Genomic DNA, 288,358 nt, shown 5'->3' with positions numbered 1-288,358 from the left:
CTCTTCATCCTCCTCCTTCTGCCGCTTTAATGTGCTGGTCTGTGTTGGCCAAGAACTTCTAGAAGTTATGTGTGCGTGTGTGTCTAAGCTGCATATAAAGGCTCCTCCATCCTTGCAACCAACTGAACTCACAGAAGCTCAAAGTAACAAAGTTCAAGAGTGCATGGTTCAACTGAAAAGCTGAAAGTGTGTGAGAGAGACGCTTAAGAGGTAGATATTACGTGTGTGTGTGTGTGTGTGTGTGTGTGTGTGTGTGTGTGTGTGTGTGTGTGTGTGTGTGTAAAGTCCAGTCTACAGGCCACTGCAGTGAACTCTGGGGAAGGCAGAGAGAATCCTAAGTCAGTCTGTAGAGAGGGAGAGGGTTTTCCCTTTCAACTAGAGCTCCCCTGGACACGGCACACAAAAACACACACCAAAACACACTTAGACACACAGGCAAGTACGTAGATTCAAGCACAAATTGGCTATACACGAAAAAGTACACACAGTCGACAAAAAAATCATTGATGGTTGTATTTATACAAAAGCATGAGCACATATGGGATATTGCTAAACTCATGCATGTGCACACACACACACTTTCTGTCTTTTTGTGTCTCTCAGTAGTTCCTCGGTGTTTCATCTGACAGCTTATTCCCAGTGAGGTTCCACTCTGTATTCACCCCAGATCCCCTCAGCACAGACACCCTGTGAACGCACACTCCCAGGGTGAGGCGGGGGGAAGGTGACCTCAGCGCACACACGCACACACACACACACACACACACACACACACACACTGACTTTTCAATCCAAACAAAAACTCACTCACCAAAATCAAATCGCAAAATTCACCACCATGTGGGAGGAAAAAAAGCAGAATTTATGGTACTGTTTTATAATTTGCATATACTTAAAATGTTTGACATGTCTACAGTGACGGCGAGACGTCTCCAGCGTATTCAGGATATCTGCAGCTGAAACTCGGTTTCTACTGTAAGATGAGGAATCAGAATGGCTGACTTTGCATGTCAGTGAAACAAACGGTAGAAAATCTGACCTGCAGTCAGTACTGAGAAGGTGAATCAGTAACTCTGCTATATTCTCCTTCTAGTTTATAAGCTATACTAAGTTATAGCTTCATAATAATTCATAATGTATAACATGAAAAAAAAACTTGTTACTTGAAAATAAATTCCACCTGCTATTTGCTCTACATGGAGATAGATTAAATAGATTGCAATAGTACATTGCTTCAGAAGTTTGTTTATGCACAGATCTTAGTCACACCACAGCATTTTCATTGGTTTGAGGTCTGGAATCTGGCTGGGTCTTTGCATCAACTTGTTTTCTTTCTCAGGAGATTTTCTGGTGTACGTGGGATCATTGTCACTGTTGCATGGCCCATTTTTGATCAAGCTTTATCTGTCAGCTAGACGGCCTCGTGTTCGACTACAATACTTTGGTATAGAGAGGAGTTTATAGTTGACTCCAACAAATCCAAATCATCACAGTTCCACCACCATGCTTGACAGCTGGTATGAGGTGTTTCGCCAAACGTCGTGTTATGCATTACGACCAAATACGAAGGATACAAATAATAATACAAAGGATATTTGTTCAGATGCAGCTTTGCAAACTTAAGCCAAGCCAACTCTCCTGGCAACCCTTCCAAACGGGCCATACTTGTTCAGTCTTTTTATAATTGTGCTGTAATTAACTTTAATGTTGAACATACTAACTGAGGCCTGTAGAAGCTGAGATGATTTCTTCTGCAGTTTTTCTGAGCATTGCACGGTCTGACCCTCGGGTAAACTTGACTATTTCACTGCTTGACTATTTGACTGCTTTCACATGTTGTTGATATAGCTGCAAAACTCTTTTTTGAGTTGACTGTTTGCTTTTCCTTTTGTTTCTTTTTTCTTTTCCTATAGGTCTTTGGCTTCTTGTGTTCATACTTTAGACTTTGCACTTCTAAAAATCAGCTATTAAAGCTTGTTTGCGTTGCAGTACATTTGTGTACTGCATTTGACATTTAGTTAACCTGTAAAATGCCGCAACTCAACTAGAACCTTTAATTCATATGTCAAAATGAAATCTATGCTGTAGCCACATCATGACAGCAAACCCCTCTGAAATTGTATGCTGTAACCTGCTTCCCTACACGCCAGCTCAGCGCAACAACTACAGCGACTGGCCCAACAACCATCCTCACCTTCACACCTTTGCTCCCCACTACACCACTATTTATTCACATTGGACCTTCAAGTCACACTTCAGGACAAGAGCTAACATCTCTACTTTTACCAGAACTGTTAACATTTATACTTTATATTGTGGAGATGATCAAATCTCAACCAAACCATTCCCCTCTCTCTCTCTCTCTCTCTCTCTCTCTCTCTCTCTCCTTAGGTTTCCCCTGCAGCACTTTGGGAAGAAACCCAACGTCAGGCAAACCACCTTCGTCCCCCGAGAGTGGGTGACATTCACAACCTGTGTGTGTGTGTGTGTGTGTGTGTGTGTGTGTGTGTGTGTGTGCAGTGCATGTTTGAGGAGTATATCTATATAGAGAGGGAGAGAGCTGTGGCTAGCCCTAAACCATCAGCCTAGCGGCACTACAGTAATAACCACAGGACTCAGTCACTACCACAGGCTATATGAGTGTGTGTGTGCGTGTGTGTGTGTGTGCGTGTGTTTGAAAGTGTGTTCACGAGTGTATTGATCTTAGTGAATATGCAAATCCCTGCTTCCCGTATGTCATATAGTTTCCACAAAAAGAATGCACATTTTTACCCCGCACACACAAAAGTGCATGCATACTGTGTGTAGATAGGTAGATAGATATGCATGTATGTACAGCACGTATCCAGATTTGTGTGTGTGTGAGTGTACAGTATCTCATTTAGAGACCTGTAGTCCAATCACGACTCAGTGTTTTTAGCCTTGTCTGTCAATCCAACCTTGACAGCAATTGGTCGAAAAGCCCAAAGCCACAGGACAAGGATGGACGGACGGACGGACGGACGGACAGATAGATAGATAGATAGATAGATAGATAGATAGATAGATAGATAGATAGATAGATAGATAGATAGATAGATAGATAGATAGATAGATAGATAGAGTATAAATATGCAGTTCTTCACACATTTCTATACAAAATTATTTGCCGCTAAATATATGCAGAGAATTTGAATTATATCATTTTGAAAACAGAGGAATGCTTAAACGAAGCTGCCCTCTTTTGCCTGTCTTTCTCCCTCTCTGCCCCTCTCTCTTTCTCCCTCTTTCTCTCTCTCTCTTTATCATGATCTCCCTCTCTCTCTTTCTCTCTCTGGTTGCTGCAGGGTTGATTGGAGGTTTTGTCACGCCTGCTTTGACAGGCCGGGCAGAGCTCAGGTCCCAACGGTTTGGCAATTATCCTCTAACCCAGCAGCCTACTACTGCACAAATACACTCACACACTCTCTCCCCCTCGTTCTCTCTCTCTCTAACACACAGACACACACACATACATACATGGCCTGCATGTCAATACGTCAGAGATGGGGAGACAGGCTGTCTGTGTTTTCCATCTCGTTCTCTTTCGCCCCCCTCACATCTCTCTCCCTCTCTCATTAGCTGGGTGCGTTTTAGAGGGGAGGAAGGTGTGAAACTCCGGAGACTCTTAACATTCCACTCTAATATACAGTCCATCTTAAGCCATCCAGGGCCTGAACTCACACACCCTTGCACATGTACACACACCCACACACACAAACACACACACACGAATGGATCGTAATCCTGGGAGATCAGAAGGGCTCCTCTTCCTCTACTCTAAGTAGCATTGGACCCATCCATAGACTCACTGACAGTCTCTCCAGCTTAGCAAATGTACAGCAGCTTGTCAAGCACAGGAAGTAGCTTAGACTCTGGAATTAACTTAAACATGGAGTTTAGAAACATGCTGGAATCTGTAGTGTCCAGCCTCAACACAGTTTGCAACCTTGTAGATCAAAAGAATGGACCATATTTTATATTTTATTCTACTTTGTTCCCAGTTAAATATACAGTAACACAGTAAAACTATAGAATAAATATATTTTTCTGACATATGATTATTATTCTTATCATTATTATTATTAATAATAATATTAGTTATTAATTTAAAAAACCCTCTTAGGCTTAATTAATAATAAAGATATCCAATGTAAACCTAATAAGGACACAACAGTGGTGCTCAGCTTGTCTGATATTGCATGTTTACGTACACTCCCATTAGGACCTACATAGCAGAAGTAAATAAAGATCCATAATGCACAAACATAAACAAATGTATATAAAATAGCAACAGATGCAACTCTTTGGACCAGACTGAATCTGTGCTCTAACATGAATTTATTATTAAACATAAAAAATGCACTAAATCCCTAACACACCAAAGGATGCTTGTTGATAACGGTGGCCAATCATGTTCCCGATGTGGCTATCTAGGTAAGCTAGCAGCTGTGAAGTCACAATGAAGGTATGACCAATGTTTGTTTTTCCTGAATACTATCATTGTTTATATTTACTGTGGTATGAAATGGTAAAAATGGCGTTTTATAAGGAAAACGCTTGAAAGCACTCTCACCTGTGAGCAAAAACAAAACCAAAAAAAACCCACCCTTTCCTATTTGTCGAAAAAAAATACCATGTCGACCAATCAAAAAAATTATATGGTAAGATGGCATTTAGTTGTTTAGGAAGGGGGGAAGTTTTAGGTGTGACAGCGGTGTGAGAGACTTGCAACGTTTAGCGCAAATCTTGTGTAGTTAGTGTAGTCAGTAGTTTTGTCGTGAGCGTCAGAACAATGAGGCGACTGCTGAATGTTACAGGTGTTACAGCAGTGATACATCTCCTGTTGTCAGGCCTCCAGGTATCAGGCTGTTGTTCTCCTTTATCTCATAGTGGACAGAAATTCTTTTTTGGAGTGGCACAAATAATTTGTGTGGCACCAAATTTGATGCAGAACAGCTGATTGTTCTGTAAATAGTGTGAAATATTTATTTAAAAAAACGCCTTGGCTGCATTTTTCGGTAAACAGCTGCAAAAAACTGTTTGCATAACTCAGTTACTTTTTTGAAGAATTAACTATATAATTAATTGTCCAGAATTGGTCATTATATTCTGTATTTTGCAGACAGAGAGTTACAGACTCTCTCCCAGACCACAGACTCATACTCATAACACAAGTCAGAGCTTTATTATTATTATTTTTTTTTTAAAAAAAAGAAAAAAGTTGTGTTTTCAAAATTGGAGTTCAAGTTATTTTTTACTTCCAATAGTGTTAACATACTACACAGGTCATGAACACGATTTTTTAAAGTTTTAATTGTAAGTGGGCTAAAGCAGTTAATTAAAAGTAGTCTAACATAAATGTAAATGCTGTAATTTGATTATTTTAATAAACCATGAAACTTGGATGGATTCGATGCTGGCGTGACCACAGTGCACACGTCTGCTGCTGCTCACAGTGGTCCAAGGGGCCGCTCAGGGAGTTTGTGTGTTCGCTCAGACACATGAAAAATTAGAGGGAACATTTTGTACGACAACAGAGGAAAGCTGCGACAAATGACACAAAGGGCTGAGCAGCACGGCAGAGCTACTGTAGCTTCAGGTCACATGCCAGATGCTTGCCAGGTTGCTGGATTTTCCTCATAGCAAGCTTTTGGTGCTAGTTTATCCCACAGAGTTCATCAGACAGTCCATCAAAATGAGTGACAGCTATAGTGGCGGTGACTGAGGGGATGGATTTACAGCTGGGACAGCAGGCAAATGTTATTAGTTGGCTGATAGGACAGAGCAGTAGCAGAAGTGTCAAACCGAGAGGCCAGGACTGATTTACAGAAAGATACAGAGTATGGCTGAATTCTTGCGTAGTTTCATCCTCTATTTTAAAATGTTATGTGTATGTCATGTGTAGCTATATATTTTGGTTTTTGGTTGTTTCTTATACTATGTAGCTTGTCTTAGCTTGCTTTAATGCCATTTAGGTATTAAGTACACTACTTTAAAAAGCTATAGATATAAGTTATAACTGATAGAAGAGGTTACACAGTTATTTAAAGTCATAAGAGGATTTGCATTTTTAAATTGTTCTTTGGGGAATACTTTTCTCACCTCTTGTGTTCATGTCAAGTTTTAACCTATGCCAACTTGAAACATTTCAAATACAAATTTTTATTTATAAGGAGAGGACTTCAAAAGAGTCAGGAAACAACAAAGAAATCAGTGCTTATCAATTAACCCATTTAACTACTGATCAGTAAACATAAACTAAAGTTTCCAGCCATTTCAACTTCCCTCAAGTGTACGGATATTATAATGAGCTGTGGTAGGGAACAGAAAATCCCTTTGAAGAAGTCCCACAACAGCCCATGTCATATTAAGTGAGTACAGAGCTGGGGATGTGTTTTTCAAATTCCCAATATATTATTTGTCATATAGAGCTGGGGAACATAAGACTCTAGAAACATACACATACACTATATGGATAAAAATACTGGGCTACCTCCACATAACACGTACAGGATAGAAACATATGAATAAGAGAAATTACCCAAAAAGAACATGTGATACATACAATAAGCCGGGCGTATTACATCAAGATGTTGGGCTTGTAAGCTTTCAGTGACCTTTAACCCTTTTAAAACTGTGTTCCGGTTACTGTCATCTCTTCAAGTGGAGAATTCAACTCAGCAGGTGAAGATTTCCTTGATAGGACACTGCACACCTTTTAGCTTCTTTAATCAGGTTATTCATGTTCCTCTCCCTTTCCTGGTTTACAGCATGACACTATCGGTGTTTCTTGCTCAGCGCCTTGGGCTGCATGATCGTCAAATCCATCAACACACTCAGCTCACATCAGATCAGCACGGCGCTCTTTGAAGGAGATGGACGTTGTAGCTTTATCAAACAGACAAAGCAGTGATCTTCCCTTCCGGCGTAAAACAACTACATACACCTTACAGCAACAAACGCCTGCGTGTGTGCGTGTGTGGTTATGGAAGCAGAACAAGTAGATGGGTGTAATTTCATAGGTGTGTGTGCTTTTGTACGTGTGTGTGTGTGTGTAGGCGGACCTTGCCTCAAGCTAAAGTCATTGAACAGTTAAGGAGTTCCTGCTACACTCCAGGCTAAAGCTGAAATGCAACCGTCTGACCACGCGTGAAATTACCACCCTTTCATGAGTGCAAAGAGCACACACACTCACGCATAAACATAATTGTACCTGGACATTTCCACATTCACAGTTCGACTGTACTCTGCAGTATAAACACACCAGTAGTAGACAAGAAAACACACGTGCACACACACACTTGATAAAAGCATGTGCAGAAAGCATGTCATGGCCGTTAGCAGCAACATGGCATGGTGACATGGAAGTGCCTTAGAAGTGCTAATAGCCCTGCCAGTGACTTTCTGTATGTGTGTGTGTGTGTGTGTCTGTGTTTGAGTGTGTAGTCACTTCAGCTGTATTAACCACTCGTATATCTTTATTGACAGTCTGGGAAATTGTTCAAAAGGAACATGAACAAACTGCTTCTTAGCGGGCACCGAAAAAAGAGAAAAATTTAAAGTAGATGATAAAAGAATATGAAGACAGTTTCAAAGAATCCAAATTTATCAGACAATAACCTAAAAGGTTCCCGTAAGAATTATCACCCGGATGAAATGAAAGAATTAAAGATCGGCAATTTTCACAGCAGCACCCTACAAAACTGTAACTGTGCCAATGCTCACAGGGAAACTGGCAGTATGGTGCTGCATCAAACATATTATCATATTATACATGTGTGTGAATGAGAGACAGAGATGGGTGGAAAGGTGAAGATGCAAAGGATAGAGATAGAGGAGTTTAAATACCTGCAGTCAACCATCTGAAGCAACAGTGCACAAGAGATATGAACAAGAGAGAGCACCCAGGGTGGAGTGGGTGGAGACGAGCTTCAGGGCTGATGTGTGACAGAAGGACAGCAGCAAGAGAGAGGGGGAAGGTTTAAAAGGTGGTAGTCACACCTGCTATGATATGTGTTTGTTTTTATAAAAGATTTTCATTGATTAGGATGCTGAATATGGAGACGCCAGGCAGGAGGGAAACAAGTAGACAACAGGGGAGCTTCATGGATGAATTGAAGGACATTCAGAGGGTTGGAGTAACAGAAGAGAATGCTAAGACTGCTGACCGTTTGGGGGTGATGGGAGGAAGACAGGACCAAAAGCACACTGTGGAAGAGAACCAGTAATTAGTAATAACTAATTATTAAATGTGGTGTATAAGCACATAGTGGGTAAAAAAATAAAGGTCAGTGAAGAAGAAACACTCATCATGGAAAACCCCCAGCAGCCTTTGACCTATTGCAAGGGATTCAGCCCGAACTATATCTAAAAGAAAAAAGAAGAAACACTATTTTTTGATAAACTTAAGTAAAACTCATCAGAGATTTTCTCCCTAAGTTCACTATTTACAGTTTGTTGTTGGCTGAGATCATTTTTTTATTTCACTTGTGCACACTGAATATAATCGAAGTCACTGCATTACCTCAACTGTACAAATCTCCAGCCAGTAAACTGGGGCTCTGACTATAGGTTTTCCATTAGTTGAGCTGCTAACTGATTTTGAACGTTCAATAACACTCATGCTGTCAATTGACACTAAAAACTGCTCAGCTTACTTGGACTGAAAACTCGATACGGAAGCCACTCACCGTTCCTGTACACAACCTGTTTATCTGCCAATCAATCTATCAATCTGTGTTAGGCCTTTAACACACACACATACAGTGCACAGCCCTGGGTGCTGGAGAGTAATACTGTCTCAAGTCTTCCACTAGGCAGTGTGTCACAGTGCATTATCCCAATTTCAGATCACAGCCAGCGTCATTTAGACACACACATACAGTTTGTACACTAACACGCACACACTCACACACATATACGCACACACTGAGCCATCACAGCAGTCGTCAGTTAGATTTGGTTCTTTTGAAGCGAAGCAGAAGTGCGGTAATGTCACAGCCTTGGGCGACAGATTGCTAGCACCCTGACACCCATATTACTCCCCCCCCCCCTCCTCCTCCACTCTACCAGTTCACTCCACCCTCCCCTCGCCAGCCCGCCCGCCCACTACCGCCATCCTCTTTCTCTTGGTGAACACACTGAAACACACACACACTAGTGCAGTCTGTCACAGCATATCTAGCTCCAAACTCCTTCTCAGACTCAGTGTTTTTAATATATCCATTTGAAATAATGTGTGCTGTTTTTAGAAGAGCCCGTCCTCTCCCAGTCTAAGAGAGAGAAGAGAGAAAGGAAGATAGATTCGGGAGACTCAGATACAGTTTCCAGCTACAAAAAAGTAAAATATCCACAATAAATACAGTTTGGAGCTATTATCCACATATTTTTGACCTGATGCATCAGTTTTAATATCTTCACTGTGATGTATTACGTTACTCCGGCAAAATAACACGTTTATTGCGCAGTATAAACCCCCTGTGTTTATTTACATGTGCATATGATGACAAAATGTCAATGTGAAGCCAGTAAAGCTCAACTTTGTCCAAAAACATAAGGTGGTAGAATCACAAATTCCTATCACTCTACTCTTAATAACCTTTAAAAAAATGTAAAAAAAAAAAATTAAATTTGATTGATCATTTGTTACATTTTTCTTTTTTTTCTTTAATTAACTTTTTAAAGTTAAGTTTGCCACAGACAGTCTGACCTAGGAGAATGAAATTACGGTGCACCGACTTCGCGCTTCGGTACTTCCGACTCTTCGACTACAAACTGGAATTTGATCTCTGGGTCGCATCTGGGGACACAGATCTCATCTTAACTCCTGATGTTCAACACTAAAGTTAGATCAGTTTAATGCAGAAGTTTATGTTTGGGAAATGACTTTATTAAAGAAAGTGGCCAAATTTAAATTTAGTCTGTTTTTTCTTTTTATGTGTGTATAATTTTATGTAACTTATTTTATATTTTCTGTGCAGTTACCCAGTTTTACTGAGCAATAATGGATCGCTACAGATATTTAAGGTATTCTCACATTTAATTTTAACTCTCTGTTTCTAATCAGTCTAAATTGTTGGCTTGTTTATGGTTTGTCCGACCGTATGATGTTCATGTTTCTTTCCAAGTTGAAACTCGCTGTTGCAATATTGCAGTCCCAAATCTTAGATGACAGTTGATCAATTTAAGACTCTCAAAGTCATTGGCCTCATTACATGGTAAAGTCACAGCAATCAAGTTTTTGAAGAAGAATACAAAGAACTCTTCTTCTGCAAGCGCTTCACAATAAATAAATAAATAATATAATAAATAAAATAAACCTCCCTTTTTGGGTGGAAAAACCAGAAGCAGACTCACGGTGGGTGGCTGTCTGCCTCGACCGGTTGGGGTGAGAGAAGAGCAGAGAGAGAAAAGATTAATACCGAGGAAGCAACAAACAATGAACTCTGGGCAGCCCGGTGTAGCCAGTAACTGCAGATCAGAAGGTAACAAAAGATACCTGCAGAAATGTACGCAGAGAGAGAATTAAGCACAAGCTACATGAGCTACAGTTAATCAGATCCAACAGAGGTATTTAAATGCATATAGTGATAGAAAGAAGTGTATCATGGGGGGTCTCCCAGCAGTTAGTCCCCAGTGGAAGACTCGTTTCATGTTCTCTAGAGTTCCTGATGATTAAAGTCTTGAAATTTAACAATGAATAAACTTTGGTTTTTTTGTTGTTGTTGTTGTTGTTTTCCTTTTAGCGTTGTGTATCAGAGCTTTTGTATTGAAAGTTGGCTCAATTTGTGGTTATTATGTAATGCTAGCATAGCATAGTGAGAGATGTGTGTTAACAGAAATACAATGAAGCTTAAGTGAGCTCCAGCATAAGCCAAGTATGGAACGCTGAGCTGCTTTTCACTCGTCTGGTTTCACCTCTGCCTCCACAAACGAGGCAATTTGGGAAATGTGATTTTAGCTCTCCAAGAGCCGTCAGAGCAGCAGGAACTGTTGTTGCTCCAAATCTGTGGATGTGACATATCGACTGAGAGATTTATTCACTTCAAACAACCTTGGTGTTTCCAGTGGATTCTCCTCAGGTCTCTGCTCTGTCTAGTCATCGGTCACACTCCAGCTCAAGGACGATGTGCGAAAACATTTGGGAGGAAAAGAAGAAAATAGTTTTTGAAAAATGTGTGTTCCTGCGTGTAAGACGTTGTTTTTATTTAATTTTTTTAGTGGGCCAGCACATCTGTGGTTGTGTTTTGTGGGACTTGGTATGCGTGTGCAGGTGTAAAGACAAACAAGAGGATCAGGAGTTCATATGGAAGGTTGCTTGGTAAGATTTTTGTGTTCATGTGTGTAACATGGGATAGTATATATACTCATTGGCTAACAAGTGCAGCTATGTGTGTGCATGTGTGCGAATGTGTGAGATAGACCATGGCCTGGGGTCATATCTGCGTCAGACGGCTGCTAGAGCTCAGTGCCAGAGCATGATCCCCTACGCCTTTAATTAGACACATTAACATACACACACACATAGAGTATGCACCAAATGAAACACACACACACGCTTCTTCACTCTCTCGCCTCTGCCTCCCACAATAGGCCTGTTGCATGACCTGAGGCTATGCCGACCACACCACATTAAAACCTGGACTAATCAACCTCATACTCTCATGGACACTTACCCACACACACACACTCACACAAGCCCACCCGCATGTGAGTTGCACTTTAGCTCTCGCACACGCTCTCAGCTTGTTAATTCTCCAAACAGCGCATGAACCCAGAGTCACGGCGGTTACAGTCTGATTAAATGTGGTGACTGCGGTGAAGAGCAAATTAAACCTTGAATTCGACCAAATAAACAACAGGACCGACTCGATTTGGGAATAAAGAGGAATGCAGAGATGATTTTTATGTGTCCCCTTAAGCTTTTTAGCTGTGAATCATGCATTTGTCAAGAAAAATAATCTATGGCAGTCACCCACTGCTCTTGATCAAATAGTTAAAATGATCAATAGTTAAAATACTACAGGGATGTCAGGCAAGAAACCACTTGTATGTATGCAAATCTTGGAAGGAAGTTAAGTTTAAAGAGGTATTAAAGATCCTTTGAATAATGAGCCAAAAGAAAGAACTAAGCCCAAGTTTTTCTACATACAAACAACACAAAGAGTTGTGGTAACTTCAAGTAATTAATTTAATGTTAATGGTTCAAGTCATTGATTTGGTAGAAATGTGTATTTGAGGGTAGCACAATCTGAAGTTTGCATTTTCTCCAATGTCCGGATGGGTTTACTTCAGGTAGTCCGACTTCCTCCCACAGTCCAAATACGTTTGTGATTCTAAACCGACTGTAGGTGAATGGTCGTCTGTCTCTCTGCGTTATCCCTGGTGACCTGTCCTGGTGTTCTATCTTGTACACGGTCCCTCACCCTGTGACAGCTGTGCCTGCCCCGCCACGACCCTGAACTGGAAAGGATGAAAATCTGCAATGCAGCTGCACAAAGCTGACAGTTACTCTGACTTTAATTTCAGCGTGCTCAAACAAACTATTTTATTATTCTTTCCATGTCTATTTGATTTAAAATAAATGACTTAACAACATCAGCAGCTAGCTTCAGATATGTGACTACAGACAACCAGTAGCCAATTATTATGTGGTTGATGGAGTACAGTGTGTGTGACCTCTGAAATTCACCTCAGAAACACACAAATGAAAAAACAATCAGTAACCCAAAGAAACCTTATTTCAAATCAACAGAGTTGCCTCAGTTCGTTGAAAATCAGTAGATTTCCACCAGAAAGTTGCTTGAGGTGTGGACGTAACAGTAGCCTCGGGGTGCATAGCCAGAAATCCTTGAAGCTGCCATAAGGAAGCATTGTGAGTAATAGAGGCATATACTGGCAACTAACGTGCAGCTAAATACACTGGGAGGTGCACACACACACACACACGCACACACTGTATGGTGTTATAGGATCTTTGATCCATAAACGCAGACATCCACAGACTCCTGGTAAATCTAGAAATCGACTAAACAATTAAAGAATATCACACTGCACATCACATGTATCTATGATATTTCTTAGAAACAAGTAAAAATACAAACACCTGCTCCACATATATCATCTGTCTTTCACTGTCAGATTTTTGACCTTGAACTCTTTTCTCAAACTCTTAGAAAGTAAGACTTTATTTCCTCCACATGACGCTCTGCAACACTGACACTCTTTTTCATAGCAGCAAAATCGCTGCTTAAACTATTTAAAAATCCTGTAGGGGCTTTAATCCTTGTTGAACCTATTCTAAGCATACATATAGACGCTCAACAGCTTAAAAGAAAGATTCAGATTTTATTTTTTCCTAAAGGGGCAAACACACAGGAAGTGACTAGCAGTGACACAGTGACCAGAGACCATAGAAAGTCAATTACATTCAGCATCTTCATGTGATGACAGGGGAAATAGCCACTGGTGAGGTGAAGGGTGCAGGTCCAAAGTTAAATTAAAAGCAAAAAGTTAAAAGTGATTAAAGCAACTGGCAACAAGGGTGAAAGACGCCGCTGACTGAGAAATGGCAGGGTGGTAAATTCATTGGAGGGTTACCTTGGAAACTGAAGTATCTGCACAACAAGCAAAAGGCCCTTTGCCACTTGAGAGTATCTTTATACAATACCTGAGTGATAATTTTATCCTGGTGATGCAGTTTTTTATGCAATGGTTCAGCAAAAAAACCAAAAAAAAACAGGGAACACCCAAACACCCAAATTTGCTACAATTAAATAAAAATTCAAATAAACAATAATTTTGAATATAAAGGGATTAACATTGTCGTAAAAAGAGAATACCTGTTGAGCAAATTAAACCTTAGCATACCACAGACTGGGAATTCTTGCCATCAGAGGCCTCAAACATTACAGTAGATCTAGGCGCTGACAGTCTCATCACAATGTTGAATTTACAGTCCAACAACAGGAAGGAGAAAAAAAACTGTAAAAGCTGCAAAGATTAAAAAAAAAAAAACACAAGCTGGCTCCTTAACTGAAAATTTGCTTTTGATCTGAGAGTAGAAGCAGGAGACCAGGGTGGAAATCTTCATCATAAATGTTGGGTCAGTTTGACACTGAAGTTGATGTTTGCTCTCTCAAGTAGGTTTGAGGTCCATAGTCAAATTATAGAGAGCAAAGCAGAGAACACGCGTAAGAGATCAGAAGAGGACTTCCTTTTGCAGGCAAGAAAAATCTGCATGCATAAACCAATCAGGGTCAATTTGAGCGAGTTTAACAGGGGCCAAGCCGATGGAGGCAATGTGTTGCTTTGGGCAATGTTCTGCTGGGAAAACCATTCATGCCTTCAATGCAGATATTACTTTGACACGTACTGCCTACCTGAGCATTATTGCAGACCACATACACCCTTTCATGGAAACAGTATTCCCTGATGGCTGTGGCTTCTTTTCAGCAGGATAATGTGCAGCTGCCACAAAGCAAAAATGGTTCAGGAATGGTTTGAGAAGTACAACAACAAGTTTGAGGTGTTGCCTTGGCTTCCAAATTCTCCAAATCTCAATCGAGTATCTGTGGGATGTTATGGATAAACTAGTCCAATCCATGGAGGCCCCACCTCACAACTTACAGGACTTAAAGGATCTATTGCTAACATCTTGGCCCTAGATACCGCAGCACACCATGCCTCCATAGGTCAGGGTTGTTTGGCAGCAAAAAGGGGGCTAACACAATAATAGCCAGTTTATCATAATGTATACTCCTTAGGGCACCCTCTCTCGCTCCTAAAATTTCATACAGACATGTGGTAATCACTCCTTGGCTTCAAGCATTCTTCATGATCTGCTCCTCCTGATAGAAGCAAGGGCCATTCTATCAGTCCGCTTTGTATGAAAAAAAAAAAATCAAAGTCGAGCTATAAAATCAAATTTTACAGGAGTGGTCACAGAGCCTGATGAAGAAAATCTGTGTTATACCCACAGAAGATGGTGATACCCACTATTGGAATACTCATAATCTCTGGTTAGTTGTTAAAGTTATGTCAAAAAGGCAAATAAAAAATAAAGCATAGGAATATTAGACATGGGTAATATTTGACGTTGTTTTGCAACTTTGCCACTATGATGATCTTATATATAGTTGCAAAGTCATCCACTGTTTTTCTGTGCTGTAACAATGTTGCACAGATAAAGAAAACAAAAAATATAAATAAATAAGGTGTTGCAAAGGATTTTCGCAGATACCTTATGTGTGTGTCCTACACATACACATACATGATGAAGCAGTAGGCAATCTGACATGAAGGCACGAAAAAGCTTGATGGTTCACGCTCTCTGGAGCACCTCTCACCTGGAAAACTAATGATTATCGACTTCCCTCCAGCAAGCGCTGGGGACGTTCGCCTCAGGCCCTTGACCAGCTCCCCCAGCCTGCCCGACAGACACACACACATAAGCTACAGAACTGCAGTTGACACCAGACACATGCAGCCTTAGAGGCACAAGTCATCAGCCATTTAGCATCATTCTAACAGAATCTACACACACAAATACTGAGCATAGATGGACAGAGGTTAGCAAGGAGCGGGAGGGTCAGAGGATAGGTAGAGGGAGGTTTGTAGATGTGGGTGTTGTCTGCATCCTTTATCTCTCAAGCAGCAGCAGCAGCAGCTTTGCCTTAGGGACTTCAGCCCTGCCGCTCCCTGCTAGAGGAGAGAGGCTGTCACTATGAGTCTGTGTCACTCTGTGTGTCTCCCAGTGTGTTTATGTGAAAGTGCACTGCATGTGTGTACATGTGTGTGTGTTTTCACTCTTCCATTCATGTGTGTTTGTGTGTGTGTGTCACTCCAGCTCTGTGTCAGTTGCTAAAAGCTGCCAAGCTACATTGTGTCCTCCCGCTCATTCTCTCTCTCTGCTAGTATGCTGTGCCTCACTCGCAGTCCAGGAGCCATGTTATCATCTATGCTCTACAGTGATACACAGAAAAAGATCTGTGGAATTGTCCAAACCCAACAATCATCTAGAAAACAGATCATTCTTACATGCGGTGAATGATGCAAAAGGGTTGATTTTAACCTAAACCATGATCCTTATTAACAAACAGTAAGCACTAAACCTACTTGGTTTCAACACTAACCAAGCAGGTTTAGTGAAGAAATCTCACTAAGCAACCAAAGAAAAATAAATTAAACACTGAGCTAAAATAGAACATCATAGAAGTCTGATTCATACATCCTAATGTCAGATTATGTGTTCTTTTATGACACAAACCTTCTGCACATTATTTTTCTGCAGAAAAGTATAAAAGCATCATTAGATGAGTCAATCATAATGTCATTCGGCAACTTCAAGTGACTACAGTGAAATAACACTGGTGATCCAAAGTAGGCGGGCCTCAAGATCAACTTTTCTCTACTTCCAGGCAAGCAACGGAAGCAACTACCAATGAGAGTTTAGAATTCCAGTGATATGACCCGGAATGCCAGTTTGTCAGTCATCAGCTTCAAAGCGATGGAGGCAACTAAACTAGTGATATTCAGAACAGGTGTCAATTTATGTCATCACTGAAGGATTAGAAAATCTGTTATGGACCATTTGCCCTGATGAAACTGCTCTTGGTACCACTATCAGGAACCTGGTCAAGCGGTTGTCTCTATGCAAGTGCATGTAAAAAAATAAAAAAAAAAAAAAAAAAAAAGAAAGAAGAAAAAGCAGACTAAGCACAGTCTTAAAAAAATATTGTCAAATAATACTTCCAGTGGAAACCAAATGGTACCTTTTATCACATATATGTACTAACCATGGTTTCACCCCAACACATCAGCTGACACTTCTTATTTATAAAGATTTGTGCTGCATCCGCACTGGGTTTAATGCACTGTGATGAGGAAATACATCTTTTTTTTTTTTTTTTTTAAAACTGCATGAAAGTTGTACCTCTTTACCTTATTGACACGATTAAAAAGCTTTAGTAGATCTGTAGAGTAATTGAGAGGAACAAATCTAAGCTATGTTTACACATATTGCCTGTCTGCCTCGAGCTACTGCATTCTTCCCAAGGTCTACAAATGCAAACTTGGTTCATATATTTCAGAAGACTCAGATGCATGATATCAGCTTTTCCTCCATTTTCCCTGTTGTTTTTGCTATTTCCTGTTTCTACTGGTCATGCAGGCATTCCACATCAGAAAGCACAACTGCGTCCTGTCTAGAAGGCCCGATCCAGATTTTTGGACCTAATGAGTGTTCTGTGGTTGTCCTTGAAGGTTTCGCTGCCTTACGCCACCGTTTGATGATCTTTATTTAAAATGTTTTTGTAACTCCCCTCATGAGGTGTCTTTTTCTGACAAAATAATTTAAAATGGGTGTGGTCTGAGTATTTATTCTCATTTACCTGGTGTGATCCCACTGCTGGATGTCTCTAATGTTTATCTATTCTTTAAATAATTGCCTTTTTATAAACTCAGACCATCTTGGTGTAAACAGATTTTTTTTTCAGCTCAAAAGGCACTGCAGAAAGTTTCAGATTTTAAAAAACATACGATAATACAACTAATACCAAACCATGTACAGCACTGCCACTTAAATATACCATAAATAATAAATGGCATATAAATGGATCTTTGGGACACAATAAAACCGCAAATTCAGACTTTTTGGACTTATATGTGTTTATTTGTTTATTTGAGAATTTGTGACTGGAAAACATAAGAGAGCTGCTCCTCCGTTTGGACAGCTTGAATTAAAAATATCACCAGACTGACAGACAATGGCCTGTTTTTATTGTCAGTAAAAGTATCAGATGACTGATGTGAGGTTGCTGTTCTGTGTCTGCTGCCGTCTGTCTGGGATGTCTGGCTGGATTCAGCACGTCAAAGCAGCGCGAGGAGGTTTCCCACAACTGACAGATGTGTTAAAGCCGAAACGGCCCTCGAAACCCAGCCTTGTCACCTCCGACACGTCGCTGTCAGTTTCCCCCTGACAAGCTCTGGAAGTGAAATGTCTCCAAAGGAAGCTTCAGTGTCTTAAGCATTTTTAAATGTTTTTGTTGTTAAAGTAATTAAGAATTTTTGTCCTGAAATTTCAAGAGCTCATTTGGTTTTCAGCCGGAAGAATAATATTGGATATGTTGTGTTATCAAAGTGCAAAATCATTTGAGTGATTTAACGATAATGTTAATTACCTCAGATATCCATGATATAATTTTAGATACTTGCAGATTTGACTTGAAGCCTTCATGGATACTTGCAAGTGCAAACAAGCAAACAAAAAAAATGTCTTCAAGCTTTAAACTCATACATACCACACATCAGGCTGTAAATCATATAGATTATTTAGTGCATACAGTCCAATAAATCAAATTTAATTTTAATGGACTATTACTTTAATGATAAAAGTGACAAGGGAGATACATCATACGTTTCAGACAGGAAAGGCAACTATGTGATGCTTTAAAGAATATTAATGTTGTCTGTCAGTATTGTACATCACCTGCTGTGCATTTATAATCATGTGCAAACTGTTTCAGCGTTTCCCAGACCTTCACCGCATGTATATATGTGTGTGTGTGTGTGTGTATATATATATATATATATATATATATATATATATATATATAAATAAATGATGATTTTATTCTTGCCTAAAAGATGTTAGATGTTGTACTGGATCGCTGTTACTCTAAATCACTCTTACGTCTGTTTATCTTGCCACATATTTCTTGAGTGTTTACTTTGAAGTCTTGTGTATGTTTTTGAAGCAGTACAAGCATGTATGCTACACAACCTAAATTACACTCACCCTATGCAGCAGCTTTTCTTTAGGATGTACAGTGGGTTGTCTACTAATCAGAGGTCGATGGTTCGATCTCCAGCTTGTGAAAGTTTTCTCAGGGAATGCAAGTTGCATTTTTTGGAATGTGGGTGTGTGCATGGAATACAAGGTACTTTAAATGGGTGAAAGAGGCCTGTACTAAAAACTGCTTTGAGTGCCTGATTTAGAGTACGTAAGTGTTAGATCATTTACATTTTTTTAATTCAAATCTTAATAATTAATCAAAATGCTAATACTGATATTTGTCATTGCAAATCTCCGAGGGATTTTATTTTCACCAAAATTACCAATCCCACAGGACAAGATCCACTCATGGAGGCAAGTGAAGTATTGAGCTTTTCTTACATTTAGTCACTAGCGGGAGACTTTTTCAGACTTGCTGCACTTGAGAAGCAGAGAAAAGTTCACACCCCACACCATGCAATTTTTTTATCAATTATTAACTATAAAAAGGCATCCATGGTGAATGTTAGTGAAGTAAAGGTCAGAATCATGCTATCATCCTGACCGTTCTTACAAAAATCCTAGTAATTTAACTAAGGGTTACAATAATTTTCACCTGGTGCCCCCGGTGCAGTGATGCTGTGACCCACCCCACAGTTTAAGATCCACTGGTTTAAGGAAAGATCGTGATTTTGATTTAACACAGAAAGAGTCCACAGCAACCTGAATCATAAAACACATTTATCAAATGTAGCTACAGTAAAACCACAAACCTGGAAGCAGTCTCACCTAAATCACCTCAGTGACTTCCAGGGCACAGGGTCAACACAAAAACAAAATGTAAAATACATTTCCTGCTAAAATCTAGATGGCCTGCAAAAGATAATAATGGAAGACAAATATTTTACATCATCATATGTATTCTGCTCTTGACTTTGCATCGCGGTTACCCTCATCACTGATTTACAATCAAACCAATGAGCTTATAGCCTGAGAGAGGAAAGGGGGTAAGAATAAAGGGATGTGTGGAAAGACGGCAGACTTTTAACTCTTTTAATTCTGCTGGAGGAAGCTGGTTAACCCTAAAGTGTTTTGCCCTGAGGACATCAATGAAAACTTAATCATCCCCACCTGGGACAGGCAACTCCATAACAATGACTGCTCATGTGTGTGTATGTGTGTGAAATGTGCATGCATGGAGAGGCTATGAACTGTGGTCAGTGAGGTATGCAGGTCTATGTCTTATTGATGAGCGGCTGGCAGCGGATGGGCGGAGTCTGTGGTTTGGTGGCAGCACCACAGACGGAGAAGAAGAAGAACAGAGCGGTATAGGAGATGAAGGCATCCTGAGGACCATATGCACTTGTTCAGATCGGTTAGCATGCCCAAAGGCATGAGAGCTTTCATCTGAATATGCCAACTTTGTACTTCATGCAAACCCCCACAGTAGCTGCAGGTCAGTGTGGTCTGTTCTGTCTGTGTGTGTGTGTATGTTTGTGTGTGTGAGTCCTTAGACAATAATAATCTGAGTACCTGCAGAAATCGATAAATTCTGTGTCCGATGGTCTGCTGCTCATCAATAGCATTGATCACATGGTACCGTATCGATTCTGTATGGTAATGTATTGAAGCTAATTAGATTTCACACACACACCACACAACCCAGCTCATCCCACCTGAGAGGTAATTTCTTTCTCTTGCTGAGAGGCACCAGAACAAAACATTCATTTATTATTCAGAAATATATTATTCATCTATTCAATTAGCTACTATTCTCCTCATCGAACCTAAAGAATCAATGTGGGCAATGGATATGATATGCACAGTCCGTCGTCTGACACACACACGGGGAGAGGTCAGTTAGACTGTGATCAGAATTCATAATGGAAACTCCAGCCTGGAGAAAAGTAACAGGCAAGCAGCAACAACACAGATGTTTAGGCACATACACTCCAGACAAAATGCATACAAGACACATGGGGGGTGGGGGGAGGTCTGGCCAAAAACAGATAATACAATATAACAATAATGATAATAATGATATTTCAGGGACTTATAGAAGGTGCAATGGTACCTTATGTAGCCCTGCAATTCCAGCAGATTTACACATTGCTAATATTTAACAAATACTTGTAATTTATTTCCCTTTGGGCCTCCAACATGCATGTACACCCCTGAGTGCATCACCTGTTTTCCGATAGAATACATATAGATATAGATATAGACATGTGTTATTATAAAAAAAAAAAACATGGCAAATTCCTTGATGTGTCTACTCCTAATCTCAGCCAGTTTGTGTGGTTTGAAATGACTTAAAAATAGAAGAAAAGTAGGAAATGTTTAGACATACAAAATGTGACTGATGCGGTCTCTAATTTTGAACTATGTTATTACACATAAATAAGTGCATGGCCATAATGTCGGAATGATGATGAGTTAGATTAGGTTTAGCAAACATATACATTTGTGTACATTTTTCTTAACTTTTTCTTAACATGTTCTGGATTTGTGACATTGCTGAAATTTCTCTGTTTCAACCCATAATATTTCCTTCTTGTTTTACTTCTTGGTCAGAAAATTCTTAAAGCCACCCTTTCAGTAAAGTTATTTGTCAAATTGCAGAGCAATGCTTGGGTCCACTTGTCCACTTAGAATGGGGCTGGTCAATTAATTTTTACATGTGAGAAATTAGGACTTTTGTGGAGGGCTTCACAACAATTCCGGTTCTTCATATGACCCCTTTGGAAAATTAATTGCCCACCCCTGACTTAGAGGAATGGATCAGTGCAAACGAATTGATGCGAGAGGTCCCTTACAAGACAACGATGACCCTGTCCATGGGCCAGGAGGTCATGGAATCTTTTGATGAAGATAAACAGGATTGAAATCACTTGCTATGATTTTTATAATCACCAGATTTCAACCCAACTAAACACCTGTGGGAATAAATTTCAAAAGATTGGAATTAAACCCTCATTGTGACGTTTCACTGACTTGACATTGTTCTGGCACAATGTGTTGAACCAGCACCTAAGTAAGATATGATTTGGCCTTTACTTGTTCAGCTGTCTGTATGGCTGATCAATAAATTGCTCCAAAGAAAATGATCAAATATTAACTTATAACATTTTTGTATGTCAGAGAACAAACCTAACAACAGAGCAACTGTTTTAAAACTTGCTGCTTTCAATAAAATTCCAAAGTTTATTTTTTAAAATCTCACGTGGCTTTTTAACCAACAACTTTAGAGCAAAAACTGTTTATCAAAGACACACTAAACACTGTGACACTGACCTGTGTGTCAGTGTGTAACAGATGTCAGCCTCCGCATCACTTTCGGGATGAAGTCTTGACAAAACAGAGCCGTTTCCAATAGGAATTAGCCAGAGGTTATATCCTCATTCGTCACATTCACAAAAAGTAAAACACTCATCTATTTAATATTGTGCATTGCTTAGAGCCACCCACCATCAGACTCCATCATGTAGAGAAGATAAAGAAAAAGAGATAGAGAGTGACAGACAGAAAGAAAGCAAATAGAGCTGGTAAGGGGGTAAAGAGACAAAGTAGTGTGTGTGTGAATGCATGTTGGTAAGAGAGCTTCAGATAGAGACATTGGGCCATTTTTTTGTCCCTCCTCGGAGGGGATAATTATCTTTTGCATATTCATATATGCAAACGCAACATGAATAATTTCCCTCTCCACCTTCCTCTCCCACTCTCCAAAGGTTAGCTCATTAATTACAGCCCAACAATTAGCAGGAAGTATTTTTATAATTAATTATTTGCTGTTTCTTTGGTGCCAGTGTTCGTGCATAACTTACAGCAGGGTCAGAGCCCAGTACAGCTGTTAGGAGTGTTTTCAGCAAACGCCGTGCCGATGCTAATGCAACGCTATACGTTTGTGCCGTGCATGTCCGTGTGAGGATATGGAGTGAAAAGATTTCAAAATAAAAGGGCATCAGGATATGCACCTTCTAGGCAAAACCACACACGCTCACAGAAATACAAGAAAATCAAACACACATGTCAGGACAAAAACATGCACACAGACTAAACACACTCTCTATCCATTACACACACGCGTGCGCACACACAGACATGCACGCAGTGGTCTCAGTGTTGGTTGTTGCCTGTGGGCCTGTGGTCTTTGAACTGCCTCTCAGACTCCAGTCTGTCCAAATTCACTATGAGAGATCCAGCTCTCTGCCTGCCTAAACTACTGCAACTCAAACACACATACATGCGCGCCCCAAAAAAGAAACACATGCACACACATAGACGGACAGAAAACCACGTGGACGTGTAACACGCACACACAGACACTCAGATGGAAACACTTCAAATCACTGCATCTTAGCTTCTTAGTAGAAGTTCTTGGAAAGTAAGTCTCGGTTTCTACCCGGAGTCAAACTAAAACTTTGGACAGGAAATGATTATGTTGATCATTAATGAGGCAAAAATGTATTCAGGTTAAAAACAGATTCCACTGTACATCTTGAGAAAGATTTATCTGCAGAATACAGAAATTATTTTCTAAAACAAAAATAACGACACCAGTACTAATCTGTTTAAAACCATGCAGCCCTAAACATACAGGCAAAGATATTAAAGCCATAATAATTCCAGCTCTGCATTGTACTCTTTGTTATTTTTGATACCAAGCGTCTATATTTACAGGATCAACCGCAGTATCATTTTTTCCTAAACAGTTTTGGACAGATGCAGGCAGCTTTTGATCTGTCAAACTGGATAGAAGCAGAACTTTCTTTTTGAAGTCTGTAAAATAAATTTAATTGGAAATTGTGTATGATCGCTTCATAACTTGCAGACCTGTGGGATACTTTGAGGTTGTGCAATGGCTGCAACTGGCAGCAGCTACTTTTCTTTGTGGTAAAATAAGATGCTGAGAAGGAGAGAGTTTGATTTTTCAGAGCAGGGTTATATAAACCAGATGGTGCAACATAGTGAATATGTTTATTGCGTCCATTTATTTTGTTTGGGGCTCTAATACTCAAGGTTAAAGCAACTTTATTAAGTGAATCTACTCCAGTTTCAATAAATTTGGATTCTTTTTTCTGAGCATTTGAACCGTTAAAATGTTTACAGAGATAAAGTCCCTTGATTTGATTTGTTCCTAACATCTGACATGAACTTGAACCTGACGTGAAACAGCACAGGGGAGCATTTAAAGGACTACAAGTCTCATGCAGGAGGCAGGCGGATGTTGTAAAGTCCATGCAAATATTTCTTGCATTAAAAATAATTTTCGGACTCACTATTTGTAATGCTGCTGTTCACCAGTCACATAATTTTGCTGGATGAATTTGTGCCATTTATTTTTGCAAACTAGGGAGGTTTAAGTGGCCGCTGCCAACCTAAGCCAGTTAGTGAGTTGTTGCTAGAGATTGTTTGCTGTTGGTGAAACTGGTTGCGACTGCTTTGGTTGCAAGCAGATTGCCACAGATGCCTGTTGTTTGTGACTGAGGCCTAAACATAAGTAGTTCCCAGTAGACAGTAAAGATTAATACAGGGAACATATTAGTCATTCAAAATTCTTTAAACCTCAATCCAACCACCTAAACTACATGCAGACATCTCACAGTTTTACTGTAGGTGAGTCAACAGGCACTTAGGATTACAAAAAAACTGCTCTACGCATGTAATGCAAAGTGAATGATACAAGAAGATTGAAACAGATTTCTTTGGTCAATATACCAAAGGCTTTACTGTCACTGCGTTGTGCTGTAGATAATTTCCCTCCCCTTGCATGAAGGCCTGGCATCTTCTCACTTTGATCCAGACTCTTCCCTCACGCTGTGAAATGAGAGGTGATGTGACTGCATCAGCGCACAGAGCGTGTGTAGTTTGTCTCTGAGCTTTAAAGAAGTGTTGCGCATAGCAACCTGCCCCGTTCACTTTCTCCTGAAAGCTAATTTACCCATGCTGCCTCTCATGTCAGTGCCACTCTAACACCACAGCAAAGGAGCTGTTGACTTCGACACAGACAGAAAGGTGTGCATATGCACTCATCAGTGAGCGTGTGCATTTGTGCGTGTGTGTTTGAGAGGGAGAAAGAAATGACGCGTGGGCGTTTGAAGAGTGAAAGGAAACATTCACCCGCTCTCTCCTCCCATTAAACATATTTGTACATTTCATCGCCAATAAAAACAGCAAATCAATCTCATCCAGCACTCTTCCAAGGGCTCTTTGAAGTCTTCTTAGTAAATGACCTCCCACTTTCCCTATCAACTGCAACCCCCCACGCCCTGTGAAAAAAAAAAGAGACTAGTGCAATATTTATCTCACTTCACAAAATTTTTAAGTTTTTCCTTTTTTTCTTTTTCCTTTTTTTGGGGGGGAAAATCCTTGAAATTTTTATCAAAAGCATTCTAATCAGGCACTCCTCAGGTCAGCTAATGAGTTGGCAGGAGTGGAGCCCTCGCCGGGCGGTTCTCTTCAAAGAGCTAGCTCATTAGCGTTAGCGGTTCTGATTATGATACTTTCACATGCTCCCCTCACACACACACATCTTGCTTGCTCACTGGCGCTGTCTCTCTTTTGCTTTCACACAGACACACGCACATTGAGCTGTCATTAGCCCAGTTAGCATCATTAGTAGCCAAGGTCAGTGTTTGAAGCTAGAGAGACAGACAAGCGACCTCCATCTTCCTTCCACCAGCTTTTTAACATGTCTCTTGGCTACTTTAACAGCTCCAAAGTTACAGCACCACAATTAGACCCGAGGAAAGAGAGACAAGAGGAAAGAAGGAATGAAAACAGATATGAAGGTGAAGACAAAAAAGAAAAGGGTAAAAAAAAAAAGGGGGGGGGGGGGGGGGGATAAGAAAAGTGTAAACCAAAAAAAGCTCAATGATATTACAAAAAAGAATAGACTTTGCCCTTTTTGCCCTTTAGCTTTCCAGGTTTTAAGAAGCCAGCATTTCCCACCATCTTTTTTGGCTGATAAAGAGAGAAAAGAGTTCACATGTGATTTGCCACCACTCCGCTGAGAATTAATTAAAAAAGATGAAAAAAAAAAAAGATGTCACCCCTTCATGGATTATTCAGCCTCCCGTTTACCTCCTGATAACATCACGTCCTCGGTGACTCTTTGTAGGAGTTTTTCATGTTTGCTGACATTCACTGGACCATCATAGTGAAACCAGGGTTAATTATTATTATCATACCATATTTATGAAATAACTTCTTTTTTTTAAACAATTAAACACATTCATAATATGGGGTAAATCATTAAAAGCCCCAAATTATCATGGCATTCATCATGGGCATATGTAAACTTTTGGCCACATCTGTGCTGCTGAGTTGTGAATCAATTTCCATAAAAATAGCAAAACATCTTCAGTATGTTTTCGGCTCTCTATCAACCGTCAGTCTGTCGTCTCACATTACAGAAATCTCCAATTTAGACCATTTATTGGTAGAAGTTGACACTGTTCTGTAGGTAGTAATCAGATTTGGACCAACAGAAGAGATACCTAAAATGTTTCCACAATAATAGGTGCTGCCAAAGGCTCAGTAAAGAAAAAAAACATAGTAGCAATAATGGGAAGCCTTGTTAAGTGAAAGCATCTTTGTAGCTATAATGGTTTAGTTGCAGATGTTGGAGAGTTGTCTGATGTTTTCTGTGGGTGAAAGAGAACTCCAGGTAATTCAGAGGAATGAAGAACAAATCTATGCTATGCAATAGCTTTTCAGCCTTAAGAGAAGCTATTATTTTAATCAGGGTTTCTGGTTTTTATAGTGTTACATCAGAAGGACTCTCTTTTTTTTAACAATTTTTTCTGTGTGCATCACAGACGCAAGGGCAGATTTAAATCTGAGTGATAATGCGTTGCCCTTAATTTTAATGACAGCGTTAAACAGTAACAGAAAATATCTTTACCAGATTTTGCAAATAATGTTATATTAGCAATTATGTACAAAGGAATGTTTCTATTTCTTTTTTTACACATCAGCAATTCATTTATAGAAAAGAGATAATAAAAAGGGGAGCTTTCTTATTAAACTTTGCTGGATAACAACCTGCTCTGGATAATCTATTGCTCTGAATGGTTCTGGGAGGGGAGAGGGGTTCCTCTGTGTGCTTTAACTGGGCATCTCCTTCCCTCCTTTTATCAGTTACTACTGTTTTTCCGGTCTTTGTTATTTTTTCAAAATGAGATTCAAGCATGCTATGTACTTATATAGTTTTGCAACAGAACCCATGAATATCAAATAAGGAGATTATCAGTGGTGTGTCTCGAATAATATGTTGAAGGCCTTGGTAAACTTGGTGTAACCACAGAAAGAATTAAATACTTGCGTTCATCCAACACACGTGTTTGCATTCAATTCAATTTTATTTATATAGCGCCAAATCACAATAACAGTCGCCTCAAGGCGCATCATCAGTCGTGTACTTCCAGCATCGTAACACAAACACCTTAATATGTGATGTTCTACATGAAGAACCAACATTTTCTCACTCATGATATAAACGAACCTGCTGAAGCAGGCCCGAGTGTAGCACAGCAAGACCGTAAAGCATCTAATTCCAATTTATTCCAATGTTAACAATGCCTAAAAGCACCTGACCAGTCATGTGACCTTCCATGTGTCTACATGGACACTATCCAGATAAGCTGCTTCAGCTGCTGCCTTTATGAGTTGACACAGTGTCTCATGTTCCTTCATTTCACCCAATACCTAGCGTCCTTCACTGTCACACCAACCTTCAGCATGTCCTCCTTCACTACATCCATGAGTCTTTTCTGTAATTTTCATCATTTGCCTTTGATATATTCATTTCTAATCTTGGTCATCCTGGTCGCTCCCCTACGAAAATCTTAGCATCTTCTACTCTTCTTATTAAATCATTTCTGATTCACGCACAGACTCTGCTTTGGGTGCAATTGAACAACCCATTCTTTAGCAATTTTTTGTAAAGGCAGACTGTATAACTAGGTGTTTGATTTTATACACTTGTGTCCATAAAGAACAGGGGTGGATAATTCATTTTTTGAAGAGGCCACATAAAGAAGTGGGACTGTTGTGGAGTGCCTCAACCATTAATGTCCACAATAGTCCCAGTTTCCTATGTGACATCTTGGGAAAAATTAATTGCCCAACCAGATATAGAGGAATTAATTGTAGAATGCTCCACAGACGCTTGAGAAAATTGGAGAGATTAAGGACAGAGAAAGATATAAAGATATAAAAGATATTTTTAATGAAAAAATTACAATCCACATGTTTACGCAAGGTCTAGACAAAGACTATTTTGTGCATGTTCACATGGTGATGATGAGACATGGAATGTAAACAATGTTTTAAATTGGAAATGGAGTACACTTAGATTTTCCAGGTGTTAGTCATCACTCAGAGTGCTTCATCAGCCACATCCAGCTGCACTTTTTTATTTTTCCCCACAGAACTTTCAATATCACTCAAACAAAGTACAGTTATTTGCATTTGTACTGTAAGCTATGTGTACTTTTATCCAAGCATGTTTGTACTACAGGACTACATTTAGTTATGTTGTTATTTTGCTGCCAATGTGTAAAAAGCAGAATTTAACCAATCTGTTTTCACCTGAAAAAAGAAGAAAAAGAAGAACAGAAAGACAAAGTGACACCTGTCATTACTAACTTTCAAAAGCCCAAAGAGGGCGCCACATTTGCAGGTCAAAAACAGTGATGTGGGCAGTGATTTGCCCAGAGGGGGAAGGGCATCCCTCAAGGGAAACCCCTTGATTATTCTTTTCTGTTATCCTTTTTTTTTTTTTTTTAATTAATTGAAAAGTAGAAATGTAGATGTATTTTTCCAGTGCACATCTCAAAATGAAATGAAACAGCACTTTAGAGTACTTTCAGTCACAGCATCAGCAGTGTTAAACCCGTCTCAGCTGCACTAAAACACGGTATCCCCTGGCTTAGTAACATTAAAGATATCACAATGAGGTGATGGCTTGTGTCTAAATAACCTAAAACCAAGTCAAATTACAGTGACTTGAGGCTTTTCTTTCTCTCCAGCAGCATCCCCTCTGACTAATGGCTGTGGGTGAGATGTCTGTGAGATGGATCTGCCCCTCTAATTCACTGGCAGTGGACACACTGGATTTAACCTAGACCGACTGTGACTGTGTTTGAAACGGCTGCTTGTGTGTAAATGTGTTTGAAAGCTGAAGAGAGAGAATCTGTGTCGCTGTGTGCACGCATACGTGTGTGTGTGTTCCCAGAGAAAGCCCACTGAAAAGCCTCGCTACACTCTATCAGATTAGCTCCATTAGTGGATTAGCCGGATTAGCCGGATTAGCGGGTTAATTGCAGTCTGCTGCTGCGTTGGTGCACAGAGGCTAATGACGGCTAACGCTGGTTAATCGCACACACAGCCGTGTTAGCCAGCTACTGCTACGTCTGGCAACATGGCACACACATCAGGGAAACCAGCGTGCACCAGCTTCCCATGAGGATTAGGGGCAAGACATGTTTGGACCACACATCTCTGCCAGCTAAGAACATATTTCTATTTGTCATGCACTCTTGTCTTTCCCTGGAATAAGAAATTATTTAAAGCATTTTGGATTAAATCCTCATAACAATGTTTCCACAAGTATGGTTATAAGGTGAGTTTAAGACATTAAATCAGTGCCAACAGGTGAGTGTTTACATATTAAAGAAACGGCAGAACAGAATCCAGGGTGAGGATAATTTACGGCACAAATACACGCAAAGAAGCTTCTTCCTCTCTCCAGCAGCTATGATATATCATTCTTTGTACCCAGAACACACACTAAGAATCAAATCTTATAACAAGTTTATGTGACTATTTCAGTTCTGTGTGTGTCAGCATAATCTAAGTCTTCATGTTCTCTTAATCCACTTTCACCGAAGCACACTCCAGTTCCATGGCCTAAACAGTAGGGACTGCATGAGTATACAGCAATATTTCAGGAGCATATGCTGAAGCATGCTATTATTATTAAAGCCACAGGCACATTTTTAAATTATTTCCTTAACAAGACAAACACAGGCCCCCATCATCCTGCTGCACACGACCACCTGCTCCTTGTTTATTTTATAATGGAAGACAAATCGAAAGCAAATATGAATGCATGAACAGTATGATTCTAAGGGAAGAGGAAAATTGTATTAAAACCTATTCTCATTCATTAGGAAATATTTTGTTACATTATTATCATTTTAATGTGCATGAAGAATGACAAAAAAATAAAGCTGGTTTCATTCACTGTTGACACGACCGACAATGTTTTCACCACAGATGGTCTTCCTCAGGTGTTCTTTAAAACATATTTCCATAAGTACTGGCTAATCCAAGACAATGAGTAACATTTTAACCGTAATTCATTGGAAAAGTTCTCCACATGTGCACTACAGTGCAGCGCTGTGCTCTCGTGAATCAAGACCTGGGGCAGACGTGTAAACAAAACCCGAATCAACCCCAATCACCTCGGCTGCAGAAATGAAAAGAAAGAGACGAGCGGTCAAATTGGTGGTACGTGATGTGATGCCAGTAAGACGTGGTGTTGGGAGCTGAGTGAGTGCAGTGTTATTGATGCGGTAGCCAATGAGGTCTGACACATGGCTTCAGGACAGGAAATGCCAGGGGTTATGGGTAAAATGGGTGTTAGCGAGAGTGTGCAGAAAACTAGAAGCGCACCCACACCTATGCACATTGCTTGCATGCAAAGAAATAAGGAGAAGCAAGGATGCGAGCGGGCATGAATACACACATACTGTACACGCACACCTTCCATATATTCTGTGGGCACCTCAGCCTCATTAAGGGGAAGTGAAGGGCTCCCTGCTCATCTTTTAAAGATAAAACAAAGTGCTGTGATGTCATACCTCATCAGCCTTCGCCAAGGAGACGAGAAGCACTTTAGCAGAAAGAGCAGAGTGTGTGATCGCCTGAACGCACAGACCTCCCTCTGACATTCTCTTTCTCTTGCTTTCTTTCTCACACACACACACACACACAAACTCTCAATTGTGGCGGCAGTAGATGGTGGATGAGGGATGCATGTTGGTTTGGGGCTAAACATGATATCTCCCTTCCCCAGGGCCAGCCAATCAGAACAGCCTGCCAGGGAAAAATAGCAAAAGCACTCAAGACCGGCCAGAGGAAAACACACACACACACACACACACACACACATACACATAAACATAGACAAACACTAACAGGCACGTAGAGCTACAAAACACACACTCAGTGTACTTCTGCATGCATTAAAACTCCCTCCAAGCTAGCATCCACTCAGATAAAGAATTGCTTTGGCAGGAGCACACACGAGGAGCTGGTGGAATTCTACAATATAAAGTCACCATAATTATGACATTCATCAATAGCCAAAATATTAGCACCTATTAGCTGTGCAGACACTAGACCAGCTACAAGCAGTGACTACAAAGCCAAAACTCGTCTTTGCCACTGATCTTCTTAGAATTGCACCAGTGCCTGCAGGGGGTGGGACCTTAGGGTGGGAGCTACAGGGTATAGGGCACAGGAAGTAAGCACCTTGGGGGTAGCAGTCAGGGGAAATGCCTAGAGGTCCAGCGCAAAACACATTCACTGCTATCGGCTCCGTTAAAGGGTAAGAATCGGGGCTAAGTGTTTCCAGAGGAAGTGTAAGAGCAGAAGAAATGTTGTTAGGAGGATGAAACCATGGAAATTAGACAGTGAACACAAATCAGTGTAAGAATTACACATTTTTCAAGCCTTTTCTTGTCACCTTGATTTGATGTTTAGGAGCCTTTTTGTTGCCAGGTTAACTAAAACATATCAAATGGGATGTATGTCTGTTATGGAGTTATGGAGCCTTACAAGAGACGATGGTAAAAAGAAAAAATAGGTTAGCTACATTTTTGATTATTTTATTTTTTTAAATTTATTTCAAATTTTGCATTGGAAAGAACTTTAAGACAACTTTAAGACATCCACAGTCTAAAACCTAAACGTTCAATAGTTACAACAACAGAGCAGACCTCGATACTTCAGAGGTAAGGAGAACTGAACATTTTTTGTTTTTGCTTTGATAAATCACAGTAATACATAATTCATCTATAAAGTTATCACCAAACACTCACTCGTTTTTTTGCAGGTTTTTAAAGAAAAACTTAATTCTTTGTCAATAAATCTAATGATTAGTCATTTTCTGTCAGTCAGCTGAACTGATTAAAATGCTAATAATTTCCTCACTTCAGCATATTTCTGTAACCGTTCCACTCTCGTTATGCCAAAAGTACCAACTGTAGGTACTTGAGAAAAATGGTATGTCTTCCATCTTCATACTTCTTCAATTCGATGTAAACATTGTGCATGAAATGATTGTTAAGCTGCACAACATTTTTTAAAATTGATTTCTGTATGACACTTCGAGGCTTACAATGATTTTATGTCCATTAATGAAAACAATTCTGGTCGTCTGGTCAAACAGATATAAAGATACTTCAGCATCAGGTTAGTGATGTAATCAATGTATTGGTGTCGGCTCCTTGTTTGGTTACGAGAAAAAACTGCTACATATCATGTTGTAAGCTGTACTTATTTCGATCCTACATGCTGATGATGTACATCCACCCACCCGGTCAGTGTGATATGATAAATTACTGTTAATTCTTCCCCCATGAAAGCAAAGCGTAAAAGCAATAATCAGCACTAGAGCAGACTAAGCTTTGCCCTGTTTTTGTTGTGTTGTTTGTTGTCCATGCTGGAACAGCATGAGAAATGGGAATATTTCATTTGACAATATGAGTTTTGTTGTTTTACATAATAAAGACACTAGGGGAAAAAATGATGCAGTAATAAAGTACGTGATCATAAAACACTAACCAGGGGGAATTCTGCTACATTTCGACACCACATTTACCTGATGCACATGTGTACACCATCTGTTTTCATACATTGCACAATGCTTCCACAGAAGAAGGCAAGTTATTACAATGGAAGCCCAGCATAAAAAGGTTTAAAGCATATAAAGTTTGATGGTAACAAGTCAAAGCACAAACTTCTGCTTTTTTTCGTGACTTTTATTTGAACCCTGCTGCCTACGTGTAAACTCAAAGACGCCCTCAAAACTGCCCTGTGATGAAACGCCACCTGTCACACACAGCAGCGAGGAGGCTCTTTCTTTCCTATGCAGCCTAATTATGCAATGCCGGGGCCAAAACTACAGTATGGAGCTCAAGCTGCTTGCTGGAAAAATTATCAAATTGTAACCGCATCAGTCTGGGAAACTGCAGATTTGTGAATCTATGAGTGCTATCCGAGTCAAATCATCAACCTGCCGCTCAGGTGTATCTCACTGACAGAGGATTAGAGAAAAGAGACTCCCGGGCTTGTTTGAAAAGTCGACTCCATCGCTTTTCGATTTGCCTGTGGGTCTCACTTGGTTGTTGACCCCTTGTAGATCCTGACAAGAGTTTTCTCTCACTTTCTATTACATCATGTCAGCATATGAAGACGCCAACAAGTAAATAAATAAATTGAAGTTTCAGAGCAGCTCAGAGAAAAAATGTTGGAAGGATTTTTCTGTCTATCTATGATATATAGATAGATAGATAGATAGATAGATAGATAGATAGATAGATAGATAGATAGATAGATAGATAGATAGATAGATAGATAGATAGATAGATTTTTTCCTGCATAGGATATTTTCATGACGATTAATGATAATTAGCTCCCGCATCAAAAATAAAATTAATGAAATATGCAGTAACCCGGAGAACACAGGGATGGGGTGAGGAATAGGGGAGGGAGGGGAGGTGAGCCGGGGTATTTGGTGATAGCGGGGTCATTATAGGGTGTAGAATAGTGTGGAAGAGGGGGCGTCAGGCCGGTGGGAGGGGGGGACGGCGGGGGTGACGGTTGAGGGGATTTGCGTGGGGTGAAGGCTGGGTGTGATGCAAGGGGGGAGGGGGAGGGGAGTGCAGCTTGGAGGCTGGTGTGCGGTGGGGTGGGGAGGGGGGGTATCAGTGGGGAATGGTGTCAGCTGCAGAGGCAGCAGGGAAAGCCGACATCTTAATAAAACAGCCTCAGGCTAAATCCCATTAAAGGCCTCAGAGCCTGTTACCACTGCTGGCCAGGTATCGTGCACACATGTAACACACATAACACACCCCACTCACACACACACACACACACACACATCATATATTTGTGCCTGCACGCACGCACACACACACACACACACACACACGAATATATTATATATGGATCCATGTGTCCGTCTCTCTGTCTGTTCCTGTCTGTCCATGTGTGGGGGCCTTTCTTTGTGTTCGTTTTTGTGTGTGGTTTTGCCATCTGACCGTTGTGCACTCATACACTCTGAATTGCACAGAGCTCCACATACAAACCAACAAACACACCTTCTACCTCCTATTGTTGTGGAAGATGCACGGTTTGGCCCACAAAACAGCCGAATGCCATCGTCAGCTTCGATTTAACCCATCAGTCCACCTCCATTTTTTGGCCTCCAAATACCTCCTTTGATTAGAAAGAGCTAGGAAGAGGTGGAACTGTCAGCCCTGAACGTTTCGAGTAATAGACATCCTTATCACGGCTGCAGTTAGCTGAGGTTTCTAGGCTGCGTTCCTGTATAGGTGAAGTTGATATACGTGTTCTGAGAGAGACTGGAAAATGAGAAATGTGGAATTTAACATGACAGGTACTGGCCTTGGATTTGAGGGACACAAGCTGATATGTTAACACTGTAACATAGTCAGATACATCTGGTCCTAAGCAGCAGTAGTAGCAGCGGGAAAAGGACCTAGCAAGTATAACACCAGAAAATCTTTTCTTTGAAACTATAGGCTGAAATATAGAATAAATAAAGGCTTTTTTATTACCCCTAATTAACATCTAAATGTACTTTTGGCTGTGGACCATCAAGGGGTCATTCTCTTTTTGTCCTATTTTCCTGTCTCAAAAAGGCTGAGGTCTGTTTACCAGAGTGCTTCCGCTAATCTGCACCCCGTTCTACAGCAGCCCCTAGTGGCTACAACCAGATCTGTCTGGATTTATGGGACACACAGGCAACTTTCTGAAAAGTTTCACAGGGGAAGGCTGCAGATGACCTATCAGTGAAAGAAATAACCTTAGGAACTCCATCCTGTAAAAAGTTGCTTCAAGGCATTTATATCACGTTTTTTAATCTTTCCTTAATGGAAGATATTATTAGGTAAAATCAGTGAGTTAAAAATGATTGTCAGGAGAAAGGAAAGAAAGAGGAGATCGGTTGTTTGTGGAGATAATGTGACTTTACTCTAGTCGAGGCACTTCCAACCTGAGGGCTGGTATCTGCCATGAGTTCACAAGATAAACCTGAAGGGCTGCAAGATGATTAACATGCAGGAATAAAGACAAACTTTTTCAAACTGCTGCGCATTACTACAAACAAAGAATGCTATGAGGTGGTAAAAAAAAATTTTTAAAAATCTTCAGTTTTATTATCTAAGCGTTTGGTCACAAAGGCCCTCATTAGAGCAAAAAAGAAGAGAGACAAAACATATTTGGTTAACAAAACAAAATGCATTTGTTCCACACATTACTTTTACAGTGTTTATTTGCCCAACTATGTTTTTTTTTCTTTTGCTGTGAGATGTTGAATACTTTAGGGTCACTAATCTCATATTTGACAAGAGGTTAAGAAGTTAGATAAGCTGAAAAGGGTTTGGGAACCACTACTCTTTTCCACTCCCCTGCATACAGCTACACTACTGGGTATAATACAGGAATGGAAAGTCATATTTTTAAAAGTGAGACAGGAAATAGCAGAGAAATCTTCGCCAGTGCAGTTGAGCTCTGGAGGAGATTTGTCAACGATGGCAATTCCTCCCCGGAGCACTACAGACGCTTGTATGATGAACAGTATCTAAACTGTCCTCTGAGTTTTTATCTACACATACACTCTCTGATTCTGGGCTGGGATCCAAAGAGACTGGCCCAAATGGAACACACGTTCACAAACACACATACAAATACTCAAACACATGTGCGCACACCCAAAGTGGGGGGAGATCAATATGAAAGAGGAATCTATATGTCCCAAAGTTGAAGTTCAGCCTGTGTCTGACAGAACACACAAGTTCCTGCTGTAGTAAACTATTGTTTTGACAGGATGTCACTTCAGTTCTGCCGAGTGTGTGTGAGAGCGCCGAGCGCCGCGCCTCCTCTTTATCTCAGGCCTAAGGCTACTGTCACTGAGCCGGGGGGAGAGTGGGAGACCGAGGCAGACAGACAGAGGGAGAGAGAGAGAGAGAGAGAGAGAGAGGTAGCGAGGGAGAGAGAAAAAGGCAGGGAAATAGGGAGGAAAAAGGGAGGGATAATTCACTTGTCAGCTGCCTGATGAAATGCCATTTTAACTGAAGCTGCTAATAGGTAGCTTTACGGGGGTTCAGCAAGCCAGAGACAAGTTGCTGGTAGTGAAGTCTGTGCCAGTGTGTGTGTGTGTGTGTCTAGGTAATGCCAATACCAGCATGATTTTCTTGCCTTTAAATAAGATCTCTTGCTGTGAAACAGCCAACAGATCCTATCTGACTCCATGCCTTCTGGGTCAATGTAGATTCTGTTTTTCCTCCTACACACAAACCTGCTGCATCAATCAGTGTTATTAATCACTCCACCAGATCCTGACTAGTCTCAGTTCACGTGAAATGAAAGGACAAAGAAACTTTGTAATCCTCGTTAAACTACTAAATGTCGGCATTCAAAATAATGTTGGTAATATTTTACATTCTTAAAGTTTAATGCTGTTTTTTAAGCAGGATAACTTTTTAAAAAACTCATAAAAGTACATTTAACTTCATAGTCATCGCAAACAATCTAAATATTGCAACAAACCACAGGAGCAAAGGTCACAAATATAAGGTCACATCAAAATAAGATATTGTACTTTATAGAATGTAAAAAAAAAATGTTTAAAAAATCTAAATAAAGTTGTACAAATGATGGGAAAAATGATGATAAAGCCAGCGAGAATCTGAACTGCATGCTGTCAAAACGAGCCAGTTTCTAAAGACAAAGTCAGAAGTAAATGAGATTTTTTTCTGTATAAAAAAGTAAGTTAAAGGTAATTTTATAAGTCACAAAGAGCAATTACAATACCGTTAGAGTGTTTCCCAAAGAGCTGCTTTGCACAAAAGAATGGCACGAATGGAATTGCTGTCAAACACAGCAGAGTGAATGAAGTCCAACAAACTAATTTCAATTCGTGTGAAAGGAGGATTGATATAGGAAAATTTCTCTAACATTAAACGCAATCGTGAAAACCGAAATGCAGAACGCCGTTACAGGTGAATGTTTTCAAGAAGAGTTGCGGCAGATAATAGAATGTGTATCAGACAGCTGTTAAATACAACCAAACCTAAAATAAAAAAACAAATAAAAAACACTCTGACATTTATCCGGAGAGTGTATGGGGATATTTAAAGAATGTTTATTTCATAAAGGTTTGCAGTAGTTCAGAGGAAGACAGTAACACGAGGATGAGACTTACACGCTGTCACCTAAAAAATATTCTTTATTTATCTATATATTTAACATCAGTGAGATTAAACTTTTTATTCTTAAAACTTTACAAAGTTTGCTTTTAGCTGTTAGCCGATTTTATAAATCCAACTCCTTTTGACATTTTTTTCTGGATCCTTTGAGTTTGTAATTTGCTTCAGAAAAAGCGTCTGTCAAGCCGAGAAGAAAAGAGAATAAAGTTGATGAGTTTAAGTTGAAAGCATCTCGGTGTACTTATAGTTATAGTTTAATATAAAAAATGTTTTAGCATAAGTACAAAATGAACATTTATTAACCTTTCTTCTGAGATGAGTTTTAATATTATTTTAAATTAGAAATATATTTTTCTTTTCTTGGCTAAATACATATGAACTGTTAAAACCTTTACAAAAATATTAGATCTTCAGTGTTATCATGGTGCACCAAGTTTCCTCTGATCTTTTGCCTTAATAGTTCTAATGGTGCATTAGAATTTAATGCACATTCAGTAGATGCTCACATTCAGCATCATCACAGCAGAGAGTAAGACTGTCCACCGGCATTACTCTTTTCAAAGGGACATCTAAGTCACACCCGCACACCGCCACACAACCACACACTCACTCGCACAGAGAAAGGGTTAAGAGAGCCCTGAGGCCAAGTGATTTACGCAAGAATGGGCTGAATAGTTTCTGTCTCTTTCTGCATGAGTGTGTGCAAATGCATGCGCATGTACGTGTGTGTGTGTGACTGTGTGTGTGTGTGTGTGTGTGTGGGCACCCCATTTAAATAGCATACTCCAATACAAAGCTGCAGTGTCCTCTCCCAGCCATAGACAATAACAGATTTAACCCATCCTTTGATGCTTATAAATAACAAAATCCATTTTACTGTCTGCAGTCTACCAGTGTATTTAGGTGCTTTAAAGAAATGTACCGTTGTTAGTGTTTCTTCGTCATATGTAGTGTGACTGCATGTGTGTATTTTTGTGTGTTTTTTAATTTTCTATTGCTGTTTTTTTTCATTCTGTCATTTTATTTTTACTCTTCATTATTGACCTTTGTCTTCTTTTAAACTGTAGTCCAAGTTCCTTTCAATTCCATTGCTTGAAATTCTAGTTGATGATGCTGTGTACTTGATATTTGTAATGCTATTAGTGACTGCAAGTTAAAATAGCTTTTGCGACTTCTTGCTTATATAGCAGGCACATTATTTGCTCTGTGTTGTTTTGATTGTAGGGCATCACAAACACAATCGTGCACAAAACCACAAATATTCTTCACACTACTTGTTTAATTTTGTCCTAATTAGACCTTCCTTTCTGCAACCCACAGCTGAGTGTGTCAGACCACGACTTGCAATGCTGAACAATCAAAATTTACTTCCCGAGACTGAAACCTTAAGGTGGACCCGTCTGAGGTTTGTATAAACTGAGGCCACAGCTACATCTGACAAATTTAACCCAGAATCCAAAGGAGACAGACAAACAGAGAAGCTGCTTCAGTCTGTGAAGAGCCTGAATGCCATCTAGTGGATGAAGCTGGAGGCCGCTGAAATACTGCTTCAGCAACAGTATCAGAGGTCACAAATGCAGCGACTTTCATGTCAACAGCACCCCCTGCAGGGGGAAGCTATAAGTCCTTGTAACATAGAGATTGGATCAGAGCATTATTATTTTAAAACTGTGTTGGCTACATCTTGGCAGTGACATTTAAACTCATGCACTCTTGTGAGAGGCATACGAGGCTCCACTCAGCTTTACCTCGGTTTAATTTATACTCTTTGTGCGTCAAATGCGAGAGGAGCTATACAACTGCTGAAATGACTCACTGAAGGTCATCGACTAAAATAAGTTCTGTTGCTTAACTAGTTTGATTTAAATATATCTGCTGTTCAACTTACAGCTACTTTAATAGCATGTACATTAAAAGAGTTCAGGAAGCAAGTGACCTGCGTTATTGCATAGATGTTAGGCAAACACAACTTTAAACACAGAACAAAAACACACCTATTTCTATATTCACACTGTGAATATAGAAATAAGATAAGAAAAGTTTCAAACATACTGTTAGAAAAAAACTAGATTTTTAAAGGAAAATTGTACAGCAAAACGGTCGTGTGGTTTGCGTTTTCTTCTTTCTTGTTTGCCTGATCAGCACTTGTTTACTGTGTGTATGGGAAAATACGCCTGTCTGCAATCCAGTAAAGAGGAGAAAATCTCTGTGGTTTAAAGGGCTTGGGAAAGATACAGCAAAGTGGCTACCTGTGTATTCTTGTTTGTGCCACTTGTTTGTCTCCACCTTTATTTTCCTGACGTTTTTATGTTCCTGTCGCATGAGTTTGGGGATTTTTATTTGCGTGTTCACGCTCTCAAAGCATTTGCTTCTGCAGACAGGAATCCATTTTTTCCTGTTTCAGACATAAACAGGAAGCATGAAAGCTGTGAAACTAGTGTGTGAACATAGACATTTTTGCACATTTTCCCAAGAAAGGTGCAAATATTTGAATGCAATACCAAAATACAACAAGCCCAAATATATATTGTGATGTGTAGCTCAGCTCACTGTGCAATATAGTTTATTTATAGGTCATGCATTGTGATTATAATGGTAGATCCCTTAAATATACAGTATAACAGAGTAATAGATAAGAAAACGGCACATAGTGCTGTGTATGCCATGTGCCGCATCTCCCACCATTTTAATGTCCCAGTGGCCATCAGCATTCAGCTGGTGAGAGCAAAACATGGACATTGGATAGGCCCATGGAGACTGACGTGACAGGGACACTCACACAAAACATACACACAACTGCATGCACTTCGCAAAACTATGAGTTTGTGTGAATGTACATTCACTCAAGGTGTGCTTGTCTGTCAGTGGGTGCACACAGATGTGTGTGTATGTGTGTGTGGAGCTGTGGATCTCCTAATTTAGCCTCTAGAGAGCTGAGACGTCGGGGTGTCAATCTCACAGCGCCGCTTTTTTCCCCACTTAACTTTTTAACCGAGTTTCCTCCTCTTTGCAATCCTCTGTATTTATAGCTGCCAAGCCTGGAGCAGCCACGTATGTCTCAGTGTGTGTGCGTGCGCGTGCGTGCACGTGCGTGCGTGTGTGTCTGCGGTATTTACCAACATTAAGCTCTTTGTGTTGCATGTGTGTGTAGATGCACAGCTGTTGATATTGTGGGGTTAGGGGTTTGGTATTTCAGTCAATTTCCACAGAGACAAAGATGAAGCACAACGCACGAGAGACAGAGGAAGTGTGGAAATCGCTGGAGGAAATAGAGAGAGCATAGGAAGAAAGACATGGAGGTGAAAGGGATGAGGCGGGAGGAGGGATGGTGGCGCAGGGTTTTAAAGGGGGTAGAGGGATGGATGGAGTGATGAGGCAGAGTTCTGGCCAGGCGAGCTGCTCTGAGACTAATTAAGGTGAGGGCACTGGCAGAGACGAGGTAATGATGAAGAAAAGGATTTACTCCCTCCATCCCTTCGTATAAGACACACACCACCGCCTCTCTACTCAGCTCACCCTCACCTCCTCCTCTTCTCCACCTTCATCACTTGTCCATCGCTCGCTCATTCCTCCCGGTGTCTTCCAGTCCTCGTCATACTTCTCTGAACCAGTTGAACGCTACTCGTCTGCACAGAAGCAGAGTACACATAATTGTGACAAAAGGAAATGTTGGTCAGTGGTTTGATGTATAAAAACTGCAATGTGGGAGTTATTGTCATTGTAGGATCGGCGCAAAAAGATTTGTGTGTGATTTTGTTTTTACTTCCCATTAGTATTATTTTGTTTTTTCAACTTCCCTGAAAGTATTGGAAAATATAGAACATTTCAGTAGTTTCTACCTTTTGTTCAAATGGCTGGTTCCACTAAATATTTTAATTACCTTTTAGATTGTGAAAATAAGTAGTAAGGAGTATCTATTCTTTTTCTACATTAAGATTACACAATCTTCTGGTCACCTGTAAGAATTAGGACGCATAGTGTGTACTGTAAGTACAAGATCCTGTAAATTAAATGCAGAAGAGCCAAAAAGGGGGGAAACAAATTTCATATCGTCCAAACACAAACATTCATTTTAGAAAATAAGAAATCAGTAAATGTATTTGAACCTAATGACTGGTGAGTTTTGTTAAACAAAGAACGATTTAAATGATGTCTTAGAAGTATTGAGCTTGAAGTGCTTCAAAATTATTTTTTAACATTGGGGAAAAAGCTAATAAAAACTAATAAAAAGAGTGACAGACAACACCAATCAGTTTTTTTAGGGTTAATTTAAGGATTTAGTGGGAAAATACCTAAACGCCAAACAACACTATAATGCATGAACACTAAAGCGCTTGTGTTACATTTGTTTCCGTATTTTAGAAAAAGAAAAAAAGTCACCACAGCTGTAGGTTTTATTTACAATATGTCTTTCTTTTGCACCTTTAGGCCTTTCAAGAATTATAATAAAGAGACACCTTCTTGGCATTTACACGTCACAACAGGATTCTTAAGAGATCATTTCCACTGTAGCACAGTCACTTTTCAAAGTTTCAATTTCTTTGCTTTGGACAGTTTCTCATTTTTGTCAAAAATGAATGCAGCAGATAATTGGTGGGCACTCTGGGTGACCTTGCTTATCTGCACTTCTCTTTAAAACAGTGCAAGACTTTACTGAATCACATGTGCATATAGTACACTGAATGATACAAATGAGCAAAAAAATTTCAGCTTGTTATTTTGTTATTATTTTGTAGTGTCTTTACTTTACGATATAAAGTGCCTTGAGGTGAATGTCGCTGTGATTATATGACCTCATAATAACATAGTTCATGTTTTATTACTTCATCGCGTTATTGTTTAATAGAAATTGTTCCTGTTTAAAATATATCTTTTAATCAAATATGTTGGTTCTTTTTAAATAAAATATTATAAGCTCATGCCAACTTTTATATATCCCTGTATAGTCACACCACAGCACTCTTTAAATCAATATTCAGACTTTCTGTGCAGATTACCTCTTCACAGCTGAAGAAGTCTATGTATTAATTAGGATTAATTTACTTTTCAATTCCTTTTCCAACACTAATTTTCCTCTCTTGCTCTCTCTTCTATTCACTGTCAAGCACATGTGTCTGCTCGCTTGCTCCAGCTGTGACTCTTCCACCAGTTTTCTCCACCCTCCGTCTTCCCCCTCTTGCTCCTCGGGCATCTTTCCGTGGGCCAACAGGAAGCAACAGCAGCTTGTCATGAGGCCTCCTGTTCCAGCCCCGCCAACTGCGTTCCTGTCAACCACCGGCGATACATCCCTTTTCCAAATGTTCACTTCCACCCACACGTATCCTACATCTGCTACTCACTGTGTTTTGGTGTCTTCTGGTTACAAATTTGCATACAGTTTACAGAAACAGACTCATATCCTCTCCTGTTGTCTGCGCCTGTCACTGCTTGACTGGAATTGTAACGCTGAGGTGAAACGTCTCCTCACTTTAGTTTGAGCAAATGTTCAGCAAAATGCCTCTCATCACACATTCAAACACAACATTTGGCCCTATGTGTGCAATTTGTGCAATGAGTTGTATTTAAAATGACAAGAAGATAAAATCAAAGGAAGTCTCCTACCACTTTTACACTTTAAGGTCAGTTTTTGTGTGATGATCAACAGGTGTTTAATGCCATCTGTGGCTCATTTTGATATGATCAAGTCATTTTCTCAACCCTAAATTTGGCTTTTATAATAGAAAGGTTTCATTGTTTACAGTAACTCAGAGTATATTTGGGGTTTTTGCCTTAGACCACCACGCTGGAATTTAAATCCAGAAGTTCAAAATGCATTGGAAAATTAACTGACAAGATCACATGATGTCTGTTCCTCTGTTATTTCAAGAGAAATAACACAGACGTGATATCTGAAGTAGATTCAACTAAAGTCAATGATGACAGAATTATTTCCATGGATAAGAAAAACGACCTTTAAACACCTAACAAAGTGAGGAACACTCTCGAGAAGGCAGGTGTATCATTTTTGCCTTAATGAAAGCAAATGTGAAGGGTTTAAAGCAAGTTTAAAACCACTGGTTACACTCATGAACTAGAAGACCAGAAGAGGTGTTTCTACAAAAAATGCAGACAGATCAAATCAAGAGTAACTTGTTCCAGAATGATGGGAAGAATGGAAACGAAGAGAAACAACTCATCATCTGAAGCACACGCATCTTCTTTCCCCATCACAAAACCAAAGGAAGAAAGACCCAAAAACAAGCAGCAACTGAAGGCAGCTGCAGTAAAGCCTTCGCAGAACATCTCAAGTGTGCAAACAGCCTTTGGTGATGTGGCTTCGAGACTTCAGGTAGTCACAGACTGTAAAGTATTTTCATGCAAACATCAAAAACAATCCTTATTTTTTAAATTATGTTAGTTTTTCCAGTCAGTTGTTGTGAGCCTGTGAAAATCTGAGAATCACATTTGTGCACTGTGTGAGTAAGACATGTTTCTCACTACAGAAAACACTGTTTATCTTAGAGTGTTTTCTGAGTAAGGAGTCAGGACACATGAAGCTCACTTTGCGCTATTTTTGACAAGGGACAGTTGGGCATTATATAGAACTTGTACTGAAGAGCTGACAGGGTAAAGACTGTTTAAGGTCCAGTCAGGTGTTGGACATTTTTATTCTCCCAGAAAACTCCACTGGATAATTTAAAGAATAGTCCAGCGCTGCTGTGAACTACAGGACCTAAAAAAGTTATATTGACTAAGTATAAAAAAGCAGCTCACAGATCTTGATTAAGAAAGAAGTGCAGAAAGTAAATAGTTGGAGCAAATATGACAGTGCCAAGCATCATTATCAAACTTTCATAAACTTTTCAATAACTTTTTAGTCTTAGGAGCTTAAGAAGAACTGAAGGACACCCGAATGTAATTACTGTGTTCAAACCTGCATAAAAAAACCACACTAATGGGATACGCAGGTGCTGTGAGTCAGGTAATAAAAAACAGACTTTTTACGAACAAGGGGTGACTCTGACTGAACAGCCATATCCTGGTTTATTATCTATTTCACTCCGAATGGTGCCCTAATTTACAAAATGACCATTATGATTGGTAGTAAACTGAAAAAATAAAATGAAATGTTCTAGAGTAACATAATAATCCAGTCAGTCCTTGAGTAAAAACATATAAAACCATGCTACTGTACATTTTTACAGTATAATACAATAATACCATGTTGCATGAGGTAATGAATCAAGTGACCTCTTGTGCAACCAGTGCAGTCACCCTAAGTTTTAGGTTTACAAATCATAAAGGAGATTATGACAGTTACATTTCTTCTCCATTCACTTTTACTGTTATGATATACCCAGGAAATTAATGACTGGCTTCATTTGCAGCCACAGCATTTTCACATCAGTTTGCAATGCCTAAGGTATCTGACGCTCCTTCATTCCTTCAGATAGTCTTTGAATTTATTCCTTTATCTCGTCATTGATTTTCACTTGTAGACTCTTGTGACCGGCAAAAGCGGACAGATGGTGAAACTGTATCTCAGAGTTTGTGTTCCTAAAAAAGGAAAAGCAAATGTTTCTCCCATTAATATTTGGATCAGAATAAACAGACCTCTGCCTGAGGTCTTAGAACAGGTCTTAATTATTAAATTACAAATAAGTGTCTTTCTTTGCATGCGTGTTTAGTGATGCTGTATTTCTATTTTTGGAAATTTGACTTTTATATCTGGTTCCTGTTTTTTACTATTCGTTTCATATAAGGTGTCACTTTTACTCATTTCTTATCAGCCTTTTCCTTTATGCATGATGACTTAAAGAGCACCAGAACAGGTGTCATGTTGGCTATCAGTGTAGCAGAACAAGAGCGAGGAGCCAGCTGTTGTGCAATAGCTTTAATTCCACCATTAATTATTAAGATATGTTGTCACACTGTCATTATAACACTGTTAAGAGTTCAGATTTATGTTAGAGCGTCTCTTAGAGTTAGTCACTGTGTAAATATCCTAACCTTAGAGAAAATCAGGAGTGGCAACTTCAGTTTTTAATGAAGCGACAAGGAGAACATATAGAGTAAAAACAGTACAGTTGAAAAACAGCTTACCCTTTATTTGCATTTGTGCCCTTATACAAATTCTGATAGATGAATTTTCAAATCTGACGTAGCTTTCTGTAATATTACAGCTGAGTACATCTTAATAATATGCTAGAAGGTATAATGTGTTCCCCCACAAAATTGCAGAGCACTGTGTGGAATTCATGCATCACTAATGGTTAGCTTTTAATTCCTCTGGTTTCAATGGAAACACAAGTTCTCTCCTTTGCTGCACGTCATTGTACACTGCCAGCGCTTCTTTAGTTTTTTTTTTTCCCAAAGAAAGTCAGTAAAATGACTAGAGAGGGGAGAAATCCTTCTAGAAGTGCACACTGTGTACTTTCACATGCAATGATGGGAGGAAGCAGCATGAAGATAGTATGTTTGATCACAGCACACATAAGAAAAAAGAAGAAAACCACTTTGCTGGTGGAACTTTGGTGTCAGGTTTTCTAACAGACTCCCTCTGAGAAATGACTACACTGCACCACCAAAGCCAGTGTAAATACGTACGTGAAAGAATGCAGAAAATAATTCACTGTGCTTAGACATAAAACAAGACAGTGATACTGGGAAACGGTGGCAAGCTTCAATTTCCAGTATATATAGCCCAACTATGTCTTACTTTAACATAAAGCCGTGCGCTGATGACACAAAAGCATTTTAAAAAATAAATATAGCACGTAATTCCCTTGTGTTGAATGTCGTACCCTTGTTTAGATCGTATGTACAAATAATAGAAACCATAAAAAGTAGCACTGTTCAATGTTTCAAAGAAGAAATTATTTACAGTAGGATTCTTCCTCTTTTTCACTCTTTTTCATTTTTTTAGCATCTGGACCAGCAGGACAGGCCTTACAAACCAATTTTCAGACTCTTGGGGCTATGTTTAAAAGCCCATTTGATACCGCAAGTTCTGAAAGAGTTCAGATCTGGCAGGATAATAATAATAATAATAATAATAATAATAATAATAATAATAATAATAATAATAATAATAAAGAAATATTTCCATCTGCATCCTTAAAAACATTGTCTTTAGTCTAAATATCAATTTGCGTTAACAAAAGGAGTTGATACAGGCCCAAACAGAAAATTGTTTATAATAATAATAATAATAATAATAATAATAATGGTTAAATATTGGATCAAATTTTTCTAGGTGGTGTGGGGAGATTCTTGTGAACTTCTCTAGTGAGGAACAAGTCCACTTTTGATACAAGTCCCTGTTAATGTGTGGATGTACCAGCTTTTTTCACCGCTTGTATTCTGTGCTATGGATGGTATGTACAGGTTTATAGTTGGTTCTAACAGGCTTTATCATATTTAACCAAATTTCAACATGAGGTGGCATACATAGGTGGATGCCTGGTTTAATAGATTTTCGTGGTGTAAATTAATAAATTAATCTGTTAAAGACCTTAAACAGAACTGATTTAATTCACCTAAACTGATACTGACTAACAGTTGTTTTATATAAACTGACCTTACAAACTGCTTCTATATGCTTAGTTTTTAACAAAATGTAATCAAAATGGTCCAAAATGGGAATAAGCTGAACCCAACTGGATTCAAAGACTGAACTGGAGAATAACTAGAGCGTTGTTTTACATTTTTTACAAAGTTTTACATTCAGCATATATAGAGCGACAAATTACATAGTCAGTGAAACCTCAAAGGGAAGTGCCGCTGAAAGGTTCAGCAAAGGGATTTGTAATTTTAACTTCTCACAGATGGTACAGCCTAAAGTTCACGGTAATAGTTTGTTTAGTGCCCAATGAGGTCTAACGCTAAACCATAAACTGTACATAAAAGATGGAGGTATATTACAGTCTGGATTCACCCTAAACATGAGGTTTTTTCGGTGCCCGTTTAGTTCAATGCTTTGAGTGGGTGACCACATCTCTCTCCCCAACAGGTGGCCGCCCCTCCCTGAGCCTGGTTCTCCTGGAGGTTGCTTCCTGTTAAAAGGGAGTTTTTCCTTCCCACTGTCGCCAAAGTGCTTGCTTACAGGGGGTCATATGATTGTGGGGTTTTTCTCTGTATGTATTATTGTAGGGTCTACCTTACAATATAAAGCGCCTCGAGGCAACTGTTGTTGAGATTTGGCGCTGTATAAATAAAATTGAATTACTTTGAAAAGTAGAGACAGTGCTACAACCCAGAGGATCTATGGGCCGAGGGGTTAACATATGTATATATTAGTGCTGTCAGCGTTAATCTCGTTAAAATGACATTAATGCTATAACCGCATTAACATGGCAAATCTCCGTTAGCGAGTTAGCGCGGATCGCCCCGTGCGTGGGGCTGCAGGGCGTCAACACTTTAGCGCGGTTAGCTCTTTAACGCGTTAGCGCTGGGCACAATGACAAGTGGTCCTGCTCTTGCATCCACACACAGTCAGTGTTGGGGAGTAACGGAATACATGTACCGCCGTTACGTATTTAAAATACAAAATATGAGTAACTGTATTCCGTTAAAGTTACCGTTTAAAAAGGTGGTATTCAGACTACAGTTACTTTGCTGAAATAAATGGATTACACAGCAGTATTTTCCTGTTTCACATGCTCTATTTTTAGTTTCCATGCCGGTGGAAACCCAAACAAAACACGCATCAAGAGGCTCTAAATTAGAGGCTCTAATGCCTGTGTCTCAATCTTGCGGCCCATGTCAACTCATATTAAGTAATCCAAAGTATTCAGAATACATTACTCTCATTGAGTAATGTAATGGAATATGTTACAAAATACATTTTGGGGCATTTATTCTGTAATCTGTAGTGGAATACATTTTTGCACCTTTTTGCAACCATAGCTATCACCATCTGGTGGCCTTCCTTAACAGGTACATTTTTCTGACCTGGAAGCTGATCATGTTTTACACATGAATGTCTATTACACAAATTACACAAGTTTTCAATCACCTAACATTTTCTTAATAGTAGGAAGCCTTCATACTCAAGCAAGCAACTCAAGCTGCACCATGTCATACACACTTCACTCCTCTCATTATATGCAAAATACACCCTCTCAATGTAATGCTTTATTTAAGCTGTTGAATTTCCCCATCACTCTCATGTCAGCGCTGCTGCCAAACAGAATCGCTGCCTGCTGTTTCAATCCCTTCACCTCCCCAGAATCCACCTGTAACCTCTAGAGGGATGATTACTCACCACTTCTTAAATTTCTGTGTATCATATTTGATCGCAGTCTCATGCCAATTTGTGCAAAAATCTTTAATCTACAGATTTAGATTTGTGGACACAACTTTTCAGCATTGTTGTCATGTCCCTGAAAATGACTTTGATCAGTCTCCGCTCAATTGTACAGATTCTTCCACGTACACAAAATGAATGTTCCACTTTAAAAAGCAATTGAAAGGAAGTCATAAGGACCGGTGGTGGAGTGAATCATTTCACTTCTTACTGCGTGCGTCACAGACTTCTGACTTCATTTGTAAATTTTTTAAATATGCTATTAGTTAACTATATGTGGCTTGGTGAAAAACAACTGGGATGGGTTAAGGGACTAAAATGGGATTGAGTAGATTTTGAAAATGATCATGGTTTGGCTTGAAGTACAGCAGATGCCCACTTCCTCTGCACCATGATAGATGAGTGCCCATCAGCATGATTGCTTTCATGTTTTTCTACGAGACTGGCCTGCATATTTGCGGGGAGTTGTATGGGCTTGAAGCCCAGATGCCAAACACAACCCATATTCTGTAATAAACCAATCATTTCCGACCTCAGCTGTGAGGTTAAACTGAGTTCATGTACTTAATTGCTAAATTCAAAGAGTAATTAGTGCAGTTATTATTATTATTATTGATCATACTGATAGAGTAATAATAGATAATAATGACTGGCATTCTTTAGGGTCTCACTGCCATATGCATGAGTCGTGTCTGTCCAGTTGGATCGACTCCTTGCACATGATGGTGATGGCCAAACCCAAGGATATAAAATTGTACTCCATAAACCAGTGGTGATGTCACTAGGTCTATGGCTATCTTATCTACCAGATTTCTGGTAACTTTTGGTAAATTGCATTATTTCTACCAGTTTGTGTTCTGGTACGGTAGTTTTGCATTACAGTTTGCACAAACTCAAAATGGGATTCTTCATAAAACTGCAAAAACTTTCTCAGAGAACTTTGATTAGTGCATGGTCAGCAATCTGTCACGTCAACACCTTCCTGCCACCATTTTCTGCAGTACTGACTGGAAATGAGTTTTTGAGCAATACAGAGATTTTATTAATTATATTTCCGTATGTTCAGTCTAGTTACAGTGTTTACATTTCTGCCTAATCAAATTAGCCTAAACCACCAGTCCCATTCATTCAAGATTTAAAGGAGGATGAGTAGCAATCTACACACCCCGTGATGACTGGAAACATCTTGAACAACACATTGCACTGCTGGCATGAAAAAACGTAAACTGAACCTACAATGAGGTTCATACAGCAGCTCCAAAAAGGTGTGAGTCCAAAATAGCTCAACTGGCAAAAAAAAACTCAAAGAGGAAAATCAGCAGCGTCATCGCTATTTCTGTAATGTCAAACTCGATTTAGCGCAAGGTGAGACAAGAGCATCCATTACATATCAGTGTTTAGTCAGTATTTGTTGTTGTTGTTGTTGTTTTTTCATTTGTTTACGTCACTTTCATTAAATCCCACAAACAAGCTAAACAGACTCAAAAGAAAAGTCCACGAGTGAGTCTAGGGGTTGCGTGTAGTTCATGTATGTCTGTAGGACAAGGAGGAATAGTCTGTGGAAGTTGTCAGACATCAAAAAGAAAATCAGAAGAAAGCTTTGTCATGTTCTATCGACATGTGTGAAGCCATGTTGGGATTTTCTAAGTAGCTGGGTTGTTGTGTTTGTAGATTCTTGTTGTAAGCTGTAGATTTTTGTTTCCAGATGAATTAATCATTATTTATCCTTGTTAAAATGACTAGGATTAAGTTTGTTATGATAACTTTTACAAAGGGTAATTTGTTGAAGACTATAGAACATAATCCCCAAGAACATATTTCATTTGATCATAAAGATCTACAAAGATTTATTTAAAAATAAATAAATTAGAGATTGCCGTGAGGTGCAATGTCACGACTTCAGCTCTCAGTTTATGTCTGCAGAACGGTGGGAGTGATGGCCTTTGACCCCCTTTTGAGTTCAACACCTAAGAGGCGGGACCCGCAGCACTGTGGGTGCGCTCATTGGGCAAGGTCATTGGACATCGGAGCGCGGCAGGGGGATGTGATTGGACCGTGAGCTCTGTGCAGAGCACGGGATGCAGGTAAAAACAAGAGACACCCACACAGCATGAACAGATATAGAGAGAGGAGCAGGCTGAGACGAGAGAGATGGATGGAAAGAAGGAAGGAGAGATGGGGAGAAAGGTGTTTGCGTGCGTGTGTGTCTGTGTGTGTGCGCAACAGAAAAGCCCAGATAGCAGTGTGTCAAGAGCGCTGTCAGTCACTCATCCATCCAGCTGGCTAATTGGCTCCTTACCCTGGTTCTCCCTCTTGCTCTCACCCTCTCTTTCCCTCACTCTCTCCCTCTACCTGCCTCCCACCATCCTTCTCTCCTTCCCTCGGTTGCCCTCTCTCTCTCCCTCCATCAGGCGTTGCTCCTAACTGCGTGCCGGAGGCCAAAATGCAGATGAGCTCTGCCTCGCGTCAGGGGGAGCTTCTGCTCTGCTTAATTATCCGTGTGTGTGTGTGTGTGTGTGTGTGTGTGTGTGTGTGTGTGTGTGTGTGTGTGTGAGAGAGAGAGAGAGAGAGAGAGAGAGATAGCTTATCAGCTTACCGGCCCACACACACAATGTTCATGCTGCTGCTGCTGTTACTGCTATGCTAAACAGCAAGGCATCCTGGGAATTGCAGTGACAGCTCATTTTGGTTTTTTTCATGGTCTATGTATGAAAGCTGCTGAGAGACAGCCCTTCCCTCCCTCCTGCCTCCCAACTTTCCCTCCTCCCTTTACACAAACACATACACACACTCTCACAGTCATATACACACATATACACATTCGCACACAGACACACAAAACCTCTCTTTCCCCGGTGCTCATGGGAACGGGTCCGGGGCCTGTCACTAACCCTCCCCCACTCCCTCTACCCCGTTTCTCCCCACCACCTCACCCTCCCCTCATCGCGGCGGTGACAGGGCTTGTTGACAAACGCCAGCAGTCATCAGGGCACCATGGGAAATCTTCTGCCACCATTTTGTCAGCAGAATGACAGAAGTTGTTAATGTCTTGCCTCTCGCCCTGACACGAGATGCTGGGGCTGACAGACTCCGACATGCACCCCACACACACACACTCAGACACACACACATTCGGAAGCACACTGCTGCGCATAGCCATAGACTAACACAAATGTCATGCTCGCGATACAGACACACATGACCATGCACACTCACACAGGCTGACATGCTGCACACACACCATTCATGTCCACATTTTGTGCCCCCATCCATAACTCTTCCTCATCTCACTCAACAAAACCAGTCTGTGTGTGCACGAGTGTGTGTGTGCTGTCTGACAACTAGATGTGTATGGATGTTTAGTGTGTGTGACTAGGGAGTGTTAATGAGGATATGTCTATGAGTGTGTACGGCTTCTAATGAGCTGTACGCCTGTGTGTGTGTGTGTGTGTGAGAGAGAGAGAGAGAGAGAGAGAGAGACAGTGAAAACAGTGTCTCAGCTCTCGTTGTGGATGCGGTGCATGCGTCTGATCAATAACATTTACAATCCCGACAGGAGATCGAGCCTGGCGGACAACCCTAACTGACCGTTATGAGAACATGATGACCTCCAGACAGAGCACACGCACACACACACACACACACATACAGATGCGTATGGGCAGCTTCTCTGGACATCCAATTACCGTTCCTCATAATCCACTTGCTCCACACACAGCCTCTACCATCCACCTGTGTACAGCTGGTGTACAACCGACAGACGTCGAGATGTATTTGAGTGTGAGATTGTGTATATGAGGGTGCGGGTTGCTGAAGATGGAAGTTCCCACCAGAATCCGCAAAGATACAATGTTTTTAAGCACAACGGGCCCCTGATCAGATCAGCATCACTGGTTTACCTCAGTTCAGTGGGTTTAGCTGCAACTGTACTCTGTTTAATGTCTCAGGGTGTTATTAAATCAAACACTGCAGAATCCGTTGAAGATGGAGATAAAGGTGCCAGGCTTACATTTTCCATCAAAGTGAGAATTAGGATCCGCTTGGTTGGTGTGACTTGCGAGATTTTGTGTCTTGGCAAGTGAACGTGTCAGGAGGTTTTTGATCAATGTGGTGAATAAAATGAAACATTGCAGAACTAAGGGTTGAATTCTCACACATTGCTGCAAACAGTCATTGTCTTGTCCGTGTACAGTAATGTTCAGCACTTCATAATTCTTTGAAACAGCAAACAAATATTCCGTATGGAGGAAACGCTACTCACTACACATAACACTACAACTTTGAATTACATTAATAAAGGCTACATGCTAATTGTGTAGTTATGCAGCGGGGTTAGCAATTTCAGAAACTCAATTTATTATTGTGCTAGTCTGGCTTAATGTTACAATTGTTCTCCTCTTGCGTTCAAAGGGGCAACTAAATAGTGTAACATACAAACAAAGTCTTTCTCTTTAAATGTTTCATGACTGCAATACAGAGTCAACAATAATGAGTTTATGGACAGCTGCAAATATTGTATTATTATTATTATTATTATTATTATTATTATTATTATGACTTGTCTACAGGGTTTCTAACTAACAGACTAACCAACTGGGCTTCATTTCATCCACCTGCCCAGAACATTTCTATCACTGGAGAGGATATTGCATTGACATACATTTATTTCTTGGAAAATTACAGTGCAACAGTCTCACAGCAGTCTGTGAAATACTCTTGTTCATATAAAAACATATGTACATGAACACGTTGTGCTTCAAAGTCTTTGTTTAAATCTGCAAGAGAGGAGAATTCTAATATAAAATGTTTTTTCTGTTTTCTTTTTGTCCTTAGTTTTGAGATTTTTAATGTCATTTTCAGTTTTGTGTTGTAGTTTGATGTTTGGTTAGGTTTTTTGAAATAAAACTATTCAATTAGGTTTAGTAAAACATCATGCTTTAGGTTAAAATACAATGTTTACCACTTGCTTCACATCTCTTTTCAATAAGTTGAATGGGTGAAACGTCCCTCCAGAGTCGCTCTGACTTCTGTGATGAAATATTTTTTGTGTCCATGTACACAAATAAAGAGGTGGTATTTCTTTCATGCTTCGTAATTTGCCATGAGACTTGGCTCTACTGTAATTTTAAACCATGACTTCACGCTAAAACTCTGATCAAGATGTTGCTGATCATAATTATGGTCAAACCAACATACTATGAGGACACACACACAGATGCAATTTAATCATTAGTCATAAAAGAAACTCATTTTTGTTCTTGTCTTCAAATATATTGTGCATTAGGAAATATATTCTGGCTAGTAGTGAAATAGAGGCAAGAGATCACTGAAGAGATTAGAAAATAATGTACATCTTATGAAAGGTCAGATATTATTACACCCCAAATCTTGGCGAGGTGAAGGAGAGGTAGATCCTGATTTAATGGCACTCAGAGCCAGACAGGGCCCCTGGAGCATGTTTACACTCTGAGAGTTGTTGTTTAGATGTAGCCAGGAGGCCCGAAGTTTTCTGCCCCACTCTGTGTTTAAGTCATTCTGACATTACACCATGTAATCATTATAAATATCACCTTAACTCTATTATGTGCAGTGGTTAGCACTGTTGCCTCACAGCGAGAAGATCTGAGGTTCAAGTCACTTTCAGGTTGGGGACTCTCTGTGGGTTTTTTTCTGGGTACACCGGTTTCCTCCCACAGTCCAAAGACACACTTGGGCTCCGATTATCTAAAAAATTTAAACTTGTCAAAGATCTGAATGGGAATATTATCATTATCAAAATCAGCTCACAAAATAACTGACAGATCGTTTAAGACGTCAGGCAAAAAAAAAAAAAAAAAACAAAAAAACTAGAAACACGAGCTGACCAAATAAATAAATAAATAAATAAAATAATGGTAATAATAATTTGAAGCTATGGCTTTATGCTTAAAACGCCCAGTCAAATAATTTTCTTATGCTCACTGCATGTTGTCAGCATGACTATTTTAACTTCTTATCAGATGATTGTGAACGAGAACAGATTAATCTGAAGAGGTCAACTATGAGTTGTTATGCTTACTATTTACCAGCAGTTGGTGTCCTGCTTTCATCATGAATAAGGTTGTTGTTGTTGTTTAGCTCATCTGCTAGCTGAGCAAAAAGAAAAAAATGACAATGGTGGTTTCAGTCTAATTAGTGGATAACACGCGTTTTTAATAATAGTTGTTTGTACTCATGGGCCAATTGTTTCATATTTAATTGTTTTATGCTTGATGTGTATCGTGTGACACATTTGTACAAAAAACACACACAATAAAAACCCAAATCCACACTTTAATTTATGAGGTTTAGACGCATTGATTTGAATGCTCTGTTAAATCTGTCTTTGGACAGGTTACTTAATGCAAATGATTTCACATTAGTTGTATGACAGCGGTAATAACTTTCTCATATAAATCTTGACATTACATTTTAATGTTTTTTAATTGGCAGTGATTGCGGGATTGTGATACCCTCCTGTTTTGCTTGTTTAGGTTTGTGGGGGGATGTCAAGGCCTTTCTGCCGTGAGTGGATATAACACTTCCCCAAACACGAGCCCACTGTAGCTGCAAATGATCATCAATTACAAGTACCAAAGAAACTAAGGAAGCACTTATAAATCAGACATCATTTCTGAAAAAAAAAAAAAAAGACTTATCAATGGTGGATCTGAACCAGGGGCCCCCACCACTTCTTATAAAGTGGTGGGGGCAAACTACTATATAACACTTATATAAATAAATAAAAATTATAACAAAAGTATGTTTTGAAATCTTGGCTTTTCTTTAAGACTTGTCTTGGAAACAAAATGTCTGATATATCCACGTCTTTTTGCATCCAGAGTCGCCGCCCCCTGCTGCCCATTACACTCAGCGCAGGTTTAAAGCACCTCCCATTGGCGAAGCTGCGTTTAACGTTTATATACAGAATATGTTTAAGTACACACGTTCACCAATATTTAATACTTTTTTAAGATACTGGCTGACAGGCAGCAATATTTTTTTATTTCCAAAAAGAAAATAAAAAAATATTTTAAAAAGGGCTACATACTGAACTTTGAAGCTGGAAACAAAGTATCGATATTAAGCGTTAGTGTTGATGAATTTGCGATAAGATCGATATTTGGATCAATCCGTCTATCTGTAGTAGGTAGTGTCATAACAACAGTGGCTGCGGTGAGTAGTTTTGCTTTTTGTAAATGTATAACTTTAAATTCAACCATGTATTTTAAAATTAACCGCAAGCTTCTATGCCGATGACTTACAAAAAAAGCATTATATATTTAGCATTAAACACAAATACATATATTATATTAATATTTAGTGGCTTCGGTCGTCTTCTGTGCCACAATCACTGCTTTCTTCCCCGGTGCAGTGCTACAGTACAGCGCTCTGACACTTGTTTCACAACACACGCGTGCACGCGCACACACTGAGCGCACGGGAGCAGGTGAGTCAAGCGCAGCTTTCAGCAGGTGCCGCCCCGCGTGTGAGCCGGCTAGGACGAGATGAAAGACACCGCTGCAACTCCCGATCTCTCCCCGGCTCCCTCCCCTCCCTGCACCGCGCGAACACGCCGACTCCCCCCTTTCTCCCCGCACCCTCCATCCATCCATCCCCACACACACCCTCCCCGCTTCCCCACGCGCTCCGTGAGGTAGATTTGTAGTGACAGCAGCGGGTGCATTCGCCAGTCATTCTCCATAAAAGGTTCCGTCTGATCAAAGCCCTGCTGTGGCAGGGAGGCGGCCCGCTATATCGGTGAGTGTCTGCGTGTCTCCGGTGTCTCGCAGGGTTGAGGCGGTTTTGAAGCTCTATAAACACAAAACCCCTCTCTGTCTATCTCCCTGCTATTTACATTTGAGCTCCGTTTTGCCTTGGCAATAAAACATTGGTTTTATTCCCTCTGCCTGTAGCCCTTGTGACAGGCTCGGCTGCATTAATCAGCTCCTCCCGCTCAGAGTCAAGGATTCCTTAAACTGGAAGAATTAAATCTTTAAATACATTTTAAACGGAAATGTCTGACTGAAGTTATGTTAACAAGCCCCCAACCTGAGAGGTGTGTGTATTGAGCACAGTCCCCGGTGAGCGATGAGGGGATCGCACACACACACACAAGGCAGAAACGAGGCAATGTGTTGTTATACATTTACCCATCCCGCTGTCAATTAGACAAACACTAAAAGTTCAGCTTTTCCCCACAATTTGAACATCCGAATATCAGGATGATACCACTGCAACCTGAACTTTTTAAGTCACCTGCCAGTCATATTCCCAATTTTCCATATTCATGTTGTTTTAAATCACCAGGAAGCCTGAGCAATCCCTCTTTAGCTCCTCATTAACATCAGTCGTCTCGTCAGAAGCAGACAGCATTATTCACCATCAATTAAGTGCAGCTGCATCCGAAGACAGTCTACTGCTGACACATCTTGGAACAAGGCCGGGATGCAAATGCAAATAAAAAAAAAAAAAAAGAAAAGAAAAGAAAGAAATTTGGCAATGCAAATTTAGGAAGCTGTTAAGACTTTAAGAGTAGACTCTGCACCCCCTCTACCCAAATTCTGTTATCTGCAGCACAAAGCTTTCTATACATTGATCTTTTTCCCCTCCTCACAACAGTTTCAGTCCCTGCTGAATAAAACATAGATCATCAACACATTGCTTGAAGTTGTTGTCCGTGCATCGAGGCCTTCTATCAGCAGAAAAAATGCAAATCTCACCAAGAAGGGAGACAAAATGTTAGGAACAAAGACCAATGTTGTTAATATATGAAATTCTACATGATTAAAAGATAGACTGTTTCATTTTCTGTTTGCATCTGTACCTATATTGCAGAGTTCAACTCAACTGTTTCTTCAAAACTGATACATTCTGTGATACATACATTCTTGTTACAAAATATTAAATGCTTATACAATGAAAATGACATTTTTCAGTCACTTTCCCATCCTGAGCATTGCGCTCCCAGCCTTAATGCTCAGAACACATAAGCTATATTTGTGTTTAAACAAAAATGCACTTTTAGCATCATCCTTTCTCACCACACACATTATAAAAATGCCAGTATCTCTGGACAATCATCCTCTCTGACCTTTAATGGACTTCCTGTTTGATTAAATTCAACCTGAAACTATGAAAAACAACCAGAGGATTTGCCAGCTGCTGGCCATTAGAAATTGATCAGATCCACAGTTTTCTATTCTATTACTAGTTACAACTTGTTTCTTACCGCTAGCCAAAATCAGATGCATTTAGTACAAAAGTTAAGCAGGAACAACAGAAATGAGTCCCAGTGTAATTAACACACCGTTTAATTCCAACAGTCAGTAAGAAAAAAAATTATTACAGCGTATTAGAAACATTACATTAGGCTCACTGTTGCTCTTCTTAGAGCTAAAACTTTGTTATGTTATGTTGGACTCGCTGATAATGCTCTCGAGACACTGCTCGAGTCCACAAAACAAAAAAAAACATTCCTCATCGACAATCTGCTTCAATTCAAAAGCCCCTAAGCAAAGTTACATTTACAAGAGATCCTTCAGAGACACTCATACTGTATCTGACTGTTCTCCCATACAGGCAAAGTGGTGGCCATATGTACACTCTCTTTTATCGATGTGTGTGTGTGTGTACGTGTGTGTGTGTGTGTGAGTGAGAGAGAGAATGTATGTGTAGTTGTCTGTCCAATGGTTTTTAACTGTGTTACTGGGGGTAAGCCTCGATCACCATGGCATGACCCTGGAATAGACAAGAAAAGAAGAAATTACACTACAAAATAGCGACTATGTTAGTCTTAATACAAATATATTACTCTGAGGTCTATTAAATGTTAATCTCTCAGTCACAACAAATCTTATCACTTTGGGAGTTTTGAATTTCAAAATGTAAAATCAGAGTGTGTTACCAGTCCTCCAGCAGCACAGGCTGCTACGAGCCCATACTGTCCTCCCTCCTTCTTCAGTCTGTTTGCTACTGTGGTTGCCAGTCTGCAGCCAGTGGCACCGAATGGGTGACCCAAAGACAGAGAACCGCCCCACAGATTGAACTTCTCCATGGCAGGAGTCCCAACCTGCACACACAGCGACCATCAGGTCATGAGTGATGTAAACACCAGTGAAAACTCAACAGGACATCAGCTCAGGTGAATGGATTTCAGCTGAGGATGTCCACTTGACCTCAACAGAAAAAATTGTTGATGCTGTTAACAAAAAATGAAGGCCCAGACATTATCCACATATCCACCAATCTGCAATCTTTGGGGCTATAAAATAAAGGAAGGGCCACAGTGCCAAAAACTCCAGCTCCTTCAGTGGTCGTTTCAGCTCCCCTTTTAAAATGTTTCAAGGCTGTATTAAGATTGCTAACTTTGGATGCAGTGCGCTAACCAAGCTAGGTAAGAGAAGCCCATAACTTAATAATCGGTCTATGACAGCTTGATCACCTTATAACACTGGCAGTTTTCCCAAGAAGCTAAATCATCAGGCAGCTCCCTGCTTTCAGATGAACTTTTATATGACCCCAGTTAAAGTGAGAAAGGCATTACAATACTTGATGCGATTGTGTAAAAATAATTGTTATCCAAGCATATTCAATTCTTTGTGGCTGTTCATGTTTTGCAGTGTGCTGCAAGCATCAAGGTGAGCTGCATGGATCTAGTTTTTGAGAAAAAGCAAACAGATGACCAACGGCCATCTTTACCTTCGATTTCCTGCCCATGTACGTCTGAGCAAACCAATCCGAGTCCATAGCCTTCAAATTTGCCATGATCTGAGCCTGAAAAACACACACAAATATATATCCACCGAGTTACCATGGAAACCAGCCTGGAAATTGATCTGTATTGATCCAACTGTGTTGAGTATGAAGCAGACATGTCAAATTTTACTCCTGCATGTGGACAACATTTATACTGTACATGACAACATGCTGAAACTCGATTAGAGGCAAACACAAAAATGTTGGTGGAGACGGACAGAATATTGATGGATCACATAGACTCACATACTTTTCCCCCCCTGAAATATATTGTAATAACTTACTGCGAATGCCTCGTGAAACTCAAAGACGTCAATATCACTCATGGACAAGCCGGCACGTTCCAGGACTTTAGGTGTAGCGTACGTTGGCCTAAAATAATCAAACAGAGAAAGCATGGAGGTAGAATAAGTCTTCTTTTTTTTAATAGTCCTCAAGACAATTAAGAAACCACCATCTAATCAAATCTACTGAGTAAGAAGTAGTAACTCACCCCAAAAGCAGCTGATCTTTGGGGTCCTGAGACACATAGACAAAGTCTCTGCCAGGATAAAATATTTAAATAAGCATATTGTGCAATCTAGCATTATTATAGAAGTTATTGTTAATCTACCAAGAAGACAGGGTTTAGATACCTGAGGTAGGCTTTAGGCTTGTAACCCATAGCCAAAGCTTTCTCTTCAGACATGACAAGCACAGCAGAGGCACCATCGGTCTGAGGACACACAAACAAGAATCTCAACTTCATGATCCAAGAACAGTTTCCAAAACTGAAAATTTGGAAGAACTAGTTTGAGCATGGTGACACAAGTGAACAAGAGGGTTTAGGATAAAAGGGTTTCCCATATATATAATATTGACTTTGGGCAACCTAAGTCAAGTATAGGAAACTTAAAAAAAATCTATTTTGTTCCCCATTTTTTATCAGACAAAATGACAGAGTTGGACAATCCCTTCGCTTTTATTTTGAAGTTTGATGACTGCTAACCAATGAGAGCTGTGCCTGCTCATCCTCATCATCTGTGCAGTTAGGTCTTTTGTGGCAGTCTCCAGAGTTTCTCCACCATGATGGACTGCAGCTGGTGATGTTAGTCCCCTTTATGATCTGAGGGTCCAATGTGAGCTGGCGGACCACTCTAATCAGAACTTGCACCAAGTGGAGAACTGGTTCAGGTGTTTGCTCAACTGAGATGAAAGAGTCTGCAGAGCATAAGGACTACTATCGCCAGCTGCTAGGATGGTGGAATTGGTGTTCAACCACAGGATGAGGAACTTGCAGAAGAAGCTGCTTCATTCACACAAAGTATATGTAATGATTGTTTTTTAATGAATTTCCTGAATAAAGTGTGGGTGCACCTGATTAAAGATTTTTAAGTTATTTCCTAATAAAGAATAAGATTTTGTCAAAACCAAACATATCTTTAACCCAGATACACAAAAGAAACAATTAGCGCCGTTTCTGTGTCTTTACCAGGAAAGAAGAGTTCGCAGGAGTGACTGTTCCATGAGGTTTAACGAAGGCAGGCTTTAGTTTGGCCATTTGATCCATGGATGATGGCCGTATGCCGTTGTCCTTTGACACAATATCACGACCTGAGGAGACATGAATGCCACTCTATTGTAAACATTTTTTTTTTTTTTTTTTTAAAGAGGAAAGCCTAAAGTCTAGCCCATTCCTCTTATATTTTGTTCGATAATAACTAATATTTTCAATTTGAACCCTAACTCTACTTTCCAAATTGACTGAAAGCGATTTTTTCAAAAGTGATAGATGTCCAAGCGCAGTCAGATTATTTTAGCTTCTGCTAATTATTAATTATATTTATTTCAGATAGAATTAGTCCATATCATGCAAAAAACATAAAAAATCAAAATGTATAATTCAAAATTTCTCAAAGCCAATATGAAGTCTTTATATATTCTAAATGAGTCAATGTATAACATAATCTACAGTAAAGCTGGGTTTACCTGGCACTTTAAAGGAGATGACATCCTGCAGCAGCCCTTCGTCCTGGGCTTTTTTAGCCAGTGTGTGTGATCGCAGTGCAAACTCATCCTGCTCCACTCTGGAGACCCCAAATGCAGCAGCCAGACGATCAGCACTGTGGCCCATTATTTCTGCTGTGGAGAACTCCGCAACAGCAGGAAGCTAGTACGGCACAACGGACAATTTGAGGGTTAAATACTATATGGTGTGAACAGAAGTAAGCCACTCTGAAATCAACTAAAACTGAAAGTTGTTAAATCATATATACCTCCGGGGAGAGGTGTGCAAGCCGGATGCTGCCAATCAGACTGAGCCTCTGGCCGAGTGTCTTTGCCTTGTTTAGGGAGAACATGGTTTTCCTCATCTTACGGCTGTGACGAATGGGAACGTCTGACATGAATTCCACTCCGCCTGCTACAACAGCATCACACTGACTGGCAGCAATCAGACCAACGCCTGGAGAGATGGATAAAGAAGATGAAGATGAAAGATTAAAACAACCATTAAAAACCGAAAGTAAAATCAAAGAATTGCATGAAAATAGGTCAAGATCCATAGGCTTTACCTACTTTTCCTAATATAATGAATGTGATTTGGTTTAACACAAGAGGACACATCTGATCAGTATACTACTCCCCCTGTCATTTTTACAGACTTCACCTCCAACCTGCCAAATGTTGGTGTATGACAGTTTATTTTGATGCTTAAACATTAAGACCGGATGCCCTTTTTCATTTAGGATTAAATTTTATTCATCTTGCTCCTTGCCCATAGGAGCTGTAAACAACTAAAAAGCGCATATAGCAGTTTATCACTGTTGCAGTGTACACAACTGTTTTGCAACTGCAATGCAGGACTACACTGAATATCAATAATAATAATAATAATGATATTTAGAACAAATTATACAGAGTCTCAGTGAAGAGGCTTCTTTTCCGGACATACCTGAGGTCATTGCCTGGTTGGAGGAGATGCAGGCCATGGTGATTGTGTGAGCTGGGATTTTGTCAGAGAAGCCTGCACCCAGTGCTGCCTGAAATCAAAGTAAACATAGAGCCACATTATACACAAATGTAATTGTATTATGCATTTACAGATAATAAATGCACCACAATTATATTTTAGTACGCAATAACAAAGTTAAAGTTAACATTTACAATATGTGATATGTGTATGGGAGAGTGCTTATGTGTGCATACCTCTCTTGCTACGTTGCTGGTTTTAACCTCTTGAATGACTGTTCCATATATGATGTGGTCTACAGCATCTTTTGGTATACCTGTCCGTTTTACCAGGCCCCTATATAAAAGAAAAAAAAAGAAGAAGATATAAACAAACACACAGAATGAGTAATTTTATTTTTTTTGCTAACGAGGGACAAACATAAATATTTGTTCATAAAGACCTTGTACAATGATCTGTCAGATCATTGTTCTGGCCTTCCTTCATCTCTTTCTAGTGTAAACTGATATACTTCATTCAGCTCCATTGCACTTTGCCCTCACATTACTTTTAAAGCTTACAATGTTTACTGCTTCATAATGACTAGAAGAGTCTAAGAGATATTTTAACAGATCATCAGCAGTTCAGAGTGACACAGTACAACATATAAATGAAAAGTAGTTTTTAAAAATCATTCATTCAAATCATGGTAGCCTTGTCTAAAAAGTGTCCAAATATACAATTATTTTTGCAGGGTTTCTTTGTGGAGCAAAAAACCCTGCAAGCATTTACCCATTTAAACCTCTGATTCAGTTAGAACAAGTTCAAAACTGGATCTGCAAACTATTATTTAATTTGCAGATAAACATTTGACATTGACTTTGCTGGTCTCAACAGACAGTCATCAGAAAAACAATGCAACCATAGACTTACTGCAGAGCTGCTCTGGCCAGGTCATGTGGCATTAGGTCAGCATACCTGTAGAGACCAACCAAAAAGTTTTTTCTTTTGTTTAAGCCACAAATTATTTTCCACTACAAAATGTTCTTGACTGTTTTTTAAGTGTTCAGTACTCCGTGTAGCACAATACAATAAACGTAAAGTGAGAACACAAAGAAAAGAGCCGAGACATACGTGGTTCCAGACGACAGGAAAGGGGTTCGAACTCCTTCCACCAGCACTATGTTCTTTACACCAGGTCGAGCCAGCGTCTTCTTGCTCTTTGTTTGAACTGAAAGAAAATAATTAAAAATAAGACTTACAGCAAGGGCATCTCAGCATCTGCTAGGGGAAGTAGGTTTATACATATTATGTCCAGGCAAATAAATCAGCGATTAAAGGCTTTGGTTACCATTCTGCTTTCAAAAAAAATCTATAATACACATAGCCATAATCTGGATAAAAATTATCATTCTAGTAAAAAACTTACCTTGAGACTGAAGCTGGGCTGTTGTACTGAGAGATCGTGCACCTTAGACAAAGAAAAATAAAGAAATTATCATTATAAACCTAAAAGTACCAGATTTTAAATGCTAATATTGAACTGGAAGCAGCTGTACTGCATCTTTAATTTCTGACTCTTAGTCATGTATTTCCTTAATTACTTATGGATATTTGAAATATATTAAACTGTTATGGGAACAAATGACAACTTACCAAATCGCACTGCCCAGGAAGAGCTGACTGAGCAGCTCCGAATTGGGTTCATCAACATGGAAGCCATTCTGTTCTCTGTGGCAAGAAATGTTACTGCAAAGTTTATGGAAATGTTTAACATTTCAGATTCAAAACATTTTAAATTAACTTGGATATTTTAGGACTTCTTTGTGTTTTTCTTAGAATTCCTTACTTTTTTTGTGTGAATTCACAACGACTTAAAAAAAAAATTATTCCTGAAACCACACAATCCATGGAGGATATATTTATTACTATTATATTGTAGCCTTATTGCATGGGCAGGAGTGCTACACAACCACAACCTCTCAGATCATACTCCGTTCTACTTTCATGTCTGAGTCCTGGTTTTGTTTGACTAAAATCACTTTGCCATATATCTTAAACAACACCTCTTTAGAATTTGCTCCTATCAATTCTTATTTTTTTTTAATCTTTTTTCAGTATACAGGGATTTTTATATTTTATTATGTGGTTCAATGAATAAAACTGAAAAATTACTGAATCACCAAGCATCACCAAAACCGTTTCAATGTGCCTAGACTTTGACTCTGCTAATCTGTGGAAGGTTATAGGAAAGGATGCACACATTCTTCCAAAATATATTTGGCAGAGAGCACTGCTGATCATTTTCACAATTATGAAAACATTCAGTTACCCCCGGAAACTCTATGGATAGGGGCACTGTCATCCTGAAAAGGTAGGTGAATAAAGGTGATCAGTCAGAACTCATGACCTCTTGATTTCGGTCACTGTTCCTTCTCAGAGCATAAGTCGATCCAAACTATGCCAAAAAAAACAACAACTAATAAATGCACCTTATAGCACATAAGAACCACCACTTCCACTAATTTTGGGGCTCAGGAGTTTACTACTTTCCTTTAATTTGTCATACAACAACGGTCACCTTGCCCAACCCCCTCTACCCTAGCTTTGACCCTTCACCTAGATTTCTCTCCTGGAGAATGACAGAGCCCTATGTGCAGAATCACAAGACTAATACTGACTGCGTATCGACAAATTATATAAGTCCAAATAAAGCAACAAAATATAACCTTATAGTATCGACGAAATCTAAAATAAAAACAGCGATTTAGCTGGAAGCTGCATGCAAGACTAGCTCAACTAGCTAGCTACTTGTGAGCTAAAATTTAATCAGCAAAAATTCCTGCCGCTGTGTTTGAGATGAAAAAAATCAGTTTGCAGAACCCGTATAACAGCTTTTAACTTTCTAACCTCACCAGATACGTTTAAGCTCACCTGTTTTTATGGTTTATATCCCAGCACACTGCTTCCCTGTCTAATGACCGGCCAGACCCACCAGGACTACAAAAACTGCTTTAAAGGACCCACCCAGTGACTAAGCCGACCAACGGTGTGCCTGAAGCAAAACAATAAAGCACACATTAATATTACTAAATTACACTGCTGTTCACATTCATTATAACCTGCATCACAACTAGGTCCTTCTCTAAAACTAAAAAATAATGACTTGAAATATTAATCTTTTAAACTAAGACACTTTTCAAGCCCCACCGGCGGCCTATATTAAACGGTACTCTTGCGCCCTCACCGGTCAGTCATCGTAATAGATTTTGTTGATTGCACTTGTATGTATGTTGCGGTTGACGCTTTACTAACGCTTCAGGTGGAAATGGCAGTCACTCGTGCAGCAGGTGTTTTCTCCAAGTTTGCAACAGGCAAACACCCTTTATTGTCAGGTATATTTAAAATCACTCATCTTTTGTTGTTGTTGTTGAAGGTACTTTAATTTAATTTTTGTCGTTTTAATTTACTCTTTGTCGAATTTGTACTCGATGGTAGCATTTGACCTCAAGCTGTTAGTGGATAACTGAAAATATAATAACTCAGAATTTGCTTTTTTTTTCTTGAAAAATTACTCAAGTGGTTTAAAAAAAACGTTGTAAAGGGAGATATTTTTCAAATGGAACTGTGGGTAAAACATTTTTAATTACATTAATTATTAAAAGCTGGCATATAATTAGATATTCTGCACTGACGTTAGTAACGCCTGTGTTTACTGTCTGTTGTAGTAAAAGGTTTAATGTTAGAGTTTTTAGTTTTTTGGTGATAACAGCATACAGGGCTGCAATACTAAGTTACTGTCTTAATTTCTGTCTTTCTGCTCAGTCACGACTAACTTTAGCAGAATTGTATTAACTTGTTCTTTTCCTTATGTTAGGGGAAACTTGTCCTAGAGGAAAGTCAAGGGCCTCTCCTTTTTATTCAGGAGCACTCAAAATTCTTATTGCCTCTTTCTGCTCTTAGGTCATGCCAGATGGATTTTCTCTGTATCATCACATTTGGCAGGTAAAGAGGGTTTTGATGATGATCGGTGCACCAAATACCCAAGAGTACACTCACATCCATCACAAATCGGTGGTTTACTAAAGAACCAACGATTCTTTAGTAAAGGTTCAGCTGTATTAATTTAGTGTGGTCTGTGTTCCCCCAACATCCATGTGCTATCTTAAACAAAAGTAATATTCATATAGTGTTGACTCATTTAGATGAACTGTTTGCATACTTTAGTTCTTGTTAAAGATTAGCAAAACAGGTTTTTGCACAGCTGTTCTGCAAACATTTATCTTTAAAATCTGCATTGTACTTTCTTTCCTATCTTGTTATAGCTTGACTTGTTACTGCTCATTATAGTTTACGAGAATAATGTGAAACTATTGGTAACAATGTTGCTCCATTCTGTTTCATTAGCATATGCATGCACAGTACAAGCAAAACAAGGCTGGAGTGTTAAACCAAAGTCTTTCTACAAGCAAGTCCCATTCCTCAGAGGTCATATCAAAGTGTCTCTCAGTAATTATTTGGGCAGTTAATTTAGATAATACTTCAAAATAAAGTTTAAATTCAGTGCTTAAGAACATGAAACTGTATGCATGGAATTGCCTAAATCTAATAAAACAGATTAAAAGTTGTAAAGGGAAGTAAAGTTTTATAAAAAAAAGAAACTTAAGCGTTACAAAATTCTCACTTTTTTTTGAGTAAAATATCTGCTTATACAAAAAAATATTATTGTAATCTATCTCATTCTTTAATTGCTGTTTTCTCTTTTTTAGCTCATAAACATATCAGCTTCGAGTACAAGGACGATGTGGCTGTTATACGATTCAATGACCCAGCATCGAAGGTGTGTGCGTCTGTTTGTGGATATGAAACAGTACACGTCTTAGAGAGAGATTAAGTTTGTAACAGTTCTGACTACATGTTTCACTCTTGAAATGACATAATTTTGTTGTTTTGTGTGTGTAGGTGAACAAACAGTCTCTGCAGTTGCATGAGTTTGCTGACGTGTTGGGAGACATCTGGCTTTATAGATCTTCAAAAAGTGTTGTCCTCATTTCAGGCAAACCCGGCTGTTTCCTTGCTGGAGCAGATAGCAAGTAGGCTTTTGAGGGCTTTCACAGTCTCTGATGTGTGTGGTGTATTCTGTGTTGCTTTTTGTTTTGTTTGTTTGTTTTGTAAGTGTAAAAGTGCAAATAAACCAGGACGTATTTTACGAAAAAAGTCAAATGGATCAAATTTAATATGCTTAATTGAAAAGTGAGTAATTTATCTTGATTTTTTTTCTTTTCTTTGCTCTCAGTATGCTTCAGTCCTGTACAACTAGTGAGGAGGTCGCCAGTCTCTGTGAGGAAGCTCAGAAGTTGTTTAGGAGAATTGAGCAGTCTCGTGTCCCCATTGTCGCCGCTATCCATGGCTCATGCGTGAGTCGAGGCCTTGAGGTACAACAGTTTGTGTCAAAATGCCAATTTGGCTTAAAAAATGGGCAGTAACTCTCAGTTTTGTAACTTTTCTGTAGCTTGCAACAGCCTGCCACTACAGAATTGCCACGAAGAGTAAAGAAACAGTCCTGGGGACTCCGGAGGTCATGTTGGGACTGCTGCCGGGAGCAGGTGGCACTCAGAGACTACCTAAAATGGTATAAATGCACACACTCATATTAATCAGTTCCTCAGTGAAAGTCTTGAAAGCATTGCTGCAGTCTTGTGCTAGTGGCTACTGCAGTACACAGGAGTATAATAAGGTCAAGACTCTCACTTGGGCCAATACCAGCTCACTGTCTTCAATTCTGCTTGTTGCACATGTTTAGGTGGGTCTCCTGGGAGCTTTTGATATGCTGCTGTCAGGCAAGAACATCACAGCAGACGAAGCCAAGAAGATGGGTCTAGTGGACCAGCTTGTGGACCCTCTGGGTATGTTATACATGTGGCATTTCTTCAATGAATGTACCGTTTTTCTGTTGTAATCTTAAGGGAGAGGGTGGTGGGGAATTAAACTTTTTAGCAGCTCAAGACTGAGCCTTCAATTAGTGACATGTTTCATTTTTCTCTGTGCTTCTTTTATATTTATATTTCAGGTCCTGGTCTGAAGTCTCCAGAGGAACGAACGATGGAATACCTTGAGGAAGTTGCAGTGGGTGTTGCCAATGACTTGGCCAACAAAAAGATTCCCCTTACTAGGGAAAAAAGATTTAGACTGAGTGAGTGAACTCGTGTTCAGCCCAGTTGTCTTTATACCGCCAAGGATTTGTTCCATGAAATCATTTGCAACTGGCTTGTTTTTTCAGTCCCAGCGGTTGGGGCCACCAACTGCAGTTTCTTGAATGGCCACTTGAGGCCGACTCCAAAAGAAAGTCAATTCCCAAAGACTAAATTTCAAAATGTTCGGCCATACAGCAGGGAAAAAAATGCCCACAGGTAGTATAAAAAATGTCTTTGGTCTCTTCAAACAAAAAAAAAAAATTACTAACACATTTCAAACCGGTGATTAATTCTTTCCCTCTTCAGAGGTATTTACTTAGTACTTAGTTCCTCCTACGCCGAGCGGCGCATCGGGCAGCTAGTGATCTCCATCGATGTCGGTCAGCAGCGACTGCTTCAGCTTCGTCCCAGGCAATGTCGACAGTTCTCAGATCGTCCATAAATGTTCGACGCCATGTGATCTTTGGTCGGCCTTGCTTTCGCTTGCCAGTGCGTGGACGCCATGTCATGGCAATCTTAGCTGGGCGATGAGGGGGTAGGCGTAAAATATGTCCCGCAAAGCGAAAGCGCCTTTCTGCAACAACATCGGCTAATGGGCAGGTGCCTGCTCTTCGTAGGACCTCCTCATTTGTTATTCGGTCCCGGTAGGAAATTCTCAGGATTCGCCGCAAGCCACGTTGTTGAAGCACGTTCAGGTGTTGAATAATTGCACTTGTTGAGCGCCAGGTTTCACTAGCGTAACGTGCAGTAGGGAAGACTATAGAGTTCAGTAGTCTGATCTTGACCCTTACATTCAGGGAGGTCGAGTTCCAAATAGGTTGGAGACGTCGCAGGACACCAACTGCCTTCCCTACTCTGGCATCGACATCCCGATCAGAGACCCCGTCATTCGAGATGATGCTGCCAAGATATGTAAAATTCTCCACCTCTTCAGCACGTTGTTGGTTGATCATGACAGGAATGCGGGCACGTGCATAGCCAACTCGGAGTACCTTGGTTTTTTGGCACTGATTCTTAATCCAACTTTCGTTGCCTCCCTCTGCAGGGCCGCGGTCAACTTTTGGAGGTCTTCCTGAGTCGAGCCCAGCAGGGCGATGTCATCTGCGAAGTCCAAGTCAGTGAGATTACGCGCTTCGTGCCAGGACACACCGATGCCAGCTTGGTCAACTGATCGTCGCATGATGAAGTCAATTACCAACAGGAAGAGGAAAGGGGATAGCACGCATCCTTGTCGGACGCCAGTATTGATCTTGAAGAAGGCTGTGCAGCCGTCATCCGTCCGGACGCAGCAACGGGAGTTGGAGTAGAGACAACGAAAGGCATCTACAAACTGCTGAGGGACTCCATAGTGGCGTAGGATAGCCCATAGAGTCGGCCGGTGGACGCTGTCAAAAGCCTTCTCGAAGTCAATGAAATTAATAGAAATCTTCTTTTGGTATTCCAATGTTTGTTCAATGATCATGCGGAGGGTGAAGATTTGCTCGACGCATGACCAGCCACTCCGAAACCCAGCCTGCTCTTCTCGCAATCGTTCGTTCACAGCGTGTCGTAGCCGATTCAAAAGAGCGAGGCAAAACACTTTCCTGGGTACCGACAGCAACGTGATGCCCCGCCAGTTGTTACAGTCACCCAAATCACCTTTTTTTGGAAGTTTGATAATGGTGCCTTTTGTCCAATCATCGGGTACATGTGATGTTGACCAGCAGGCGTTTAGGAGTCTTGTAAGGGCGGCTTCAAGATGGGGTCCACCATACTTCAGCATTTCGGCGAGGATTTCGTCCAGGCCTGCGGCCTTTCCACTCTTGAGGAGTCGGATCGCTGTCTTGACTTCAGTGATGCTGATTTGTCCGATATCGACAGGAAGAAGATCCATGGAAGGTGCCAGGTTTTCGGCCTCGAACCGTTGGGGTGGCTCAGGTTGGTTCAGAGTATCGCGGAAGTGTTCGACCCATCGTTGTTCTTGTTCAGCTGCAGTAAGGAGGACACGTCCATTTTTGTCTCGGATTGGAACACCGCGGCCACCACGAGCCCCAGTTAGATCTCGTACAATGCGATATAAGGTTCGGGTATCGTTCCGATCGGCTGCTTCTTGGGCTTCGATGCCTTTAGCTTCGATCCATTCATGCTTGTCACGCCGGCAGCTGCGTTTGACCTGTCGGGCAAGGTCTTGGTAGGTGGCCATGGCCCTCTCACGCTGGTCTGCAGAAGCATGTGGGTCAAAGGCCACCTGGTCCCGAACTGACTTTGCCAAGCGACGTTGATCTATAAGTTCCCATGAACGGTCGGAGATCCAGCGCTCCTTAAAGCCGCCCCATCGGCGACCAATCTTCGATTCTGCTGCACCGACCACAGCCTCTTTTAGCTCATCCCAGAGTGTATCTGGATTTTTGTTGTTATTTCCTTCCGCAGCAAGGAGCTGGAAGTGGTTTCTCAATTCGAGTTGAACTCCCTGATTCAGTCGATACTGAGATTCACTTGCTGTTTCCGTAGCAATTGGAGTTTTTACAGGGTGGGGTTGCTAGCCCCACGCCCAGCCCTCCTCCTTTCTCATCCGGGCTTGGGACCGGCAATGGCAGAGTCTTCAGAGGTTTCTGTCATATTTCAGGCCTGAACAAAATGAATGGGTGTGCATCAGAATGTAGTGATAACCTCCCATGTACCCTTAATGGCGAGTACGCTGCCTTACTAGTTCCCTTAGAAAAACCTGCAGCCCATTTTAGTGGTTGTCAAACCACGTCTTTATTGATTTTACATTAAGGTGTCAAAACACACCATTGAGAATTCAAGGAGGTTGTCAAATTTCAGTTTTATCATTTAAAATTTTAACTGATAAACTGTCTATGGTATCTTCTAATTGGCAAATACCAGCTGTACACATTTACACAACAAAAAATGAAAACCTGTCACTGTAAACGTGTGTGTGCAGAGCTGTGGGACGCAGTCACGGGCCTGGGTCCAGTGAGGAAGATCATCTACAGCACTGTCACTAAAAGAGTCCAGAAACAAACTAAAAACCTCTACCCTGCTCCGTTCCAGATTATTGAGGTAAAGAGTACACTTATGGGTGAAGATAAACACATTAGCGCATGATGTTGCTGCTGAGTGTCTCATGCTGTCTTATTTTAATGTGCAGTGTGTTAAAACTGGCATAGAGCACGGCAGTAACGCAGGTTATTTGGCTGAAGCTCAGGTGAGTTGGACTAACAGGAATTTTTTTTTTTTTCTCAGTCAGATGGATTTTTAAAAAAAATCCTCCTGGCCTTTTGGTAGATGTCATACATGTGCTGCATTTTGACCATTGTGACCTTTTGTGTTTTGCTGGGTGTTTTTTCTGTTTTGTTTTTTCACTCTGTAGTTAGTGTTGGGAAAAGAGCAGAGTTTGGGTTACAACAGGAACCTTCCTCATTCATCAAATGATGAATGTGGAGTGACAGACTCCTCTCACTAATGCCATAAGTATGTGCATAAAGCCCCATCACCAATGAACACCTTAGGCCTAAACGAGTCATGCCAAGAGCTTTGACAAAATGGCATTAATTGATGTCCCGGGAATGAGAATGGGCTGCTTAACAGTTTAGGCTTGTGGGTTTCATTGATGACTCTATAATCAAGTTTTTGGATTTGTTGTTGTTAAAGAGACTAATTGTATTTGTTAAATTCTTGTTGCTTTTAACCCTTCATAGAGCTTTGGTAAGTTGGTGATGACTTCTGAATCCAAAGCTTTGATTGGACTTCACAATGGTCGTTTGTTGTGTAAGAAGAACCGATTTGGTCCCCCAGAAAAGGAAGTAAAGTAAGAACTGTAAACAGGGGTGATTTATGTTGCCATATACATTTGCTGTCTATATACAGTTGCCTCAGCGATAGTAGTAAGACACCTGTACAAAATGTTTGCAACAGAAAGCTGGCCATTCTGGGTGCAGGGCTAATGGGAGCAGGTATAGCACAGGTATCTGTAGATAAAGGCCTCACCAGCATCCTAAAGGACACCACAGAGGATGCCATCAGCAAAGGATATGAAAAGGTTTATAAAAGGTAATATAAACGCATTCTATACTATTTATTTATTTATTTATTTATTTTATTTATTGAAAAATAAAAGTGGCTTTACAGTTTGAAGTATTTTTGTTTGTTTGGGGGGTTTTTTTTTTTCTCCTCAAAATGTTCTTGATCTTCAGTTTCGACACCAGGGTGAAGAAGAAAGCCATGATATCATTTGAGCGTGACGCCATTATGTCTAATCTGTCGATTCAGACGGATTACTCTGGTTTTGAGTCTGCTGACATGGTGATAGAGGCTGTGTTTGAAGACCTCAACATTAAACATAAAGTCCTCAAGGAGGTGGAGGCAGTGAGTGCAGTTTTGCTTGAACTACTCTGTCTTTAACTGTTTTAGTTAGAGGTGGTTAAATTGGCATTGAAAATGTATTACAATAAATGGGCATCTAAGAACTTCTAAATTACTTTGAGCAAGAACTGGTGCAGAACTAACCTGTTTGGAGAAATCTCGCCTTAATTTAGGTTTTAACTTGAGAAAATTCTCAGGCCAACCCAAAGTAACTGTTAAAGAACTTAGTGGGATTGATGTAGATGAGGCTTTCCTTTTCTTGTTTGGAGTTTCAATCATTTTTGAGAAGCTTTTGGTTGCATGCAGGTAGTATTATGTCATTATTATTCTAGCATAGCTATATTAGCTGTTTAACAGTTATTTTCTGTCTAAGACTTATTTGCATTACTAAGTAATCACTGGCATGTGGAATGTGAATTCACTAGCTGACTATGGCTATCTTGGCTGCTACTGCTACTTTCCAGAATAATGTCCAGATAGCTAAAGTTATAAGGAAATGTACTCTTCCCCCTCCCGCCCAGGTTACCCCACCACACTGCATATTTGCGACCAACACCTCAGCTCTACCCGTCAGAGACATCGCTGCTGCCAGCAAACGCCCTGAAAAAGTCAGAAATGCTCCAAACTTTTACTTTCAACATATCTTCAGTGTTACAGTAATTTAAAAAAAATGTAATGTTGATTCATGCTTGCACAGTTGAGTTCTACCTTAATTTTCACTTGACTTTCTTGGTGATTATTATCGTGGCTTTAAAATAATGGCTTCTCAACATATTATTAAGAATCTTTATTTCCTGTGTGATGTTTGACCAATTTGCATATGTGCCTGTGCAGGTGATTGGCATACACTATTTCTCCCCAGTGGACAAGATGCAACTGGTGGAGATTGTCACCACAGATAAGACATCTAAGGACACGCTGGCTGCTGCTGTCAGCGTGGCCCTGAAACAGGGAAAGATTGTCGTCACTGTCAAGGTGATGGCAACTCTGAAAGTGTTCTTCAGTCAGTATTTCAGCCTATGTGAATCTTATTTTCATCTTAGTCATTTTGCTCATTGTTCTATTATATCTTGGTGCATGTCTCCATCTTGTGTTGCTCTCTTTCTGCCTCGAAACCCACTGAACTACAGGATGGTCCGGGCTTTTACACCACGCGCTGCATGGGTTGCTTGCTTATGGAGTCTCTGAGACTTCTTCAGGTAATCAAAGACTTGGAGAAATAATAGTGTTGCCAATTTTTCCCTGCTAAAGAAATGGTTGAGCATCAGGTCCCAGTAATTATTTAAAGCATTTATTTTTATCTTTTTACATTTGCTTTAAAATAACCCACATTTTGTTCCACAGGAAGGTGTGACCGCAACAAAAAGCGATTTCCTGGCAACAAGCTTTGGTTTTAATGTCGGACCTTTCGCAGTCACTGATGAAGTCGGTGTTGACATAGGATTACATATTTCAGAGGTAATCTTTCACTTACTTTGTTGATTTAGATTTTTGGGACAGATGGGATTTTGTATTCTGTGTTTATTGTTGGATTTAGATGCTGTGCAAAGCCTTCGGTTCCCGTTATGAAGGAGGAAGCCTGGAGATTGTCAAGACCATGTTGGAAAAAGGCCTCAAAGGTTAAAACATTTCACATTAAAATAGGGGCATTATCACTCACTACTAATTTGTCACGCACTCATGCCTAAGTATTGGAATTGATGAGAATTTAGCGATTCCGATTGCATTAGTGATATTACTGATTTTTACTATTTGATTTGATTCTTTTATGGATTTTCATTCTGTTCTCTGACTTCGCTTTGAGACTCATCACCACCTTAAAGCAGCATATCAAAGACATTAAATTTTTTTTAAATGAATTGCATTTTGAGTGGTCAAATGTAAAGTCAGACATCGTCTACCTACATCAGTTTTACATTCAGAAAAGTCAAATGGACTCTACCATGAACTCCTAAGAAGAAAGAGAGGTTACAATGGACACATTTGTTAACTGCTGATAAAAGTGATGTTTGTGTTCTGCCTTAGCTAAGGAGATGATGCTGAAGTGTGTTCCAATTTATGACTTCTTGGGCTGGAGCCTATCCCAGCTGTCTTAGGGCAGACTTAGTTTAAATATTAAGGGTTAAGAATATCATTGAGATGAATTTTTCTATAACAGGAACTGTTACCCTAAAATGGTGACTTTAATATAATCAAAAATGGATTTATCTTGCTACCTGATTTCTAAAATCTAACCCTGTAAGGGCACAGGTTTCTAAGACTGAGGAACACGTTTGAGGATCAGCTTACCATTCACACAAACACGATTCTAATGCTTTATTTTTAAATTATAGGTTGTAAATCTGGAAAAGGATTCTTTCTCTATGGAAAGACTAAGAGTGTGAATCCTGAAGTAGAAGAAATTCTCAAGAACCATCAAGTGACTGCTCCCTCTGCAATGTAAGAAAACAGCCTCTCGTCTGATCTACTAATTGCCCTGTTCTGATCTGTCTCTCTGAAGTTATGTGTTTGCTGCAGTTCTTCAGAATACGACATGCAGTACCGGCTGCTGTCTCGCTGCATAAACGAGTCGTTAATGTGTCTCCAGGAGGGAATAATACAAAGCCCTCTAGAAGGAGACATTGGAGCAGTGTTTGGATATGGGTTTCCTCCCATGCACAGTGGTATGTCTCCAACATTTGTATACTTTTGAACTAGATATTTATATTAGTAAACTGATGGTTATCGATTGTGTTGGTGCTAATCGACCTTTTGTTATTCCTACATTTATCAGGTCCGTTCAGATTTGTTGACACATTTGGTGCAGAGCGCCTTGTGAGCCTCATGAAACGTTTTGAGGATGTTTATGGAAACCAGTTTACACCCTGCCAGCTTCTACTAGACCACACCAAAGACCCCAGCAAAAGGTTTTACCAATCATCCCCCTCCCTGCTTCAATACTAAAAACAACTTAGCGTTTTGAGAGAGGGACTAGTAGTCCCCCCTTTGGTATGTCTGAACTGTTAGAGCAGCAAATATGTCTTCTAAGATCAAACTAAAGGAATCAACCTAAAATAATCCAAGGAAAGATTTCAGAATAAGGTAACAGCTCATTTATGAAAATAAGCTGCTATTAAAAAATAATTGTATAACTACAAACAACATTTCTAGGAGACCAAATGGTCTATTATAACTATCTACCAGCTTTACAGATTTCCGCTTACATCATTTATATAATCAGAAAGTGATACTTTCATGTATTATGTGTTATGGCTCAAGTGGGTGTGACCACCAAACTTTTTCTTTTCATCTTTTTGGGGTGTTTTCTTTCTTTTAATTTATTTATATTTTTTTATACAAATTGTGGTAATGTGTCCAACCTCCCCTGACCTATGCTAAATTAGCCATAACCCATTTTGGCCCGCAACATGACCAAATGAAGCCCAGATGTTGCAGCTATCTGGATTCTATCTGGCACCAGTGTTAACTCAAACTCCCAACAACCAAAATAAAAAGTGAAGGTTGCATTAAAACATCAGGTGTCATTCGGTTTATTTTTTTGATCTCTCCTTTATTTCTTCAGTGGCTTTGTAGTTACAAGATTGCAGAGTAGATCAGTATTACATGAGTGTAGTAGATCAGAGTGAAACTTTACTTCAGCTTTTGCCCTGGCTGAAACCCATCAAATCTGGGGATAATAGTAAAAAAAATTACAGGTAGTGATTCACAACAACATAAATTGCATTGTCAGTTATTTGGATCATTTGGATGATCTTGCTTTGTGATTGCCCTCAGTGTAGCCAGTTATATTACAATACTGTCCTCAGGATACACCCCTCAAATAGAACACACAGGTAAGAGCAGAGATCTAGTTTGGGGCCGGGGGGCATCTGCCCCTCTCTCAGCAGATTTGTACATTAGCAGATTTGTTCAACGGCTCAGTAACACAAATATCTAGTCAACCACATGACAGCAACTTAGTGTATTTATGCATGTAAACATAGCAAAGATGACCTCCTGAACTTTAAATTGAGCATCAGAATATGGAAGGAAGATGATTAAAGTGACTCTAAATGTGGCATGATTGTTGGTGCCAGATGGGCTGGTTTGGGTATTTCAGAAACTGATCTATTGGGATTTTTGCCACACAACCATCTCTAGGATTTACAGAGTAGTGTTGTTTTTTTTAAAGGGAAAATATCTACTAAGCAGCAGTTGCCTTGTTTGGTGCCAGAGGTCCGAGAACAACCAGAATGCTTCAAGCTGACAGGAAACCAACAATAACTCATGTAACAACTCATTACAACCAAAGTACACAGAAGAAAACCCCTGAATGCACAACAAGTCGAACATTTAAGCAGATGGGCTACAGCAGTAGGTGTCAGCTAAAATGAAACTCAGGCTACAGTTTATATGGGCTCACCAAAATTGGATAACAAAAGACTGAAAAAACTCTGCCTGAATCTCAATTTCTGCTGTGACATTCAGATGGCAGGGTCAGAATTTGCATAAACATGAAAGCATGAATCTATCCTGGCTCATAACAACTTCTCAGGCTCCTGCTGGTGGTGTAATGGTGTAGGGGATAACCTTAATAGCAACATTGCTGACCATGTCTATGCCTTTATGGGCACAGTGTATTAATCTGATGGCTAATTCCAACAGGATAAAAACTTCAAACTGTGGTTTTTGAACACACCAATGAGTTTGCTGTACTCAGATGGCATTTTTGGCATGTGGTGAAAAAGGAGATTCACATCACAGATGTGTAGTCAACAAATCATGTCAATGTAAGCCAAATTTTCCAGCACCTTGTTGAATCTATGCTACAAAGAATTAATACTTCTGAATACCAAGGTGTAAAAACTAGAGATGGCACGATACCACTTTTTTATGTCCGATACCGATACCGATATCATAAATTTGGATATCTGCCGATACCGATATGAATCCGATATAGTGTTTTTTAATCAACAAAACTGTTTTTTAAATATCTTGCTGCATTTTGTATAAGTTCATACTCAAGTTTAAAACAACAACTACACTAAAGCTATTCTGTTATACCTGTATGCAAAAAAAAATATTTCATAGTTCAGCAATACTGATCAATCTAATAAACTTAAACCTACACCATCCTCCCTATTCTGGTATTTTAAAGAGTACTTAGCATAAATATTAAGCAACCTAACTAATAGGGTTCCAACTCCCAGCAACAACAAAAATAAATAAATAAAAAATAGGGAACCACCCCTCACGCTCCACCTCATGATGCTTAATCGACGTAATCAACCTTAATTTGATGCAGTGTGAAAAAAAATGCACGGAAATCAATTATTTTTCAAGAAATATTAAATAGATTCAACATCTTTCTTCAACAAAATTGCAGACTGCACAGATGGTACCTTCCCAAAGGAAAAAGTACTATAGCTTACTAGGGTATATATATTAGACTTAATAGTCACTATATACAGTAATGGACTTCTATACATTTTACATCAGATTAAAACTTTGGGTGTAAGATTCAGATAAATATTAAATAATTAAAAGCGAGACATCTTAAATGAGAATAAGAAAGAAAAGTATGTCTTTGTGCCCCCTTTTCCCTGTTCATGCCCTATCGGCCCCCCTGGCTAAACTTTGCTAGATCCGCCCCTGCACAGTTACCAGCGTCAGCTACGTAGAAAAAGATCCTCGAGTAGAAAGTAATATTAAATACATTCTAACAACAGCTGATCAAGCTTAAACGTGCTGCTGTTGTTCAGCCGCTGGTTTCCTCTTTCTGGTGCAAAGTGGGCCAAAAACAAACAAGAGACACGGACTCGCGACAGAAAAGCCGATCAGCTGATCATTAAGCAGTTTCATGATTGAAGTAGCAGCCGGAGAGCAAGAGGCAGTCGCTCGTTAAGCTTAACGCAGGAATGCTTTACAAACATTCAGAGATGGACTTACACACTTGCTTTACTTCTCTCGGGATAACTTTGTCGGAGATGAAATGCCGGGTTGCTAGCGAAGCTCCAAATGCTATCCAGACCACCGACAGGTCCCGCATGCCACAGCCGCTCTATCACGTGATGCATACTGCTCCGACGTGCTAACGTTCTGAGGTGAGTTACGGCCTGTTGCAAGTTTTGTGAGGTGCTTTCGTGATATTTAATGGATCGGATTACATTTTTTATTTTTCTCCGATATCCGATCCAGTAATTTAGGTCAGTATCGGACCGATACCGATACGTAATATCGGATCGGTCCATCTCTAGTAAAAACATCTCATTTTTAATGCTCTAAGAAGAGAAACTGAAGTGTTGTGCTTATTATCATTTTTCTGACTCAGTGATTTTAGGTAGAATTTTTTTTTGTTTATTTATTATACATTTTTATGTGAGTTTCTTTTTAATTCATTGAACAAACTTCACAGCTGTTCTGTCCAAGACTTAATAACTTGGGCTTTTTTATGCTATGTAGAAAAGCAAAGAGTAGCTGTGTTAACTTATTATAAAATTCGACTACATTCATTATCAGTTTCTAATGTCTGCTATCTGAAGATGAGGTTTGTGCTGATAACCTCATGCTCGGCCAGGTGGAGCAAGTTCAATGAAGAATTCTCCCCTGTCTCTCTCGCTGTTGCTTTTCTGTCTTTATTTTAGGTCATCTGCAGATGTTACAAGAGATTATAACAGAAACAAAGCACTCACAGATGGATCTAAAACAGTGGGTGAAAAAGGCAGCAAAGGTAGTGGCAGAAATATTAGCTTTCCAAGGAAACTGAGTGGTGACAATTCCTGATATTGTAGGACTTTGATCAATCTATGTGGATGAGAAATCTGAGGTACTCTTACAACTCCATTTCTGAGTTTTACTATAACACTCATTGTTACCTTTAAAGGGACTGTTAATAAAAATATCATCCCTCCCGAAGCATAGACTGACCTGTACCAAAAAAAATCAGTCCAAAACCTCAGTAATTTTGTCAATGACTGCTCAGAGGTCTGATATTTTTCATATTTTCCTCATTGTTCTTTTGAAGGTAGTTTTAATTTACAACAACCTCCCACTTTATCTGTGCCAATTACATTCCACTGAAACTCAGTGAATAAAGAAGGATGTCTAAATGACCTGTATAGGGTCAAAATGTTACAATTCCTTAAATTACCTTGTCTTGAAATTAATTTAACACCTATTGATGACTAAATAAAGTGTCTAAAAAGTGCTGAAATTCTGTTCATTCATCAAATCTCATTTAAAGTAAAATGATAGAAATTTCCCCTGCATATCAAATTCTAAGTTGAACGGTGTGAACGCCACACATTGTTTAAATCAGACTTTAAGTTCCAAAGAGGGCACTTTTATCCTGGAGCTCTCTGTTGTAGCCATTTGTTAGTAAAGTAGTGCCAGACTGTGATTCAGACAGGAAACATGTCAGTCTGACTTTGAGCATTAGAGCCAGTCAAGTGTCAATTCTACAGTTTGACCACAGTGTGGCGTTGTTTCCTTCAGTTTCATTCATTGGGCTCAGCAGCCAGTTGGTCACAGTGGAAGGCACATTCAGGGAGGCTCAGCAGCCAACAGGCACATTCTCAGGACAGTGTGTATATTAGATTTTGGGCCTCCAGCCCTGTATGAATTGTGTGATCTTGGTCACATGGAGTCGGCTCAGGTGGAAGTCATGTGACAAGATATCTTCAGTCAGCTGCACCAGCAAGCTGCCATCGATTCGCTCCCTTTGGAACACGGACACCGCTGCCTCTGATAGGCCAATAAACCGCAGGCAAGCTGAGACTTCCTCCAATGACAGAGCAGACAGGTCAGCGGGAGGTCGCCAGGTAGGGTCAGGGAGCGGGGACAACCCCTCAGGGACTCCTGTTGATGTCCCACCACCCTCCGCGCCTCTGGAAGAATCTGTTGTGGAATTGGGAGCAGGCTCAGGCGAGGGACAAGGGGACTGGCGGTTGAAGGGGTTCAACGCCCCAAAGGGAGCAAATCGACTCTGTGGGGGTGGCGGTCTGAGTCGAAGTCCAGAGGAAGTGAAGGAATCCACCCATGGCTCTGCCCAGGTGGCTTGTGCAGGCTGAGGATTGGCTGTGTTGTCTGTAGGGATGCCAGAGACAGGCTCAGGACTAGTAGGATTAGGGGCAGAGCAGTCACCCCAAGAGCACGGGTAACAGTAGAGGGAGGCATCGGGGGAGGGGGAGCAACTGGGACAAGACAGAGAAAATGGAAATGTTACATATCAGCTACATATCATATTTACAAAAGTATTTAAATGACCATATTTCAAGTTCCAGCAGCTACCTGCTGAAAAATTCTCCTTAGCTTGCTGTCAATTCATAAAAAATGTATCATTCCATATATCGTCTATTTATAGAACAAGCAAACAATCAATATGGAGCTTCATATTGTAAAATGGCATTGCTTTCTGTGCTTCTGTCAGTTCAGATTAGATAACCTTCCCATACTTTCTTTCCATATACCTTATAATCTTCTTTAAAGGGCAAGAACGGGAAATCTGTAAGCAGTAACCTTTCAGAGCTGAAAAATGCAGCCAAAAAAAAAAAGACTTCCCCGCATGTTGGTGACTTATCAGACAAATATTATTGCTCGTCAGGTGGGTTGCACTAAGGAAAAAACAATCTAAACTTGAGACTTGAAAATAGAAGTCCACAAACTAATGGGTGTCTACATCCATATCTTTTGGACATTTTTCATTGCAATTTATTTGGAAACAGCCATTGCAGTAGCTCTGTTTGAAGCTACAGTATTTGGACTCTTGCAGTAGTTTGGAACTCGAGGAACTTCATTCTCTCCCTTTTCGTGTAATCAATCATGTCAAGCAGTGAAACCAGAAAAGGCTTTCAATCCTCTCTAAAATGATACCAGTATGTCAAAATAAGGATTTACACATTACGTGTTTTATACTGTACCTGTCCTGTAGTCCAGAGGAGTAAAAGGAGATGTTTGGTCTCGGGGAGGTGGACGTTTTGGGGAAGCGAGGTGGAACAGGAGGGCTGGGAGCTGGACTGGAGATGGAGCCTCCTTTGGAGCAACGAGGGGGAACTGGAGGGGCGATCAAATAGCGACACTCCTCTCTCACCTGCAAGCACAAACCACACACACAGAAACATAAGCATAACAATAACACACACAACAGCCAAATAAAAAAAGGTTAATCTTAAAAATAGACTTCTCAGGAGGCTTTGTGCAAGTGTGTGCGTGCAACACATAGTAAATGTCAAACTTTGTGACCTTTACAACTCAAACAAAGTCCTTACACACAGTAGCAGCATCTAGATACACACACACACACACACACACACACACACACACACACACACACACACACACAGTGTCTTGGCAGGCTAAATATCAGGAGAACGCTATGTGTGACAGGGTATAATCCAGTTGCAGAGGAGACGTCAACACCCACACAAACCTTTCTGTTCCGCTGCCCTCACTTTAAAAGGGAAAAAAAGTTAAACAAAACAAAAGCATGAAAATGTGCGCTTTACAAACAACATACACAGTTACACATGGACACCATTGCCTGGGAAGACTCTTAGAAATGTGAAACAGCTCACTAGGTAAAACAACATCGTTTTCAATAGGACACCATTTCCTCTTTAAAAAGACAAGAAAAAAGAGATGTTTTAATTCATGGAAGTGCTGGTCGACCCCCAGCTTTAAGGTCAACACTAGAGCTGTACAGAAAATGCATTACCATATTAAAAAAGAACCTTTATAGTCTACATAAAGCCTGACTTGCACCAGTTTGAGTGTTAAAATTAATCTAGTAAATTTCATTATACATCATGTAATGCACGTTATAAATTTCATTATGCGCTACAAAAGGAATATTTTAAGGCAAGTCTGCATTTTTGCTGTACAGCAGCATTTAGGCGAAAACAGTAGAGGTGATTAATTCATTTGTAATCAGTAGAACAACAGTTATTTGGTCTCACCAAAAGCAAAAGTAAAAAATACCACAAATTCACAAAAATGTACAAAGAAAGCTAACAATATATCACCTGCAATGCTTATTTTCTGAAGAAAAAAAATTCCTAGGTATGACCTTCTCAGACTTTTCTGTAACTCAATGTCAAGCCAAACCCTGGGAACTCTGATGGAGCCAGTCAATGAGACTTTAATGGGAGATTTCCTGGCTCCAAATGGGAACTTGAAGGGGTGACTATGCATGGAAGCATGATCAGTCCATTTACAGTAAAGGTAATGTGTTAGTCACACATCTTTGAATTTCTATGTTATTTAAAGAGAGAAAATCAATGACACATGCTAGCTTAGGAAAGACTAGGGCTTAGCTGATGAATAACCACTCTGCTATTGAAGTTAGGACCTTGCTGCATATGATATTAAAAAGAGCAAACTAAAACAACCATGCCAATCAAGTCTGTGGAAATTAATTTCCTTTGGTTATTTTCAGACAGATTTTTTTCTTCTGGTCTCAGCAAGTTAATTCACACAATAATCCATAATCCAAGTAATCCTTATAATATTAAAAAACTGAAATGCTCTATATGTTTAAGAAATTTCTCCTAGGAGTTGTAGTGCTGATTTATAGCAATCACATTAAAAAGCTTCAGCAGTCTTAATAGCTTTAGCTTTCGGTTCAATTCATTAGAAATAATCAGCCACAACCTAAAAACCACTAATGAGTGAAGTGAACGACAGCACTGATTCTCTCTAGTTCTGCTTGGAAATCCTGGGTCCTTACATTGATGGAGATAAGTAGACACGTACGACCAACCCAGGTCAATAACAGCTCCCATGGCAATGTGGAACTGATGATAGTGGTTTCTCCTAAAAGAACAATCCTCCCCGAAACACTGCAAAAACTCCTCGAGAACATGGAAAAAATACAAAGACACTGACTGGTTATCCAGACATGACAGATCCCAATCTGAGCTGTGTAATGTGCCAGAACATTCCCAGAGGATCCACTACCTTTGTTCTAGGACATCTTAAGGGATCCCATGTCTATGGAGAAACAGGTTAGAGCCATTTTGGCAGCACAAATGGGCTTACACAACACTGTGTACGTGGTTTTTATGTTGAGGCTGACCAGCTTATGTATCTCTATCTATCTATGTATATCTGTATGTGCTATAAGAGTAAGGGTGGTGTATTGCAGCATTTCCAGTCAGTGTGCATTACAGTCAGTGTGCGCTTGTATTTGCGTTGAGTGTATCAGTGGGGTTTAAGAGCTGTTGTGTATGAATAATTCAAGGCAGCCATCCTGACTTTTAACAGCCGGATGCTACTGTGGACAGATAAGAAGGATGACAGACTGAAGAACGAGAAGATGGATGGGAGGCAAGGACTGCAACTCACAGCATCAGATTTTGGAGGTACAGGTGGCGGGGTAGACACTCTTGTCACCACGGTACCAAGAGAACCATCCAGTGAGGAAGATGAATGGAAGGATATGAGGTTTGGCTCCTTTCCTAAGCCCTCTGCATTTTGATTGGTCCAGAGTTCCTCATAAGGGATTTCCTCAGCGGTCCTCATTTCACCCTCAGTCCATTCAGGAGTCACATACTCCCTCTCCTCACCTGGCCCCTCCCCTAGCCGCTCTCCAAGGGAGTCCCTGCAGCGCTGAGATACGCTGTCTGAGACTCCACCAACATACCCGCACATTGAGAGACGCTGCAGTGCCGGTGCCAATGAGTCCTGGCTCGACACGCACACGCGAGAGCGCCGTGGGCTCACACACTCCTCAGTCATACACTCCAATTCTGGCCGAGTTTCTCTAACAGCACGAGAGTAGGCATCTGGGTCAAATGCATGTCGCAGAAGAAGGCTCTCCAATGCTGCTTTGTGCACGGAGGCCTCGGCCACATTAAACCGGGGCATGCAACGCAGCAACAAAAAGTGGGAGGGGGAGACTTCCTGATGGCGGAGAACCATGCAGAGCACCACCGTCTTGCTGACTATGTTGAGCAGCTTGTAGCGGTGGCCCTCTCGTACTGCGTGACGGTCGTAGGGGTTTCGTGGCGGCCTCGACGGCACAGACACGTTGACGGGGAGGCGGACTCTCTCGATGATGCTGCGCACCGTGTGCTCCCCCCCCAGCATGCCTTGCTCCAGTGGAGAGCGTGTGCAGAAGCGTCCACGGCAGCCAAAGGGCAAACTGACACTTTGATTGGTGCGATGGTTCATGCAGACCAGGCAGGGCGTTTTACCTGAAGAGACAAAGAAGATATTTAGGAGTTCACGGGTGGATCAGTCCTAACACAACAATAATACAATTTTAACTTTTTCAAAAATGTCTATGTTTGAACCACAAATCCACAGATTTCAATGTGAAGTGAATACCTTTGATCTTCTTGTTACAGCGCAATGTTCTGCTGGGAAACTCTGGGTTCTGAAAGTTATTTTCACATGCGCCAAATACCACCCCCTCCCACCCACCAATAGCAACAGGATATCTTCAACACAAGTGACCTCCACTAGCAGGACAATGTGCCCAGCCACGCTGTAAAAAATGCTCGAGAATGGCTCTAGGACCACACAAAGAGTCCAATGTGTTCACTGCCGGGTCTGGACTCCCAATCCGCAGGACTCATCAAGGCCCTACCCTGCAATCCACAGGACCCATATGATCTTCTGCCAACGAACAGCCCCAGGGAACCTGTGTCCATGCTGCGACAGGTCAAAGCTGTCTTTTGCGGCATGAAGGACACCTAAACAATATTAGGCAGGAGGCTTAAATGTTGCGGCTGACTGGTATTCTTCAAAAAAAAAAAAAAGGAATGAACTTCAGCAACCTTCAGTTCTGCCAGTGCTTTTGTTTTCCTCGTTCTCGTGTGCATGTTCTACAACTGAAACGGCGCTTCATAACTTTACAGCTCAATAGTTCAGCCTGACTTACTTCTGGGAGTCTTTCCTAGTCGTCTAAGAAGCGCGCTCAGTCCCGTCTTTTCCTTTGAGGGAGTGGCACAGAGAAGCTCTGCTTTCCCCATGAGCGACAGCTCATCTCCAGCCTGCAGAGTGAAACTGTAGGGCTCACTGTCTTCACTAAATTCCCCTGAAACAACCTGCAACACAGACATGGATGTATATGTGTATAAGATATTGCATGACTCAGGGATTAATTACTATAAAAGTACTGTTGTGGTTAGTTAACTACCTGTAGTTAAAAGCCACTCCCCATCCATGGACCTTTTTTTTTGGACCAAATTCTCGTCAGCCAATCATGGCCTCGAAAAAAGAAGTCTATATCTAAATTTGGTTAAACAAAAGTGAAAAGTCCTCTTTTGAGGCTATTATGGAAAACTTCAATGCAACTAGATTTCACCCACCATTTCATGTTTTACACCTAGTTTTTGTTTCAGTAATACAAACATCCTTGCCTTTGTTTTTTCATTTGTTATAACATATTTAGATATGAAATGACTGTGATCAGACAGCCACACTTCAAGCATCCACTTCGAGTGCACAGTCTGAGGAGGTTGCAGAAATGTTGAGAAGGAAGAGTGTCCCTTCACTTTTCAAACACCTTAGAAGAAGGCTTTTCACCTTTCAGTTTTGACCAAATCTTAATGCTGTTTAGATTTCATTAAAGCTGTCTTTATTGTCTATTCAGTGTCTGTTCGCTTTCTTTCAAACACGTTTTTGCTGTGGTGGTAAATAGGGCAAAGCTGAAGTGGAAATTCATTATAGGCGTGCCTTACTTTGACACTGAAAGTGATCGTCTCCATGACAAAAACTCGGTCTGGAAAGGCACCAGCAACCTCCTCCACACTAGAGAAATACTGGACTGGATCCCTGACGTCCCGGTCTTCATCCAGCAACTTGAATTTGCCTATAGAGAAGATCGGTGTGATACAGGAGGAAAGAAAGGGGTGAAGAGTGGCAAAGGAAATGAGAGAGAGGACAGAAGAAGATTATGTTGAGAGATGGGAGAAGAGAAACAGTGAAAAGAGGTAGGAAGAGAAGAGTGGAAGGGGAGAGCGAGTTAGGAAAAAGCCAGAGGCGGGGAAAAAGAGCGGGTGAAAAGTTCCTTTTCGGCTGCTTATAGTTTCACTATAAAAGCACACACATCTGCAGCAGAGGAATATAAAGACACCTCGGTGACCTATGACCTGGCACCAGCTCTTTCCCAATCGACAGCCGACTGGGTTGCCACAGTAACGAATAAAGGACCCCCATTCTCACGCAGAGCAGAGACACATCACCATGGAGACACTTACACATACACTGTCACGCACACACACAAACTCATCCCTCTCTCTCTTTGACTCTTTCTGTCCCTTGCTCATCCCCTCGTCTGTAAATCTTTCACCCTCCTGAACTTAAGTTTTGTGCTGTTGAAGCTGTAAATATTTTTTTTTTGCCTTTTTGCCTCTTTTCAACATTGAAAAGAGTCATTTAACAGCCCGTAAACCAAACCGACATTGTTCAAAGGACATTTTAAATGCTTTGCTCCTGTTGGCCAGTTTATCAGACTGCAATGGAACGACTACATCCTTTCGAGGATCCTCCTTCTTTTCACAGAGTCAGAGTTTGAATGAACAAGAGAAGTTTTTTGGGGGGTTTTTTGGGTTTTTTTGTCTGGTAGACAGAGTAGAATACCAAACTCCACCATCATCTACGCCAGAAGCTCTCTCATTCTCTTTTTCTTCCACCCCCCACTTTCCAATTCAAAATGAGCCCCTAGGATAAGGAGCTTCCACCCACCTAACAATACCAGCAAAATCCCACTTTTCAACACAACCCACCACCCCCTCAAAGAGTAGGAGTTGGAAATAAAACAAGGTTTACCACCAACCTAAACAAAGCCCTGCTCAATTCTGGAAATGTATATTTAGTCAAAAGTGAGATTCCAAATGTCGCTGATAGGCAACAGAACACAGATGTGACGTCATATTAAAAAGCTGCTCTTGCTATATGATAAAGCAGGCTGGTATTTGTAAAGGCTTCCACATAAGGCTTTTGGCCACTGGGTCCACCTTACAAGGGTGGTTGCAGCCTCAGTTGCTTCCCTTAATCCCATTCATGATAAGTGATCATTCAGCTTTTCTGTCCTCTGTCATCCCAGCCTCTCAGTGATGGGTAGACGAGGATGCAGACAAGCAGGGAGGAGAAGAAGGAGGGAGGCATCCTGTTGTCCATCCCCACGGGGAAACCTATATTGCACTCATCCTACGCTTATTTAGACTTCCTGTATGAAGTCATCACACAGACATTAGCTCATCACAGACGATGGCCTGTGATTCCAAAGCAACTCATCTAACATATTTAAAGGGACACAAAAGTAGTGCTAAAAGGATGCGTTCATGTAAATGCGTCTTTTTCGGATCTGTTGGAATGCATCATTAAGTAAAGAGGATGTCAGGCTGATGATTTGCTTCAGGGTCTCCTATTTGATTTCATCACATAAAAAACCACTCTTTGATTACGAACACACTTTTTCACGATTGCAAACTGATTAGACACAAATAAGAAACAACTATATTTATTGCAAACAAACAAACAAAACAACACAAGTAAAGTCAAGGATTACAGCCAGAATAGGTCACTAAAAGAATTATGGAGCTGCAGCCTTCTATCTTTAAAGCTGGACAGATACTCCTTTTTAATTAAATCTTGGAAGCACACAGCATGTTTTAATCAGCTTTTCTCCGTGGCCAGAACTTTTATGTTTGAACTGCACGGATGAGCTGACTGGCCACAACAAGGGCTCTAAACCCACTGAATGTAAGCAAGGGACCTTTGGTTGAGTTTGTCCATTGTTGCTGTGTTTAGTGTAGTGAAGAAGAGAGAGGGGCAACATTACTTTGTGCAATTCTTGCAAGAGGAAAAGAGAAAAATAGGGGGTCACAGCTGGCTGGGAGAAGCAGACAATACAGTCTGTTTGTTGTGTGTTGATTTTTGTCAGAGCTCTGCCTAAGATTACAATGTGAAAGTCAAGTCATATAAAAGACTGTCTTCTGATTATTCAAGCAATTAATTGAGGGCCGTTACCCGCTGGGAGTGAGAACATAAAAGAACAACTCACTCTCCCAGATCCTGAAATTAGGCATTAATATTAACCACTTTTTGAGCTTACAAGAGGCTATACAGATCTTTCCTGTTTATACTGATAACACCCCAAAAGTTCTACATTAAAACGGATATAAACAGAAACGTTGGAAAAAATAACCAATGCTAATGAACAATGCCATTAAGTTGAAAAAAAATCTGCATATCTCCGACTCTGCATAGATTGATTTATTTATACATCTAGGAGTTTACTAGAGCAGCTTTAAACAGTCAGTCCAAAGTAATTCCCAGTTATCCTTTAATGAGCCTTGCACCTCCTTAGTTATGACTATAGGAAGGATATCCCCTCTCCATGACATCATGCAGAGCCAAGAGTGAAAAGAAAAAGCCTGAGCTGAGTCTGAAGCCGGAGCTCTTTGGCTCACAGGACTTAAGCTGACCTTATTAATTAAAATATTTCACCATCTTTAATAAGCATTCATGAATATAAGAATAAAACAAAAGCTTGCCTTTATTGTGCGTATTATAATTTATAGCTTTCAATCCAATCTCAACACTAAACCAATAAAATAAGTTTAAAAAACAAAGAAACTGAACAAACTAGTGAATCGTTGTTACCTTTATTGGGCATTCTTTATTCTACTTGGTAATATATATATATTTGCTATTTTATTACTTTCTGTGTTTCTAATCTCTGGGAAATACTAGCTGTCACGTGTTTCAGATATGAAATGCTGAATGATCTCAACATACTCCCCCCTCCCAGCCAAATGTTGTAGCGTGAGGTGACATCAGCACTCCATCAGTGGAGGAAGCAATGGAGAGAAGGCATTAAGATCCAGTTACACTGAGAATAATGTGACTGGGTTGAGAGTCGGAACAATGGGATGGTGGGGATGAGCTCCGGTGAGGTCATGCTGGCTAGACTCATTCAGCAGGAAGACGCGAGTCAATGGACAACTGGAGTCAGACAAGGTCACATGGTACACGAGTGAATGTGTGAATGAAGGTGGTAGTAGAAGATGTGCTCATCTGTACATTAAGAGTTTAAAGTACGCAACTCCTCCGCAAAGAGATTCTATTATGCTTTTATTCATTCCCTGTCTGTTACAATGGCAGATGATCATATTAAGGACAGGAAAGGTTTTATACTGCATAATGAGGGACGAAATCTCTGGTTTAAGTAAACTTGTTTAGAGTATTTCAACTTTTGGATCTGTATAATATCAGAGTGCGTGGATGTCCATAATATGGCCACCTCAGGCACAAGGCTCTGAATGTCAAAAGATGACCCCCGCACATCTCTCTTTTAAACATTCTGTTTGTGAGGGACAACCAATCAGATAAAAGTTGTTTTGAAATGGGGAGGAGCTAAGAATAGCTTGACTACACCAAGACCCAGTATAAATTAAATAACTGATTATTTTAGTTTGTAATTCGTTTAGAGGTACTCTGATAGATTTGAAGAATAAAAGTTAAATTAATGGCTCCAGATTATTGTGTTATTTTTTTATTACTTAGCAGAAAACTGACAGAATTACTGGAATAGATTGGAAAGTGTAGGATGTCCGCTAACATTTCTACTGGTACTAACAGGGTCAGGGGAAGGTTTGTGTGTTTCAAGGTGTTTTCATTTTCTTGAACAAGAGTGTGAACTCTCCTGAATGAACTGGAGCATCAGCAATTCTATTATTAATTATGAATTACCTCACATTAATAAGGAGTGGTTTTTACTGACATAACACACAAAGAAGGGAAGTTTCCAATCAACCCTGGAGGGAGGAGTTGGGGAGGGTCGTTATTAATATAAATTCAGTTCGTTTATGACAATTATGTGAAACTTTTTTATTTCTTGATAGATGTAGGAAAAAAACTACTGAGCACTGTGCTTGAAGCTGTTCTTAAGTAGAAATACAGCTGCACAATTTATCCCTAGAGCATGCTGGCAAACTGTGTTGTGTCAAACACAGGATGCAGTCATAGTGAGTATTGCGCAAAAGTCTTGAGACACTGGTCTTTTTTTTTAAATACAGGTATGTTTTTACTTGGTTGGCAATAATGTGTTTGTAAATACTATCATGCTGAAAAATGAAGCTGTTGCCAATCGGATGCTTTGCAGATGGTATTGCACGGTGGCTCAAAATCTGATTGTGCTTTTCTGCATTCATGATTCCGTCAATTTTGACAAGATGCTGAACAACACGGACTGAAATGCAGCCCAAAACCAGGACAGAGACATCATGTTTTACAGATGGTTCTAGACAATCTTTGTTGCTTGCTCCTGACCTCCTCCACTCTCCACAAGTTTGGATTCGTCACTCCATAAGATCTGTTGCCACTGATTTTTAGTCCAGTTCTTTTCTTAACCTTTTCTCCCTGTTTCCCTTCTAAGAATGGCTTCTTGACCGCCACCCTTCCATTGAGACCATTTCTGATGAGGCCTCAGCAAACAGTAGACTGTGCAGATGCACATCTCAGGTCCCAAGTCAGGTGTTTGCTAGATTTGTTTCCTATTTCTCATGGACATGACTTTCAGGTGTGGTTCATCTGCTATAATTTTTCTTGCCTGTACACACCATGCTGTGATATGCCAAATTTTCAGCTAGCAGTACTTTGAAAATAACCTTTTTAGTGCAAAATTGCTATTTTATATCTCTCAAAATGTGTTATCTGTAGAATTTTGCATAGATATAACTGAAGAAACTGTAACAAATAATGCATTTTGGTGACAGGCTGCTTTGGTTCTTTGCTAAGTTGTCTGTTATGTGTAGACACAACACTGGTCCATTCGTGGAGTTGAGGTGCCTTTTGATCTTTGAATGATTCATAGGTCAGTGTTAAGTGGCTTAACAATCAAAAGAATTCTCAGGAAATAGCCAGCTACAAGGAAGAGACTGACAATGAGTGAAAAACAGCCAATTTCCAAAGAAAAGCTTTGAAAAATCTTCAGACAGCCTGAAGAACTACTGCTCAAGACAACTTTAAAAGATGAGAAGAAAGTTAAAATAGGACTCGAGACTCAAGACTTTTGCACAGTACTGTATATTAAGCTTAATTAAATCTTAACACTTTAATTAAATGGTATTATAAGATTTGAAGGAACAACACAAAGAAAATAACATATTGAACTTTCAGCTTATTGATCCACAGCTATTTTGTTTGTAGATGCTTTCAGAGAAAAAGAATCCTGTAGAAATTCTTGACCTGTTTTTTACTCCTGCAGCAAATGAACATTTTATGGAAAATCTATATATTTAGGACAAAGGTTTTCTCCCCGCTGATGTATAAAAGCAAAGTGTATGTGCAGATGCATGCTCACCCTGATACTGCAGAGGGATGTCAATTTTGGGACCAATTACATAGTGACCCTCCTCTAAGCTGTGGGCCGTCACTGTGGTCCACTGACGGCAGGAGTGTAAGAGCACCACATCGTCCTCTGACAGACCCTCCACACATTCACCTGCAGCAAACAAACACACACTCAGAAAGGAATAGGCAAATAGTGTGCAAGTCTCAGGTTTCTCAATTCTAAGGTCACACTTAGCAACTCAGCAGTGGAAAACATTAAAACACCCTCGTAAAAAGCACACATAATTACCACAATCAGTGATGGATCACCCCCCGCTAACCTACTCATCAGGACCCTGCTATGCAACTGGCAACCTACAATTACACAGCCCCCATACACAAACACACAAACAGGGCAGTCCGGCTTTCACAAGAGCTGTGTAGCACAGTGGCATTGATTTCTGCTGATAGCACAGCAGTACAATTCAATCACGCAACACAATGTTACTCCCAAGCCTTTGAGTCAAACAATCATGTTGCTAGATGGCTGACTATAAACACAGAAAAGGATACTTGGAAGAAATAAAGCACATTATCTACTGAAACAATGTTAGCTTTCTTCAGGAAGTTTTGCTCATTCCAATTCAATGCTTCGTACTAAACTGTGATGTTAGTATGTCTTATATCGCTCTTGCCTGAGGATGTAGTAATTCTCTGTTATCTTAACATTTCTCCCTGTTCAAAACCTCAATGTTTGGGCCACTGTTTTGTTTTAAACTTTGATTTTTGCACCTAGGTATTTCTTTAGTTGGGAGGGAGCTTTGAAAGGGTCTGTGATAAATGCCTTTTTGAAGTTTCCTTTCAATTTAGGAGAAGTGTTATACCCATTTATTTTTTTCTAGGTTCTGAGACAAACCCCACAAACACTTCCACTACTAACCACTCTGATATATTCTAAGGGAGTCAGACAGGTTGAAAACTTTCCTTGTGTAGCCTCAATGCAGTCAGTTGGGTGGCTATTTAATTTGCAGTCTGCAGCGTTCATATTGCAGCCCATCACACTCAATTACATCTTTACCCACTCTTGCCGGAGAACACACACACACACACACACACACACACACACACACACACACACACACACACACACACACACACACCATATGGATAAACACTGTAGTTGTTTGTTGACGCTGCCCTGAAACGGAGCTGTCATCATGCCCTGCTGTAAATAACTAACTACCATCTGGGCTGGCTGGATATGCAAAAAAGGAGGCATCACGAGTGGGGTAACTACAGTGCAGTTAATAAACACCTACGGGAGGTCTCTCTATGCGATGTTCAGGCGCGCTGCCGGGAGTAAGGTGCGTAATTTTTCCGGGACTGTGACACGGCTTCGGGTGCGCGCTTTTGTGCAGCGGGGAAACTTGGAGGGGTTTTTTCTTCTCCAGAGTTGCTTCTCGTTAGTATTCACTACATTCGCCGACAGATTACAGCATTTGCATATGAATAGAATTGAGCAGCACTTCAACAGCACAACAGATACTTTGTTGCTTTCCAGGCCTCGCTGAGACTGGAACAACTTTGGCCACGACACCCGTCGCCCGTTTCCAAATTAAAGACACCGAATCTGGTGAAGGTGAACGTGAAGGATCACGCTGGCAACGAAAAACATGAGAAATTAATAGAAAACTTGACACTAACGTTAAAACGCGTCTTGCCCGTGTCAGTGAACTAGTGCGGCACGGGTGCAGCGGGTGTATCAAGGTGGCCAGTCTGAACTAAAATATTAACGGAAACACCATCAGATTGGTTTCAAAGTAAGAGCAAGAACCTGGCACTGGCGACTGGGATCAACAATAAAACCTATTAACTCTTAATCCCGTATTACCATTGATGTATGTACTTATTTATTTATTTTTGTGACATAGACATGAGCAACGTAACAAAGATATAATATACTGGACATGTAAATGAAAGCGTATGTTGAGCATGTAATATATCCTCTACTAATCTGTAGTGCCTTAAGTTTACTGTAATCGCATTTTAATATTAGCAGACCAGTAAAACACATTTTTTATTTATACTGTTTTTATTTAAAAGCCAATGTTTTTCTTTTAAATTCATTTATTTTAATCTGCTCTATTGCACTCATCTATACAAAACATCTGCCTAAATTAAAGAGTAATTCAATTCGTTGTGCTCATAGATTTGTTGGTTTTGCTCAAGTTAGCTGCTTACAGTTTTTTGCATTTCAAGTTTTCCCTCTTACTAAACGCGCTGACGAATGCGAACATTTATTTTGAAAGTTAAAACCGGAAAAGGTATTTTTTTCTGCCGACCTTGATGCCATTAAAGCACTTCACACGTTCTCCATTAAATTTGGACACTTGTTTTAAACCCCACCGAACGTTATACTCTAAAGCTTCCCACAAACACACTTTATTTATATTTTCACCCTTTTCTTCATTACTCGTCATCATTTTTCTTCACTAGCGTCACGGTTACGATAATTGTAGTGATAAGGAGCCTCAGCGTTAACTAACAACAGTTGGCAAAAGAATTCAACAACAAAAAAAGTGTAAAAAGTTTCTTATGGTCGTGTCGGAGGTAAAATCACCCAGTGAAGCAGGTTTATGTCTCTTACCGTGGGCCAGGCGGACCAGAGTGGGCAGACGGAACTTGCTGACCACCGCGTCCAGCGGCAGCGCCAACGGGCTCCAAGTGATCTCCGACAGGCTCGCCGACAACTTCTCCATCCTCGCGGGTCATCACGCTACCGGAGATAACGGTGACGATGGTGGCGAAGATGGTGATGGCGTTGGTGGTGATGACAGCGATGGACTGGAGAAAGGTGAGGGTGACGGTGGTGGTATAATGGCAAAGAGTTTCGCCATGTTTGAATGTAGGAGAGAGGGAGCGGAGTCACAGTCGGTGCGCTCGAGAGGAGAGAGGGGGAGGGAGGGAGCGCGAGCCCTCTCTCGTTCATTCTCCCCCTCTATCAGCCACTGTTTGTCCACCACCACCCTCATATACAAGTGAATCCGAAACCCAGTCAAACTAGTAGTAGGACTCAAAATGATCAGAAAGGAGGTGAAATGCGCCGATGTCCACTCTGACTGTCCTGGTTTGTAACTCGTGTTTTTCCACTTTATTTATTACATCACTTTGTCCGCTGAGGTTAAACCGTGTAGGTGGTACATGATGTTAGAAGCAGGGACCTTTGGCAAGCATTAGGTCTGGTTTTCGTCAGCTGCAGATTCATTTTCAATACCCAAAAGCCTTTGGCCACAGATAGACCTCATCCACAGCCTGTCATTTACTGTAATGATATACACTCCCTTGGCATCTCGTTGGGCACATCTGTCTTAAAACAATATAGTCTAATTCAGCAGCACTGCAGTAAGTACTGCCATCATCAAGGCTGTGGGCTTCAGTATTGCTGTAATAGTCTCCTAGAGTTTGCTTGTATGTTAACTGCAGCACAAACCTCCAAAATGATCATAACGTTCATAACTTTTTTTAAACACCCAAAAAGACGCCACACTTCCTCACACAGCACTTAATTTGTGGCCTGAGGCAGGACTCCAGTCAACTCATTCAGTTCACTGAACATAACTGTACACACAAACCTATTTATTTCCTATTGATTTTTTGTCAACACATCAGTCATGATGCTACAATTCACTGTGCAGCTGAACAGATGAGTGTGGACTTCACAAGAATAATGTAACCAATGCTGGATATACAATTGTAAGTTCTTAGCTTTATCAAGTGACCTCAGCACATCAAAAACCGAGATTCCTGGTTTCCAAGAATGACTGACCACTCTTAACACCCACTCATTGCCAAATATAGTAGTGCTGCAACTTATTCCCAATTCAGTTAGTTAAAATGCAAACCCAAACTGCGATTCACTGGCTATAAATAGCTCACTTATTCCCAGCTTTTCCCCTCCTCCTTCCAAAAGGAAACACTAAAGTGCAAAAGGATACAACTGTCCAAAACAGTACAAGCCTGACTAAATAATGTAAAACCTTAATTGGGATGTGACAGTTCATAGTTCATTTTGAATTTAGAGTCTAACCATAAAGCAATGCAAGCTCAATATAGTTGGTGGACTTGCAATATTTGTATTACAAAGCATCAACAACAATGTGAATAAACTAGTCCCACTTGTATACTTTTAAGAATGTATTGACCTCAATGTAATCATCAAGAGGCCTTTTTATTTAAAAACAGTGCAGACACTTAAGTCTTCTCATGGTTTTGTTCAGAGAAGAGCTTAAGGATCATTTATATACCCTTCTCTTGATTGTGATCTTATTTTGGTTAGTCTTTGTGTGTCTACGGTCACCACAGGAAAAAGAAAATCTAGTGCTGTTGCTTTATGAAAAGAGAGAGAGAGAGAGAGAGAGAGAGAGAGAGAGAGAGAGAGAGAGAGAGAGAGAAAGCCAAATTAACCAAAGTTGAGGAAAACAACTTTATTTGTTCCATATTAACAAAAATTCTAATATGAAGCTGAGCCTCTGGATTGGGGGGTATTATTTCACAACAGGTGGAGGGTTGGTCTGCATGGTGGAAAGCTCAATGGTGGGGCTCTGGGGGAAAAAAAATAAAGAGAGGAAAATGTTTAATCAGTAAAAGTCAGTAAGTCCTGTCCAACCATGCAAGATGAGATTACAGTCAATATATTGCAGCAACAAATATCACCAAGAAATAACAAGATTGTCCAAGTAACCCGCTAGTGACATCTGGAGGTAAACACATGCAACAGCACACCATCTAACAGAATAACTTGACTTTTTCCAGAGTGGTACAGATCATGTTCATTGCTCTACCACTCAATCTCAGATCAAGTCTAAATCAGATTTTTCATTACATTTACACATTCACAAATATTTCCTCTATTCTAAATATGACAGTGGTCACTAACAGCAACTTTAAGCCATTTTCTTATATACAGCTCATTCTGAGTAAGTCTGAATCTGCGTTTTTGCACCACTTTATGGTACAGATGTTCTTGGTTAAAGCTGTAATTGTGTGCTTTTCACAAACTAACCAGATTAACTAATTTACAGCTTCATTTTAAATATATGTATGGTGGCCTGTGAATGGGAATATTCATTTTAATGAATTTAACAATGGGTTGGCGATCGTGGCTCAAGAGTTGTGAGTTCGCCTTGTAATTGGAAGGTTGCCGGTTCGAGCCCCGGCTTGGACAGTCTTGGTTGTTGTGTCCTTGGGCAAGACACTTCACCCGTTGCCTACTGATGGTGGTCAGAGGGCCCGGTGGCGCCAGTGTCCGGCAGCCTCGCCTCTGTCAGTGCGCCCCAGGGTGGCTGTGGCTACAACGTAGCTTGCCATCACCAGTGTGTGAATGTGTGTGTGAATGTGTGGATGTGTAAAGCGCTTTGGGGTCCTTATACAAATACGCTATACAAATACAGGCCATTTACCATAACTCATCTTTGTCACAAAGATTTTTAGAGACTGTCATGGTATATTTTATGTTGTATTATGCGTCTTAAGATGGAAATATCAAGATAATCTGGCAATTAAAATAGCCAATACATTTAATATTCTTGTTAAGCATTACTGAATAAAAATAAATGCCACATAGTGCTTACAAAGCTCAGTGGCGATTTGGTATAGCTCCCAGCACTGCAGACAAACTTATGTCACCACACTTAAAGTCACATTTCTTGAACTTGAATTATAGTATTGGTAAAATAAGTTAGTACTTACTGTCCTTCACAGCCTTCTTCTTGCCTGAGATGACAGAAAACCAAAAAGATTTGTTTAACAAATACAATGAAACAACCCATCTAGATTGTCAGTAATACTTTAATGATTTTTTACTAACAGCTTTTCAATAAAGGACCAAAGCATTCACATAGCAGTAAAATACAAATTGCAATTAAGAGACTGTATGAAAGCACCTCACAAATCACACAAAAGCGAATATTAATTTGAAGATTTTGGCATAGAAACTGCAGACTGATGCCTAACAGGTTGTTTCAATCAGTCTGTTTACTAAAAAAAAAAAGGCAGTTACAATACAGGTTCAAAGGGTCATTTTAAGTTTGCATGTCATATTTTATCTGCACTTCTAGTAGATGACATCTAATATAATGTTATAAATAATAATAATAATAATGAATTTTTGAACTCACCCCCATAGGAAACTTTGTAGTACAGGTATGTCATGATGCCAACACCAGCCCACATCTCTTGGTATGCCTTAGTGTAGTAAGGGCTCATCAGGGACCACCAGCTTGCAAACGCACGTCCAGCCATCTGAAGGAGGAAGCAGCAGCAAAGTATGAAATTACAGGTCCTCTGTTAAAATCCTCAAAAAACAAAAACAAACAAACAAACAAACAAACAAAAAAAACAAAACAAAAAAAACCCACCTTGCATAATCTGAATATCTAACCCGAAGCTGCATGAACACTAAACTAACATTCAGTCAGCACCAATTTCGACTATAGCTAACTCTCAGAAGCCAGTTAATCAGAAATTAATTCGCACAGAGTGACACCTTGACCCTCAACACGGAGGTCTATCTGATGACTATGGCCACCAAAGAAAAGATGCGTTAAAGAAACATTTTTCTAAACTTTATTATACTACTGATTAACTGACTTGTTGGGTTAATGTCCCTGCTGATACCGACCTGCCTGCTAGCAAGCTTTTAGTTACCCGTTACGTGTAATAATAAATACATACATGTCGCTAATACGAGAAAAAAGAGAAAGTTTACACGTAAATAAATAACAGCTTAGCGCGAGAAGCTAACTATTTCATTCAATAAAACGGCCCGTGACGGACAGATTAGCATCTTTTCTGTAGAACTACAAAGAACGCCAACTAGCCTTAGCAAGACGCTAGCTAGCAAGAAACACCTGGAAAGGCAGCATACATGTCCACAGTTAGTCATCCAGCTTTATTTTAAATACCTATCGTGATGCACTGAGTGTTGTTATGTTATCGTTAAAGTAACCTTGCTAAATAAAAATGAAATCCACCCTTACATTTTAGTTTGTCACGCTGCAGAAGGAAGGTCAAGACAGCGCTGCTGCTAAACGTCAAAGTCGTGGGGGAAAGCTTCTTCTACTTTCAACAGCGTAGTACTTCCGGTACGTTTTTGCTCCGTAGTGCCACCGAATGGAGGGACCAGTTTGAGACAAACTAAGCTTTGTGACACGGTGCATTTTCCTGCTGAAAGCAGCCATGGGTACACTGTGATCATAAAGGGGTGGACATGGTCAGCATTGATACTCAGGTAGACTGTGACGTGTAAAAGATCTATAATATATATATCTAGTTATACAGTATCTATAGTAATAGTTTATCTATATGTTATTGTATATTTTTTCTAGTAGATTTATCTTTTTAAGGTCTGCAGTAATGTGTAACTAAATATTTAAAATAAGTGGTATGGACTGCAAAGTGTACTTTTTGCATTGCAATTGCAAGTCTAGCCTCATATTGACTATTTCTTGCATTCACTATTTCCTCTTCAGTCACCTTTCTCACTCACTATGTGTAATTAGACCTCTCTGCACTGAATCATACTTGTTATTAATCTCTAGCTTTCTTCCACAGCACGCCTTTTATCCTGTCTTCCTTCTCTCAGCCCAACTGGTCGCAGCAGATGGCTGCCCCTCCCCGAGCCTGGTTCTGCCGCAGGTTTCTTCCTGTTAAAAGGGAGTTTTTCCTTCCCACTGTCGCCAAAGTACTTGCTCATAGGGGATCATATGATTGTTGGGTGTTTCTCTGTATGTATTATTGTAGGGTCTACCTTACATTATAAAGTGCCTTGAGGCGACTATTGTTGTGATTTGGTGCTGTCTAAATAAAACAGAATGGAATTGAACTGAATTGAATATTCATAATCAGTTGATTATTGCTTGGTAAGCCAGAAGTATGTTTTAAGATAAGATCAAATGCAAACAGTTGGCTCGGTTTCTTTGCGTTTGAGTTCTTGACAACCCATGGGTTTAAGTAGACAGCAACTTATAAGTGTTAAAAGTCAGCGTACTGAGCTGGAAGACTAACTTCCTAACTTTAAATTTTAACTCTCAAAGTGTACCTTGTCTGCGTTTAGCTAAAGAATAGCAGATAAACCTTAAAGCCTGCTCCGCTTTCAAACATTACCTTTTTCTGCCACAGCCATAACAGGTGGGAATTTGAGGTAAGGGTGCAGCTGCCGGGGCACAAAGACTTTCCACTGCTCACCATAGTGAAATAACAAATAAAACACTGGCACCTCTCTCAAGGGTAAAAATGGCATTGTGTATCATGTTCTCCCATTCAAAACTCCTACCTTCTCTTTAGGTGAGACAAGTAAATAACAAGCAATGAGACATTTTAGCTCACGATATGGTGATTATTCTTTTCAGGTCAGAAATTTTGTAACTGTGCTTCTCCCGGTCATCCATGTGTTTTACACTCAATATGAAACCTGATGAGAAAGATTATTCACTGCTCACTGTTGGAATGACACTACTTTCCTAGTGATTCCCAGCTGTCCTATAAAAAATATTTAAGTAGAAGCACTTTTGATTCCTGAAATACAATTATTTGCTTTAATAAATAGAGCTGAACACTAAAGAAGCTCACCTTACGATTTTACAGTGTTTGATTGTTTTGTAGCCAAAGGCTGCTGGGTTTGTCTGAGAGTCTGCGTAAATGATTTGCTTATACAGCCAGACAGGGCGGGACTTTCCACTCTTTGCTGTTCTCTCCCACCAACAAGCAAAGCACCTTGTTTCATTTATGAGCACTAAAGGCCATATCCTATTTGAAGACACTCAACACTGTTTTGCCATATTCAAAGGACACAGCTGAGGAGATTTATTGTACACTCTTAACTCTCATCTGGGTTCTTCACTGCCATGCCCTGCAGTAGCTGTCTGCAGTGACTACAGCCCTGCTTACAGGTATGTTAAAGATTTGTGACCAGGTCATCTATTTTTGTATGTCCACACTATGGCAGTGTGTTGGTAGCTCATTATGGACGCCAGAGTTTTTACTTTTTTCAGCTCAGAGAGTGTGTGCCTGAGCCTGTCTGCCTGCAGAAAAGCAAGGGTGTGGATAGGTGTGTTCCTAACATGACTAACCAGTGAGTAGAAAAATGTTTTAGAAGAAAAACCTCAGTGTTGCGGTCTTCCCCCCGAGCAGATGATTTACTAATATTTTTCTCCTAGACTTTCCTGAAGTCAATTCTGGGCTCTGCTGCGGAGACTGCATGGCTTCAGGTGAAGCAGAAGAAGGCGATGGAGGGATTCCACTGGACATCGACAATGTGCACATGCTTCTCCAAGGTCAGGCTATTTTTGCACTTACATAGATGTTGTGACATGTGATGTGCTGTCGCAGGGAGTCACTGTGGTGGTGAGCAACTCTCTGAGATCAGCTACTCATTAAAGACCAATAATTTTGGAGAAACATTACAAAATTGCATAGATAAAAAAATTCTGCTTCACTTTATTTTCCATCACAGTTACTTGTGAAGTTAGCATTCCAGTTCTAAACTACAGAACTGGTAGTGTAATGAAAGTGAAAGTGTGAAAAGCACAACTCCAGCCCGAAGACTGAATCGTGCTTAGAAAGTGTTTAATGTTGTGCTCACGTTTTTCTAGTGTAGGCGTATTTTTTTTAAAGCTGTATAATAAAACACACGCAGACCACAGCACTTTCACTACCCCAGTTCAGAAGATAATCTGCAGTTAAAAGGAGGGTTTGGCACTTTGTTGCGTCTTAGTCTTTTACTTTGAAGATTCATGACAAATAACCTTTCAATAAAAGCAATCTATCTGCTCGGCTTCATTTGATCCACACCATCAAGTCTGCATTAAACTTCACCTTTTATCAAGAGAACTCCAATTATTATTGACTCTGTTTTAATTTCCCAAATAAATTATGTGTATGTGACTCATGCCCATTTTAAAAAGGAAGAAACACTATGCTTTTTTTCTTATCTGTTTTGTCTCCATTTATTTGCATCTAGGAATATTTGATATCAGCTATGTACCAAAACACGCATATAAGCAGTGTGTGAGCATCATGGCAAATAGTACATCATAGAGTCACTCAGCATTGATACTAAAAATATCACCAAAATCTTACACATCATTTACCAAAGGTTGCATGGCCTTGATAGCTGATCCCACAAGGGGTATAACTGCAGAAAGCAGTTCTGTTTTCAAGTAAAATTGTAGTTAAAGTTATTCTATGAGTAGACTGGCAACAATTGAAAAACAAGACTCTTCATCAGGGTCTACGTCAGGATCGCTTAGTCTTTGTAATTGTGTCTCAGTTGAAGAAAAAACTAATATGACTCCATTCATTAATCTGATCAAAACATCTATAAATAAGCAAGTATTGTTTTCAGATTCGAAGTTTAACTACTGGATACAAGATTTCTCCCATTTCCTATGTATGTGCAATGGAAACCTCAAGTTTCTACATGTGTAAACCGCATATTATACCAAATTAGTTGTGATGTAATCAGTGCTGCTCATATGCCCACGCCTTAAACTCAGAATCACTTGTAAACATTTGCCTCAATCACTGTGATTTGACCTGGAAAAGCATATTTAGCTAATGCCTACTCAAAAATGAACTGAGAACAGGAAGTTTTGATTTGGTGAAAGTGAAAACCTCACTGTTGTCTTGTGATAAGAAAATTACATACAGGGGAATTACTGTATTTTAAAATTCTTGCAAGTTTCGCTTTCTGTAGAGTCCAAGGTGGTTCATTTAGGCCTTAGAGTTCCAGAGCTGTAACCAACTAAATCCAGGGATTTAAAAAAGGAAAAAAATCCAATGAGGGCTTCAGGCGTTAATGTGGTGACGCCTTTATGCCGCCAATGCCAGGTGAGGTGGGTGGAGTTCAGTGTTTCAAATGCTCGGGAGTGGCCTGTTTTGGCAAGCTCTTAAACAAACAGAAGCATTAGTTGCTCAGATTCTTGGTCAAAATTGATACCAGGAAACGAGTCCAAAACAAGTGTCTGTGGGCTTTTTTGTTTCTGTCAGACAAAATATCAATATATTATATTTCCTTAAGGCTACTGTCAACAGCTTGCTTTCGGGTCTCGTTGACTGTTATGTAACTTATTGTGGTTAGACTTGAGATGGAAACAGGCAACTACTCCCTGATAATTTCATGCTTTTCTTCATTTTCTGATTACTGTAGGAAAGCAGTCTGATGTTATTTACAGTAAAAAGTGCAAAGGTTTGGCAGTGGGAGTTTAGGATGTGTTCTTGTGCGCATCAAGCATCATTTGATCCAAAATATCTCACTCTGTGTGTGCGTACATGTGTCAGTCTGGGCATTTGTTGTTACTGTGAATGTTCCTGTGTGTATATTTGCTCTGCGTGTGTGTGTGCGCATGCCCCAGTATCTATGACTGTGACTTGGAAGCTGTCCCATCTGTTAGGGAGATCCTAGCATTTAGCATGTCTTTAGCTTAAAGAAGAAGCTTTTGACACCAGGATTATCTGGTGGCCAAGGCAGAAGCTTTATGTTGTGGACACCTAAAATCATTATTCATGGGTTTGTTAATTATTCATTATAAGAATGGAGGGTCAAAAATGTTTCTCTTTTTCTGATGTCGGTGAGTAGTTTATGACCTCCTCGTGATTGTAACTCACAACAAAGGTCCCTTTGCAGTTATAAACTACAGCTTTGTTATGGACGTTACATCAGCTTGATCCTGATATGGACAGTAAAGGAATAATAATAATGGTGCTTTGGGGAATACGCCGTAATGTATTTGTTGATATTGTGCATTTAGTGCATTAGGTGTTAAAACTGATGGCTCACACAGACCTAGAGACAAGAACAGAACTAGACACTTTTGAGGCTTTTGCTGCGTTTGAGTGAAGCTTTTGCATAAATCAGCCAGCTTGACTGTGTTTTCATTTCTCTTTAGCATAACAGTATCTCTTTTTAGTGTCTAATACTTAAGTACTGTTCTAATCAAAGAAATCTATACATTCTATCAACAATTTCTATCTATATTTCCCTAACAGTGGAGCATGAACAGATTCAGAAAAGGACATTCACCAACTGGATAAATGCTCAACTTGCTAAGGTATGTTAAGGTGTTATATCTGTGTAAGGTGCACAATGAATTTAACTATATTTATTTGTTTAGCAAAGGGAATGGCAAACTGCAGGAAGACTATGCAGCTGTAAATTCAAATTTGAGATATTTTATGCTTGAGGTAGTGCCAAATAACTGACAAATCCTTGCTTTTAAAGTAATTCCTGGTGCTTTATTAACAGTTTGGTTGGGAATATGGATGTTTAAAGACTATAGTAGTTAGGAAATTGGTGAAAATGGTATATATACTTCTAGGCATGCCATCTGCATAATACATGTACAAAGAAAACAGCAAATTGCATTGCTTGTCCTCAATGCACTTTTTTATGCGACATAAACAGTCAAAAAGTAAATGTTGCAGATGCTTTATCAGCAATACAGATTAACATGACTTCATGCTGTGGTTGAAAGGTTAGCTGCATGTTAGCTGGAGAGCGTAACATGCTTACTCACTGGTGAGAGCAGGGAAGCAACTCATGGATCTCATGGGAAAGAGACCTTGAGCTGCTGACACCAGTCTGGGGTATAAATAGTGCTCAGTAGAGCTGAACAACATGTAACATGAACCGAGGCAGCTCATGTCCACATGACTGTGCTCCAAGCCGAAATCAAAACTAGCAAACCCGAGGTACTTCCTTTATACGTAGAGGTCAGTGTTTGCCACTGTGAACAAGAAAATGCTTTTATATAAACGCATTGCAGCTTCGAAACATTAAAATGTGGATCAGCTTGGTTCGTGCTGTATATTTTGTGTGTAGCATGTAAATTTTCAAGTTACTGTGCAATAAAAAGTGGCATACACACTTTGGACATTGCCCAATGAAGAAGACAACTTCTATTAACCTTTGTGCTTCCTGCTGCACTTGATGTCAGTTAAGGTCAGAAATGATATTTTCATCAGCTTCTTTGACACATGGAAGCACTAAAAAAATTCTCTTTTCTATAATTATCATTCAGTTTAACACCCAGTGTGACCAAGAGTTGTTTAGATCAAAGATTTTATTATAATTGCAAAATTATATAAAATAATATACGTAATTCAACTTTAGGTGTCACTGTCAGCTTAAACTCACTGCGTATTTCTGTGGTTCTAAAAACAGGAAATAGCTTTTATACAAACACACCTGCTTGTTTACTTTGCTACATTGTGCAGATAAAATCAGTAAAACTATATTTTGTGCATTGCTACAGGGAAGCCCGCCCTCATTTGTGTCAGACCTATTTTGTGATCTCAGAGATGGGTCAAAGCTGCTCGACCTGCTGGAGGTGATGAGTGGCCAGATGATGGTGAGTTTTAACATCAGTGAAATGAATAAATTCTAATTTTCTCCTTATGTGAAGACAACTATTGGGAAGATAAAATGGCATAACTGATATTGAGAATTGTCTGCCACTGTCATTATAGAAAAGACAAAAAGGTCGTGGGGTTTTCCAGCAGAGGGCCAATATTGAGACGGCATTAAAATTTCTCAAGAAAAAAAATGTACGTTTGCACACTGAAAAACATTACAATATAATATATGTGTGTCTGTAGTGTGTTTAATGCTTTTGCCGCTGTTGTTCGGTGTGCTTCAGGTCAAACTGGTGAACATTAACATCCCAGATATCATAGATGGGCGGCCGTCCATCATCCTAGGCCTCGTATGGACCGTCATACTCCACTGTCACGTGAGTACAGTGGAATGAAGCATTACTCAGATACTAATGGCAGGACATCTTAACAAAACATGTTAAGATTTATCACAGTTGTTTAAAAATCCTTGCACTGATTCTAAGTTTAACTTTATGAAGGTATTGATCAGTTAATGCACAATATGTTTACCATCTCTGTTTGTTTTAGATTGAGGAGCTGGCCAGTGCGCTCTCCTTTAGCTCGCGTCATTCCTCCCTCGACTCTCTCTCCAGCCTGGACTCCTGGTCCGGCAGCCCTGTTCCAGCTAGTCCAGTCCCCGCAGGTCGGACATCACCGCTCCACAGACGTTTCCGTGTATCTGCCAAGAAGGCCCTGCTCATGTGGGTCAGGGACCAATGCAAAAAGTGAGGGTTTTTCTTTATATTGTATAAATTTTAATATTTACAATGTTTATGCTGTAACCATTTTTTTTACACTGGTATCTTGAGTTTTTAATGATTAATAATATTCTTTTTTGTCATTTTTTAATCTTCTCAGTGCGATCCATCTAAGTGATCAATGCGTTAGTCATCTAAAGGTTGTGGACCTTGTCTTCCTCTTTCTAGAGTTCATTGCTCTGTTAATGTGAAGGACTTTAAGTCAAGCTGGAGAAGTGGAGAGGTCTTCCTGGCCATCCTGTCTTCTCTCAGGCCTCAGTTGGTTGATCTCTCACTGGTCCAATCCAGAAGCAACCAGGAGAACCTGGAAGAAGCATTTCACCTTGCTGAGCAAGAGCTGCATATACCCCGCCTGCTGGAACCTCAGGGTGAGTCTGATAAAATGTTAGGGGGCATTTCACAGTGATATTTGTTGTAATTCTGGATAATATGATGACCTTTTCTCAGGAATGAAGGAATGACTCCAAAAGGTTTAGATTGATTAAAAAAAACAAAACAACCCCCCCCCCCCCCCCCCCCAAAACTAAGCTTTGATTCTGCAATAGGCAAACTTGAAAACTTGAGTATTATACAAAAAAGAAAACAAAAGCAAACTAATGGGAGAATTTTGAATCAAATTGTTCTCATTGCCTTTCACCTCAGATGTTGATGTTAGCAGTCCTGATGAAAAGTCTATCATGACCTATGTGGCCCAATTTCTGCAATACTCCAGCGACATGCCAGCACCTGATGACCACCTCCAGGTTAGCGATGAGATCACATTTCTCATTTTTTCAGCACATCCTGCTGTCTTTTGGTCTTCTACAAGAACCTTCATGAATGTAAGGGTGGTCAACCATCTTTCTGTCCTCCTCCTTTCAATACTGTTTTTCATGGTTTGATCTGGTGGTGGTGCTATAGCTGTTTCCTTTGGCCCAGCCCTCCTTTTGCTCACCTGAGACTCTGCCTGCACACTTTACTCCAGCAATTGCTGTCTCACCAGTACACGAGGTACACAATGAATCCTTTAACACTCTGTCACTTTTGTTACGGAAGTCTTTCTTTTCTCTATTAAATAATGGTACTTATTAATGTTCATAACTGTCTAAGTCTCGTGTAATGGCATGAACTGCTTGATCGCGTGGCCCTGACAACTTATTCTAACACTGCAATGGTCGTTACTGACAGCTTTGGTTATGAAAATTTAGGTTTCTCCAAGTGAACGAGCACAGCAAGTGACATGCTGGCTGGAACAAGCCTATCAGGAACTGTCAGATTCATGGAAGGCTGCAGAGAACTCAAGTTATGCTGAAAAATATCAGGTAATGCAGTATTAAGGATTAAATTACATGTTCAGCGTGTGTAGGTTGTAAGGTTAAGGAGTTATCATGTTTGATTTATCAGGTGCTTCAGAGCCTCGCTGGCTCTTTCACTGAGCAACGGAGACCAGTGATGACCCTCCTGGCTGCCCTAAGACGCCGCCCTGAGCTGAGTCAGCAGCAGTGTTTTCTCAGGACAGCGTGGGATCAACTGGAGGAAGAGGTCAGGAAATGTATTTTTGCATAATAAGAAGCAAGGTTACATTCAGGGTTTTAGTTTTTAACCTTGGTATTTTTTTGTTAAGCTGTTGGGGACATTTGTGGGGACATTATTTTAAAATATTGTGGTGAGTTGAGGAATCTTTACAACAGAGGTTGAGCCTGCTGTTCTACCCCAAGCAGAAAGGGGCTTTTTATTGAACAGTTTTGCTGTACTACATTATGCTTCACGGGGTCAATAACCCCGCACATGAACTCACTCATGGTATAGCATCTCTTTCCATCAAACAACAACTGTCAGTGATTTTACACTGTAGCATTAACAGGAACAGTGAAGAGTCACCTAACAATAACGCCACATTATTTTAATATTTACGGAAAGTCGTCAGTATAGAAAACTGCTCGTTTTAGTGAAGCAGATTGCTCATATCAAGTTGTTTGTATATGTGTGTCGTTCTGCAGCTGCAGAGGTGTAAAGCAGACTTGGACCTGAGTCTTCCTCCTCCTCTGGACTCTGTTGTTGCATGGCTGCAGCGTGCAGAGGCAGGGCTTGCAGAAGACGCAGGGAAAGTGAAAGACCATTCAGATGCCGCTAAAGAAGCAAGAGCTCAGCAGGATAGCCTAAAGGTTCGTTTGTGTTGAAGCTACATACAAAGAAAGAAAATGTGATCTTGTGACAAAACTTGATAACAGTGTCCTGAAACTCTGAAGAGCAACATTATTCAGATTAAAGCTTAAAAATCTTGTTTACTGTGTTTTTTCACTTTTCAGAATATAAATAAAGAAATGGGCCATTATGTCAATATTCTTGAGACTTATCACAACATGGACGACTCGGGGAACATAGTGGTCCCCCTTGAAAAGTTTGATGAGATAAGAAAACGGTATGTGACCCAATTGTTAAAATCCTATAATTATTGAATGTATTATGATTTTTTTATCACTATATGCAGGTTTAAAGGCACAAATCTCCAAGTCTTGTGTTTGAAAAGAAAAAAGCAGTTTGTTTGCATCTTAATTTTCAAACAGTTTAACCAGCATTCGGGTCTCAACCAAGTATCGAGGGATCAAGCTGGAATACCAGGAGTCCCGTCACACCATCCTGGACCTCCTGAGCCAGATCGGTGCCAAGGTCCAGTCCTGGAAAACACCCTACAGGTCTCAGGAGACCACACATGTTCTTCTGCAGGACTGGCATGTGAGTGTATATCTGAGAGAGTAATATGTAAAAGCTTCTATTACTAATTCCAATGATGACTAACAGTGAATGGCATATATTCTATTACATGTTACTTCAAGGCCAGGCCCTTACAATTTAAATAGGATATATCCAGTGAGTCATTTGGGATCAAATTCTTCCTGAAAGACAAAAAGGAAACAAAAAATTATTATTTTCTGTGATTTGTTTTCTAGGAAACAATTGAGCATCAAGACCTGCTTTTCACTCTGACAAGCGCTCTGCACACCCTGAAGGAGAAGGCGAATGTTTATACCAGCAAAGCAGCGCTAAGTATGGAGTAAACATAAAATCATATTGTCATGAACTCAATAGAAATGTAATCAAGTAATTAGGGTTTTTTTTAAGACGAGATTTGACTTTCACACACTTTTCACACCCCAGGCGAAAATTTCCAGCTTGTTACTCGTCAGGTGAAGGAAGCAGAGAGTGAAGTTGAAATGGTCAAACAGGCTGTGACTGCTACTAGGGGTACCATGGAGAGAGTTTTGTGTGCATGGGAGACGTACAACAAAAACCTTGCTTCTCTACAGGCGTGGCTGGCGCAGGAGAAACGAATTCAGTCCCCAGCTGCAACACAGGTAACTTTACCCTGTTTGTCCTGTAGTAACTGTTGTGTAACTTAAAAATCTCCTTTCTTCTCCTATCATCATCATTTAAAAAAATGATTTCAAAATATCCTCATTGTTGCTGGTTTTTCTTTGCTTTTTAAAATACTTGGATACTGTAGGATGTTAGTGAGTGGACTTCACATCAAGCTCAATTAAATGAGGCAGGGAACTATCTCATAGAAGTGACGGAAACGTCAGTCAGTCTCAGTCTGGTCGAACAGTTGAGCAAAGTCAACATTCAGTGGGCTGAATACATGAAGAAGGCTATGTTTGTAAGTATTCATCTATTAACAATATGTCTTTTATGCAGGTCTAGTTCTGTTTGTTATTTTGTATTTGACATAAGGAGACATTAAAAATAAAGGAGCGTGTTAGACATAAAGATTTTGTCTTTTAGGAGGTATCATCAGAGCCCTGTAGTGGTGCATCATGTCTTCAAATGGTGCATTCAATGACCCAGGAGGCCAGCCTGCTCCTCAGACAGCCACTTGAGGTGGCCTCAGTGCCACTAAAGGCTATCAGACAGAAATTACAGGTTAGTAAAATTTCAAAAGGCTGAATTGATCAGTAAATAATAAATAAACAAACAAATCTTTTTGTTATTTGAGCTACTGTCTCATACTTTATAATATTTCAGTTACTGAGTAAAAAGATGGCAGAAGTGAACGTGTCATCTCTTAGCTCTTCTCCCGACTTTCAAACAAGCTACTTTGAAAAGATCCAGAAAACTCTCCCACAGGTAGGATGCTCACTGAGATGCAGGGAAATTCTCTTTAATATTCCTAGAATATTAAATCAGCGCACAGGCAAACATTGTGCAAATTTACTAGAGTCCAGTTCTCCTATGTTGAATTATAGCAAACAAAGAACAGTCTGACTGTTTATTTGTACTGTAGATGCTTGTTGAAGCAGAGGGGGCCTGTGGGGAGCTGCAGCAGGCTGCATCCAGGCTGGAAGGTGGTCTGGCTGAGCTGGATCGTTGGAGCACTGATGCGATGGACTGTTACAATCACCTAAAGGAAAAAAGTCACAGAGGACACCCTACAATGGAGCCTACAGCAAAAGTCAGCAAACCAAAGCTTCATGTTGTTTCTAATTAGGCGTTTTGTTAGAGAGGGAAAATATAAAGCATATATGAAGCTGTTAAATTCAATACACACTTTAACACTTCCAGGGGCTAATCTCTCGAGGCTTCCAGTTGGCAAACCAGGTTAAAACCGAGGAACAGGATCTTCAAGGCCTTGTTGCAATACTACAGAAAACCTCTCCTCTGCAGCACCTCAGCACCTCTAGCCTGAAGGACAGGGTCACAGAAGCAGTCTCCTACTGCCAGGTAAAGTAAAACAATAGATGTAATAACTTTTTTTCAGTCCCATAATAGTCCCTTTTATTCATTTGTATGCTTTGCATTTTTTAGGACATTCTGGGGATGTTTAGTTCTCTTGGGTATAAGCAGGAAGTTGGTGAATTTCCTAAGAATCAACCAGCCGTTGAAACAATCTTTCGGACAAAGAAACAGCCTGAGATTGAGTTATTAGTTGTGGCCAGAAGCAAACATGTAGAGAACATTGGGAACATCATGCTCCAATCTCAGCACTCAAATCAGCTTTCAGCTTCCACTCCTCAACAAAGGACAAGAGATCTCCAGGGAAAATTACATGATGAAAAAGATATTATTACACCCAAAATAGTCACCAGTTACCCACCTGTAACTTATATTCAATCTCATTTTCTTCAATCTGCAAAAGAAGCTGAATCTGAGCTTTTGATCCAGCCACAGTCATTTTCTAAATCACATCCCCTAGCTTCAAGTTTCAGTGAAAATGATCAGCCGCTACCTGCTACGACTCAAACTTCTATTAAGGGAAAGTTTTCAGAGAGTCCAGTTCCCGCTAAATATGGAGGAAGTTTACCTTGCCAATTTCAAACCAAGCACAAGAACACAGGACCGAGCTCTATACAGAGCAGTAAACCTCCACAACCACCAGTTATGGTCCACAGGGAAGTCCATTCAAAAGCCCAGTCAATGGCGAGAAGCAGGCTGGAGAAGGCCCGGTTTCGTCTGCAGGGACGCATCCAGCAAGCGATGAAGTTATTTGGTGGCAAAGAGATTTCAGAGTCGGAAGCCAAGAAGAAACAGGTACGCTACCAAACATCACAGAACAAATTAAGAAGGCCGTCACTATCTTTAACAGATGTTTTCAACTGTCACTTCAGTTTTTTGACTCAAATCAACAAATGTAATTGAATTACTAGTGATCACACAGCTGATTTGCTTATTATTTTCTCGGTTTATTACTTTGACAACATTTCAAGGTGAGTTTAAAGGCAGAAATCCACCCAATTGTTGCTTATTAAATGTTTAAAACAGAGGCTTTAATATAATTTAGATGCTTTCAGTGCTGAAACACCAAGGCCTTGAAACGTGCCTGAATATTCATAATTCAAACACTTTCTTTCAAGGTCTCTGGTATTTTGATTTGTGTTGCTACCAGTATCGTTTGTGCATCTCTTTACAGCTATATGTCTTTCTGTGCAGAAAGCTTTAAAAATTCTGCAGCCTGCCATGCTCGAAGAGTTCCTTTGTGCAGTGGAAGGTTTTGGGGCTTTCTGCTCTGGATCCCAGCTCCAGGACTTGATGCTCCTCTCTGACTCAGTGAGAAATCAGTGGGAGGTATGACAGGAACTGCACACATAGTCTGTAATTGACTGACTGATCCAGTCATTTTTATTCAGAGTTAAATCTAATGTAAAGACCTGAACCAAATACCTAAATCATTCACAAGCACATGTAGATCTTTCTTACTTTGCATTATAATCAGTATCACTACCTAAAAGGGGATTATATTTATTCTAGTGTTAAAAGAAACAGACTACATCTCAGTTATAATGAAGTCATTCTGTGATATTCTTTTGGTTTGCTTTTTGGTCATAGGCATAAAACAGTGAATGTTTTTATATAGTGGAAAATAACACGTAATAATAGGTCAAATACGATCCAGTCATACAGGATTTGTTTTGGACTTTTCAAGAATCTTTTTGTGTGTGAGCGTCTTCACAAATTAATCTGATAAATTTGATATATTCTATTTTTTTCCTAAAAACTTTGGTTAAAATTTTTTCTGCTTGCTTTTGTCATGCACAGGATGCACGCAGAGAAATGGCTGCTTTTATTCCGATCTTGTGGTCAAAGATCAGAGAAGGGAAGCAGTCATTTTCTGTTGTGCAGTGTGAAACGCATACTAACACTGTCCACACTGACCAGACTGACGATGATTCTTTGCAGCAGCAGCAGGTACTTGTCTCTAACATAGTATTAACATGGGACTGTGCTGTGTTTGTATCTGCCTGGCAGATGGTCAAATTACTGTAGAAAGAAAGATTTGCCTTCAGCTTCTCAGGAGCTCATATTTCTCCCAGGCTGTCACTGAGGGAGCCGCATCTATTGAGGAACGTGTTGAATCCCTCAGAGAGCTGTGCGAAACACTGACGCCAAAAAAATCCTCCTGCCTCGCTACAGACCAGCTGAGCGAGTCAGATGAAGTAGAGGAAACACAACCAAGGGATGCTGCAGTCCCAGCTAACAGGTCTGAAAACGCTAACGTTAAGAAAGAAACAGAAATCAGAAATGTTCTTCAATGTGACCTTTTGTTAGAGTTGCCTTTTTCTTTAATGGAAACTGTTTTAATCATTATTGTCAGACTTTTATTTCCTACATCTAGAAATAATTTTCAGTTTGATGCTCTGTTTGATTTGAAAACTACAAAGGCGAGGCCCTATTTTGCAGTTTCAAAGAAAGTGGCGCCATTTCTCCAACAATGTTCATGCCTATCGGCTTGGTAGTTTTCTTTGTAAGTTTGCTGAAAGTTAGACACGGGCAACACTGATGAAATTCCTCTGGGTTTCACAAAGGAAGCTCAGACTCAAAAGGAAGTTAAAATTGCAGGAAGAAGGTCTAATTTAGATTGTGAAAACTCTATTTGCCTAAATTAGACAGAACTTGATTAGAATCTTGTTGCGTTTGAACTTACCCTTAAATCATTTTTCAAGTTATTAGAATTGTGACTTGAATTCAAAGCGATTTACTTGAAGAAGACCGTTTCTTATTTACAATTGTCACTCTGTAATCCTTCCGGTCTATTAATCTTAATCAGATGTCTGTTTGAATGAGCGGTTCGAACTGGCTGCCCCTGACATCCCCCCGATAAACATTTCTTATCTCAGCAGGGGACGGCAGCCTGGGGGAGACGCCCCACTGAGCGCGACTGACGTGTCGGCCAACACACAGCCGAGCAACAATCTCCCACAGAAACAAAGCGATGACAGCCCACATGAAGACCTCGCGCCCGTTTCTCATGTTGTGTCAGTGCAGCCTCATGGTGATATCCTCAAACTGAAAGTTCAGGAAGTCCCAACAGAGAGTGAGGTCCACCTGACAAAAAACAGAGACGGCAGGTCAGAACAAAATCCAAAGCCTTCACTTCGAGCCAAAGAGCAGCTGCTGAAAGCCCGTCTACTGCACTACGCAGAGAGCAGTCAGCAAATCCAAACTCATGCACAGGTATGCTCAGATTACATCACTGATCTGCTTCAATTTTGTTTTTCTTCAGTTTCTCAATTCTATGTTTTGGTACTTTGTGAGCTCTGAGAATAAAACTAGTAATATGGAGTTATTGTTTTTTTATGCAATCAAGTCAAGATATTTAAATTCAAAAATTAAATCTAGGAACACAAAGATAAATGTTGAATTGCAAGAAAATTAGATTTGTTATTAAAATATTTATTCAAAAGTTTTGTTTAGGATGCTAATCAGAGTGGAATCTGAACTGAAAGATGTGAAAATTGGCCAGACTTGGTGGTGGGTCTATGGATTAGACAGCAGGAATGAAACAACACTGCAAATCTATGACTACTTTTTGTGTACAGATATCTTTTGTCATAGCAATAGCAAGACTGTATTTTAAATGATGACTATCTCCTTTTATTTGATCAGCCGCTAGCTTTAAATTGCGATTTTATAACTAATTCTAATATTCTACACGATTTACAACCACAAACCTCCCAAATTTGGGACTCTGTTATACAAAGAATTAGAGAAAAAGCCATAGTACATGAACATGATCCAGAACAGCAAGAGAAAAAGGATGGATGGGTATTTCAGTCATTCTGTGTTTTGTCCAGACTCTGACTAAGAAGAAACTGTGATGTGGTGTCCAGTGTTTTTGAATGTGGACAGTGCTAGCAGTGTGCCACCATGACTCAGACTCAGCTGGTGTATTCTTTTCTCCATGATTTTTCATAATTTGAAAACACCAAGAAAGAGAATCTTTGTATATAATGCTATATTTCATAGTGACAAAATGTTTATGCAGCTAATAGTACTGTATTAGAAAATCTATTGTATACCAATCCCAGCTCCAGGACTATGAACCTAGATTACAAAATTATATTTTACAGTCACAAAATTGCTCTAAATTACAGTAGGCACTATAAATGAACAGTTTCATTCTGGAAGAGCTTGCAGACATTAATATTTGAATATCTGACAGTTCATAAAAAATGCAGCAGACTACAGAGGTAAAACATTAATAACTCTATTAAATGTCATTTACTTTGTTCATTTAAAGAAACCTTCCTAGCCAGAAACCAATTCAGCAGTTTTATTGGCTGGACAAGGAAAAGCACCGGCTGCAGAGTGCTAATCCTTGGTAATTGGATAGGCTCACTGCTCCATCTTTTCCTCTTTTCTTTACTGGACTGTTACTATGCAACTCTCTCACCTCGCAGGCAGTTGTTAGGAGCAACACGGTGGAGACCAAGCAGGAAGCACAGTGGACCATCATCCCAGAGCCAGCTGCTCCATCTCAAAAAGAACATCCCTCTGAACAGGAAGTGCAGGAGAGGTATGCTTCACTATCCCACTTTATTACACATTGGTGTTGTTTTTAGAACTGACAGCTTGTAAAATACTAATATGCTAGTAAGATTTACTAGACGTCACTGATTTTGCATCATATTTACTTCCCAGTCAGTCTCAGAAATTTTAGTAATGAAACAATGTGTAAATCTCTCTCAAGTTATAGAAAGCTCTGCTCAGCATTTAAATCTCAGCTTCAGGAGAACAAGCTACTTTTGGAGTCATTTATCCCAGATCCAGTCTCTATCCTTGCCCTGCAGAACCAAAAGAAGCATCTACAGGCAAGTTTGAGCACTTACTTTTACCAGAATTCTCATTTTAAAGTCCTACTCTTACATATGTGTTCATTATTATGTCTTAACTGTGGTCTTCTACATACTAGAATGTTTTTACAATTGTTAAGCATGAATTTATTTGTAAGCTCTAACTTTTGGCTTAAAATATTATTGCTGTGATTGTTTCATAAACATGTTTCACCTCAACAGACCTTGAAAAAAGAGACAGAAGCACTTTGGTTTGATGTTGAGCTCCAGTATACCCAGTTTTCCCAGTTTGCCCAGCCGATGACCAGGGAGGAGGGTTGGAGTGAAGTGGAACGAGAGCAGGGGTATCTGAATCAGCAGTGGAGAGAACAACAAGTGTGCCTACAGACCAGGTGCAGCTACCCTCTTAAATAAAAAAAATTAGCAATTTTAATGTGCGTTTCATACAGTTAGTGCTTTCCTTGCAAATATTAGACAATTTTAAATTAAAGTAGCTACTTTCTTGCCCATTTAAAGACTTACTTTAAGTTTATTTTACAGTAACAACACAGAGCATATGCAGAAATCGGGTGTTAATGTTGAAGCTAAAGAGATATAAAGCGACTACTACATGAAAACAGATATTATATGCATGTGTTTATATGTGCATGCACTCTACTAGGCTGCATGAACTGACATATGGTCTGTGGGACATATGGTTTGTTTGTGGAAGTATGCAGTTAGTGATAAGTTGCTCCATTTAGTTTAGTTTGTTCAGTGTTTACAGCGTTCTTGTTGAAAGACTGTTAAATGCTAACAGATTTACAGCAGTATTAGCATGTTTGACACAACGTTCTTAACTCATTCACTGCCATTGACGTCTATAGACGTCAATTGAAAAACTTACGTTGACTGCCATTGACGTCTATAGACGCCATTGGCAGTCAACGTAAGTTGAACTGAAGCCCACCAGCAGTAAAAGTAGACCTGCAAGGAGGTGCAGGGTTTGCGCACGTAAGGGATTGCGCAGTGAGACAAAAATGTGGTGCAAGTCTTGTTGTGTTTCACTGACAGCCATTTGAAAATGGCTGGCAGTGAATGAGTTAAGGTAGCCCTAATGGCAAGTTAGTGCAAACACAGTGGCTATACTACCTAGTACCACAACCACTATCACAAATTCCTTGGACTATTTCACAAAGGGCAAAATTTTTCAGTTTTGCTTCTGCTTTGTGTTTGGGTCAGAATGGCATCTCTGGAGAACATTGCTGACCTGATGAAGTCTGCAGATGACCAGAAGACGCTGATCACACAACAACTTAACCAGATAACCGGACAGCCTGTGGATATCTCTTCTCTGACTTTGGCTGATTCAACAATATTACATGATTTAAAGGTATAGGTTTAAAACCATGTGCTCAAACAATTAGTGCTTATGATATGAAGAGTATAATATTATTTTGAATCCCTGGTCTCTTGAATAGGAGATGGACAACAGGCTGCAGGCTGGAATGAGGATGCTAACAGAAAAAAGCACCAAAGAGGAAAGTCAGGGGCCAGAAGCCACATCCGCCTCATCCCTCTGCAGGGGCCTCCACAGTAGCATCCATCATTTCAAGCAGCTCAGACAGCAACTGGAGAAAGTTCAGTCAGCTGTTTGTGCTCTGGATCGCTTCCTGACCACAGTGAGAGAAGTCAAGACTGAGATCCAAACTGTGCTGGCAAACCAAGACCTGAGCAAGCAGAAACATGAGGCAGACTGGGAGCAGGAGAAACCTTCATTGGATGCAACAATGCAGAGGTTGCAGGCTGCTACTGAGCAATCTGATTCTGTGGACAGTAATTTAAAGGCAGTGGGGATTAGTCTGACCATGGATGGTGCACTTGCAACATGTCAGGATGTGGTGAAATGCATCACAGTACATGTTGTGGAGATGGAAAAATGGGGAGCAAAAGCTATAATTCTCCCAGAAGAACGGAACATACAGGACGACGAGAAATCTAAAACTGTGGAGACATGTCAGACAAAGTCTGGTAATGCTTCCCTACAGCAACAGGACATGCAAGAAGATCCCACTTCAAGTGAGCCAGATGAGGAGTCAGGTTTGGAGGCCAAAAGGCGTAAGCTGGAAGGAGAGACTCAAGTGGAGAAAGAGCACAAGACTCAAGCATGGAGACCTAGAGAAGATCTCCTAGAAACTAAAGACCAGAGACAAATGGGAAGAACCACCCAGGTTAAGAAAGACGGAGAAAAAATGGAGAATTTGGTTCGGAGGAGAGCAAACCTGTTAGCAACACTGAGGGAGACAAAGAAGGCAGCTGAGGAGCTGAGCCTGCAGGAGCCCACTCTGCCTGCTCTGCAACACAGGTACAACACCGAGCTGGTACAACAACGTACTTTTATTTTCTTTAATTTAAGTGGCGTATCAAAAATATCCAACATGATCCACACTACCAGAAAAACATCTAAACACTCATCAAAACAAACGCATCATCCCAAAGGTTTCCAATAATCTCTAAGTTATAATAATATCAGATTTTATGGTACACTAATGGGCAGATTAATATTGACTAACTTTTATACAAAGGTCAGCTTTTGCTATTTCTATAAGTAGCTGGAGGCTCCATACAATAATAACTCCTAAATTCTTTCAGAATGTCAGTAGCTTCTTCTCTCCATATCCTGTTTTGTTATCTGCAGGACACGTACCTTGACAGAGTTGGAAAGTCACCTCGCTGACCTCCTCTCTGAAGTGCAGTACGTACGAGGTGCATCGTCACGGTCAGAAATCCCTGATGAGAGTCAAAACAGAGAGGTGGAGGATCTCTGGGAGGAGGCAACAAAGGCTGTAACTCAAAAGTAAAATCCAGCGTAGTGTGTGGTTATTAACGTTTGTAACTTTGATTGTTTCTGCAGCTCTTTCGTAGTTGTGTTACTCTGCTGAGCTTTTCTGTGTTGTGTTATGGGTCACATACAGACTGGAGCAGTGTGGTGTCCTAACAGAGCTGCTGAAGAGGTTTCAGAGCATTCGTGGTAAGCTGAGCGCGACACTGCAGCGAGCAGAAAGCGCTGTGAGTGAAAAAACCTCCTACATGGGGAAAGAAAAACTGCAGAGACTACACACTAAGGTAAGTCACACTGTTAAGCTTGACTAATGAACACAAAGATATCACAGCATTGACTTTTCTCTTTGTGCTGAAAACTTATCATTTAGGCATAATCCATATTTTTGTGTGTCTGTGGTTTTAAAGGTCCAGGAAACAAAAGCAGAGCTGAACAGCCTTGGAGATGGTATAGAGGAGGTCCGCAGTGTCTGCAGACAGCTTCACACTCACCTACGGCAGATACCAGAATGCACATGCATCCCATTTGAGAGCGAAGCTGATGCTGTCATGGATCACTGGCTGGATGTAAGCTTATCCACTTTACACTGTTAACTTTGTCTTTTAAAAAAAATTAGTTTTGTCTTTTTTTTTTTGCATGTTTTGTTTTAAAAAGATTTATTTTCCATAACTTTGGAGGTTTGACTTATTCTTTTTGTGATATGAAAGTTATTTTTTAACTCCAGTGATATCACATTCAATCTGTTGCATTCTCCAAGAAGAGCTGGTGATGTGAGGATGTAACTGTAAAAGCAATCTAAGGGAAAAGAGGATACTAAGAGGCAGAACCTGGTGCAAAATGATCGCTTTTCAGAAATGAGAGGGCAGCTGTTTCTAACAAGATAAAAAATAGCAAAGCTACAGCAAAACACAAAAGCGCTTGTTTAACCTTTGTGCTTGATTATTTGACATTGTAATTGAAATAATAGGTTTTTGTAATAATATACATTAACCTGACTACACCCAATTTCCTATTATTTCCTATTATTTTCGAATGTTGCTGATCTTAAATGAGATAGATAAAGATGCATATTATTGTAGGTCTAGGTTGTTAACTTTGCTGATATTTAACTTATTTGCAGTTATCAGAAAGAACAGAGTCCTGCCTTGAAAACCTACATCTAGCCTTGACTCTGTGGGACGGGGTCCTTCAGCAGGGGTCAGAAGTGGAGCGCTGGACCAGCGATAAAGTAGCTGTGTTTGCTCAGTGCCCGTCCTTTCAGTGTGAGGATGACATCAAGACACTACAGGTAAAACGGAGCTCTTGTGTATCATTCAGTTATGTTATGATCTCAAAGTTAAACTATAATGATGTTTACCTCACTCGCACTGTTACCAGAATGAGATTGTGCTTCAAGAGGAAAGTATACAGCATTTCCACCGTAGAGCCACTGAGATTCAGACACTGCTTCAGAGCGCAGAGTCCCCTCCGGAGCTTCAGGTAGGCATTGTTCCTCTGGTGTTATTTTCTTTATTTAGACAGAAATAAAGACAAACACAGTAGTTTTGGTTTTTTGTTTCACTTCCAGAAATATTTGACTGTGTAAAATGTAGACAAAATGCAACACCTTATCTTTTTTCACACAAAGAAAACACATCAAATGTTTAAATAAGGAACACATCTAAAAATAAGTTGTGATGGGGCAAAAGAAGGTTGGAAAAGTTAAAGAAGAGGGGATCCTACACAATGGTGAACATGGCCCTGTCACAACTTTTTTTCAGATGTGGTTTGATGACCATTAGAATAAGACCTGATTTTTCCAAGCGTAGCCTTAGAACGTTGTATAGACAGAGGTAACCCTCACTAATCTCTGATGCACACCCAGTCTCTTTACTGCGGAGGCAGGCCTGAAATATGACAGAAAACTCTCAGTTTCAAAAAGAGAAACAAGGGTTACCCCCCAGTAGGCATCCAGGCAGGAAAGAGTTAAACATTTGATGTGTTTTCTATGTTTTCATATGATCTACTTTGAATGAAATATGTCCCAAGTTTTGTTTGAAATTGTGAACTTATTTCCTGCTTGAATCTAGATTACATTTTCAGTTGTTTAGTCATTTTCACTATTACAAAGGGTTTTTTGCTCATCAGTTCTTATGATTCATTTTGATTTGTCAAGGTGGTAGGAACCCAGATGAGGAAGAAGATAGAGCAGTTGAAGGAGCTCGTTTCTGAAGCTGAGGATGTTTACAAGCAGATGGTGATTACTAAAGGGCAAATCACTGGGAGGATGGAAGAGTGTTTCAACTCCCTGCAGAAGATTGAAAACTCCCTCCTTACTCTTTGTGGTCCTGATGTTGCAGACGTGCTTGCAAAACTTAAGGTAAGGGCTTAAATAAGACATATGAAATAATGAAAACACATAAAACACACCAATAGATACAAGATAATATCAAATTAGCATTGTCTTTTATCTGTTGCAGGAGTTGTGTCAGCAGCTCCAGTCCCAGGATGAGCAGGCAGAGAGCTTGTTGGAGGACGTGCATGTCTTGGCCTCTATTACAGGTCCAGATAGCTTACAGAGTCTATCCGTGGAAGGGATCCAGCTACAGGAAAAAGTCAGAAAGACCCATCAGCTCTTCTCTGAAGTAGAAGAACAGACTGAGAGGAATATGCGTGATCTGGACAGGTAATAGACATCACATACAGAACAGTGTTGCGGTGCATCTGTGTTGTGTAATGTGTACAGATACATGCATCTACAATGAAAAGGAAATTGAAGCCTCCACTCATTAATGTGGCATGTAAGCAAACTTAAGAGAGCTGCTGGGCAGGAATTTTTGTCTAACACGTGCTTGGTGACTTGACAATTTGTCATCATGGAATTGTCATACGGCAGCACGGTGGCACGGTGGTTAGCACTGTTGCCGCACAGCAAGAAGGTCCTGAGTTCAATTCCAACATCAGGCCGGGGTCTTTCTGTGTGAAGTTTGCATGTTCTCCCCGTGTTTGCGTGGGTTCCCTCCGGGTACTCCGGCTTCCTCCCACGGTCCAAAGACATGCAGCTTATGGGGATAGGTTAATTGGATAATCCAAATTGTCACTAGGTGTGAATGTGCGAATGGTTGTCTGTCCCTGTGTGTTGGCCCTGCAACAGACTGGCGACCTGTCCAGGGTGTACCCTGCCTCTCGCCCTATGACAGCTGGGATAGGCTCCAGCGCCCCCCGCGATCCTGAAAAGGATAAGCGGAAGCGAATGGATGGATGGAATTGTCATAAAGAAAACAGGAAATAAATTATATTAGGAAGTTTGTTTAAGAGTAATATTGTTGTGCCAAACATTTTGAAAACAGTGCATGCTTGTGCAGTGTTGTGCAATAATCTTGAGTCACTTTTCAAGACTTTCAAAGTTTTACTTTAGACATTGGCTGCTTTTCAATCCTTGTGCCTGAAAATTTCCAGAGGAAGTTTTTTATTGCTGTTATTATGCCAACAATGACCTACGTCTCAGACCAGAAGATAAAATGATCATCATTTGGCCTCAGTTTGTTTTCCTATTATTACTAAGGTTCGATCTTTTGGGGGATTTAGAAACAAAACAAAAAAAATTAATCGCTCATCAGAGTCATCCTTGAAACTTACCATCCAGTCAAATTTGCTCTTACTCTGTACGTAAAACAGCTGTAAGCAGAAAAAGTCTTACAGAGTCACAGTGCTTAAACCAAAGAGAAGAAAGACATCAAAACAGGTTCGTCTGGTTTCCTGAGTCAGTCATGAATTATGTGGCAGAACCATTTTTTCACTGTAATGTCGTTTGAACGTATAGCATTGAGCATTGAGCAAATTAATGTGTTTGTGGTATGCACATGGGACGTATTTATGCTGTTTGTGTGTTTCAGGCTGCAAATAGAGAGGGACCATCTGGAGCAGTGGCTTCATGCTGCTGAGGAAAAAACAGCAAAGGAAGAGGATCAAAGTCTTCTGGAAGAAGAAGCGCTTCAACAAAGGTAAACCTTTCTCCTGAAGGTGTGTCACTCTCAATGTAGATTTGCAACAACTTGTATGTGTTCATGGCCCGTATATACTGCCTGATAACATATAGTATATGTATACTTTGCAGTATAATTGAAAATATGCTTTAAACATTTACCTGACTGTTTTATTTTTTTATTTACAACAATACATATGAGCAGTATTGATATTATTGTTGAAGTATTCCAATGTATTTTAAATTCACACATATTTTAATATGTTGGAGGTTCCTGATTACAAATAAAGATATGGAGGCTGATGTGTTTACTTTAGACTTTTGAAGGATGGAAAGTGACAGTGCTGCCAGTGCTACATATCAGGCAGAAATGTGAAAACGTGAGAATAGCAGAGTGACAGTAAAGACAAACAAACCTAAAAAAAACATGCAAGTGTTCAGTGCTGTGATTTTGACTAATGCTCACCAAAGTGTCAGGAATCTTGGAAACTGTGTATTGTTTTGTCAGGTGACTCATTCTTTACTCCATGTGTGTTTTAATTACGCAAAGGTCTGTTATATTGTAGATAAAAAGCACTTGTTTTACATATATTTTATATTCGAGCTGGAGTAAATTTTTTAATTTAAAAAATGCAATGATGTAATGCTGATGAACTACTATCACTTTTATTTTTTATCAGCTTAATATCACACACAGAAGTCCACACAGTAGTATCTACCACTTCAGTGTGCTTTGACTCTAGCATGGAAACATTAGATTTGACCCCATTATTAGCATTTACAGCTTTGATTTCTCTGCAGGGTGAGGACAGAGCTCCTCAGTCAGCTTGTGTCATCTTTACAAAGAAGCAACCTTCAGCAGCTGGCGGTGGTGGAGAACAGTAAAAAGCTGTTGGAACGATACAACAACTCACACATTAAAATACAAGGTGACTGTAAGGAGACGCATTCCTCTCTGAGGGAGGAAATCGAGGTGTTTCAGGCTTTATTCAAGTCCACACAATCATGGATCAGTGATCTGAGACAAGCTGTAGACTCTCCACTTGCTGAAAGCCCCTGGATTCAGACTCCATTAGAGCAAAAACTTCACTCTGCTCAAGTAAGAAAATGTTGCCTGCACATACTAAGATACTCAGTTTCACTATGTCATTTAGATCACAGATTTTATTTAGCGCATTTTATAAGAAAGTATGCTCTGTATCATACATACATGCATGTGCTAAGTACCTGTGTGGAGAGGTGACAGAAAGGCTTGATTGCTTGTGGAATATTGAACAACAAATCTTCTTACTCTCATATAAGTGATTGTGACGTGGGTGTGCCTACAGTTGTGTGTAATGTCACATGAGGGCGTGATGTAGGTGCTTTCTTTTTCTCTACATTTGTTCCAACTTGTTCAAAACTAAGGAGTGTACATTTGCTGTGCAGAGCTGATGTTAGATTCAGGGAACTTTCTGGAATCTATATGTGTGTCTCAAAGCTGACAGTATCTGTCATACAGGCAGAATCCTGGAGATTTTTTATAACTGCTTTTTTGTTTTACTAAGGTTATATACTGACTTGTAAACCCTACAAAATCCATTGCAGGCAGTGTTGAGTGCCGAGTTAGAGGGGGAGGCTCGCCTGGAAGAGCTCAGAGTTACTGGAGATGGTCTGTGCCACAGGGTGTTGAATGAAGATGACCTGAAGAGGGAAGTTCAGGACACTGTTCAGAGAGCAGAGGAGAAGTGGCGGGAGACTTTGCAGTCAGTTGAACCGTATTACAGGTGAGTGAGGTAGAGCGGGTCATCTACTGATCAGAAGGTTGGTGGTTCGATCCTCCAATCTGCATGCCAAATATCCTTGGGAAAGATGCTAACCCCAAGTTGCTCTCTGATGCATCTATTAGAATATAAATGCGTATGAATGTTACCTAGAAAGCACCTAAAAGCATAGAAGAAAGTGCTTGTGTGAAAGGGTCATGTGGCATGTTGTATAAAGTGCTTCGAGTGCTGAGGGAGAGTAGAAAAGCACCATAATAGACTCAGTCCGTTTAAAACAGGTGGACCTTTCCTGAATCTAATATCTAATGAAACTAAGCAGTAAAATTATTACACATTACATAATAACAGCTATAAATCCTGGGATTTAACTAAATAATTTTCATGGTCCAGTTTTAGTCAGAAATGGTTCTAATCTCTTGTTCTTATTGTTCTTAAGCGCTCTAAAAGCTGATCCAGAGGTCACTTGTTTTTACCTGGACCAAAGGAGGGAGCTTTGCCACAAAGTGGAAGTGCTGCAGCGCCAAAAAGATCAGCTTCCCACTTTATTTCCCTGTCCTGGCACAGCTGAGCGTAAACAAGGATGCCGTCTTGCCCTTCAACTGCAGGAGGAAACTGAATCCTTGCAGTTAATGCTTAGCAGCCTGTCTAAGAGGAGAAATGAGCTGATTGAGCAAACCAGAGACAGCATCTGGAAAGATTCTTCCTGGGATCTGCTTTACACCCACTGGTCAACACTGATGGCAGAACTAAAGGTAAAATTACACTTATAATAGTTAACTGATGTCTATTCAACAATGTCTCTGAGCTAACACTATTTGCACATTGTTAGGTGGTAACGATGTGGTAAGATCACAAGATAAATTTTTTGTCACAGTGTTTGTAGTTTTGGCACTGCAGTGGAGTTTAAATAAAAAAAAAATCATAAAAACAATCAATGAGTTTCCACTTTAAAACCAAAAGTTCAGGGGGGAAAATCATATTATTTGGGATTTGCAGCCAATTTTATATACAGTGCTCTATGTGTTAGAGGCTGAAGAATAATTAGAAAAACAAACAGAAGCGCCTGAAGTCTAGAACTCACCAAATGCTGTTTCCTCCAATAAAATGCTCTTCCTGTTTACTGCTGCCACTCTCAGCTGTTGCTTGTTTGTGGGTCTTTCTGCCTTCTGTCTTATCAGGTGGCTGACTTGGCCATTGAAGAATATCCAATTCCTTGCCCTTGAGAAACTCTTTTGTTGCTTTTGCTGTATGCTTTGGATCATTGTCAATTTGCGCTGTGAAACTGTGTCTGATCAGTTTTGCAGCATTTGTCTGAATCTGAGCAGAGAGTATACTCATGTACAGTTCACAATCCATCCTAATGCTTCTATCATCAGTCACATCATCAATAAACACTAGTGCCCTGGTTCCACTGCCAGCCCATGCTATAACGCCCCCTTCACCATCAGACCAGAGATAATGTGGTATGCTTCAGATCACGAGCTGTTTCTCTCCTCCATACTTTCCTCTTTGTGTCACTCTGGTACAACTTAATCTTGCATTCATCTGTCCAAAAAAAATCGTTTTCAGGACTGTTCTGTCTCTTTTAGATGATTTCTGGCAAAGTCTAATCTGGTCTTCCTACTATTGATGTTCTTCAGTGTAACCAGTCCTTTGCCCTTTGCTGTAAACCCTCTGCATTTCCATTCATGCAGGCAGGTTTTACTGGTTGACAATGATATGTCTTTCTTCTTGATTGTGTTCTTGACTTGATTTGAAGATGTTGACAGTAATTCTGTCATCATGTACTTGAGTTTTCTTACGTGGTGTTTCAGGACTTTTGGTGTGGCTGAGCTGGTCAGTGCATTCATTCTTTTTAAGAATTTACCAGCTTGCTAATTTGTCCGCTCCTACAGTTTTTGCTGTCTCTCTAATAGGTTTATTTTGGTTTTTCTGCATAATAATGACCTCCTTCACTCGTGCTGACATCTCTTTGAAGATGAAAGAAAAGAAAGCTATAAAACTGAAAGTCAATATTTTGAATGTATTTCAGATATTACGTCTGCTGCTACAGCTGAAAGTCTGAATAAAATCTTGGCTGTTTGATTAAAAATCACCTACAAGAACTGTCTTTGTGCAGCGAATTATGGACCTAACTTTATTTCTCAGAGTTCAGAGTAAAGAGTTTTATTTGTTTACTTATTTTTTCTTTTTTAAATTCTATGCTCTTGTAGTATAATATGACATGATAGGGATAAATTAAATGTACATTAGCATCATTCATTCATTTCTTATTTTCCTTGTGTGATAGACAGTGTTACCAGGGGTTGCTCATTTCCTTTGGGCCAGGACTCTGGCATTAAAGTCACAATACATACAGCAGCAGGTTGTGTTTCATCCACTTTATCATAATGTGATATGAACACTTTTGGAGCATGACGTGTGGTCAGTTAATGGGTTGTGTTTCAGTCTATTTGTGTGTAAGCCTTCTGAGTGTGGCTTGTTTTACCTCTATCATCCACAGGGAGTGTGTTCCCGCCTTGAGGAAGGTGCGAGTAACGAGGAACAATTTGGCCACTTGCTGCAGCGCTGTTGCCACAAATTGATGTCCCTACAGGAAAGGATATCAGCCTGTCAAGGCCAGAAAGAAAACTCAGCAGGAACAAACACTGACATAGCAGCTCTGGAGGTGAGATGCATTAAGTAAACAGACCAGATGAGCTGTGTACAAGCTCTTACATTTAAAAAAATCATTGTTTAACAATATTAAAAAAGAATTTACACTGAAGAAATGTTGGATATGCAAAAATGTAATCATCTATCAGGGGTTTCTCCTATAGTCACTGTTTTTGGGGGTTTTTTGTCACTGTTTTTAGGTTTTGCTACAAGAAGTAACTGGCACTGAAAAAGATCTTCTTCAGCTTGTAACTCTCAAGGACTCCATCACAGTTAGTTTAGCAGCTGAGGCCCAAATAAGTCTCACCCAACAAGTCAGCAACCTTCAAAACCACAAGAGGGCACTAGAGAGTAAAATCAGAGAGACTCTGGCACAGCTTCAAGTGAACAGTGATGAAAGCATTCAGCGAGTTAAAAAAGAAGCCTTGTATGTGCAGACAGCTCTTAAAGACCTGGCTGAAGGTGTCTGCAATCTTTCCAATACCCATGAAGCTTTGCCTGATATCAGCCAGCTGAAACAACAGTGGTGTATGATACAGGTAACATGAACATATACTTCAAAATGTTGATATATATCTGAAAAATAAAAATTGGAAAAAGACAGCTCACAATATTTAAACAGAAGGACTTGTGTGTCTCTCAGAGCTGTGATAGCAGCCTGACAGAGCTGGCAGCAAGAGCTGAAGACCTGCAGAGGGCCAGAGAGTCGACCAGCACACAGGAAGCCCTTCCTGCAGATATCATTTTGACTGTCAGTGCCATTTCTGAAGACCTTGGCAGGTGCTTTACTTCATTCTAAAATGGAATAATTAATCATTCCTGTATTTATTCATCTTATCAACTGAATATGCAGTGCTAATTGTGAGAAATGATTTGTTAACTTTGACTTTTAGAAATTTCTGGGGATTTTAAGACTGCTCTCAAAGTAAAATGAAGATGAAAATATTAATTTAGTATCAAGAAAACAATTAAAGTGGCCTACCAACAGATAACAAGAAAAGACTTGTGCGAAACTTGCACTATTTGAAGCAGAACGTAACTTGGGTTGATGGTGAACATGACTTAGTTCATCATCAGTATTGTTGCAGTGAAGATATATGAGGGTTTACACATCCTCTGAATATGTGAGGGAATATGAGGGTTATTTTGAAAATGCACTCGTTCTAAATACTGTACGGCTCATTCACTGCTTGTGGTCTCGCTCCAGCCTCAGGTCTGTTTTTTTGCAAAAGAAGCAGGATTTTGCAGAAAACACTGCAAACAGAGTGAGAGAGCTCACCAACCAGATGCAAGAGTGGTGCCAAAGAGTACAAGCTGAACCATCAACGCATAGCCAGGTAAAGCTCAGCGTGTTCAGTATTTTTTTCTGATACATGGAATAAATAAATAAATAAATTAATTAATTAATAAACAAAAGTTTCAAAACAAATGTAAGCTTTGGTTCATATGCACAGGTAAACCTTTTGTTGTCTGCCTTTTGTTTTTTAAAATCTGCAAATGAATGCCTGAGTGAGTAGCCAAAAGTATTCACTCACCCATCCAAATCATTGAATTCAGGTGTTCCATTCACTTCTAAAGGTATATAAAATCAAGCACCAAGGCATGCGGATTGCTTCTACAAACATTTGTAAAAGAATGGTTTGCTCTCAGGAGCTCAGTGAATTTCAGCATGGTACTGTGACAGAATGCAACATGTATAGTCTTGAAATTTCCACAATACTAAATATTCCAGTTATCTGTTCATGGTGTAACAAAGATGAAGTGATTGGGAATGACAGCAACTCATCCACAAAGTAGTAGGACACGTAATATCCTCGAACGAAATTAGCAGATGCTGCATAGTGCGCAGAGATCGCTAGCTTTCTGCAGAGTCAATCCTAAAGACCTTTAAACTTCATGTGGCCTTTGGATTAGCTCAAGAACATCCTTACATCAGCCTTACATCACCAAGCACAATGTAAAGGGTCAGATGCAGTGGTGTAAAGCATGCCGCAACTGGGCTCTAGAGCAGTGGAGACATGGAGAGAGTGATTGGTGGACGGAGGATTGTGGTGTGGAGTTGTTTTTCAGAAGTTGGGCTCGGCTTCTTAGTTCCAATGAAAGGAACTCTTACTACTTAGGAATACCAAGATATTTTGGGCAATTTAATGCTCCTAACCTTGTAGGAACAGTTTGGGGATGGGCCCTTCCTGTTCCAACATGTCTACATGGTCCATAAAGACATGGATGAGCAAGTCTGACATGGAAGAACTGGCCTGTACAGAATCATGGCTTCAACCCGATAGAACACGTTTGCGATGAATTAGAGCAGAGACGGCAAGCCAGGGCTTCTCATCTAACATCAGTGTTGACCATCACCTTGGTCAAAAATGTATATGTATAGAACCTATATGTGTTAACACGCCTTCTTTGCCACATATGCACCCTCTTGTATTCAGAGAGTCATGCATGGTGAAGAATGTGAAAAACACTTGAATATTTCTGTATAAATGTTATGTTTGTCTAAACGAACAGTTTGTCTGCACTCTCCATCTCAGCAAATCTCCCTGCAATATCTCCCCACAATACCGACACTTTATTACAGCTGTAATATAACAGGACATGGTTGGGCTGTTTGACCACTGTATTGAAGCTGCTGTATTCTCCCTGCTGTGTATTTACAGTGCACCTGTCATAATTGATATTTCATGTCATCTTTCGTTTCTCTAGCATCAGTAAAGTGTCTCCTTAAATGATAGTGTATTATAACTGAACCGGATCAGTACATCTTCTGTCATATGGATTAGGGGATAAGCATATTGGGAAATACAAAAGTAATTCAGGTGGAAAAAACACCTTGACTTGTCGCTTGTTGTTGACACAGAAGCAAAATTACAGTGAGTGAGATCTCCCGTGGTGAGGTTAAGCAGTCTTAAAAGGCACACTGTGACCTCAAACCAAAACAATCGGGATCAATAAGAGTTTACAGTTAGATAAGATACGAATCTTGATTAAACCAGATGTTTTTGCAGTGCGTGGTTTCTGTTTTACCCTTCTTTTTTTTTTAGCTTGTGTATCTGTCTGTGCTGTCACAGGGAGCTCTGGATGAAGGTTTGCAGCTTCAACAAGCACTTTATAATGTACTCTCAGAGCAAGATTTTCTACTTAATTGCCTGGGAACAAATGTGGCACAGGAATTGGAGAAAAATGCTTCAGGTGCACTCACTGAAAGCCAGTCTGCACTTGAAACCCAATCTAAACACCTGGTGAGTGTCTCCCTTGTCATAGAAATGTACAGTTTGGTGAATTTATGGCCATAACATTACTATTGTTTTTAATATTGTTTATTTCAAAGGTCATTCGCGTTCATGGCAATGTGCAACTGGAAAACAAAGATTTGCCAAGCAGAAGTGAACAAGACAGTCTAAGAAATGAAAGTGGAGCACCTCATTTGGCATCAAGTGATAAAACTACAGCAGTGGGTCTTACAGCTTCGCCTTTCTCTTGTGCACCACACAGCCAGGAAAACTCTGAAACTAATCAGAATGACAACAAAAGTCAAACCAAAGGCACCAAACTTCATACAGAAGTATCAGGAGGTTCAAATGTGGAAGCCGATGCCACAAAACAAGAACAAGCAGCCGTGGTAAAAACTGAAGATGATGCCTTAGCCACATGTTCAGAAACTCCCAATGTTTTAAAGACCCAGCTAGAATCTCGCCACTTAACACCACAAGAATTACACTTGAAGTCTTATCTTGGGTTAAAAGATAATCGTGCACTCAGGGCACTTTCTGGAAATGACAGAGGGGCATTAGTGCCAGACTCACATCCTACGCTTAACAAAAGCTTAATAGCTCAGGAAGAAAACACACCATTGCAGAGTGACACCACCTTCACCGCTGTCTCAGAATTCTCAGCTGTAGGTGCAGACAACACTAAAGCAATCGATTCAGCACACTGTGTCACATCCTTGATAGAATTACCACCAACAAAGCCAGACAACTTCCCCACTACTGCCTCTGAACATACTGTGTCTAATCATCTAGAACCACAATTGGAGACATTCAAGGCAAATACAAATGCTCAGGGAAAACACTGTAAGGACGATGGTGTCGTGTTCACTGTTGTATTGGATATGGACCCACAGGACATACAGCAAAGGGACAATTCTGGTTTATGCTCCCAGGAAGCGAGGTTCTCGGATGAAAAAAACACACAATATTCAGGTACAGGATTCCCAGAGATGAAAACTGAAGTCTTTATGACGTCAAACAGTCAGGAATCAGACAAAGGATTGCAACAGTGCACATTTGAAGCACAATCAGAGACTTGTGAGGCAGCCGCCGATGTGCAAGAAAAGGAGAATTTCTCTAAATGTGTCAAAAGTAGCCCAGCAAAGGTATTTACCATAGTGTTAGACATTGAGCCGCAGCCATTCGACACGCAGAAACGTGAAAAAGCCAACAGCCCTGATTTACTCGGATATTCACAGGAAACACAGTTTTCTAATGCTAGGCCTGCAGAGGTTTCCAGCAGAGCATTTCCTCAGAATAAGTCAGGGCACTTTACCACATTAATTAGTGCTGGATCAGATGAGGTTATCTTCCCAAACTCTTGTACAAGTCCTGAATCAAACCCCTCGGTGTTAGTGAATACAGTTTTGGAAGAAGCAAACTGTTCAAGTGCCAAATTACCATGCAGAGAAAACCACAAAACCCATGGTTTAAAGCTTAACAAGGTGTCGAAATCCTCTAAATCATGTTGCGCTGTTGCTGAATGTCAGCATGCTGGTGCACAGACAGCAGAAACAACATTTCCAGATGTCAAATTAGAGGAGACAACAGATTTCTGTGACTCTGGGGAGCAAACAGAGAGCACAGTGGATGATTCTGTGGAAAGTGGGGAGGCCTTAAATGGCACACATATATTTGCTTCTGGCAAGAAACAAGTGACACCTGATACCACTGTATGTAACACAGAAGCAGCATATGAGGAGGTGCCAAAGGGAGAAAACACAGAGGAAGCAAATGAATTTGAAAGCACAGAATGTAAAGTTTCAGAATTGCCAGTAAAACGAGACATTGCTTCGATTCCAAAAGACAAAAATGAGGGGAAGTTGCCTGCAGCACTAGAGGACATGGGAGTAACACAGGAACAGGTAGGTGCCATTTGAAAATTTTACTGACTGGATTTTTCCTCACAGTTCTGCTCTTTCCGGACTTAATATGTCTAAGAAGCTAGGCAATCGACATATATATATATATATATATATATTCTAACAGACAGGCATTAAAAGCCATTATGTTTTTCTAATTTTTTTTTCACTTATCATCATCAGTGGTAATTTGGTTAGATGCTGTAATTCTGGCATAGCAGGTGGTAAACCAGCAGGTGGCTGGAAAGACTGGAACTCCCCCTGTTTGCAGTTAGAAGGCGTCAGTGACTGTAAATACCTGTAAATAAATTCAGAGCTGCTTAATGCTGTGATCTGTAAGCTGACAGTCTCTGGAACTTTCCATAAAAAGTGTTAATTTGCATTTGAACTTCCTGATGATGAATAACCCAAACTTTCTAGGTGATTCATCTGTACCTTTTTTCTAAAATTACATGAAGCTTGTTTGACATTTAACAACCATTGTTATTTCCCTATGTTGCCTTAACGCTAGAGAATATGTGTGTGGGAGAGAGAAGCTGTGTTTCTGACATTTTGCAACTGTGAAGTTATCAAAAAAGTTTGTCCTAAATTTAGTGGGAATTTGTGTTCTTTAAATACATTTTTTCTTTTCACACTTTCCATTCAAATGCCACCATTTTGCTCAAATCCCTTCAAACTTCTTTATGGGAAATTCACAGTGAAACGAATAAACTGGCTGTCACTGTGTTTTACACAAACTAAAGTTATGCAGCATGCAAGTACACACATTTGCAAGCCTCCACAAGATTTTTGGGATTTTCTTGTGATATCAGCTGCATGCCTGTGCCCTGCTTGCAGCAGCTCCAAAAGAAGATAAGACATTAGATACGACAGACAAGAGGATGAAAAAAGGTGTAAATGAAACTGACACCAGGCTTGGAATCATATTTTTAAGACAACTCGATGTTTTCATTATCGGCATAATTAAAGCATTTTTAATAGAACAGTCAGTTACAAAGTTCCCAGATTATTACACAAGCACATTGACCATCTGACCTTGTCATAACTTTCACAGGACTGCAATTCTGTGAAAACTCAGCACACACGTAATGTTTTCACATAAATTAAAAGGACAAATAAAAGCCACGTTGTTTATTTATAATTGGATGCACTTGATTAACTGGTCACCAGCAAGTGTGACCTCTGCTATAAAAGCAGAAGTTTTGGGCACTTTGCTCATCTGGAGCATTCAGGTGTGTGTTAACACAATGTACTGTAGCAACTGTAGCAACAACTTCTCAAGAGTGGACCAGCAAATTCAATCAAAGGTCACACCATGTAATACTTAATACTTACTTAACAGTTGGTGGATTAATCCCTGACTTCTCCAGTTTGCATGGCTAACATCCTAGGGCAAGACACTAAATCCAGGTTGTTCTCTGATGCATGCGTTGGAGTTTAAATATCAGGCAGAGACTTAAGCATAGAAAAAAGTGCTTGTGTGAATGAGACATGTTGTGTAAAGTGCTCAGGTAGAATAGAAAAGCGCTACATAAGAACCAGTCTATTTACCATGTTACATTTCATCACATAACATTAGAAAAACGACTAAACAAGTATGGCCTGTTTGGAAATGATGCCAGGAGTTTATAAAGTTTAAGTTTATAAAGCTGCATGTGAACAAACCACAAGACTTCTGGAACAATGTCCTTTGGATTAATGAGACCAAAAGATGTTTGGCTATAATGCAAAGCACCACATACCAGTTATTTGTCAAATAACTCATATCATTTGTCAAGCACAACATTGGAGGGCTGATGATTTGGGCCAAAGGACCCGGGCACCTTGCATTCTTTCACTCAACTGTGAAATCTTTGGTAAATAAAAGTATTCTAGAGCCAAATATGAGGCCATCTGCCTAACAGCTAAAGCTTGGCCACAACTGCCCTATGCAACGGGACAGTGATCCCAATCACAGCAGCCAATCTACAACAAAAAGACCTAAAGAGAACTGTGCAGAAATGAATGGATGGAAACCTCGATGAAATTGAGGCAGTGCTGTAAAGGAGAGTGGAGTAGAATTCCTCTGAAATGATGCAAGAGACTGATAAAGTCATACACAAAACATTTACAACCACTCATTGCCGGTTGTGCACCATTTCATTGAAGAACATTAATGTTATTATAACATTTTGCCATTCAGGCAAGCTTGTGTTTGAGTGTAAAAAATTATCTTTTGTATTGTGCTAGAAACATAAAACGTGCAGGATGTTTTCATATCATCGTTCAGCTCCACCCTCCTGGTGGTATACACCTTAGTCATGTCCAAGATATTTTAAAAAAGCACCTCCCTGTTTGTAACCTAGCATCCCATGCCTTGTTTTAGTGTTTGTTTTCTTGTCTAGGCAAGCTATAACAAATCATTTATTTCCTAAAAGAAGTTAGCAGGAGAGCATAAAAGGAGCCCTTGTCCCCCAGGGCAGACTGCTTATTTCTCAGGCACATTCTTGTGTTAACTGTACCGACTCGCCGGGCTACCGTCAAACGTAATAATATTTAGCACTGGTGGAGCAGGGAGAGAACAGGAAGTTCTGTCATTATGCACAGACAAACATGTGGGAAGAAGAAAGCTAAAATGTGACACCACCCCTGTCTTCTGTGTCTTCAGTGTCAGATCCCAGAGAGCATGGAGCCTGAGAGGACGGCCCCGGGTTCACCAGCTGATCTGGGTTCTAAAGAGACACCAGGTGGACCGGCAAACTCCGGAAAAGAAAAGCACACCATGCAGGATATTTTTTCTGATATCCAGAATGTGGTGGAAAGAAGTAACATAATAAATGTGAGTATCAACCAGTTTTAATTATAATAATATACTGCATTACTGTAGGCTTGCTGTGCTGAACATTTAATAAATGCTACTTGTAAAAGTCAGAACAAAACATTCGGACTGAGGGAATTAAAGTTAAGTGAGCTTTACTGTTTATATTTATGTCATAAATCTCATAAATCTGCATTAGCAAATAATACATAGCAAGATAGCATGGAAATATAACATGCATCTATATATTTTTTACTTTTTCTGTGTGATTTTCAGTACAGATGCATGTGTCTAAAAATAGCAAGTGCATGGGACAGTGAGCAGATAAGAAAGGCAGTGTTTTGATTGATGCCTGTGGGTTCCCTTGATGCTACTGACAGGAAGTATCTATGAGATACAATGATTTCCTGTTTGTAGTTAGGAAGTCTAATTGCACACAATATACAGCTGTTGGATTTTTTTTTAGCTTCCATCATCCTAGTTTGAGTGTTTGTTCACGGAAAGCTGAAATAGTTTATAAATTGACAATGATAATTAATCACAAAGATCCCTGGTAAAAGTTATAAATGTTATAACAGTGTAAACCAACCAGACTAAACTAGATCGCTATGATAATTTATATTGAATGTTTGTATTTGCTGTCTTTACAATATATACACAGTTTCTTGGTTTTCTTGGTTTCACTGCCCTATCTGTTATTACAGCTATGTCCTTTCAGTACATGTTTTTATAAACATAATTCTTCAGTCCATTTTTCCCAGCTGTATAATGTGGTAAACAATTCTGGATTACTTAAATGTAGCTATTTTATATTATTTTTTCACTTACATTACTTTCTGTAACATAATATTTTTTGTGTCTAACTCTTGTATTGCTCTTTTTTTTTTAGAGAACACCACATATAGATTTAAACTGGTATCTGAAGTCTTCTCCTGGTGAACAACAGATTCAGTTGGTACGAACTGTTCAAAAGATTCTCGCATGTCGATATCAACCAGCCCAACTCAGTGTCATAGCTATGACCAAACAACTGGAGGAAGCAAAGGTATACACTCTAGTTGTATTTACGTCTTTCTTGCAAGAATATGCAGATTTGTTAAAATTAAAAAATGCACAAATATCTATAAATGTCTCATCTGTGTACTGCAGGAGTACCAGCGCACTGTGCAGGAACAAGTTGCTACTTTAAAAAACTCAGGTGCCTCTAAGGCTTGTGAACCAAGTGCCTTAAACAGTGCTGCAGGCCAATGGAGCGCAGCACTGCTAGATGCTTCTGCCACAGTGCAGGTCAAAGCAGCACAACTGGAGCAGGTCAAACAGTACCACAAGCAGATGAAGCTCACCAGAGCTTTTCTGGAGGTTATAGCCGCTGAGGAGGAAAAAACAAGCTTGTGAGTAAACTTGTGAGCTGGATTTTGTGCACTTGGCATTTGATACTGTTAACTAATTGTTGTTTTTTTGTTCTGGATTTCGTTAGACACTCTTTGGGAAGCAGTGCACTACAGGCTGAAAAGCTTCATGTGCTCCTGCAAACAATGGAACACAAGAAAGCTATGATGGAAGGTTTGCTACGCTTAAGTAGACAGTTGTCAGTGCACTTGAGTGACACTGAAAGTTCAGGTGCTCTTCTTGGTCAGCTTGGAAATGTTCAGGAAGAATGGCGGCTTCTAAAAGGAAGTATCAAAAGAGCTCTGCGGCATGCCTCCAACTCCACCTGTCAATCCTCCCTTCTTTTGAAAGAAGCCGAACAGCTAAAAGCCAAACTCGAAGCTCTCCAGAAATCCGACTGTCAAAACCTTAACAGCAAAAGTGCCTTGGAATGTGTTTGTCTGACCACAGACCTAAAACTATATAACCAGCTTTACATACATTTACAGTCCCAGTCAGATGCTCTCAACAATTTTTCTCTAGGTCAGAAGGAGAAAGATGAAATCGAGCATAGTCTTCAGGAATTGGCTTCCTTGCTCGGGGTCACCAAAAAGAAACTTGATTCTGTCACACTTAGCTGTGGTGACAGTTCTCCAACTAAGATCAACAAACAGCTACGAGACTTGATTGTATGGGCTAAGCAGGCAGAAAATCATATCTCTATTGGGAAAAAGTTAGCTCTTTTCCCAGAGGAGGCTCGTATTCAGATTGTCGAAATGAGGAAATTTCAGGCTGATATTTTATCTAGACAGTCCAAGATGAGAGTACAAGTTGACGAGATGAAAGACTTGGCCTCTAATATGGAAAATGAAGAAAGTGACCAAGTGTTGAGGACAGTAGAAGACCTTTATGAAGCTATTGCTGACAGTTTGGATCTTGTTCTTGACACCATGGAAAAAGATCTTAAACAGAGAGAGAAACTGTTATGCGAGCTTGCTAGCATGGATGCCTGGTTAGCAGAAACGCATGCTAAAAGAAACCCCTGCGCTCACATTGAGAATATTTCAAAAGTGGACCTCAAAAAGCTAGAGAACGACCTGAAAAGTCATGAATTAGCCACAGTGGATATAGAGAGCCAGCTAGAACTGGTGGAAGTGATGTCAGAAAGTTGCAGGAAAATAGCCATAGGGTTGAGTCCAGCAGAGAGCCGCTATCTTGTCAACAGACTTTCAGGCCTTTGGACAGAATTAGATGGATTGCTAGCTCATGAGAAAGCCACCAGCTGGGAATTAAAGGAGCTGATTCATGAGTGCACTACTTCAGATGAAGAGTTATCTTCCATTCAGGCTAGTTTAAAGCAAATTTCTGCTGATCTAGAGCAGCTGAAGATCCCTTTGACCCAAGAAACCCTTTCAGTGATTGCACAATGGAAACACATGCTAATGGAGCATCAATGTCAAATCCAGGAGCTTCAGCATTGCCTGGAGCCCAAGCGAAGCTCTGTTCTGTGTTTTATCGGGGAACTGGAAGACCAGTTCAAAGCTCTTAGCATAAGTGCCTTTGAACAAGAAAAGTTTCTGCACCTAAAGACACAAATGGAGGAATCTAAAGATATTGTCAAAGAGCAAATCCAGAATGCCAAAAACAAAGCACTCGGTGTGGATGAGAGGTTTAAACTATGCCAAACAGTCCTCGTTGAGATTCCTTTAGTCAAAACACAAAGTCAAGAAGCAACAGATCAACTGGAGGTTATAGCTCAGGAGTTGCACCCATCTGTTCTTCATTTAGAGAGGGAAAGGATTCATCATATAGTTGATACTTTGGAGTCTTGGGAGACTCTTGGCACAGATGATATCAAAAACCTAGAAGCTCAGCTCCTGCTAGGTTTACAGTTTGACTCAGAGCTTCCTGCTTATATAGAACTCTTAGAAAGCACAAGAGTCGAGCTGGAAGGAACTGAACCAGTCAGTCCAGAAGAAACAGCCATAGATATTGCACTACAACGATACTGGGTCATTTGGCGAAGTATGGAGTCTGGGATGCGAGTTTTGGAAAATCTGGGACAGAAAGAAAAAACTGACCTGAGGAACTACAAGGAACTATATTCACTTCGAGATTCAGTCATGCAAGAATGTCACTCGCAGATGGTAAGCTTAAATTATTTAGATATTTCATATATAGTTCATATTTTGGGTTCATGTTTGGGTGTTTTCAAAAACTCTTCTTTATTGTGTAACATCTGTTCAACAGGTCATGCTATCACAAGCTAGAGATTCCTTGAAAGATTATCACTGGGCTGCTCAAGGAGCAATAGGCTTCCTACACAATGCTGAGGCAACATTCTTGTCAGCTACTGGAGGGTTTTTGGATTGCGCTGAGGAACAAAGACAGACCCAAGAGGCTTTAGAAACTCTTGAAAAAGGTTTTCACGCTCATATTTGCCACCTTGTTGAACGGGTACCTCGTGAACCCTGCCTTTCCTTCCCAATGACCGAGCAGCTCCACATCAACATCCTCAGCCAGCTAATGGTTGGAAGAGCCATACTGGAGGCCCAGGCGCAGCTCAGGCTTGAGACCTTGCAAAGGTACTTGGCTGTTCTCAATTTCTAAATGTAAATCTCTGTACCTTTGCGTCTTATGTATTTTCTTCACATTTCTTGTTCTCATAGGTGTGAATTGAGACAGCAAAGTCACCAAAAGTGCCACAAAGACATTTGTCAACATCTTTCACAGTTTGAGGAAAGGCTTTCAGAATGTGCTGCAGAACATGTGACATCATATGACAAATGTGTTGCCCAACAAAGAAGAGCTCAGGTAGGTTAGAGTCAGCTTTATGTCATTATCTCTACGTATTGTATCTGTTTGAACCTGGCATTTAATCACTTTGACAGCATAGAATTGTTAACTGTTTAGCCATGCTTGCAAAAATGCTTTAAGAAAGACAGTGCTAGTCTAGCTGACTTTGGCTACTTAAAATATTTCATTATCTGTCTGACTTTCATGATTTTAAATTTTAACTTTCATTACATTTTCAAGCTTCTGATGGAAGATCTTCACGGTCTTGCTGGGAGGATAGACGACCTGAGAGCTGTTTGTCCAATGCAGGGTTGTGGGGTTGGAAAGGATGGTGAGGTTGGTGCCCTCTGGAGGCACTGGTTGTCATTACTTCGTGATGTTGGCCTCCTGATGGTACGCATAGAGCAGAGAGGAGAGGAGTGGAAAGACATTACTGCAAGCGTAAGTTTAAATCTCAATAAAGCCTTTCGTACATTAAAAAAAAAACAAATAAATGGCAAATTAAAACTGAATTAATATTTTTTACCTCTTTTGAAACTTTTGCTTTTCACTAACCAGAACTTAGTATGTGAAATGACTTTTACTGTTTTCTGATTAAAAAGACAGAGACGTGATCCATAGATATTGATGCTTCAATTTGATTTTCTTAGATGGAGCAGTGCTGCAGCTTTTTAGCCAGACTTCAGGCGGAGGTTCGAGACCCCACCACTGTGAACTTCACTGGAGAGGATCCACAGGAGCTTCTCGCCCTGGCTGAGATCCTTCAGACAGGTTTGGAGCAGGAGCAGCAGGACCTGGCCTCCCTGGAGCATCGACTGGAGCACGCCCTGAGCTTATCAAGCTCCCCAGGGCCTATTGGCAAAAAGCTGGTGAAGATCCAAGATAATGTCAGGAGGTGGGACTTCTTTAATATACATTTAGAAAGTGATTATTTATTTATGTCGAGTATGCTGAGAAGATACTTTTTTGCCCACAGCTTAAAAGAACGAAACCTGCTGGTTGTAGCTGCAGCCCAGGCCGAGGAGAGAGAAAGACGACAAGTTCAAGAAGAGATGGGACAGATTCAGAAACACGTGTTTCTCATTCTTCCGGCACTGGAAGCATGTTTGAATCCAAGCGAAAGACAGGTGGGCTTCGTCTTTTAATGTTTGAAACTTGGTATTTGAGATTTTATAGAGAGAGATATTAAAAAACAACAATAATATGGCTTCTTATATGCATGTAATAACAAGTAATCATCTTTAAGTGTTTAACATGTCCAACTTTATTATTGTCATTATTCATAAATGATGAAATATTACTTTCTTATGAGTGTTAGATTTGAAGTTGTTCACATTATAGTGAGAAATTCAAGCTATATAACAGTCAAGTTGCAAATTACACAATTTAAACTGTTTTTTTTAGGTACTCTTCTGTCCAGGTCCTCTCATTTGTAAAAAATCAGGGGTGCAGTAGAGTAGAGGGAGTAGAGTATTAAATGTCTGACCCACACTCCCAGTCTCTGTCTGATTCCTGTATTTTTTGTCCTTTCCACACTGACAGGAGCTTAGAAAGGAGTTGTCTTCCCAGAAGACCAAGCTTAAGTGCATCACAGACAGTGTGCAGAGCCGATACACAGAGGTTCCTGTGGATATAGGCAAGCAAATACAGGATCTCCAGATGTCTCTGCAGAGAGCAGAAGAGAAGGTGACAAGAAAATTGATTTCAAACTGTTGAGATCTGTTACTGACAGATAAATGATCTTAAGCTAAAGTCCGTTGGTGCAAATGTGTTTGTGTATGTGTCACACAGCTCATAGAGAACAGCCTCGTTAAGAAGCTGGCTAGCAGAGTGCTGGAGTTGGGTTCTGGCATGGAGAAGGTGAAAGCATTACTGGAGCAGAGAAGTCCAACAGTCAGTGAAGCTCAGAATGTCCTGAAGGTGTGTGTATTCCTTGTTTTCTGTTTGCTTGTGTGTCCACGTATGAAAAATAAATAAACCCACTGTTTAATTATGTCTTGTTAACAACTTTTTAAACTTTCTGTATTTTCAGTGCTGACTGTTTGTGTGTCCATCTGTCAGTGAGATTATGCAAAAGCTTCTCAGCTGAAATTATTCAAATTAGTGCAGAGGCAAAGAAAGAAGAGAAAGTGATCTCGCTCACTTTCATTTATAGTATTTTTGTAGGTTCTCAGTCATCCAGATCAGTAGTAGCAGTCTGAAAAAAAGCCAACCAGACTTCTTTAAATTTATAAAGATGCATCACCTCTCACTCACAAAAATGTGGATCATTACCACTGTGAGACCTTCCCCTACCTTTTTTTGTGACCTGTTGTGAGTGGGTGGGGAAGCATCTGGGAAGGGATCTAAGGATTGCATTGCATCTCTGTTCAGTGATAGTCGTTCCTTTACTCCTCTTTCAAACTATCTGTCTTTGGGATCCTCGAAAGTGTGACCTTTACCCATTAAGTGTAGTTGTAGAGCTGAGTCTTGTCTTTTTGAAGTGCCTCTTCTGTGTTGTGCCATATATTTGTGCAGTAGCTGTTTTGGTTTCTCCTATATAAAGTTACAGGCACACCTCACTGTACTGCACAGCATACATGTTGTTTAGTTTGCGTTTGGGAGTTTTGTTGTTGCAATGAACCTGATGAACCAGTCTTTTACTGTGAAATTCAACTTTGAATTCACAGCTCTTTACTTATTATCATTATTATCTTTACTTATAAAGTATGCTATAATTTGAGTAACTATTTAACTTCAGATCTCATTTGAAAAGTTACAAGTTGTATAGCTGACTAAGATAAAGTCAGATTTTCTTCAACTTCCAGCCACTTTGAGTGACCTCCACAAGCTGTTTGTCAATTTTATTCAAGCCAAATGAAACAGCTACAAATTCCTAAGAACTAATGCTAATCCACATTACCGTCTTGTTCTTCAGCATGTGTGGGATGAGCTGGATGCCTGGCACAGCAGCTTGATGCTCCTGGAGAGCGAGGTGCAGGATCTTGCAGAAGAGCAGCCGGATCAAGCCCAGCTTCTTATTGACCAGCTCACACAACCCCAGCAGCTCTACCAAGATGCAGCACAGATGGTTGAGCAGCGTACAACCTTTCTCAGCAAGGTCTAGTGCCACTACTATTGCTGCTCACCAATATAAATATATTAAATACAAACATTTGTAGGCTACATATGCTTAATTTATTTTAGCTTACCACTCCATTTGACTGAATGCTTCATTTTCCATATATCGTCTTTTATGTTAGATCCCAAAGTGTCTTCAGGAGTTAGAAGATATTCTGCACAGCGCCACCCGCTGGTTAGGTGAGGCCCAGTCATGGCTCAGTGCTCCCTGCTCATTCACAACAGCAAAAAGCCTCCACAATCATGCAAAGTCCCTGCAGGTCAGTGAAGAAGCACGCTAACTTAATTCTTTTGTTTATATCTGTTTTATGTAATCTTCATGTCTTTATAGTTTCATTTTTTCCTACATGTATCCATAGATTGTATCCTCCAGTAAACCTCTGTATTTAGGCCTGTATTAAAATGCATTGCCATTCCATGGTCACAAACAATATTATAGTGTAGTATAAGTACTATAATAGTATAATAATATAGTATATATTTCTTATATATTTCAAAATTAACTTTACAAATTGCCTCACAATGGCAATGAAACAGCATATACAAGTCATAAAATATCAACATAATATTAAAATCAAATAAAAGTAAAGTAAGTAAAGTAAATCAGAAAACTATACAATCTACTATGTTTATTATGTTAAAGGTGTGGGAAACAACTTTAATTTGACTTTGACATTGGATAAACTGAGGTACTGTACCAAGGTGAAGTTTAGGATAATAAAGATCATTTTTGAACTGTGACTCATGCAAAGCTACCTGAGTAGAGTCCAAGAATAAACATTTTGATCTAAAAAACAAACCTAAGGGGTTCCCTTTAACAAATGTTTCTTGTTAAATTTAAATGAGATTTAAATTTCTGATCTACAGCTGGTCCTGGATGACTCTGAGATGATCAGGGGGAACCTGCAGGATTTCAGGTTGGTGCTGGGTGAAATTTCTGCGGTGTGTGACATCAGTGCCCAGGAGGAGAGGCTGGAGCAAAACGACCAACAAGTCCTCAAAATGCAAGGCAGCATCCTCGAGCCACTGGAGCAGCTTTTGCAGGCTGTTGTAGTAAGAATGTTAACACTTCAGACTTTTGGGTTGTTAGCGATATCAAGTGTTCCAGTTTGGGGCACATTGAGTGGAATTTCTGTACTTGCATTGTAGCTGGATTTTTGAAGATTGCAAGCATTTACAGTACAGACAGCAGAAAGTGTCATAAACATTAGTTATAATGGTGGGCATATACAACAGTGTTCATACAAAGCTAAATGTCTAAGACAATTTTCATTTCAGGTGGTGGAGGACATGGAAGCTGAACTTAAGACTGTGGAGAAAAATGTGCTGAAAATCAGAACAATTTTATCCTCCATGGACGACTCCAATATGTCCCTGACAGAACATTTGCACAACAGACAGGTACAGCAATGCAATTAGATAGTGATTTATTTATTTTTTAAATAGTTTAGTGTGGTCGCAGTAGTACCGGTATAATAATAGTAATATTACTGTTATTACTAAACTGAATGGCACTGAGAGCAATTTACAAGGAAATAAATTGAATGAAATACAACATAAAAGATGACATCGGTGTAATTAAAACACTTGTATTTACACTGCTCAGTGTTCCTGGATCAACTCATTTAAAGGGTGTGTCTGATTTTACCATCTTGGTTCATTTGTATGAAGCACAGTTAATAAAAGCAGTTTGTCCACTTTGATGATTTTTGAAGACAAAATAGACCTACTGGAGTATAAATTGATCTGTGGTTATAAAAACACATAGGACAACCAGAAGATTTCTCAATAAGAAGTTTAGAAACAAATGCAGCGCATTTCTTTCAATCTTTACTAGAAACATGTAAATATGTATACAGTGAAATATAAAGCAGTTTAAGCTACAAATGTTTGTAAATGTAAAGAAGTGGCAGTGGCATAGATGAATGCTTAAACCTATCTGCTATCTCTCTCATATATATGGGGGAAAATGTCAAACTAACAGTTTACACGTGTTTCAGGTGATCCAAGATAATTTGTGCTCAATGCAGAGGATGTTAGAAGATCTAGAAAAATGCAAAGGAGAGCTTCACATCCCACAAAGAGCAGAAGAAGGACTTCAAGTCTACTCCAAAGCCAGGCTGCTCCTGCAGTCACTCGAGGAGCTGGAACATCTCACACAGCAACAAGCCTCTCTGCTCGAGGTACAGCATGTCTGAATCCTAGCACACAGGCAAAAATAAAGATTTTGTTCTGCTATAAAAGAAAAAAATGGTCCAACAAAAGGTGCTTATGATGCTGTCCTTACTTTGCTGATATACTTTAATGTTGCACTACTGTATGAAGCAACACTCATTCTTGTCGCCAACTGGATCCTTGTTTCAACACAGTGGATTTGTTTTTTTATGAGCCTCTGTCACCGCTTCCATTCTTTCTTAAATGTTCTCGTCTCTTTGACTAACCTAGAACAAGATCAGAGAAGAGGAAGAAACAAGTGCGATTCTTGCAATCACAACAGGCTCTCATACTCCTGGACAAATGCAACAGCTGGACACACATCTAGTCCAGGTAACATTTAGCTAAATAACTAAACCAGCTAAACAAATCAAATAACACTTGTGTGGTCTTTGCTCTTTGCTGTCGTGATTGAAGTAAACCTTCTTCTAATCATTTTGTGCTTGCAGTTCTCAGCAGCTTTTGATCAAATTGTTTTGGGAGAGGAAAAACAAATCACAATGTAGAAGATTTCTTCTTATTGCCAAAATTTAAAAGTGTTCTTTGAGCTCAGAAACCCGGTAGAACTGGTGAATCATTCAAGTGCAGTGACTATCCCCCATTCACTCGCTTCACTCTGTTATCTGGGATTAGATGAACCTTGCTGTTAGAATCCTGTGTGAGAAAAAAATACCATACCACCTTTATTTATAAAGCACTTTAACATAAAACCAGAGTTCACAAAGTGCTGTACATGCTAATAGCATAAGTAAAGAAAATTAAAATGAGATAAGTTAAAATAAAATAAATAACTAAAAACTAAAATAAATTGAAACATGTTAAAACAAATTGAGTCAACCCCTCTAATCAATGCCAAAGACTTCAGCGAATAAATATGTTTTAAGAAGACTTTTAAATTCAGAAAGAGAAGAGGCCTGCCTAACATGCAAGGGTAGATCATTCCACAACTTTGGAGCAACTACAGCAAAAGCACGATCACCTTTAAATTTATACTTAGTTTTCGGTACCTTAAGGAGCTGCTGATTGGCGGACCTAAGGGAACGGGCAGGTGTATATGGTTGTAGTAGCTCCGAGAGATTTAAACGCAAATAAGAGAATTTTAAAAACAATCCTAAAATGTACAGGTAGCCCGTGGAGTGAAATTAAAATTGGGGTAATGTGCTCAGACTTTTTTGTTCCAGTTAAAAGACGTGCTGCAGCATTTTGCACAACCTGCAGGCGCCTAATGGACGCATCACTAACCCCAAAATAAAGTGCGTTACAATAATCCAGCCTAGAAGTAACAAAGGCATGGATTACTGTCTCAAAATGCTGTTTCGATAAGATAGGCTTTATTTTGGCTAATTCCCTCAAATGAAAAAAGCTAGATCTTACAACAGCTCTATAAAATAATTATACTGAGCTGTTCATCAGGCTCAAGGAAGTCCAAAAATCTTTGTTTTAGGGGGGAATTTCACTATTGTACTACGGTATTAAAAAGCTGTATAACTGTGTTTTGAGATTAAATTAAAGAGGTCTAACCTTATCCAAAAAGAAAATTATATTTGTAAAATTGCAGATAAAACTCAAAAAATAGAATGAAAGTGCAGGAGTAATGAAATGGTGACTGCTGCTAATAAAAACTTTAACTTCAATATTTACTGATATTGTTGTTAGATAAAGAAGAGTGATGAGAGTCGATAGAAAAGCAGTGTTTTCTTCCAGTTTTCCTTTAAATCACAAATTTGATCATATATCCACCCTTATCACTGAAAGCAGGGGGCTTTTGAGGTGTCTAACTCAGAGGAAGAGGAAGATGAGGATGACGAGAGTTGTCACTCGTCATCCTCTGACACACTAACAAGCAGTATTCCAGAGGTAAATCAGATGTAATTACATCACATGAGAGCATGTCTCTGGGTACCTCTGTCTTTTTGGTTTCATTCCACAATTTCACATTCATTATTTAAGCTCACTGACAGAATTTCAAGTAACACACCCACAGCAGCAGAACGTGTAAGACTTAGCAAATATTTTCTAAAAATGCACAGGATTTTAGGTCCTTTGGAATGAAACTCTGAATGTCTTGGGCTTCCTCTACTCTAATTATTCCTTCTTTATTTGGTCCTTGTGGTCAATCCATCATATCATCTCATCAAATTAGTGACCATCAAAGATTTTCCTGAAAAAAATTACATAATGATTCTTAATTTCTTTTTATATAACATCCACATCCTTGCTGTACTTAGTTCTCTGAAAAGAAATTAGTTCAAGGGATGAAGATAAGAAAACTACTTGAGCTTGGTCCAAATTTTTTAAAGCAATTATAAGATTCTATGGCTGTATGAATATGGATCATTAAGGGTGTAGCTACTTTCTCCCATATTCTGATATCTAGTTTGAGGTCATCTTAATCACATTTACATGCTCATATTCATTAAGTTTCTGCCAAGTGACTATCTGATTAGATATTTGTGTTAAAGAGCTGTTGGAGTGGTGTGTCTAATTAACTGGCTAGTGAGTGAATGTATTGCAGTGGCACCCAGTGCAGATACTTTTTTCTTGCTCAGCTGTCAGGGTAAAACATCAAACAGTCTTTGCCTGGTGTACATAAATATGAGTATTACAAAAACTCATATTGAGAGAGAACATCGTCACAAAAGAGAAACATGTTCTTTCTAAAAACATTAACTGGAATATTACACTGACAGTGGATGCTAATGTTTCTTTTCTCATATTCATGCATCAGTATCAGTGAAAACATTGGCTTTGATTTGGACTCTTTTAAAGGATATTATATGTGTTGTATATTAAATTGTGGTTTCCACAGGTCTCCACATCTGTTGTCAGAGATCATTCATCTAAATAGTGATTTCAGGCATCCATCCTTCTACAGTATATAAACCTGAGCTCCACTCCTGCGAGCCATACTGCCAGATTCTTTTAGCCTGAATAAATTGAAGGATGTAGCTCAAGCAGTTTTCTACATAATAGAATTTTAAGATGGACCCTCAGAGATTATGCTAAAAAACATCTAAAAACACTCCCAACACTCTCTCTTTCAATTGCTTCATTTTGACAAAAGAAATAATGACAGCAGGGACCTGAAATTTTGCAGAATTCCTATTAAAAAGTATATTTTTTCCCTGAAAAATTTTCAGGTGAATCTGAGATGATCAGGTGGTAGGTATTTGGTGAACTGACATGGAATGACCCCTCGATGTAATTCTGTTCACAATTTCTAGCACTAATACTTTATCTTTTTCCTGTGCTGTGGAAGAAACCAGAAGATTTTTGCATGCTCTTAATGAGCTGTGTGAGGCAGGTCATTGTGTTTGCTGATAACCCCACTCTGTCGCTGTCAGAAGCAGCTGCTCCTCAGAAACCTTTCCTTTCATACACACACCCAGGATGAGAATAGCATGAGTAATTTATATGTGTTTGTGCAAGGATTTGGTTTGCATTTGTATATTCATACAACCAATATGTTAGGACCCTGAGGACACGCTCAAGCTTTCAGAAGTGCAAAGGGAGGATATGGGAGAACATAAGCCACCGTCACATATGAAGGTAAATAATCAGTTTCATATTGGATATATAAGAGTATTTATTGTCTTTTCTTTCAATAATATGCTCTTTTTTATAAACATTTTCATAAGATTTTTTTAAACTAATCTTAATATACCTACCATAAGTTGTAGTTATTTCTAGTATCATCTTTCATTTGTCTTTCAGGTCCTGGAGGGTATGCTTAATCAGTCTTCTGAATGTGCAGAAAAGCCTGAGTTAGATATCAACTTTGAAGCCAAACAAGCTGAGGCTGGAATAATAACACCTGACGCTAAAGCTGATTTTGACGTAGCACTTACTCCTGAATCTGTGACCGCTCAGTCACTAAACACTGCAGCCGTCCCTGCAGCAAAAGGCCAGCTTAAAGCTGCTGCTGTGCACCAGCATGATGTACCGAAACACAAAGCCTTTGATGCTGACCCTCGCACAAACACCCCTCAGGCAGCAGCTGGAGCGGAAGATACAAGGCTGATTCCTTCAAGACCGATAACTCCATTTGCTGCTGGAAGAGCATCAGATGAGCTGATAGAGGAGGAGAAGCTGTCGCTGTCCACAGCTCCCAATTCAGATCTGGTAATTGTCTGAAGATTCAAAGAGATGTTGATCAAAGTTATTTAAGCCTAAGTAAATGGTTTCATGGACATTTAATTTAACAATAAATATACATATATATCTTACTTGGAGTAATAACTCAAAGTCAACTTTGACATTGGGCGCTAACTCATGTCCCCCAAGATCCATTGTTGTGAAGTTTCGAGACTTTCTATAAAAAATTGTGGATAATAAAAAGTTTTTACTTTTACATTTGGTGTGACCTTGACCAACACACAACATTTGAAAGGATCTCTTGAAAACTGTGGACACTAGACTGCTTACAAATAGACAGGCAAACAAACTAAGTTTGCAGAATTAGTATTTAAACTACCAGATTAATAACTTTTTTGTTTGTTTTAACAGGATGTTTTTGATAGACTGAGGGAGCAAACTGAAGTCAGCACCAGTTGTTTTTTGGGAGGATCCCAGCAGTTTTCTGTTGAGCCGATCAGGTAAAAATTCCAGTTGTAGTATTTTAGTTTTGGACCTCCTCTTTACACAGCATATCAAAGGCTCATAAACTTTTTGTGGTCCCTAGTTTGCCTGGACATGAAAATGTTAACCCCAAGCGCCAAAGGTGGAGTCACCTTCATTCCCAGATTACTGAAAAAATTACCACTTTGAAAAAAGTTAAGGAGAACCATCAAAGCCAGAACAGAGAAGATGCAGAGAACAGAAAAAAGGTAAGAAAACAGGAAAATAACCATTCAGTGCTTGAATCTGTAGTATTCAGTCAGACTGCATGATGTACATGAGGTGTGAGGTGATAGAAGTAAAATTATTTCTAAAATGTGGATGTCACCAACATAGCCATTACATCTGTTACCAGAGCAACCAGGTTACAAGGTTCGCCAATCCTTTCATCCTGTCCTCCGTGCCAAAGCTCATTTTGTTTTCATATCTGTGAAGCTGCTTGTCTTCCACAATGAAAAAGGACCCACAATGAGCAAAAGAATATCATTATGAGCGTTCCCTCTGCTGCTAAAAGACCCGATTTTGTTTTACTGGAAGCAAAATTATGGATCCGATATTACTGAATATGAAAGGATGAAGCAGGGGATGTAACTCCTGCCCCTGCTCAGTTACACCCTTGTTGCATTCTGTCTTTTTCCTTCACCTGCTGTTAAACCTTAAGTTCAGTTTTCTCTTTGTGTTTAGGTTCCAGATGAGGCGTCGAGGTCAATTGGATCTACTTGTGCAGCTCTTCAGCACACACAGGAGGCCATCACTATGCTAAGAAAAATAGTATGTATAATAGAAAGAGACTTTTTAAGTGCGTTCCTGCTGAAAGTATATTGATCTAGATACACAGGTAGTACGCTCTCTCACAAATAACTGACTAACATGGAGGACTGAGGCTCAATCAAATAATCAGATGTATTTCTGAAAAGTACTTCAAGCACATGAAGGCACAAAGATGGATTTTTTTTAAATAGGGCTACAAAATAAGCAATTACCAAAAGGCTTGACTGGCTATTTCCTGGCAGCTTTGTCTTTATAATCATGAAACACCATTTTTAAGGACAGTTCTTTTCATAGAAAATATTTAAAGTTTTTCATGTCATTCAAGTCAAAATCCAATCAGATAACATGCTAGACACAATTTGTCCAGTTTTTCATCTCGGTACGGAATATAAGATCTACTAACTCTGTTTATACATTAGTATCAACAGGTTGGGATGTAGGAATAGCATAGTAGTAAATAGTAAACATCACTAAATTAAGAAGAATGAGCCAAAATATTCAGAGAATCTGACCTTTAAAAAACTGTGGTAAGTTAAACTGATGATTGTGCTTTTTCCCAGGTGAGCTCCACTGATGGTTCTCATCCAGGTGTGAAAGAGGAGTTTTACGAGGCTATACAGCAGGTCCTCCTCTGCCTCGATTCTTTGACTGACCTTCTGTTGACTTGTGGTGGCACGGTTGAAGATGAACCTCAGCTGAGGCTGCTGCAGCACGAGGTGACTGTTCAGTTAGTTCCCTTTTGCCATCAGAGCTGCCTTTATTCTTCACATATCTACTCACATAGCTGCTACACACGTACTTCACATCCACAATGTATGATCCCACATGGATTCAGAGCTAATGACTGTGACATTTGAGGGCAGCGAACTCATAGTCATGTTCAAGAAACTAGTCTGAGATGATTTGAGCTTTGCCGCATGGCACGTTATCCTGCTGGTATCTACCATCATAGATAGGTATATTGCAGTCATAAAGGGATGGACATGGTCAGCAACAAAATCTGCATACTTTGTGTGTAACAAGTGGTTATGCGAGCTACTGTTGCTTTCCTATCTATTAAAGCAGTCTAGCCATTCTCCTCTGATGTCTTGCATCAACAAGGCATTTTCATCCACAGAACTGCTGTTCACTGGATATTTTCTTTTTTTCCTGACTGTTCTCTTTAAACCCTTGTTACGACCCGTCTAGGGCCAGGCCATAACATGAGCGAGGCACTCGCTTCCCCCCCAAGACCCAAGCAGTTACACGAAACAAATCCGTTAGATATGAGGTGATTTATTTACAATGTGAATAAAGAGAACCAAAACGGGAGTGTCAACACTTCAGGGTGAGCCAAGGCCAAAACAATAAACAAAACAAACCTACACAAATCCCGCACCCCTGACCTCACCAAAAACAAAGTCAAAAATAAAGACAGAGTCTAACCTCCTTAACTAACTCAAAACAGGAGAAAACGGGTGATCAAAAGAAACGGCAGCTCACCCCTACCCACTCCACTTCCACAACTGTCAAGCGTATACTGCAGCCAGCGGCTACCACAGGACTACTGCTGGGTGATGAGGAGAAACGCGAGGACCTCTCCCGCTGTAGCACTCCAGCCTCCTTTTAATGGGCGGGTCCTCCAGCTGGATCCACTCACGCCGGGGCAGTATGTCCACGCACCAATTGGAACAGGGCCCTGGCACAGCTAAATTAACATAGAAAAAACACAACACCTGCACAAACAAACACATGGACATACAAGTTCGTAACACCCTAAAGATGGTTGTGTGGGAAAAACCCAGTAGATTAGCGGTTTCTGAAATTTTTAGATCAGCCTGTCTGCCACCGCAACCATGCCACATTCTTCCCATTTCTGATGGAGTAATGTGTGTATGTGACACAGAGTGAGGAGCCAAGGTACTTGAGTCAATCTGGGATAAAGGAACGAATGGTGCTAAAATACTGGTGGGAAAATGGGAAAATAGAAGCTAATGGTGACAGTAATAAAGAGTGAACTGATTTGATATTTGCTTTCCGGAGCATTTGAATAGATGTTGCAGTGGCCAATGAATCTATCCATTACTATTATATCTTTTTTTGTCTCTCTGTAAAATTGAATGTCAGGGTTGAATTTTTACTTTCGGTTTGTCCTTTTTTGTGTTTTTGTGTGCAGTGTATATCAGCTGAGCTGGGGACCCTCTCTGAACTGATGAGTAAAGTAGTGTCAGAAACCAGGCCTCAACTTTCAAAGGAAGAACCAGATGCTTACAGCTGTTTGACCTGCCTTCAGGATTGTCTTCATACAGCTCAGCTGGTCTTGACCTCCTCCCACAATCAGCTTATTGAAGATCCAGGCCTTAAGGACCCTTGCAAGGTTTGAAATAAATTAGAGCTCACTGTCGACCCCTTTCCCATCCTTTCCCAGGACTAGATCAAATATGCAATTTTTACTTGCAGCAAAACCCAAATTCTACAGTAGCACTCAGAAACAACAGACTCTGTGAATAGTACATGTTTTACATGTCTGTGGTTGTGCAGAAACTGTGTCACTAAAACTGCTGGGCTTTGACATGTTTTAGTAAGCTATGCAGTGTAACTCAATATTCAGAATATTAGTATAAGTATTTTTAAATGTCAGTAAAATCACTCCTACTCTAAGTACTATAATCATCATATAGTTTCTGAGGTAGTTTCTATTTTGTGGTGCTTTATTCTTGTAATTTGATTAATTTCCACCATACAGGCTTAGATTTTACACACCAAGCATTCATTACTAATAGCAAACTTCGAGCGTCAAGCTGTTTGCATGTAAAGTATGTGATGCAGTCATTTTGAGTTGGTGAAGAACCTCAGTACTTCTTCCAGCACTTAAGCTAACATATTATTTGTGTCTTTCAATAGGAGATCTCCACCAATCAGCTGTGTCTTCTGGACGAGTTTGAACTTGGGCAGAGTCAAGGCTTTCCAAATCTAAAGGATGGTCCCAGTTTGGAGGTAACCACTGCTGCACAGCTTTGCTGCGTATGTGTGCATGATTAATAGCACTAGTGTTACAATACTAGAGAAGGCCTAATTAAAATGCTAGTAATATAACAGAAAAGCATCCATTACAGGCAGTTGTTATGATATCAGACAAATGAGTTTGCTGACAATTATTCAGACATATTAGTGCTTACTGAGTTTATATGGATGCCATAGTTAACTGATTACATTTCACTGACTTAGTAGTTGCTACTGATGTAGGATCTGTATTTTAAAAGTTGGTGGTATTCTTCTTAAATTCTGCTGCTCATCTGTATCTCTGCAGTGTGTGCTGGCCAGACATCTGAGGGAAAGTCCAGGGGAAAAGGCCAAGATGCAACACAGTTCTAGGTCCTTGCTTCAGGGGATAACTCGGCTCCTGGAACTGGGTGAAGAATGCATAAGAGAGAGAAAGATGAGCCAGGTTCACAGCTGCAGCAAACTTCAAGCTGTTCTCTGCACACACAAGGTATCTCACTTTCAGGAAGTTCTTCAAAACACAGACAAAGAGCAGATTTAAGTTTGGTACATTACTTCAAGAGTATGAAGCAAACTCCTGGTTTTTAAAGAGCCCCATGTTGCAAGCACAACCTCCACTAATTAATCATTAGACACCCGAGTATTTAGACCTCAATCACATCCAGTTTGTTGCCACATTTATTTAATTGATCATCGCTTTGCTCGTCTCTTGGTGATATAGAAGCTTCTGCAGGTCCTCAGGTCCCAGATGGCTTTTGTTCAGTATCTATCCCAACATGAGCCAGAAGCACTCAAGTGTCAAGAGAATGAACGGGTACACCTGGAAGCCAGGGCCAAATCACTGCAGCAACAGGCTCTGGAACAGGAAATGGCTTCTCAAAGGAGACTTCAGGTTTGTAGCCCATATTTGCTGAAGGCCATATGAATTTATACATTCACAAATGTGCACTTTTGTTTCATTTTTCCTGGAAAAACATGCATTCATAGATTCAATTTCAAAGTAGGGGTTTGGATTTATATTTGGCTCTGCTCTAGGAATGGACCCGTTGGGAGGATAATTGTGGTCGATTGGGGAGAGTGCTGGATGAGTCTGAAGCCTTCATCAGCAGATGGGAGCCTGAGGGAGATGATGATGAGGAGGAGTTAGTGCAGCACAGACTAGATGCCTGCCAGGTACATCCTGTCACACTTCACATAATTTGTTCTCACTTCTCTAAGTCAGAGTTGTTTTGTTACTTTTTTTCTTTCTCCTTAGCTTAATCTGTTTGTTTGTCACTAGGAGCTAGTTTTCTCATTTTAGTGTGATAGGTTTATTTTCATTATTCGTACAGAAATCAGTTCACGTTAACATAAAAGGTTTCTTTTTTATAATGTTTTAAAGACAGAAAGAGAAGAAAGTGCTTCTTTTAATAAGAATCCTGGGCTCTAGTCTCCTGTATTTTCCAGAAAGCCCCTCAATAAACTACAAAGATGGTTAGTTGGTTAGATGGTTAGTACAAAAGATTGTACAACTCTTCCTCGCTCTGTAGGTGATTTTCCTGAGGATTTATAACAAAGCTATTCTGTTCCCATTCAGACCGTGCAATATCACCCAACAGTTTTTCATTGAATGTTTGTTTCATCTCCCCATCATATGCTGCTACTCTGTTATTCACTTGCACAATATTATGTCACTTTTAGAATCACCTGCACTGATAGCTAAGCTATTTATTTTTCAGGATATAGTTATATTGTTACTTGTTACAGTTATTTGATATTATATTTTGCACTATCCTACTGTATATTACTATATACTTGTACATATTGTATATCGTATTCCTCTGCTTCTCTGTCTCTCTTGCTGCATTGAGCATGTGTATGACAAAAGAATTTTACTCGGGATAAATAAAGTACTTCTTATCTTATCTTATCTCATCTTAGTTGAACATTATGTCAAGTTGTATTGTTTCATGAACAGGCAGCAGTAGGACAGGACTCTCCAGTTTACACTCAGAATTAATTTAAACTAAAAGCTGACAGCAACCATCAATCTATTTAGGATTTTATATCTCATTTGGTACTGCATATTTCACCACAGACTAATTACTAAAGTGATAGTTTTGTACCATCAGCTGCCTCTGTGCGTCATGACTTGAAATCACTGTGATGAAAATACATCCCCCAATAAATTTAACAGAAACCGAATAATGAGCTTCTTTAGGATTTGTGAGAGCTCTTTTCTTCACTGCAGTCACATCGTAATGAGTAATGTGTGTATGTGACACAGAGTGAGGAGCCAAGGTACTTGAGTCAATTTAGGACAAAGGAACGAATGGTGCTAAAATACTGGTGGGAAAATGGGAAAATAGAAGCTAACAGTGACAGTAATAAAGAGTGAACTGTGAAATAAAGAGAGCTGCAACCATAGTGAAGGCTTAGGTGGTATTTTGCTTTATTGGCACTGAGAATGAGAGATGATTTTTTTTGCATCTGCTATTAACTTGTTGATTTTCTGTCCTCTACCTCTTTCACGTATCATTTTTGCACGTCAGACTTTTAAAGTGTCTCTTTGAGCATTAGATCGAGTTTCCAGATATTCTAAGCATAAGCACTGATAAGTCTCCTTGCCACTTAGCAAACACTGGTCCAGCTGGATGACAACAAAGCCACTTTAGGAGCAATTCTGGATCAGGGTAAGGTGCTGCAGGCAGAGCCCCTGCTTGCTGCATCAACCCATCAGACAGGCGGCGCTCTGGAGCTGCGTTGGAGGAATGCCTACAGGCGAACAGAGAAAGAGATTCAGCGCTGCAGAGACATCCAGGACAGCCAAATCAGGTGATCCAGGCTCACTGGGATCTTTATTATCTACTGGCTAAAGTTTAAACTGTTGCCTGCACAGAATGAAAAATGTTGCTGATTTTTTTTTCTTCATTTGTTCTTTGTTCAAATATCTGCCAAAAGTCTCTTTCTACCCAGCATGAGCTTTTTAAAAGGTTGTTAAAAAGAACTTAGACCTCCCTAACAAGATGTTCTTTCACAACCTTTCAGTTTTACTATGTGAAAAAGCGCCTCACAACCAGCTGTCTTTAGTCTTCTATTGATTTGTGTGTAAGCTAAAGTACAATGAAGCCTGGTATAACCTGATGGCCTTGTGTGAAATGTTTAGAGTATAGGTATTGTGTGTGTTTCTTTGGTCTTTCCACAGTGATTCATTGTTCCATCATTTGATTGTGAAGTTAACCACTAATTACTAGGGATCGGTACCGGTGTCCGGTGCTATGATGGCACATTTCGGTGCTTTATTTCGGTGCTTTTTTTTCCTGAGCTGTGACACACTTCTAGCCAATCATTTTACGTTTCTGAGGATAGCCCAAGGCGAAGCGGTCAAAAGTCTGGCTGTACTTCACAGCAAAATATGCAAACTCAACAGCCTGCAACAAGTGCTTTAAGCTGATACTGTGATACTGTCAAAGGAGGTAACACCTCAAATCCGATGAAACACCTGGCGACGCATAGCGTTTTTTTTAAAGCCGAGAAATGCGCCGTATGATAGCTTGCTGCGAGACCTCACACCGAGCGCATCTACTGTGTGTGGGTTGCCTGTTATCTGACCCGGAGTTAGCAATATCCCCCAAAAACCCCGAAGAGGAGAGTCCTGGCCCCTAGCCCTGCCAGTGTAGCAGAAATGATGAGGATGATGATGCAGCAGCAGCCGTTCTTCTCTGCGTGAGTAGCTTAATGTTCGTGTGTAATTTACGTTGAGTAGGCTAACCACGTTATTACATTAATGCAGTAAGGTGAACTAGCAAACGCCGTTGTAGTTACATGCGGCTGTCCTCTTGTTTGATGGCAGATACTCCCTTCACCCTGGCCAAAAAGGCTAAAATGACCAAAGAAAAAGTGGAAAACAGTTAAACATGAGAGGTTTTTGGATAAAGTTTGTGTTTTTTCCATTGTTTAAGCACTGCTTCCAGCCAAGAGTGATACCATATATGCCCCATAGCTGCAGAAAAGGCTAACATTGTTATCTTTTTACAAAAAACCAGCTGAACATGAGAGGTTTTTGGACCAATTTTGTGTTCTCCATTCTTTAAGCACCGGTTTGAGCACCGTTTGAGCAACGGCACCGTTTCAAAAGTACCGATTTGGCACCGGTATCGGATAAAACCTAAACGATACCCATCCCTACTAATTACTGTTAGTCAAATGTTTGTCAGTGGATTCACAAAAGTTGCCATGGCAATTTTTAATAAGAATATTAACAGCACTTTAACTAGCAACCTGCAAAAATGATCTGGAATATATAAACAAATAACTTTGTAGCATACTTTATAGGAGCATCCTGAAATCCATATCTGAGTGACTTATGTTCTTTCCACAGACTGAACAGAACATTTAGTGGATTCATGTTGTTAGGTTTTTTTTAAAAAATTATGCTCAGAAATGTTGCCTGGGCTCTTAGTCAGTAAAAAGTGAAGCACAGACCACACAAAACGTGCCAAATGAAAAACAGACATAGGCAAAGAATTACTATATGAGTTCCTACAGCAACAATTCGACAATCTGTTGTACAGAAAGTTCCTTATATTCTCATTGAATGTATTCTACAGCCCAGACATCAGAAAAAAAAACCCACTCATTTACAAGCCCTATTTATCACTTGTGGATCCAAGCCCAAGTCCTTACCTCACTCTGTATGAAGGTACAGTCATGTTCTGCCCCACTGGTTGAGCTATGTGCTTTTCCATCCTCCCCACAGATTCCACTCCAACTTTGACTTGGTGAGTGAATGGCTGGCTGGTGCCAACAAACACCTGAAGACTTTGTCAGGTCTGGTAAATCTCTCTGACCTGAGTCAGGAGTGTGTTCAAAGTAATCTCATCAAGCTGCTGGTAAGGCTTTTCTGTGTTCTCATCAAATAGCCTTTGACCTAAAGAAGATTAATAACAGCCTAGTTAAAGAATCGCTGCAGTCTGCCCCTAACATCCTAACATCTGTCTTTTTCTTACTAGTTTGCTTTTTAATTAAATGATTCCTCATCGTTCCTGTGGTTTAAGTCTTTTTCAAGCACTTCGTAAAATGCATTTGTAAAATGTTACAGAACGCTACAATCTTTGGTATACGAGGTTGATATAAGCAGATACCATAACCCTAACCCTTTATTGCATTCTATGACATGATCATGAAGAAATTAATAAAAATTTGCTTCCTTACATGACATAATATTTAATCCTGTCCCCAGCTTTAGTTAGAAAGGGCAAACACCACCTACAAAAAGTCCAAATAAATTAACACAAATTTGTAATGGATGGACATATGGGTCTAAACTGGCTGCTGGACAATATTGATTTGTTTTCTAATATTAGTTAACCTCAACATGTCCCCAGGATTTCTCCATGGAAGTGGAACGTATGTCTGTACTGAAGACCTCGGCATCCAAGGATGCTGCTCAGCTCCTCCAGCTGAGGGAGGCTGACTGCCCTGGACTGAGAACTCAGCTTACCCAACTAGAGAACAGCTGGAACCAGCTGACCTCTGACATGTCAAAAACCCAAGACCAGCTGCAACAGGTGCAGAATGTTTTCAAAAGACCCTAACTGTTAGATGAATGTTAGATGAATAGCCCCTTTCTAGTGGTTTCTATAGTGGCCCAGTTTCCAATTTATTGAAGTACTGTTGGTTTTCAAAAATAATTGGGCACTGAAAACTCCTCTCCAGTTAGGGGAGTGCAACCTTAAACCCTGCTGAAATCTATATGAGGGTGAGTGAGGATAGGGAGGACCATGAATCTAGAAGACAGCCACGATTCAATTTCTCCTGAGCATTTATCACCAGAGAGTGGAACCAGATATTTGGCTTCATAATCATTCTGATGTTTAAAAATTTGGCAATCACAGAGAAGATAAAAAAGATTTAATAATGCGGATGTGCACAAAGGTCAGATAGTAATGGAGCAGATGTTTAAAAATATAATTACATTGTTAGATAAATCATATGAAGTAATCTAAAAAAACTAACTAAAGTTAGGAATATATGTCATGTAAAGTGAACCTCCCTGCTTTCTTTATTATCTTTTCCCCTTTTAGTGTCTCCTGGCAGCACAGCCATCGATGGAGCTTCTCTCTGATCTGGAGGACTGGCTCAAACAGATGAAGAACTGCATGAACCAGGAGAAAGAAAAAGTCCTCAAGGCCAGCAGTGCAGCTCAGGTCACTGAAATCCTGCAGAATTTCCAGGTACTTAAACCACCTCTGTTTTCACTTTTTCCTCTGCATCTATTTCAATTGGTTATATTTGAAAGGTTATTTCAGTGCCAGTCTGTACTTTGAATTGACGCAACCCATCCATCAATTTGTTTGACAATCAACAAGCGAGCATCTGAAATTTATACGTTGCTTTTTCCTTGAAAGGGTGCATTTCACTGTTCTCTCCTCGATATGGCTCTTATTCTTTCTGCTGTTATGTCAGTGACATCTATGAATCACATCCTGCAGTAAAAGCACTATAATTTAAACCACTAAAACAGTACTGATTTAATTCTTCAAAGACTGAAAGGTATGAAAAATGTAAGTTAAAAAAAGTGGCACAACAGAGGCATCTACATTAAATCAGATTTGTTGGTCTATTCAAGCAGGGGAGAATCTAGCATGGTTTTTGGTTCGGTTTGCGTAGTTTTATTCATTTTTTATGTTGTTTTTTTAGGCATTCAAAGCTGCTGTGACCAATGGGCAGCTCCTCCTTCATTTCCTGTGTCAGCCCAGGCCTCAGATGGCAGACATCCAGGCAGTCCGCTCTGAGCGTACAACGTTCGCAGAGGAACTCGGTGCCTCCAGGCTGCAGTGGCTGCACTTTCAGAGAGAGCTAGAAAGTCAGGTCTCTATCTCAGCAACTAATAAAACAGGCAGATTACTACTAATCTGATGCAACTGTAACCTCTATGTTTATCCATCTATCATATTTTTATTGATGCAAACAGATTTTTCAAGTTGGACATTGATAAAAGGCTATTATGTAAAAAATATGTGTGTGAGTTCATAGTGTGCTGCATCAGTGATTTATATCGGCACTGGAACCCCAAAGAGGCCATAAATCTATATTACTTTACAGCAACAGGAACAAGAAAATACATTTTTTAACACGAACTCGGCTATAAAGACATAACTTTTCATGACTTTTTTGCTTGTCATGATTCATCCACCGTTTGGCTTTCTCTCATCAGATTTGTGGCGCTGAGCAGATCCATCGCACTTGTGCAGAAAGGGAGAGGCGTTTGCAGTGTCTCCACGTCTGGATAGAGCAGCAGAAGAAGCAGCTGAATCAGTGGAAACAGCCCACCAGCCAAACTCTGGCTCATAAGGCTCTGCTGGAGTGGGAGGTAAAGTAACAGGAGCAAAGAGATGAGGGCCTTTTGTAGAGTATCATCCCCTCCACTCTGGTCTGATCTGAGAATGTGTTTTTTTTTGTCAGGCTCTTGAGGGTAGAGTGAAGGAAGTGGCTGCAGCTCTACAAGAGTTAAAAACCACACATGTGTACGATAAAAGGGAACAGGAGCGCCCATGTGATGTTGCCTTTTCTAATGAGGCAGAGGGCATCAGTCATGCTTGCCGGGATCTTAGTCAAGAGGTAAAAGTCAGTCTTACTATAATTCAGTGCTAGATTACAGCATATTAAAACACAAGCTTTATAAGCTGTAAATCCTGTCCTGAGCAGATGATGAGAAGTATTTCGGCCTGAAACACCTTGGACAACATGTAAAGTTATTGCTTTATGCTTGAGTAACACTTCCATACACAAAGGGGTCACTTATCATGATAGACCCACAGTGACTCATCACTCAGTTTTGCATTTTCCCTCTGCAAAGTGTTTTCAAGTTTATTGTTTTGGCTTTATGTCCTTCCACTCTTTCACTTGGTTTATTCTTTTTTCTGTCCCTTTTTCCAGATGTAGCAAACAAAGCTCTGATAAACTCACCCTGATCAGCACCATATGCCAAACATGGTGCTTAGTGGAGTCATATGTCTTACAAGTTGCTCAATAACTGCACAGAATGCATGGAGTACTCAAAAAATCATTCCAAATGTCAGATGAACTGAGCTACAGTATAAATTATCTTTATAAATGGTCTTGTTTCTGGCGGCCTTTCTAGATGAAAGCTCTGAGACCTGCGCTTCAACAGGTTGTGGAAAAGTGGAGTTGTTTCCACAGAGATCTGAGGGATGTGACTCTGCACACCACCAGGGTGCGCTGTGCCTTTCAGCATCAACAAGCTCCTCTCTTCTTGCTGAAGCAGGCAGAGGGATACGTGGACTTCCTCCTGGTAAGCCTTGTTGGTGAACCTTTATATCCAACTGTGTGCATACAAAGCTACAAGAAAAATAATCACATGTTGTATTTCATTCTAACAATTATCATATTAATTAGTTTGACATGTCAGTTCCTGAAAGCCTTATATATTTGCCAGTGTTAAAGCAACAGTTTAGAAAAACAATGTTTTTGACCAACCAGCTGTAGCTGTATGAAGTTAAAAGCCCCTCATTCTAGTTGTGACAGATTTAGAATAGATGTAGGCACTCACAGATGTCAAGCCGTCAGTGCTTTTCAGTCTCTAAGCTTTAGTTTAGAGTAAGAAGGAATATAAAAGAAATGTGTTTTATGTCCCACAGCAACTCCAGGAGGAGGCTGGAAAAGGAGAAGCACTTTGGGCAGCTGTGAACAAATCCTGTCAGAGTCTTGTAGGGTCTCTCCATCATGGAGCGGCACAGGCACTACGTGATGAAGTGGAAGGAGAACAAAAACGGTCAGAGGCCTGCGTTGCAGTGCACGCAGCAATATTTCAATTAACAACTATACATGTTACAGTTGCACACATCGTCAACTAAATCAGGCAACTATGGTCTTACTTTGTGCATGTTAGCGCTATACAGCCGCAAAGTAATCAAGCATTGCATCCTTCTCAGGTGGCAGAACACGGTGCAGGAGATGAAGGAGGAAAACATAAAGACAGAAGAGACGCTTTTGGTCTGGCAGGAATACACTCGTCTCTCTTGTAGCTGCTCTGCACAGCAGAAACACCTGCAGCATGAGTGGGAGGAGCTATCAAGGTCATCACTTTCAGCTGGACACAACACTCAAGCCATAGATGGCTCAGTAAAGGTGAGTTTAGGGCTGTTACTAGACTGTCTATACAGAACAGGTTGTTAGCAGAAATCAGCTGCCTCATACGCTTATGTAATGCTTCAGTATGCGTGTGTGAAGTTCTAGCAGTAAACCCACTGTTATCCACAATGTGATTTATGTCATAATAATAAAAAAATTCAAGTTATTGGATTTGTTTCATAAGGTTTTAAAGTAGCTTAAGACTGAGTAGATCAAATATCTGAAAGCATGAATAAATTTAAGTGGTTGAATTGAAACTATTTCTGGGATTATTAAAGGTTATCTTGAGCAAGCAAATAAGCTTATTAGGATTTAATAGATCTTATTTTTCATATCTGCCATTCTCAGTATTTAGAGCCATCAAATTCCCCCTTTGACTCATCCTGTACCTGGCATTGGTTTAGAGAGTACACGAATTACATACACAATTTAATTAAATGTTTTTCTCAATGACTGATCCTCTATTCTTGGAACTGAACAGGCAGCATGCATTTACTGGCAGAAATATCCAATGTGGTCTGTTCAGGTTTCATACATCTGATGTCCCCTCTTCGTGCGTAATTCTGATGCAGTATTACGTGTTTAATTTGGAAATTCTTTCTTTTTCTTTTTTTTTTTTAACAAAAAGCTTTTGCGGTGCTATTAATATTGGGGTTTTTCTTCTTCAAAATACACAGAAAAGTGTATTTTGTTAGAAAAAGAAGCTCTGATCTTCTGCTTTATTTAAAAAAAAATCCTCAAATAAATTAGATGAAAACAATTTGAAAGGTTAAAAAGTTTTTCTGTTAAAGCTGCTGCTTAAAATTAAACACACTACATGGATATATATGAATATGAAAAATCAGAATTTTGTGTTTTTTGTTCTTTTATCCAGAAGTTGCAGGGTGCTGCTGAAGAGCTGCAAAGCATCATGGGAGATGTCTTAGCAGCATCCAAGCCTCTTATTGGCCAGCTAGAACCACTACCTGCAAATTTAATAAGATCAGAAACCAGACTGCTGTCGCGTGGCATCCTGTTGCTAAACAAGGCAATTGCAGAGAAAAAGAGGAGTGTTGAGGTGAGGGAAGTTATGTGAAATATTTTACCTGTGCAGTTTTCTTTCAGTCTAGCTTCCCACCGTATGAGAATTTATTATCGTCACACTGAGTGCAGAGGGACACTTTCTCAAACTCAAACTGTTATATATACTCAGTTACATTTCTTTGAATGTGCAGGAGGATTTAGAGCAACGTAAACTATTTCATGCCCAACTGGAGGTGTTCAAAAAGCAGATGCAGGACTTACAGCAGAAACTAAAGGCCGGCAAAGATAACACAGACTCTGTAAAGGTTCGTCGGACTCACTATTGTCTACATCCCTGTACACTTTATTAACAAATGCTCTTAAACTACAGTTGTTTCAAATATACCTGGGTTTGCAGCAGGTACTCCAGGAGCTCTGTGGTCTGTTTCCATCATTGCTGGACATCAGAGACATGAGTGGCCACATGAATCTTAACAAACAGGAGTCAGAGAGACTGCACGTACTTATCAGGGAGTGGGTCAAAGTCATGACTCGTTCATCAGACAGGTGAGGAAGTTCAATTCACGAGAAAGCAAAGATAGTAATCTATGTGTAGCTGTCTGCACATTTAACAGTTTTTCAGGCAAATTCAGATATTTATGTATCACATAGCAGTGTTCAATCATCATAAACAGAAAGTGTACCCTCTATTCTTAGGTTTTACATATTATAACACAGTAAATATAATTCTTATCAGGGTAAAGGTTAGCTAAATACAATCTCTTTTATCTTTTATCAATTTTAACTCACTTTTAAAAATAAATAAAATTAAAATTACTTAATTTTTATTTTGACTGTGAAAGTAAGAATTGCACGTCAGTTTCGTTGTTCAGTGTTTGATTGCTACAATGGCAATAAAAGATTCTGATTCTGAGGAACAACAAGAGATATTACACCGCGTCTGTTGGGAAGCACTAATGCAGCAATTCATTACATTTTTGTTAAATGAGTAATATATGGTGTATGCCATATATGTTATATGTTATATATGTTATATATTAATTTGAGCTTATAGTTACTTAATTTTAATTTCTGCAATGGACCAGATTATTTTTATTGTGTCCTGATACATAAAGCCTCATAACTGAAGGTGGGGGTGTTTTTTGTAGTGTTGTTGTCTATTGCCAAATTCTTCTGAGGAATAACTTATTGTGTCATTTTCTGGAGACAATGGATGCACTGAGTGTTCTTTTTCTGCGCTGTAGTAAAAGAAAGCTTTGCATGTTGATGTATGTTACATTTCTTTCCTAGAGAACTGCAGGATGAGTGCCAGCGTTCCCTGAGTTTTCAGGAAAAGAGTGGAAGATTCACACAGATCAAGGAGAAACTGGAGCAGGAAGCAGTGTGCAGAAAAAACCCGAGTTATCCAAGCCTTCAAGAGATGCTGATTGTCCATCAGGTAGAATATGTTTTATTCATTTTTAGTTATAAAAACTATGTAAAAACTGCTCTATTAGCTCATTTTAATCAGCAAAGTTGATAATCATCTTTATACCTCCTATAAGTAACTATTTGAAAAATTTGATAATTCACTTTGAAGCCAAACTAATGACCTCCTCGACCCAGTAATTTCATTTATCGCTGAGACTGAGAGCATTGCAGCACTGGAGCAATTTTCATGTTATTTTGAAGAAAAGCTGTAATGCTGCAAGAAATGTAATTACAATTTTATTACACTTTTGAAATGTTTAATCATAAACAGTGTTTATTTAAAAAAAGATAAAGAGTGATGTAAGAATCACATTGTGCCCTCTTTTCTGCTCCCACAGAGACTTCAGGCTGACATAATTGTTGGACATCAGCTTCTGCAGCATCTTCTCTGTGATGCAATCAAATCCATGGAAAAAGAAACAGGAGAGAAAAGGTAAATGATGGATAAGTCAAGAAAAGGCTTAGAAGTAAATACTTTGCATATAATTATTTTACATAAAATGCTTATTTGTTGTTGCTAGTGTAATAAAATAACAAATGTATCAGTAGAATTTTCTTTAAATACATGAGACATTAAATGGTCAAAGTATAATCATAAAAGAAAATATTTGTAGAGTGCATACCCTTTTGATTTGTGTGGGAAATAATACAGCTGCAAGGATCCATTGCAAAAGACAAATGGGGGTGGTGATTTGACTAATGAGAGGTGGTTGTTTTGAGGTCTTAAACTGACTGAAAATAAATTACTGTGTGTGTGTGCATGGCAGACAACTGCTGTATTTTTCCTCGATGTCCTTGAATCCATCTTTGAATTCTTTGAGAAGCTTGGAACGGTTTCAGAATTTTGAAAGAACCCAGAGGGAATTTTCCCTCGCTGCTGGAACCGCTGCTCACAGCTGGAAGACATTTTTAAGATCCCACTTATTTTGCAGTTGGTAATTTATAGATTGCAGATAAATCAGCTGTGACAGAGATGTCCTTATGCTGCATTAGTTGTAAAATTTTATGCTTTTTGTTTTTATGTGTGTATGTATGTGGACACACTGTAACACAGTTTTTATCGCCTCCATTTTATTTTATTTGTTTATGTGGTTTTACTTTTTGGTGATTGTTTTGGACCCAATGACACACAAAAACTGAAATTGTATTTTGTTGGTTTGTACAGATCTGAGCTCACGGCACAAGTGGTCAGTTTAAAGAATGGCTGGTTCAGCTCCGTGGCTCTGGCTGGTCAAAGCCGGACCTTAACAAAGGAACAGCTGCACCAATGGAGAATCTACAAGAATGGTTTGAAACATCTGTGGAAGTTGTTGAGGGACGCTGACTCTTTGCTGCCCCCAACTGGACGCTTTCTCTGTGCAGTGGATCAGCTGCAGAACTGTGTCGATGATTACCAGGTCAGTATAAAAATGTATTTTACAATGCAGTGAGAAAATTTTTTTGTTTTTTTCTATATAAAGTCTGACCATGAAGTTTAAGTAATCCACCCATAAAAATGTGGGGAGATTTGCTATGTTCATGAAGATTTCACAGTTCTCAAACCCACAGACACTGAATCAGGGCATGCGTGTTACCAGGAGAACGCTCATTGTTATTTTTTACGAGATTGTGCACTAGAAATTCCTCCTATGGCTGCGGGAGTACATCAGCAAAAGACATGTCTGAATGGCAATCCATACCATTGTGTGACAGCATGCAAAAGTTGTTGTTGTTTGCCTAAACCAACACAATCTTTGCTGATGAACCAGCCGTACTCACCAGGCTTAGCTCATTTGTCTATGTGTTCAAAACCAGAATCAACAGAGACAATTCAATTCAGTTAACCTCAGTGTTATTTTATATAGTTGCCTCAAGGCGCTTTGTATTGTAAAGTAAAGACCCTGCAATGATACAGAGAAAACCCCAACAATCAAATGACCCCCTGTAAGCAAGCACTTTGGCAACAGTGGGAAGAAAAAAATGATCTTTTAACAGGAAGAAACCTCCAACAAAACTAGGCTCAGGGAGGGGCGGCCGTCTTCTGTGACCAGTTGGGGGTCACAGCAGACGTGACAGCCATGCTGTGGAAGAGAGGAACGAAGGAAAAGGGGACAGAAAGGGACTTCAATCTAGAGCAGCTGAAGTCCCAGAGATGCATGAGAAGAGGGCTTTGAAAGGGAGATCAGTTATATTAACTTAACGTTTTAGGTTTTTAATGTTTTTACTCAAAAGTTTCACCCTAAAGACTATTTCTCCCCACATTTTTTCAAAGTGTATCACAGAGTCTCTGGATCAGCACTCCACTGTGTACACCCAGACACTGAAGGCTGGAAAACATCTGTGTGAAACAATGAAGGACTCAGAGTGTTACAGTCGACTGCAGTCAGAGTTTCAGGCCATAGATGAAGCCTGGCAACGAACCACATCACTACTGAGGGAAAGAAGAGACATGCTTTACACCACTGTTGAGGTAACATGCCTGTGTTTAATTTTTAGCATTTTTATGCTATATCTGAATCATCAGTTATTTAAAAGTGTACGAGTAAAATCCATATCCGAATCTCACTGTTTTGATTAATAGTCAAAAGACTTTATACAGTTCAGAAAGACCCAAGAAACCCAAAGCTGAAAATTCAGAAAACATAGAGGTCAATTTGCCATAATTTCCTGGGAATTCACTACCATCAGGGAACTGCAGGAGACAGATTCATGTGTCACTTTTAACAAAAAAAAGCCCACCCGCGTGAAAGGTTTTTATCAATCATTAACAATAAAGAATAAGTTGAACTTTGGTGAAATAAAGGTCAGCACAGCAAACTCCTTCCCATTGGTTTTCACTGCATGAATCATATTCATTCAGCTTAGTTTTACTCCATAGCCTCACCAGGAGGGCCCAACCCACAGATTTATAGCCGCTGACAGAGCAAGTCGTTCTCATTCACTTGGATCATTTCTCGCTGTTCTGTCAAAGACATTTGCCAGTTTTATGCACAAGGTGTCCTTTGGTGGCTGAGCTTGATATACTGGATTGTGGCACCCAACACATCATACCCAACATGTTAATACAGCATGAACTGCTGTATTTGATTTAAACTAATCAAGCCTAACCCAAAGGATCAAATGAAAGTATCAGGAAGTCAAATTTAAAAAAATAAATAACAAACAACAAAAATGAGTGCGTTTTATTACCACACTCCTAACATACACTTGTAGCTCTCTAAAATAGAACAAGTATTGCCTCAACTGTTGTATCAAGGCTCCAACACCAAAGGAAATATTTTGCATAACATGGAAAGATGTAGGTGAGAAAGAAAATCTACACATATAAAAGGCAAGATAAACATTTACCATCCACTCTCCAGCTTAATCAAGAGACAGCATATTAGGTTTTACCTTAAAACTGCATTTATATCACTGCCTGATATGTTTTGAGTATTTAGAAAACTGCACCTTCAGGAAAATCAAGAAAAAGAGTGTGTCTGTGCACTAACAAAGGAGTAGGAGGTGTCTGCTTTGCATGACCCATATCTAGGACCTGATCCCAACCAACCCATACATACACACACGCACACACACTCAGGCTGGTGTGTTGCCCTGGCACTGAGCTCCTGCCAAGAGGGATCAAAGAGCGACTCAAATCTCTCCATGATCCACATCCAGAGACAGCTGGTTGCCAGTGTCTGCCCCTTTCATTCCTTCAGTGCTTTACTGTAAGACCTAGACAGACCAGACATCGAACAAAATACCACCCTAATCTTGTATTACAAGTAATACCTTTAAAAATACCTTTAAAAATACAGATACATGAGCACACCCTTTCATTATTTTTCGTCAAGTCCTGCTAAGCGTGCTTGCTCTCTGACTATTAGAATATTCAGACCCTAACATTTGTGTTGGGTGAGCTGTGTTAATTATGACATCTGACTGGTTTCGTGACCAGAGAGAGGTCAGGCAAAGTTGTGTTAACCCCTTTAAGCTCAACAGGATCCAACCCGGACAAGGGAAATCCCTCTGAACAGCGTTTTAAAGGTCAGATCACACATAGATTGATAGAAAAACAGAATTGACTACTGCAGACATCATACAGAATAATATATTACATTTTTAAGGACCCAAAGAGCTATGGTTTTGTAACATTTAAAAAAAAATTTTTCACTCAGGATTTATCACAGCATCTGAAAGCTTGACTGTTAAAAAACTAAGAACACTGATGACATTCTGAGTTTTTTCCTTTTATGAGGTTCATTAAATTTATTTTTGGAAGGCACATTTGGTGTCTGATAATTTAACATGTTAAAGCTGTCCCTGTCTTCTCTGAGGCATTTTATTGATGTGTTTTCAAGCACACTCCAGAGATCTCTGACCGCTCTGTGTCACGCTGCTTGTCTAGATGTGGTCTCGGTGTCAGGATGGAATCAGCAACATCGTGTCTGAAATGCACGAGTTAAAGATGAAACAACAGACGTGTGAAAGACCGGAGGACTCCGCTCTTATCCAGGTGATTTAATATAATATTGTAAAGGATGTGTTTTCATGTGTTTGTGAATGTATGAAAAGTAGAGGGATATAAATTGTAGAAAACTGCTGCGGGTATTTCAGAGCTCCACTTTTCTAACAGTGGAGTGAAAATACATTTCATAACATACTGTTTAAGAAATGAAGGCAATTTTTGATAATAAAATGAGCTGCTATGCTGTATGATTTCCAGACATAATAGAACCTTTTGTACTCAGTTGTGCAAATGAAATCTACCTCTATTCATCAAAGCAGTTAAAGAGCTTTTAAGCTTTATTATAGTTTTATTGCAATCAGCCTTCACAAAGTTTCAACAGTAATGCAACTCCATATATAATAAATGTGCATGTTTGCTACTTTTCCAAAGCATTAAATTATCTAGAAAACACACAGTCTGTAATTTACAAGTGTATCAAGATCAAATATGTAGAAATATGGCCTTTGGTTCTGTCAGTGCAGAGAAGATTAACTCTGTTTAGATTCAATTTAGATTTTAATGCATGAAAATACATTTAAATTTGTGCTTTAATATATCAAGGACTATCAAGGGTTTCACTTGCATTCCTGATAATAGGGTTTTCACATTTTAGTACTGCGGCTTCTTTCGCCAAGAACAGTCACCTTCTCTGCTTCGGAAACAGTCTTTGAAAAACTCTTTGTCTTAACAGAGTAGGACCTCGTTCTCTGCAAATTAATTCTCAGAATCAGATCCACATGCTGCAGAAAAACAGGTACTGAGGGTTGCCAGCAGTGGACATTGTGTAATTTACTGAAATAATATACTTACTGAAAAGAAACAGAAGAACAGAAACTGTTTTGTCATTGCTGTAACACTGAAAATTTGACATCTCTCTATGTATGCCATTGGCACCTATATGACAGTAACCTATCATTTAAATCCCAATAAATCATTTGCAGTTTTCTGGACTGGTCTGAAAACTAGCCAGTTTCTGAACACTTCAATTTCATCAGTAGCTACCCCCATCCCACCAGAGAACCCCTGAGTTTACCCCCACCCCTCCTTTATTTAATATCCCCATGCTTTCACTCCCCTCCCCCTTTCTACCCCTTCTACCCTCCCCCTGTCCCGTCCACATCCTTTTAATCTGGACGGTCAGAGCGAAAAGAGAGAAGCGTGTTCACACACAACTTGTACATGGCTATCTGACCGGGTGCTCAAGTGTGCATGCTTGTGTGTGTTATGCAGGAGACTGAGCTCTCTCTGCAGCATTTGGCCATCGGATTGAAGGAACTGGCCAACATGAAGACGGACCTGTCCCAGTATGTCACGGCCAGTGACTCGGCTCTGCTGGAGAAGCAGCTGGAGCAACTCCACAGTCAGTGGGAAGAGCTGTGTATGAAGGTGAGAACTGACAGAGAAGTTTATATGTAAACAGAGAGCGGGGGGACTGTGTGTCTTAGGGACTGCAGATGAAACAGGTAAGAGAGAGAAAGAGAGGTTGGGGAGAGAAGGAGGGAAAAGTTGCTACCAGCTGTGTTTTGGCGGTGACCAGCAGCACAAAGCCTTACACCACACACAGAGACACGCACACAAACACACACAGACACTTACACTCATTTGTGTGAGAAAAGAGCCAGCATGCGCAGGTTCATGGAGGGAAAACTGCATCTGTCTCCTTTTCAGCAATTTGCCTCCCTGCAAGCCAAATGACTTGTTTGTTAATATTTCCTCTGCAGTTTGGTGAATCTCACAGGTTGTTTTTAGATTGTATCCAGCAGAGCTTGTTCTGCTCGTATCAGCCAAGTAAAGAGAAGTCTTTTTAAAGTGAGAGCTTGAAAAAGTCAGGCTACCACGAGCAGTCACATGAAGCTGTCTAAAACAACAGGGGGTTAATTCTGTAACTACATTATTGCAGAAAGTAGCTCCGCTGTATACAGACAGGTTCAAATTCCTGCGACTAAGTCTTTCGGCTTAGGCACAAAATCACTCTTTTTCTTGAGAAACACACAGTTATGACAAGCTCTATACATTTTTGTCAGGGATTATGGTTTAATTTATGCTCATGCTAATAGAGTCCCCAATTATAGTCCACCTGCCCCTGTCTTGGCAGGAGTTACTGGGTTTCACGGTTATAGCAACAGCAGCCAGGAATGCATTGTGTGTGTAGTACTCTTGTTTTCTGTATGCAAACTGAAGTAGTTAACCTTAACTTTGCACAATACCATCATGTAATTGCCTGAAAGCCATCTGATTTCTTCCAGTAAAGACCACTCACTCACAGTTAGGTGTGTGTGATTTTTGTACTGAATCGTTTTTGTTAGTTTGATATAGAAAAGTCTAGACAGTAGTCTTAAAACGAATTTTTGTTAGTTTCAGCTGATAGATCACACCAAACATTTTTAATCCGTATTCATCCCTGACATGGCCGGGGGGCGTGGATCTGAGCCACTGCAGTTTCCTCTGCATAGTTAACAGGTGGTAGGTGGGGGAAGCCACCGGAATGGGTCTGATGAGCAGATGGCTCGGCTGGGCTAAGGGGGATTCAAGGGACTGGATCTATTGTTCCAGGGAAGCACTAAGTCCTCACAGGGTGACCGCGGCTCACAATGCACCCTAAATTCTCCTGCATTCCGATGCCAGTTCATTAAAACCAAAGCGGGGCTCATTTTAAAATAAAAGTGTCACTGAGCAATAAACTATGGCTGATGTAACATGCCCCATGGGCATGCTAAGCCCTTTAGCTTCAAAAAGATTATCACCCCCCGCAGCAATGAAATGGGGTGTTTTCATGGTATTAAGCTGTCATTAGGTAAATGGACCTTGTTAATTTCATCAAATATCAAGACTCTCCTGGGGATTTTTCTCAATTCAGTTGATTACTGATGAAATGCTATTTAACTGTAGCAAGAGAACATTTTTGCCACGTTTTAATCTTTAATACCATGTAATCACACATTTTTATGCTTTGGGGCTTTTGAAGTGCCCTACAAATTTCATCAGTTATACACCCAGTTGCACCAAGTTCAACCACACAAATGCTTTTTTGTGCACTATATTTGGGTCAGACTGTTTCTTGGATGCATACCAAGGGGAGTCAAAACAATTAACCCTGTTTCAGACTGGACTGACAGTCATAAAGAGGTTCGTCACCACTCTTTTTGTTGTTTCCTGCAAGTCGACAGTAAATTTGCCAACGAAAGTACCACGTTTACAACTATAGATGATTTTTCTCTCCATGATCTGCTTGTTAATTGTAACAAAACATTGTAAAAGATCTTGGAAAGTTTTAGTTAGAGAACCAGTAGATGTGCTCTGCACCATAGCACTTTGTAACTGCCAGCACTGAAGATTTATTAGAGTGAATTATTTTAGCGGGGCTTTATATATTGTAGCAGTATACCCAATGTGCAAACATAGCATGGTGATTATCTGAGAATAGGTAGTTCACACTTGTAATCTTTAACTTATAGCACTGCTTAAACACCACTTTTATTGCTTTGACTCTTCTTAGGTGTCATCGCGCAAGCAGGAAATCGCAGATCGTCTCAATGCGTGGACCATCTTCAATGACAAAAACAAGGAGTTCTGTGATTGGCTGACTCAGATGGAGCACAAAGTGTGCCACCGGGGAGAGCTGAGCATCAAAGAAATGGTGGAGAAACTAAAGAAGGTACGAGGCGTTGCCCAACACTAGAGTTTCACAGACAATAATCACCTCAATCAACAAAGGGATTGTTTATGGGTATTATTTTGACATTACTTTGAGGAAGTGTGTGTTCCAACAACTAGTTCATGAACTAAGGCATTCATATAAGCTCTATTTTAAGTCCATATATGAACTACATGTGCTGTGTTTATAACAGATGGTGGCCTAGAATTGATGATCTATAGGCCTTTTGTTTTTTCACAACAGTTGTCCTTCCTGTCTCAAGATGAAGTATGATTTCAGTTATTTTAGAGGTTGTGTTTTTTTGCTTGTAGATGACCGGAGAAAATTGGAGCCCCTTGTCAGTACTTTTTATTAAGATAGTAGCTAAAGAAAATACTTTCTGGTAAAAAACCCAGTGCTTAAGGGAATGGAAATGGGCAGGTTGAATGACTATAACTCATCCATTTTATGGCTTTGCACTAAAACTTGATTAGGTGTGAACTTTTTCCCGATGAAGAAAAAACAGACAACATTTGGCTAATTGCCCTGTATCGTTAATCATGAGTTTTGATGTGGTTTGAGAACCACTGGAATAGTTTCCAGGTTTTCCAAGGTTACTTGCTGTTTTAAGGACTAAATGTTCACAAAGGATATAATGTTCATATATCAGCATCGTTTCATGTTTCCTTACAGGACTGTATGGAGGAAATTAACTTGTTTAGTGAGAATAAAAGCCACCTGAAACAGCTGGGAGAGCAGCTGCTCTTAGCCAGCAACGAGGCCAAGCAGGCACAGGTCCACGAGTCGCTGCAGGAAGTCAACCAGCGCTGGCACAACCTCTTCCACCAAATCGAAGCCAGGTGAGAGCAACCACAGCCGCCACAGAAGCTGCATGGTGTGACCTGCTAACAAAAGTGTTTATTTATGCCAGTTAAACACTTTGCAAAAGGCACTTAAGAAAGCAAATTGTGTATATACAGTGTGGCTCCCCATTCAGGAAGCACCTTTCAAAGACTAAAGGTAAAGTTATGGTAAGAATAAAAGATGAAGTGTGTATTTGTGCATGTGGCCAATGGTTTATAGAAGATTCAGGTTTATTGTGTACAGAACCAGCAATTCACATCATTATCCCCCCACCGAGCACTTTTCACATCAAACCTGCTCAGCAGTAAAAGGCATAATTAAGGACCAAAAAGGCTGTAATTAAACAGCAGCTCTTCTGGGTATCCATCCACCTGCTGCTGCGTTAGCTATGCTCTGCAGCTGTCAGGAATACATGGCCTCCAATGTTCAGACTGCAGAGGTTAAGCCTCTGTGTTTGTAAACTGTTACTGCCCCCCCTGACCCCTTAAAAACAGATGGACAGTCCTGTGGAAGAGCAGGAGATACAGACTCCTCTTTTTGCACTGCTGTTTAGCCCCTCCGCCTCTATCATGAAAAAAATTGGCTGCGCCTAGCCTCAGACGGGAGCATATGTCCACTCTGAACCCCCCCCCACCCCCACCCCGTAGCCTGTCACTGGGATAACTATTGAAGGTGGGTGGGTGGGAGGGAGGCATATGTCGGTATGTATTAATTGCTGATTTTCAAATTGAGGCCCTCTCAAAAGACCCAGTGAGCAGATTTAAGCTGGCTTGACCACATGTAGACAAGATGGGAGCCAAGAATTCTTGATGGAGAAGAGTTTCTCTGCCATCCTGTAGTCTGCCAATAGATGAACTACACTATCTCTGTTTTTTTAACTGTCTGCCTCTGCTAGAAACATGGCATGCACTTTTTAACCCCAGAACAGTCAGCCAACGTGTGCTAGTGAACTTAACCGAGCAAAGTCCTGGAGCCTAAATTAATTTAGATGCTTCTAATAGAAATAAAGTGTGAAACTATGAGGTTTCTTTATACACTTCTGTATGTAAATTGTAGAAGTGAAAATTCTGCACGAATGAGGAGCATTCATGCTCCTTATCTATGTTTTATTTTCAATAGCTAGTAGGCATGATTTAAATAGTCGTGTTTGTAGCTAAATCTTTAGTTCAGGGAATAATTATCTAAAAACATCATACTGGATTAAACAAGTACTGTAAGAACAGTAGATGCCTTTTGGAGGTCAGTGTCTGGCTAACTTTGAGCCCTCCTGTGGTCAGCTGTACTTTATAGCCATGCATCCTCTCTTATCCTCCAGCTCCTTTCTGCTTCATTTTCTCTATCCATTCTCTTCGTGTCCTTTTCCTGAGCGAGTGCCTCTGACCGGGTTTTGTTTCTTTGTTTGGCCTCGGCGTGAAGCTGCTGGCCTTTGTTAGCCTGTCAGAGGTGCAGAAGGAGTGAATGGGAGAAAGAGACTGGTTAGTGGACCGAGTTGGTTGCATCTGCAAAGTGGAAGAATGTGTTTCTGAACAGAATTTATACTGACTGTATTAAGCCACAGTAGTTTCTCATATAAACGATCAAAATATACATTAATGTTTTGACTGAAGCTGGGAAAATGTTTGAGTTTGGGTTTTTTCTTTTTCTTTTTAATTTTCCATTTTAATCCATTCAGTAAGTGTGTCTATTTAATAATGTGCTTTTTAATAAAACAGTAAATTTGACATGACTAATTATATTTTAGCATTGAAAATATTATTTTGATTATAGGGCTTGCTCATACTGATTCATTAACCTTTAGATAAACTAGAGAAAATATAAAGTTATTTTATATTTGCCTTAAACGTTACGTTGGTTGGCCCAATAATATCCATGTATTCCTCTTACTCCTTTATTAATTGACCAAACAAACTTGGCATAGAAGTACTAATGAAGGTCCTCACCCATGTCCAATGACAACATCATATTATCTAGCAACCACCTACAATGGGTTTCTATGACCCATTTGTAGGTCACTTTCATTTCTACTACTACTTTGATGTATTTCCAAATACTTAAAAAAACTGTTTTTTAAAAAAGAGACAGTTTGTAAAATGTAAATAAAAATGAATTCATTGATTTGCAAACCTGATAATTTTAGTGAACCTCTGCTCTTTTTTTACCTAATCGTGTTACTGATCTGTCAGCAATTTAACTAATTAGTAACAAAATTTTCCTCCAGGTGTTTTTTCTTCTTCTTTTTGGCTCCACTTACATTTCCAGCCTTTTGTTGGCCACTTCCCAACTTTTTTGAGGCCTGTTGCTGCCATAACATTCTCTCCTCAAATGTTAAAATGTTTTATTTCAATATTTAGGATGTTTTCTACGGTCTGTTGTGAATACAATTTGGGTTTGACACAGCATCCCAACTTTTTCTTAACTAGGTTTTCAAAATATGCCGCTCGTTTACATTCTCACTTCTCCGTTATCTGTTGGGACCCTTTCATACATTCTTGAGGCAGACAATCACACTTGCAGCTGTTTTTTTAGTGCTTATTATTTCGGTGGAGAGCGTCTCCACTCTCACCCTTGACAGGCTCTGCTGGACCTCGTCAGCAGAGGAGGAAGGATCAAATGGGTAAATTAACTCAAACTCCCAAATGGGGCACACTTCAGGCTTTTAATGCTCAGAAGAGAGCTTTTATTGTTCCATACGTTGCTATGACACCAGTCACTGTGGCGCTCTATGTGTGTGTGTGTGTGTGTGCGTGTGTGTGTGTTCTTTCATACGGGTGTTAGTTGCCATGGTTACTTTAGAAGTTCTAGTAAGGATACCTGAGAAGGTTGAAGGCTAGTGAACTCCTTCTTTTTCTTCTTCATTCCTTCCTTCTTTGCTTCCTTCCTTCTTTACACTGTTAATGCTTAACCCTTGAAAAGCAGGACTATAAAATAATTGCCAGAAAAAGTCTAGAAATTCGCAATGGGAATGTTGAAACTCCTGATGAAATTTATAAATAAACAAATAAATATAAATGTGCATATATGAATTTTAGTTTCTATCATATTTGCTACATCAGGCATTTTTAAATGTATTTTATTTCCTAAAATGTATTGTGCAATTTATTTAAGATTTTTGGGGAAAAATAGTCCTGATGATGTAGAAGTCTCAAAAACTCTTAATAACTATGATACACTTAGCTTTAAAGGGTTAGCAATCATCAGTTTAGTACTTTGATTACTTTAACCCTCTAAGACCCGAACTCTTCCACGGCATGCATTTTTAATTTCTCTTTGATATTTGGGCTGATTGGGACCCGATGAATGTAAAAACAAAGAATTACCAGATTTTTTTTTTTTTAACCTAATTTTTGTTTCTAAGAAAAATGAGAGCCACATGTGAGGATATTCGTTTAAAATTTTGATAGAACAGTGGCAGTATAATGTCCTCGTAAGTGGATATCAGGCCCTTGTAGAGCAAAATTGAGTATTTTGGTCTAAATAACCCAAAACGTGATGTCCACATACGCCAGGTCCTAGGAGGTTAATTATTCACATTTTTTTTTAATTTTGTAATTAGTTTGTTTACTGTAAGGTTTATTGTATTATATATCATTTTTTCTCCGTCTTTCTCTCATTCACTAGTTTTCTTTACCCTTATTTTCTCGTTCATATCCTTTTTTTCTTTCACTATTCTCTGTGGTCTTCTGTACTTTTTTGTATTCCCATCTTTTTATTCAATTTTATTTCTATTGGTTTTTGTTTTTTAAACTCAGGTGATTGTTCAGCAGTTTCATCACTTAATTTTAAACCTTAATAAGGGTTGAAACCCCCAGATTGTTATTTGTTAATATCAAATGAAGGCGTTCAAAGAGATTTTTTATCTTTTTTTTTTTTTTTTACATTGATGTGGTTGTGTCCTTTCAGGGTGAAGAAGCTGAAGGAAACTCTGGTGACGATCCAGCAGTTGGATAAAAACATGAGTAACCTCCGCTCATGGCTTTCTCGCATCGAGGCCGAGCTGTCGAGACCCATCACCTACAGCGTCTGTCACGAACAGGAGATCCAAAGGAGGCTGGCAGAGCAGCAGGTGGACTTCACAACACCTTATGACATTATTATTATTATTAATGTCAAACAAGCAATTTGACATTTTTAATTTTTTCCCTTTTTTTTTGTAAACCCTTTTTCTCTCTTTTTTGTTTGTTTTAAAGGTTCTTTTTCACTCCTTGCAACTCTTTGTCTGTTTATGATTAATAATTCATATCTGTCCTTTGTTTAATTTGGGGAGAGGTGGTCACATGCAGTGCCTCACTGTCCTCTGTCTGTGGACTGATGTTTAATAAATGAGGTTTGTAGCACAGTATGGACCAATGTGATACCTGTCCTTATGTCTGTCCAGGAGCTGCAGAGGGACATTGAGAAGCACACGGAGGGCGTAGCATCCGTGCTCAGTCTGTGCGATGTGTTGCTGCGGGATGAAGATGCTACTGGTGGCACTGAGGCGGAGAGCGACTCCTTGCAGGAGACCAGCCGCAGCCTGGACCAGCGCTGGAGGACCATCTGTGCTATGGCTCTGAATCGAAAGCTCAGGTACTGTAGGAGCTAAAGAACATACTGATGTTTAAACTTCTATGTCTGTTACTGTAATTTTCTGTACTGTCACAAATATAATAAATGAAATATGACAAAATATTAAACAAACTGGACCCAAATGTCGATTTGAAGCTCATGATTTTTAACACGGGGTCTTCTTTATGTTACTGTTCAACTGATGTCACGACACAGATTCTTTTCTAAATAATAATTCATGTTGATTAAAAGTTTTAGGTTAATGCTTTAGACGTACGCAGAGTCTGAACATTACAGAAACAAATATTCCATCACGATGTCTGCTCGCAGGATTGAGGAGACGTGGACACTCTGGTGTAAGTTTCTCAATGACTACTCCCGATTTGAGGATTGGCTCAAGATGGCTGAGCGAACCGCTGCCAACCCCAACTCAGCTGATGTCCTTTTTGCTGTCGCCAAAGAGGAGCTCAAGAAGTTTGAGGTCAGTTGTTGTGAGGTTAGCTTGATGAAGATTTGTTTCTGTTTGATCATCAGTAATCTTTATCAGTTTGAAGTCGGACGTTGCAACTCAAGGGATGAACCAGTGTTGTGTTTATGCAAAACAAAGTACCAATTTTAAATTGTGTCTTTAACCAAAAAGCTATTATTAAGGAAGGTAGACAAGGAGAAAAGGCTGAGGTATGCCAAATTACACAAGAACTGGAGTGAAAAACCGTGGCAACGCATTTGATGGAGTGATGAATCCAAATTTTAAGTGTATCAGTTCAAATTGTCGTGAGCATGAGCTGCCAATGCAGTAAAAGTAGACTTGGATAGAACACATAATAGAACCCTATCAGTCATAGATTGTCCTTGAGACACTGCAAGAATAGTTCAGGCTATATAAAAGTAAAGGTGGTCCCAAATATTGAATTTCAAGGTCATTAAAAGAATATAAACTCTGTCTTTGCCCTATATATTGTATTTCCATTGATGTTTGCACATGTTTCAATAAATCTTAGATAAATGTTCTTCATTTTCTTAGAAAAATATAATAAAGAAATCGAGGATGTTTCAATTCTTCACACTGAGGAAATAAAGACACTGAATTGTCCATGCTTCCTCTCTCTTCTTCAGGGTTTCCAAAGGCAGGTTCATGAGCGACTGACCCAGCTGGAGCTGGTCAACAATCAGTACCGCCGGCTGGCCAGGGAAAACCGCACCGACCGAGCCAGCCAGCTCAAAGCAATGGTCCATGAAGGCAACCGGCGGTGGGATACACTGCACCGAAGAGTGGCCGCCATCCTCCGCAGGCTCAAGGTACAGAAACTTTTATTTTTGAAATCTCATTTTAGATTTCTTTTCAATTTATTTTAATTTCAGTCAGTTTTCAGAGTACATTTTCAGTTTTAGTTAAATTTTTGGTCCTAATATGGAGCTGGTGTTTGTCAGATTCACATAAAGGCCACTGACTCATTGAGTGTATTTTTGTTTTATTCTAATTTCAAAATCACAACATGATGCACGCAGGCAATGTTACTTTCTTTGTTTGACATTTAATTAATAGGCAAATTCGTTTGTGCGTCCTTACTGAAATTATAGTAACGCGACTGCTCGGTTGCAGCATTGTTCAGAACAGTTTGAAATAATAATTGTGTAATCAGTAAAGCTGTAAAAAGGCCCCCTGCTAATGTGTTGATCTATGAAACGGGCTGTTTCTCTTAATAAATGTCATAAATACATTTAATTCTGACGCCATGTGATTTCTCCTCGTTTTAAAAGTCAAATGTTTCCAGTTGTTTTTATAAAAGCTGAAATTGTCTTGTGTTGCACATTTTACTGTAAATCTCCGGCTTATTATTTTAAATTGACAAGTTGGCATTAATGTCAAGCTTTCACTAGAGGATGTAATGAACTGCTTTGCTTTCTTCTCTCACAGTATTTCACCAGTCAGAGGGAGGAATTTGAAGGGACCAGGGAAAGTTTGCTGGTGTGGCTGACCAACCTCGATCTGCAGCTCACCAACGTTGAGCACTTTTCAGAGAGCGATGTCCATCAGAAGATACGGCAGCTCAATGTGAGGCACAGCTCATGTACTGTACACACACAAAACCATGTCTCCTAGTGATTATAAGAATTGCATGTTAAGATGCTTAAGGTCTTGGCTTTAGCTATGGCAATATTTTGGAAAGAATTATTTGTTGAATGCTTTTACAGATATTATCAGAAGCTGCGTTTTGTTCCTTTGGGTTTAAAGGCTCAATCTCTGTCCACTCATTCATCCCTTCGTCTTCCTGCAGAGTTTCCAGAAGGAGATCACCCTGAACACTGAGCGCATTGATGGACTGATTGTGTTTGGAGAGGGCCTGATCCAGAAGAGCTCACCGCAGGATGCGGCGAAGATAGAGGAGGAGCTGGAGGAACTGCACTCCTACTGCCAGGAAGTTTTCAGGAGACTGGTCCGCTTCCATCAGCGCCTCAGCCAACCCCCTGTAAGCCTAGGCGCACACATTTTTCAGATTCCAGTCTAATTCAAGCAGATATAACAAAATGTCTAACATATTATAAATAAAAAAATATCCCTTATCATTTTATAGATTTTCCTTTGTATGACTTTTATACATGCATGCAGTTTTTTGTTCCATGTTTTTAAACCTATTTTAAATATCCAGCAGAATATTTTCCAGATATGTTCATAGTTTTTGGCACCGATCCATACGCACGTGTTTATTGCTTGATTCTATGCAATTTTTTCAAATTATGCATAACATGTGAGAGGCAGTTCTAAAACTAACAAGGACTTGGTGTGTGTTACCAGTGTAAGGACAGGTATGTATCATTCACACTTGGCTTGGTTTCTCTGTCCTAGATCACAGAAGAACCAGAGATCCCCTCTACCACCTTTTCCCTGGAATCAAGCTTGGAGCTGATTGGCCGACCGTGGCTTGGGCGTAGCTTTGGAAGCCTTCCAGCCACACCCACTCTCCTGCTGTCCTCACCCCTGGTGCGTTCAGGGCGGGAGACACCGGATTCACTGGCTTTGGAGTGGGACCACACCGTAGACGTAGGAGGGTCATCATCACATGAGGATGATGAGGAAGAGGAAGAGAACGAGGAAGAGGGAGCTTACTTCAGTGCGCTGTCAGGTATCTTTAAAGTCTGCCTCCAAGGGTGTCAAACATAAGGCCCGGGGGGCAGAACTGGCCCACCACAGGCTCCAATATTGGCCACTGGGAGGCAGCTGCTCTGATCACAGATAAAGACAACCCCATTTATACCAAAGCACCAAAATAAATAAGTAGTAGATAAATAACAGTGTTACAGTGTTATTTCTAACAATTTAACCCCAAAGAGTCGTGCTGACAGACATCCTGGGTCAGCCCAGACCTGTAAAATAAAAGTTAAAAAGGGAGTTAATAAGAGGTACAAAACATACAACTAACAAGTAACTCCTGCTGTCATTCTGCATAATCACAAAGAGCCAAATCAAGTTCTAGAGACTGAGAGCAACTCAGCATTTAACTTGCATCGTTTTTGTGATGAGTCACTGTGTGAAACTTGCTTGACTAACTGCCAATGAAGACAAAGACGAAAGCCCAGCGCACATTTTTTAAAAACAGGGAAAATCTGCAGATGTCCTGAATAAATTAGAGAGGATAAACATGTACATTTCTGCCTTGACAGTTCAAACTCGGTAGTTTAGGCTGTGAGTTAAAAATCAGTAATCAGTATTATTATAAAAATGTCAGGTTGCTGAGATGTAAAGTTTTCTTTGTTTGGTTGTTTAGTTTTCACACCAGCTGAAAATGAATGTTATTCACTACCAAAAAACAACTGACTCATAAACCACAGCTCAGTCATAAGCATGGAGACAAACGATCCACAGCATCATCCATCGGAGCCCTAAAAAGCAGACCAATGTTCAATGTTGCAAAAAAGGAGGCAAGCAGACAAAGAAAGAAATCCAAAAGACCAAAAGACTTGGACAAGTTTGAGCCTTTTCCTCTCATTTTTCAGTTTTTAGTTTGGATTCTGGAAGAAAGGATGTCTTGTTTTAAAGAGATTTCTAGTCTGACCCCTCTCTCCTCGCAGAGGTGGAGTTGACTGAGACCCTGGAGGAATTTATCGAAGCCTCAGAGGCCCCGCTCGCCTCGTCACTGGGTAGGCTCAAGAGCATCTTCAGCACTCACCGCTCTGCTCTTCATGCCGAAATATTTCCAGAGAATAGCTTCCTGCTGCTCATGTATCACTTGGCATCCAAATGCTTGTTGTGCTGTCTCTTCCACTTGGATACTTTACTGGTTTAAGGAAAAAACACCTCGAGTGTCCTTTTCTTGTATATTTGTAATATAAATGCCCAAAGTCTCTACACTTCAAAGTCCTGGTCTGCTTATGATTGATTTATTTGAGGTCTTAATATTTTTTGCACTTTTAATGGGTTTATTTTTTTCTTCAGGAGATTTTTTATCGTTATCTGAATTTATGTCTTCCCTTTTTCTCTTTTACATCTTACTTTCAGCGGTCCAAACTTTGTTGTGTTAATTTCAGCCTCTTTCATTTCATCCTTTCATCCTCTTCCAACATCCTCTTTTATAATTGTCTTTTTTTTATATTGCAATTCTCCAACACACTCACATTTGCCCACCTCACTGTCCTCCACTAGTTTCTAGAACTTTACAGTGCATGTAACACTAGGAGGTAGGAAAATGTTGTGCTGTGTCATCCATAACATTATTGTTATTTATCAATTTCCTTTGATAAATAACAATTCCTACCAGTCTATGCAGGTGTTTTCCAGTTGTGGCCTTGCCTACTTGGCTCTTTGTGCTGTAATCCCTCTTTTTACCGCTCAAACATGTGAAATAAGCACTGAGTAAACACCACCATGCAGATCTTTGATTTGTTGTTTGCAGGGTTATTTGTTTGTTTTTGCTCGAGTTACGTTCCAGATGTACTTAATTTAGTAGATCTGAATACATCTGATTCACTGTAGTTGAACCTCGAATGTTTGCTTGATCACACCAGACACATCAGCTAAAGAGACAGTAGTAAATGCCAGATGCAGATCTTACAGTGAATCAATCCAAAAACTCCCACAAAGGAAAGTTAAGACCAAATGGTTTCTTAGCAGAAAGCTGGTGTCCTGCAGTTAAAAGGAGACCTAATGCTTATTTCCAGCTCCCTTTTTTTTATTCTGCAGTTCCATTAAAATAGCATGTTTCCACTTTTTTTTATTCCAAAGAGAAGTCTGAGAAAGACCTGAGCATTTTTGTGTGTGCATATTTGCAAATGAGCATCTAAAACTGTGAACATCCAACACTGAAAAATATGTCAAAATAGGTAAAAGATAATAAAAAATATTATAATAATATTGAGAATACAGTATATCTAAATGTAACATTACTGGAAAATACTGACAAAGACTCATTTTTTATTATTTTTGCATCTCAGCATCAAGCAGGTCGGTGGCTGTACAAGACTCTCCGAGATGGCAGGCACTGGGAGACAGAGAAACTGAGTCTGATACAGAGGGACACACTGAGGCCACACCCACTCTGACCAGTACCCCTCTAAAGCCGGGATATGTACGCTTCAAAAACTTCTCTCTAGTAGTTAAACGAATAATAGCTCACTCTTGGGAATGCATTTGAGACAAAATATGCAGACCGTGTGCTCCTCCAGATGTAATAACTTAAAGTGTGTTTGTTTTGTTTCCAGCTGAGTCTCATGTCTGAGTGCAGCAGGAGCATAGAGAGCATCAACAGAGTGTCGCTGATCCTGGATGACGTGGAGCAGCCGGAGGAGTTCGGTCTCATGGGACTGAGTGCCTCAGACAAACAGTCAGGTGAGCCTCAAAGATGCTGAACGCTTTGCAAAAATCAGCAACATCAGGTAAACTATAAACTGTATGTAAATGATGGATATAGTAGGCCATAGTAACCGTGACATCACACTGTTTTCAAAAGCAGGTTTGCGTTTTTGTTTTTTGTTTTTTAAATAATATTATTAGCACTCTTTGATGGCTGAGGGCTCATTCTGGGCTGTGCTAACTACATATTGTTGTACCATCCCGGAGGAGTTAAGCTACCTGCGTAACCTGTGTAGGGTCCAGGTATCACTTCATGTTACCAGTAGTGCAAAACTAGTGAAAAAACAGTCAGAAAAGTTGAGGAAGGAAAAATGTCAGTGGCTTCCAGCTGTAAAACCACTCCTGTTTTTGAAGGTTGCCTCATTGTTGCCCCTTCAGTGCAACTGAGGGTAATTTCATTAACACCGAAGCAGCGGAAACTGATCAGTATCACAGAAGTTTAATTGACTTGATACTATTTTCTCATTAAAAAGGGTTACTCAAATTTTTTTGAGCAGTGTGTTTACTACCATTTCTTAAGTGAGTCAGCAGTATCTTGTGGTCTCATTTCTTGTCGCTTCAATACTTGCCGTGTATTTTTCTGCTTCTAGTCACTTGAAGTTGCCAAATATCACTAAATGCTCTGTGGTGTCGAGTCATCACTTCATTGTCAATCACTTTCTGTGTAGACGCAGCATCAGTAAGCAATTGGACTAGAGCCACGCCCTGTATTGTATGCTGCTTCTTCTGCTATTTTATCCAGAGGTGTCCATAATTTATAAATAAGCTTGGTACTGTCTTCAGTAAGACCAAAATAGTGATATCATAAACCAAACACAGAAGCATTAGCGCATAAATCAAGTGAGCAGAAGGTTCATTTTCTCACGGAATACTATTGCTTCATTTTGAAACTGAATAGGTTGCCCCCTACTGGCTATTAGAAATAGTACTTCTTTTGCACTTCCACATCAGCTTTCCTTTTCAGCTACATCAATCTTTTTTATAAAGTCTCTAACTTGAAGAAATGCTTGAAAGTAGTTTAAAAAAAGAGGGAGGGGTTGGACAAGAGTCACTGAGTGGTGTTTAGTGCTTTAATATCAGTGCACGAACATTAGCTTAGACTGCAGAGCTTTGGCAGGAAACAATTATAAACATTGCAGCAGTTTAGCCAGTGAAAGCATTTTAAACCCAGACGTGCATCCAGAAAAAAGCAATGCAAGTTTGGTCTCTGTTTCCTCTGTTAACTGGCCCCTTTGCTGCTGTTTATTTCTGTGAGCTTGAGCATCTTCAGCATATGTTTACATTCAAAGATGTTCGTGTACTCTTAGGTGTGATTGAACGCTGGGAGTTGCTCAAGGCACGGTCCAGATGCAGTGAGCGTGACAGCTCTGAGGAGCCTCAGCAGCTCAGGTGTGATCTCGACAACATTACTTCCTGGTTAAAAAATGTGATCCCGGAGCTGGACCGCCTTCAGGAGCCTGACCCAGCAGCCTGTATTGAGGAGATGGAGGCCAGAGCTAAAGAACTAAAGGTAAGATTTAATACTAAACATAAAAAAGAGGAATTTGTTTTGATCATTAAAAAAAGCAAAAATAAAAAAATGGATGATTGCTTTTTTTTTTTTTTTTTCGCAGGAGATGCAGAAAGTGTTTACTCACTACAAGTCTATCATGCTGTCAGTCAACCTGCGAAGTGAGGAAGCTCCAGAAGCACAGGAGAGACTGACGAGTATGAACAGAGACTGGAGCAGAGCGTGTACTGGCCTCCAGCAGTGGGACCTCAGCCTGAGGAAGAAGCTCATGCAGTGCCAGGTAAGAGGAAATACCACAACAGACTATTAAAAAAAACTCGAGACTTGTTTTAAGACTTGAAAAATATTTTATTCACATCTTAAAACCTTTCTAAACTTAAGGATAACAGCAGTATTAACACTTTGATGAATGTTCACTGTTCAAACAAGCTTTCACAAGTAACTGATTTTTGTGAAGTTTCAGAATCTTTGACAAGTGACAAGAAAAAAGTGACAAAACTATTTTCAACTTGAATTTTATTGATAACATTATTATTTCCCAATTTTAATAAATAATACTTAATTAAGATTAAGTATTATCTTAATTAAGTATTAAGTGTTATTATGAATTATGCAGTGATAATTGTGTAATGACTTTCATGCAAATGCTGGTGCAAATAAAGTCACTGGCCACTTCATTAGTTACAGCTTGTTAGCACTGGGTTGGACCCTCTTTTGCCTCCAGAACCGCCCTGATTCATCATGACATAAATTCATCAAGGTGCTGGAAACATTCCTCAGAGGTTTTGCTCCATATTGACATGATGGCTTCACACATTTGCTGTAGATTTGTCGGCTTCACATCCCAAAGGTGCTCTCTTAGATTGAAATCTGGTGACTGTGGAGGTCAGTTTTGTACAGTTAACTCATTGACATGTTCACAAAAGCAGACTGAGATAATCTGAGCTTTGTGGCATGCTGGGTTATTGCTGAAAGCATAAATAAGTGAACATGGTCAGCAACAAGACTGAGGTTTCAAGACTCAAGAAACCAGCCTGTCTGGCACCGACAACCATGCAACATCACCATTCTTCCCCTTTCTGATGCCCTCTTTGAAATTTAGCAGGTTGTCTTGCTGCCATGTGATTGGCTCATTAGATTCTTGCGTTAATAATAAGTTGTACCTAATATAGTGGCTGGTGAGGTCTTGGTGAAGTTGGTGCATGTAAAGCATACAGTGTGCAAAGTATTAACCTCCTAGGACCTGGTGTCCACATATGTGGACATCACATTTTGGGTTGTTTAGACCAAAATACTCAATTTTGCTCTACAAGGGCCTGATATCCACTTACGAGGACATTATACTGCTACTGTTCTATCTACTGCTCTTATTTTTCTTAAAAACAAAAATGAGGTAAACAAAAATCTGGTAATTCTTTGTTTTTACATTCATCGGGCCCCAATCAGCCCAAGTATCAAAGAGAAATTAAAAATGCATGCCATGGAAGAGTTCGGGTCTTAGGAGGTTAAAGAGGAAAACTATTTTTGAAAAGCAGATGGCAAAAATGTTTTTTTCCTACCATAATTTGGAAGGGAAAAAAATCTAGTTGATGTAAGTAGAAATTAAAATGTCAAAAATGACATGAGCTGAGGTTTCAGCTGAACTGCTTCACTGTAACAAATGACCTTTAACTTTTTCCCATACAGGACTTTCATGAAAGCCTCCACTCTTTGCTGCTGTGGCTCGCTCACGCAGAGAGCAGACGCTACGCAGTGGACATCGGCCACCCAGACACGACTCTCACAGCGCTGCAACAGCACAGCAACACCCTCACTGTAAGCAGAGAGGCATGTTTGGTTACCCAACAAATTGAAAAAAAGTACTGTCCTCACAGATCTGCTGCTGACACTGTGTTTACACTGAGCATGTGAAGTCAAAAAGTTTTATCCAGTCATTTATTCAGCTTGATGCTAGAAATAGTTACTATTTTTGTTGGTTGTGGTCTGCAGGCTCTGCAAAAGGAGCTGCAGGACAGGCAGGCTCATCAGGCCTCCCTTCAGACTCTGTGGTCTCAGCTCCAGCCTGAAGACGGCACAGAGGAGAGCAACGAGGCCCGGGAGAAACTCCACGTGACGGGGAGCAAGCTGAAGCTGCTCCTGAAGCAGGTGGACGGCGACCTCAGCAACCTGCGGCAACGTCTGGTAAAAGCTCAAAATATTTTCTTTCTGCACATCCAAGAGCTGTCATGAATGTTTTTTTTTACAGCATATTAACGTAGACGATTTATTTACCTCAGGACTGTGAATCTGCTACAGCCGCCCAGTGTCAAAGTGTTTCTCAGGAGGCTGGAAATTCAAAGAAAGGCTCCTCCACTCAAAGGTAAGTAGCAGCGCAGATAACGTTGTTTGTATTTCATGTCTTCTTGCACTAAATATGATGTGTTTTGCAGAGAGAAGCGGGAATCGTCTCCCCCTCGATCCTTCTTCTACCGGGCCCTGCGTGCCGCCTTCCCTCTTCAGCTCCTGCTGCTGCTCCTCCTGCTCCTGCCCTGCCTGATTCCAATGTCGGAAAGTGACTCCAGCTGCACCCTTACCAATAACTTCGCCCGGTCCTTCTACCCCATGTTGCATTACACCAACGGCCCACCGCCCACTTGATTGTAATATTCATGCGATAATAGAAACTTTCTAAAGGAAACGGATGAACGTATGTCACCATGCTGTCATGTTCAGTTTCCCGAAGACTGAAAACTGTAAAGATTTGCCAGCAGCTCTTTTGTCTTTCCATCAAGAAAAAACTCACCATGCCAAAAAAAAACCCCCAGGTTTTAACATCATTCAGGAAATCAATCACTTTTGCCACTCGAAGACCACCGACCATCCTCCAACACAAGGATTATCATCAGATGAGGGACGAGTCACCGAATCTATTTCTAGTGAGGTACAGTAATTATCCTATTAATTAGGTAAGAACACGTAAATCACAGCATTAAAAAAAAGAAAAGCTACGTATTATGAATAATGATTCATTCGACAGATGACGAAGCCACAGTGGATTTTCAAACTCAGTCTGAAAAGTGAAGCAAGTGCACAAGTGCCTTAAACCTGAATCGTTTCTAATGGTGGCAAAAAAAAGTCAGGTTATATAGAAGTGCATGAGAAAACGACCCTACGTCTTATTGAGTGGCGATCTCAGTAAACACTTTTCTGATGAGTTTCATTTGTTTTCATTTTGTTTTCACTTTTTTAATAGAACATGATGCTCATTGTGTACAGAAAGGCCCAACTAAAGTACAGATTAGGGCAGTGTCACTGACAAGTGGCTACCATATGACGATTCATCATCCTCCACTTCAAAACACCAAGAAAAAGTAAGCAATAGGGTGGCTACAGCCATCATTTACATACAGTTTGATTTTTCACCGACTAAACTGTTTTTTTTGTTTATTTTTTAATCCAGCCAGACACTGAACTCTTGTGTTTTTAAGATTTGCATGTTTATATTTCATTTACTTCATGAACTCTTCACATTTCATTTAATGTTTTCCTGCCTGCTCGACTGAACTCTGCAGAACAGCGCTGATTAAATTTGAATGTATTTGATAAAAAGCCAGCTGAAAGTCTTTTTTTAAAAAAAAAAAGAAAAAACACATTCTTGTATACTGAGTTTTTTAGATGTGATTTTGTCTTGACTAGATTGTGAGTGGACATTTCCACGCCTCCTTGCACTGTTGAAACACTGTAGATTCAGCATGATGTTTATGTACATAAAGCAATAATATAATGCTTATTTATAACTTGAAAGGTGGATTTATAATCATTTTTTTGTTCCTCTAGTAAATGTTGACTGATTTAAACAAACTGGCTTATCCTTTATTTTATTTTATTTTTTTGAGGTATCCATGCTACCAAACAGGGGAAATGCCAAACCTTGGCTAGAAACACTACAGAAAAACTACACAAGTTTTTTTTTTTTTTTTTTATAAGAGCATCTTGTCTGTCAGCTTTTTGCAATCTAAATCAGAACCTGAATGCACCTTTGTGCCAAACATATTTGCTTTTCTAAAAATCTCTATAGACTCTATAGGCTCCTCTTGTTTGTGTTCCCAGTGCATGTGTGCTATGGCAGTGCCAAGCTAACAAGCAGAAAGAGTACAGGAAAAGGAGAAAATGGATAATAAGATAAGAATAGAGTGGACAGAGCACAAGTGGAAGAACACAACAGTGTCTTCAACTACCAAAGCTGTAAGAAAAACCAAATGAACGAACATGGATACACAAACTAACAATCTTGTTGTGTTGTCTACTGTAGGTGTGAGCATATGTGTGTTTATGTCACAAAATGTACTTTTGTAATGAGGATGAGAAGCTGCAAACAAGGAGCCAGAGGCAGGCCATCAGCTGAGGTCAAAGTTTTATTAGAATTCATTCAAACCGCGTGCACACTTGCAAATCCTATCTAAAAGAAAACATACTTGGCAGAAGTAATACATGGCTGTTTAAAAAAAAAAAAAAAACCCAGCATCTTAGACGGCCACTTCACTCATTTTTGTTCTATTTGCTATTTTCATCATTGGGCGCATTCTCTGCCATGTTCTTACTTCTACATCCTACATCTGAGGCCTCTGCCGGTGTTCAAGCAGTGCTGATCAGATGCTGGATTTAAAGAGGGGTCCCTGAAAAGGACCCGTTTTCATTTATCAAGCCAAGCCCACAGTACTCTGCTGCACTAACAAAACCCTCAGGGATAACATCAATGTTAATCGCAGTTAGAGATTAGGACTGGAAGTTCTGGAAAGTCTACTCGAGGGACCTTCTTTTAAAAGATTTTATTTGGTTCAGAGAACACTGTGCTACACATGACCCGCTCCATCCGAGTGGCACCGCCATCTGTTTTCTGTGACTTACACTACCCTTTGTATAGGATTCGTTTTGTTTGCCCCAAAATCACCAATCATTTTTGGCTAAAGAAAATGAATTGGTGCTTTTCTTTCTCGAGTTTGTGAATTTTATATATACTTTTTTAAAAATTTCCAAATTAAAATTTACCTACCGGTAGTTATAGTATCTCTGTTTTATCAAAAAATAATTTTGTAGTCTAGACTAAAGATAGTGTTCAAAATTAAATAGTCATTAACATTTACTTCTGCTGATCATTTGCAAGCTGGCAAAACACGGCGTTTGATAAATAACAAATAAGACAAAGGCTCCTCTTTCGTATTGTTTTACTGATTTATACATTCATCAAACATTTTCCCCAGAATTGAACAAGAAGTATCTGTGCAGTGCTTAAACAGTTTGGTGACAAAGGCTGATGAGAGTAAAAGCACAGGCTGTACAGAAAGACCAGAGTCCAGAGGGTCCAGAGGCCTCTGTTTGATGAACCTTGCAGTGATCCTGATTGTTGAAGCTGCATCATGTCACAAAGAGCAACTGTAGCAAGTTCAAAACTACAAAAATAGAAATTTTTTTTGAAGTGCTACGTTGGCATAAGAGCAACAGTAAGGCATCTTTGACAATAAAGCACAGACATTGAGAGCAAGTGAAGGCACCAGCTCAACACAGCTTGATATTTTTCTTTTTCAAATAACTGTATTTAACAAAAACAAAAAAACAAAACAAAAAAAAATCAGCATTCAGTTGAGGAATTGTTTTCATGTCTGTTTTTTAAGCTAAAGAAGAAAATCAGAGTTGCCACATTCACTGCCAATTAGCTTAAGTTCTGCTAGAAATCACCTTCTTAGCTGGAGTTCTCTCGTTAATTTTAACCCAGATGAAACAACTCTGTGAGCGATTCAACAAATACATGAGATGCTAACAAAGTAACTGCTTTGTGCAAATACTGCCTTTAATGATCATATACACTACTCAAAAAATAAATGAGGGTAACGCTCAATAATCACAATATCAGAGATAGTCAGGTAAACTTCAGGGACATCAATCTGTTCAGTCAGGAAGCAGAATCCATCATCAATCTATTTCACCTGCTTTGGTGTAAATGGCAACCCCTGCAAGAAGGGAATGGTTTTGCAGGCGGTGGCATGAGCGTTATCAACCATCTGACAGTTTGGCCAGGAACATGCTCTCGAATAGTCCAGTGGAGGTCATTTTATAGGGCTCCTCCTGTTCTTCCTCACAATAATAAGAAGACGATATCAGTTCAGCTGCTGCATTGATACCCCTTTTACTGTCCTGTCCAGCTCCCCTTGGGTAATTGCCCGTCTCCTAGTATTCATCCTCCTGGAGACACGGCAAACCTTCTTGTAATAGCGAGTATGAATGTGCCATCCTGGAGGACTAGCAGTGACACAAGTAAAAAAAGTCACACCAGAGAAAGATCTGTAAGGAGGCATAAGGAGAGAGAAGTGGTCTAAGGCCACCACATGCCAAACCAGTTCATGTTGAGGGGGGTTGCATCGTTGCACAGACAGCGCAACTGGTTGCACCAAAGCAAGTGGATGATGTTCACAATGGCTTATGCTTCTTAAGTGGACAGATTGATATCCCAGAAGTTTAACTATCTTTGTGTTATAAGGTGATGATATACTGCAGTCTTGATGAAATTTGAATCCCTTACACGAGGATATAAAGTATTATCTTATGTATGTGTCATAATTCCTTGGGTTGTCTAAACATGGGTACAAACAGCATTTTTATTATTATTCATGCATCTCCATCTTCAAAATAAATATAAGAATAAAAATCAATGGATTTTTGAAATTCATCGACTAAATAAATTTTCATTTGCAACTGTGGGATGGACAAAACTTAGCAGATGAAGCCGTGGCCCTGGTCTGTGGGGAAATCATAAGTGTTTTAGTGCATAGACCCAACAATAAACTGATTAAGTAATCAGCAATAATCAGTAACAACAGTCTTTTGTTGCAGCCTCGACATTAAAGTCCATGTGTATAGAAAAGCCACTTAAGCATTAAAACATCTACACACACAAAGTCGAAACACAAACTGAGATTTGTTGAAGAAAACACGCCAGTGAGCACTGTAAGTTTCACAGTATAAGATTTCTTTAACTCAGAGTTAAAGTGTGAGTTTTCTGCAGGTGCTTGTTTTTGGGAATCAGTTACACATAAGCTGCTTGTTCCAGCAAACTGTACAGGCTCTGATTAATCAGTTTAAAAAGACATACTGTCATTGGGAGGTGTGATCAAATCAGTTGTGATCTGTTTTTCTGCATGGGTTTTCATTGGTCGACTGACTGATTTAATGGTCCTGTCACATATCTGAGTACAGCTGAGTGACCAGGTTTGACAGTTTGTTCCTGTTTCGCTTTAGTCTTTTGCCAATATAGTGGAAAAGCAAAGAATCCTGAAAGCGTGATCTGTGCTCCATGCGGTTAACTTTGAAGATATTGAAAGTTCACCAGAAACTGTGCACAGCGTGTCAAAGATTCACCAGTGACAGATCAGAGAATCCAGCTCTCGTTCCTACGAAGATACTCATCATTCCCGTGAACTAGTTTTGTGCAAAGCAGTGAAAATTCTTTCGCATCGGAATTCTGATCTGACTACTGGGGTTCACCTCCAGCTCTAGCGCTACTGGGAATCCAGGTATTTGAAGGTCCGCTTGCAGAGCTTTGCAGCCGGGCAGGAGCCTCACTCTGATCTTCCTCCTGCTGAGGAGGCTGAGGAGGCAGACGAGAGCTGTGCATGATGTGGGCATCCAACATCTCCAGCAACAGGTCGTAGAGAGGCACTATGTTCTTCACTTTCATGCAGTGGAGGTGGTCCATGCCTTTGTTACTGCACATTGAAAACAAAGTTGGGCGAGAGGTTAACGTAATGACTTTTGATGGGAACAATCTGGTCAGATGAATGTGTTTCATAACACTGCAGGGCTTTGAATAAATCTGAGCTGTAAAATAAATTCATTTACAGATCTGTCTCCCTTTTTTAAAAATATCCAGGTTTTAATAGCATGATGTTGGGTCCTGTTACCTGACATGACGAATATGTGAAAGCAGCATGAGCAGGTGAGCCAGGCGGGTGTACTGCTGCTGGAAGGTGAGACCGGTTTTGCTGATGGCCAACACCAGAGCTTCTGTCACAGCGTCCAGGAGGCGCAGCAGCTTGGACCGGCTCTGCAGGTCCTCGCTGCCGTCTGAGGAACTGAGGCACATGTCTGGAAAGCAAATGGGAAGAAATACACTTTAAGTGTGTCTACACAGTAAAGACTATATTACAGATATCAATATAGGAGTTTAATGTTGGAAGCTAAAGTAAATAAAACATTTTGAAGTGCATTATCCTTTGTAAACTGTGCAAAAACATAACTGGATTTTTCATGCAGACATCTTGATTCGGTCACAGCAGGAAAAGGACAGATGACCCAGAGAACCAGCGTGTGCAACACCACCGGTAACATCAGACTGAACCAGCTAAATGGAATTTATCCACAATTTATTTAAAATGCATACAAAAGATTTAACACCCCCGAAAATAACCACTGGCCTTCCGTCAAAGGATTGTAACCAGGTGTTATAAATACAAATATTTTTCAAGTGTTTTTTTTTAATTTACTTTGGCATAAAATACAAAGGACAGAAGCAAAAGACTTCTGGTAAGGTAACATCGACTCTTTGCTTCAACTATAAACGGATCAAAAGGTGCTTACGCATGTAGTCTGCGCCCAGAGGTGCATTATGAGCCAGGGGAAAAAAAACTGATTTGTTTTGCAGCCCTTTTCCTACTGTGAAACTTTCTGGTAGCAGAAGTCTGAAAAATCCCCGTGTTTTGTTCAACACTAAAGAAACACTTGTTGTGCTTGCAAATACAGTTTGAAAAGGGCTGACATGCTCAAACATTTAGAAACATCCTGCCAAAGCATCGAACATACAGTTTGCTCAAATATTTGTAGAGTACACAACAGTGTCTCACAGATGGTGCCTTGTCTGTACACACTGGACTGCCCTGTCTCCGTCTTTAAGGAGTAGTTTTCATTTTGAGGGTCATTAAAATCTCGTCTAAACATTTGCTTGGTTAGAATCTCTCTGCTTTTTATCTCTGGCAGCAGAACTTTAAATCTGTTTTTGGAACATTCTGAGCTACTTTGGTTTTAGTTTTTTCCACTGCTACAAAAAGATTATTCACAAAACATCACGATGGGGTTTTCCACTGTTTGAGAGTTAGTAAGTAACACAGGGGCTCTGGTCTGGGGCTTTCATGCTATTGAATTAGCAGATGTCAAAGGGACTGGCTTTAAATTGACTAAATAAAGTAGTATGATCTTCAACTCCATGCATTTGTTGATCATTTTCTGTGTGTGTGTGTGTGTGTGTGTGTGTGTGTGTGTGTGTGTGTGTGTGTGTGTGTGTGTGTGTGTGTGTGTGTGTGTGTGTGTATTCTGAGTGTACAGTGCAAAGATCTGGATGACACACCTTAGTTTTACTGCATACAAAAAACGCGACAGTACCCACAGGTGTTTCTTAGTGGTGGGGTGGGTGGTTTAACTGGTTGCTCTCCCAAACCACTGACTAATCAAGTAAACTCCTTTTTTTCCTTTTAAACTATGCCAGACGTTGAACTTCTTAATAACAACGTAACATAATGCCTTTAATATAGTTTGCAAACACCTACTCATTCCTTTTACAAAACAAATGTTGAGCTCCAAAAGCAGCGTGCTCTTGTACGGATGCACAACTACCAACCCCCCCCCCCCCCCCAAAAAAAACAAATAAAATGAATGAGTGGACACATACATAGCATGCATTATAAGTTCATTTTAAAGGTCACAAAGTTCTTTTTAAACTATATGTGAACACTAAACATTTAAATACATTTTTCATCATTTTGTTCTTATCATGTCTCCTCCTCCATCACTGCTCTCTCTCCTCTGTCACCTAATCCTCTTCCTACTCACCTCAAGCCTCATCTCCTGAACTAAAGTCAGGGTGCTAAAACACAAAAACGTGCATAAACATGCTCTTTTATTCCCGATATTGTCACAATTACTTACAGTCAACAGATTAGACATGCATCCATCCTGACAACAAGCCAGCTAAACAACAGCAGCTGGTTAAAGGCTAACATTATCCCAGCTAACGTGAGGCTTGAGTGCCCTAAACAAATAAAAATAAATAAAAATCACACTTTCACACTGATTACATTCTCATATTGCATGAGTGTGCTTTTTGCTAAGTGTCCAAGTCCAAGAATGCTAGATAGATCCATTTCAAAGACACTTTAAGAGTACTTCTTACACAAAAACACACCATGCCTCACATTTAGTTTGTTGGGATCTGATCATCTTAAATGTATTTAGGGTGACTAGGTCCCACAAGGAATCATGTGGTTTTCTTCTATGTGACAGTAAATGCTCTTACTTGAATCTAAACCATATTTTAGTCAGCTCTGATTTAATAAAAACAAACTTTTAATAACATTTGATTTTTATATTCTGGGGCTGAAGGTGAAACAGCTCTGTAGTCGGCAAAGTCAGACAAAAGTCTGACTTCGCTTGTGGAGGCAATTAAAAAGAAAACATTAATGATCTCACCAGAGAGGCCTTGACCGTGTTCATCTTCACTTATGTACCACCTGCTACTCCAGCTACTTTAGCAGAACCTCTGAGTCCTCATAGCACAGACTGAAACTACACAGTGTTATTTGAAACTACACAGGGAACACTGTGTAGTTTCAAATAACTAGCAGTCTTCACTGCTAGTTATTTGGTTTATGGACATACTTACCATGTGTAGGCTCACAAGATTACATGCTGAGATACCAATCTAACACCCCATTGTGGGTTCATGTTCTGGAGACAAACAAACAGTCTCAGTCTCACTTACGCACATGCACATTAAGCACATGACACTGAGAGTGGACCTCATGTCCGCCCACACAAACATGCTCACTCACTGGAGTTGAGGAGGATCATGACCTTGAGGCAGACGTACTCCTCCCTGTGCAGCCTGAGCTCTCTCACCCTGGTTGTGGCAGCTATCAGCATGTCAAAGATCTCCACAAAGCCCTGGACGCAGTTTCCTTCTTCTCTAAAAAGACAAAAATGTTATTTAATTGCATCACACTCTTGATTTTTACCTCCACAAATTAGCCAGACATAACACAGATGTAACTCCCACCAAGAAGTAAAAGATGATCTGCTGTTTTAACTCTGAAGCACTTTACACAAGAGGAAGGAGAGTAACATTAGTGATGTCTCTCAGCTGGCAGAAAAGATCACCAAAAAAAAAAACCCAGAATAGGTGTTTTAGGTTCTTAAATGCTAAAAATGGGTTGTTGTAGCCTATTGCTAGGTGGTTGCCAGGCAACATGATGCCATCGTAATATGCGATGTAGCTAAGAACCTTTAGGAGCCAGATTTGGTTGCTCAAGCCCTGATGGTCTAGGAGGAGTTGACAGACACAGAAACAAACATACAGAGGTTTGGTGTATTATCATAAGATATTGTGTGTAAGTACACTGGGAACCACCAATAACTCTTTTTAGAAGCAAGTGCCTCTAATCAGGCGAGTGAAACAAGGTTTAGGAGGTGGTACCTGCTCAGGCTGAGGTCAGGGCAGAAGATGAGTTTTCCTGGATGGTCCACTGACCTCCACATCAGTCCAATCATCAACACCTCCAGCCAGCAGGACTCCAACAGATGGACCTGGTCTACGAGACTAAGCTCCACAAACCCTGAGAAAAGGATGTAATCATAAAGTACATAGCTGTGAGCAGATGAAGCATATCACAGAAACCTGAATAACGAGTCTAATGAGCAACTAGGCAGCAGCATGAAGAGAAACAGGAGGTAAACAACTTGGTTGGAAGCAATTTTTTCCATCTCATTGTCCGTAAATGCAAAAACAGAATGCTGACCTAAAAATATCCAAACCAAAAAATAAATAAATAAATAAAAAACAATAAAATAAAACCTAAAACAAGCAAAACCCCTAAAAAGACCACCTTTTTACAGGCAGTGCCATTAAGAGCAATGTGAGACTTGATACTGATTAACGAACCAACAAGGTAAAACAAAAACACGGCACCGTCTCAGCAAACAGGTTAAAAAACATAATAACAAGTACTGATTACGAGGCACCTCACAATTTACTAAGAGTTAGATAAATGAAAAAGACCCAAAAAACAGGAACCAGTGTCCCCGAGACAGGCCTTGACTGTGTCTCAGTCTGGAGTAGCCCTTGCTGAAAGGCGGTGGGTTGGGGTCGGTATCTTAGTATCCCCTCGGCTTGTTGCCTGTACACTGGAGTTTTTCCCGATGGACAAACAGTGCCAGGGCCTGCCAGGGCTGCCCTTTGTCACTAATTACCGATCCAGGAGGGGCTCAGAGTAGAGTTGCTACTCCTCCACATCAAAAGGAGCCAGCGGAGGTGTTTCAGGCATCTGACAAGGACACTTCCTGGGTTCCTCCTGGTTGAGGCGTTCCAGGCATGTCCCACCAGGAGAAAGTGGGACATGCCTGGACCTGGGATACGCTGAAGAAATTAGATCTCTCAACTGGCCTGAGAGTGCTGCATTTGTGTTCCCCCAGAAAACGCTGGAGGAGGTGGCCAGGGAGGAAGGTCAGGGCTCATCTGCTTAGGCTGCTGCCCCTGCGACCCTGCCTCAGATAAGAGGTAGAAAATGGATGGATAGATGGAGGTTCCCTCCCACTGGGTGACCACCGATGTGATCACCTAGCGAAGGAAAGTTGTCTTCTGATGGTGTGAAGTTACCGTAAGCTTTCTGTGAGCTTTGACAAGATCTGTCACTCTTTAAATTACTTTTTGCAAAACGCCAAGTAAACTAAATCGACTTGCACCGACAATCATGTCAGAATCAAAATTACACAAAGATTATTGTACTGCTACTCTCACGTTCAATATGATCATTTATGCATACATATGAACACGCATTCCCAATAAACTGCTCAGTGCCACAGACTTGTATGGCCTGTGCTGCTGACTCAGGCTACGACAACAATGAGCATTCAGACAATTCACTTTGAAATTCACGCTTGAAATTAAATTATTTTCTTTGCTATAATGATTTATTTCACTTTTTCAGGCTTAAATTTGTTAAATTCACCACAAGCAGTCAGAATTCATTAACAAGGCTACAGAAATCCACCCTTTGTGATACATTGTTATTTCACAGCTCACTGCCAGACTCCAGTTCCATCACTGCTGCTGTGTTTTACAGGCTCAAACGCTAAATAAAGCAGACACAAATGACTGTGCCAAGCCACAAACACATCATTAGCTGTCTTGAGACAGTGAACTGCTCAGCGAGGAGAATAAAATACCTAGATCTGTTATCATTAAAGTAATTTTTACTGATGTTGTAGAAAGACTCTTTGTATAATCTCAAACCAATTGCATTTCTCAACTCAAGCAAACATGAAAACTAGACATAATAACAGCTGTTTCAGGAGCACTTTGAAATGCCCTTGTTTTATATAGAAAAGCTTTCATCTAATACAAGATTCAACTAATCAAAATGTTGTAAATGAGAACTAACGATTAATGATGGCAACTTTGTTACTGTGTGTGTTGTGCTATATACTCACCAGCTCTTTTGTCAAGTGCAAATATTGACTCTTATCAGCTTTCAAATGGAAGCAACTCAGTGCTTTTAAGAAAGTATAGAAGTCAACATGCGAGAGTTCAAACCAAAAATCAGAATGGGGAAAAAAAGGTTATGTAAGTGATTGAACATGGCATGGTTGTTGGTGCCACACTAGTCTAGTCTAAATAGTCTGAAAGAGAGAAAATACATTGTGATCTGAAAAGAAGTCAGCAGCAACTGTAAAAGAGCATCTCTGAATCCGCAATATGTCTCTGAAGCAGATGGACTACAGCAGCTCACTGTGTTCCACTCTTGTCAGCTAAAAACACGAGGCCAAGATTAAAGTTCACACAAGATAACGGACAAGAAAAGACTGGAAAAACTTTTCCTGGTCAAAACTTTAGATGCTAGAGCCAGAATTTGGTGTAAACAACAAGAACGTACAGATCCATGCTGCCTTCTATCAAAGGTTCAGGTTGGTGTAATGGTACAAGTTTGGGCTTCTTAGTACCAACTGAGCCCTGTTTAAATGCCACCACCTACCCAAGTCTTGTGGCTGACCATTTATATTCCTTCATAACTGAAACTATAATGTACTAACTACAACGTCATCTCATGGCTGCTTGCAGCAGGCAAACACACCATCACAAAGCTCAAACTGGTTTCTTGATCATGACGATGACCTCACTGTACTCATATGGCCTCCTCAGTCACCAGATCTTAAACCAACAGAACATCTTTGGGATTTGGTTGAATAGGAGACTCACAATCAATCACATTGATGTTGCCTAAAAATTACAAAAAGAAGTGTATATTTTCTTCATCAGTGTATACTACACTTTATTTATTCATGACATGAATTGCTCTATTGGCGAAACACTTATTTGTGTCAGCACTCTGGCTCGAACCATTAATTAAGTGGTATTGCCACATTGCTATGTAACTTTGCACATGCACAGTCGGAGAAAATCTGCTGGTAAAGTGATATTTGAACCCTATTTTTGGACCCGTTTTGTTTTATTAGATTTGAATGGGGACACTGCACATACATTTTCTTCTGATTGACCAATGAAAATGGAAGGTCTGATTCTCCACATTCATTTAGAATTTTTGTTGACCTGAATAACCTGAAGAAGATAAAAAAAATTTTTTAATTATATAAATTCATCTAATTTTTTTTTTTGAAATATCACAAAAACAAACACCTGGAATCTTCTTGGCCCAGCTAATCATGTGAACCAGCTCTTTATCTGCCAGGTTGGTGAGCAACATCATGATGCTTGCTTCGGTCAGCGGCCTCTTCGCGTCCTTCATGAGGTAGATATCTGGCGGCTCCGCCTCCAATATCCGCTCAATTAGCTGCTCTGGGGTCAGTGCAGGTTTTTCGGGCTCATTTAATGAACCTTCAGCTGGTCCAGTTATGCCCTTTGGTTCAGCTGTTATGTACTGTGAGGATTGACGGGTTAGCCGCCTTGCCTGCGAATTCCTGTAGTTTCCACGCTCCTTTCGAATACCTGTGAGTAACAAGGCAAGCATTAAATTATAGCCAATTTTAACCCATGTTCCAGACTGTCCATATCTGTTAAATTTTGCTGTTGTTTTCTATATAAGATTGCAATTTTGGGGGGTTAAGAAGGGTAAAGCAAAAATGGCAAGTAGCAAGTCCATCAGTTACAGACAGAAATCACTGAACAGGCTACAAGATCTGGCACCATGTAGTTCCTACTTGGAAAACAAAATGTCGGAATAAACTGAAATCCAAATTTAGAGTATGGGAATCCTATTTACTGCAAACAGATGTTGAAAAGATTTGTTTTGTGTGGAAATGATTAATAGAGCCAGTGGTGGCTTTTAGAGCCAGATCACATTTCTCATATGTAGAAAAAAAACTAAAGTAAAAGCGCTGGAACCATATTAAAGAACAACATTTGGATTAAACTTTATTTCTATCCAGATATCCCTGCATCATTGCAGTGATACCCATAATTAAAACTTCACGTTTTAACCAAAACACTACAAGAGCAGATCAAATGCAGGAATGAAGACTTCTTTAATGAAATGTGAATTAATAGGCAAACAAATACTAAAACATTATGGAATATTAAAACATATATTGTTCTTGCTCTTGCCTATAATGAAACATAGTTCTGTCATGTTGTTGTACGATTCTACAGAAAAAATAGAAATTAACTGATCTTACAAGTAAACAAGAACATTAGAAAAATATATTCAAGCATATGTATAATATCAATACTGTATAATTAGTAATCACATCATTCAAATTTTAGATAAAATAAACCAAACATCATCAGATGACCAAGTTATTTAGGTAATAATCAGAACATCAAGTTACTGTTGGCTGGATTCAGAAAAACAAAATGCAAAAACTTCTATCAGAACTAAATGGTAAATGGCCTGCATTTGTATAGCGCTTTACTCAGTCCCTAAGGACCCCAAAGCGCTTCACACTACATTCAGTCATCCACCCATTCTCACACGCATTCACACACTGGTAATGGCAAGCTACGTTGTAGCCACAGCTGCCCTGGGGCGCACTGACAGACGCGAGGCTGCCGGACACTGGCGCCACTGGTGGCCCTCTGACCACCAGTAGGCAAACATGGGGTTAGTATCTTGCCCAAGGATATTTGGCATGCAGCCAGGAGGCAGCCTGGGATCGAACCACCGACCTTCTGATTAGTGGCTGACCTGCTCTGCCACCTGAGCTACAGCCACCCAGCCATATTTCAGAAATATGAAACAATGTATACATATAATCATACTAACCACATTTGGTCATGCCAACTTCATAGCATTTGCGAAGGCGACATGCCTGGCAGCTCTTGCGGCGGTTCTTGTCAATAGTGCACTGATTGGTTGCCGGGCAGATATAGTCATTGTGTCCTAAAACAAAAAGACACAAAGAGACAGACATTGAGACAAAAATAAAAAGTTGGATAGAAAAAATGAAAAATGAGTTGTATGAAGAAAAATACAATGCAAAGTTGCATCCCTGCACAACAGACAGGCAGACTGAGAATTTCCAGCTTGTGCAGCTTCCAGCAAAAATCATTGATGACAAGCAGTCCTTTGTGGTCAGTTCAAGTCCTCTCTCCGTACCCTGGCCATTTTGCTCAAAGACTTAATTTGCATAGGCAGACATATTGTTTGAACAGTGGTATTTTCAGAAAAATGTCAACTGTGATCCAAAATTACCATCTAAATTCAGTTTAGCATGATATACGCATACTGGTTTGCCTTAATGTATAGCAATGGTTAAATGGTCTAGTTTTGAATATATTTGTTCAAAAGCTCAAAGTGTTGTGTAATACAAGATTATGTCATAACACCTGTAAAATAAAGCTTAAATTGACAACATACAAGTTTTAGCTTCAAATTATCATTATGAAATAAATTTTGATTATAATGGGAAGTTAATGACTTGACACCACAGAATGTGGATTTGTTCCAGGCAAGCCTCTGACTAGGCAATCTGTCAGGCAGCGAGTATAAAAAGCTCTGGGAAACTGGACGTTTAAGTGCACAAAGTTTTCCCTGATAAGCATCAGTAGAATCCTCCAGGTGACAACCAGAAAAGCTTCGTACTGAAGTGATAATAGCTCCAGCGTGTCTCCCCCAAATAGAGATGGGAGCAATTATACCATGTAGGACACAGCTATGAGCCAAAGAAGGCTGTTTGGGGAAATGATGTTTTGGATGGGTAGATAAAACCATCACAAAACACATGAAAGTCAGGGAAACTGCTCTTTGTCCAGCTGTTTTGTGGCCTGTGTGAGAACAGTGTGGATGTCACAAATTTGTACTTAAACGTGGAATATTATCAACTTTATTAAGCATGGGAATAAAAGAGCAGAACTAGTACTAATATAATAGATATAAAGATGGGAATTATAGTGACCACTATCCACAAAACATCCACTAACTGAGCCACGAGGTCCAGCAGGGATGAGTCAAAGCCATCAGACAAAGGTCAGCAGGAGGACATCAGATCATTTACGCGTGTGGAGCTCTGCGCAGACTTGCTAATACTGCACAGAAAGTGCGCTGTAGTGACTCAGTGTCAGCGCTACCAACTATTAAAACAGGAGCATCCAAAATCCACCAAGATCTAGGGTGTAAGGTTATATCCTAGAGGACTTATTAGTTTATTCTTTACTAATAAGTCAGCAAGGCATAAACATAACATTTGGATGGGTACGCGCAAAGGAGTTACGTCGACATTAATGTGAAACTGGTGAAGAAAAGCGCAGAAAAGCACAAAAAAGACACTTAGATAAAGTACAAAATAAAACAGAAGTGGTGTGAAACACCAACCAACAAGAGCAAAGTTGCACATCTTTAGATTTGAGAGAAGCAATCAGGACTTTGCAACAGTGACACAGTTTTAAGTAGTGCATGGACATCTGCTCTACCAATCAATCTGCAGTAATATTTACACCTCTGATGACGTCTCACAAGTGTTAGCTTTATTTTCATACCAAGATTGTTTACACAGACTTTGTAATTGCAGAGAAATACTCCATTTATTTTGGTCATTTCATTTTCAAGCAGAAAGCCCCTGGGGGCCTAACAGGTTAAAAGTTAATTCCCAATAAAACCAACTGTAAGTTGTTTAATAACATTGCTGTCTGAATTATTGTTAAAGTCATGAATTATCACCTTTAAAGTGTTTGTGCTAATAACACCATGTACGAGACAGGCATGGAGAGCAGCACTGACTGGGAGAGGCTTTAAACAGATGACATACTCAGTTCAACTTTCAGAATGCACAAGCATCTACTTAAAATCTATTTATTTAATTTATCATCTGTGATATTATTAGGTACGGAGCCCCGCAGGGGACATGGGAGAAAAAAAAATTAGGGAGAAAATAAAATAAAATTAAGACGGACTTTTGCGAGATCTCGCAAAACAAACTCGGGATCTCGCAAAAGTATTGCGAGATCTCGCAAAAGTTTTAGCCGCATTCTTCGGAGGCCGCCAGCTCGAAGCCGACCGGGAGGTCGAGGCACGATGTGCCGGGAAAGCGGTGTTCCTCCCGGCTGTAGTAGGTCTCGACCTCCCGTTAGCTTCGAGCTAGTGGGTGTCAGATCTCCAAAAACGTCGGAGCACTTTTGCAAATATGTGATGTCTTGTAAACCGAGCAGGTATCTGACGTTTACACAACTACATTCACGCCTCAAAATATCTTAAAAGTGTATTTTGTGACCCAGAAAGAGTAATATTACAACTAAGTAGCTGCCGCTATTGTTCGAATTCAACTTTTGCGAGATCCCGAGTTTGTTTTGCGAGATCTCGCAAAAGTCCGTCTTAATTTTTTTTTTTCTCCCTAATTTTTTTTTCTCCCATGTCCCCTGCGGGGCTCCGTAATTAGGTACAATTAGAATGTAATATTCATCTCCCTTAAATAAACAGGCATCCAACTGAGAAAATTAGCTTTTCAACTTTGCGACTCATTTTATTTCTCTATCTGATAAGAAAACCATTCGGTCAGACAGTTATTTGTTGTGAATGAAATACAGTTTCAAGCACTTTTAAGCACCACATTTGAAATTCAAGCACTTTTCAAACCTTGAAAAGTGTATTAAAATTCAAGTATTTTCAAAGATTTCAAGCAATTGTTCGAACCGTATGTATGTTTTGTCTCACCTTGGATGCTCCTCTTGAAGAAGGCCTTACACCCCTCACACGACCAGACTCCATAGTGGTAGCCTGAAGCATAGTCATGACACACAGCACAGTAGTGGAGGTCTGCCTTCCCACCTGAAGACGCCATGCTCTCCTCGCTCTCCTGGGAGCGCCTCCTCACACTCTTGCTAACAGACAGTTTTGAGTCATGATTTCTTCCCAAGACAAAAACATGTAGATTAAGTATGCAAAACAGTTGATTAAAAGTAATACACAGTAATAAATCACTGAATCAGTAATGTGATTACAGATGATTATTTTTAGCTTGCTGTAGCTTTAGTTGAAAAAGAAAAAACTGGAGAAAAAGGTTACTAAAAACAGCTGTTCAATAAATAACAGGTTAAGTACTAATTGAATAATCATTAGCTGGCCAACTACTGATTAAAGAGCACAGCGTAGTCAAGGTGTTGCGCCCAGTCCTACCTGGTTGTTATAACACTGTCCCACGGAGTCTGGGCTGACTGGCCTTGCTGGGATCGACCCTGGGGGCAGTGCAGCGTAATGGGCGTCCCCACACGGCTGTAAAATAAAGAGGCGCTCAGAGACTGATGGACAGAGGAGCATTCAGAAATGCTCGGACCACCGTAGCTGAAGATAGTTGGACTGTAAAAAGGTATGGTGGTGAAGTCATGGCCGAGGTCGGTATATGGTGAGCGGATACAGATGGGCTGGCTTGTTTCATGGGACAGACCAGGAGAAGAGGAGCCGAGGATCGGGGAGAGAATGCAGCTACCAGCTCGGCTGGAGTCGATCTCCTCGAGCTGCAGCAGCTTCTCAGGCGAGGAGGCAGCGGCCATCATGACACCAAACGCTTCTAATATCACTTGAATTACTACATTACCGGCAACTGGAAAGAGTCGCCAAAAAACAACAGAGCTAAGAGAGCTACCTCAGAGCTCACATGGTCAAAGCTGAGAAATGGATTTTACTTTGCTTTCTGCTCGGCATAACTGAATATCCTCGTGAAACAGTCCAGAAGATGGAGGTTTACAGGAGAGGAGTGTAAGACAGGGTAGGAGGGATGTTCACTATTCCTTCTCAGTCCTGCCATGGGTTTTTCATCAGTAAAAGCAGCAGAACTTTCCACCTGGACAAGAAAGAAGAAGGGACAGGTTGATATATTGAAATACACGGCATGACCTGCGATTGTAGATGAAATAAATATATTTCATTTACAATCTCTTCTTTTAAACTTTGGTAAAACTTCATACTTAGCTCCCCTGATAATATCGGAGTACAATCAGTTTACAGAAAAAAAGGAAAAAAGTAGAATCAAAAAGAACGAAAAGAGTGGGAGCAGTAGTCCCAGCTAAGCCTACCACTCCCACTCCACAAAGAGAAGCTACAGGGTGTATAGATTTCTCCAAACACTGCACATACTAGGCTTATACGTGGCATGCACATAGGAGGAATTCTAGTGAAATTCCTGAATCACTGGAACTGGTGCAAAATTGAACCCTTCTAACTGTCTGAGCCCCTCGCCCCATCTCTAGGAGTGAGCCCACACTCTCTTCAGCGGAAGCTTACTTTTGCACAGTGTAGTGGTTTATAGGGCTGTGCGATATGACCAAAATCTCATATCCCGATATAAGAATTCTATCGTCCGATAACGATATAAATCACAAAAATGTAACATTGTCTGTAAATTCTGTGAATCTCGGGCAGCTCGACTTGCGTGAAGTGTTTCCAGCTGCGCGTCCTTTACCCGGAGTCGAGTGTTTTAACCGATGCATGAAACTATACATTTATAGACACAAGTTGTAAAGGCCGCCGTTTTCTTTGTATTTATTACACGGCGTGCTGCGGGGAAAGCCTGTTCTAACGTTTGAGTCTAAGGTTTATTTTTTACTTCTCATCTGTAAATAATCTGCTCTTTCACGTGATTCAGTTTATTTTGAAAAGTCTCAACAGGATCTTGAGCTTTATTGTGAAAGGTGTATGTGGAACATAAACAAGCCACACACGAAGGTGTTATCGTCGCTGTTACTAACGACAACGCATAAAAACAGGCGCTTGTCCGTCAGTAGTGTGGTTATATTACATATAAGAGAAAGGAAGAACTTTAAGAAATTAATATAGCCACTACAGTGACCATCAGAACGATGAAAAAATATAAAAATGTCAGCTCTAACGATCAGTAGACGCTACAATTTCACTTGCTTCTTCAAAACACCTGCAGTATCTACCAAAAATGGTGAGAGGAAAAAGAAATTGTGATTTATGATGCCCTGTGGACAGAAACACCTGAAAGATCAATAAATGCAGTGCGAGTGCACAGTAACGCACCACAGTGCAGCCCAAGGACACGTTGGTTTACTCTTACCACATCTGATGAATCAAATCCAGCAGTTAATCATTCCTGAGTGGCAGGAGTCTGTCTTCAGTCGCTGGTACACAGTGTCTCTACCTTTGTGGCATAAAGCCCACACCTGTAAGTCATTACTTATCCAAGAAAAACGCCTGAATTAATCTCAGTAAATATCAGAGAAGAGTAACAAACTCGATAACCCGTAGGAGTAGTTGGAGGCTTCTGCTACAAGTAAAATGAGCACTGCTAAAGAAACGGCAGTAAATGGACTCAGAGCTTCAACTGTCATAAGTGCCAATTAATTATTTGGGACAGTTTGAAAGAAACCAAGGTGAATTCTCCTTTTTATAACATGAAATTCAACCATGCCTGCAAATGCTGTTCTTACAGCTGTGAAAACATAATGAAAAATGAAGGCAGGGAAACACAAAATAATATTTTCATCAGTGACCTCAAGGATTTATTACGAAGCATGAGAGTTATGACCTCTACTGTGGAAGTTTTGCAAACAAACTTTTCCGATGATGCCCTAAAGACATGTAGACACATTACAGGCCACTGAAGGATGAACAATTTACATGAAAAACACCCAGCAGTTGAGAGATTCATCCAATTTTGGTTTGATTTGTTAAAATTATTTTCAAGATAATCTATTATTTTGATGACTATAAACAAGTGGGAAAACATCTAAAGACGGGTTATGTACCTAGTTATGTGGTACAAAAAACATAAAATCCTCACATTTATAAAGCTCAAACCTGGATTTCTGATTTTAAAAACTCACTAAAAGAAAGGATCGTAAAAACTGTTTCCAGTTTCTGTTGATTAATTGAATAATCATCAGCATTAGAAATTTTTACTGTGGAAAAGTTCTTGGTTTCAGACAATAATGCACAGAGTAGTGTGTTATTCTCTTGTGAAACAGTTGTGCTCAAAATTTAAAGCTTTCAGCGTGCGATAAATTGGAGTCCTGCGGTGTTTGAGCTGTTGTTCACTCAGTTCTTCCTGCCTCATTTTTTTATGTGAATGTGCAACTATTTTTTCTCTTTTGACCTAAATAGCAGGTAAAATTCACACAGTACATAACTTTACTGAGTGGATAAAATTCTTTTATTTCAAAGTCAAAGTCCGAAGATGTTTTATGAGGTATGGAAGAAGCCGACTGGGGATGGCTCTGGTTTGCTCTGATATGGTTTAGCACCTGTTTAATGGTTCATCTGAATTTTTTATTTTCTTGTTTGAAAAGCCAACATTTGTTATAAATACAGGGGTCTTTTAGCCTTTAGGTACATAACACTTCAAATCCTGCCCCCCCCCACACACACACCCTGGACCCCCACCGATTCGCATACTGCCAGAACAGGAGCACAGAGGATGCAGTCTCCATCGCACTGCACTCTGTCCTCTCACACCAGGACAACAACAACAACAACACCATGGTGATTGGCCTCATCAACGACAACGATGAGGTACAGGGAGGAGGTGGATCGTCTGGCTGAGTGGTGCGACAGAAACAACCTGCTGCTTAATACCGAGAAGACCAAGGAGCTCATCGTGGACTACAGGAGGAATGCTGACCCACATCCACCCATCTACATTAAGGGGACGGCTGTGGAGCGTGTGAGCAGCTTCAAGTTCCTGGGAGTTCACATCTCCGAGGATCTCATCTGGACGACCAACTGCTCCAAGCTGGTCAAGAAGGCTCACCAGTGCCTCTTCTTCTTGAGGACTCTGAGGAAGAACCACCTGTCCTCAGACATCCTGGTGAACTTCTATCGCTGCACCATCGAGAGCATCCTGACCAACTGTATAACAGTCTGGTACGGGAACTGCTCTGCCTCGGACCGGAAGGCGTTGCAGAGGGTTGTGAAAACTGCCCAACGCATCTACAGGAAGCGGTGTCTGAAAAGGGCTGGGAAAATCACCAAAGACCCCAGTCACCCATCACATGGACTCTTCACCCTCCTGCCCTCTGGGAGGCGCTACAGGAGCCTCCGGACTAAGACCACCAGGTACTGGAACAGCTTCTTCCCCACAGCTGTCAGACTCCTGAACTCTGCCTCCTGACACCTGACTCACATTAAACACATGGACTGGACATACACACACCCACACCCACACCCACAACCACCTACACACACACACACACACACAAAATGGACAACTGTACCCTCATACACACAATAATAACAACATGGACTGAACCACCACTCACAACCACTAACGCTTTATATAGCCTCTGTAGAAATTATCCACATATCTCACTTATCTTAACTGCACTACTTTATAATTCTGTGTAAATAATCATTCTGTACAATACAATAAATTTTAATTCAACAACTGTTTATAACCTGCATATCTCATATTTCTGTATAGTTTTTTATATTTATATCCTGTTCATAGTCTGTACATACTTATAGTTATAGCATATTCATAACATACTTCATACCGTGTACATTATAACATACTAGAGCAGGGTGATATGACCAAAAATATTTATCACGATATACATTTAAAAATTTGCGATAACGATATAATTGACACTAGACAAAATACTTTACAACTCCACAACTTTATTTGTGCAAAAAAACCCAGCAATGTATTTTCACTTAAACAAGCAGCTGTTTTTTATGTGCATTAAAGTTATATAAAAATGTAACAGTGCAAATGCAAATTCCTTGCTGATAGTTTAACCAAAAGGCATTTCCAGTGGAAACTGGCCGACATATCCTCAGCATAACCATGTATAACATCCACAAAACTTAAAAAGAGGTTATACACACACAACACGGTAATATTATGTTGAAGCACAGTACGTATCACTCCGCGAGCCTCCTGCCTACGATAGCCGTAATGCTCCGACAATCCATCAAGCGGTGCGGGTTCATAGCTTAGCAAAGTCATACTAAAACATTTGACAGATTTTCGAGCGCCGTGTACGACATAAAATCGTTTCGAGGTCAGTAAACACAACCAGAATTCATACATAAGGCACACAGGATTATAAGGGGCACTGTCGATTTTCAGAAAAATCAAAGGATTGATTTTAAGTGTGCCGTATTTTCCAAAAAAACACGGTAATAACGACGGCCCGCTAGCATGCTCTACCAGAAATAGTGCTTTGTTGTGTATCTGACGGATGAAAGCTAAACCAGTTCCACACCACTGAAGTTGTAGCATTTTTACAAACCAGTTCTGGTTCATCCGTTTCATTCAACGATCCAGTTTCGCTCTTCTCATTCTGCGTCGCCGCCATTTTTTGTTTTACCCATATCCTATCGCGATATTTCATTTTCTTGTCTTTGCCCAAAATTACACCGGTATTACCGTGAACGGTATGATATAGCCCAGCCCTATAATCAGAATCAGAATCGTGTTTATTGGCCAAGTATATGTGCAGACACATACAGGGAATTTGGTTCCGGTAGATGGTGGCTCTCAAGCACAGCAATGTAAATCACACACACACACACACACCACACACACACGTGTCTATATATACACACATTACACATACATACACAAAGCTGTGTAAACCAACTATAAATAACGAATCTAAACTTATATACATAAAATACAGAAATGAATGAGGTGGAATGAATACTACAAAATGTACATAAGGTGTAGTTGCAGTCTGGCAGTGGGAGCAGTGTGACAGGTCAACTGTTAAGAAGGGAGATGGCGAGGGGAAAGAAACTGTTCCTGTGTCGGGTGGTCCTGGTCTGCAGGCTTCTGTACCGTCTGCCAGAGGGCAGCAGATCAAAAAGTCTGTGTGCAGGGAGTGAGGGGTCTGTGATGATTTTCCCTGCCCGTTTCCTGGTTCTTGAGAGGTACAGATCCTGGATGGAGGGCAGGGGGGCGCTGATGATCCTTTCTGCTGCCCGTACAGTCCGCTGCAGTCTGCTCCTGTCCTGTTTAGTGGCTGCTCCATACCAGACTGTGATGGAGGAGCACAGGACAGACTCAGTGACCGCAGTGTAGAACTGGATCAGCAGCTCCTGTGGAAGACTGTACTTCCCCAGTTGTCTCAGGAAGTACATCCTCTGCTGGGTCTTTTTGAGGATGGAGTTGATGTTGGTCTCCCACTTCCGGTCCTGGGAGATGGTTGTACCCAGGAACTTGAAGGTCTTCACAGTTGACACAGGGCTGTCTGATATGGTGAGGGGGAGCAGAGTTGAGGGATGTCTCCTGAAGTCCACTGTCATCTCTACAGACTTCAGTGACTACAGTGTTCAGCTCCAGATTGTGCTGACTGCACCAGAGTACCAGCCGCTCAACTTCCTGCCGGTATGCAGACTCATCACCATCTTGAATGAGGCCAATGACGGTGGTGTCATCTGCAAACTTTAGGAGTTTGACAGCCGAGTTCTTGGAGGTGCAGTCGTTAGTGTAGAGGGAGAACAGTAGTGGTGAGAGGACTATAACATACCATAACAGACCTATTTCTGTAATATACTCACATATCTATATTATTGCTAATATATATTGTAATATATCTATATCGTGGCTAAAGCACTTCTGGATAGATGCAAACTGCATTTCGTTGCCTTGTACCTGTGACATGTGCAATGACAATAAAGTTGAATTCTATTCTATTCTATTCTATTTTTTAAAACAGGAAGATTACTTACCGTATTTTCACAACCATAAGGCGCACTTAAAAGTCTTAGATTTTCTTCAAAAAGTACGGCGCGCCCTATAGCGCAGTGCGCCCTGTGTGTTGTAAGGAGGACGTAGTAGAGAACACCATGAGAACGCTAAAGGGTGACGTGTGTGCGTTGACTTTATCGCACATACCTGTATAAAAGAACAGGTATGTGCGTTATGCAGGACATCGTTGTTTTAACAACCCTGAAAGTGGCAAAGAGACACGCTTACGAAGCACAGTTTAAACTGAAGGCCATCAGCTACGCGGAGGAACATGGAAATCGAGCAGCGGCGAGAGAATTTAAGATTAACGAATCGATGGTTCGCAAATGGAGGAAGCTAGAAAACAAGCTCCGGCAGGTCAAGAAAACGCAGTTGAGTTTCCGCGGACATAAGGCGAGGTGGCCCGAGTTGGAGGAAAGACTCGAGCGGTGGATCATCGAGCAAAGAACGAGCGGGAGAAGCGTTTCGACGGTCACCATTCGGCTAAAAGCAGTTTCACTTTCACTTTTTATGAAACGGTGCCATTTTTCCATCCGGACCAGGACTACGGTAGCGCAGCAACTTCCAGCGGATTATAAGGAAAAGCTGGCCATCTTCCGCTCCTACTGCAGCAAACACATCGGCGACAAACACATCCAGCGATGGATGACGGATGGAGACCACAGTTTCACCAAGAGTGGAAGGCAGCGCCCGGCGAGTTACGCCACAATTTGCCAATGGATTGTAGATGCTTGGGCTAACATGTCTGCTGGCACTGTTGTTCGAGCTTTCGCAAAAGCCGGCATCATTTCCGAGGAGCCGCACGGCACGGAAAGTGACTCTGACAGTGAAGAAAGTGAACCTGGCATGTTTGATGGAGATTTAGCGCAGCTGTTCAATTCAGACACAGAGGATGAGGACTTCGATGGGTTTGATTGATGATAAAAATGTGAGTACCAAACTTTGTTTTGCTCCTGCTTTATTTTTAAATACGCACACTTGTATGCTTGTGTGTTGTTGATGATGACGATTACTGGTAATAAAAATGTGAGTAAGGTACCGAACTCAGGTTTGCTCCCGCTTTATTTTTAAATACGCATACGGTACTTGTATGCGCCCTATGATCCAGTGCGCCTTATGTGTGTGTTAAATACAGTAAGGGCACACATAACTGAGACTGCGCCTTTTAGCACAGTGCGTCTTATGGTCGTGAAAATACGGTAATAGGACTAGATTTTGCAATCCCAAGTGATTCAGCTCAGTACTTGCTCCGAGTGGATTTTGAGGCATCTGTTCAGTTGGCTCCAAACAAACAGATAAATTACAATGTATGATGAATAGAGCAAAGACCAAAAGCGAAACTAAACAACAAAAACAGACAAAAGATAAAATCATGTTGCTCAAATAAATGCTAAACTTTTTCCTTCTGCAGAGAACGTGTAAATAAGCAACTGTTTAACAGAACATATCAGTATATTTGTTGTTCCCACAGCTTGTTTTCGCTGCCTTTGAGTGTCCAAAAAACATCAGTTACTGCAACGGATTCGAAGGTGAATTTGCCTTAAAACCAATTTGCATTTTCATAAATACTAAATTAGGGCTGCTCAATTAATCAAATTTTAATCACGATTACGATCTGGGCTTTCAACGATCATTAAAAATGACTGAGCCGATTATTAGCCCCTCCCTCATTTATCCGCGACACCTTAAAGGCCGGTCTGTGAAAATATTGTCGGGCATAAACCTGTCCGTGGTGCAAAAAAAGGTTGGAGACCGCTGATTAAGAGGACCCGAGGGAAGCTCGGAAAGCTAAGCAGAAGTTATTTGGAGAGGAGAGTGACTGCCAAAAGAGAGGTAAAAAAAACTTCAGTGGTGTTGCACACTATTTTATATTATTTTTTAAAGTCATTGTTAACCCTTTAAAGCCGGTCAGAGCAGCATGCTCCGTTTTGTGTAACTATTTTTAAATCCCTGTAGAACCTGAACCGTGTAAGCTAGCGCAATAATTTGTTTTGCATATGAAACCGGAGGAGTTGTACTTACATCTTATGCCATCAGCTTGTCCTCGGTCCTTCCACATATAGCTTTGCAAAAATTGCATAAAAAGCGCTTGCAGGAACAAAACCAGAAACACGCTTTGCCGATCCGATCAGCTGTTCGTAACACTTCCCACAGTGAAACAGAGGTCAGCGCGAACTATCGCATGTCCGCCATTTCCTGGCCGAAACCGGAAGTGACGTCATTTTTGCGGAAATGTAGTTTTTTTTACTTGTTGGCCTTAAAGGCCTATACTGGTCATGTTTGACTTTTCTGAATAGTTTCTGGGATGCTTAGAACTCAAATTGCACTGCTGGAAATATTTTATTTTGATGCACCTGCTGTTTTCTTTGCAAATTTGCATCATAGGATTGTTTTTTCGTTTTTCCTGCAGTATATAAAATTTGCTGTATCGCCAAAATAAAACTATGAAGATACTCAAAATAAATTTCCTGTTGTTGTAAACTATTTTTTGCAACTTTTTTGTATTTAAAGTTTTGAGGGATAAACCTCTTAAATTTCTCCAAGTAGAAATATATGTAAAAAAACCAAAAACGATTTTCAATTTTTTTGTAGTTTATTGCACTTTTTTGCAATTAATGTAGTTACTATGGACTTAATGCATACATATTATTAAAATATGGGCTATAACAGTTGTATAGCAACTTGAAATGCTCCCACAAATGGCACTACAACATGTAAAAAAATAATATAAGCTCTGGCGGACTTGGTTCTATAGTAGGTCTTAAAGGGTTAAATAAATATCGTCAAATAATCGAGATCTCAATTTCAGTGAAAATAATCGTGATTATCATTTTTGCCATAATCGAGCAGCCCTATACTAAATGCAAAAATGTGCCACATGTACTTTGAGTATATTTGGAGATTTTTACAATAACTAAGGCAAACACTTGCTCCCAAATTAGCCTCGACACACAACGAACTGAATGGTTTTTTATAAACATATCTGGTTTGATAAATGATCCACTCCTTAGCTGATGACAGATAATTGATTCTTCTATGGGTTTATAATCCTTTCCTTTCCTGAATGACTGAAAATCAAAGCCTATGAGCCAATTTCTGAGGTTTAAATGCACTGGTTGCCAGCTCATCGGTTTCTCCTTAATACTTGGGGAATGATATATGATTAAAAGTAGATCAATGGATCACAAAAACCTATAAATCAATAAAGAGTCGGCATCTGATTACCTGTAATTTGAGGAATGTGTGCTGGTGAAAGCATTAAAGAAGAACAGAGCAGGAGAAGGAGGACTAGTTGCCAGCTCATCGGTTTCTCCTTAATACTTGGGGAATGATATATGATTAAAAGTAGATCAATGGATCACAAAAACCTATAAATCAATAACGAGTCGGCATCTGATTACCTGTAATTTGAGGAATGTGTGCTGGTGAAAGCATTAAAGAAGAACAGAGCAGGAGAAGGAGGACTAGTTGTCTTCTTCAACTAGTCTCACAGTGATTCTTGTGACCTTGTGTCTGTAGATGGTGAATGTTCCTCCCAAAACAGATGAGTCACATTAAAAGAGATTGCGGCAAGGTTTTTCTTCTTTAATTACCAATCCTGGCTAAAAGCAGATGTGGAAGAGTTTTTGTTTCCTTTGAAGCTTTGACCTTGCCTTCAGACTTCCTCACTGTTACACTCTCTAGAAGTTGGCAACTTATTGTGGGAGAAAAGCTCCCTGCACATCTTGCTGCCCCTACTATCGGCTCACATGGTTATAAGGCTTTAAATTTCAAGTCAAGCAGTTGGGAAATCTTACTAAAGGATTCTTATTACCATTTCTGCATCTCCAGCTAATTCTGTTACAAAGTGACAGTGACGCCAGGACAAAAACCTGTTGCATCGTGAAAACAAAGGGTTTCAAATTTTAAAGATCTTTGTTGAATGATGAAGCAGATTTATGGCCATCTCTAAAACCTCACTTTCATGTCTTTGTGAGTTTAAAAACCAATTTGATGGGGTGCTGTTTGCTTTAGTCCTCTAAATGTCAGAGAAAAGCACTTGTGTCCAACTGAAGCAAGTATTTATTAAGCAATGGATGTTGTTTTAATCTAAAGGCATCTTAACCAAATAATTCCACAGCACCCATAGTGAGTGACCGAGGAAGCGGTTAACGCTGCACTACTAATCTTGACTAGTTTGGAACTTATTCTACTTCTTTTCTCTATTTTTACAACAAAAACAATTAAAGTGTGAATGCTGGCCCTCTTGGTCAGGTCTCTCTTTCGCCTTGATAAATAAAAGATTAATTTAAAGAATATAAATATTTTTCATTTGCAGTGCATTAGGAGAGCTAAGGATATCTCACCAAAAATGATGTCGCGTGGTGGATTATACAGACAGAAACCTCAGAGACTATGCATCATGTGGAAAAGAAAGCATACCTTCTTTCAAGCCCAAATCATCTCCCATCCAATACCATACTTGAGACTGGTACGAGGATTTTCTGGTTACATGCCGTGTTTCGTTTTCTCCAACCGTGGTGCAGTGAATTATAGCCAAACATCTCCACTTTCTCTACAAGTATTGTGGTTTGTTCAGATGCAACTTAGCAAACCTAAGTTGTGCTGTTATTCAGAAAGGTAAGAGGCTTTTTCCTGTCAATATTTACTGGCAGGCCATACCTGTTCAATCTTTTCATCGTGTTCAGTCATGAATTTAGCATGCTATCTGACATCTAGAGTAACCCTTTCCAGATTGATGGGCAGCAACAGTTGTTTCTTCAGGCTCATGGCTGTTGTCTTTCCTGTTTGGCGTTGTTCTAATGCACACCTGAAAAATCCAGACCAGCAAACTGCCAAAAGTTTTGCTTTTATAGGAGGTGCTTACGCCTGCCCTGCTTGTTGATCAGGTAATCCCGGGCATTTGAATCAAGTGCATCTGGCTGCTACTTACTACTTGTATTCTGGCTTAATTTTTGTATCATAAAAAAAAGACACTGTGTAGTATGTCATGTGTTGTTGTACAGCTGAGACGGATTTATCCGTCTTTTGCTGAGGACGAGATTATTAGGGCCCGAGCACCGAGAGTGCGAAGGCCCTATTGTATCTGCTCCGTTTCTTATTATTATTAGGGCCCGAGCACTGAGAGTGCGAAGGCCCTATTGTATCTGCTCCGTTTCTTATTAGGGCCCGAGCACTGATAGTGCGAAGGCCCTATTGTATCTGCTCCGTTTCTTATTATTAGGGCCCGAGCACTGACAGTGCGAAGGCCCTATTGTAATTGCTCTGTTTATTATTATTATTATTATTATTATTATTATTATTATTTCGGCAAATGAATTGGCCGTTTGAGGGCCTAAACATGCTCGAAAACTCATGAAATTTTGCACACGCGTCAGGTCTGGTGAAAATTTACGTATTTTAATGTTCCCAGACATGGCCAGGGAAAATTAGCTCAGTAGCGCCACCTAGAAAAATGAAAAACGCGAGCCCCCGGTATAGGTATGACCTACACGTTTGAAAGTCGGTACACCTATATAACGTTCAGAGTCGAACAAAAAAGTCTATTATGGCAATGTCCTAAACCCAACAGGAAGTCCGCCATTTTGGATTGAAGGTGACATTTTGGGTCTGATTTTACCGTTTCCATGCCTTGTACTTTAACGAACTCCTCCTTGGGATTTGGTCCTATAAACTTCAAATTTGGACAGTGTCAACTACACCCTTGTGCCATGTTAAATTGCGGAGCTTTTGAGTTTTCACAATAGTATGAGGCCGTGGCGCCATGGCGAATTATGATGACTCGCCATGAAAATCTTATTGCCTCTCATTCTGTCATACATGTTCCGATCTGGACCAAAGAGCACACATATGATAAGGCTCCACCCCTGAACATATTTCAACTGCCATATTTGACATCAAGGACAGCGCCACCTAGTGGGAACAGGAAATGTCATGTTTTACACTTTGGGGTACAGTATAGTGATGGGTGACATCTGCAGCCTCAAATTTCTCCAGGAAAGCCTTAAGGAGTTGGTCTTGGGTTACAGTGAAAACTGTGACTTTTCGCAAAAGGGTGTGACCCCAGCGGCGTGGCGAACTTTGATGTCACGCCATGAAGAAACAAATTAGTATAACTCAATGAAATCCAGTCTGATCAGTACCAGACTTTACAGGCATGATGTCAGACCCGCCCTGAACAGATTGATGTGCCCATTGTCGGAAATACGGACAGCGCCACCTAGTGGCAACAGGAAATGTCATGGCTTTAATTTTGTTGTACTGATTTTCACAGGTTCATCTTGGCCACCTCAAAAGCGGTGAATATCACCATCAGTCCCTCGTGATGCTTCAGTGCAAAAATTGTGACTTTAAACTGAACGGCGCACCCTGGTGGCAACGCTGTTCAACATGAAAGATGAAGTGGCTTTTGAGGGTCTTGGCAAGTTTATAGAGGCTTGAAATTTGGCACACACCTCCAAATGGATGAAGGCTTTGTTGGCATGTGATCATTTTCATTGAATAGCTCGAAATTGCTCCACAGCGCCCCCTACAAAATTTCAAAACCACAGCCCCTGCTCTGTGTTCTATGTATGATTCTGAAACCTGGTAAGCTTATAGGAGATATCAAGATGTACAAAAAAGTCTCTTGGTGCAATATCCCAAATCCAACAGGAAGTCAGCCATTTTAAAATTAATGTGTAATTTTGGCAACATTTTCCCCTCTTTCCAGGCACCGTTCTTTGACGAACTCCTCCAAGGGATTTCATCATATTGAACCAATCTCCAGTGTGTGGAATCTAAAGACCTTTGTGATGTTAAATTGCGAAGCTTTTTACGTTCAGTGAAACGGGGTGGTTATGGCGGCACTTAGAGTTTGAATCACTCGCCAAAAAGCAGTAATCTGCTGTCACTCAAAAACACAATGTCCAATCTCTCCCAAAGCTCATAGGCGTGATGAGACTCGAGCTCGGAAATGTTTGTTATGCCATTTGTACATAATGGTTAGAGCGCCACCTAGTGGAACGACTAACTAATCATGAATGAATGAGTTGAAATGTTAGCTGGTGGTTAAATGCATGAATTCCATCAATGTGACATCAGATCGGACGTGCTGGTTTCAGGTGTTGGGCATGGCTCGACACGCCGGGGGTGCGAGGGCCCTCATAACGCTGCTTGCAGCTTTAATTATTATTATTATTATTCACCCCAAACAAGGGCCTTTTTGAGGGCCTAAACATGCTCAAAAACTCATGAAATTTTGCACACATGCCAGGTTTGGTGAAAAATTTTGTATTTTAATGGTTTTACATATGAGCACTGGGAAATGGCTCTACAGCGCCACCTATGCCTTGTTAAATGCAGCCCTACGACCACATCGTTTGAGCTACATGTATGAAATTTGGCACACATGTGTATCATGCCAAGACGAACAAAAAAGTCAGTGGGCCCATTGACGCAAACCCAACAGGAAGTCCGCCATTTGGAAGAGAAGGTGACATTTTGGCTCTAATTTTGCCATTTCCATGCCTCGAACTTTAACGAACTCCTCCTTGGGATTTGGTTGTATAAGCTTCATCTTTGGTCAGTGTCAACTACACACCTGGGCCATGTTAAATTGCGGAGCTTTTGAGTTTTCACAATACTATGAGGCCGTGGCGCCATGGCGAATTTCGATGACTCGCCATGAAAATCTTATTGCCTCTCATTTTGTCATACATTTTCTGACCTTGACCAAAGTGAACACATATGATAAGGCTCCACCCCTGAACATATTTCAACTGCCATATTTGACATAAGGGCCAGCGCCACCTAGTGGGAACAGGAAATGTCATGTTTTACACTTTGGGGTACAGTATAGTGATGGGTGACACCTGCAGCCTCAAATTTCTCCAGGAAAGCCTTAAGGAGTTGGTCTTGGGTTACAGTGAAAACTGTGACTTTTCGCAAAAGGGTGTGACCCCAGCAGCATGGCGAACTTTGATGTCACGCCATGAAGAAACAAATTAGTATAACTCAATGAAATCCAGTCTGATCAGTACCAGACTTTACAGGCATGATGTCAGACCCGCCCTGAACAGATTGACGTGCCCATTGTCGGAAATACGGACAGCGCCACCTAGTGGCCACAGGAAATGTCATGGCTTTAATTTTGTTGTACTGATTTTCACAGGTTCATCGTGGCCACCTCAAAAGCGGTGAATATCACCATCAGTCCCTCGTGATGCTTCAGTGCAAAAATTGTGACTTTACACTGAACGGCGCACCCTGGTGGCAACGCGGTTCACCATGAAAGATGAAGTGGCTTTTGAGGGGCTTGGAAAGTTTATAGAGGCTTGAAATTTGGCACACACCCCCAAATGGATGAAGGCTTTGTTGTCATGTGATCATTTTCATTGAATAGCGCGAAATTGCTCCACAGCGCCCCCTACAAAGTTTCAAAATATCAGCCCCTGCTCTGTGTTTTATCTATGAGTCTGAAAGTTGGTAAGCTCATGGAAGATATTAAGATGTACAAAAAAGTCTCCTGGAGCAATATCCCAAATCCAACAGGAAGTCAGCCATTTTAAAATTCATGTGTAATTTTGGCGACATTTTCCCCTCTTTTCAGGCTTCATACTTTGACGAACTCCTCCAAGGGATTTCATCAGATTGGACCGATCTGAAGTTTGTGGAATCTAAAGACCTTTGTGATGTTAAATTGCGAAGCTTTTTACGTCCAGGGAAACGGGGTGGTTATGGCGGCACTTAGAGTTTGAATCACTCGCCAAAAAGCAGTAATCTGCTGTCACTCAAAAACACAATATCCAATCTCTCCCAAACGTCGCAGGTGTGATGAGACTTGAGCTCGGAAATGTTTGTTATGCCATTTGTCAGTAATAGTTAGAGCGCCACCTAGTGGGACGACTATAATCATGGTTCAATGAGATGAAATGTTAGCTGTTGGTTAAATGCATGAATTCCATCAATGTGACATCACATTGGACGTGCTGGTTTTAGGTGTTGGGCGTGGCTCGACACGCCAGGGTGCGAGGGCCCTCATAACGCTGCTTGCAGCTTTAATTAGGGCCCGAGCACCGAGAGTGCGAAGGCCCTATTGTATCTGCTCCGTTTCTTATTATTATTATTATTATTATTATTATTATTCAGGCGAAACAAGGGCCTTTTTGAGGGCCTAAACATGCTCAAAAACTCATGAAATTTTGCACACATGCCAGGTCTGGTGAAAAATTTTGTATTTTAATGGTTTTACATATGAGCACTGGGAAATGGCTCTAGAGCGCCACCTATGCCTTGTTAAATGCAGCCCTACGACCACATCGTTTGAGCTACATGTATGAAATTTGGCACACATGTGTATCATGCCAAGACGAACAAAAAAGTCTGTGGGCCCATTGACGCAAACCCAACAGGAAGTCCGCCATTTGGAAGAGAAGGTGACATTTTGGCTCTAATTTTGCCATTTCCATGCCTCGAACTTTTGCGAACTCCTCCTTGGGGTTTCATTTCATAACCTTCAAATTTGGACAGTGTCAACTACACCCTTGTGCCATGTTAAATTGCGGAGCTTTTGAGTTTTCACAATACTATGAGGCCGTGGCGCCATGGCGAATTTCGATGACTCGCCATGAAAATCTTATTGCCTCTCATTTTGTCATACATTTTCTGACCTTGACCAAAGTGAACACATATGATAAGGCTCCACCCCTGAACATATTTCAACTGCCATATTTGACACCAGGGACAGCGCCACCTAGTGGGAACAGGAAATGTCATGTTTTACACTTTGGGGTACAGTATAGTGATGGGTGACACCTGCAGCCTCAAATTTCTCCAGGAAAGCCTTAAGGAGTTGGTCTTGGGTTACCGTGAAAACTGTGACTTTTCGCAAAAGGGTGTGACCCCAGCAGCATGGCGAACTTTGATGTCACGCCATGAAGAAACAAATTAGTATAACTCAATGAAATCCAGTCTGATCAGTACCAGACTTTACAGGCATGATGTCAGACCCGCCCTGAACAGATTGACGTGCCCATTGTCGGAAATACGGACAGCGCCACCTAGTGGCCACAGGAAATGTCATGGCTTTAATTTTGTTGTACTGATTTTCACAGGTTCATCGTGGCCACCTCAAAAGCGGTGAATATCACCATCAGTCCCTCGTGATGCTTCAGTGCAAAAATTGTGACTTTACACTGAACGGCGCACCCTGGTGGCAACGCGGTTCAACATGAAAGATGAAGTGGCTTTTGAGGGGCTTGGAAAGTTTATAGAGGCTTTAAATTTGGCACACACCCCCAAATGTATGAAGGCTTTGTTGTCATGTGATCATTTTCATTGAATAGCGCGAAATTGCTCCACAGCGCCCCCTACAAAGATTCAAAATATCAGCCCCTACTCTGTGTTTTATCTATGAGTCTGAAACTTGGTAAGCTCATGGAAGATATTAAGATGTACAAAAAAGTCTCTTGGAGCAATATCCCAAATCCAACAGGAAGTCAGCCATTTTAAAGTTAATGTGTAATTTTGGCGACATTTTCCCATCTTTTCAGGCACCGTACTTTGACGAACTCCTCCAAGGGATTTCATCAGATTGGACCGATCTGCAGTTTGTGGAATCTAAAGACCTTTGTGATGTTAAATTGCGAAGCTTTTTACGTCCAGGGAAACGGGGTGGTTATGGCGGCACTTAGAGTTTCAATCACTCGCCAAAAAGCAGTAATCTGCTGTCACTCAAAAACACAATGTCCAATCTCTCCCAAACGTCTCAGGTGTGATGAGACTCGAGCTTGGAAGTGTTTGTTATGCCATTTGTACATAATGGTTAGAGCGCCACCTAGTGGAACGACTAACTAATCATAAATGAATGAGTTGAAATGTTAGCTGGTGGTTAAATGCATGAATTCCATCAATGTGACATCACATCGGACGTGCTGGTTTTAGGTGTTGGCAGTGGCTCGACGCGCCGGGGGTGCGAGGGCCCTCATAACGCTGCTTGCAGCTTTAATTATTATTATTATTATTATTATTCACCCCAAACAAGGGCCTTTTTGAGGGCCTAAACATGCTCAAAAACTCATGAAATTTTGCACACATGCCAGGTTTGGTGAAAAATTTTGTATTTTAATGGTTTTACATATGAGCACTGGGAAATGGCTCTAGAGCGCCACCTATGCCTTGTTAAATGCAGCCCTACGACCACATGGTTTGAGCTACATGTATGAAATTTGGCACACATGTGTATCATGCCAAGACGAACAAAAAAGTCTGTGGGCCCATTGACGCAAACCCAACAGGAAGTCCGCCATTTGGAAGAGAAGGTGACATTTTGGCTCTAATTTTGCCATTTCCATGCCTCGAACTTTTGCGAACTCCTCCTTGGGGTTTCATTTCATAACCTTCAAATTTGGACAGTGTCAACTACACCCTTGTGCCATGTTAAATTGCGGAGCTTTTGAGTTTTCACAATACTATGAGGCTGTGGCGCCATGGCGAATTTCGATGACTCGCCATGAAAATCTTATTGCCTCTCATTCTGTCATACATGTTCCGATCTGGACCAAACAGCACACATATGATAAGGCTCCACCCCTGAACATATTTCAACTGCCATATTTGACATCAAGGACAGCGCCACCTAGTGGGAACAGGAAATGTCATGTTTTACACTTTGGGGTACAGTATAGTGATGGGTGACATCTGCAGCCTCAAATTTCTCCAGGAAAGCCTTAAGGAGTTGGTCTTGGGTTACAGTGAAAACTGTGAGTTTTCGCCAAAGGGTGTGACCCCAGCAGCATGGCGAACTTTGATGTCACGCCATGAAGAAACAAATTAGTATAACTCAATGAAATCCAGTCTGATCAGTACCAGACTTTACAGGCATGATGTCAGACCCGCCCTGAACAGATTGACGTGCCCATTGTCGGAAATACGGACAGCGCCACCTAGTGGCAACAGGAAATGTCATGGCTTTAATTTTGTTGTACTGATTTTCACAGGTTCATCGTGGCCACCTCAAAAGCGGTGAATATCACCATCAGTCCCTTGTGATGCTTCAGTGCAAAAATTGTGACTTTAAACTGAACGCAGCACCCTGGTGGCAACGCTGTTCACCATGAAAGATGAAGTGGCTTTTGAGGGGCTTGGAAAGTTTAAAAAGTCTTGAAATTTGGCGCACACCTCCAATGTGGTTAAGGCTTTGTTGTTATGTGATCATTTTCATTGAATATCCCAAAATGGCTCCACAGCGCCCCCTACAAAATTTCAAAATCACAGCCCCTGCTCTGTGTTTTATGTATGAGTCTGAAACCTGGTAAGCTTATAGGAGATATCAAGATGTACAAAAAAGTCTCTTGGAGCAATATCCCAAATCCAACAGGAAGTCAGCCATTTTAAAATTAATGTGCAATTTTGGCAACATTTTCCCCTCTTTTCAGGCATCGTTCTTTGACGAACTCCTCCAAGGGATTTCATCAGATTGCACTATTCTTCAGTGTGTGGAATCCAAAGACCTTTGTGTTGTTAAATTGCGAAGCTTTTTACGTTCAGGGAAACGGGGTGGTCATGGCGGCATGTGGAGTTTCAATCACTCGCCAAAAAGAAGTAATCTGCTGTCACTCAAAAACACAATGTCCAATCTCACCCAAAGGTCGCAGGCATAATGAGACTCGAGTTCGGAAATGTTTGTTATGCCATTTGTACATAATGGTTAGAGTGCCACCTAGTGGAACGACTAGCTAATCATGAATGAATGAGTTGAAATGTTAGCTGGTGGTTAAATGCATGAATTCCATCAATGTGATATCGATCGGACGTGCTGGTTTTAGGTGTTGGGCGTGGCTCGACGCGCCGGGGGTGCGAGGGCCCTCATAACGCTGCTTGCAGCTTTAATTATTAGGGCCCGAGCACCGAGAGTGCGAAGGCCCTATTGTATCTGCTCCGTTTCTTATTATTATTATTATTATTATTATTATTATTATTATTATTATTATTATTCAGGCGAAACAAGGGCCTTTTTGAGGGCCTAAACATGCTCAAAAACTCATGAAATTTTGCAGACATGCCAGGTCTGGTGAAAAATTTTGTATTTTAATGGTTTTACATATGAGCACTGGGAAATGGCTCTAGAGCGCCACCTATGCCTTGTTAAATGCAGCCCTACGACCACATGGTTTGAGCTACATGTATGAAATTTGGCACACATGTGTATCATGCCAAGACGAACAAAAAAGTCTGTGGGCCCATTGACGCAAACCCAACAGGAAGTCCGCCATTTGGAAGAGAAGGTGACATTTTGGCTCTAATTTTGCCATTTCCATGCCTCGAACTTTTGCGAACTCCTCCTTGGGTTTTGATTTCATAACCTTCATATTTGGTCAGTGTCAACTACACCCTTGTGCCATGTTAAATTGCGGAGCTTTTGAGTTTTCACAATACGGTGAGGCCGTGGCGCCATGGCGAATTTCGATGACTCGCCATGAAAATCTTATTGCCTCTCATTTTGTCATACATTTTCTGACCTTGACCAAAGTGAACACATATGATAAGGCTCCACCCCTGAACATATTTCAACTGCCATATTTGACACCAGGGACAGCGCCACCTAGTGGGAACAGGAAATGTTTTACACTTTGGGGTACAGTATTGTGATGGGTGACATCTGCAGCCTCAAATTTCTCCAGGAAAGCCTTAAGGAGTTGGTCTTGGGTTACAGTGAAAACTGTGACTTTTCACGAAAGGGTGTGACCCCAGCAGCATGGCGAACTTTGATGTCACGCCATGAAGAAACAAATTAGTATAACTCAATGAAATCCAGTCTGATCAGTACCAGACTTTACAGGCATGATGTCAGACCCGCCCTGAACAAATTGATATGCCCATTGTCGGAAATACGGACAGCGCCACCTAGTGGCAACAGGAAATGTCATGGCTTTAACTTTGTTGTACTGATTTTCACAGGTTGATCGTGGCCACCTCAAAAGCGGTGAATATCACCATCAGTCCCTCGTGATGCTTCAGTGCAAAAATTGTGACTTTAAACTGAACGGCGCACCCTGGTGGCAACGCAGTTCATCATGAAAGATGAAGTGGCTTTTGAGGGGCTTGGAAAGTTTATAGAGGCTTGAAATTTGGCACACACCTCCAAATGGATGTAGGCTTTGTTGTTATGTAACCATTTTCCTTGAATAGCGCAAAATGGCTCCACAGCGCCCCCTACAATATTTCAAAACATCAGCCCCTGCTCTGTGTTTCATCTATGAGTCTGACACTTGGTAAGCTTGTGTAAGATATCAAGATGTACAAAAAAGTCTCTTGGAGCAATATCCCAAATCCAACAGGAAGTCAGCCATTTTAAAATTAATGTGTAATTTTGATGACATTTTCCCCTCTTTTCAGGCTTCATACTTTGACGAAGTCCTCCAAGGGATTTCATCATATTGAAGCATTCTTCAGTGTGTAGAATCTAAAGACCTTTCTGATGTTAAATTGCGAAGCTTTTTCCGTTCAGGGAAACGGGGTGGTCATGGCGGCACGTAGAGTTTCAATCACTCGCAAAAAGCAGTAATCTGCTGTCACTAAAAAACACAATGTCCAATTTCTCCCAAAGGTCGCAGGTGTGATGAGACTCGAGCTTGGAAATGTTTGTTATGCTATTTGTCAATAATGGTTAGAGCGCCACCTAGTGGCATGACTATAATCCTGGTTGAATAAGATGAAATGTTAGCTGGTGATTAAAAGCATGAAATCCATCAATGTGACATCACATCGGACGTGCCGGTTTGAGGTGTTGGCAGTGGCTCGACGTGCCGGGGGTGCGAGGGCCCTCATAACGCTGCTTGCAGCTTTAATTATTAGGGCCCGAGCACCGAGAGTGCGAAGGCCCTATTGTATCTGCTCCGTTTCTTATTATTATTATTATTATTATTATTATTATTATTATTATTATTATTCAGGCGAAACAAGGGCCTTTTTGAGGGCCTAAACATGCTCAAAAACTCATGAAATTTTGCACACATGCCAGGTCTGGTGAAAAATTTTGTATTTTAATGGTTTTACATATGAGCACTGGGAAATGGCTCTAGAGCGCCACCTATGCCTTGTTAAATGCAGCCCTACGACCACATCGTTTGAGCTACATGTATGAAATTTGGCACACATGTGTATCATGCCAAGACGAACAAAAAAGTCTGTGGGCCCATTGACGCAAACCCAACAGGAAGTCCGCCATTTGGAAGAGAAGGTGACATTTTGGCTCTAATTTTGCCATTTCCATGCCTCGAACTTTTGCGAACTCCTCCTTGGGGTTTCGTTTCATAACCTTCATATTTGGTCAGTGTCAACTACACCCTTGTGCCATGTTAAATTGCGGAGCTTTTGAGTTTTCACAATACTATGAGGCCGTGGCGCCATGGCGAATTTCGATGACTCGCCATGAAAATCTTATTGCCTCTCATTTTGTCATACATTTTCTGACCTTGACCAAAGTGAACACATATGATAAGGCTCCACCCCTGAACATATTTCAACTGCCATATTTGACACCAGGTACAGCGCCACCTAGTGGGAACAGGAAATGTCATGTTTTACACTTTGGGGTACAGTATAGTGATGGGTGACATCTGCAGCCTCAAATTTCTCCAGGAAAGCCTTAAGGAGTTGGTCTTGGGTTACAGTGAAAACTGTGACTTTTCGCAAAAGGGTGTGACCCCAGCAGCATGGCGAACTTTGATGTCACGCCATGAAGAAACAAATTAGTATAACTCAATGAAATCCAGTCTGATCAGTACCAGACTTTACAGGCATGATGTCAGACCCGCCCTGAACAGATTGATGTGCCCATTGTCGGAAATACGGACAGCGCCACCTAGTGGCAACAGGAAATGTCATGGCTTTAATTTTGTTGTACTGATTTTCACAGGTTCATCTTGGCCACCTCAAAAGCGGTGAATATCACCATCAGTCCCTCGTGATGCTTCAGTGCAAAAATTGTGACTTTAAACTGAACGGCGCACCCTGGTGGCAACGCTGTTCAACATGAAAGATGCAGTGGCTTTTGAGGGTCTTGGCAAGTTTATAGAGGCTTTAAATTTGGCACACACCTCCAAATGGATGTAGGCTTTGTTGTTATGTGATCATTTTCATTGAATAGCGCGAAATTGCTCCACAGCGCCCCCTACAAAATTTCAAAACATCAGCCCCAGCTCTGTGTTTCATCTATGAGTCTGAAACCTGGTAAGCTTATGGAAAATATCAAGATGTACAAAAAAGTCTCTTGGAGCAATATCCCAAATCCAACAGGAAGTCAGCCATTTTAAAATTAATGTGCAATTTTGGCGACATTTTCTCCTCTTTTCAGGCTTCATACTTTGACGAACTCCTCCAAGGGATTTCATCATATTGAACCATTCTCCAGTGTGTGGAATCTAAAGACCTTTGTGATGTTAAATTGCGAAGCTTTTTACGTTCAGGGAAACGGGGTGGTTATGGCGGCACTTAGAGTTTGAATCACTCGCCAAAAAGCAGTAATCTGCTGTCACTCAAAAACACAATGTCCAATCTCTCCCAAACGTCTCAGGTGTGATGAGACTCGAGCTTGGAAGTGTTTGTTATGCCATTTGTCAGTAATGGTTAGAGCGCCACCTAGTGGGACGACTATAATGATGATTGAATGAGATGAAATGTTAGCTGGTGGTTAAATGCATGAATTCCATCAATGTGACATCAGATCGGAGGTGCTGGTTGTAGGTGTTGGGCGTGGCTCGACGCGATGGGGTGCGAGGGCCCTCATAACGCTGCTTGCAGCTTTAATTATTATTATTATTATTATTATTATTCACCCCAAACAAGGGCCTTTTTGAGGGCCTAAACATGCTCAAAAACTCATGAAATTTTGCACACATGCCAGGTCTGGTGAAAAATTTTGTATTTTAATGGTTTTACATATGAGCACTGGGAAATGGCTCTACAGCGCCACCTATGCCTTGTTAAATGCAGCCCTACGACCACATCGTTTGAGCTACATGTATGAAATTTGGCACACATGTGTATCATGCCAAGACGAACAAAAAAGTCAGTGGGCCCATTGACGCAAACCCAACAGGAAGTCCGCCATTTGGAAGAGAAGGTGACATTTTGGCTCTAATTTTGCCATTTCCATGCCTCGAACTTTTGCGAACTCCTCCTTGGGGTTTCATTTCATAACCTTCAAATTTGGACAGTGTCAACTACACCCTTGTGCCATGTTAAATTGCGGAGCTTTTGAGTTTTCACAATACTATGAGGCCGTGGCGCCATGGCGAATTTCGATGACTCGCCATCAAAATCTTATTGCCTCTCATTTTGTCATACATTTTCTGACCTTGACCAAAGTGAACACATATGATAAGGCTCCACCCCTGAACATATTTCAACTGCCATATTTGACACCAGGGACAGCGCCACCTAGTGGGAACAGGAAATGTCATGTTTTACACTTTGGGGTACAGTATAGTGATGGGTGACATCTGCAGCCTCAAATTTCTCCAGGAAAGCCTTAAGGAGTTGGTCTTGGGTTACAGTGAAAACTGTGAGTTTTCGCGAAAGGGTGTGACCCCAGCAGCATGGCGAACTTTGATGTCACGCCATGAAGAAACAAATTAGTATAACTCAATGAAATCCAGTCTGATCAGTACCAGACTTTACAGGCATGATGTCAGACCCGCCCTGAACAGATTGATGTGCCCATTGTCGGAAATACGGACAGCGCCACCTAGTGGCAACAGGAAATGTCATGGCTTTAACTTTGTTGTACTGATTTTCACAGGTTCATCGTGGCCACCTCAAAAGCGGTGAATATCACCATCAGTCCCTCGTGATGCTTCAGTGCAAAAATTGTGACTTTAAACTGAACGGCGCACCCTGGTGGCAACGCGGTTCATCATGAAAGATGAAGTGGCTTTTGAGGGGCTTGGAAAGTTTATAGAGGCTTGAAATTTGGCACACACCTCCAAATGGATGAAGGCATTGTTGTTATGTAACCATTTTCCTTGAATAGCGCAAAATGGCTCCACAGCGCCCCCTACAATATTTCAAAACATCAGCCCCTGCTCTGTGTTTCATCTATGAGTCTGACACTTGGTAAGCTTGTGTAAGATATCAAGATGTACAAAAAAGTCTCTTGGAGCAATATCCCAAATCCAACAGGAAGTCAGCCATTTTAAAATTAATGTGTAATTTTGATGACATTTTCCCCCCTTTTCAGGCCTCATACTTTGACGAACTCCTCCAAGGGATTTCATCATATTGAAGCATTCTTCAGTGTGTAGAATCTAAAGACCTTTGTGATGTTAAATTGCGAAGCTTTTTCCATTCAGGGAAACGGGGTGGTCATGGCGGCACGTAGAGTTTCAATCACTCGCAAAAAGCAGTAATCTGCTGTCACTAAAAAACACAATGTCCAATCTCTCCCAAAGGTCGCAGGTGTGATGAGACTCGAGCTTGGAAATGTTTGTTATGCTATTTGTCAATAATGGTTAGAGCGCCACCTAGTGGCATGACTATAATCCTGGTTGAATAAGATGAAATGTTAGCTGGTGATTAAAAGCATGAAATCCATCAATGTGACATCACATCGGACGTGCCGGTTTGAGGTGTTGGCAGTGGCTCGACGTGCCGGGGGTGCGAGGGCCCTCATAACGCTGCTTGCAGCTTTAATTTTTATTATATTCTTGCACATAAAACGTTACAGTTACACACAGAAGGTGTACTTTTTCCCCACATGACTCAAGATTACATAGTTATAAATCCTCATAGAAATACACGTGCGTTAAAAAAGTCAAATCAATCTAAACTAGCAACAACACTATCTGTTCCCAATTATTTGTCAGAATAAACAAAATCTCAAGGCCGTGTCGTTCCCTTATCCTAAAACCTTACAGCCTCCCTAAAAAAATCAGGAAAAAATGGCCTTTGCAAAAACAGTCCTGCCTTACTGCACACGGCAAATACGTGGGGATGTTGGTGTAGGATAGTGCCAGAGAACGTGCAAAATATTTCACTGAAATGCACCAGGGAAGTGTTCTGTCTCAGACGATATGAAAATACCTTTCAGAAGAAAATTAAACACTTCAGTCGGCAACAATTAGAATGCATAATTTGAGGCTTCTTTGCACCACTTGCTCAGTTAAACATTAATTAACTCAATTACTTAGTCTCCCTGTACACTTTAAATTGATCCAGAATGCAATACATTTGAATCTTCCAGGCTTATTTGTACAACATAATCAGCAATTATTCAAGATGGATTTAATAGATACAAAGGGAGACTTCTGAATTTAGTGTAAGCCAAGACAAAAGCAGTACTAACTTCACCTGCCTGACAATTCCAGATAGATCAACAACAAAAAAGTAGAAATATACCTGAAGATCTGTTCCAATAGAAGTAATAAGTGATACATTTCCTGAGTGGCTGTAGTTATTTCCTTCAACTAATTTGAAGGAACTGCACTGTAATAGTCGGTATTAGCTGTATTGTTATTTCCTATTGGCATTTTAGGGTCCGTAATGAAATGGAAATAGGAAATACTAATCTGTTCTCTAATTATTAGGCATTAAGACAATTGTATGAGCAGATAATAGCATTACTGACTGAAATAAGCATTTCCACAAATAAGACGTCATCTACCTGTGTTAGTGGTCAGTACTTCTCTGTTTATGCTGATTTGTTTTCCTGGCACAAAACGTTAATATTCAAGGGAAAAATAGACAGGAAAAAAAGGTATTGTTCTGCTTCAGTTATCTATCAAATTGCTGTTTTAAACATCAGTATTCCACCCAGGAATTCACAACTGATGCATCCTTAATTTTAACTAACGCTTCCCTCATGCTAAACAGCAAAAACAGTCACATTTGTTTGTATAGCTCTATTCAGACACAAGGAACATGGAGTACCTCAGAGACATTTAAATCATGGCTACAGGTGATACAGGATGCACAATCAATCATGACAGAAACAGAATAACAACAATTAGAATCGAAGGACACAGATCTCTACTTATATAAATCTGGCATGTTAATCCCTGCCGTAGAAGTGATCATCATTGCAAATAAGTGTTGTTTCTTCAAAGAAAAGTCTCACAAAGTGTGAGAGGAGAGCTCTGATCACCTCCCCTGAACAACTTCTGTAACTCAAAAAGTCGATAATAAAACACCACTTCTCTCTAGGTCGAGTCAGTGCACACTGGCCTCATATTAATTTAATTGCTAATATTTAATAGTCTACATCTTGAGACAAGTCAGGGCCACAACTAATGACTGCACTTATTATCATATTATCTGAAATTGTGTGCTGAAGTAAAATTTCCTCATTTTCCTCACCCAGGCTGGAGTCAAAGTAAAGCTATTCAGCTGTCAAAATTAAAAGAGGGATAAAAGCTTGTTATATTTGCCAGACCAAAGCTAAAATAAATGAATTTTAAAAAAGCTTAAGGGAAGAAAAATGACACCAAATCATCTGTAAAAATAAGATCACACAATCTTAAGCTTCACTTCTTACCTGCTGTGCCATGGACCAGATAAGTATAACTGACCTATTAGCACCAGAGCTAACTGTTTAAATAGACGACCCTGGAAATAACTACATATCTTGTATGATATGCACAAAGGAAAGGAAATTCTTCCTGTGAGCTTGACCCTAGCAGAGCAGACAGCTGGCCGATAGCAGCCTCTTGTTTACACAGTGATAAGTGCTTTTTGAAGTGGCCTTGTGTTCACATTAGACTTGTTGAAATGGAAAACACTGATTCTCCACAAAAGTGCACGCAAAATACAGAAACGAGAGACCCTACAGCCCTAATGATCCAAGAATACACTGGAGGCTAACAGACCTTAAACGATAAAGGAACTAGTAAGATAGTTTGCGTATTAATAGCCTCCTTGCAGTTAAATCATATCCATACGACCTTAAACTTTTAAAGAAGCTTTTCAAAGATCGATTACATCCAGTTAAGATCTATGAATGGTTATTTTTAAAATACACTGGTCAGCTAAAGTCCTTAAAAGCCTATGTAGTGATTTCTTGCTGGAGTTTATTCTGACCACCTGTTATCTATGTTATCTGTATTTTATGCGCTTTCTACTACAGGTGCGGGCCTTGTTGCATTGATATTTGACCCCGCAACAATAAATCTGAGGGACAGCGGGGAGTCTGTGAGCGTCCTCTGCTTCAAAACGTATGTAAACGCGTGAAAAATAGTATTACCTGTTCCTTCAGAAACACCAATGGCAGGGGAAAGTTTTCAGGCCGACCCCACCGAGTCCCCTCGTGGCGTCATGCGTGGGTAAAAGTGTAAAGTCAAGTATTAAATAGGGCTGTCACGAACCGCTTAAAGTCCAAGCTCCGAGTTCACAGACAGCCCTGTTGCGCTGATATGAACCGCGGCTTTCAGCTCAGAGGCTAACGACCAGCAGCGTTTAGGGAAATGACTGCAAGCGACAGCGAGTTAGGTGCGGAAGTTCCGGCTGGCGCCTTCAAAATAAAAGAGATAACCACTATGAAGTAAAAACTGAAAAACAAACTGTGGAAAATGACTTATTATATATTTGTAGTAAATGGTAAAATGGTAAATGGCCTGTATTTATATAGTGCTTTTACTAGTCCCTAAGGACCCCAAAGCGCTTTACATATCCAGTCATCCACCCATTCACACACACATTCACACAGTAGTAGTTAATAACTGCTGGATGTCTTTTGATATGAAAAGAAATGTCAAGTTTGCTGTTTGTTTGGTTAGAATTGTTGTGCACTCGGTTACACTGCAGTATGTCTCTAATTGCTTTATTCTCCCATTGCATATAATGAGTCCAAACATTTGGTTTTGAATAGTGTCACTGCTATATGAATGGTTCTCAAGGTCCACCATGAATGAGCAATACAAAAAGAAAGAGTACTGAAATACTGAAAGTGACTTTATTTTCAGCCCTGAAGCAATGTGCCATTTGGGTGACCGAGTAACAATTGAATAAAAGCTGAAGCAAAGAACACGTTTGTACTGGACAATGTAAGAGACACCTGGCTGAATGGTAGTCTCGCATTTGACTCTTTGTAACCTAATAAATACAGACACACTAATTATACAGGTTGAAGATTTGGAATCAATCATATAAAAAGAATAAATGTTAATTTTCCCACATTTGCCTTCTTAACTTCAGTGAATTATATATTTATGTACATTTTTATTGACTCTAGTATTTAACACTGCACGACTGACACGTTTACAGTTTTGTGCTGCTTGAACAGTGTTCAACAATAAAGCAGTAGCAAAAACTTTAAAAATACTTGCACGTCTCATATTTTATAGACGGAGTGCAAAAATGATAGAAAAACAGTATATTGATCAATCTGGCCATTAGCTGCTACTTTTATTTTTTCCGGATCACCTTTATAAAGAATATTATTTTTAAAGACTTTTATGCTTTTATTATGAAGGAAATCCCATTTCCTTTAGTTTTTAATTTTATGGCGTAAACTTGGCACTGCCCAGGGAAACACACACAGACGTCAAAATAAACCACACCTTAAGTGGTTATTGTTTTTACCATCAACCAGTGAAAGTGAATGTAACTGGTTTTAAATCTAGTCAGTTTTAACCATGCAGTAGAGCTTAAACCAAAAACTAAATCTACAAAAACTAAATTAAAAAATATCTTAAGATTCTTAAAAAATATATGTTTGTGGGTTTTTATCAGTATAGGCACAGAGCTAACATATTGTATAGGGTTTTATGCTTTTATTTTTATACACACACAGATAGATAGATAGATAGATAGATAGATAGATAGATAGATAGATAGATAGATAGATAGATAGATAGATAGATAGATAAATTTATATTTATACTGGGATCATATTGTAACTGATTGCAACCTTAAATTCTTTCTGGATCTAATTAAATGTAATTATTCACAGATTGCTTGTTAATTCCCAACATTTCTCTCATGTTATATTCAGTTCCTGAAAGCTTAAATTTGTTGCAGCTGGAAAAAAAAGTCTTTATGTCTTTTAGCTGTGCTGCATTCTGATCTACTGAGACTATTCCTGCCAGAGGCTGTTATCTACTTTAGGTCAGCTCTGAGGAGAAATGGGAGACACGCATTAATTCTTCATTCATTAAGTGCCTGTTTATGGTGTTGTTCCCCTGCAACACTGACTAGTGTCAGTGCATGTGTTATCCATCAGAGCATATTTGGGCTCACACACTTCTCAGCTAGTTCTGTGTTAGATGCCTGCACTCTCAGTGCAGTTAGTTCTGAGCTCATTAGACCATTAGACAGTTCAGAAAGGAAACTGCTTATGAATCTGCAGCCAGGGGTGAAAGAAAGAAAACAAACAATGCTGTGCACAATTCATTGTTTCAAGAGAAATCATGCAGTAGCAAAAGATTTAGTTGGCGTTAGTGGATAAGACAATAGAAATATTCCCATAAAATGAAGTCAAATGAATGACAGAATATTAACTAAATCTGAGGTATAATATTTTACATTGAGAAATGTAATATTTGTTTATGTGTACTGAACATTACACGTTGTAGGATATTTGTCTGGCTTTGTGTGGATTTTTCTTAACCTTCAGGTTTGTTTGTTTTTTCATATATCTCTTGACCTCCTGAGCAATTTTATATTTTTAGAAAGTATTATTTAGTAGTTGGGCTTTTTTTCAAATCTTGTGTATAACGACTGGGAGTATAAGAAATGCTTTTTCCTAATAAATGTTGGTATTTGTTTTCAAATGACAGCTATTGTTGTAATAAATAGGTTTTGCAGGACTTTTTTTCACAGGACAGCACAGACTCAATGAAAACGTCTTTTTAACCCGCTGATTTAATAGCTTTTATTACCAACATTAGCAGCAACAACTTGATGTAATTGCTTTCTGTATGACTTTTCTGATTCGTATCAGGAACCTTGAGGTATTTGGTATGTGGAGGACTTCATGGTGGCTACAAAGCAAGCCCAAATCGTCACCCCTCCACTACTGTCTGTGGCAATTAGCATGAGGTGCTTTTAATGACATGCTGCATTTGAATTATGGCAAAGCATAACTACTTTGGTCTCACTTACCTAAAGGGCATTGCTCCAGAAGTCTTGTGATATATTCAGATTCAGCTTTGCAAACATGAGCCATGCCGCCATGTTATTTTTAGAAAGAAGAGGCTTTCTCTGGCAACTCTTCCAAACAAGCCATTTTTGTTCAGTCTTCAGTCTAGTTGAACTATTCTGAACTTCAACATTTAACATGGTAACTGAGGCCTGAATGGTTGAGACCAAAAAATTGCCCAAACTTTGGCTTTTATAGAGGTGTTTGCACTTGCTGATCAGTTAATCGAGAGCTTTTTATTAGCAGCACCTGGCTACAAATTAACCTCCTATTACATATGAAAGTAGTAAGGGTGTAGTTAGTTGGCACAGGATGGTGAGAGTTTTCTTTTTCAGATGACTGTACATTAGTTGGCTCTATTGGTGTAAAGGTTATAAATGATCATTTGTTGTCCAAACTCCACAATTTACTTCCAGTTACTCAGGATATCAATAACAAACAGACAACTATAGTTTACTGCATCTACCATCCCACTTATTCTGTTAATGTAAGAGTAGCCTGCAATGGCTGCAAAAGCACAAGTGGCTTTCAGAAAAGATCTTAGTTTTTGTTTTACCAGCACAAGAGTGCGAGTTCCTCTCTGTACACTTTCGTGCAGATTTTCGAGGTATTTGGGAAATAGGCTGTTCCAGGATCGCAGGGAACTTGCCAGTTCTTCTGTGGATTTATGTCTCAATTTCTTTTGCCTCTTCTTGCAGTGACGGGCCAACGCAGAGATGTTAAGATCAGGGCTCACTGACAAATCAACAATTGACAATGACTAATTAATATTAAAATCTGTAACATAATGTATTGTTTGGAGTTTAGTCTGTTACTGTTGCTATTTTTTTTTTACCATTTCTTCTTGGAGCAACTGTAACCCACATAATTTCCTTAGGGATTAATAAAGTATTCTGATTCTGATTGTTTCAGGATGACCTGCCATTATCCAATGACACATCTGCTTACCTGTATCTTTTGCTCGTTTCTCTTCCTCTTCTTTTCTCTTTTTTCTAAACTGAGGACCTGATGGCTTTGAACTTTTCTTGTCCATCTTCCATTGGTTTTAATTTTGCACTCCAGTATGAACACAAATCCCCCAACTCGAGGATCGCCACAACTTAATCTAACACACCTACACCTTAGTTCACAGATTCACTTTGTCTAGGGTGCATTTCTGAGATTTCACACAACCCAGGATTCAAATCATGAATACATAATGGGCTTGGATTTACAACATTATAAATGAAATGTGCTCTATTTGGAAGAAGCAGGCCCCCCTCCCCTTAAATCATCAAACGGTAAATTTTAAATTGTTATTGATCCCTTTACCCCGAGTCCTAAAGTGTAATTTATTTTCTTACTCTTCTTATATATATTGTTTGTTTACTTGCACTGCTGTAACTGGAGCCTCGTCGTCTCGTCTCTCTATATACTGGACTGTATGTAGCGGAGATGACAAAGTTTACTTTGACTTTAGCAGCGAGCAGGCGCACCGAGGGCTCTCGCGCTCACTTTTCGTGTACAGAATTTCGATAAAACATTGGTGCAAATTATAAGTCTGTATTATAATGTCTGGTGTAGGGCTGCCACAAACGATTATTTTGATGGTCGACTAGTCACCGATTATTTTTGCGATTAGTCGACTAATCAGATCATGCATCCATTGGATGTAAAGTTTAATAAACTCCTTGCTATCTAAAATATAACGGGACACCGGAGTATATTCTCGAGCATCTCACACTTCTGATAATCAGCTGTCTGCTTGACGTTTATTCAGCTGTGTAAAAACTATAACTTTAATCTCAGCCAAACCGATTTACTCAGGAACAAATAAAATACAAAAAAAAAGCCAAACAATAACATTTGTAAGTTATCTAAGTGACTTATATATATTTAACCTGAGTAGCGAAAGACAGTGGTGGGTTTGAAAACGATTTGCCGGGAGTCCGGTGTTCTCACGGCTCTAGTGAGCCTAGCCCCCGGCTAGCTATCGAGCTAGTGGGTAACAGACGTCTCCGAAAACGTCGGAGCGCTTTTGAAAATATGTGGTGTCTTGATAAACTGAGCAGATATTTGAGGTTTACACAGCTACATTCTCGCCTGAAAATATGTTAAACGTTTATTTTGTGACCCAGAAAGAATAATAAGAGTAATATTAAAACTAACTAGCTGTCGCCATTGTTGGAAACTGAGCTGGGCTGCGCTATGAATTCTGGGACAGAGCTACTTCGGGGTTTAACGGCAGCTGGCATCCTTGTATATGCAGTGCTGCCATCTTCTGTTTCAGTCCGTTATTACACTCTTAAATCCTACTACTTATTCCTGCGTCTTTTGTGATCTTACAAAGCTTCAAGCGACGCGTTGACTGTTAAATCAGTCGTCGACGATTTTGATAGTCGACGTAATCGTGACTAGTCGACTAATCGTGGCAGCCCTAGTCTGGTGTTTTCGTGTTTGTTGGTTTGTTTTTATTTTGTTTTATTTTGCGAGTTGATTATTAGATGCTGCTCCAGCCAGCCAGAGAATCCCCCGCTGCCCCGCCCTCTCCTCCCTGTTCCGCAAGCAGCAGGCGCACCTCGCAAATGGAGGGCGCCCTTACTCCCAGCAAATGGGCGATAGAAAACCGATCGGTGCCTGTACCATTCCCAGTATGCGCTGGCTGACGTCGGGGCAGCATGAGTACGAGCATTTTCTTTTTGCCGAGGCCCGTGATGCCGCCCCCCACCACGATGCCGCCCCGGGCAACCGCCCGTGTCGCCCGTATCTAAAACCGCTACTGTGTCCATGACATTACAATGCCTGTATGGAGATAAAGCAAAGGTTGGATAGCCGTGTAAAGGTACCTAAAACTCTTCATAGTATGGTTCCAGTAAGTTCATCAGTTCTAGTGATCAGGCAATACAGAAAAAATGACGTAAGAAAAGCAAAAAGGCGCTCTGCTACGATTATAAAAATGCAGTTCTTGTACCTGAAATACTTTTTTCGTTCCTCCATCTGCACGTGCTCTTCCAAAAATCTGAGGGGCAGAGTATGTGTTTCTAAAAGAGCATTATCACTCTTGCAATTTTCTCTGAAGGTTAAAAAAAATAAAACCTTTTCTCAGTCATCGACCACCACCACACCTGCCGGGATAATCATTCAGAATTATGATGCGCCCATTTCGCACCTCTCAAAATCCAATTTTGGTAATTACATTTTGTGGCTGTGCACTCTATCAGTGGTTCAGAAGCTCATTTGACATTACCAGGTAATGGACTACAGTCTTTACAGTCTGACCAAATCTGAGTGCACCGTGGGTTACAAGGTGCAAATTGTGCAAGACGACGTAATTTGGTTCATTGGGATCTGAAGGAGCAATTTGCCCTCAAAATTGAGCTTTTAACCCTCAGTTACCACTAAAGGCACATGACTAACTTTTTTTCTGCACGGTCTGAGACTATTTCATCTGGAAATCAATTAGTTGGTAAACTGAATAGATTCTGGGCGCAGTGGGCAGTTTTTTCGGGACTTCCATTTTGGCTGTTTACACATGCTGAAAGTTTGCTCAAACATCATGGGTCAATTCTACTTGGAGCACAGTCTGACTGCAAAAGTAAACCAGAAAGCTTCCAGTACCAAAACAGTTGTCCATCGAACACAGATATCTCCATATACAGAACTACCAACTCCAAACCTGACACGGAGTATAAGAATTTTTCACGGCTAAGAACAAACTGTGGAGACATAATTTATATGAAAACTACATTTTATTTAAGAATACAAATATTGTATGTGCAGTTTATCAGCAATCTGCCCACTGGTGGACATGTTCTGTGTAAGTAAACCATGAAATAAAGTCATACATGTCCAAGCAAATCCAAAGAGAAGGAGTGAGAGAGAAAGCGAGACACACAGATGTGCAACCCAAGTGACAAACATGAATCTGAATGAGCTATTTCACTGATCCAAGAAGTCTAGGGGTCAAGTGTCCTTAACCACTTGCAGCAAGTACCCTTTGTATCATAAAGATATAACAACCAGCATCCTCGAATCCTGAGGAAGCACTTTTAAGAGAACATCAAAGGCAAAAGCAAAGGAATACAATGGATGAGCCATACCAGAATATAGCATTAGTTCCCAAGTCAACGGAGTGTCTTTTAAGAAAAAAACAAATGCTGAAAAAATCCACTTTGAAAGCATAAAGCTAGTTAAAAAAATACAAAGCAAAACATAAAACATTTACATTCCAGAAAAAAGTCCCTCAGTTCTTTTACAAGCCTTGCATTGACCAAAAAAATTAAAACAACCCTAATATTTATGTATATGACCATTTACATAGTAAGCATATGCAAATTTAATTTTACTTGGATGAATAAGTTAAAAACAATACAGAGACATATTTTTCCAAGTGTGCCAACAATCCAGAATAGCCCTGAGACCAAACCTTCAAATGAATTTTTAAAAAGAGGCAAAACGGTCATGAATAAGATTTTTTTTAATCAAATAGGCACAGTAAAGAAGCAACAATATGAAAAATAAAAACAATGCCTTTTTTTCTCAGCCTAAACTTGGAGTTTAAAGGTTAACAGAACTGTGTGAATGTCTTTATTACACAAATATGCAGTCGACTACGCAAACTGTAGTTCAACCATCGGTCCTACTATCTCCCGACAAGTAACGAGGACTTTGGATGATGTGATGTTTTTACGGAGCCAGAAAATCTGCAGAAGTAGGAGGTGAGAGTGGCTGGGTGGAACAAAAGAGACGTTTACTTGGTATTTACCATTCATTCAACACTTGTTTTAACCACAGCTGCTGCCCAGCCTTGGGCCTATTGCTTAGTTATGCTATTGCTTGCATCGGGTTGTTTAAATGAGATGACAGAGAAAATCAAAATCTTTTAAACGGGAAAGTCAAAGAGGAGTTGTTCATATAACATTTGCATGCTTATTTGTATTATTCCTATATTAGATTCTGGCAGTTATTTCTACTTTAAATGAGAAACTGATTCTTTTTTAAATTCTCTTTTAATTAATAATATGAATATTTGTGTGTGAGTTCTAAGACTGTGTTTAAATAGCATGTTCATGTGTAAAATAATGGTGGGAGGACAGTTTTTTCTTTGTTTTTTAAGATTGCATTTTTGTCCGGAAACAGCTGGCACAGAGAAAGGAGAAGTCCACTCTGCCCTGGGAGAGATGGATGCATCAGTAAGAGGAACACACAGGGTTATGCTGCCTTCAAAACTCACAACCCCAAAGATCTGCCCTCTAGTTCACAGCTGGCCCCTGGGTCTGTTTATGGCTAAGATGTTACATAAACTTATAAAACTAGCTTGTACATGACACTGCAGCTTCCAAAGATGTACTAGGGTCACATGCCCCTACATGTAATTAAAGACCTCTCTGTAAACTAAACATTAAAGGCCTGACAGCATCTCAATGTTGAGTTTAAAAATAAATAAATAAAATGCTTCATAAAATAAAAAAGTCAATCAACATATTCCCAGATGTTTAACACCAAAACAAGGAATCAAAACTGCCCGACCTCCAGGCTGGCAGGGTCTTGTCAAGGTTAGAGGTTCACGTTGACCTCTGAAGCCATGGGACAGGGCATGTATCACATGCTGGCAGCTTTATAGAAGTGAGAGTGGGAAGTTGTTGCTCTTATTGTGGCAACCTGGCACATGAGGTGACACTGAGTGCACTGCTGGGCATTTCTGGCAGCTGGCTTCACACACTGGGTATCAGCAAAAAAGAAAAAGGAAAGATTATGACCAAATGATGACAAAAAATAGCCTTTAGGGTTTACAACACTGAAGAAGGCACAGATGGATATTGGTTGATTTATTTTATAATATCCTCAATTTTCTAAAATAAAGGTCTGTTATTACTGGTTGAAACTTGAGCCGGGATCTCTCTCACTGTTCTTGTCACTGAGAGACACTGATCACACTTTTTACCTCAAATATATCAGGGGAACTTTAATCATCTTTATAAGTACATCTACACTTTTTCAAATCTGTTTTGCTTTATTCCATTTACATTCTCTGTCTTGTTTGCTGTCTATTCAGCTGACTTAATCAAATAGCAGGACATTTTTTAACCATTGTTTTACATTGTTTTGATTAGAATTATTGTGCTTAATGACCAAATAATATTTGTTGCATTACAATGTGTAATCTGGAGGCTGAATTAATTGCAGGAAGATTTGCACAACACAATACATCAGATTGATGATGATTGATGATGGTGATTATGGAGACTGAAAGAAGGGACTGTCTGCATAAGTCATTACAGAAACTAAGGAGGGAAAGTCTGGATGATAAAACATACAGCCTGGTGGTCTGTTCTTTGAAATGCCAAAAGAACAACAATAATTCATTCCTTCAGTGAATTCATGAATAATCGATCCCTATACTGCCACTTTCCGTTACTCCTTTGTTACAAGGGAATTCTGCATGTTTTTTGGGAGTTTTACACCAGGGACTTTTCCTGTCACAACCCCAAAGGGAACTGAGTCTCCAGCTGAAATCGAGTGACCTTTCACTTGCCAAGCAACTGTGTGAACCAGCCACTGAATATACAAACCCAAAATCCCCCTCATTAAATTGTGACGCTGCATGAAATGTAAAAACAGAATGCAATGATTTCCAGATCTCATAAATTGGTATTTTACTTACAATGGTGCATTTAAAGGAGGAAAAGTGCTGCTTTGAAATCAGTGACATCTCGAAAAAGTTAGGATAGGGTCACTGTGTTTACCAGTGTGTAGCAGCCTCTTTTCTTTGAACAATCTGTAAACATAAGTTTTTCAGCTGGTGAAAGGCCTGGACTGGAGGCAGATCAGTTCAGCACATGCAGTTGTAATACTGTAGCTGCAGTATGTGGTTTAGCATTGTCTTGCTGAAATACACTATATTGTCAAAATTATTCACTTATATGCAGTGTTGGGTAAGTTACTTTAAATTAGTAACTTAGTTACATTACTAGTTACTTCTATCAAAAGTAACTCAGTTACTTCAAGTTACTCGTTACTTTCAGAGTAACTAGTTACTAGGGAAAGTAACTTTGGTTTTACTCAGAATTCTCTTGTTAATGTGTTGCTTCCGTAACTGGATACCCAGCAAGTTTGCCAGTCTTCTAGCTTGCTCACTTGCCACAAGTGCACTGTGCCACCTACCAATAGAAAGGAAGAAAATAATGTGCACATTTCCATGAGAGAAATCCCACGCCTGGACCGTCGTTGACCGCCGCAAAAACACAAAAACTGCAGTCGTGGTGCTTTCGATTGTACTCAGTTGGCAGCTGTCAGCTACGTAAAAAAGGCTCCTGGTGTTATTTGTCTCTCAGAAACAGTTCATAACTTCCCTTCAACTCATTCATGTGACCTAAAAGGTAAACCTGTTTCTCCATCACCTGTTCAGCTCTGATGATTCAGTAAGGACATCTCCTGGTTTCATCTTCATGTTTCCCTCTCACCACATATCCAAACCGACATCATGACCAGCAGCTTTACAGCTGTGGCTCCAACAAACATCAGCTGATACTAGAAATTAATATTAAATAAATTCTAACATCAGCTTAAACGTGCTGCTGTTGTTTAGCGCGACATCCGCTGGTTTCCTCTTTCTGGCGCAAAGTGGGCGATAAATAAACAAGAGAGCCGATCAGCTGATCATTGATCAGTTTTCATGATTGAAGTAGAAACAGGAGAGGAGAGAATGAGAGAAGAAGAGGCAGCTGTGCAGCGTAAACACAGAATAACTCCAGCTTTGTGTCTTTTTCATTGTAGCTGAAGTCCGGGACAAAATGTTCCTTTTCACCTCAATACGAAACGCGTAATATTTTCTCTGAATACCAGACGATTCTGTTTTTTACGGGACGGTTGGCAACTCTAATAATTAACCGTATGAACAAAATAAAGTTCAACTTCATTAACTTCATAGCACCCACCCAGCTGTATAGAAACTCCGTCATGCTAGCTAGCACGCAGTACGAAAAAGTCAGCATAACGAAAATAAACACCACCTAAACTTGGTTTATATCTGACTCAGATAGACTGCAGGTCATAACTTCTTACCTGAAGTTCAGTTCACCTGACACTCGGACCGGCGGCCGCTTCGGGTCTCTCCTCCTCCTGCCTCTCTTTTCCTTCACCCACCTGCTGGCTTCCACCACTTGCTAATGTTATTGAATCTGTGGAAGCTCCGCGATAGCCACCACACGAAGTAACGAATAACGAGCCTATCTAAATCCCAGTAACGAGTAACGCGTTCCTGATTTTGGCATAATAACTAGTTACTGTGCTCGTTACCACAATAATAACGTAGATACTGTAACGCGTTACTTAATAACGCGTTAGTCCCAACCAGTGTTGGTCAAGTTACCTGAAAAAAGTAATCAGTAACTAATTACTGATTACTTCCCCAAAAGTAATCCCGTTACTTTACTGATTACTTATTTTCAAAAGTAATTAATTACTTAGTTACTTAGTTACTTTTTAAAAACACGATTTACACCCTGAATAGGTGATAAAGCGATAGATCTTTCAGCCCAATTCTACTTTTTCTACATAATCCATCATACAAAATGTAATCAAATGGAAAAGTCCCTTTTTAAAACTTGTTTTATTAGTTTTAATCTTTTAACTTTATGCATCAAGCAAAAATTAAATTATATGCAACATTCTCTGACTGGAAGAAATTTGTTTAATATTTAAACCTATTTTCTGCACATTCCAGCACATAAAATTTTTTTTTGTGTGTGTTTACACTCAGTCTTTCAAATAGATGCAAGTAAAACACAGCAGAAAATAAATAAAGTCAAAGACTAGCGGTCCTTTTGCTCTATTTTCACCTGTAAAGCAGGAGTAGAGTAGGCGGAGGTTTACCCTGGTGCAGGTGTGCCGCAGCGGTCAGTGGAAGGATACGGCAGTTTCTCTGTGAATTTCCCATTACGTGGTAGCGCACTCGGAGCTTGCTTGGAAGTTTAGGGTTTTTTTTTTTCACTGTAAAAAGAAGTTTTCTTCCCACACACAACGCTAATGGACGCTAATGTATTTGTCACGTTTTATGGAATCAAACTTAAAGTAAGGTCAGTACTTCCACGCTTTAAACGCTGCACGCTCATACTCTCTCCCGTACTCGATATATGATCCACTGTTGATCTGCGCACAGCTGTTGTCACGAACATAGCACTTGCTTACATGAGACATTCTCGCAAAAAATCACGGTTTTAGTAACGCAGTAACGCAGCGTTCCTACGGGAAAGTAAAGGTAATCTAATTACCGTTTTTGCAATAGTAATCCCTTACTTTACTTTTTTTCCAAGTAACGAGTAATCGGATTACAGTAACGCATTACAAGTAACGCGTTACTGTAATCCGATTACTTTAAGTAACGCGTTACTGCCCATCTCTGGTCCCAACACTGCTTATTTGCCTTCAAACGAGAATGTGAGACATCTTTCACAAAAGTTTGTAGAAGCAGTCTGCATGCTTAGGTGCTTGATTCTTTTTCACATCCAGATAATGTGGCATTAATGTTTTCCAAAAAGAATTTAAAATTTAATTTGTCTCACCAGAAAATAGTTTTCCACTTTCTCTAGTCCCTTCTAAATAAGCTTTAGCTCAGAAGTACAAAATGGCGCCGGTGAGGTCGGCTGCCGTGCTGGATGCTCTGCCCTAACTTCTCCACTTTTTGCAGTTTTTCGTCACTTTTTGCTATATCTGCGATAATCTTGCATGGGCATCATGCAAAACACACAAATCCGCTACAGTAGAGACACTTTGGTTTCTATTGGTCTGCAGTACATGAACATTTCACCATGTTTAACTCCGGACCCAACCTGGCCAAAGGAGATCCTGAGAGAGAACAAAGGACGCGACCCTAAGCGACGGCCCCGAGGTAAAAGAGCCGGCATCAGGAACAGGCTACGGGCTCGCGCACACCGCGCACCCATGCCCAGTATCCTGCTAGCCAATGTTCAATCCATCGAGAACAAGCTTGATGACCTCAGAGCCAGAATCAAGTTCCAGAGAGACATTCGGGACTGCAACCTCCTCTGCTTCACCGAGACTTGGCTGAACCCAGCAATACCAGACCACGCCGCGCAGCCGACGGGGTTCTTTTCGGTTTACCGCATGGTAAGGACAATGGAGTCGGGGAAGAAAAGAGGTGGTGGAGTGTGTTTGATGGTGTACAACAGATGGTGCGACAGCACAAACATCTCCCCACTCACACGCTCTTGCTCGCCCAATCTGGAGCTTTTGATCGTTAAGTGTCGCCCTTTCTATCTCCCTCGGGAATTCACTGCGGTCATTGCCTGCACTGTTTACATTCCGCCTCACGCGGACTCGGACACTGCCTTATGTGAGCTACATGAGGCTCTCACACATCAACAAACACTTCACCGAGATGCCGCACTCATTGTTATGGGAGATTTTAACAGAGTGAATCTCAAACGGACATTTCACAACCTTCACCAGCACATCAACTGCCCCACCCGGGGCACGAGGACATTAGACCACTGCTACACCCCGTTCAAGAACTGTTACAGCCCCTGCCGGCATTTGGAAAATCGGACCATTCCGCCATCTTCCTCATACCTGTGTAACGCAATCTGTACTTACGCCAAACCTTTAATGCGTGGAAATCAGGACTGTTGACCTTGGGCAGTTCACTAGGTGTCAGTGTCATCAATTTCACCCCGATGTTTAACCCAGAATCACAGTTTCTCTAAAAATAGGTTACAAGAAATCAAATGTATCCCAAATACCTGTATCCTGTCAGAAGCTAGTTTTGTAAAGGAGATTGGTAGTAGCTGCTCCACCACAGGAACAATAAGGCTTCCAGCACACAATGGACACCACACTTACTTAACATAAACACATTTATTAGACACAATTTTAAATAATAAACCCCCTTTTTTTTGTAGTGTCTTTCCACTCAGTGTCATAAGAAAAATAAAATAAATAAAAACAAATATGTATCCTTTAAGGTCCTTTGGCCAAAAGAAAATCACCTGAGCTCAGGGAAAAATAAAGCGCATCGTTGGGGCCCTTTGAATTGTTCCTACCGCTCTGTTGGAACGGTGTAGCATCCAATAATAGCATCCAGCAACGACCATCTATTTGCCAGGACGGTTCGGCAGAGTCATCAGATGAGGACTTCCACAAGGCAGTTCATCCAGTAGGATCCAGGGCACCAAAAGGGCAAACAAACCAGCCTACACACAAGTGTGCAGAAGAATTAACTGAAATGTTCATAAGTCTCAGTACCACTGACTCAGTGTCCATGTCACTAACGGCTTATTTAACAGACTTACCATTATAATAATACAGGTTTGTCAAAATAAAAATATAACAGAACATAAATGCTGTTAACAATGCTTATTAATGCTGTTCTCTTAGGCATAACATAATAACACTGTAACTGACCTCGTGTCGGCCGCCATTTCAGGACATTAGCTAGGCTCACTTAACGGCTAGCTTGCTAACAGTCAGCCGATAACACACGTTATACAATATTTAGCCTCTTTCTTAACAACATGACAGCAGTAGATTTGATACCTCGCTGCAATATAATAAGGCACAAAACATTTCATACGAACATGAGCTGCACGCTAACTCACCAGAGGAGTTCGTGTAATGGCGAAAGCTGTCGGACTCCGCTCCGCTTCACGTTTGTAACCGCTACAAGACTTTTTCCTAACAACATATTAAATCATTAGCTTCACATATAAAGGTTTTTAAAACTATTTACAGCAACTCAAATGTCTACTGTACCCGAATTTCCAGCTCGTAGAGGGCACGAGAGCAGCATGCGCCTCATCGGATGAACGGAAGGAAAAACTCTGTAGCTGGACTAGAGAGTGGCTATGCGCACGGCACAGTGGTGCGTTCAGTGACCACAAATAATCAGAAATCCCATACTCAATGATCTGGGTTACACTCTCCCCCTCTAAAGTGCATGAGTCTCTGCATGCACACTTGACTTAACAGGTGTGTGAAGGAAAGTGCTCTGAGAGAATACAATTGCGAAACTCTGACAAAAAGGAACTGAGAGCCAAAATTAAAGGCTCACCTAACTCATCATAAGTTAGTTTACGAGGTTGGCGTCTCTCTCTCCCAGAACGCCGCAACTCTACTGTCTCTGGCTCTAAACTCCGCTCAGCAGTGTCGCTGCTTCCTTGATTCATTTCAACAGATTCTGTTTGTTCAGGAATGTCAATAACAACCCAACCTGGACCTTCATCAGATGGAATGGGAGATGTGGTCACCTCATTGCTTTCTGAGTGTAACAAAGGCTCAGGTTCAGAAACATGACTGGGTGTTTCTCGTGCGTGTGACTCGTCTTGTGGCTCTGCACGGGGCAAACTAGAATGCACATCCCCAGTGGACAGCTGAGGTGTGATAACCTGCCTTTCAGTCTGGATAAAAGGACCTCTGGTTATTATTTCTGGAACCACAAAAGCTGGATACACTTCGTCCTCATCACTGTATACCTCATCTTCCTGACCATCAGGGTTATCAGAAGATTGTACTTCTCTTTCGGCTTTGTTCCTTGGTTTCTTCCCTTTAGAGGGCCCATGAGATCTGCTCCCTGCCATTTCTTCCACAGGTAAGAACCCACACGGTAGAAGGAGATCCCTGTGTAAGGTGCGTTTTGGTCCGTCTCCCAACTCGGGTTCCACAACATAGACAGGGCCATCATTGATTCGTTTAACCACAACATGTACTTTCTGTTCCCACCTGTCTGAGATTTTGTGTTTACCTCTGATACTCATGTTCCTAACCAAAACCCTGTCACCTGCACAGAGCTCGGCCACTCTAATCCTCTTGTCAAACCTAACTTTATTCCTTTCTCCGATCTTCTGGGAGTTTTTTGCAGCTAGAGTGTAGCTCTCCTCCAGACGTTGACGAAGGTTGTTCACATACTCTGAATGAGACTTATGGTTGGCATTTTCAGGTTGGATACCTAAGACTAAATCAATGGGTAGTCGGGGTTGTCTGCCAAACATCAGTTCATAAGGAGAGAAACCAGTTGTGTCGTTCCTCGTGCAGTTATACGCATGAACTAAGGGTTTAACAAAGTCTCTCCAGTGAGATTTGTCTTCCTCTTCCAACGTACCCAACATATCAAGAAGCGTCCGGTTAAACCTTTCCACCGGGTTTCCGCGAGGATGATAAGGTGTAGTGCGGATTTTGTCTGCTCCTATCAACGCACATAGCTCTTTGATTGTGTGAGATTCAAAGTCTCTACCCTGATCACTGAGTAGACGACTGGGAAACCCATAATGAACTATGAAGTTCTCCCACAGAGCTTTTGCAATGGTCCTGGACTTCTGATCTTTAGTTGGCACTGCCACAGCAAACTTTGTAAAATGGTCAGTGATAACTAATATGTTCCGGGTGTCTCTGTTGTCTGGCTCAACTGACAAATAGTCCATACAGACGAGTTCAAGCGGGTAAGTTGCTATAATATTTTCAAGAGGCGCTGCCTTCTGAGGCACTGCTTTCCTCCTGACACAGCGTGGACACTGTCTGCACTTCTCTTCTACAGACTTTGTCATCATTGGCCAATAGAATCTGGAACGGGCAAGATGCAGTGCTCGTTCAAAACCAAGATGACCAACTTCATCATGCACTCCACGCAACGCTTTCCCTCTGAACTGTTCAGGTAGGACTAACTGCCATACAGTGTTGTCTCTATTTGTCCATTTCCTGTACAATACTCCATCTCTCATTTCGAGTCTTCTCCACTCCTTGAGAAGGAGCCTAACATCAGGAACTTCAAGGTTTGTTTCTCTGAAGCTGGGCTTTTGAGCTCTTTCAACGAAGGTAATGACACGTGAGACAACCGGGTCATCCCTCTGAGCTTTATACCAGTCAGAGCTTGTCATAGATGGTAATGTGTCTTCTCCAAATACATCCGCAACTGTTGAGGGATCAACAGCAAGAGACTCTACAGCCAAAGGTTGTTCTAGATTTGAACAGTGCTCGATCTTTGACACCACAAGATGGCGTTGACATAAGGCAGATACCACCTCGTGACTCATCTCGTTGCTCACCTCTAGAAGACGGTTTTTCATGTCATCAACTCTCTCCCTTTCTTTGATGAAATCCTCATCTTCAAAAGGAGGAGCTTGTGGTCGTCGGGACAGCCCATCTGCATCGCGATTGGCATGACCGGCCCTGTACTTAACGGTGAACTGATAAGTAGACAGCGCAGCTAACCAGCGATGACCAGCAGCATCTAACTTTGCAGATGTCAGTACATACGTGAGAGGATTGTTATCCGTCACAATGGTGAAGTTAGCGCCATAAAGGTAGCTGTTAAACTTCTCACAAACTGCCCACTTCAAAGCTAGAAATTCAAGCTTGTGAGTGGGATAGTTTCTCTCACTTTTGGAAAGTCCTCTGCTTGCATAAGCCACAGCTCTCAGCTTCCCATCCTGCTCTTGGTAGAGCGCTGCACCCAAGCCTTCACGACTGGCATCAGTGTGCACGACATATGGTAGCTCTGGGTTGGCAAAAGCAAGGACAGGTGCCGATGTCAGTCTCTCAATCAAAGTCTTAAACGCATTTTCACATTCAGGTGTCCACTCCTCTCCAAAAGGTAAGTTAATGTTTGATGGTTGTTTGAAATGTTCTCCAAGATACACTTTACCCCTCTTTTTGGGTGAGTAGTAACCAGCCGTGAGACTATTTAAAGGCTTTGCGATCTTTGAGTATCCATCAATGAATCTCCGGTAATAACCGGCAAAGCCTAGGAAACATTTTAACTCTCTCTTGTTTGTAGGACGAGGCCATGTTTTCAAAGCTGAGATCTTATCAGGATCTGTGTGAACTCCTTGGGCATCAACCACATGGCCAAGGTACTTTACCGAGGGCCTAAAGAAATGACATTTTTCTGGGGACAGCTTCAACCCAAAGTCCCTCAACCGGTTCAGCACCCTCATGAGTCTCACCTCATGTTCCTCCAGGGTGTCTGAAAACACAATCAGATCATCCAAAAACACAAGTACCTCACTCAAGTTCAAATCCCCAACACACTTCTCCATCAGTCGTTGAAACGTACTTGGGGCATTTGTAACGCCCTGAGGCAGGCGATTAAACTCATAAAACCCAAGAGGACAGACAAAAGCAGTTTTAGCTTTATCTTCCTCGGCCATCTCAACCTGATAATAGCCTGATTTGAGGTCCATGACCGAGAACCACTTGGCACCACTAAGGGCCGTGAAGGTCTCCTCAATGTTTGGGAGGGCATAAGCATCCCTAATGGTCCGTGCGTTCAACTTCCGGTAATCAACGCACAACCTGATTGAACCATCCTTTTTACGCACAACTACTATTGGAGATGCGTAGGGGCTCTCTGACTCCCTAATAACCCCTGCATTAAGCAGTTCTTTGAGGTGTTGCTTGACAGCTTCTCTGTCACTTGGGTGGATGGGCCTCGACCGTTCCTTAAACGGCGTGTCATCGTTCAGCCGAATGTGGTGTTTTACCACAGTGGTGTGACCATAAGACAGATCATCAACCGCAAACACTTCTGAAATAGACTTGAGCTTGGTGGTGATGCGCTCTTTCCATTCTTCAGAGATGGGTGACTCATCAAGATTAAACTTAAGCTTCTCTCCATCAAACTTGTCATGAAAAGAAGCATTTGAAACAGGCACCAGGGGTGAAATGTGCTGGGCTACACATACCTGGGCAACTGTACTTCCTGGTTGCAATACAATACTGTGCCCACTCAAGTTCTGCAAGACGACTGGAACCTTACTCTTAGCTTTGTAAGGGATGTCTATCAAAGCAGTTTCAAGAAATAAACCACCAGGTAACTTGTCGTGTTCATTTGGTTCAAGGACGAAACTTACGTTAGGAGTGTTCTTTCTCAGCCTAACATCGCCCATTAAACAGCACTTGTGGTTGGCAGGGATGGTGACTGGTACTTTCCCGTGCAACCTCACTGGGTGTATGTGGCAATCATCCATTTGTTTAGCCAAGTGCTGGAGAACCAGTGCTACATCTCTGGAACACAGTCTGTGAAGGAAATCTGGACCGTCACGTTCAGATAACTTATCATGGAGTCTTAACAGTGCATTGGTACCAATCAAAACTGGTATTCTGCTGTTAAAATGGCACTCAGGCACAACAAGAGCCAAAACAACCAACTCTTCCTCTTTGCCTGTAATGTTGTGAGGAAAAGTGATGTGGGTCTCAACATAACCAAGGTAGGGAACGTGCTGTCCACCTGCACCCTCAATCTCAAGCAATGCTTGAATGGGCTGAATGGGGAGATGTGCCAGCTTATCCTTGTGAAATGATTCGGAGATTGTAGTGACTTGTGAACCACTATCCATGATAGAGTTGCATTGCACACCCTCAACCAAAACAGAAGCTGAACAACGAGGACCTATCAGACCGGGTGGCAAGCGGGATTGGGAACTGAAATCTTGAACCGTTGTCTGGGTCTTTATTTTGCTCTGAACATCAATTCTTTGGTCACTTGAGGCGGGACTAATGCTGGTCTCAGCTCCTGGACGTCCCACAGCAGGAGCCGCTACAAGTTTAAAGCAAAAGGCTCAGTAACCTGTTGGGCTTGGAACCTTCCTTGCTTTTCCTTTAACTCAGCATTCTTCTGGCGGACTAGTGCCTGGTTGGGTTCATTTGGGCATCGAGCGGCAATGTGGTTATCTTCACCACATCTAAAGCAGAACCATGCTTTTGGCATAGAGGGAACCTTAACTGGTCTCCTGGCACTGCTATTTCTTGCCGTAAGGAAGTCTTTGCCACTATTATTCTCTTTAGGACATTTTTGGTTCTGAGTGAGCTCTCTGAGTTGTTTAGACAACTCATCTATTTTGCTTTCAAGTTTAACAGTTTCTTCTTGCCTCTGTTTTAACGCTGCACTAAGCTCACTGTCAAAAGGAGAATTCTTGGACCTTTGACTCAGTTTCTCTACCTGCTTTGAAAGCTCATCCATTCTCCTCTCAAGCTTAGATGCTTCGCTCTGCTTTGCAGTCTGTGTCGGAACGGGCTCATCATCATAGGAGGGTACATCAAAAATGGAGTGGGCATGTACAGCTGCTTTTGTAGCACCCAGATGTTTTTTCATCCTGTCTAGCTTTGCAGATCTACGACCTTCCTCGGTCCTCAACATAAGGAGTAGATCTGGGAATGTTGGTGGACTGTTCTTTTTGTTTTCTAGTTGGAGAGCTATAATGAGACTCTGGTCCCAGCAGCCTCTAATAAACTGTCTGAGTAGGTGTTCGCTCAAACTTTCGACAGAGACTCCCCCTCTAGAAATAGCTCGAGTAAGGAGGCTATGGAGTCTGTTCAAATATGCTGAGGGCTTTTCTCCGCTATTCTGGTTGGAGCTGAGAAAGGTTGCAAATAACTCTTCTCCGTCCTCTACAACACTGAAAGCGGAATCGAGCTGCCTAACATAAGCCCTGGGTGGTGAACTCACACCAAGCAACTTAACAACATCGGCTGCTGGACTTAGCAAACTTTCAAGTATTTTCCTAACCTTTTGCACATCACTAAGAGAGCAATCACTGACAAGAAGGTCCACTTGTGTGCGCCATGTTTCATAGTCTACCTCACCATTGGGCCTAGGAGCACGGCCAGAAAAGGTGCGCAGTCTGGTTTGTGTAGACCACGGGGCTGTTGAGTCATTTCTGATAACGTGCTCAACGACAACTTTTTGAATCTGAGGTGGGTTAAGGAGACTGCGGTCGATATTAACAGGGTTCACCACAGCACTATCAGGTGCATTGTGGGTCTGTGTGTAGTGATTAGGTTCATCATGATCACTAGCTACAATGTCATGGAGGGATGTGTCACCATCCTGAGCTGTGTGTGGCTGTGTGTCAGGAATCTCAGAGTTATGTCGAACTTCTTTGACCTCACTCTGAATAACACTCAAGAAACCTGCTTTACCACTATCTCCAACAGCCTTCAGTTCTTCTAAATATCTACGAGCTAACTCCTTGCCTACCTCTTCCTGAGCAACATCTCGAATGGTTTTGACAGACCAACCGATAGCAGGATCCTTGGGGCTCGGCAAGTCGCCTAAGATCTGGGGGTTGATCTTGGAAATGGCTTGATCGGACAAATATTGTATCAGGACTCTACCCTCTGGCTGGTTTGATTCATCTGGAATTCGAACTATCCGAGAAACTTTACCATTTACTGAAAAAACACTAGCAATGTCATCATCTGTGTAAATCCCTTCAACGCCAGTCACAAAAAGTGAGCACTGGCCATCTACATCAAAACGTCTGCAAAGATCCATGTCCAACACAATAGGGTCAAGGAAAAGAGGTAGGTGTTGTGAGCTGGAAAGTCAAGGTGCTACTTTTCACCAATCTCCTGGCTGGCTCGCCACTTGTAACGCAATCTGTACTTACGCCAAACCTTTAATGCGTGGAAATCAGGACTGTTGACCTTGGGCAGTTCACTAGGTGTCAGTGTCATCAATTTCACCCCGATGTTTAACCCAGAATCACAGTTTCTCTAAAAATAGGTTACAAGAAATCAAATGTATCCCAAATACCTGTATCCTGTCAGAAGCTAGTTTTGTAAAGGAGATTGGTAGTAGCTGCTCCACCACAGGAACAATAAGGCTTCCAGCACACAATGGACACCACACTTACTTAACATAAACACATTTATTAGACACAATTTTAAATAATAAACCCCCTTTTTTTTGTAGTGTCTTTCCACTCAGTGTCATAAGAAAAATAAAATAAATAAAAACAAATATGTATCCTTTAAGGTCCTTTGGCCAAAAGAAAATCACCTGAGCTCAGGGAAAAATAAAGCGCATCGTTGGGGCCCTTTGAATTGTTCCTACCGCTCTGTTGGAACGGTGTAGCATCCAATAATAGCATCCAGCAACGACCATCTATTTGCCAGGACGGTTCGGCAGAGTCATCAGATGAGGACTTCCACAAGGCAGTTCATCCAGTAGGATCCAGGGCACCAAAAGGGCAAACAAACCAGCCTACACACAAGTGTGCAGAAGAATTAACTGAAATGTTCATAAGTCTCAGTACCACTGACTCAGTGTCCATGTCACTAACGGCTTATTTAACAGACTTACCATTATAATAATACAGGTTTGTCAAAATAAAAATATAACAGAACATAAATGCTGTTAACAATGCTTATTAATGCTGTTCTCTTAGGCATAACATAATAACACTGTAACTGACCTCGTGTCGGCCGCCATTTCAGGACATTAGCTAGGCTCACTTAACGGCTAGCTTGCTAACAGTCAGCCGATAACACACGTTATACAATATTTAGCCTCTTTCTTAACAACATGACAGCAGTAGATTTGATACCTCGCTGCAATATAATAAGGCACAAAACATTTCATACGAACATGAGCTGCACGCTAACTCACCAGAGGAGTTCGTGTAATGGCGAAAGCTGTCGGACTCCGCTCCGCTTCACGTTTGTAACCGCTACAAGACTTTTTCCTAACAACATATTAAATCATTAGCTTCACATATAAAGGTTTTTAAAACTATTTACAGCAACTCAAATGTCTACTGTACCCGAATTTCCAGCTCGTAGAGGGCACGAGAGCAGCATGCGCCTCATCGGATGAACGGAAGGAAAAACTCTGTAGCTGGACTAGAGAGTGGCTATGCGCACGGCACAGTGGTGCGTTCAGTGACCACAAATAATCAGAAATCCCATACTCAATGATCTGGGTTACACCTGCTTACAAACAAAGGCTAAAGCAGCAACCACCAATCAGGAGGGAGGTCGCTCGCTGGACGGACCAATCGGTGGCCGCGCTGCAGGACGCACTGGATGACGCAGACTGGGACATGTTTCGGCGCAGCTCTGATGACATCAACATGTTTACGGAAGCGGTTGTGGGATTTATCGGGAAACTAGCGGACGACACAGCAGAAAGAACTATCATCCGAACGTTTCCCAACCAGAAGCCGTGGGTGGATAAAAACATCCGCGACGCTCTGAGATCACGCACCGCTGCCTACAATGAAGGGCTCGTCTCCAGTAATATGGACCTATACAAGGCTGCGTCCTACAACGTGCGCAGCGCGGTCCGAAAGGCAAAGCGGAGCTACGGGGAAAAACTAGAGTCACAGCTACGACAGTGCGACTCTAGGAGCCTGTGGAAAGGACTGCGGACTATAACGGACTATAAACGACCAGCTTCTTCAATGATGAATGCAGATGCTTCACTGGCTGATGAGCTGAACACGTTTTATGCTCGCTTCGACGCCGCAGCAATTAAAACAACAAACGGCTGTGCGCGCTCGGAGTGCACCAGTGAAGAAAATGCATTCGTCATCACAGAGCATGCCGTGAGGAACACCTTCAGGAGGGTGAACACCAGGAAGGCAGCAGGACCAGATGCAATCCCTGGCCGGGTCCTTAGAGCCTGCGCTGATCAACTAGCACCGGTGTTCACGGAGATCTTCAACCTCTCCCTGGCCCAAGCTGTGGTTCCCACGTGCTTCAAACGGTCCATTATTGTCCCTGTTCCAAAGAAACAACAGCCCGCTTGCCACAATGACTACCGTCCAGTAGCACTGACTTCAATTGTGATGAAGTGTTTTGAAAGACTGATGAGAGATCACATCACTTCTTCACTTCCTCCCACCATCGACTCACTTCAGTTTGCTTACCGGACTAATCGTTCCACAGACGATGCCATATCTCACCTGCTCCACACATCCCTGAGTCACCTGGACACTGGCAGAGGGAATTATGTTAGGATGCTGTTCGTGGACTACAGTTCAGCATTCAACACAATAATTCCCTCTAAGCTTTTCACCAAGTTGACGGATCTAGGACTCAGCTCATCACTGTGTCAGTGGATCCTCAACTTCCTCACAGACAGACCCCAATCAGTGAGGGTAGGAAAACAAGTCTCCCCCTCCATCTCACTCAGCACTGGAGTGCCTCAGGGCTGTGTTTTAAGCCCCCTGCTGTACTCACTGTACACTTATGACTGTGTAGCCACATCCGACACCACCTCCATTGTCAAGTTTGCTGACGACACTGCTGTTGTGGGCCTGATCTCCGACAACATCGAGACGGCCTACCTGGAGGAGATTAGGAACCTGGAGACCTGGTGCCAGGAGAATAACCTCCTCCTAAACATCAGCAAGACTAAGGAGCTGATCGTGGACTTCACTACAAAGCAGGCGAGGAATTACAAACCCCTCATCATCAGTGGCACGCCAGTGGAGAGAGTGGACAGTTTCCGATACCTGGGTGTCCACATCACTCAGGACCTGTCATGGTCCTGTCACATCAACACCCTGGTTAAGAAAGCCCGTCAGCGTCTCTTCTTCCTCAGAAGACTTAGAGACTTCCATCTGCCACTGAAGGTGCTCAAGAACTTCTACTCCTGCACCATCGAGAGTGTCCTGACGGCAAACATCTGCACCTGGTTTGGGAACAGCACCAAGCAGGACAGACGAGATCTGCAAAGGGTGGTGCGCTCGGCAGAACGCATCATTCAATCAGAGCTCCCTGACCTGCTGTCCATCTACACCAAGCGGTGCAAGTCCAAAGCTAGGAAGATTATGATGGACCTCTCCCATCCCAACAATGGACTCTTCTCACTGTTGAGGTCTGGGAAGCGCTTCCGCTCCCTTAAGGCCAAAACAGAGAGAATGAAGAGGAGCTTCTTCCCCCAGGCTATTCGGGGCCTGAACCAGGTGTAGGACTGGACTCTCACACACGTCACCACACGCACCACCACACATTTCCTATAATCCTATAATTCCTATAATTTATAATCCTTATCTTTATAATCTCTTCTGCTATTTGCACATTCTTTACTGTAAATTCCTAAGTTAATCTGTAAATTTTTGTAGTAAATTGTAAATATTGTAAAACTTTTCTTCTGTCATTTAATGGTCGGGCATTGTACAGCTACAAGCATTTCACCCCCATGTCATACTGTGTATGGTTGTGTGTGTGTGACAAATAAAATTTGAATTTGAATTTGAATTTGAGAAGACAGCGATGTTTCTGGATCATGTCCACATGTGCCTTTTTTTTTCAGACACGGACACATTTGTCTAATCTCACACTAGGGAAATTCACTTGTTACAGCAAGGAACACAAGGGACAGGAGGGAAAAGTGAATTAGAGATATAGTAGGGAAAAAAATATGAAAAATACAGAATTATGAGAATAGTGTAACAAATAAGCCAAAATAATATACCATGTTCAGATTGTTAGAATAGAATAGAATAGAATAGATAGCAAACAGGAAAAATATATACAAAACAAGAGAAATATACGCAAAAATAAGACAAATGCACTTTACTATATACAGTATAAGTACTGTAAACTGCCACAGTGAAAGCTTAACAATTCATGTATGGGAGGAGATGCCAAGGTAAATACTGCTGGAGAGGAGAATCAGGTGGAGACTGGGGCAGCGACGCCTATTTCTGAGAGGAATAAACAGAGTTAATGTTCATACACAGACACTGTTACCCCGTACCAGGGCCTCCAGTGAAACACACACACACACACACACACACACACACACACACACACACACACACACACACACACAGGACAAATTACTTTACAAAAGCAGATCTTGGAAAGACATTTTTAATATGCACTCAATTTCACGTTGTTGTTGGGCTGGTTTGAATATTTCACAAACTGCTGATCTGCACGCAGTCATCTCCAGGTTTTACGTAGAGTGGTGCAAAAAAAGAGAAACCAGCTAAGAAAATGCAACTGAAGCTACAAATCTCATTAAAACTGGACAATAGAAGATCGTAAAAACATCGCCTGGTCTAATGCATCTTCATTTTCGTTGCAACGGTAGGATCAGAATTTGACATGAACAACATTAAATCCGTCTTGCCTCAAACTGGTTTTGTGAGCATGACAATGAGTTCACTGTGGCTTCCACGGTCACAAGAAAAATTTGTCAGGCTTGTTTCCAGCACCTTGTTGAATCTATGCTATGAAGAACTACGTCACGTCTGAAGACAAAAAGAGCTCCAACATATAGTATTACCAAGATCTGAAGTCTCTGCTCAGTGAATTTTTTTAGTGATGTTATTAAAAAAAGTGCACTTCCTAATGATTTTACCCAGGTTCAGAATATAATTGATGCAACATTAGTCAAGAATAACTTGCACACTCTGAACATATGTTTGCGTTTTCTTACTTTTTCTGACCAAACAGCGAGTAAATGAAATTAAATAAGTAAAACCCACTAATAGGGAAAGCAGGTTATTATTTCTTCTCTGCACAAAAATCACCCCCTGCTTTTTCTCCTCAGTTTGATGAATGCCTTAAAATTATTTCCTGGCTGTAGAAACTTAACATGTGTGTCAAAACCCTAATGGGACCTGCCTTGAGTCGTCCGTCCCCCCCGCTGGCTGTTTTCAGACCTGTAATGAAATGGATTTTATATTAATAAATGTATTAAAGCAACATTGAAAGTGCTCATTTTCCTTTTTAACTTGAGTGCTGTCATGGACCACTACGCATTTATATAGCTGTCACAGATACATCCAAAAATCTTCCTCACATAACTGCATTTTCACCAAAGCTGCTGTTCACTGGTTTTTGTTAACAGATGCTATCGAGTTCCAGGCTGTGTGAGTGGACTCGGGAGATAAAATTTCCGTTGTGATATTACACACACACAAAAAAAAGACAAATGACAACGGAGAGTAATAACAGAGGAAGACTGGAAAAACGGGCAGAAAAGAAAAGGTTGCAGAGTGTGTGGGTGTGCGTACGAGTGTGTGTCAGCTTCATGTTCTTTTTTTCTTTTGCTGCTGGTTTCCTGTAACAGGCTGAAGAGGTTATTTATTGCTGGCGAGATCCGTGCCTCGCATTCTCTTTCGGTACATGTTGTGATGTGGGAGTGAGGCTGTTCTTCAGAAAAGCAATTAAAACCATCCAGGTTTTAAAAAAATAAATAGCTAGCGAACCCACAGCCCACACAATTACTTAAAACCATGTTTTTAAGCTTTAATTCCCATAGGTTACATTTCGAGGAAAGTGGTGTTGTATTCAAAGAATAAAGATTACGATAATTGTAGTTATTTTTGTGTTTTTATGACTGCAAGTTGTAATAATATGGCTACCTTCCATGTACATCAGCAAACACATTTGTCCATTTTCTTTACTGCATTTCTAATGAAAAAGAATCCAATACCAAAATCATCTTATTCAAAGCAACAATCTCTACTTGCTTCAAATCAGATTGAGAGGAAGGTATTTTGTATTTCGTGTAGGTATTTTATGCAGTCCTAAGATTGCATAAAATCAAGCGATTGTGTTTCCCTGTGAGCAAAGTTAAAAGCCATTTAATGATGTGGTGAGTTTCCCTTTGCATATGAATCATGCAAACCAGGATCAGATTGAGACTCCAAATGATTTTATGTAATCTTGTTTTGCTCCACAGATTAAGGGAGACCGGCAACTTTAGACGCAGACACAATAACACATTGTGTTATATGAAATCATTTTACTAGTACAAAGTGTAAAATGATGCACTTTATACTAGGAAGGCTGAACATTGTGTGAGATACTTTTAGACTCTTGGCAAGACTAAAGACTGACCTTGAATTACCATGTCAGGATTTTGTCTCTACTCAAAGGCAAGAAATATTCACTATCCTCCCTAAACAATAAAAAGTAGATGCCAGTGATCTGGACTTGATTTCTGAGGATGAGGATAGATAAAATCTTTAGCCTTCTTCTTATAGGACACACATCTGTCATTTAAAAAGGTGCAGACATGCTTTACACCTTCATTAGACTTTGAGTTAATTATAGTGAAATAATCCCTGCTGACTTAATTTACACAACAGTCATTTTAGGACATTTTATATTGTAAGGTAAAAACAGTACAGCATCGTAATCACGTGGTGAGAAAAGAAAGAGGAGAAGAGAGTAGACAAACATTAATGATATTAGTAAAATGAACTGGAAGTGAAAAGAGGGGAGACGCCATAGCAGCATAACTACAGATGGTTGAGGGTCCATATATCCCTTCTCTTCCACTTATCCTTTTTTCAGGGTCGCGGGAGCCTATCCCAGCTGTCTTAGGGCTAGAGGCAGGGTAAGCCCTGGACGGGTCGCCTGTCTGTCACAGGGCTAACACAAAGACACGGACAACCATTCGCACTCACATTCACAACTATGGGCAATTTAGAGTTTCCAATTAACCTATCCCCACTAACTGCATGTCTTTGAAGTGTGAGAGGAAGCTGGAGCACCTGGAAAGAACCCACGCAAAAACAGGGAGAACATGCAAACTCCACGCAGAAAGACCCCGGCCTGATGACTGAATTGAACTCAAGACCTTTTTGCTGTGAGGTAACGATGCAAACCACCGTGCCATCGTGCCACTATGGCTGAGGGTCTCTATCAAAAAACTCCCGTTTTAACTGCACTCAGTGAGTCAAAACTGAACAAATTAAAAGCTAAATCACTGCTAAGCTGTGAGCTGCAGATTCGACAATGACCAGTGACCAATTTTAAATCATCAAAATATCTGCAGAAGGTTCCAGGTCATGCTAGCTACAACAGCTTTAAAAAGAAGGTAAGTGGATTTCTTTAAATTTGTCCGTTTGTAAACAACCCTTCCCTTCAACACCCACTCAGGGGGCCTCAGGGGGCCTCGTGTATCCCCAATAGGTCACGTGATAGGGTGGGGCAAGCCCTCGCAGTCGTTTCACTTGGTGTCACGGTGGAAAAACAATGTACAGAAATAGAATATATTCTATACATATTTAGTGTATCTATATACAATATCTCTATGTGAATATAATGAAAACACACAAAAGGAACATACACTAACTACACATTAGAAATTTAAAAATATGTAAAGATTGTGAGAAAGTGATCCAAGGTCCCTGCTCTAGAATCAGATCTACCCATTTTCAGTTAAGAAAAAAAAAAAAGACTGGTGCTGTCATCTGCACACCTCCCTAAACCGCAAGAAATCCTGTGCTATTTTAGGTAAAAGTGAGGGCAGGAGCAATAAGCTTTTCAAAAGCAGCATTTAACTTCAGCTACATAATTTTAGTTTCTCAAATTTAGTGAAAAGTGTTTAATTTCTCAAATGGCACCAAGCTGGAACTGACACAGAGACAGAACGTTAGTGTGCAGCTTCCAGATAGTTCATCAAGATGCAATGGAAACCAAAGCAGAGCTATATCCACTGGGTCGCCAAGGCATGTGGATAATAAAGTTGCTCTAAGTATGCTGGGGGTGTAAAGAAGGAAACATTTACAAGGAAGTTGGCTGTAACCACATAATGTACTTTTAAGATAGAGAATCTTTATGTTGAGCAGTCCACCTGGAGGAATAGAAACTATTCTACCTCTTGACTGGATGCAGACGCCTACTTCCTGCTCGGTAAAAACCTCAGAATGAAAAACCTCAAAAGCACTTCAGCATGAAAAAAGAAATGTACCAAGACAGACAAAACCAATGATTTTGCTCCATCCAGTGCACTCACCCACCACCAACTAGGACGTTTTACTACTTCTTAAAAGTGAAGTGTGCCCGAGTGAATTTACTTCTTGTCTGTCAAAGACTGCCAAGAAACCTGCCATGAATGTTGAGTTTTTCTCAGCAAGTTAGCGTGTTTATCACTCAGAGCTGGCACTGACCTGATGCCCAGTCCTCTCAAAAAAGTCCATTCTGAATATTGTGGAATCAGCTATTAAATTTCATTATATTCCTCAGTTTTCCTTAAAGTTCAATTCTATGGTTTGTTCATTTTTAATCACATGCACATACAACTTTATATTGATCGCATGCAAATGTAGCTGCACCACATCGGACACACTTTACATTTACATTCACTCTCCTCCGTGCACTGCTGCCCTGCATCGCTGCCTGCAGTTTCAACCCTTCCGCCACGGCAGTTAATCTGCAGGCTCCAGGGAGATATACAGACAAAATGCACGAAGTTAACATGAAACTTAAAATGAGGTCGATTACAGACAAATGGACTGGTATGTATATAGCACTTTTCTACTCAAAGCCCTTTATACAACTTGCAACAATTTTTTTTTCTATGCCTCGGTGTTTCTATCACAGTCCAATGAAGGCATCCAGTAACAATAGGGTTTCCTATGGCTATTTTGGCCTGAAGACTGCAGCAGCCAGTAACCAAACCACCAACCTTCCGATTAGTAGATGACGTGCTCCACCTGAGCTTGGACGCCAAATGCAAACTATATTTTTCCGCTATAACAAAACATTGTAAACATGAGTTGTCTCAACCACACACCTGTATGTTGTTTATTTTTCTGAAAAGTCTCCAAATAGGGTTATCTCTAGCTCTATGTTGTCATTGAAAGACACATTTGTTTTAAGTTTTCAACAAGAATCTGTTTCACTTCCTTTAAATTATGGGGTTAATTGCTTAGTCCGCAGCATTTTGCCTTCTGCGCTGTATTTGAACGACTTGAGAGAACCCTGGATTTTAAGTAGGGTAACAGTGCACTCTAGTGGTCGGATTACCCACTTACACTGGACCACAGTTTAAATGATGAGGCAAGTGTTTTACAAGGCGTTTCTTCAATTTCATGAGTTATTAAACAACCACATTTATTAACATTCACAGAAAACAGCAGATTAGGAATACACCAGTGCAGTGTTTTAAAGTTTGAAAAAAAAAATACTATACTACTAATATCATCTATTGGTCATCAGACCTGATAAACTTCAATTAACATAATAACACAGGAGTGATTGTCTCTAAAATTGGGCTCCTGCACACTTGCAGACATTTTTCCATCACAATTTATGGATGATGAAGGATTTGATTAAAGCTGTGAAAACATTACTGATAACCTTCATGTGATGTTACATTAAAGCCAATTTTCTATTACAATCAGGGACTTTTCTAACTGACCTCAGACCTTTGAGCAGTAGTGTGTACTGTATGTTTGTATGTAACTGTATCTGACCTGGATTTTATCACCAGTTTCAAATAAGAATTTTCTTTAAAGTCTGTCTTTAAATACAAATGAAGTTAAACTTTAGCGAGGCTGATGATAAACTGGCCCTAACAAGTCCACTTTATTGCGTGCTCATTGACTTTCTCCTATCAGAGCTGTTTAACAAGTCCACTTTATACATGCTTATTAATCTAACACACTTATCAGTGGCTCATGGTTGCTTAAAGCCTATGTCTGAACTTGAGCACAGAGGCAGACCATCATTCAATCTCGGCAGCAGCTCCAGGATGACAAACTCCACTTTCTCTGCATCAAGACAGCTCATAACTTTTTAACAGTCTCTGCTGATAGTCTCATATCATCTGCTCTAATCAATAACCATACACTATAATTACAATGTAGACTACAGCTCAAAAGTCTGAGGTCAATTAGAAATGTCTTGTTTTCTGAATAGACTCAAATTTGCTTTCAGATTGAATCACAGCATTTTATCAAAATAATCATATAAATGCTTAATATTAACACTGATCACAAATCATGAATGATTTTTAATAGAATATCTACAGAGGTGTTCAGAGACCCATTTTCAGCAGTAATCCCTTCTATGTTCAGTGGTACATTGTCTTATCTAATGCAAGTTTAACACAGTAAAAGCCTAACTTATCATTCAAAGCAGCTTCTTAAGACATTTTAGCACAAACTGAAACTATTGTGGTGATTGAAGAAACAATAAATGTGTCTGGATCATCTCAGTTTGATACATGGGATATTTTTTGTTTCATACACTAAGAGTTATCCAATAAGATTTTATAATAAAATGCTGGTTAAATAACATTAATTTTTCCACATTAGTATTTGTAAATATGTATATCTATATACTCCAAACCTGTGGCATACCCAGCTGTACCATCCAAGAAAACTGAAGTAATTTTAAAGATTCTGTCCATCAGCAGAATAGTTTTCAGTCCTATGCTAATGTCATACCAGAAAAGTTGATTTTAATGTAGATTATCCCTTTGACAGGAGGGTGTAATGTGTTTTCTTACTCACAGGTTTTGCCTTCTGCCTTCTGGTACCTTTGTTTGATACACCCTTTGCTCTGCCCCATCTTGTGTCCTCTCCTCTGGTTTCCGCTGACATAATGGATCCAGCTCCTTCCTTGTTTCTGCCTTGAGTGAAATCAAAATCATTATAGAGGTACGCTAAATCAGGAAATGTCTTCAAGCTGTAACTACTGTTAATATTTTCAGGCTTATTCTAGCCCTTTAAATGTACTTGATTTGAAGAGAAGATATACAGGGAGTGCAGAATTATTAGGCAAGTTGTATTTTTGAGGAATAATTTTATTATTGAACAACAACCATGTTCTCAATGAACCCAAAAAACTCATTAAAATCAAAGCTGAATGTTTTTGGAAGTAGTTTTTAGTTTGTTTTTAGTTTTAGCTATTTTAGGGGGATATCTGTGTGTGCAGGTGACTATTACTGTGCATAATTATTAGGCAACTTAACAAAAAACAAATATATACCCATTTCAATTATTTATTTTTACCAGTGACACCAATATAACATCTCCACATTCACAAATATACATTTCTGACATTCAAAAATAAAACAAAAACAAATCAGCGACCAATATAGCCACCTTTCTTTGCAAGGACACTCAAAAGCCTGCCATCCATGGATTCTGTCAGTGTTTTGATCTGTTCACCATCAACATTGCGTGCAGCAGCAACCACAGCCTCCCAGACACTGTTCAGAGAGGTGTACTGTTTTCCCTCCTTGTAAATCTCACATTTGATGATGGACCACAGGTTCTCAATGGGGTTCAGATCAGGTGAACAAGGTGACCATGTCATTAGTTTTTCTTCTTTTATACCCTTTCTTGCCAGCCACGCTGTGGAGTACTTGGACGCGTGTGATGGAGCATTGTCCTGCATGAAAATCATGTTTTTCTTGAAGGATGCAGACTTCTTCCTGTACCACTGCTTGAAGAAGGTGTCTTCCAGAAACTGGCAGTAGGACTGGGAGTTGAGCTTGACTCCATCCTCAACCCGAAAAGGCCCCACAAGCTCATCTTTGATGATACCAGCCCAAACCAGTACTCCACCTCCACCTTGCTGGCATCTGAGTCGGACTGGAGCTCTCTGCCCTTTACCAATCCAGCCACGGGCCCATCCATCTGGCCCATCAAGACTCACTCTCATTTCATCAGTCCATAAGACCTTAGAAAAATCAGTCTTGAGATATTTCTTGGCCCAGTCTTGACGTTTCAGCTTGTGTGTCTTGTTCAGTGGTGGTCGTCTTTCAGCCTTTCTTACCTTGGCCATGTCTCTGAGTATTGCACACCTTGTGCTTTTGGGCACTCCAGTGATGTTGCAGCTCTGAAATATGGCCAAACTGGTGGCAAGTGGCATCTTGGCAGCTGCACGCTTGACTTTTCTCAGTTCACGGGCAGTTATTTTGTGCCTTGGTTTTTCCACACGCTTCTTGCGACCCTGTTGACTATTTTGAATGAAACGCTTGATTGTTCGATGATCACGCTTCAGAAGCTTTGCAATTTTGAGACTGCTGCATCCCTCTGCAAGATATCTCACTATTTTTGACTTTTCTGAGCCTGTCAAGTCCTTCTTTTGACCCATTTTGCCAAAGGAAAGGACGTTGCCTAATAATTATGCACACCTGATATAGGGTGTTGATGTCATTAGACCACACCCCTTCTCATTACAGAGATGCACATCACCTAATATGCTTAATTGGAGGTGGAGGTGGATTAATAGGTGGATCGTCTGGCTGAGTGGTGCGACAGAAACAACCTGCTGCTTAACACCGAGAAGACCAAGGAGCTCATCGTGGACTACAGGAGGAATGCTGACCCACATCCACCCATCTACATTAAGGGGACGGCTGTGGAGCGTGTGAGCAGCTTCAAGTTCCTGGGAGTCCACATCTCCGAGGATCTCATCTGGACGACCAACTGCTCCAAGCTGGTCAAGAAGGCTCACCAGCGCCTCTTCTTCTTGAGGACTCTGAGGAAGAACCACCTGTCCTCAGACATCCTGGTGAACTTCTATCGCTGCACCATCAAGAGCATCCTGACCAACTGTATAACAGTCTGGTACGGGAACTGCTCTGCCTCGGACCGGAAGGCGTTGCAGAGGGTCGTGAAAACTGCCCAGCGCATCACCGGAGCACCACTTCCTGCCATAAAAGACATCTACAGGAAGCGGTGTCTGAAAAGGGCTGGGAAAATCATCAAAGACCCCAGTCACCCATCACATGGACTCTTCACCCTCCTGCCCTCTGGGAGGCGCCACAGGAGCCTCCGGACTAAGACCACCAGGTACCGGAACAGCTTCTTCCCCACAGCTGTCAGACTCCTGAACTCTGCCTCCTGACATCTGACCCACGTTAAAACATGGACTGAACATACACACACCCACAGTGGACAACTGTACCCTCAAACACAATAATAACATGGACTGAACCACCACTCACAACCACTAGCACTTTATATAGCCTCTGTAGGAATTATATCTCACTTATCTTAACTGCACTACTGTATAGCTCTGTGTAAATAATCATTCTGTACATACGATAATTTTTAACCCTACAATTGTTTACAACTTGCATAGTTCCCATTTCTGTATAGCTGTATATCCCAGATTCTGTAAAGTTATTTATTTCATATTCTGTATAGTTTTTCATATTTATATCCTGTTCATATCCTGTACGTAGCTTGTACTCACTACAGTCTGTACATACTTATAGTTATAGAATATTCACAACATACTTCATACCGTGTACATTATAACATTCCATAATAGACCCATTTCTGTAATATACTCACATATCTATATTATTGCTAATATATATTTGTAATATATCTATATCACTAAAGCACTTCTGGATGGATGCAAACTGCATTTCGTTGCCCTGTACCCGTGCATGTGCAATGACAATAAAGTTGAATTCTATTCTATTCTATTCTATTCTATTCTATTAATTGGTAGTAGCTTGGAGTAAGACAACATGCATGAAGAGGATGATGTGGACAAAATACTCATTTGCCTAATAATTCTGCACTCCCTGTAGACACATTCACACACATGCAAAGCATAGCCTTTAAGGACTAAACTGATCTTGAAGGATCCATTTGTGTGTGTTACACCATGTTCAAAGGAGCATTGCTAATGTTTTTAGACATCCTTTGATCACCTCAATTATTTATTATTAGAGCATAAAAGACTGTAATGAACAGTACACTTTACAGAGTCATTGGCTCAAGTTTTCAAGCTTTTTTACAAAGGCTATGGAGCTTGTTGTAGATGTAACTGTCCGTTATCCACAGTTCAATTTCTTTTAATTTACCCCTAAAACATTAAGGAGTTAATACACCTATTTACTGCAAGAAACACCTTAAAAATAATTTTAGAAATTTATATATATATTACAAAACTGCTTTCTTCCAGTTTTTTTGTTGGTATTTCTCAAATATTAATAAACATATTGTTGAAAAAAACACTGAAATGTAACAAAGCATGCAGAAAGAGTAAACTAAATAGTTTCTTAATAATAACATGAATGATATTCAGCAGGCTTTAGTCACAGATGAATATGCCTTTTTTTATTCTGTCACTTATTCACCAAAAAGTTAATATTCAAATATCTCCTTGCTGGAAGTTAATGACCAGGTGAAAAACCAAACAAAAAGAGCTGCTTGAAAGGATTATGTATACTATCTCGCAAGACACACACGCTCACACTAGATGTTGATACAAAGGGAGGAGTTCAGTGAACTGTAAAAACTCTAATGGGATTCCTGACAATATAATTAACTAATGAGGCTGATGAAAATGACAGCTTTCTGGTAAACCCCACCAAATCTCCCCCCTCTGGTTTTTCACATCTGCTGCTGCTCTCCTTCCATTTTTCCTCAACATTCATCTCACACATATGACTCTGTGTATGAGTGTTAGTGTATTCTTTTAGCTGTTCAGCACTTTGGTCAGCAGCTGTCAGTTTTAAACATGTTAGATAAAAAAAAGCCTGACATGACTTGACACAGATATTCTGTCAAGATACTCAGCCAAGATTTTTCTTTCTCTATGAATCAGTAACACAAAAGAGTTTAATAACTTATTGTGGTGCTTACATATGATTAGAAATTTCTGCAGACTGCTGATTGTTTTTTTTTTTTATCCCATTATCTGTTTGACAAAGACCCTTCTTGTACTTTTGACCCTGTACACCACCACAGTTGATAAAATCAACCTGTTTAGGAATTACAGACATATTTGTTTGAGGTCAAGTGACTGGCTTGGACACTGAATTATATCCTATTTTTTAAACCCGAGAAACTCCTGGGTTGCTTTTTTAGCATGCTTTGGGTCATTATCCATTTGCACCGTAAAATGCTGTCTGATCAGTTTGGCAGCTCATTTCTCTCTTCCTCCATATTATTCTCTTCCCATCATTTCCATACAAGTTAGTCTTGATTTCATCTGTCAGAAGAACTTTGTTTCCAGAATCATGTTGACTCTTTTAGATGTGTTTTCTGGCAAGCTCGGTGTGCCATTCTTGTTCCTGGGTGTTACCAGAGGTTTGCACGTCATTGTAAATCCTTTTATTTACATTCATGAAGGTGATTCTTGATTGAAGACTCTGACAGTGATGCACCTCCGTCCCTCCTCAAGTGTTTTTTGGTTAGAAATAATTTTGACATCATGCAATTTCATTGCCTTCTGTGATCTTTTTAGGCATTCTGGTGTTGTTGAACTGGCTAGCACATTCATTCTTATTGAGAATGTACCAGACTGCTAATTCCACCATTCCATAAATATTACTGCTATCCTTCTGAGTTTTGTTTTCTTAGTCTACTGATGGCCTCCTTCATTTGCATTGACATCTCTTTGGGCCTCATATTGTCACACAGTGTAAAGCTATAAAATAGTAAGCACTTTGATATTATCTGTCTCATTTGTCATGAAATAACAGAAAAAGGCCTAACCCAGGCATGAAACTGCAAATCCATCAAAAATGGCTCTAATTCCTCTAAAGTAAAGAGAAATTATTTTGCAGAAAGTGTCTCCTTCAGTCACACATTGACAAGAATTATGTCTCAGTCCAACATCCCCAAAATTTGATTCTGTTCATCTGGACGTAGCGTTTTCAGTGATTTACTTACCTGGATGATTGAGCATGCATCAAGATGCCTCAGTCCAACACTTTTTGCATCTATTAACTGTATTTCTGTATGAATTGGTTCTTTTATTGAATGTATTGAATTGTCATTTTAGATTAGTTCATTATTATTTTTTACACATCTCACTGAATAATTTATCAGACAAAAAAAAATTACTAGAAATTACTCAACACGTACCATGTGAACTGTTGTATTCATTTCCCCCCCAACATCCCTTAAAAAAGACAAAAAAAAGAAAAGCTGTAAATTTTCACAGCTGAGAAACTCAAAGACAATATGTCATTTTGGCTGGCGTATTATTCAAAATGAAAATTCACTTATTGAATTAGCTGGCTTTTAAAAAATGATTCAAAGAGCTGCACAATCAGATAATTTATTCCACAGCTAATAATTTTACCCCAGCGGTGTAAACTTCAAAGACGCACATGACGACATCAAACTCTGAGCGTCCATAATCACATATTCTAAATGTACTAACTCGTTTCCCTCTGCTGAGCTGCCTCCTGCAGATTTTTCCCTTGACCAGCGAGCGCATAAATCCTCTGCTCTGATCCGTCCAATTTGCTGCTTTCACCACCTGCCTGTTCTGATTACAACCTGCACTCAGTGGGACGACTTGCTTGGAACAAAGATCAGCCTGCTGTGTGCGTCTCCGTGCGCCTGAGTCCACTTTACAGCCCTGTGAGGCTTAAACTGCAGGTGCACAACTTAATGGAAAGCTAATTAAATTTAGCTTCTCCTCAGTAAACAAGATGAAGATGAACATAATTCTGTTTTCGCAATAGTTTTGATGCCATTTATATAGACCAAGTGAAACAGAAAGCAAAAGGAAAAATTTGTTCCATTTTTCTTTTTTAACTTGTGATGAAAAAGGGAAACAAAAACATTTGAGGTAGCAGACACGTTCCTAAAGGAAGGGGCCATTTTAAAACTATTGCTGATTGGCTCACAGTGCTTCTGGTTAACAGTTAACCTTCTTCCACACCTGATTTCATGGTTACTGCCAGTTTCTCACAACCAGTTTACTAAGGAGGTGCTGGAATCACTAATGTGACCGTGGTCATTACAGGAATATAACGGTTACACTGTGTTAAAGTGTCACTAAATCACTGTGGCTACTGATTTTATTAGTGAGCCACAAAAAGCCTTTTATTGTCAACCAGCGTAACAGCCAAGAATGGTGGACGCTCCATTAATTAGGCAGTTCATTGTGCTTTAGCAAAGGGACAATATTAATGATTAAGCTGGTCTATAGTCATACAAACACTGCTTGTCGCTGACCTGGTAGATGTTAATTGGTTAAACCCTTCCCACATTTTTTTCGTATAGTCTGAACCCCCAAGAAAGAAGCTTCTATTCAGTTGTAATGAAGCTCTTTCTTTTGGATCACAATGCAGATGTGTAATTGTGAAAGCTGTAAAAGCTGGAGGCCAACAGTAGAGGTCAGTATAAGTAAGGATACTGGAAACAAACGCAAAGTGCGTGTACTATAGTTGAAAAATTTATACTGCTAAACTAATACCTACTTCACTCTCTCTGCACATTAAGCACACTTCAGCCAGTATATATACTTTGCCTGTAGCAACACCTTAAACAAATATTTACACTGTATTTAAGCTGTAGAGGCTAATTTTCCCACATGGTTTTACTGTGCTATGTTACAGTAAGAACCGTGTGGTTAAGCTACTCCACCTTTAAACCTTTAAACAGCATATACTGTACAAAAGTCTTGTGTCACCCTTCAAATGGCAAACAAGTGCAGCAGTCTATTGGAATGTGCAAAAACAAATGGAAATACAGTATATAAGAGAAAAACAGAGTTTGTACAATTGTAATGAGGTCGAAATTCAATATTTATTCTTCACTGCAGCCTGAAGTCTCTTAGGGAATCTTTTTTGTCAATTCTTTAAGGAATAGTTCTCCAGGCTTCTTTAGATGTTGACTGACTTTTGTTCTGTTCCCTGTTAAAATGAACCCTCACTGCTTCAATAATCTTGCGGGCTGGACTCTAGGGAGATCCATCCATGACAGTGTTTCATTGTGTGATTTCACTGCACATAATGCTGCAACATGCAAAGTTTTTGTCTAATAGCTCTCACCTTGTTGGTGCAAAACTGTTATTTCATGCCTGTCAAACTCTGCATTTTTTTTAGAATCATCTAAAGAAATCTGAACAAGTCATATGTGTTTGTGACAGGCTGCAACAAAGTGTCTAATTGACTCTAAGTTGGTTCATCCCTAAAGTTAGGTGCTTTTTTATGCCTAAATGATCCATAGATCAGTATTCAGAGGCTCAACAAACAATAGAAAAAGACATTCCCATTAAATATATAAACTATTCAGAGAGAAAAACCTACTTACCTACTTACTTGCCTACTCACACACTTGATCAAGTGTATTACTGTACACAGTCTTGCAAGTTAAATAGGTTAACCAGGCTAAAAGTACTGCTTACTGTCATATGCTGGCTGTGATTAATCCTTCTGTTTTTCAGCCTTCCCTCATTGATCTTTTTGCTTTAAATGACAAAAAATAACCCACTGCATGTAAGAATTTTTTACCTCGAAACAAGACAATTCCAAGATGCTTCCCCTACAACATTTTCACAATTTTACAAATAACATTACAAAGCAAGATGCTTAAACTCGCAGATGTGATTACATTCATTTCTTCATCACATTCAACAGCAAACTTCTAATATATTGTAAGAAGTTATAGCAGGGGACTGTTTTGAAATAAACCTGCTCCCTCTGGGAGATATCCCTTGCTTCTTGTTTTATCTTTACTTTCATTTCTCCTGAAGCAGAAATCCTTCCCTCCCTCCTTTGCCGGTAAACTTACTGACCCTCTTTGCTGCAGCAGTAGTGCTCATCTCTGCATTGACTCTCTCTGTGGAGAAAATCAATAAGCACAGGTCAAAACAACCACCGAAGGAGGAGTACTGGTAACACTGTAAAACCATCAGCGCAGGATTTACGGAGGATGCAACCGCAGTCTAAGCACTAAGTAACATGCTTGGTGCAATTTTACTTGTGTTTATTTATATTTAACCAAGCTTTCTTCAGTGATTACTGTTAAATATTTATTAAAGTGCATTATTTAGAGAGACATTAGTGCAGTCAATCAATCTTACATTTTTAACAGAATGAATTTAATGACAAAATCGTTCACACAAGTTTGACACAAACCTCTGATAAGTCTATTGTGAAGATCAACAGTCTTTCCCCCACATGCCTCTCACCTCTCAGCACTCTCAGCGCTCATCATGAATGTGCCGCCATGGAGTGTCTTTGGCTCCACGCCTGCCGGTGTCCATGCTGCACTCGAGCTCCTTATCAGGTGTCAGATGTGGCTCTGGTGTCACTGAAGTCCTGTCCATTTCCCTTCACACCCTTCTTATTGAGCTTCAATGCAGTGACCAAGGACCATTAGAACAGCCAAGTAACAAAGTGAAAACAGCAGCTAAATACTCTTTATCCATTTTTCTTTCATTCTACTTTTTTTAAGGGAAAATCTAATATCTATGTCATCCTTAAGTCTTTATGCTAATATGTATACATATGTGAACAAACAAAAAACTACAATGAAAACCTCATATAGAGAAAGCGAAATATGGTTTACTAATATTTGGATTACAGCAGAAGATTGAGGATACATTTTGAATCTGTCACACTCATGTTGCTTCATTTTTATTCCCACAGAAAAAGCAGGTCTAATATTTTTTCTGTGGCCTAAGAGACTGGAGCCTTGTTCACCCTCACATTGTTATCATGGTTGTTGCATGTCCACAATGGCCGACAAATTAATGTCATGTGGTTAGTGGTCACATGTATGCAAAGCCTCAGTAGTTCCTCCCTTCATAATAACTGCGTGTATTATTGTAGGGTATTATTGCGGAGTTTAATATAACCTCAAGACATTAGTTGTTAGGGACAACTAATTAGGTTGTCCCTAACAGTTAGGGACATGGCTGCTAAGTGGAGTAACTAAAAGTAGTTGGAGGGGAGCATTTTTAATGCAATTATGGTCCATCCAATACATAATTATTCAGTTTTGGTAAGTGAAATTCTCATATTTTATTATTTTGGAATTTAGGTGTACTGCACATGCAAAGTTAATGAATACAGTTTGCTAATTAAACTTGCTAGCAATGGCTAATAAGGTTAGCACTCCAGCAAAATATGGCATTGGCTTCACTTTTCAGAAATGTCAATTTTAAAAAGTTATTAATAAATGTTATTAATTACTGGCAATAGCTGGTTAGATTTACCACTGACTGCTAATCTTCAATAAAACGACTATAAATAAAGAAAAACTGCTGCAAAACTCAGAAATCTGACGGGAGAAACATTAAGTGTTACTGAACACATCTACATTGTCAAACATAGAAAATACAGAGACCACCAAATAATTCCTAAGAGATCAAAGAGAGCATTTATGTGTGCCCAGACCTACTACATCGCTTGAGTGTTTCACATGTATACCAGATGGTTAAGCAAAGCTATTCAAGCCTTAATCACTGATCTAAACAAACAATTATCAGGCATCCCAGTACTTTGCTTGTGAAGCTGCTGATAGCAAAGGGTAAATGAAAAAGTCCCATCCTGAATTCTGCAGTTTGGAAAGTCCCACCGTGGGAATATGGGACATCAAAGCCGGCAGCTCAACACCAGGATAAGTGAATGAAAAGTTCAGATGTAACATTTTCTCCTTGACATTATTGGTGGCAATTAGCTGCTGATAAGTAAGCAGGAAAGGAAGGAGACAGTGTGTGTAAATGCCATCAGAAGACTTACACAGAGCTCCAACAACACAGTGGTCTGAGCAGAATGAGGATCAAGAGATAATGCTGTCATGCATACACACATGCATGCACTAAAAAATGGAAGCTATTAAATGGTAAAAGCCTTTTTTTTCATCGACATATGAACAAAACTACAGGGAAGCAAAAATAATGATTCCATAGTTTAAGGAAAATGTACACAATCACTGGATTTCTCACTCTTCATTTGACACTTCAGGTTTCCCAGGTCTGATTTCTTAAAACCACCTAAAACATGTTATACATTTTATCTCCTTCTGGTAGCTGAATCATTCATGATTTTTCTGCTTTTCCGGTCAATTACAGATAAAGAGGAACTATTTCAAGGATAAACATAAATAAATAGATTAAATCTCAGGCTGAGATAACTCGTTTTAAGATAAATACAGACCTCAAATTGATTGTTAATGATCTAAAACACACTTTAAAAAAAAAATCAATAACATAGAGCTATTTATAAAGATATTTATGGGACTTTTGAGAGAGAAATTTAAAAGAAGGAAGAAGGTCTTTGGTTTGAAAACTGTGCAGGAAGCTGCCTGTGGAGGGCAACAAATTACCTCAGGTTTAAAGGTATCTTTCCATAACACACCTTTTTTAACACCTTATGAGTAATCCTAAGTGTGTTTGGATGAATGACAACGTTCTGTCTTTCATCAGAAAGCTTTAACTCAGGGCTGAATGCATAACTTCTAATGGGGAAATAAAAATGGAATGCACTCTTGCAAGACTGGATCTGTGAATAACCGAATCAAATCACTTACCCTGGGGTTAGAGTTTTTACCCAATGTCAGGGTTGGCTCACAGACATGGACGACATGGTTAAAGGCCAAATCCAGAAGGTCATTTTCTATGGTTATCGATAGTGCTCCTGGTTGCCCCCTCATACATCGAACTATTTTACACGTGTTTTCTAAAGTCAGCTGACTAAATGGGGAAGGAACACCACACTGATATTTCTAAACAATGGCTAGTTTCAGCTGGTTTGGAAGTCAAATTTAACTTCAGGCTGTGTTTTAAAATACACTTCTGTCTGAACTCCAACTCCAGCATACACATGAACCTCTTTGGGGCGACAAATCTTGATCATCGGGAAGAATTTTCTCCCTCCCACTTTGATGTTTCTTCAAGGTTGACTATTTATAAAGTCACCACTTGTTGTCTGGAAAGTGCAAGTCTGTGGTGCTACATAGATCCCCACTGTATACAAGCATATAAACAGTCCATGCTCACAACACTGCCCTCCTTATCGACAGGAACCCAAAGTTCCTCCAGCGGAAATGTCTTTGTTCCCCCACGGCTGCCACACAATGAACGCGACTCTCTGGAGTCTGCTGAAGGCACTGCAACCAAAGGCCTTCGCTCATTCCACACATAGTGTAGCACAACGAAGGCAGTGACCTTGGCAAGAAGCTATTAAAATTGTTCTCCACTGAACGAAATATGTACAGTCACCTTGGCACATAAAAACACTCCCTTTAGCACAACAAAACATGTTTAGGTGACAGCTGCTAGAATAAAACAAATGGAAAAATTTATCTCTACTTATCTGTCAATCTATCATTATATGATATGATCTGTATCACTTACCAACTAAATTCTGATATCTTTTCCATCTCATCTGCCCTTTTACTGCAGGTTCCATGGATCACACCTCTTTTTCTACCACATTCCACAGATTATCTTATCTGATATCTGGGGAATTTGAAAGTCAGATCAACAACTTGAACTCTCTGTAAAGCATTTTTCTACACATTTTTGCAGGGTGGAAGAGCGCATCCTGCTTGAAGAGGTGAACCCCATCAAGGAATGCATTTGCTGTGAGCAGCAAAGTAAAAGCAAAAGTAAAAAAGCAAGTGCAAACAAGACGAATCAGCAAATGAAAACCAAGCAAAACAAAATGCAAAGCCTGCAAACACAATCGCTGGTGTCTTGGCCAACAACCTCCTCCACCAACCTCTTAATGTCAACCTTTATCTCGTGACAAGGCACTAACTTCAAAGGGCACCTTATTCACCTGGGGATGAGAATTCACACGCACAACAGAACTAAACCAGGATGAAACCAGACCACCTTCTCCTATTGTTCAGTTCTGACGTTCACATTAGGCTCTTTCAATAGTGGGCAGGGGTGAGCATGGCTCTCCTTTTACAGACCCTTCTGCCGCTTTTCACACCCAACATTAAGACTTTCAGTCATGTGTACACCAAGTTCAGAGTTATCCTGTTTTTGTTGTACTAAGATGGCAGCTCACTTCTTCCTGGGTTACAATACCATGGCAACTTGTGCTGCAAACCCAAGTAAGTAACGTGTATTTATAGATCACTTTTCACACACGTAAAGTCACAGAATGCTGTACAACAAAATAATTGAAAGCACAATAAAATATAATCACGAGCTCTGGATAGTGACCGAAAGAACAAGATTAGCTTTAGCTGGCCTCTCCTTTAGAGAGAGGGTGAGGAACTCAGGCATGGGCTCAGAGTAGAGCTGCTACTCCTCCACATCGTCATGATGACTGATGCAGTGTATATTTCTGTACTCATATTGCTTGACCTCATTGACCTTAACCATAATATTTTACTTAACACGCTTAAGGTTTTAGCTGTTATCTCTGGCTCAGCAATAGGCTGGTGTTGCACCTATTTTTTGAAAAGACTTTTTCTGTCAAATTCTCCCCTAACACTGTTTCTTTAACCTGCAAGGGTCAATTGTAGGCCATTTATTCTTTTTCTTTAACATCCTTTCTTTATCCAGCATTTTTGATCTTTTCTGGCATTTTCTATCATTTCTGTGCTGATGACATTCAGCTGTATATGTCTTTAAACCTCATCAGCTGTATGGACTGTCCATCAGAGTTGACAGTTCATCCCAGATAAGTGAGTGGAGCTCCAAGTGGCTCTCCTTGTTTCAAACTCCAACAAGAGGCCGTGATTAAAGCTCCTCCTGAAATACGTTCAAGAATGAAGTGATTGTTTCCTTTTGCAAAGTCCACTGTTCACTGGGATAATATTTGATCCTTCTCTGGCCTTCACATGCAAAATCTATCTCATATTCTCGTTTTATTCACTTGAGGAACATTTCGAAAGTTTATTTTCCATTACTGAACTGGAAAAACATATGCATGCATAGATATCATCGCACTCCTGTTATTGTAATGCCCTATTCACCAGCTTAGATAAATCATGTCTTTCACGGCTTCAGGCAATACAAAATGCTGGACCCAGACTCCTTACACGTTCAAGCAAGCAACCTCACATCACCCCTATCTTTCACTCCCTTCATTTCAAAATTTCAATACTTATATAGAGAGCTCTAAACAACTAGCTTCACACTATTTATTAACTTTTTCTTATAGACTGCTAGCATTCTTTGTTTGCGGGCTCAAAATGTATTAGTTGTTCCTTTTGCAAGATTGCAGGAAGACCAAGGGAGAAAGAGCCTTTCAGTCTGTGGCACTTATACTTTGTAACATTTTAATCGTATATGCTGTGCTGCACACAGAAGCCCAAAGGATCTTCCAGGAATGGTGATGCTTTTTCTAGAGAATTAAGTATGCGATGATTTCGTATCTGTTTCTGTCAACTAAAACAATTCCTGTTCTTGGGTAGAGTGATGTGAAAATGGTAATGGGAAATGGATTTATTCTTAAATAATGATTTTCTAATCCCCCAGCGCACTCAAAGTGCTCTGGGAGTGCGAAATAAGGTGTTTGTCTGCTTACTGATTTCTTAGTTTTCTTGTACATTTACAAATTTCACCAAGGGCTAGGTACATTTGATTAGATCATTTTCCTTGATAAATTAAATAATTTAAAAACTGCGATTTCTCTTTACTTGTTTTATCTTTGTCTAATATTAAAATTAAAAGACCTCTGAGAAACAAAACAGCATTTTCTCACAACGCATCTTAAACCAAGAATAATAATTTACATACTTAAGATAAAACACACCTATATCTATTGGTGAAGTTAAAAGCAATATAAGAAAAACAATGAAGGAGTCAAGCGGATGATGTTCTATGGGTGTTTGTATGCTGTATACTATGCTGTTGATTTTGTACTTTATGGTGTATTTGTAAAACCTTTGAGACAATTTGAGTCTGTATGGCTGGTGCCTTGGGCAGGTCTCCCTTGTTAAAGAGATTTGATCTTAATGAGACTTTCTGGTTAAATAAAAAACCTTTTTTTTTAATTGACTGTTAAACACCACCAAAGCTGGAGAATCAAAACTAAAACTGTCTTTGAAAGATCGGTTTAATTGAAGACCACTCATAATCCATCTGTGTCTCCTGTGTCTTAATGAAATTATTGCGACTTGATAAATCTGTTAATTTGCTTTTCTTCCCGCATTTAAACTTTATTAATGTAGTATCACTTTTTCAAACTTCCTGACCAAAATGCACCCATTCATTCATCCCTTGAGTGTGAGTTCCCTCTCACAACATTGATTTGTTGTGTATTGTTTTAAGTTTGTATTATATATGTAGCCTCTTTCCAATACTATTGTTTTATCATCCTTTGAAAAATCAGTTGCTCTACTACCAGCTGACTTACCCATGTTTGTGACTGGTCAGAATCTGCTAACACTACCTCTAGATAAGGAAACCCTGAGTTAACTTGGTGAGCTGATAACCAGCTTAGCAATCATGAGAGTTGACAGTTCATCTTGTAATCGGAAGGTTGCCGGTTCAAGCCCCAGCTCGGACAGTCTCGGTCGTTGTGTCCTTGGGCAAGATACTTCACCCTTTTCCTACTGGTGGTGGTCAGAGGGCCCGGTGGCGCCAGTGTCCGGCAGCCTTGCCTCTGTCAGTGCGCCCCAGGGCAGCTGTGGCTACAATGTAGCTTGCCATCACCAATGGGTGAATGGGTGGATGACTGAACGTGTAAAGCGCTTTGGGGTCCTTAGGGACTAGTAAAGTACTATACAAATACAGGCCATTTACCATTAGTGTGACCACCTGATTGCCAGTGTTAGGATAAATGAATTGAGATACCCTGGGTACAATAGAGTTGTACAGGGCTCTGAACACCACTGGCATCAATGAACTTTGGGCACCCAAGATCCTGCTATTTTAGAGAAACTCTGACCCAGTCATTATCTATCAAGATTACTAGATTTGTCTTTGTCAAATCTGCTCAGAACCTCATGGTTGCGACTGAATGTTCACTTGGTAAGTAACAATGGTAACGGGATAATCAATGTTACTCACTTCACTTGTCACTGGCTTTAATGTTGGAGCTCACTAGTGTGCATCAACTGAATTGTATTTCCCTTTGTACCTATAAGCCTTAGGATCTGCTTTTTGCTGAATCTGTTTCTTCGTAGCACTAGTTCTGGCATGCAGCAAATGTGCATGTGCAACAAATCGACCAATTGAGGCCCCAAATAAAGTATAACTACCTACATACAGTATCAGCAAAGATGCACAAACACACACACACACACACATACACATGCACACAAGCAGATATTTCCTAATGACTTGCCTCATGGCAGCAGTCAGTTGAAGGTCCACAGAGGATGAAATCCTGTTACAGCTGGCTTTTCATGACGCCTTTAACTGCATTATACTCTCCTCTCAAGTCTAGATCCAATTTCCCTATCAAACAAGGTAGCACACGCACAGCAAAGCTGTAACAAGGCTGGCTGCCTTTAATGTCACATAAAACAAGCGTTTTTTTCTTCTGCAGTGTCTGGACTTTCTGAGTAGATGGGAACAGGAAGTTGGTCAGACAGATGGGAGAGGATGGGGGGAACAGTGAGTGACTGGATAATTCACTTAAGTTTGCTGTGGTAATCATAATTATAGAAAGGTCGCCTGATCACTTAGCTTGCTTAGGATTTCAGAAATTTGTGTTACAGTAAACTGGATTAAGGGGGAGGTTTAGATCTATAATTGAATGGTATGAGAAAAAAAACCCAAATAATGTATTCGAAACACTCCCTGTTGATTTATCTCACATTACCTTAAGCCTAACAAGCTGACATTTCCACCTGAAATCATTATTTGAATGAATGAATGAATGAATATGAAGTCTTTATTTGTCACTTGCCGTTTCCTGCAGTGAGTAATACAATCATTTTAGACATTTAAAAGCAACACAGTGGAAATTTCTTACATGATTACTGCCTTTAAAAAATGAAACGGATTAACTGAAAAGTAAAAATAAAAATAGTAACTGGTTGAGCTCTCCAAAAAGTGGACATGGAAAATTCAAATGAGTTATTAGAACTTGAAAATATCTGGGTTGAATTTGCCTGAACTCTTATAATATCACCATCTCTGAATACCAAATGGTCATCAAAACTAGTGTGATGTGTTTTACTCTAACAACAAGCAAAAGTGATGTGAAATCAACTAGAGAAACGAGTGTATAAAGAAGCAGTTGCAGTATCTGCACATGTTCCTCTACAGGATAAAAGGCCTTTCTTATTCAGTCAGCTGTCACATCTGGCTTATTGCCAAGCTGCACATCCATCTACTCGCTAATAGCAGCTGTACTCTTATCGCTCAGTGCCAATGACAAACCCTAGTATGACCTTATACAACCTCAGCTAAGAGTTTTACTAGCCTCACTGTATTTCTTCCCAATCTCACTTAAATATGCCTTCACTGTGGGCAGCCTATTTAAAGAAAAGGAGCAATTATTGTTTATTCATGCTTATCTAAGTGAAATAATGACAATAGTTGCAGCCAAATACAATTTATAGAACTTTCCAAAGGTTTTTAATGAGTAAAGGGGATCACTGGCTTAAACTCAATCAATTTCTTTTATATAGGTCTCGCATGGTAACTTTCAATTATCCTTTCATTTACTCTTTGTAATTGAATTGATGGAGTTGACCTCTAATCAGCTTTTTAAGGTCACACCTGTCAAGTGTCAAGTTGAGAGAATTGATTAAAGGATCACTTCAGTTTCTGATTAATTGATTTTCTTTTCTTGTGGAAAGGATCTCTTCCACAAACACAGGACATATGAAGGAGACCCGTTTCAACATTAATGAGTCTTGAAAGCCGGAAGTTGCTTGAGTTCCATACACGTTATTTTTAAAATTGTGTGTGAGGAAAATCTTAAACTGTATAACTGTATAAATGTAACTGTAGCATAAAATCAATCAGCATAAAAATCAGCCAGAATTGGGCACAGAGCAGTTTTTTCCGTTTTTATTTGCTCTCAATGCCTCAATGAAAAGGCTGGTACAAAAAGGGTATTGACCCTGATAATACTTTGTAGTGCCTCCTTTGGACACCACAGATCCATCCAAGAATAGATGATGGACACAAGACCTTAAGGAGCTATACAGTATATGTACATTTAAATTAACTTCCCAGTAATGCATTTCATAACTAGTTAGAAAGCTAAGCTGAGGACTATGCATATCCATCTGTTTAGCTAAAGTGCACCACCTGCTTCTTCTAATGCAAACAGTGCTGGGAGTATTCAAAATAATCAAGCTCTGCAAGACAATTTCTCAGTTAACCTAAGCAATTTTCCTGCTTTTGTGTTCTGTTCATATCAAAGCATACCTAATATGTCACTGTATATTTGTGTCTTTGGGATCATGTCCTGTTCCATGACTCAATTTATCTGTCAGATAAATGGCCTTATTTTCCTTTTCAATTTACTCACAACACACATTTTATTTATAGAATAGTCACAAATGGAAAGAAAGGGCACTGATTTATGTCAAGTAAGATAGTTAAGACTCATCTCTCTGTCTTGTACTGTGCATGGATCAATTATGCTTACTTTCTTTTCCTTTTTTTCACCTACTTAGGAAGAAAAAACCTGAATGGCTCAGTGTTGGATGATTAATATCACCTATCAATGTTATCAGCCACAATGTAGACATCGTCGCTGATAACGTATATCCAGGGCATGATTTACAATGAAAATGACCGTACACTGTCAGACAGTTTTAAGGGCGTGTAGGAAATATTACCTTAACCCAAAAAATTCCTTTAACAGAAAACCAAGCCTCTACATGCTTCAGCTGAGCTGTTTACTCACGTATTAAGAGGTGCAACACATCATTGCAATGTGGAGAAATTTGCAGCTGTAAACCATTTTTTTCACGCCCCCTGTTTTGTGACTGAGATGTGAATCAGGGGTCCTCACTAAGTTAGTCTGAGCATGATTAAGGTGGCCACTTTCCTCCCTGCATTATGTCTAAAACACACAGTCTGGCTCATCTATACTTGCCATGGCTCAAGGCAGCATATTTCCATGACATGCCCAAACCAAACATGGAATGTGTGATATTACACAGTCACGCATTCATTATTTCATTATTCACTCTAAACCATTTGCGTCAAGACTGAGTCATATAGGAGTGTCAAAATGAAAAGATCAGCAAAGCCTCACAATGGGTCGGTTTCCTTTTTAAAAATGTGTTTTTCCATCACAAAAATCTAAACAGAAACACTCCTACTTACCTTCACATGGATGTCAGTGAAACCCTTATTAACTCATTCTTTATTAGAAATAGCCCACTCTTGTAGGCCTTTCAAAGGGTTTTTTGGGACATTAACACTGACCTATGAATCATTCAAGCGTAAATCAACCATGCATTGTCTTCCACAGAGCCTGGACTACAATGTTATTGAAGCAGAGTGGGATCATCTTGACAGAGAATATGAAAAAAAGGCAATCAACATCCAAAGAGGAGCTTTGAATGTCCTTCAAGAAGCCTGGAGAACTATTTCTGAAGACTGCTTAAAGAAATGACAAAAAAGCTTTCCTAAGAGAGTTCAAGCTGTGCTGATGGATAAAAGTTGGCATAATAAGCATGTGCTTCAGCCAGTACCTTTTTGATTAGCCTTACTTTCTTCCTTTGTGGTAAATCTTTCTTCTTTATTCATTGAGAGAATTGAATGCTAACCAATAAAATAAAAATAGAAAAAGTGGTCAAACCAAATACTGACTTTCAAGCCTATTAGAAATATACAAAGTATTTATACTGTATTTTCGTGTGTGTTTTTACGTTTCAATAAATCTCTGTACCTATTTCCAGTTTTCCTAGCAAAAGTTAAAGAAATGAGGGGTCGCTCAAGATATTTGCATAATACTGTAGATGACATAAGCTGGTGCAGAATGGTAGTAATGCAGTGTAATTTGAAGAGCATAAAAAATCCTCTTATGTCTAATTATGTTCACAGTTCATATTTTATGAGGAACATAAATCAGCACCATGAAAGAATAATAAAATAACATATAAAATAAACCCCTAAAGGTAATAAGTCATTGAATTACTGCCCACAGGTAGAAACCAAGACTAAAGCAGAGGAATAGTCAGTGTTAGCTTACATGAACTGAGCCAAGAAACAGGAGTGAACCGAAACCAAAATCTCAACTTGTAATATGCACGTTAGGACGAGCAGCTTATACTTACAGCCAGTGATATAAAGCTCTGGTGGCTGACATTTCAACACAAAGTCTGAAGTATCTTTGGCAGAATAGTTTACTTTAAAATGAGTCATAAATATTTAACAGCAAGCTCCAAGCTGTTCTAGCTGCAAGCTACGGGTACTATTAGGCTACTAGCTAAAGTTAGCTAATGAAGAGTGTATATGTTACAGCAATATCAGCAGGTAATATTAAGGTTCAAATCCACCACAAATAAAACTCTTTTGCTCAACATCACACTTAAAGCATGTGAACAAAGTGTACTAGAATTCCAAAGTATAAGTTTATGTTCTGTAGAGATATATATCTACGATAAATTATGTAGTATTATAAAATTACAAAATTACTATGTAAAGTGAAATCAGTGTTTTAATGCTAAGGTTGTAAAGGAATGGGGAAATATTTCATTTCAATTGAGCTAACATTGCCTAGGTTGGCCTTGAACAGTTATTTCTAGATTTATTTACTTGAGGGCAATCTTGTGAATGAAATTGTTGGCAGATAATTTGGTCAATTTTGTGTTGAAGTTACAAGATAAAATAGAACAGCATTGTAAAATGAGGTTGTATGATTCACAAGACCAATACCGCATGAAAAATAATTACACACACAACACACACACTCAATCACTGACTAACCTAACATGTAATTCTTGAGGTTGTGGGAGGAAACTGGATTACCCATTGAGGACCCATTCACACACAGGGAGAACACATACTATTTTGGCAAAAGTATTCACTCACCTATGCAAATCATAGCATTCAGGTGTTCCAATCATTTTGATAGCCACAGTTGTATAAAATCAATACACTTGGCATGCAGACTGCTTCTACAAACAATTGTGAAAGAATTGGTCGCTCTCAAGAGCCATGATAGGATGCCTCTCGTGTATCCAGTTGTCCAGTTGTGAATTTATTTTGCTTCCACTGTCAACTGTTAGTGGTATTGTAACATAGTGGAAACAACTGGGAATGACAGCAACTATTAAAAATCAGTGGATATTAGAGCTGGGCGATAGAACGATAACGATATGTATCGCGATATAACTTTTACTCGATAGAGAAATTAAGCTATCGCGATAGACCTCTCCGCTCTTGTCCCCCTCCCCCCCCCCCCCCCCCCCCCCAAAAAAAGGTCAGCCAATCCAAATTAAGTAGCGCAGAGCCGAACCAATCACAGCCGCAGCGTCATGTCGCGTGACTTGTTACGTACAGCACAAGTGCCAAGCCGTGTGTTTGTTTGGGAAGCGTGCCGACTAGAAAAATCAACCGAGCGTGACCGAAGAGAAAACAGATGATGGTTCCAACGCCGGAGAGATTGTCGAACGGAAGAGCCATAGAAGTTCCGTAGTGTGAAGGTATTTCGGCTATTTCAAGTCTGACAAAAAACAGAGTAGCGTGCACTGTAAATTGTGCCGAAAGCAAGTCTGGAAATACAATAAACTGGTGCATGCGTCACACTGTGCGCCATGTTATTGTTTCGGTGAAATGAATTTCTACAATACTGTTACTGTTAATTCTACTCTCTGCAGTGTTTAAATGCTTACATATACACACAGTTACTGTCCCTCCACACATACGACTCGGTCCTGCTTCTATGCCCCAGCTTTGTTTACTTTTTCCCACCGAGGCTTCTAGACTTCTGATTGGCCAACATTTCTGCACGGTTAGGAATCTAGCGCCACCTGCTGCTTTGGCATGTTCATAGCAGCGTTTTCCTTCATTTCTGCCTTTATGTGTGGACGGGATTATTTTTTAAAACGAAAACGGAAAATCTCCCTTTTCAAAAATACCCGTGTACGTGTGGACGTAGCCTCAGTCTCTGACTGGAAGCGCTAATTCGTTATTCGGCTTTTGTCAGACTAAAGTAACTGTTAAAACTGTTTGAAAAGCTAAGCTATACAACAAGGAGAGATTGAGAATTTCCTTTTAGTTCTCAGTTTATTTGATATTGACAAAAGTTAGTCAGTTTTGTCTGTTCTTCTGTAAAACAAACTAAGATTTATTTTTAGAATTAATATTTTCTTTCTAAGTGGAATTGACAATTTAGTCTGTTTCATTTGTTCTATTTTGAAACTTAAACGCTTTAGCGGCTGCCTTTTGTGTAGTTTGCAATATTTGCCTTTATTTATCTGAAAAAGTCTCATGTTCCTTAAGTACATCTACCCTGTTGAACTTATTATGGGAAATAAATATTTAAATCAAAACAAGCTGCTGATTATTTCACATTTTACTTGTGAGCAACGGCACATTTAAATCTTACAAATATAGTTATTTGGCTTATATCGTGATAGATATCGTTATCGCCTGAAATGAAAAAAACATATCGTGATATGAAAAAATCTCATATCGCCCAGCTCTAGTGGATATGGGGCACATAGTGCACAGAGGTTGCCAACCTTCTGCAGTGTCAATCCCGATAGACCTCCAAACTTAATTTAGCCTTCAGATCAGCAGTGCGTAGAGAGGTTCATGGAATGGGTTTCCATGGCCAAGCAGCTGCATCCATGCCATACATCACACAATGCACAATGCAAAGCGTTGGATGCATCGATGAAAAGCCCTTCTCCACTAGACTCCAGAGCAGTGGAGACGTATTCTTTGAAGTGAGAAATCACTTCTTTTTTCTTTTGTCATCATACCAAGACATTTTGGATCATTTCATGGTCCTAGTTTCATGGGAAGAGTTTGTCTATGGCCCAATATGACTGCCCTCCAGTGCAAAAAGAAAGGTACATAAAGACATGGATGAGGGAGTTTGGTGTAGAAGAACTTGACTGACCTGAACAGAGTTCTGACCTCACCCCGAGAGGACACTACTGGGATGGACTAGAGTGGAGACTGTGAGCCAAGCCTTCTCCTAGTGTCTAACCTCACAAATGCACTGCGAAACCCCACAGAAAGCCTTCACAGAGGAGTTGAAGCTCTTGTAGCTGAAAAGGGTGGGCCGACATCATATTAAAGCCATGGATTAAGAATGGGATTTCACTCAAGTTCATATGCGTGTGAAGGCAGACAAGCAAATACTTCTAGTGTAAAAACCTCTACACAGATTAGTTCAAACCCAGAACCTTGATGCTGTTAGGCAACCGTGCTAAATACTGCATAATCGCATCACTTCAGTTAGTTATTCATCAAATGGTTTTAAAACCTAGCAAAAAGTAAGGAAATTTGTGTTTGATTGATTATTTCTTTGTTGTAAAATCCTTCTTGGCAGTTATTCTTATATGACTGGAAAGCCTGTTTATTTCTCCTTAAATAGTGCTACATCTCTAAAGGAAAACAGCCAAGTTTAGTATGTGGGCTGTGCCCATTAAAAACTTGCCAAATCTTTTCTGCCGTTGCCCAAAAGCTTAGCTTGCTATTGGATGTTGTTTTGAGATTCTAGTAGCCCAGGTAAGGACAAGCAGGTGCCTGATTAGTGCAGCACCTGTGAGCAAGGACCCTGCTACAGTGGTCAGTTGGTGTCAAGTATACCACATTTGACTGAACTAGATCAGACCCCGATGCCATATACTCAGCCCACAAATACATTTTATATAAATGAATAACATAAACAATCGACCAAAAACAAATTTCCTTCCATTTCTGGTAAGTTTAAATTGTAGCCTACATGTATACTTTTGACTGAATTGGAGAAAATCCTAAATAAATTCAAACTTGTATCAGTGCAGAGCCACTAAAAGTTATCGTGACAATTCTGCCCATGATGAGTGTAGGTAAACTTGTGACCACAACAGTAAAAACATCCCTATAGTGCTTCACTGTGTGTATTGCCAGTTACCTTTGAGTTTCGTTGCACTTTACATTATTGCAATTTGCTTATGAGTAGCTCCTGAGGGTGTTTTACACTCCCTGGTGTCTCTTGGGCTGGGAGAGGGGCAAATTGACCTTGCGTATCACTGCGCAGAGTGTAAGGTTACACTGCACACTGTCATTTGAGCATGTACAAACAGACACGCATGGAATATGTGGAGGCAAATATTGCAAAATCTCAAAAAAGCACAGCCCTGACCATAAGTGTTTCCATCTTCATAATCATGTAATGTATGCACTTTGTTTTTCACCACCAGTTGCTAAAGAACACGTTTAAACCAGAGGTATCAATTTGACCAACAAGTGCTGTGCATGCACTGGCATCAAGCTACTGCATGAGCATGCATGTACAAGAGTGGCTGCCGACTGTGGTAGGGAAGTAGATTAAAATTCACAGTTTGTTTATCCTCTTTTGGCCTCTTGACCTTTCCTTTGACCCCGCAAAATCCAGCATGTTTGTTTTGAATTGCTTCCATGGTTGTGAAGAAGAATGATTTACATTTAAATATCTATGTACACACACAATCCCCAGAGGACAAC

The 288,358-nt window shown here is 40.2% G+C and overlaps 6 protein-coding genes and 1 long non-coding RNA gene across 12 annotated transcripts; 2 read left to right on the top strand and 5 right to left on the bottom strand.

Moving 5' to 3' along the window:
* Positions 1–57,921: 57,921 nt before the first annotated feature.
* hadhb (hydroxyacyl-CoA dehydrogenase trifunctional multienzyme complex subunit beta) lies at positions 57,922–65,336 on the bottom strand. Of its 2 annotated transcripts, none has more exons than XM_085248246.1 (16): positions 65,247–65,336; positions 63,969–64,043; positions 63,742–63,783; positions 63,447–63,543; positions 63,246–63,290; positions 62,570–62,669; positions 62,316–62,403; positions 61,639–61,826; positions 61,352–61,532; positions 60,855–60,976; positions 60,019–60,098; positions 59,877–59,924; positions 59,668–59,755; positions 59,327–59,401; positions 58,533–58,697; positions 57,922–58,366 (listed from the first exon to the last, which is right to left on the bottom strand). In XM_085248246.1, the coding sequence occupies exons 2-16, from the start codon at positions 64,033–64,035 to the stop codon at positions 58,331–58,333; spliced, it is 1,422 nt and encodes a 473-aa protein (XP_085104372.1). In that variant the 5' UTR covers positions 64,036–64,043; positions 65,247–65,336; the 3' UTR covers positions 57,922–58,330. The 2 variants fall into 2 exon arrangements, with proteins under 2 accessions (XP_085104372.1, XP_085104373.1); XM_085248247.1 differs by having other exon boundaries at positions 63,969–64,061; positions 65,247–65,305.
* A 241-nt stretch (positions 65,337–65,577) lies between these two features.
* hadhaa (hydroxyacyl-CoA dehydrogenase trifunctional multienzyme complex subunit alpha a) lies at positions 65,578–76,347 on the top strand. 2 transcript variants are annotated; one of them, XM_085248241.1, is made up of 22 exons: positions 65,578–65,707; positions 66,276–66,317; positions 66,720–66,800; positions 67,082–67,152; positions 67,275–67,405; positions 67,609–67,747; positions 67,825–67,944; positions 68,116–68,218; positions 68,383–68,505; positions 71,433–71,551; positions 71,640–71,696; positions 72,190–72,299; positions 72,407–72,541; positions 72,685–72,856; positions 73,375–73,461; positions 73,688–73,828; positions 73,984–74,052; positions 74,198–74,311; positions 74,391–74,472; positions 75,187–75,292; positions 75,371–75,516; positions 75,627–76,347. In XM_085248241.1, exons 1-22 carry the CDS (start codon positions 65,599–65,601, stop codon positions 75,794–75,796), a joined length of 2,427 nt encoding a protein of 808 aa, XP_085104367.1. In that variant the 5' UTR covers positions 65,578–65,598; the 3' UTR covers positions 75,797–76,347. The 2 variants fall into 2 exon arrangements, with proteins under 2 accessions (XP_085104367.1, XP_085104368.1); XM_085248242.1 differs by lacking the exon at positions 66,720–66,800.
* A 35-nt stretch (positions 76,348–76,382) lies between these two features.
* garem2 (GRB2 associated regulator of MAPK1 subtype 2) lies at positions 76,383–95,613 on the bottom strand. Of its 2 annotated transcripts, XM_085248243.1 has the most exons (7): positions 94,761–95,613; positions 92,145–92,285; positions 86,515–86,645; positions 85,713–85,878; positions 84,173–85,023; positions 81,751–81,920; positions 76,383–81,024 (listed from the first exon to the last, which is right to left on the bottom strand). In XM_085248243.1, exons 1-7 carry the CDS (start codon positions 94,870–94,872, stop codon positions 80,424–80,426), a joined length of 2,172 nt encoding a protein of 723 aa, XP_085104369.1. In that variant the 5' UTR covers positions 94,873–95,613; the 3' UTR covers positions 76,383–80,423. The 2 variants fall into 2 exon arrangements, with proteins under 2 accessions (XP_085104369.1, XP_085104370.1); XM_085248244.1 differs by lacking the exon at positions 92,145–92,285.
* A 969-nt stretch (positions 95,614–96,582) lies between these two features.
* On the bottom strand, positions 96,583–99,307 carry atp5mj (ATP synthase membrane subunit j). Its single transcript, XM_085248248.1, has 4 exons — positions 99,151–99,307; positions 98,290–98,413; positions 97,862–97,885; positions 96,583–96,714 (listed from the first exon to the last, which is right to left on the bottom strand). The coding sequence occupies exons 2-4, from the start codon at positions 98,411–98,413 to the stop codon at positions 96,701–96,703; spliced, it is 162 nt and encodes a 53-aa protein (XP_085104374.1). The 5' UTR covers positions 99,151–99,307; the 3' UTR covers positions 96,583–96,700.
* A 1,623-nt stretch (positions 99,308–100,930) lies between these two features.
* syne2a (spectrin repeat containing, nuclear envelope 2a) lies at positions 100,931–189,192 on the top strand. Its single transcript, XM_085246081.1, has 115 exons — positions 100,931–101,061; positions 101,164–101,243; positions 101,329–101,445; positions 104,159–104,220; positions 105,424–105,519; positions 105,638–105,715; positions 105,808–105,900; positions 106,073–106,269; positions 106,471–106,670; positions 106,945–107,045; positions 107,490–107,603; positions 107,686–107,823; positions 108,282–108,446; positions 108,591–108,703; positions 108,849–109,017; positions 109,233–109,329; positions 109,441–109,637; positions 109,787–109,939; positions 110,065–110,202; positions 110,305–110,406; positions 110,564–110,731; positions 110,842–111,000; positions 111,085–111,807; positions 112,207–112,341; positions 112,813–112,962; positions 113,088–113,254; positions 113,892–114,228; positions 115,455–115,570; positions 115,745–115,865; positions 116,070–116,239; positions 117,069–117,219; positions 117,308–118,191; positions 118,525–118,683; positions 118,802–118,952; positions 119,076–119,234; positions 119,789–119,956; positions 120,046–120,147; positions 120,824–121,027; positions 121,128–121,333; positions 122,544–122,651; positions 123,434–123,731; positions 124,220–124,398; positions 124,832–125,147; positions 126,899–127,063; positions 127,251–127,589; positions 127,694–127,830; positions 128,258–128,387; positions 130,125–130,295; positions 130,385–132,190; positions 134,835–135,005; positions 135,874–136,029; positions 136,134–136,375; positions 136,462–138,499; positions 138,603–138,937; positions 139,022–139,166; positions 139,389–139,589; positions 139,799–140,043; positions 140,125–140,275; positions 140,691–140,834; positions 140,940–141,068; positions 142,066–142,248; positions 142,391–142,528; positions 143,136–143,321; positions 143,547–143,669; positions 144,269–144,451; positions 144,714–144,815; positions 146,238–146,339; positions 147,954–148,031; positions 148,197–148,604; positions 148,989–149,077; positions 149,164–149,308; positions 149,784–149,870; positions 150,431–150,586; positions 152,026–152,226; positions 152,754–152,846; positions 153,160–153,342; positions 153,574–153,744; positions 153,888–154,025; positions 155,467–155,666; positions 157,591–157,723; positions 158,219–158,401; positions 158,918–159,067; positions 159,534–159,704; positions 160,051–160,206; positions 160,299–160,454; positions 160,978–161,148; positions 161,495–161,628; positions 161,789–161,984; positions 162,862–163,044; positions 163,202–163,315; positions 163,408–163,556; positions 164,301–164,448; positions 164,819–164,913; positions 165,646–165,877; positions 166,732–166,929; positions 168,850–168,957; positions 170,182–170,337; positions 172,448–172,606; positions 173,279–173,445; positions 177,350–177,512; positions 177,825–178,015; positions 178,325–178,475; positions 179,111–179,293; positions 179,913–180,050; positions 180,274–180,465; positions 180,843–181,119; positions 182,066–182,134; positions 183,425–183,558; positions 183,692–183,818; positions 185,150–185,352; positions 185,456–185,632; positions 187,039–187,167; positions 187,342–187,533; positions 187,629–187,711; positions 187,782–189,192. Exons 3-115 carry the CDS (start codon positions 101,370–101,372, stop codon positions 187,987–187,989), a joined length of 23,067 nt encoding a protein of 7,688 aa, XP_085102207.1. The 5' UTR covers positions 100,931–101,061; positions 101,164–101,243; positions 101,329–101,369; the 3' UTR covers positions 187,990–189,192.
* A 714-nt stretch (positions 189,193–189,906) lies between these two features.
* On the bottom strand, positions 189,907–232,925 carry esr2a (estrogen receptor 2a). Of its 3 annotated transcripts, none has more exons than XM_085246082.1 (9): positions 232,742–232,925; positions 204,990–205,653; positions 204,528–204,721; positions 201,645–201,761; positions 200,063–200,371; positions 196,847–196,985; positions 196,206–196,339; positions 193,287–193,470; positions 189,907–193,091 (listed from the first exon to the last, which is right to left on the bottom strand). In XM_085246082.1, the coding sequence occupies exons 2-9, from the start codon at positions 205,364–205,366 to the stop codon at positions 192,857–192,859; spliced, it is 1,689 nt and encodes a 562-aa protein (XP_085102208.1). In that variant the 5' UTR covers positions 205,367–205,653; positions 232,742–232,925; the 3' UTR covers positions 189,907–192,856. The 3 variants fall into 3 exon arrangements, with proteins under 3 accessions (XP_085102208.1, XP_085102209.1, XP_085102210.1); XM_085246083.1 differs by having other exon boundaries at positions 204,528–204,694; XM_085246084.1 differs by lacking the exon at positions 232,742–232,925 and having other exon boundaries at positions 204,528–204,690; positions 204,990–205,269.
* A 19,867-nt stretch (positions 232,926–252,792) lies between these two features.
* LOC146558168 (uncharacterized) lies at positions 252,793–255,328 on the bottom strand. Its single transcript, XR_014888660.1, has 2 exons — positions 255,169–255,328; positions 252,793–255,090 (listed from the first exon to the last, which is right to left on the bottom strand). It is a non-coding gene; the product is annotated as an uncharacterized LOC146558168 (long non-coding RNA).
* Between the last annotated feature and the right edge of the window lie 33,030 nt (positions 255,329–288,358).

The sequence above is a fragment of the Mchenga conophoros genome, linkage group LG15 (assembly GCF_057382185.1).
Source record: "Mchenga conophoros isolate Kocher_MC1m ecotype Shallow Benthic linkage group LG15, M_conophoros_male_GT1.1, whole genome shotgun sequence".
NCBI classification, from domain to species: domain Eukaryota; kingdom Metazoa; phylum Chordata; class Actinopteri; order Cichliformes; family Cichlidae; genus Mchenga; species Mchenga conophoros.
Note: the sequence above shows the minus strand (reverse complement) of the source record. Positions and strands in the feature narration are given on the sequence as shown.

Coding starts and splice junctions, on each gene's coding strand:
- hadhb (XM_085248246.1), bottom strand. CDS start 64,035: ATGGCTTCCATGTTGATGAACCCAATTCGGAGCTGCTCAGTCAGCTCT. Junction 63,544..63,741: donor AGCCCAGCTTCAGTCTCAAG/GTAAGTTTTTTA, acceptor ATTTTCTTTCAG/TTCAAACAAAGAGCAAGAAG. Junction 63,291..63,446: donor TTCCTGTCGTCTGGAACCAC/GTATGTCTCGGC, acceptor TGGTCTCTACAG/GTATGCTGACCTAATGCCAC.
- hadhaa (XM_085248241.1), top strand. CDS start 65,599: ATGTATGTTGCGGTTGACGCTTTACTAACGCTTCAGGTGGAAATGGCA. Junction 65,708..66,275: donor CAAACACCCTTTATTGTCAG/GTATATTTAAAA, acceptor TTCTGCTCTTAG/GTCATGCCAGATGGATTTTC. Junction 71,697..72,189: donor GTTATTTGGCTGAAGCTCAG/GTGAGTTGGACT, acceptor AACCCTTCATAG/AGCTTTGGTAAGTTGGTGAT.
- esr2a (XM_085246082.1), bottom strand. CDS start 205,366: ATGATGGCCGCTGCCTCCTCGCCTGAGAAGCTGCTGCAGCTCGAGGAG. Junction 204,722..204,989: donor GACAGTGTTATAACAACCAG/GTAGGACTGGGC, acceptor TGTCTTGGGAAG/AAATCATGACTCAAAACTGT. Junction 200,372..201,644: donor AGTTGGCATGACCAAATGTG/GTTAGTATGATT, acceptor TGTTACTCACAG/GTATTCGAAAGGAGCGTGGA.
- garem2 (XM_085248243.1), bottom strand. CDS start 94,872: ATGGAGAAGTTGTCGGCGAGCCTGTCGGAGATCACTTGGAGCCCGTTG. Junction 86,646..92,144: donor CATCCCTCTGCAGTATCAGG/GTGAGCATGCAT, acceptor TCTTCTCTATAG/GCAAATTCAAGTTGCTGGAT. Junction 85,024..85,712: donor ACTAGGAAAGACTCCCAGAA/GTAAGTCAGGCT, acceptor TTGTCTCTTCAG/GTAAAACGCCCTGCCTGGTC.
- atp5mj (XM_085248248.1), bottom strand. CDS start 98,413: ATGGCTGGACGTGCGTTTGCAAGCTGGTGGTCCCTGATGAGCCCTTAC. Junction 97,886..98,289: donor CTACAAAGTTTCCTATGGGG/GTGAGTTCAAAA, acceptor CTGTCATCTCAG/GCAAGAAGAAGGCTGTGAAG.
- syne2a (XM_085246081.1), top strand. CDS start 101,370: ATGGCTTCAGGTGAAGCAGAAGAAGGCGATGGAGGGATTCCACTGGAC. Junction 108,704..108,848: donor TTTGATGAGATAAGAAAACG/GTATGTGACCCA, acceptor ATTTTCAAACAG/TTTAACCAGCATTCGGGTCT. Junction 180,051..180,273: donor AGAAGATACGGCAGCTCAAT/GTGAGGCACAGC, acceptor GTCTTCCTGCAG/AGTTTCCAGAAGGAGATCAC.